General features: G+C 35.9%; 26 protein-coding genes across 48 annotated transcripts in view; 14 read left to right on the top strand and 12 right to left on the bottom strand.

Annotated features, from left to right (window-relative positions):
* LOC129803708 (S-adenosylmethionine decarboxylase proenzyme) overlaps positions 1-277 on the bottom strand; it is a gene marked incomplete in the record, with an annotated part of 37,310 nt that extends 37,033 nt beyond the window's left edge. Inside the window, 1 exon segment of the mRNA XM_055850463.1 lies at positions 1-277. Coding sequence (XP_055706438.1) covers positions 1-45 — 45 coding nt within the window.
* Positions 278-315: 38 nt separating this feature from the next.
* LOC129803709 (DNA-binding protein SMUBP-2) lies at positions 316-1,061 on the top strand. The gene is made up of 2 exons (XM_055850464.1): positions 316-393; positions 465-1,061. Exons 1-2 carry the CDS (start codon positions 357-359, stop codon positions 989-991), a joined length of 564 nt encoding a protein of 187 aa, XP_055706439.1. The 5' UTR covers positions 316-356; the 3' UTR covers positions 992-1,061.
* Positions 1,062-1,105: 44 nt separating this feature from the next.
* LOC129803706 (flap endonuclease GEN) lies at positions 1,106-3,220 on the top strand. Its single transcript, XM_055850461.1, has 2 exons — positions 1,106-1,306; positions 1,368-3,220. Exons 1-2 carry the CDS (start codon positions 1,149-1,151, stop codon positions 3,190-3,192), a joined length of 1,983 nt encoding a protein of 660 aa, XP_055706436.1. The 5' UTR covers positions 1,106-1,148; the 3' UTR covers positions 3,193-3,220.
* Positions 3,221-8,208: 4,988 nt separating this feature from the next.
* LOC129803705 (myeloid leukemia factor) lies at positions 8,209-16,364 on the top strand. Of its 3 annotated transcripts, XR_008751890.1 has the most exons (5): positions 8,213-8,380; positions 8,533-9,144; positions 9,437-9,583; positions 12,913-13,048; positions 15,545-15,699. XR_008751890.1 is itself a non-coding variant. In XM_055850459.1 (4 exons), exons 1-4 carry the CDS (start codon positions 8,331-8,333, stop codon positions 15,639-15,641), a joined length of 906 nt encoding a protein of 301 aa, XP_055706434.1. In that variant the 5' UTR covers positions 8,209-8,330; the 3' UTR covers positions 15,642-16,364. The 3 variants fall into 3 exon arrangements, 2 of the variants coding, with proteins under 2 accessions (XP_055706434.1, XP_055706435.1); XM_055850459.1 differs by lacking the exon at positions 12,913-13,048 and having other exon boundaries at positions 8,209-8,380; positions 15,545-16,364; XM_055850460.1 differs by lacking the exons at positions 9,437-9,583; positions 12,913-13,048 and having other exon boundaries at positions 8,210-8,380; positions 15,545-16,364.
* Positions 16,365-21,025: 4,661 nt separating this feature from the next.
* Positions 21,026-29,469, bottom strand: LOC129803704 (damage-control phosphatase ARMT1-like). Its single transcript, XM_055850458.1, has 3 exons — positions 29,241-29,469; positions 29,034-29,139; positions 21,026-22,285 (listed from the first exon to the last, which is right to left on the bottom strand). The coding sequence occupies exons 1-3, from the start codon at positions 29,333-29,335 to the stop codon at positions 21,152-21,154; spliced, it is 1,335 nt and encodes a 444-aa protein (XP_055706433.1). The 5' UTR covers positions 29,336-29,469; the 3' UTR covers positions 21,026-21,151.
* A 142-nt stretch (positions 29,470-29,611) lies between these two features.
* On the top strand, positions 29,612-37,045 carry LOC129803703 (nucleolar GTP-binding protein 2). Its single transcript, XM_055850456.1, has 2 exons — positions 29,612-30,716; positions 35,621-37,045. Exons 1-2 carry the CDS (start codon positions 29,612-29,614, stop codon positions 36,439-36,441), a joined length of 1,926 nt encoding a protein of 641 aa, XP_055706431.1. The 3' UTR covers positions 36,442-37,045.
* Positions 37,046-41,558: 4,513 nt separating this feature from the next.
* On the bottom strand, positions 41,559-71,795 carry LOC129803675 (E3 ubiquitin-protein ligase Smurf1). Of its 4 annotated transcripts, none has more exons than XM_055850412.1 (9): positions 71,529-71,785; positions 71,399-71,437; positions 55,232-56,168; positions 53,335-53,789; positions 47,331-48,288; positions 47,052-47,251; positions 46,805-46,968; positions 42,040-42,352; positions 41,559-41,957 (listed from the first exon to the last, which is right to left on the bottom strand). In XM_055850412.1, exons 1-8 carry the CDS (start codon positions 71,587-71,589, stop codon positions 42,068-42,070), a joined length of 3,099 nt encoding a protein of 1,032 aa, XP_055706387.1. In that variant the 5' UTR covers positions 71,590-71,785; the 3' UTR covers positions 41,559-41,957; positions 42,040-42,067. The 4 variants fall into 4 exon arrangements, with proteins under 4 accessions (XP_055706387.1, XP_055706385.1, XP_055706384.1 ...); XM_055850410.1 differs by having other exon boundaries at positions 53,335-53,792; positions 71,529-71,784; XM_055850409.1 differs by having other exon boundaries at positions 41,559-42,352; positions 53,335-53,792; positions 71,529-71,795.
* Positions 71,796-74,828: 3,033 nt separating this feature from the next.
* LOC129803701 (ribonuclease H2 subunit C) lies at positions 74,829-75,377 on the top strand. The gene is made up of 2 exons (XM_055850454.1): positions 74,829-75,007; positions 75,075-75,377. Exons 1-2 carry the CDS (start codon positions 74,866-74,868, stop codon positions 75,320-75,322), a joined length of 390 nt encoding a protein of 129 aa, XP_055706429.1. The 5' UTR covers positions 74,829-74,865; the 3' UTR covers positions 75,323-75,377.
* On the bottom strand, positions 75,319-76,825 carry LOC129803691 (rRNA 2'-O-methyltransferase fibrillarin). The gene is made up of 4 exons (XM_055850442.1): positions 76,701-76,825; positions 76,520-76,600; positions 76,207-76,463; positions 75,319-75,966 (listed from the first exon to the last, which is right to left on the bottom strand). Exons 1-4 carry the CDS (start codon positions 76,711-76,713, stop codon positions 75,385-75,387), a joined length of 933 nt encoding a protein of 310 aa, XP_055706417.1. The 5' UTR covers positions 76,714-76,825; the 3' UTR covers positions 75,319-75,384.
* Positions 76,826-76,855: 30 nt separating this feature from the next.
* On the top strand, positions 76,856-77,715 carry LOC129803699 (methylosome subunit pICln). Its single transcript, XM_055850453.1, has 3 exons — positions 76,856-77,052; positions 77,114-77,520; positions 77,587-77,715. The coding sequence occupies exons 1-3, from the start codon at positions 76,934-76,936 to the stop codon at positions 77,619-77,621; spliced, it is 561 nt and encodes a 186-aa protein (XP_055706428.1). The 5' UTR covers positions 76,856-76,933; the 3' UTR covers positions 77,622-77,715.
* Positions 77,716-87,157: 9,442 nt separating this feature from the next.
* Positions 87,158-88,638, bottom strand: LOC129803690 (gastrula zinc finger protein XlCGF7.1-like). The gene is made up of 2 exons (XM_055850441.1): positions 88,210-88,638; positions 87,158-88,151 (listed from the first exon to the last, which is right to left on the bottom strand). The coding sequence occupies exons 1-2, from the start codon at positions 88,494-88,496 to the stop codon at positions 87,440-87,442; spliced, it is 999 nt and encodes a 332-aa protein (XP_055706416.1). The 5' UTR covers positions 88,497-88,638; the 3' UTR covers positions 87,158-87,439.
* A 44-nt stretch (positions 88,639-88,682) lies between these two features.
* Positions 88,683-91,445, top strand: LOC129803684 (sister chromatid cohesion protein DCC1). The gene is made up of 2 exons (XM_055850423.1): positions 88,683-88,752; positions 88,812-91,445. The coding sequence occupies exons 1-2, from the start codon at positions 88,736-88,738 to the stop codon at positions 90,055-90,057; spliced, it is 1,263 nt and encodes a 420-aa protein (XP_055706398.1). The 5' UTR covers positions 88,683-88,735; the 3' UTR covers positions 90,058-91,445.
* Positions 91,446-93,827: 2,382 nt separating this feature from the next.
* Positions 93,828-99,093, top strand: LOC129803681 (RNA polymerase-associated protein Rtf1). Its single transcript, XM_055850420.1, has 3 exons — positions 93,828-94,058; positions 94,226-96,182; positions 98,754-99,093. The coding sequence occupies exons 1-3, from the start codon at positions 93,990-93,992 to the stop codon at positions 98,855-98,857; spliced, it is 2,130 nt and encodes a 709-aa protein (XP_055706395.1). The 5' UTR covers positions 93,828-93,989; the 3' UTR covers positions 98,858-99,093.
* A 2,290-nt stretch (positions 99,094-101,383) lies between these two features.
* Positions 101,384-119,256, bottom strand: LOC129803679 (uncharacterized). Of its 2 annotated transcripts, none has more exons than XM_055850417.1 (4): positions 119,043-119,256; positions 117,914-118,760; positions 107,967-108,959; positions 101,384-102,563 (listed from the first exon to the last, which is right to left on the bottom strand). In XM_055850417.1, the coding sequence occupies exons 2-4, from the start codon at positions 118,736-118,738 to the stop codon at positions 102,060-102,062; spliced, it is 2,322 nt and encodes a 773-aa protein (XP_055706392.1). In that variant the 5' UTR covers positions 118,739-118,760; positions 119,043-119,256; the 3' UTR covers positions 101,384-102,059. The 2 variants fall into 2 exon arrangements, with proteins under 2 accessions (XP_055706392.1, XP_055706393.1); XM_055850418.1 differs by having other exon boundaries at positions 117,914-118,913; positions 119,043-119,249.
* An 86-nt stretch (positions 119,257-119,342) lies between these two features.
* Positions 119,343-120,026, bottom strand: LOC129805056 (arylalkylamine N-acetyltransferase-like 2). Its single transcript, XM_055852870.1, has one exon. The coding sequence runs from the start codon at positions 120,024-120,026 to the stop codon at positions 119,343-119,345; it is 684 nt and encodes a 227-aa protein (XP_055708845.1).
* A 3,231-nt stretch (positions 120,027-123,257) lies between these two features.
* Positions 123,258-124,626, top strand: LOC129805055 (39S ribosomal protein L15, mitochondrial). Its single transcript, XM_055852869.1, has 3 exons — positions 123,258-123,261; positions 123,565-123,728; positions 123,801-124,626. Exons 1-3 carry the CDS (start codon positions 123,258-123,260, stop codon positions 124,560-124,562), a joined length of 930 nt encoding a protein of 309 aa, XP_055708844.1. The 3' UTR covers positions 124,563-124,626.
* LOC129803697 (uncharacterized) lies at positions 124,573-125,230 on the bottom strand. Its single transcript, XM_055850451.1, has one exon. The coding sequence runs from the start codon at positions 125,216-125,218 to the stop codon at positions 124,604-124,606; it is 615 nt and encodes a 204-aa protein (XP_055706426.1). The 5' UTR covers positions 125,219-125,230; the 3' UTR covers positions 124,573-124,603.
* LOC129803702 (U6 snRNA-associated Sm-like protein LSm3) lies at positions 125,218-125,721 on the bottom strand. Its single transcript, XM_055850455.1, has 2 exons — positions 125,490-125,721; positions 125,218-125,431 (listed from the first exon to the last, which is right to left on the bottom strand). The coding sequence occupies exons 1-2, from the start codon at positions 125,607-125,609 to the stop codon at positions 125,252-125,254; spliced, it is 300 nt and encodes a 99-aa protein (XP_055706430.1). The 5' UTR covers positions 125,610-125,721; the 3' UTR covers positions 125,218-125,251.
* Positions 125,722-128,540: 2,819 nt separating this feature from the next.
* LOC129803696 (retinaldehyde-binding protein 1-like) lies at positions 128,541-130,024 on the bottom strand. The gene is made up of 4 exons (XM_055850450.1): positions 129,803-130,024; positions 129,490-129,735; positions 129,236-129,429; positions 128,541-129,164 (listed from the first exon to the last, which is right to left on the bottom strand). Exons 1-4 carry the CDS (start codon positions 129,996-129,998, stop codon positions 128,868-128,870), a joined length of 933 nt encoding a protein of 310 aa, XP_055706425.1. The 5' UTR covers positions 129,999-130,024; the 3' UTR covers positions 128,541-128,867.
* Positions 130,025-135,539: 5,515 nt separating this feature from the next.
* Positions 135,540-137,947, top strand: LOC129803680 (ATP-dependent RNA helicase ddx24). The gene is made up of 2 exons (XM_055850419.1): positions 135,540-135,759; positions 135,821-137,947. Exons 1-2 carry the CDS (start codon positions 135,619-135,621, stop codon positions 137,873-137,875), a joined length of 2,196 nt encoding a protein of 731 aa, XP_055706394.1. The 5' UTR covers positions 135,540-135,618; the 3' UTR covers positions 137,876-137,947.
* A 6,029-nt stretch (positions 137,948-143,976) lies between these two features.
* LOC129803686 (glyoxylate reductase/hydroxypyruvate reductase) lies at positions 143,977-145,611 on the top strand. 2 transcript variants are annotated; one of them, XM_055850429.1, is made up of 4 exons: positions 143,983-144,062; positions 144,156-144,299; positions 144,366-145,292; positions 145,491-145,611. In XM_055850429.1, exons 2-3 carry the CDS (start codon positions 144,232-144,234, stop codon positions 145,261-145,263), a joined length of 966 nt encoding a protein of 321 aa, XP_055706404.1. In that variant the 5' UTR covers positions 143,983-144,062; positions 144,156-144,231; the 3' UTR covers positions 145,264-145,292; positions 145,491-145,611. The 2 variants fall into 2 exon arrangements, with proteins under 2 accessions (XP_055706403.1, XP_055706404.1); XM_055850428.1 differs by having other exon boundaries at positions 143,977-144,299.
* LOC129803672 (kinesin-like protein unc-104) lies at positions 145,266-198,066 on the bottom strand. 14 transcript variants are annotated; one of them, XM_055850393.1, is made up of 19 exons: positions 197,896-198,066; positions 181,716-181,976; positions 181,394-181,636; positions 180,883-181,323; positions 174,382-174,545; positions 174,148-174,287; positions 173,863-173,904; positions 172,960-173,091; positions 166,313-167,074; positions 165,848-166,220; positions 161,750-161,980; positions 160,966-161,221; positions 158,199-158,542; positions 157,377-158,127; positions 157,068-157,257; positions 156,421-156,928; positions 156,023-156,349; positions 150,271-150,372; positions 145,266-150,199 (listed from the first exon to the last, which is right to left on the bottom strand). In XM_055850393.1, the coding sequence occupies exons 2-19, from the start codon at positions 181,896-181,898 to the stop codon at positions 150,124-150,126; spliced, it is 5,265 nt and encodes a 1,754-aa protein (XP_055706368.1). In that variant the 5' UTR covers positions 181,899-181,976; positions 197,896-198,066; the 3' UTR covers positions 145,266-150,123. The 14 variants fall into 14 exon arrangements, with proteins under 14 accessions (XP_055706368.1, XP_055706370.1, XP_055706371.1 ...); XM_055850395.1 differs by having other exon boundaries at positions 157,077-157,257; XM_055850396.1 differs by having other exon boundaries at positions 158,199-158,524.
* Positions 198,067-198,112: 46 nt separating this feature from the next.
* Positions 198,113-213,261, bottom strand: LOC129803674 (transcription elongation regulator 1-like). The gene is made up of 8 exons (XM_055850408.1): positions 213,025-213,261; positions 211,684-212,964; positions 208,695-208,975; positions 208,257-208,623; positions 208,032-208,182; positions 203,888-204,140; positions 198,539-199,107; positions 198,113-198,465 (listed from the first exon to the last, which is right to left on the bottom strand). Exons 1-8 carry the CDS (start codon positions 213,144-213,146, stop codon positions 198,172-198,174), a joined length of 3,318 nt encoding a protein of 1,105 aa, XP_055706383.1. The 5' UTR covers positions 213,147-213,261; the 3' UTR covers positions 198,113-198,171.
* A 3,985-nt stretch (positions 213,262-217,246) lies between these two features.
* Positions 217,247-234,563, top strand: LOC129803685 (pre-mRNA-splicing regulator female-lethal(2)D). Of its 3 annotated transcripts, none has more exons than XM_055850425.1 (5): positions 217,247-217,388; positions 217,764-218,040; positions 229,966-230,066; positions 230,134-230,467; positions 233,880-234,563. In XM_055850425.1, exons 2-5 carry the CDS (start codon positions 217,902-217,904, stop codon positions 234,440-234,442), a joined length of 1,137 nt encoding a protein of 378 aa, XP_055706400.1. In that variant the 5' UTR covers positions 217,247-217,388; positions 217,764-217,901; the 3' UTR covers positions 234,443-234,563. The 3 variants fall into 3 exon arrangements, with proteins under 3 accessions (XP_055706400.1, XP_055706402.1, XP_055706401.1); XM_055850427.1 differs by having other exon boundaries at positions 217,764-218,551; XM_055850426.1 differs by having other exon boundaries at positions 217,764-218,886.
* Positions 234,564-234,638: 75 nt separating this feature from the next.
* On the top strand, positions 234,639-235,763 carry LOC129803695 (superoxide dismutase [Mn], mitochondrial). The gene is made up of 4 exons (XM_055850449.1): positions 234,639-234,811; positions 234,924-235,307; positions 235,378-235,469; positions 235,537-235,763. Exons 1-4 carry the CDS (start codon positions 234,774-234,776, stop codon positions 235,683-235,685), a joined length of 663 nt encoding a protein of 220 aa, XP_055706424.1. The 5' UTR covers positions 234,639-234,773; the 3' UTR covers positions 235,686-235,763.
* Positions 235,764-235,789: 26 nt separating this feature from the next.
* LOC129803683 (uncharacterized) lies at positions 235,790-241,728 on the top strand. The gene is made up of 4 exons (XM_055850422.1): positions 235,790-236,055; positions 236,554-237,332; positions 240,294-240,707; positions 240,955-241,728. The coding sequence occupies exons 2-4, from the start codon at positions 236,577-236,579 to the stop codon at positions 241,561-241,563; spliced, it is 1,779 nt and encodes a 592-aa protein (XP_055706397.1). The 5' UTR covers positions 235,790-236,055; positions 236,554-236,576; the 3' UTR covers positions 241,564-241,728.
* Positions 241,729-242,711: the final 983 nt, after the last annotated feature.

Below are 242,711 nucleotides of genomic sequence, written 5' to 3'. Positions count from 1 at the left end.
TTTTTCCACGCCTTCGAAAAACTTGAACTTGTCATTTTCTGCCATTTCTCCCTGCACACACCGTTTTTCACTTGAATTTTTTTTTTCACTCGCCTACTGTATCTCCCGCATGGATTTTCACACCCAATAGAACACTTTTCCACAATACTTTGAGGGTAAATTGATGCAATATTACCGCGAGAGAGAGGACCACCACTTAGGATGATAATTTGCAAGCAATTTTCAGCTGAAAATCACTTTTCCTGCCGACTTCTTTCCTTCGACTGAACCCAACTTTGACTTTTGACACAATCTTCCCCTCCATGGGTGATTTCCACACGGATTTTTGACATTCCGAAAGCCGCCATCTTGAAAGCATGCCAATTCCGAAAAAGCTCCTTCCAATAACAATGGGTAAAATTTTTTTCTCTCTTGCAAAAAAAATACAATTTCACAATATTCCGCAATTTCTGGGAATTTTGCAGCTTCAGCAGATGGTCAGAAAACAAAGAAGCGCCATAGGAAAAAGAAGACACCAACAGACACTGTCGCAGAAACTCCCAAAACCACAAATGAAGATCCTTCCAGAAAAAATATCAATCCCATTTTGGAAAACTACCGCCCGGATACCAATGATTCAGGGGCTCTGGTCAAAGAAATCCCCACAAATGTGGTGAATGAGAATCTCTCAGATGTACTGGACTCTGTTCACATTCTAGACACCCTGTGCGACTACAAGAGATGCAAACAGAAGACATCCCTCATGGGACAAGACTGCAGCTACTGCCAGAAGAGATTCTGCTTCAAGCATGGCCTTCCGGAGGTCCATGGATGCGGGGAGGCAATCAAAAAAGACGAGAGGAAGAAGTTCATGCATCCTGTCCCTGAGAAAACTCGCCGGGAAGCTGAAGATCTTGCCAAACTTCGGGTTAAATTCAAAGAAAACCTCAAAGATATGCAGCGCCAGAGACTTGCAAAACCCCCAACCAAGGCGACATCCGGGAAGAAATAAAGTACCCGGAAGTACCATATAAATTATTCTTCATTTCCCCCAATAAAATTCCTAAAACAAAAATATTTTTTGTTTATGATGAAAGCTCAGAAAGCTTTTTTTGTACTAAAAATTCTGTTTGCTCTGTACTAACACCAACGGTCAAAACGTCCAGAAGATGGGCATTCGCGATTTATGGTCAATCCTGGAGCCCTATCACGACAGGAAGCCTCTGTACGAGTTGTCCGGGAAGGTAGTGGCCATAGATCTCGGGGGATGGGTGTGTGAGAACCAGAATGTGGTGGAATATCCCATTCAGCCGCGGCTGTATCTCAGGTAACCTTCAAAATTCCCATCCGCCCATTGATAATCGCTAATCTCTCCAATATCCTCCCAGGAATCTCTTCCATCGCACTTGCTACCTACTCCTAGCCAATGTGACACCAGTTTTTGTGCTAGAGGGTGAAGCTCCGACGCTCAAGTACGACGAAATCGCCCGGAGGAATGACATTCAGTTCCGCGGAGCAGCTCCCAAGAATCCCAAGGTCAAGAAAGACACCAAGAAGGGTCGTACGCGATTCAATGGGGTGCTGAAACTGTGTGAGAGTCTTCTGGCTTCCATGGGAGTGGAATGTGTGCAGGCACCTGGTGAGGCAGAAGCATTCTGTGCCCATCTCAATCGAGATGGCCTTGTGGATGGAGTTGTAAGCCAGGATTCTGACTGTTTCGCCTATGGTGCCCGGATAGTCTATAGGAATTTTTCCGTAGCCAAACAGGGCAGTGTAGCAGCGTCCGGAGGTGCAGTAGATGTCTATGACATGGACAAAATTAGTCCAATTCTCGATTTAGGGCAGAACAAAATGGTTCTTCTAGCTCTCCTAGCCGGATGCGATTACTGCCCAGAAGGCGTGACTGGTGTAGGCAAGGATTCTGTCATCAAACTCCTGTCTCAGTACCCAGAACAGGAGATCCTGCAGCATGTGAAAAATTGGAAGTTTCAGGATGAAAAGTTCCGCAATCTCGAAGCTAAAATTGAGGATAGGAATATTTGTGTCAATTGTGGACACCTTGGGAAACTCCTGAGTCACACAAGGAAGGGCTGTGGATCCTGCATGATGAGTACGGGCTGTGATTCTTCGCTGTGGAAAGAGGAACGTCTCCTTATAAAGACTGAAGTCCAGATTCGTCGAAAAGCTCTGCTTTCGAAGGATTTTCCTCGTCAGGACATCATCGATGAGTTCCTCCAGGCATCAGATACTCCAAAGAGCCTAAATCTCTCCTGGAAATGCCCCAATGTGGTGAGATTCGTACGGATGATGGTGAAATATCTTCAATGGGAAGAACTCTATGCATTCCAGAAGATCCTTCCACTCCTAACACGATGGCAACTGAACCATCCAGACAAAGAGGCTCTCGTGTCTCCACGGGAGATCAGGAAGAAGCGCACTCTCAAAGGAGTGTCCAGTTTTGAAGTTATCTGGCGAGATTGCAGCCCATTCTTCGAAGGATTGATCCCAGATGAACAGCTAACAGCCTTCTTGCTGGACAATCCCGCAGGAATTGACAGTCTCTGGACAACAATTGAACCATCAGCTCTTCTACAAGACACCCATCCACTCCTCATCCAACAATTCCTGGCCAGCAAGCCCCAGAAGAAATCAAAGAAGAAACGCAAACCTGAAGACTCCTTAAGCACGTTCGACGAGATGAAAGATGAGCTCAAGAAAATCGAGAAAAAAGCCCCACGGCGGAAGGGTCCTGTGCCCAAAGGAGTCCAAAAAATTGATAAATTCTTCCAAAAACTCGACCGAGAAGACAGTATCCTCAAAGCTGTAGAGAATCTCCCGGACAGCCAAGAAGAGGAAGCAGATCTCTCCGATGTGATATCTCAAATCGTCTCACGCACTCCCAAAGTCACTCATCTCAATGGTCAGGAACTTATCTACGATGTACACAAAGAAAGCCCAACAACAAAGTCTCCAAAGCCTCCAGACGAGATGTCTGAGGAGGAATTGGATGAGCTGGATCTCTTAGTTGCCGGAGTTTCTTCCAGTCTCGTCAAATTTTCCACGCCCAAAAATCTGAAATCCATAAAATCTCCTAAGGAGGACGTGGCATATCTTCTGGACGATCTCAATGCCAGCGTTGACCTCTTTGAGTCCACCCTGAACGAGTCCAGGAAAATCTTTGAGGAGGCAGAATCTTCCGATGACAGAATTTGAATTTGCAATAAATTTTCAGCTAACTTCACGGCAAACTTTTTTGTTCTAAAGAAAACCCGGTTGCCCATGATATACATGTCTCAGCTGCAAGAACTGTTACCATATTGTAATGAACTACGAATAGGGTAACGCATAAGTATTTTAAAGCAGTTTTTCAGCAAGTTGGAGAAAACATTTTTGGTCAGTATATATAATTCTTTATTAGCGTCCATTATGGACCTTTTAGAAAATACATTAGTTCTTACATTGTTAACATCGGTATTTTTGTTTAAATTCTGTACCTCATTAACTTCAAGTTACCATTAACCTTCCCTTTCTTATTTCCTTATAGCAATGCCTGACCAGTTGGTTCTCATTCTTGTATAGCAGTGCTTTTTAAATACTAGATTCTTAGATTCATGTCACCTTCAAAGATTTTAAAATTGCCCATACACCCTAAAAATAATTTTCCAAATTTTTGACTTATTGTACAACCCTGCCAGTCGCCAAGTTTCTGTAAATATCAGTATATCTCTTTGTACATCATATTCATTGTAACATTTTGCGCTTTCTATTAAATCATTCCTTACTTCACTCAAAAACTTCTCTTATAAGCTCTTGCTACTTTATTACTGACTTTAATTGCAGAAAAATATTGACTCCACCAGTTGCACTTAATTTCAAAAAATTCTGTCTTTAACTCCTAACCCTGAAAAGATCTTTACGTGATGCTTTAATTTTCCTTTTTCCGAAATTTTTGGCTAACCATTATTGAGCGTCCATTTCCTCCTGCGAAGTAAATCTTCTTAAAAAAGAACTCTTCACTATTCCATTCTCTTTTTCGCTCCAATCCCATCTTTCGCCATTGACAAAAATTTTTTGGTACCCAATTTTTGCAACTTTTCCATCTTCCCGTTCTTTTCTTCCTCTGTCTCTTAACAGTTTTTGCACTTTCATTTCCGCGTCCGTGAGATCGTCGTCTATATATATGCTATAGCCATTTAACCTCTTTCCTCGTAATTCACTTTTCTTCATCATGAGTTCTCTCTTATCTTCCAAACTCCTTAGTTTAACTATCCACCTTGTTTTCTCTCTCCCTACACTAAACGCGTCCTCTATTTCAGTTTTCACTCCAAGATATTCCTCCAGAAATTTTCTAATCTTTACCCTTACTGACCCATCACCTACCAATTTTACGTTAGTCAATATGAAATTTTTCTTTCTTTCGCGTCTTTCAAGTTCTTCCACTCTAGCTTTTAATAACCTTGATTCTTCTTTCCACCAATTTACATCCCTTTCCCTCTCGTCGTGAGCCTTTTTAATTTCTTCTTTCACATCTTTAAATTCTTCTATCATTGACAAGTAATCCATTCTAAATTCATTCATTTGTTTTTTTAGATCCATTCATTGGTCAGTAAATTAGCTAATTTGGTAAATAAAAAATTCAAAACGATCAATAGGGTAAATCTAGCTAATTCAAAACCTGTTCCAAATGGAAACTTTGCGCTACTCCAAACGGAAACATCATTTTTTTTCATAATAAATATAGTAATAAAGTTTTATTTACAGTAGACTCTCTCTCAATCGGGAATATGGGGCAAAATGTCATCCGGCTTAGCGATAAAATTGAGCGTCAAAGCCTTTGTAAATTCCACAAAAAGCGCTCAATTATAAAGAATCACGATAAAATAGGAAGAACTACAACGAATTTGATCGAATTAGCTTAATGATTAAACGTGAAAATTGTCAACAAAATTTGTCGCCCGATTGAGAAAGAGCCGATTGAGTGATAGTCTACTGTATATGTTTTTTTACACCACGGTTTCATTATTCAGTTAATTTTGCTTATACTAAAGCGAAAATTTATTCATATTCACAAATTTTAATTTATAAATTTCTCAGAATAATTAAAAAGTAGGGTAAATTAAGCTAATTCAAAACCTGAATCAAAAATGGAAATTTTTCGCTACTCCAAATGGAAACGTCATTTTTTCATGATAAATACAGTACTAGATTATTATATTTATAAAGTGCGAATCATTACATTACCATAAGATCACTTTGCAGAACTCAATTTTTTTCTGTATTCGTTTTATTTAAATTTTTTCTGCAAAATACTTTGAATTGATTTAATTGACAATAGATTATTGCAATTTTTAGACACTGCAACGCCTCTCCCATATTTCCATTGAAGAAATGCTGATTTTTTACTGTTTTCCAGTGTATCAAAACCATAAGGTCACTTGTCAATAATCACATTTTCATCTATATATATTTTCTTTATTTTTTTTTCCACAAAATACTTTGATTGGATCCTATTTATGATAATTTTTTGACAGTGAAACATCTTTCTTAAATTTGAATTGAGAAAATATCAATTTTATACGTTTTTGATCGTAAAACTACGAAAATGTCAATAAATTCTTTTGTAATGTTATTATTCGAGATAATTTTTATGCAAATCTTTAAAATTAGTGATTCCAACGTTTTTCTGAAGTATTTCAAGAATGTGATTAGGCATACTATCGATTAAATTTTCGGTGAACTTATCTTCAGGCTTGTTCCAGGTATCAAAAATTGCAGATTTTGCAGAAAATATGGCAAACAAGAATCCCCCAAATATTCTCAATTGGATTGAAGTCAGGAGTTCAAGAGGTCAGGTGGTCACGCCAAGATTTTAATATTCTGAGCTCGGATCCAAAATAAAGGTTTTGCGCTCGCATGGGTTCGAGCATTATCCTGCTGGAATATGAACGTCTTAGCGCCGATTTACTGAAATAAAAGATAGCAGACCATCTCTGTGATCTTCAATATAATCCTGGCTTTTCGAATAATGCTCGAAACCATATGCTTTTTGCTGAACATTTTTACCTAAATATCGCAGAAAATCTAATCCAATAAGTCTACCTTCGTAATTTGAGTTATATATGCTAGGGTAGAGTCAGTACTCTTAGCCACCCTTAGGCTTTAATAAGTAAGGTATGAATTCTTTGTCAGATTAAAATGAATTGTTGTATTAAGATACTTTAAAGCAATATCTGTCTATATATCTAGGATTTGTCTCGAGAATTTTAGTAAATTTCATTGAAATGCATTATCCCCAATTACGCTTGTTTCAGTACTTTTCGCCACTTGTTTTAAAATGAATTTTAAATAATTAAGAGACGTAATAACCCAGAACATATTGAGTGCTGAAGTACAACTTATTCTTAAATTCCTTATGCCTTAGACACACTTACGACTTAAGCTGAGAGACGACTTAGTGAAAAATGATGAAATGTAGTTTGTCCATTATTCCTAACATTATTACGCTAAGCCGTCTCTCGGTTAATCCTCAGGTCTGTCAAGGCCCTTAAATTAGTTGTTTTATTTTAGGTGGCCCAAAATTGCTTACATGACTAAAAGGAAAGACTCTACCCTATATATAGGGTTTATTTTCTTAAGAAATACTGCCTCCGTTCCGAAATAAGTCGTACGTTTGGCGAAAAATTAGGGATTAAGGAATGGTTTCAGAGAATCTTTTTGTTATTTGCAAATATCTTGTGTATGAACTATCCTCCATGTTCAGGGATAATATGGGGATCTTACGGCGATGGTAAGTTGAGGAATCCATATGTTGAAGTTGTTCATTTTTCGCGTTTTTTTTTTTCAAATAGTTCCGGTAGATAGTTAATTACTACAAGATGGACTGTGATTAACATTACAGGTTAGAATTTGTTCTAAATTTTTAGTATCCACAAGTAGAAATCAACAGTTATTACCGATATGACATTTTTTATATCTCAAATTTTGCAGAATGAGCAATAAAAAGAACATCCTTCTTTACATGTTCGAATATCTGGATACAAAATGGTGAGAGATAGGGACTTGGGACCTTCAGCGGACCCCCCATAAGGTGACCCTAGGACCATTTATATGTTTCTCTAAAACATATCCAAAATTGAAAAAAAGAAATCGCACGACATGTTTTCAAGCAATCCCAAAAACATGATTTTGGAGGGGAAGGGGAGGGGTGGGAGCAATGTAAAGGACATATTATTGGTCCCATGTCAACTTATGGGAGGGTCCCCCGAAGGTCCCAAGTCTGTCACCATTGTGCACCTATTTTAGATTGAAAATAAAACGCTAAAAATAAGACATTTTTAAGACATTCGTTCTTCAACATACCATCAAGACTGGACCCCAATTTTAGTACTGGACATTAGCAATAGTTCTTTATAAGAGATAATTGTTGATACACAAAACATTTACCAACAAACTTTCCCTTAATTCCAAAATTTTCCCAAACATATGACTTATTTCGGAACAAGAAGTTTTTCCAAGCGTACGACTTATTTCGGAACGGAGGGAGTACATTTTTATCAAGAGCGTTTATTATAGAATTATTATTTGTGTGAGAAAATTTTCTATAATTTGATTTTTACAAAAAAAAAAAATATTTAAAGTTTTTAATAATAATAAATCAGTGTAAAATCATAACTTCGATTGTTAAATTTTGCAAAGTATGTAAAGTTTTTTACTATATCGTCGGTTCCGAAGAAGACTATTGTAAGTCTACTTACAATAGTATAAAAAGATGGTATCATTGAATGCAGAAACCTTAGATCTATATCCCCACAAAATTTTATGTTGATTAAGATATTTCTGGAAAAGTTACAAGAAAAAAATTGAAAATCAGCGTGCCTAATTATTGAGTTTTTTGCCCATAATTTTGCTATAATTAATTTAAAAGTAGTGTTAACTAGAAGATATTCAATGCGTAAGTATGATAAAATTGTTTCAAAAGCTGAAAGTATACTAATTTTAGTGAAATTAATGAAAATAAATTTTAGCTGTCAAACTTCAAACCTCTTTCCTGTAAAGTTTACATTTTTGACTTACAATAGTCTTCTTCGGAACCGACGATATTTTGTGTATAATTTATAATTATTCAATTTAGAAAAAAAAACTTCTAACCTAAAACCGTAGATTTCTGTAAGCACCGTAAGTTCTTCAAAAGTGCCCACGCGTTATGTTTCTCAGACTGCATCGCCAGTTCAGCTGGGTTTTGGGAGAAAGTACTAGAATTTTCCGTGGTGGGGGAAGTGTTAAATTTTGCGTTTTCCGAAGAAAAAGACAAATTTCCAGTGTACAGTGCATTTTCCAAAATCTCCAGCAAAATGTTTGGCTCCTCGATGCTCAATGACTTCGACGATGATCCATTCTTTGGGTAAGTCTCCTGGCAAAAGCCCCAAAATTGGCCCTTTGTCCCAGGCTCAGAATTTTTGACATTTGCTGGCCTTCGGGATTTTCCATTTGTTTTTGTGGGGCGCCATGGGCGCTCCTTTGGGTTACCTGCTGATGTTTCGATTGTCCTGGCAGACATCACTTGCGCTCAATGCGTCAGATGAGCAATATGATGAACTCCCTGCTGTCAGATCCATTTGGGATGTTTGGAGGCTTCGATAGCATCGGTGGGGGCGCTCCAGCTCTCATGGGTGGCAGTCAGACAGCTTTGACCCCCTTTGGCTTTCCCAATATCAATCGTTTGCTCGCTGGTCCGGGATCCTTCATGTCAGCTGCTGAACATCATCCGGGCGTTCAGTACAGCTCCAGCAGCAGCTTCGTGTCAATGACTTCGGGTCCCGATGGACGTCCACATGTCTATCAGGCGTCCAGCAGCACAAAAACCGGACCCGGTGGCCTAAGGGAGACCCAAAAGACCATCCAGGACTCTCGCACGGGTATCAAGAAAATGGCCATTGGACATCACATTGGGGATCGAGCACATGTGATTGAGCGCGAGCAAAATGCCCAAACTGGAACCCAGGAGGAACGTCAGGACTTTATAAATCTCGATGAGGATGAGGCTGAGGATTTCGATCGGGAATTCATAACAAAGTCGCGTTCATCAATGCTGGCTGTCGGTGGTTCTCCATCCGGCACCCAGAATCCACAGAGGGAATTGCTGGCTCTTCCTGCTCCGCCTCCCAGGTAAGACATCCTTCTCCAAAAGCATTTTTCACTCTCTAGCTCATTCCTCCGTAGAGACTTCCGTGGAAATGTAGATTTTTCACGCATCTTGGGCTTCTTTTTGATCACTTCAATTATTATTATTTTTTTTTTTGGTTAAGACTTCTCCGGAAGTATCAATTACTTTTTTTTTTAGCCAGCTTGTAAATGGTGCCTTCTTTTTTTTCTTTCTTTTATTTCTATGGCAATTTTCCTTGTCCATTTTTGCCAAAAAAAAAACTTCCTCCTGAAAAATAAAACACAAAAAAAACAGAGCCTCATCGGCATCGACAATTACGGGTCAAGGAACACGTCCCAGACGTCCCAGGAATTATTTGCCATCAGCCTCTCCAAGACGACCACTGAGAACACCCACGTCATCGCCTTTGGCCCTATCAACGACTCCCTCTTCCTCCACAAGGTAACATCTCCCGGGTGTTCTATTTTCGGGTTTCCCGGAAAATTTCTCGTGGGAAACAATAAATCATAAACTCCTAAGACTCAATGGGAAAAACTTTTTCAGTATACAAAACCAAAATTTTTGGAAAAAATTAGAAAAATTCAATTTTGGTCAATAAAAGCGAAAATTAATCAGAAAAACTTGTAAAAGAATAATAAAAGCGGTCAGTTCAATTTTTACCAAGCGACCTGAAACACTTTTTAAACGAAATCCAAATTGGCTTATGAAAAACGAAATTCGATTAGCGAAAACGAATTTTAATCAAGCTAAAATTATTTTTGATTAATTAATTATTTAATCACTCAAAATTAGATTGAACTAAATTAAATTTGGTGTGATATTTAAAAGAAGAAGAAGAGTAGGATAGACATATGCAAAATATTTCAGAATCAAATTATATTTGAATTTCGATTTCATGAAATTTTCTTGATCTAAAAGGTGTGCCGGAGCCATAAAAAACTAAAATCCAGTCCGTTAGAATAAAAATGGACCAATAAAATAAAGGAATTCGATCAACTTAGAATTAAAAAGTGGCAGTAAAAATTGAAATTCGATCCGTATGGTGCTGGCACGGCTGGCACACCTTTAATTTAGTGAAATTCGATCCATTGAAGTTTTGTATTTTGCTCTTTGAAACTGAAACAAGACATTGTTGTCTCTTTCTGTCAAATAAAAATTCAATAAAAATTGAAAATGCCCCTGGCAAACCTTTTAGATTGATAAAATTTCATGAAATCGAAATTCGCATTCCTTTCTTTCTCAAGAGATTTGCATAACTCCGTTCCACTCTTTCGAATTCAAAATTAGACTCAACTAAATTTAATTTAGTGTGACGTTCAAAATAAGAAGAAGAGTGCGAAAGAGTAGGATAGATACATGCAAAACTTTCAAGAAAAAAGGGACGGGAATTTTGATCTTATGAAATTTTCCAGATCTGAAAAGTGTTCCGGAGCCATAAAAAATCAAAATTGAAAAAGAAAAATTCGATTAGCAAAATAGAATTTGATCAATCAAAAAATTTTCTGTCAGTATAAATTGAAAATTGGTCGAAAAATGAAATTCGATCAGTAAAAAAAATTAATTTGATCAATCAAAAATTTCTTTGAAAGTAAAAAAACTCAAATTTGATATGTAAGAATGAAATTCTATCAGTAAAAAATCGAGTTGTAACCAAAAATTTTTCTGGCTGTTCAAATTGAAATTCGATCTGTATGACGCTGGCACACCTTTCCAATTTTTGAAATTCAATCAATTGATATTTTATTTCTTGCTCTTTCAAAATGAAATTAGATGAAATTTTATCTTTCTTTAAAATTGAAGATGAAATTTAAAATTCAATTTTTACTTGACAGAAAGAGACAAATATAATTTCAGTTTGGAAGAGTACGAGGTAAAATTTCAATCGATTGAATTTCATTAAATTTAAAAGATGTGTTAGCGCCAGTAAGAATAAAATTCGACCTGGTAGAACAATTTTATATTCAATCAGTAATTTTAAGTTTTTGTCGCTTCCGGAACTACTTTAGTTTTAGATTATTCAGTTAATCTAAATTCGACAAACCGAGCTGATTTGTTTGCAAAAAGTCCAACTCGGACATAAAAAAAAAAAACATCAAATTGATTGAAAAACAAAAATGTTCATTATGGTCCCGGCACACCTTTTAGATCAAGAAAATTTCATGAAGTCGAAATTTAAATCCCTTTCTTACACGTTTTGCATAAGTCCGTCCAATTCTTTCGCACTCTTCTTATTCTTTAAAACGTCAAATAAATTCAATCTAGCTCAATCGAATTTGGAGTACGAAAGAATGAGAAGACATATGCCAAACGTTTTCGAAAGAAAGGGATCTAAATTTCGATTTCCTGAAATTTCCCTAATCTAAAAGGTGTGCCGGAGGTATAATGATTCCCGCACACCTTTTAGATCAGGAAAATTTCATAAAATCAAAATCTACATTCCTTTCTCACACGCTTTGCATATCTCTATCTCATTCTTTCGTATTCCAAATTCGGCTGAACTAAATTAGACTTGTTGTGATGTTTAAAAGAAGAAGAAGAAGAGTGCGAAAGAATAAGAGACAGGCATGCAAGGCGTGTAAAAAGGAAAGGGATTTGAATTTCTACTTGAAATTTTCCTGATCTAAAAGGTGCGCTGGAGCCATATTTAATAGAATTTCTGTTTTTTATACCTCCAGCATATTTTTTAGATCAGACATATTTCAGGAGATCAAAATTTATATCATTCTTGAACTATTTTACATATGTCTATTTCATTCTTTCATACTCAAAATTGAATTGAACTAGTGGACTCTCACTCAATTGGACTCTTGTTCCTCTTATTCCTCTCGTTTCATCGTGATTCTTTATAAAGTGTGAGATAGATATATTCAAAGCAATTGAGAAAGAAAGAGATGTTCATTTTCATTTTATAAAATTTTCCTGAGGTAAAAGGCGTGCCGAAGGCATTTTACTGACCAAAATTGATTTTACCAACCAAATTTTCTTTCTTTTATTCGATTATTTGCTATTTTTATATTTGATTACTGATTTTACTGATCGACTGGCAATTTTTTCTAGTACTTTTTTTAGATTACTTAACTGTATATTTTACTGATCGAATTTCATTTTTTTCCGATCAAATTTTAATTTTTTTTAATCACTATATTTCTATCTATTTTTATTATTACTATTGCATTTTTTATTGACTGAGTTTGAATTTTAATTTGAACTGAACGTGTTTCTTTTTCTTTATGCCTCCGCCACATCTTTTAGATCGGTAAAATTTCATGAAATCAAAATTCGCATCCTTATCATTCTTAAAAGATTTGTATAAGTCTATCCCACTCTTTCAGTCTCAAAATTGGACTGAACTAAATTTAATTTAGTAAGACGTTCAAAAGAAAAAGAAGAGCGCGAAGGAGTAAGATAGACATATGCAAAACTTAAGAAAGAAAAGGATGTGAATTTCGACTGTATGAAATTTTCCAGATCTAAAAGGTGAGCTAGAGTCCTGATCGAATTTATATTTCTTGAAAAAGTTTGCTCTTGCTTAAATCTCTTTTTTTAAAAAAGAAATTAAGCACTGTAAGGACCAAGAAAGCCAAAATTGATTTTCACAAAAAAAAAAGCCTACGGAATATTTAGTTGAAATATTTTTTCCCACGGGAATATTTTCTGATGGTTTACTCGGAAGAAAAGAAAAAGTTCATGAGGCTCAAGCACAACATTGCCAATAATTCTCATACATCCTCATCTCTCTGTTCTTCTTCTCTTTGGCTGTCGCCCTTTAGAACTCGCCGAAATCTCAACTCCGCGTCGTCCTCCATCCTCTCAAAGTACTCTCATCGTCTGAGGGATCTCTAAACAATATCTCATCCTCATTTTCTTCTATCCCACATCCATAATTTTCTTCTTCTTTCTGCCCAGGTAGATTGTTGTGTATTGAAAGTTTTGTGTATTGTTGCATGATTTCCCCATCACCATTTTCAGTCACATTTGCTTGCTTTTTGCGAAATAACAGCTGTGATTTTTGGGCTAAAATTAGACTCAGAGAGACTCAGTAAGAGCGAGCTTTGGGTTGGAGGAGCTGATTTTTCACACTTGAACCACCTTCATCGCTCAGAAGCTCCTCTTCTTCTGCTCAAATGACCATTCTTCTTCAGTCAGATCCAATTAGTCACATTTGCACGTTTTTAATAATGTTTGCTTGACTAATTAATAGTTTTCTGGTTAATTTTATTGACGTGTTGCCTTTTTTTCTGAAGCTTTTTTTTTTAAACAAGTTTCTCTGTAAAACTTTGGGAGACAGACGATGCAAAGTAATCGCGACGCGATACGTTATTAGGGGAAGGTCGGGCAGTTTATGCATTGATTACTATAATCACCAAGTTCGGCGACCAATCTTCGATCGGCGTCATGTATTCGCATGGTATATTATTTGGAACATCCCTGATGCCGAAAATGAGCAGCCCGAGCAGCCGAATTTTCATAAATCAGCGGTTACTGAGATATTAAAAAAATGTGTAAAAACACGATTTTTCTGAATTATGCCCATCGCACAATAACTTTTGTTTAGTAAAACTTGTTTTTTTTTACATTTCAATGAGAGTGAGTGAAATCTAGATCTAGATCTCATTTTAATTTGAAATCTAAATCTTATTTTAATGGAAGATTTTGAAAACATGTTTACAAACAAAAGTTATTGTGCGCTGGTCAATATCTCGAAATCTTATTACGCTTTTTCGCTCCTTTTAGGTTCATTTTGTAAATCTTTTTGTGTAGATGAATTAAAAAAGAACGTAAATAACACTATATTAGTTTTCGAGGTTTTCGAGATATTTCTATTTGAATATGAATAAAAAGATGAAAAATGAAGAAATTTAAATTTCTAAATTCTCACAACAAAATGTAGGCAGATGCACAAGGCGGGAACATGCGGGAAATCCGGCATACGATGCCACTCTCTCTCTTTCTCATAACAAGTGGCGCATTTCGAGGAATTCTTCGCGGAACATCGCGCACCGAGAAATTTTCGCGGATCATGGAATCGTTCACGAATTTTCGCGGAGCACGGAACTTCTCGCTAATTTTCTAGACCGCAGCATATTTCGCAGATTTTTGCGGACCGTAGAATTTTCACGGACCCCAGAATCGTTCGCGGATTTTCACGAAGGGCGGAATTTTTCGCGGATTTTCAGGGACCGGTGAAATTTTCGCGGACGGCGGATTTTTGCCGAATTTTCGCGGATTTCCGCGTATCCAAGATAATCAGCTTTAACTCTTTCACGTTACACTTTTATTCAGCAAGTGAATTCATGTAAAATTGAGTTTTTCCTAATGCTTTATGATCAAATGATTTAGCGTGAAAACTCGGAAAAACCCCGGGTCATATATGACCCTGTTGTCCTCAAGGGAAGTGTACATACCATTTTCAAAATCTATATCACGGGCTTTTTAAGAGTTTTTTTTTTGCTTGAAGTTATTAATTTGGCCAAAACCATGGTAAATTGGATTATCTTGATGAACACTGTACTCCTGGTGTTCAAGGAATCTTCCTGGTAATCCCTTGAACAGTCACTGTCACAATATTTTGAGTGGTATTTGGCAAAAATAAACTTATCCACATATTTATTCACACACAATACAATTGCACAATATGAGACGCTTGCAGAATACTCTAAAATATTGCAAAATATGTTATAATTCATCAGATATAAGATGAAATGTTCAGGAGGAAGATGTCCCACCTGCATTTCACAAAGAAAAACAATGTCCCAACTACATTTCGCTATAGGTTTGGGACGAAAACACTGTTACCCTTGGGGACAATAGGGTCATATATGACCCGGAAAATTCTACACGTTTTTCTGGAAAATTGAGAGTAGTTTATTATACCAAAATGCAATATACAATCTTTGGATATTCTATTTTGTGTTTCTAAAGAACTTTTTGCTGAAAAAAATAAATGAATATAAAAAATTTTGAAAAGGAAAAGTCATTTCACAAAGTTCGAAATTCGGGATTTTTGATCTCAAATATTTTCTTTTCCTGAATATCTGGAGTTTTGAGAAAATTAGCCAAGAATCTTACATCCTTCTATTATGATGTCGTGCACAAACAGATAGATTTTAATTTGTAAATACTTAAAAAAAAACTTTTTTCCCCGGGTCATTTATGACCCTAATGACGTGAAAGAGTTAAAAAAGTGTTGTATTTAACAATATTTGTCTTTTGATCTCGCTTCTGTGTGTTATTCTTCTAAAAGATTTTCACTGTACATTGCTTTTTAATAATTTTTTTCTGCTTATTTCGCTCGCTTGTGCATATCTTTTAGTGAAAGTTTTTTTTGTGATTTTTCCCTTCATTTTTTTTTTTTGTCTTAACACGGAGATTTTATAGAGAATTTAATGCATTATTTTGCAGCATCCATCCCCATCCGTACAATTCTTCGGCTTCACGGCGTCATCGCCCCATGAAAGGGGCTTCGTCGAGCCACCATCCGCATCATGAGGCTCAGTAGAGACACAAAAATAAAAACAAAACGCTAATACGATTCGCGATATTTGGACAAAATAAAACCCTCCCCACGATGGGAGGGATTTAAAAGAAAAGAAAAAAAATTTCAATTTCTATAGCATATAACTTCAGTATAAGAGTAAAAAAAATGAAATCTATCCTATAATTAATTATTCGTATTAAAAAAAAATATTTCGTCAAGTTATTTAACAGTGAAATTTGGAAAGATGGTAAAAAAAAACTACAAAAAGCGTATAAAGAAAATGTAGAGATTATTGTGTAATTTAAGTGATGACTTTTAAATTGTAAAGACAGACTAACGATCGAAATCAATCAGCTTGAATTTTCCTATTTTCAACATAATCAAATATCTCAAGATAAAAAAAAAAAACAAAGAAAACTTGAAATACTCTCTTGAAAAAAAAAATAAACAATTCAATGAAATAATTATCAAAAGTGCTGAGTAGATGATATTAATCCAAATACAAGTACACAAAATCAAGATAGAAAAAAAATGCTAGAAGATAAGGGAAATACTTTAAATTAAATTAGTCAAGTAGTGAAATAAAAACTTTCAAAAAAAAGTAACTTCAAAACGAGATCTTATGGAGAATATTTGCAAAAAAAAGAATATTTAAGAATGATTACAAATACAGCAAAATATTTAGCTACATAATGTGAAGTGTAATTGACAAAAAGGACGATTAAAGTGAAAAAGCAGCAAAAAGTTTGTTTTTTATCCTTTCTTGGTTTCTTGACAGCTGTCATTCTTGTGTCTTTTAACCTAATTTCAGGCCACGGCTCAGGAACCAGGAAAAGAAGAAAAGTCTTGTGTTATTTTCTAGAAAAGCCAGCTCATGAAAGTAACAGGCCACTTTGGGAGCAATTTTCGTCAAAAATCACATTTTTGACAGAATTTTGACGTTTTCCCCTGCATCAGTACAGATGATTTCCTTCAAAAAAGCAATTTTTGACAAAAATTGTTCTCAATGTGTAATGGCCTCTACACACTAGTAGATTTCTTTAAAAAATGCCTTTTTAAAGAAAATTTCCCCTATCCTATGTAGGCAGAAACGTCAGAATTTTTTAAAAAATGCAATTTTCGTCAAAAATGGCCTTTTAAAAAAAAAAAAAAACTGACGTTTCTGCCTACATAGGATAGGGGAAATTTTCTTTAAAAAGACATTTTTTAAAGAAATTTCTACTAGTGTGGAGTGGGTGTAGTGTAAAGGCCATAATTATTTTATTTATTTATTTATTTCAAGTACTGTTTTTGAGCTAGAGCTCTTGAAAGCAAAAATTTAGACAGAGATATAGGTGTACAAAGAATTCAATGTTTGTGTGATAGCGGCCACCGCCGTCTTAGCGTTGAAGCCAGGTAAAAAATATTTTAAAAAGTTTTTGTTCAAAGATAAAAATAGAAACACTTTAATTTCTCAAAGTTAAACCATTTAAATGTTATAAAAAATTAGTACTGAATTACTGAAATTATTAGAGCTAAAAGCGAAAAACTGTGTTCAGTTGTTCACTAATCAGTAAAAAACAATCATATTTGAGCCATTTGTGCAAAGAACCTAAATTTGAGAAAAAAATTCCATATGGTTCAAGAAAGGCAATTTTGAACAGTAAAAAATCAAATTGGTTCAGTAAATAATTCGATTTTAGTCAGTAATGGCTCTGGCATACCTTTTAGATCAGGAAAATTTAATAAAATCTAAATTCACATTACTTTCTTTCTTAAAAGTTTTGCATATGTCTATCCTACTCTTTCGCACTCTTCTTCTTCTTCTTTTGAACATCACACCAAATTAAATTTAGTTCAGTCCAATTTGGAGTCGAAAGAGGAGCATAGACTTATGAAATCTTTTGAGAAAGAAAGGGATGTGAATTTTGATTAAAAGGGTTTCGGAGGCATAAAAAAACAATAATTAGCATCTCAGACAATATTATTGAAGACGGTGAAGACAATATAGGTACTCTATTTTGCTTTTAATTAAAATTTAAAAAATAATTTCTCTGCTTCAAAATTTCAAACTAAATAAACCAAAGGAGAATGGTCAAAACTATATGGGCGCTGGTCCCGGAATCGCCACAAACGAGAGTAGGCGTATTTTGTAGGTACTGATATAAGATTGAAAAATTGCCGGGACCCAGGACCATAAACGCTGGGAGTCCTTGTAAAAATGCCTTTATCCTTTCGATAAATCGCTGTTTTGACAACGAATTACGCAAGAACGGCTAAAGTGATCTTGATGAAATTCGGTATAGGGTGACTGTATGACTTAAAGTTTTTATCCATGCATACCACCCCCTCCCCCCACCCTCCATTCTGATAGCCCCCAAAATGGGGGCACTTTACCTTATAACTCCTTTCTAAGAGGATGTATGATATTCAACAAGGGAACAAAGCTAAGGGAAGACTTTTAAACCATGTATAATATCTCCCTCCTCTGTCCCCCTTTCTGGTAGCCCTCATACAAAATGAGAGCATTTCACCTTATAACTCCTTTCTGAGAAAAGATAGAAAGTTGAAATACAGCATGGTAACAAGGCTTAAAGAAGACTTTTTAGCCATACTGCCCAAACTCTTCGTCCATCACCCCTTCTGGTAGCCCCCATACAAAAAAAGACTATTTTACCTTATAACTCCTTTCTAAGAGGAGGCAGAAAGCTGTAATTCGACTAGATGTCTATAAATGCATATAAAATCTAGAAAATTATTGTTAACGTTATTAGTTATTCATTTTTTTTATTCTTTTACAAACAAACTACTTCTTCTCAGAAAAGAGGTCAAAATGTTCTCATTTTGTATAGGATTACTAGAAGGGGTGGTGGAGGAGGGGATTAACATGCATGGTTGAAGTGTCTTCCATAAGCTTTGTTCCCTTGTTGACTATCAGCTTTCTACATCCTCTTAGAAAGGAGTTATAAGTAAAGTGCCCCCATTTTGTATGAGGGCTACCAGAACGGAGGGTGGAGGGAGGGGGTGGTATGCATAAATTTTAAAACATACACTGACCCTATACCGAATTTCATCAAGATCATTTTAGCGGTTCTTGTATAATTCGTAGTCAAAACAACAACTTTTCGCTTTTTTTACAAGGACTCCCAGCATTTATCGTCCTGGGTCCCGGCATTTTTCTCAACCTTATATCAATGTCTTCAAAATGCGTCTACTCTAATGTTTGTATGAAGATGAACCAGTGCCCATATACTTTTGATCATTCTTCATCATTGTAAAAAATAGTTTTTATGCTCTAGAACTGTTCCTCCATGGTTTAGAACATTGATCCCAGAACAAAAGTTGTTACCTATACTAATGTCTATCCAATGACATAGGTCCCGTTCGTGGCGATTCCGGGACCGGATTTGACCATTCTCCTTTGAGTTTAAAACGGATCAAAACTGTTTTTCTTTACTGAGCAAAAATTGTTTTTTAAACCCCCAGCACATTTTAAATGACAATGAATTTTATTAAAGAAATCAACCAAGACGTACAGTATTTTGTATAAAATCATCAAGTAAAGGGATTTCATTAAAAAATCACTGAATTGCATTTTCGAACTCATATGATATAACAAAAAAAGCTCGAATGTCATTGTCAGGTTTCGAACTCACGCGTGATAATGCCACGAAAATTACAGAATTTCCCTCCAGAACTATTTTCCTAAGCAAAATAAATTTTTTCTGGGTAAAATCCATTTTTTACTAACCGAAAATTAGCTTTTCTACTAATCAAAAATCCACTGAGTAACACTTTAAATTTTTTACTGTAGCATATAACAGTAGAAATTATTTTAATCATGTTTTTTTTTCTTTTTCATTAAAAATAATTCTTCTGAAGAAACTTAGTTTAAAGTTTATTTAAGTGTGTTTCAGGTTTTTTTTGAGAAAAATACTTAAGATATATCTAGTTCAAAATTTTTAGTTTTTACAAAAACTTGTGACAAATTTTCTCGTTTTTTAGCAAAATCACTAGATTTCTCGTTAAATTCCGTGGACTCCTCGAGCATTGTGACACTTTTTCGAGGTTTTTGTGTGTTTCACGATGTTGTCACGAAACAAAATCTTCAAGTCTCGATGGACTCAGAAATTGAGATTTTCAAGGTTTCTGGAGTTTTGAAACGGGTTTTCGAATCTTTTCGATGGTTTTGCGAAACAATTCGAAGATTTATCTTTCAATTTTGAGTTACTTTAGGAGTTTTTTTTCGAGATTTATCGATTTCGATGAAAGCTTATTTTGAGCTTTCTCAAGATTCATGAAACATTTTCCAGGGAAGAACCATTCTTTATTACCCACCCTTTGTTTCCTCAATTCTTAATGTTTTTAATTAATATAAATTCAATAAAATATCAAATGAGTAGGGGAGACTGGGGCAAAAAGTCACAAAACTGATATTTTATTTTTTTACAAGCTACTCGAGCGCTTCAAAAATTTCAAATTAGCGCAGTTTTATAGGAAATTTACCGCTCTACAACTTTGTGAAAGTCATTTTCCTCTCTTATGGAGGTAAGGTAACTTAAGGTAATATTGTGACTATTCTTAAAAATGCTGGGGCAAATAGTACCAGACATTGGGTATTATCATATTTTGATTCGCTTCATTACAGGCTTCCGTAAATTTGAAAAAAATACCGAGAGGACATATTTTCATAGAAAATTTATTCATCTACACCTTTGTAAAACACCGTTTTTTCTGCGAGAAAAGTGAGAAAACGAGAAAAGCGCTTTTCAAACTATTTTAGAAAAAAAACACACACAAAAGACTGCAAATCGTTTGACCAAAGCAAACAACAAACGACGAGACATGATAATGACGTTTCTTTTCGCCGTGAGACACCAGAAATTGCTTCGATTTTTTGTTACTTTTTGCTCTGTACCTTTTGTTACTTTTTACCCCAAGTGTCCATTTTTAATAAAAGGATTTCTGGAGAAAAGAACTTTTGTGAAATTCTAAAATAGATAGCGGATCCGTATTCAAAGAATCCAATTTTTTTAGGAAATATTCACCAGTGCATCAATTTTGGAAAATAATTAGGTAATAATTGTTATCTTCTGCAAGGAAAATATTTCAAAAATAGGGCTAAAAATTTCGATATTTTTTATTTTCTAAATTCCTTGTTTGAATTCTAAGAAACTTACGACATTGAAGAAAGTCTATGGAGGCTATCTATAGAAAAAAATTTGAGCCGCTGTCTTTTTTACCTTGGAAGATATTGAATTTTGAATTTTTCGATTTGTGACTTTTTGCCCCAGTCTCCCGTACTAATAATTACAAATTTTTGAATGCCTAAAAAATATTAAATAAAATGGGGAAGAAAATGAAAAATGAAGGAAACCTACCTTGTGTCCATGGGAAAGAGATGAATGGGAGATAAAAAGTCCAGATTTAATCCACTTTTCTTTGTATTTTCATCTTCAACGAAGACACATGTAAGGACACCACGGGGAATTTTTTTTTTGGCAGAATCACAATTTGGGGCGGGGACGAAGGGATGAATCACAACCACTTGTTCATTTGGGCGCAAACTGTATAACACCATAATCTCCCGTTTCCATCCATTTGGGATCCTTCGCTGTGAGTCCTTCTGCACGTCCTCTCTCCAATCCCACCACCAAATCCGCCTTCACTGTCCTCAGTGAGCAGAGATTGGTCGGTCTGAAGCCCCGCAGAGCATTCTCAAAGGTCTCTGTTGTGTCCCATTTGATGTCTCCCAGGAGTTTCCTGTAGTTCAGATCACCCTTGAAGATCACCAAATGGGCCTGCTGAAGACTCTGGTAGACACTCGGCTTGACACTTTCCATCTGACTGTAGTCATATGGTGATGTCCAGAAGTGTTCATCTTCAATCAATTCAAAATGTCCCGTTTCCATGTAATTGGACAATCTACTGCCCAAATCTCTCAAAGTAGCTTTAACGGCAAGTTTCAGGGCATCCAGAGTCCAACGGAAATCCTCTGGAGTGACATCAGACACGAACCAGGGAATAGTCTTAACATGGAATCGAATCTTGGCAGCAAGATTGCGTGATATCAGAAAATCTCCCAAACAGAGATCCGTAAATAATTCATAACCAGCATTGTCACAGACAAAATCCACAATAATATTCCCATCTGTCATCGAGATGCACTCCCACATGGCATTGGTGTCATCTGCCAAAATGTACCCCTCCAGATTTACCAGAGCAGCAAATGGATCATCATCCTGACTCACAATTTTTCCCCCACTTATGGACAAATCTATCCTATTCCCCCAAAGATTCAGCCTCACCAATTGCCTAAACAATCCCTGTAATTCCATGCGAGATTTCGCTTCTCGTGTCTCATTGAACTTCTCCGTGAGCCTTATAAATGCCTCTAGGCTCCCCATAAACGCATCCTTTTTCTGCTTCCGGAAATAATCAAAGTCCCGGAGCGTCGCTGTCTCCTCAAAAATTGCCCTCACCCTGCGATACATGTAGCACTCAGCGTGCAGCCAGACGGCGGAAAAGTAGGAATTGTGAGTGTCTGGAAGGGATTGCAGGAAGGAATTCCATTCCTCCTGATCACTGTCATTGCCATCGAGTAATTTGAACTTTTTGTCCGTCTGCAATTCATACTTGAGCTTCGATATGTTTCCTATCACATCTTTTAGATCCTCAGTTGACTCCTGAAAATCCAAAATTAACACTCCCTAAAATTCTAAGCCTCTCAATTCTTGACGAATTTGAAAAGCATCTCGACTGAAGTATAAGTCTTAAAGTGCAAATTCTAAAGTGGGAATTTTCATACTGATTATATGGCGTCCCGGAATTATACATTTCTGAGGGGCAATTCACGAAATATCCAGACAAATTTGACGGGACGGCGAATATGGCGGAGACATATTTGGTGTGGCGAAAAGTGAAATAACACTAAATACAGTAGAGTCTCGCTATAGTCCATATTTGGTTTCAAATTTGACACTTGGGTCGCACTATAGTCCATGTAATTTTTTAAAATTATCAACGATTTTTAGTATTGAAATTGCTCGACGGCTTCCACTTTCTTTGCAATTGTGGTACTTGTCCTTGCTCTCTTCATTGTGGATCACAATTATCACAACTACTCAATAAAGTTTGCCAAAAATATTAAAATAATTATGCATGTCGCATACTAAAAAACATAACCTAACTTAAAATCAGTGTTTTGAAATCAACGGTCGATAAATTGTGGACTATAGAGCGATGGCCTATAGCGAGACTCTACTGTAATACATTTTTCAGCCCGTTTTTATTCGCCGAAAACTAGGCAAAAGCAATTGACAGGTTATTTATTAAGGCGCGTATTTAAAATTGGAAAATATGAGTCGTAATAATTTAGGAATTTAAAGCATTCTAAAGGCCTCTACACATTAGAGAAATTTATGTCAATATTGAAGAGTTTTCCCTACATAAGCATAGGCAATTCGCTTCAACATGGACATAAATTGCTCTAGTGTGTAGATGCCGTAAAAAAAATTTAAAATACAGTGCCCGCTTTGTAATCCGGTTGGATTTTTTGAATTTGTTCAACGTATCGCAAATATAATACAAGTTTTTTTTTTTTAGAATTAGAATAAAAGTTTCAAAAAAGATTAAAAAGACTTAGTGAATTCTATGCTATTTACTTCATTTATTAAACAAAAACATCACAGGATAATTCATTTTCATTGCTGAACACACATGCATACATGACCTCAAAATTATTTTAAATGTAACCATCGATAACTCGTCCGGATTACGCCGATCCGGATTAGAGAGCGGGCACTGTACCAATATAAATGTTTATATTTTGAACCATTTTTTCCAAAATCACTTTGACTTCCTTTTAAATTCTAAACACAATTTTCAGGGATACGGTTGAAAATGACGATGATGATACGATTTCAATGTCAGAAGGTTATAAAATTATTTGGGTTTTAATCAAGATACCTTCACATAATATTTTATGAGAATTATAATAAATCTTGTAAGTCTGTAAAGACCTTTCAGAAGTAGCATCGAAAAAATTGCATTTATTCTAATAATAAAGATTTTATTCATTTTGTACATAACCGTGGTAAATGTTATTTTAAACGCTGAAAATATGTCATTTTTGATGAGTGCATTGATTGACACGTGGTAATCTTTAGAGTTTAGAGGGTTAATGGGGTTAATTTGATATTAAAAATAATTCTCTACACTGAGAAAAAAAAAAGAGGGTGCGATTAATATTTTTTCCTCATAACTTTAACACTTTTAGGTGTAAAAATATATCAACATATTTTTATGTTAATTTTACACTTTATTAAGGGTAAAATTAACATGAAAAAGGATACTTTTAGCACCTAATACACCTAAAAAGAGTAATATTTACACCGATTTCGGATCAATACTGCAGGGTAAAATTAACATTTCCGGAACGTTATTTTAACTTTTTAGGATTTCTCTCAGTGTATTGATCATTATAGAAGCTTGGTGAAAATTTTGATCTGAAGTAAATCCTTTGTAAATTTTAATAAAAAAAATCTGAAACTTCTAATAATAATTCCTTCCCTGAACTTACCCAAAACCTATTTTTTCAGAACGCAGGGAGTATTTAAACTTTTATAAAATTTTAAAATCCACTAATTTCTTATAATTTTTATGCCTGGGCATCTTTATTTAAATAAAATAATATAATAAATAATAAAAAGCGTTTTTCTGAAGTATCTGCAAATGCTTCAATAGGAAGCCCCGGAAATATGATTTTTTTTTTTTGGAGAGATTTTCTTATTGTTTTAGATGGGAAAGGAGAAAAGACCAGGAATAAGAATAAATCCTGCATTCAAGGGCAACTCAACAAGGTTTTGGAAGCCTTTCGTCACGGTTTCACTTACACTGTTTGTCTCCAATTAGAAAATTTCCCTTGTCTCCATTTGGATTAATTTGTTTCCAATAGAAGCATTTTACGCTCGCGTTTTTTTCTTGTATTTAAGAAGTTTTCAAATTATATCTAAAGAATTTTCACTAAACAGTAATATTCTAGAAGAGCCAAGGAGCAAATTTATGTAATTCTCTTCAGAAAAAATATGAACTTAATGTGTTGAATCTTTTGTCAAAGTTAAAGCGTCTGGAAAGTAGTTGTGATAATTGTGATCCACAATGAAGAGAGCGAGGACAAGTACTACAATCGCAAAGAAAGTGGAAGCCGTCGAGCAATTTCAATACTAAAAGTCGTTGATAATTTTAAAAAATGACATGGACTCTACTGTAACTTAATATTTAAATTACTTTTAAATAAATTCTAGATTCTACAGATTTATTAAAATGCGTAGAATTTTTGAATCACTTAATTCCATTACTTTTTGTATTCGAATGATTTTCTTTCTTATCTGAAGTTTTATTGCACATAACCTCAAATATTAGGAAATAATTAAAAAAAACATTCTCCTTTTACATTTTTTTTATAAACAAATTTTGACAATTTAAGAGACAAATATTGGGCATTTCAGCACTGTTTTCGCTTTGCATATGTAAAAATGTTAGAATTTGTAAAAATTATAACCTTAAAAAACCTTTCTGAGTTTACAAGTTAATACAGCTTTAAATGTAAAGGTCTTTTAAATCACTGCAAGTTTTTTTTTGTTAATAAAATGCCGAATTAAGAAAAACGAGATTCTTATGGGATTTCTGCGCATTTAAATCATACGTCGAAAATATTTTAGGTTAGGTTCCACATAACCACAATTTTCATTAAAACCAAAGAAAAATGAAAAATTTCAACTTATCATAATATGAATAAAATTTTAGCATTTCATTTTTACCCTCTATTGTCTTTTAGTAAAAATAAATTTAATAGAAATCATCCCAAGAAGCATTTTGTTCTCTGTATTGTCTTGAGGTGTCTACACATTGGAGCTGATTCCCAATGTATAAAGCCTAAAGACACCTTAAGCAAGGCAGCTAATTTGCCTGCGACTGTTTACCTGTTCGAACCTAATTTCTTCAAAATCTAAACGGTTAGTGATATCAACTTTTAATCTTATGAATTCATACTCTAATAAAAAAAACCTTTTAAATTTTATTAAAAAAAACATAATTTCCTAAAGCAAAGCGAGCAACATTTTATTTTCCCTGATATCATATCAATAGCTGCTCTCTGTATAAATTTATTTGACTTGTAAATTGATTGAAAATGTAAATTTTCAGTACATTATGCTTAAACAAACGTTGTCATGCACTTTACAAAATATTCGCTCAATTGCCCCTACCACTTATTGCCACTTTAATTGACTACTTGACATTTTATCAACGAGCTTATCAGCAGCCTTGAGGCAATGTTGCGAAACTAATGATTTTTCATATGAGATTGTTTAAAATATATTAGCTATTATTTTTCAATATAAGCAACAGGTTGTTAAATTGCTTAATTATTCTAGAATAATGAAATTTGGCAAAGATAGAGGAGCAGAAATAGAAAAGGACAAGTACGAATTATTTGATATACACACTAAGAAAAAAAGAGGGTGCGATTAACTTTTTTCCCTCGTAACCTTAACACGTTTTAGGTGTAAAAATATATCAACATTTTTAATGTTAATTTTACACCTTTTTTCAGGGTAAAATTAACATGAAAAAGGGTAACTTTAACCCCCAATACACCTAAAAAGGGTAATATTTACACCGATTTCGGATCAATAATGCAGGGTAAAATTAACATTTTCAGAATGTTATTCTAACTTTTTCGGATTTCTCTCACCAGTGCAACAATTAAGAAATTCTAATAAGTTCAATTACTCAATTTAAATTTCTTGAAAAAAAGTAAAACAGAAATTTTAATGAGATAAAGTAGAAAATAAAAAAAAACTCAAAAAGACAAACTTTCTTCGTTTACGTTGTGAGGACAATAAAGTAGTCCGCAACCTTTAGACTACTTCCAAATCGCATTTTCAAGCTTTGCGATTTAGCAAGAATCAAGAATTAAAAATCTCCTATACTATAAGATAATTTAGGCTTATACGACTTTCAGTCTAGAGTTTTAGCCCAGTTCTCGAAATCCTAAATACAAAGTTATTTTAATGATTCTTCAAGATCAAATGGATTGCCATTTCCAGGATGGGAATTCTGTAATTTTCATGGCATTATCACGCGTGAGTTCGAAACCTGACAATACCAATCGAGCTTTTTTTGTCATATCATATGAGTTCGAAAATGCAATTCATTGATTTTTTAATGAAATCCCTTTACTTGATGATTTTATGAAAATACTGTACGTCTTGGTTGATTTGTTTAACAAAATTCATTGCCATTTGAATTGTCAGAAATCTCAAATATGTGACTTCTGACAATGCCACGTGAGCTGAAGTGGCAATGTCATGGCTACAGAATCGCATTTTCAAAAAAGCTCTCCTAAGATTCGAACCCAATTTATCATATGGCATTGCCAGAGCGTTACAGAATTCCCCTCCAAGTAATCTTATATCAATTTTTTTACAAAAATCTTGCCTGATAAGAGGCAGTGCTGGCCAAAATCTCGAAAGTCTGAATCACAAAAGAGCCAAAATCATGAAGGGCCGAAATGTTGAAATGTGAGAAGTAATTTTACAAAACACAAAAAAAATTCAATTGCTTCCAATTAGCGCGGGTGCTATCATTGGAATATGTTATGACCGTTATGACACTTCTAAGAATTCGGGATTTCGGAATTTCGGGATTTTTAGCTTTCGAGATTTGGCTTTCAAAATTTTGCCTTCAGGGATTTTGGCTTTCGACGTTTTGGCTTTCGGGATTTTGGCTTTCAGAATTTTGACTTTCGGGATTGTGGCTTTTCGGGATTCTAGCTTTCAGAAATTTGACTTTCGGAATTTTAGCTTTTCGGAATCTTAGCTTGCAGATTTTGGGCTTTCTGGATTTTGGCTTTCAGAAATTTGGCTTTCGGAATTTAAGCTTTTCGGGATTTTGGCTTTCAGAAATTTGACTTTCGGAATTTTAGCTTTTCGGAATCTTAGCTTTCTGATTTTGGGCTTTCTGGATTTTGGCTTTCAGAAATTTGGCTTTCGGAATTTAAGCTTTTCGGGATTTTGGCTTTCAGAAATTTGACTTTCGGAATTTTAGCTTTTCGGAATCTTAGATTTCTGATTTTGGGCTTTCTGGATTTTGGCTTTCAGAATTTTGGCTTTTTCGGACTTTTATCTTTCGGAATTTAAGCTTTTCTGGATTTTGACTATGAGAATTTTGACTTTCGGGATTTTAGCTTTTCGTGCTTTAACCTTTCAAAATTTAGCTTTCAGAATTTTGACTTTCGGGATTTTGGCTTTTCAGGATTTTACATTTCGGAATCTTTGCTTTCACAATTTTGGCTTTCGGGATTTTGGCTTTTCAGGATTTTGTCTTTCGAAATTTTGACCAGGACCCGCAATTAATAACACATTCCCATTATTACTGACAAGGGTATTTGTTTCTTGGATTCCGCAATGCAATTCTTAGGTTTCTTGGGTATCGCAAAGCGATTCTCGGACAATTGACAAGGGTTTCTCGATATGATTTACCCCTTGCTGATAAGAAATTAGAGAAGTTAAGCCATTTGGTTAAAATTTGCGTCTGAATGCCTTATTATCAGTGGTTGCTATTAATATCGTAGAGGCCATAGGGGTAGTGGAACACCTTTGAATCAAAGCAGCTTTACAATTAAGCTTTTTTCTCACATTTTTAACTCTCTTTCGTCTCTTTTGGGACTCTGAGTACCCAAAGAAGCATATGAATGTTCTGTGAAAAGCAATGTTTTTTAATTATTCAGAACTGATGAAAATCCGATTCTTGTGGATGATTACAAACTATAAAGAAGTCCAAATCTAAGATATTTTTTGTGGGACCTCAATTAATTCCTGAGCTAAGATATTTTTGATTAAAATAAGTTGAAATTGGCTTGCAGCATATGCTGCCGTCCGGAAAGAGTTTTCCGGACCGCAGCATATGCTGCAAGCCAATTTCACAATTTTTTAATCAAAAATTATTAAGCTCAGGAATTAATTGAGGTCCTACAAAAAATATCTCACATTTGGACATCCTCATAGTTTGTAATCATCCACAAGAATAGAATTTTAATCAGTTCTGAATAATTAAAAAACATTGTTTTTCATAGAATATTCATATGCTGCTTTGGGTACTCAGAGTCCCAAAAGAGACGAAAGAGTTAATGATTTCTTCTACGAAGATTGAGGAAAATCTGCAAGGGATTTTCAATAAAAAATTGTGAAATAAGAAAATAATCACTTAAATAGCCACACCCTGTACTTGCGCCACAAATTACAACATGGTTTTGTAAATAATTTTCCTGGGAATTCCTAGAATTCCTTGGTCTTTTTTTGCAATACCCCTCTTCTTGAGGAAGTCATAAATACCCAAAAATTATGCAAGATCTTCAAAGGGACTACCAACCTCTCCGTATCCAGCGATGATTGCTTCCTTTTCGCGGGAGAGTCCATCGATGATCCTCGTGAGTATTACTGGAAGTCGATCCTTGACAGTGTAGTGAGCAAAACTCCTGCGAGACCAAAAGAATCAAACAAAAGGGAATTAGCGTGAAGGATTTTTTTTTAGCGATTGGCGCTATTTTTAGGCGCCCCCTTTTTTTTGATACCACACCTTTTGAAGTGGGCTGATAGGTGGCGATTTATTGGAGTCTCTCCGTCGATTATGTTGAATTTCTTATCCAATTCCGTGATCTCCATCGTGGACATTGCATCCAGAGCCACCAGAGAGATGAGATGCAGCACCAAACAACACAAAACAATGGAATTCAGCCAGGTATATTCCCTTATCACAGAGACTTTTCTGCTCTCGCCAAACAAAAATTCCACCTACAGCCACTGCGACGTGAAGTTGGCAGTAATTGATCAGCGCCGCCTGGTGGTGGGGATTGAACTTTGTTTACTACACGTGTTTTTGATTTTTGGAGTGGACAGTGCAGTTTTTCAGTGAAGTGTTTTTCTCAAGATTTTCACGTGTTAATAGCAATGCCTAAAGTCAAATCTTCAGGGGGGCCTCCCCGGCGGGAGGGTTTCAATCGGTCAAACCACAGTCTCAATGCAGAGAGGCCAAAGGAAGGCCTCAAAGGGGTGGCACATCCCCGGACAAAAGCCACAATCAATCGGCTGCAAATGTACAGGAATTTCAAGGCGAAACGCGATCGTCGAGGAAAGATTGTCACTCCAGCTCCCTTTCAGGAACGCGTGGCATCGGGTACAGTAGCCCGTGTGGAACCGAGTGTCAAATGGTATGGGAATTCGAGGGTTATCTCTCAGAATGCCCTCCAAAAGTTCCAAGAAGAGATGGGAAATGCCATCAGGGATCCTTACAAAGTCGTCCTGAAGCCCACTGAACTTCCAATCACCCTACTCAATGAATCAGCCAAGTACCAGAAGGTGCATCTCCTCGACACGGAGAGTTTTGAGAGTACTTTCGGGAAGAAGAAGCAGAGGAAGCGTCCAAATCTCTCTGTCAGGGACTACGAAGACATGTCCAAGGTCGTGGATGAGCAGGTTGAGCAGTATAGCCAAGATAAAGACAACGATCTCGTGCGGGAAGATGATGGGGTGAAGGATGCAGTGAGGGATTGGGTATTTGGAGCTGGACAGAGCAAACGCATCTGGAATGAGTTGCACAAAGTTGTGGATTCATCCGACGTGCTCCTACAAGTTCTGGACGCCAGAGATCCCCTAGGAACCCGATCAAAGTTCATCGAGGAGTTCCTGAGGAAGGAGAAACCACACAAACATCTCTTCCTGGTGCTCAATAAAGTGGATCTTGTGCCAACTTGGGTGACTCAGCGCTGGGTAGCTATTCTGTCTCAGGAATACCCCACGATTGCCTTTCACGCCTCCCTGACACATCCATTCGGAAAAGGGGCGCTCATTAATCTCCTGAGGCAGCTGGGAAAACTTCACATCGACAAAAGGCAGATTTCTGTGGGATTTATTGGGTATCCGAATGTGGGAAAGTCTTCAGTGATCAACACTCTGAGGAGCAAGAAGGTCTGCAATGTGGCCCCAATTGCAGGAGAGACCAAAGTTTGGCAGTACATTACGCTCATGAAGAGGATCTTCCTCATTGATTGCCCAGGTGAGATTTTATTAATTAAATTTCAAATAAGACTGACTACGTTTATATACGCTAAATAATCCTGGATTATCTTCCCGAATTTAATGTTAATCCAGTACATATTTATTTTTTTATTTTCGTATTTTTTTAATGATGGAAAATATAAAATATAAATATTTGACTTCGAAATATCCAAAATTACCTTGATATTTTTTTATTGTTAGATTATGTTTTTCTGACTCCAAGGATTTTTTTTTTAAATATCACATAATTTTCAAATTGAAGCACAACTTCTTACCTTTCCAACGGATGTCCATTTATTAAGTTTTGTACATTAGAACCGGTGGAACAATTTATAATATGGGACAATACAGCAAAAACAAAAAAAAAAATAATTAAAGAAAATTGTGACGTATAGGAGAAAAACCAAGAACAGATTCTTGATCAGGAGACTCGACTCTACCAAACGTACCGTGAGTTCCGTGTTCGAAAAAAAAAGTTGCCAATTTGTTGCATAGTGTAATTGAAGCCATTGGCCCGAAGATGCTTTATAAATGATAAGATGGATAAGATGCATAAAAAGAATAATACGAAGAAAATAAGAGAAAGAGCTTATTTGAAATAATTGACCTTTCGACAAAAAAAAAGCTTTTCAAAACACGACTCAAGATACAGTAGACTCTTCGATATCCAGCACTTCGATATCCGGGTGACAGCTGCCAAACACTGGCGGTTGATATATTCAAAATTATTTTCACTAAACATGAAGTTTGTCCAGAGTGAATTAAAGTATTATTAACATTGTATCGAAGTTTTTAATACATAATTGTGATAAAAAGTGAAACATAAGCACACCATGAAGAAAATTCTCTTGTTCTCTGTCAGACAGAAAATAAATTCACACTGCACAAAATAGAAAAACCGTTGATCATTCAAAAAACCTAAATGTCATTTTGTCCCCCAGTCAGCCGGATATCGAAGAGTCTACTGTATGGATTTGTTGTTAATTTGACCGTAAAATTAGAAACAGTCGCGGCGAAATTATGTTAACAGCTACGGAGAAAATGGGAACAGTTGCGGATTTTAGGAAAAATTGGAATTCAGAATGCCCTTAGACAGACTCATTAAAGAAATATCGGAAAAAAAAATGAAATGTTCGAAGCCAGAGTATGTCCTAAGCGGGAATACCTTCGAAAATCTTGAAAAGGGAAAATCTTTCTCTTTATGACTGTTCTCAAGTGCTTCTGCATTATCGACTTTTTTGCATTGATCCCTGTCATGACTGTTTTCCCCAGTCCTCACCATGTTCTAAAACCCTCAAACACTCGTGATACACGCCAACACAAAGAAAAGTCGATAATGCTGAAGGACTTGAGAACAGTAGAGTGCCAAAAAAGGAGTTGAGGAGAAATATTTTCCATTTTAATTTTTCATTGGACTGAGCATTAATTAGGTGAGATTCTTAACAATCTCACCTACTATAATTCTAACAAAATCTCATGCCCTCCGATCGGCCGCAAACTTTGCCAGAATGTGTTTGGCTACTTCCTGATTCAACCGTTCCCGTCCGTCCGTTGGGCTGCTCTTTAAAGCTTAATAGCTCCCGAACTAAGAGAGATATCGACTTACGGTTTTCGGCAAAGGTTATATATCGAATCAAAATTGCAACATGGTGCAGTGACCCCTCACGCCTCAATAGCTCCGCCCCTATGGCATCGATCGGGCTCAAATTTTAGTATGTTGTAGCCATTGATTATACCTATCAAACAAAAAAATACGTAAGCCGATCGATAGCCCCGGACCCGAGCTATAAGGGGTCAAAGTTCGAAAATTGACCGGCCTCTATCTCCGGTTCTAATTAACATTTTGAGCTAAATTTTGGGCTTTTGGTTTCGTCTCGATGAGCACTTTCGGATGGAAATTCGAAAGGATTTTTCTAAAAAACGCTGTGCATGTTAATCAAGTTTTAGAGTGTTGTAGCCTAGGCTATGAAGTTTCCAAAAAGTGGCATGGGTTTGCTTGCCGTGGTTACAATAGAACCGGAGATATGATGAGTCAAAGTTCACGAATTTCAAAACGCCATATCTCCGGTTCTATTTGACCGAATTCGACGTGTGAAGGAGGGCGCAAATTAAAGATATCGTAGAGCACTATAACTTTCTAGGACCAACGCTAGGAGTTCCACTGTCGAAAAAACAATTTTCATAACACATAACCTCAATTATCTCGACACGTGCTTGACCGATCTTAACACTTTCCGAGCCAAAAAATCACGTAAAATATACCAAACTGGCATAAAATGCCAGCACTGATATTCTCAACAAAAGAGCATTTTTTCAATAGTTTTTCGTTCCGTAAGACTTCTACAGCAGCTCTAGGACTCAAAAATTATTTTTTCAATAAATATTTTCCCATTTTCTTGTCATTTTTAAATAAATTTTGTGAAAATTGACAAAAAATGCCAAAGTGAATTTTTACAGATTTTCGTAGCAAAAAGGCGATTTCTATTCAATTTCCTTTTTCCTAGCAATTTGGCAAAAATCTTAGAACTCATATCTATATATTTTCCTGTAAAATTTTCAAATTCTCATATATAGTTTGTGCTTTTGTTTAAGAAAATTGTATGTGAAATTCCAACTGGGAATCGAAAATGAAAAACAAAGCGAAAAGTGAATTTTGACCTTATTTTTTTTTACATTACCATTCTACAACAATTCTAAGTCTTATATTACTTAATTTTTAATAATTATTTTAACAATTTCACGTATTTTTTACGATTTCTTCGAATCGTGACAAAACTCAAAAAAATGTTAGCATTTTTTCCCATTTTTTTTAAATAATAAAACAGTTATCAACTATTTTTCTTTCTACGATTTCTACTAATCGAAAGCTTATTAAATTCTCTATATATTAGTGTTATTACTTTGCTCCAAACTTAAAATTGGAGTAAAATGCCACTTTGGGTTTTAAAGTGTTAATAATTACTTCGGCATAATTGTAAAGGACATTTATACAGTAGGCTCTCTCTCAATTGGGCATTTGGGGCGAAATCTCATTCGAATTATTGAGAGATTTGGGCATCAAAGTCATTGTAAATTCTACAAAAAACGGTCAATTATAAAGAATGACTATAAATGTATAATTTCACGAATTTGATTCAAGATAACTGAATGGCGTCCCCCAATTTCAGTTCTAAATCGGATTTGCATGTATTCCGAGTTAGCTCACGTTAGGAATCTCACCTATAATAAGCTGATCTAGGCTTATCACTAGCATTATTTTGATGTACCGGGCTTTTTGCCATTTTGTACATTTTTCAGTTTACAAATTTATATTCAGATTACATTGTGTATGAGAAATATGTCCATTCAGACGCTTCAGTCATTTACCCTGGGAGGGACTCGAACTTACAGTAGACTCTCTCTCAATTGGGCAAGCCTTTGTAAATTCTACAAAAAGCGCTCAATTATAAAGAATCACAATAAAATAGGAAGAACTACAGCAAATTTGAGCAAATTAGCTTCATAGTTAAACGTGAAAATTGTCAGCAAAACTTTTCGCCCGATTAAAAAAGAGCCGATTGAGCGAGAGTCTACTGTACAACTGTAACAGTGGAGCCGGGAGTCACACCGTCCAAGAGTCGAACGCTCTTACCAATTGCACCACGGACCCTCTAAAATCATAAATAATCATCTATAAAATCCAAAATATAAACAATCATTCCTATCTCCAGTAAGCACATTGAATGTGAACTTAAAAAAAATATAATAGAAAAACGTCAAATGAAATTACGGCATTTAATAATAGAAGCGACGAATGATTTATTTTAGTAAAATAGAAAAAGTATATACTTCAAGAGAACTTAAATCTTTTTCACTGTTTGTCTTTTCTTTGATGATTAATTAAAAAAATAAATAAAATAAAAACTTTGTGTTATCACACTTACACATTAAAATTTTAATATGATTCACATTAATTGTCTCTGATGAGAGTCCAAATGTGTAATTTGTGTGTTTGAATCATTTTATATTCAAAATTTGATCTATTTGTTGATAAAAAGGTAGACTTGGCCCGCAAAATTTGATATAAATTAATTTATAGCATTAACCCATTCCTTACCATTGTATTATACATCATACGTAAATTGAGTGATTTTTGATGATTTATTTCTGGGCAATTTTTATCCGAATTGTTGTCGGGAATGGATTTTTAGTAACGTCAGTTATTCAATTACTTGAGAAAAATAGTCCGACAGAGATGAAAATACATTTTGTGATTATTTTTTTCCTTCGCGGAAGGTCATGCAAAATTTTTGATCAAAATGGCGGACGGAAAATACGACATCCCGTCGAATTTGTTAAAATTGTCCTTTTTTCTCTTTCCTGATTTGAATTCTAGTTGCCAATTGGTGTTCTTGGATAGTTACTCTATCTAAATCAATAGAATTTGTAATGAATTAATGCGCGGAATTTAAATTCAGTGACCGTTAAGACGTGTGTTTGACAGAGGCTCCCCGCGCCCCCATGAGATAAATTTTTTTTCTTTTCAAAAAATTCATCTAGTAATCTGTAGGAAACTAATCCCAAAATATGAACGTTCTATCTCAAGTATTTCTGGTACATTGACTGAATGGGTTAATGCGAAAAATTAATGCAATTTTCTCTTTAATTTTTTAATGTGAAAAATATTTAAACTTTAGGTAAATTTAAACTTATTTTTGCAGGCCAAGTCCACTTCTTTATCAATAAATAGAAAAACCCCAAATATTAAGTGACTCAAAGACACAAATAACATATTTGGACGCTCACAAGCGACAATTAATGTGAATCACATTAAAATTTTAATGTGCAAGTGTGATAACGCCGTGGAAATTATAAATAAATTTCTTACTTGTCCGGTATGGTCTGTTCTAATATTCCTTCCAGGAGTTGTTTATCCATCTGCCGAGACTGACACTGAAAAGGTCCTAAAAGGCGTTGTCCGAGTGGAATTGGTGACGAATCCTGAGGATTATGTGACGGAAGTGCTTCGAAGGGTTCGCAGGGAATACATCGCGAGGATGTACAAAGTATCCGAATGGGAAGATACTCAGAATTTCCTTGAACAGGTGGCCAAGAAGACGGGAAAGTTGCTGAAAGGAGGAGAACCGGATACAACAGTCGTCGCCCGGATGGTGCTGAATGATTGGCAACGCGGAAAACTTCCTTTTTACACAATTCCGGAGGGCTATGAGACACCTGCTGGGCAGAAAGAGTCGCAAGAAGATGAAAAATCAGAGACGCAGTCACAGACTTCTGAATCTGTGAAAAAGGGGAGAGAGCTGAAGCAAGTACAGGACTTCCGGAAGATTCGGGTGAATCTGGAATTTGAGGATGATGAAATTAAGGAATTGGATACGATGGACCTGAAAGTTCTGGAGGAGCAGAAGAAGGAACGGTTGGAGCGCAAGAAGAATAAGAAACAAATGGAAGATGAAGAGTCATCATCGGGATTGAGTGATGTCTACAGTGAAGATGAATTTGACGAGGCATCGGGAAGAGTTGTCCGGAAGCGTGGAAAGAAAGCTGAAATAGCAACTTCCTGTGGCAACTTCACCGTCGAAGATTTGGCTCCGGCCCTTCCTGGAAAAGAGAAGATGACTGCAAAGGCCAGGAGAGCTCTACAGCGATCACTGAAACGCAAAAAAGTCGGCAGCAATTTCTACGAAGTAGCCAATGTAAAAAATCGCAATCGCAAAAATCTTTGATAAAAATCATGTTTCTTTTTTTTAATTATTCTCTTCTTCTTCTTCAACACTCACCCAATTCTTTTCTTTTGTTTTGCTCTTCACTAAAAAAAAATGATTTTTTTTATGCCTGCCTTGTGGAAACATCAGGAGACATTAAAAAAAATGTGCATAAAAATCGATACGAGTTACAGTCGAAAAAAAAATATTGGGTAAAATTTCCACCTTAACGTCCTACACACAAAAATCTTGCATTCTTTCTCTCTTTCTCTCCCTTTCAAAAACTTCATTGTCCTTTTCTCCTATTAAAATTTATAAAATAAAATATGATTTATCCTCTATATACAAGTATAGTTTTTTGTTGTTGAATTTTTATCCTATATTGATTTCATTTATGCAGTTTTCACTTTTATTTCCTTACTTTATAGACCTTTTTTTTGTAATATAAGAAACGCTTAATATAATTTCCTTTTCTCCTCCTTTTCTTCTAACACTTTTGAAGATTTGAAAACAGAATGCGCTTTAAGACCGCATTATTTGTCGTTGAAAGATATACTTTTCTTTTTTAATATAAGATTAGGTTAAAATTATTAATTAGAAAATAAAAATAATATCAAATATTTCACAGGGTATTTTTTTTCTTCTCATCTTTTTTTTATCTAATTCTGTTTTACTGTTTTTTTTATAAACGTTTTAGGCTTCTTTGTTGTCGCTGTTTTGTTTTGTAAGTTTTCCCTAATAAGATACAGTGAGTTTGTGAAATGTTTGCAACAGGTTTATCCTCTTTTTCTCAAAATTTTTAATTTTTTTCTAAATACTGGCTAATTTTTGATGATCCTGCATTACTTATTATGGACTACTCATAACTCTAAGGCCCATTTAAAGCAAGGTATTTTCACTCGAAATCTCCCTTTCGAAAAGACTCAAACCTCTCGTTCAGTAATAACCTTCCCGATTTGGGAGCTGTTTCCGGTTGAGGTTTTTCTGTACCGATTGGCTCCACTCAGTTGAGACAAAGCTAAGCCAAACCTATTCGAAAATCTACCGAAAGCCTAAAATGATAGTTCACGTACTCGTCGCTTTAGCGCTGAATGTTCTGCCATTTCGAAATTATCGATATTCTTGACACTTCAATAATCAACTGTTAACGACATTGTGTAAACGTTTGCTGCAAAAAGTGAATTTTTGTGTAGTTTTGTGGAATTTCAGGATGGCAGAACGTTTTAATCGCAATTTCATTAAAATAAATGTCCTTTGGATGAACTGGCTCACTTTTGTGTAACTCGTCAGTTTAAATGTTCGAACTTACAACGGATTTTTAGGTAAGTTCTCTCTGATCTTCGAGTGAGTACAGAAAAAACCTCAACCGGTGAGAGCTCTCAATTCGGGAAGGTTATTACTGAACAAGAGGATTCGAAAGTACATCAGAGAGAACTTACCTAAAAATTCGTTGGAAGTTCGAACATTCAAATCGACGAGTTTCACAAAAGTCAGTAAGTTTATAAAAAGGACATGTTTTATTGAAATTTCAAATCAAACGTTTTGCCATCCTCAAATTCCACAAAACTACACAAAAATTCACTTTTTGCAGCAAACGTTTACACGCACTGTTGTTGACATAGTTGACAATTAAAATGACAAGAATGTGCCCGATCACAAGTAGATTTTGATTCTCCAATAGTGTCTTGGATGAAAGGTAAATGGAACTCTATTTGCACAAAAAGTCATTGAAATTCGAAGAATTCAAATTCAATTTCGAATTTTCATACTAAATTTTCGAACAAGGTGGGGAAAATTTATCAAATATTACACTAAAAAGCTTGCAAAAGAGTTACTCAGTGATTATGGAGTGATTAAATACTGGGGCAAGAACAGTAATCGTCGTTGTCCTGTTTTTTTCCTCACAACAATGTGAAGACCGTCACATTTTGACACTTGAGCACTTCGAAATTCGAACAGGATGTATCTCATCCACCTTGCGGAATTATCAAGAAGTAAGAAAGTCTCTTTTTTGGAACTTCAAATAGATTTTCGAATTTTTCAAGATCTACTTCTGTACGGAAAGACTTTGTCCTTTCGAAAAGCTATTACTGAACGGAACAAAAATGAGCTTTTTTGCCTGACTTTCGGCGAAGATAATCCCCTTTCTTGTAATTCACACTTGAAAAATTCGAAGATCTATTTGAAAAGCCAAGAAAGAGACATTCTTATTTCCTGATACTTTCGCAAGGTGGCTGAAGTACATCCTGTTCGAATTTCGAAGTGCTTAAGTGTCAAAATGTGTTAGTCTTCACTTTGTTGTGAGGAAAAACACAAAGCAACGACGTGTATTCTTCTTGTCCCATTATTATTTAATCATTTCATAATTACTAAATTCGAAATTGAATTTGAATTCTTCGAACATCAATGACTTTTTGTGCAAGTAGAGTTCCATTTACCTTTTATCCAAGACACTATTGGAGAATCAAACTCTTGGGGAAAGCGCGCTACCTTCAGACGACTCAAGCTTCGGACAATTCAATTTTTTCTCTATGTTCCTTATGGATTTCACTCATAGCTCTTTTGTGAAAATATGAGGCATTGAATTAGCTATTGAAATATATTATTATAATGGGGCAAATTCATTTATAACACAATGAAAAAAAAATGATTTGGGCGAAGCATATATCGTCCGAAGGCAGCGCGCTTTCCCCTACTTGTGTTTGCACCCAGTATGAGAAAATCACCTTCAGTGATTGATTCTTTCCGTACAGAAGTAGATCTTGAAAAATTCGAAAATCGATTTGAAGATCCAAAAAAGAGACTTTCTAACTTTTAGATAATTCCGCAAGGTGGCTGAGGTACATCCTGTTCGAATTTCGAAGTGCTCAAGTGTCAAAATATGTCGATCTTCACATTGTTGTGAGGAAAAAAACAGAACAACGACATTTACTGTTCTTGTTCCATTGTTTAATCACTCCATAATCACTGAGTAACTCTTTTGCCAGCTTTTTAGTGTGATATTTGATAAATTTTCCCCACCTTGTTCGAAAATTTAGTATGAAAATTCGAAATTGAATTTGAATTCTTCGAACTTCAACGACTTTTTGTGCAAATAGAGTTCCATTTACCTTTCATCCAAGACACTATTGGATAATCAAAATCTACTTGTGATCGGGCTCATTGTTTACTGAGAAAAGTCTACCAATGGTGTCTCGGCTAAAATAGAAAATCTGGCGTGCTATTTTATTTTTTTTAAAGCGTTATAAGTGTTTTGGGAAGAAGTATATTTTATTGAGAACATAAATAAATTTAAAAAAATGGAAAATTAATTTAATAGGGGAGACCGGGACATAATTTGTCAGCAAATTAATTTTTTCTTGTCGTATAATTCGTGCAAAATATGCTTGACTCATGGTGCTATTCCATTGGAAAAGGCAAAGAGGAAATTTTACTTATGAATATTTTTTTCAGCACATGAGTGTTCTTAAGTGCTTCTACATAATCGACTATTCTTTGTGTTGATTAGTCAAGGACAAGAGGAATCAGAGACCAGGAACCAACACGAAGAAATGTCAATAATGCAGAAGAGCTTGAGAACAATAAAGTACTAAAAAAAATGTTCAAAAGAGATTTTTCCTTTTTGATTTTTCATTGGAATAGCACCATCAAACCGATAAATATTTCAATGAATAGGAAGAGTGGTGTTAATTCTGAATAAATAGTAGTTTGCTCAGTTTGCTCAATCTTCTTTCTAGGGCAAAATAGAACATTCCACTATCTAATTGTACCTCTGACTAATTTTGCTCAGATCTTCCCTATGCCTGGCGATAAGAATTAATGAAGGGAATGCATGTGCAGTATCGATCCTTCAAATAAAGCTCTCACGCCATGGAATTCCCCGCTTGCTTTGTCATTAAAAAAGCAAAATTAAACTGACTCTATTTTATCCGAGACACACTTGGGTGGATTATAACAAATTGAGACAATTCCCAAGATTCACAGCGGGGTTCATGTAGAAAAACCCTTTTGAAAACTTGCCTTTGAAAAGAGCCTGTCATATCCAATTCTAAACAACTGATGTGAAGTTTTTCGTCGTTCTAAATGGGTTAAGATAAAATTGGCAATTAAAAATGCCTAGGAACTGGGGGATGACATTAGCTCTGAAAAATGCGACCAGTTTTAGTGTACATTTTTTCCTGTTTTCGTACACATTTTAGAGGATATCTCCAAAACTACGTAGGCTGCCAATTTCGGGTTTTCGGTTGCCCATTCTATATTAAATTGGCTTTTATTTTGCATTTATATTATTTGCTAATTCATTTTACAATGACAGAAAATAGCTAATCAACTCAAAAGTTTTTTCGGCACACTGGAAACATATAGGAAACATAGGAAATGTCATGCCCCTGCCTAGGAATACTAGAAAAAATCCTAAAATTTGTTTATAACAAAAAATAAGACTCCATGACTTCATTTTTAGTTAAATGAGCGAATTATGCGTAGTCCATAACGTTTTACTGGTTATTTTTCGTTTTTGACGTTTTTAAAACGTCAAAGTGTTTGTTTTGTAAACATATTTTTGACATTTCCGTGAGAGTGAATGAAATACATCTAGTCATCTCGCTCACTCTCACAGGGAATTCGGAAAACATGTCGATAAAATAGAAATTCTGTCTTTATCTTTTCCCTTTTAATAAAAATATATCAAAGTTCATTAAAGTTTTGTTAATTTTGAACTCACTGTTTTTTTTTAATAATTGAACAAAAAAATAAAAAATAAAATAAAATGGCAGTAAAATTGTGCTTTAAGTTGCTGATTATTTGTTCACTAATATTAATTAATTCAATCAGCAAATCATTAGCACCTAAAAAAAAAACAAAGAACGTAAAACGCCAAGAAGGTTAAATTATCTGAAGGAGTGTTTAAAAGTAAAAATTAGAAGAATATCATAAAGCTTTAGTGATTTTTTTTTATCTTGCCACATTCCATTGAAAAATTTACCTATTTCTGTTTTTTTTCCTTAATTTTTCTTTTGCCTACAAATAAAACTTGTTTCCACTCTCGCCATAATCTCAATACAGAACGCTAATTGTTAAAAATTTATACACTGTTTTTCTTTCTTTTTTTTTTGCTCATCCTAAGAAGCATTTAAAAATTTTTCCTATTGAATTATATTCCTTATATTTTTTTATCTTCTTTTTTTTTAGCAAATATGTTGCCTATCTGTATGATAAAATTTCCTCTGCAATGTTTCTTTCTTTTTTTTGCAAATAGAATATATAGTTATAATCTTAATAATATAAGAAATTAAAAACATTAAAATTATCTTTTATCACTTTATCAATTTTCTTTTTTCTTTTTCAAATATCTTCCTATTTCCTTTGTCTCTATCTTCATTTTTTTCCTTCTTCTTTTTTTTTGTTGAAAAAAAAGAAAGAAGGCGGCCAATTCAGCAATTAAAAGAAGAAATTCACTGAATATGTCTGGAGATGTTTTCTCTTTTCGTCACGAAAGTTCTTTTTTTTAAGTGGGATTTTTTTCAAATGGATTTTTACTACAAAAAACCGCAGGTTTGAACCAAAAAAATCTCATCTCAAGGTACAGCAGAGATTTGGACGCAAAAGTAAGTGTCTTACCGTGAATCGTGGCCAAAAAGCCTGTGCATCATTCGACGGCGAAGCCACAGGTCTCCTCTACGGCCTGCGTGAGTTTGTCGTACATGAGTTGGTAGGTGTCGTAGGGCGGCAGGTCGATGCGATTGAAGCAGGTGTGAGCCTTGGGCAGATTCTGCGTCGGAACATCGGCCGTCAGGTGAATGGTGAAGAGGCGCGGACCCACGGCTCCCGTGGAGCCCTGTAGAGCCCGGAAACCCTGCAGAGGCACTCGCGATGAACCCGTTACAAATTGCAGCAATCTCGCACGCATCTCTGACGTATACGATTCGACAATCTAAAAGAGAAAAGACACAGAGATTCGATCGAAATGCAATTTTGAGCGGAAAATCTCTCGAAAATTCCATAAAAAATCCATTTAGAATTTAATTTTTTAATTGAATAAAATTGCTCAGGTATTCCGCAATTAGTGTAAATTATAAAATATCAATTTTTATCCAATTAACCTTCCCCGTTACAACTCAAAATACACAATTGAATTTAACGATATATCTACTTTATAATGTAGATTAGATCTAACTAAAGTCTTCAACGTCTTTAACAATTGTATTTTAAATTGCGACATAATTATTGCAACATCTTAATTACCAATTAATTTGCAGAATTGCTATTTGTAAGAAAAAACTAACCAAATTTCAATGAAAAGTAAAAAAGCATTGAAGCGGAATCAAGAGGCACGTAATTGAGGAAAAATTGGTCTTCTCTTATTCATCAGTGAAGACGATAACTGAAAAATACTGTCACTCTGTGCGCCCATTCATTTACCTATGAGCAGATCTAGAGGTCAAACAGTTAGAGATAGTGGCTTGGTGTATTTGGGGGACTCCCCTAATTTTTCCTTACCTGGCTCCTTCACCTTCAAAACATTCTTTAGGTACGTTTTAAGTTTCCTTTTTGTTTTTTGGAAACTTTGTCTTAGGAAATCTTGTCTTTTACATATTTTAAACAAGTAGGGGAAACTGGGGCACCACCAAACACTGCGATTTTTTAAATAGGTATAAGATTTCAGAGAATGAGACTTACATGAAATCATAGATACTATAGGGATGCTTGTTCAGAGAAAGAATGATCCACATAATTCAAGTAGTTCAGAAATAAGAATCTTTTTTCGCAAAATTGTGAGATTTTGATAATTTTAGTCATTTATATATCTACCTGGAAAATAAAACTGAAATAAGTTACATCAAATTTCACTAAACCAGTACTTTCCTACATGTTTTGGGATAATATTTATGTATCTACTAAAAAAATTAATGTTCACATCTTTTTAAAAGAATATAAAATCCATCACAAAACAGAGTTTGGGGCACCAACAAACAAGCAAATTTCTCACAATTGTAGAGGTCGCGAGCGTAGCTTGAATGGCAAAATTTTTCCTCTTATCTTTCTTACTCTTCATCTCCCTCTTTGTTCGATTTCAGAAATTTATATCCATTCATGGGATTTTCATTCAAGACTCAAGAGAAATATAGTTTCAAGAACCCAATTTTGCATTAAATGATTCTTAATGATTCTTAAGTGATTTTAATCAAGGATTGACGAATGATTTCTCGATTTTATTACAAATAATAAGAAGAGCGCGTAAAATTTGAACTTTAGGTATAGTGTTTGCCACGATTTTAGTGGCGCTGCTTTCCAGTCAGAAGTCGAATGATGTCAAAATGATGAAAAATCTATTGACAAATATGTTCGGTGTGCAGTGCTTTAGTTTTTTTTGCTATTTTGGTCACTAATTCTAAATTTTGCAGTGCTTTTTTGAGAATTATTTACATTTTCAATACATTCTTTATAATTAGGAATTGTGGTGAATGCCCAAAATAACTTCAATGGGTGAGAAAATGAGGTGTTTTTTGGTGCCCCAGAAAGTGTTTATTGGTACCCCGGGTGGTAGGAAAAAAGCGAAAAATGCATGGTGATACAATTTTCCTTTTTACGGAAAATTGAAGTGCTTCATATCATCCTTGTATACATTAATATGCAGCCTATACCTAAGACTATAACATGGGGTAAGCAACATTTTTCTAAAATTCACAGTTTTCTTAGGAAATTTAGTCAAAATCGCATCTTTCAAAAGTGTTTGGTGGTACCCCAGTTTCCCCTATATTTTATTAAATAAAATAATGATATTACAATGATGTTTTTGAAGCTTTTAGTTTCATCCTTCAGGGGAAAGGGAAGTTTTCTGTGTTTCGGTTTCCCGTCAAATCATTGCTCTACCTGCCGATTGTACTCGGAGGTTTTTTGAATTGTAACAGTATATTCTAGTACATTTAGAGAAATTCTGTAGATTTTCGGCAGAATTTCTGCCTAGAAAATCTGTAATTTTCGGCAGAAATTCTTCCGAAAATCTGCAGATTCTCGGCAGAATTTCTGCATAGGAAATCTGCATAGTCTCCATTGTCTCAAAAAAAATATTGTTGATTTATCAAGAAACTGTAAAAGTTACAAAGGAAATGGTATGCTCTGTTTAAGAAGCATTACCGATTAAACATTTTACATAACTGAAAAGATGCGAACAAAACTACTAATTTCTTAAAAATCGTCAATCGAATGATACAAAAACACGAAATTTAGGTCGACACTGTGTTTAAAGTTATCAGTTCACTATTCTCTACTTAGAACACGACGTCGCAGAATTCTTTATTTTATATATAGTAGACTTTCGCTAATTTGGCTCTTTTAAGATCGGACTACTTTTAAATTCGGGCAGCAGTTAAATTTGTTTGTTGACAGTTTGTTGACACTTTTCAAGTTTGATTATGATTATCAAATGAATCAAATATGCTCAAATTTGCCATGGTTTGTCTTAGTTCTGATGTGTTTTTGCATTATTAAGGGGTTTTCATGCAATTTACCATAAATATGAGTATGTAAACTTAATCTGTGTATGCAGATGTATAAAAAATCGTTGGATTTCAAAAAATTTATCGCCCGAATTTCTCTGTATTTCGGGTGACATTTCGGTCCCAAATGCCCGAATTTGAGAGTCTACTGTATAAACACTGTGATATCACCAAGAATCACTCTATTGAATTTTGCAAACTTCAGTGAAAAATATTCCATCTTCTCTGACACAGCTGTCTGGAAAGTCTGGAATGTAGAAGAATCTACAGAAAATCGGCAAAATATCTACAGAAATTCGTCAGAGTATGCACCAGGATTCGTCAGAAAATCTGCAAAATTTTCTGATGAATTTTGTCCCAAGCCCAAATAAAATTCGTAGGAATATCTACAGATTTCTCGGCAGATTTTCGGCAGAGGTGTAGATATTTTCTGCAGAAAACTTAAAGCTATCTGACGAAATAATTTGACAGGTTTAGTTTCGTTCTTTGAGGCAAAGGGAAATTTTCTGTTTTTAGGTTTTTAGTTTCGTCCTTTGGAAATGGAAATTTCTGAAAAGGGAAATTTTTGGAAAGTTATAAAATATACTTGTGCAATATTCTTTACAGACAAAATTTACGAAAATTGTGCAAAATATATGAAAGACAAGATTTCCAAAAAAAATAAAAGTTACCGAAGACAAAGTTTCCAAAGACAAACTGGGAAAAACAAAATGGAAAAAACGAAGATTCCCAATCCCTATGAGAGTATCTTGTAATATAGTAGCCTCAAGATCCAAGCTCAAACTTAACTTATAAGAGCACATATACTCCGGTCTCGGTCAAAATCCCGAAAGCCAAAATCCCGAATTCTTAAAAGCTTAAGATAGAGACTTGGGAGCTTCGAGGGACCCCCCAATAGTCGACCCAATCCTTTTAGTTGCCTTAGCGGACATTTCGTCCATATACGAATATTCCATTGAATCATTCATGATAATGGTTTTTCAAGGTCAAACCTTAAACCTTTGACTTTGAAAAACTAGTGCTCTAGAGAGCGCATTTCTCAACTGAGTGGCATCATGTTTGAACTCATTGGAAAGGTCTTGGAATTCTTGATAAGTCTGAACCGATTCCAATCGGTTATGAACCGGTAAACTTAAGAAGAAATTGCACAGTGGGAAAAACCCTGCAAAATCCTTCAACTCCTGAATACTGCTCTCTTTTATGAATTGAACCAATAAAGGACTTCAATAATCTAGGTATATGATGTGAAAGTATACTAGAAGGGAACCGGAATTCGTCGGAGGAATGCAGTCACTCTTGGAAAAACGACAATCCTTTCCAAAGCTTTCGGCGCGGTCTCCAAGCCTTCATCAGTGGTCGAATCAATTAGTAACTTCCAGAGTTTTGTCTCTCAATCTGTCTAGGGAAGGTACTGGGCTCTGTTATGCCCTGTCATGCCCTGTTATGGCCCAGTACCTTCCCTAGACAGATTGAGAGACAAAACTCTGGAAGTTACTAATTGATTCGACCACTGATGAAGGCTTGGAGACCGAGCCGAAAGCTTTGGAAAGGATTGTCGTTTTTCCAAGAGTGACTCCATTCCCCCGACGAATTCCGGTTCCCTTCTAGTAAATTTCCCTAACGTCGGTTTTCAATACAATGATGTGAAAGTACTTTTTGGGTATACCATCTAAGTCACAAGTTCGAGAATTTCGCATGGAACGCCTTTCTACCCGAGCCTTCAGAAAAGCAAACAGTTCATCATCCCTTTTTCTGCCATTTTTTTTTGTATTCCATCTTCCCTAATGAAATGCCCCTTTGAATTCCATTCGCAATTTAGTGAAAAAAATTTCATAAAATGGTGTTGTATGTAAATGAAGCATGATGAAATAGACAAAATTTCTTACCTGCCAAAACCAAACAACTTGCTGCGTTTCCGGTGTACAGTGCTTCAGGCGAGTATGTTGCTTCCAATCATTCACATCAATACTGCTAATACCACCAATAACGAGCTCCAATTCCCTCTCATCGAATGGCCTCAGCAATTGACTGGGAATCAGCTCGCAGAATCCTGAAGAAAAAGAAGAAGAAAAATGCAGAAAATTGAAAAAATTCTTCCCAAAAAAAAAGATGCAAAAGAAAAATTTCCTGTACCTTTCTGAAGTGCCAGAAATTGCTGTTCAATTCCTCGCATGAAGCGATAGTTGACATAGAGTTTCACATATTCCTTCTTATTCTCCTCCGTAACAGCAATACCAGCACCACCTTGTTTCAGCTCATGCACTTTTAATGCCCCAAAACTGTTATTTTCCACACTGAATGTCGACTCAATGACACCGTCGATGTTGTTTTCACTGGAAAATTCACAAAGAAAAAAAAATTGTTTTGAAACATTTTTCTTCAGAGAATTTGTTGATGATGATGAAGTCTTACAGAATCCAAGTGAGACTCCTGTGCAGTTCCGGATCGACTCCTTCAATGTCACTGAGTGTTATTGGTTTATTGAGGAGTTGCTTGTAGAAGGGCGTCGTAAAGCCCCCATCGAGACAATGCCCATGGAACACCGCAATGCCCAGGATCCTTCCGACAAAATGGAAGTAGGACAAATGATCAGGATTCACTGCAGAATCCGTATTGATTTGCAGTGTATAGTGATCATCGCGACTGTACTGGAAAAGTCCATATTGGGGATTCAGCATTTCTCTCGACAGCAAATGCAGCCATTCCCTGGCCACACCTCCATAATCCAGGCCCTCCTCCCCCCGAAACTTCACCATCAGCCTCTTGCGCATATCCTTGGGACGCATCTTCATGATCAACCTGTAGCTCTCCTCGAAGATCTCCGCTCGTGACACCTCCAGCCGACAGTGTCCGGATTGTGGCTGAAGTGCCTGCAGTTCAGCCCTCAGAGCCCTCATCTTCCCCACCAGATCCCTCCGGTACTTCGGCAACAGTTCTGCCCCATCGAGGAGGCCCTGTGGCAGATCCGGGGGCCCCGTTTGGGCAACTGTGGGCCTCGTGGGTGAAATAACTTCGCCATTGCGAACATTCCCATTGGCCACTTGAGGCCCAGCACCAGCCGCCGTGCAGCTCATTGGGGGCCCTGTGGAAGTCGTTGTAGCCGGTGCCTGACTCTGCCGACGCAACAGACCCAGCAGATGCCCATTGAGACGGGGATCTGTGAATTGGGTTGTGCGATTGTTGTGATCGACAAAGTACACCCGACCGGAAGCAGTTTTGCGCTGCTCCCAGCCCGACGGAAGGGGACCCAGGGTGTCCAAGGCAATAGCCTGGGTATCAAGATCACGGGGAATCCGAGGATCATGCCATGTGGACACTCCCGTGGGGATATGGTAGAAGTACACCTGACCCTGCTGTGTTGTCCGCATTTCTGCAAACAATCCAATAACAACAAAAAAAAACATTCCAAGGTTGCTGTGATAAGGAATACACAGGTGCCCCAAATTTAATCTCAGCAAAGAGTTTTCGAGCAAAGCTCTTGCAATTTTATCTTTCCCTCACTATTATATACTTTGAAATAACCACTTCAAGACCCCATTTAATCGAGAACCTAAAATATTGTGTTCATTATTTTAAGTTTGATTCTCTAGAAGTGTCTCGGCTAAATGGGAAACGGTTGTGGTGAACCCAACGGTTTCTCTACCAAACTTCCCAGCTGACCAAAAAAGAGCTTTTTGTACCTGTGGTAACCCGTCCTGATAATGCTAATTCAATAAAACACTGATTCTTGATTCGATAATTATTAGGGGAAAGTCGTCTGCCTTCAAACGAAAAATGGAGTTCCAAATTTAAGATTTTTTTCTGAAGAATCCACAAAATGGATTTTATTTTCTACTACACCAAAAAATTCTCTTGTTCATTCGGCGTATATGATTACCTCATTTAGCACTTGCAAGTCCTCAGTTTTTCCTTCTGAGGAAATTAAAAAAGTGATGTCGATTTGTATGAAGGCAGCTGGCATAGTCTGCCTTTAAACGCGAGGCAGCTGCCTTTAAATGTTTTTTTTTTCACTAAGAATATTGAATCAATAAAACTAAATGGGCTATAAATGATTAGGTTGAAGCCTAACGCACTCACTAAAATCATCACTGCAGTCAAAAGACATTAAACAATAACTTTTCTTCACATTTTTCTGAAGCACTGTTTTGCACATGAAAATTTGGAAGAAAAAGCCATTGAAGTTGAAAATTGTCAACTTGAAACATCCCGGCCGGAGCAAGATAGCAGGTTATAAGTATTTGTATGACGTTCGTCAGAGAAAAGTAGGAGTTCGATTTCACATGTTTTGATGTATGGAAAGATAGGATTTAAAGGCACACGACATTAGCATTTAAAGGCTGCTGCAGGGTGATATTTGCAAATTTTTGCCACCCACAAAAATTGTGTCATCTGAACCAAAATGTATTAACAGAAATATTAAGCCTGATTAACCTTCTATGTGTCACAATGGAAGATTTATTTGTAAAATAATTTTTACTATGAAAAATCACATGATTTGTGGAGTATCTAAATTACAGTTTAGAGCTCATTTTCATTTTTTTATCTACCATCTAGGAAATAGGAGCTAGGCTCTCCATTTTTTGATGATTTGTGAGGATGATGGATAGCTACCTAATAGTTAATAGAATATAATTTATGCTTTTGAAAACAACGAAAAAATCGCAACATTTAAAGGCTGCTGCATTTAAAGGCACACGACTTTCCCCTATATTAGGTGAGATTCTTAACAAAATCTCACCTACTATAATCCTAACAAAATTTCATGTCGTCCGATCGACCTCAAATTTGGCCAAAATGTGTTTCGCCACTTCCTGATTCCGAATATATATGTGGCTATTTTACGTTCCCGGCCGGCCGGCTGGCCGGCCGGCCGGCCGGCCGGCCGCTCTTTGGAGCTTAATAGCTCCTAAACTAAAAAAGATATCGACTTGCGGTTTTCGGCAAAGGTTATATATCGGGTGAAAATTGCAACTTGGTGCATAGACCCCCCACCCCCCACCCCTCCTTCCGCCATTTTGAAGACCCCCCTTTTTTTGTTTTCTCAAGAGCTCCGCCCCTATGGCATTCAGCGGACTCAAATTGTAGTATGTTATAGCTGGGCCTTAGAGCTTTCCATCAATACCAAACTTAAGGTCCCCCGACCCCCCTGACCCGAGCTATAAGGGTCCAAAAAAAATTTCTTAAAATGGCCATAACTCCGGTTCTAATTGTCAGAATTTAAAAAGTGAGGGCTTTTTGGAAAGCTCTCGTGAAATGCCACTTCCCCTTCTAACATCGCAAGTTCATAAAACCACCGCTAGGGGCGCTTTTTTAAAAAAGAAAATTTTTAAATCTTAAAAGTTAAATAACTCAAAAATTCCATTGTGCATCGGGCTGAAAATTTAGTATGTTGTAGCCGTTGATTATACCTATCAAACAAAAAAAACCTTAAGTCGATCCATAACCCCTGACCCGAGCTATAAGGGGTCAAAGTTCGAACATTGACCGGCCTCTATCTCCGGTTCTAATTAACATAGCGACATAAATTTTACCTTTTTGCTTTCGTCTCGATGAGCACTTTCAGATGAAAGTTCAAAAAGTCACCACAGGTGGCGCTGTGATAGCGTCAAAATTCATCGAAATTCAAAGTCACTTTTCTCAAAAACGGCATTGTGCAAGTTAATGAAATTTTAGTATGTTGTAGTCCAGTCTAGGACGTTTCCAAAATGGTGCGTATGCGCGCTGTGGTTAAAACAGAACCGGAGATATAAGGGGTCAAAGTTCACAAAATTCAAAAAATCATATCTCCAGTTCTATGTGACCGATTTTGATGAGTGAGGGCTTAAACGAAAGATCTCACCAAATGCTACAACTTTCTAGAATATTTGAACTTCGTGGGACCAACACCAGGGGCGCCACAGTCGAAAAACCAATTTCAATATCACATAACCTCAATTATCTCGACTGTCGCTAAACCGATTTTGATGATTACTTCGACACAATTGTAGAACACATTTGTCTCTACATTTCGTCCATACATCATTTTCCGCTCTGACTACGCTATCACTCCGATTTTGCCGTTTAAGTGTGAAAAAAATGATTTTTCCCATAAAAACGCTTTGAAATCACTCAGATGCCAATTTGACTGCCTCTACTCCACCAAGACACTTAAAATAGGGTTTTAAATGGAAAGTCCCACAAAATACAACAATTCTTTGAAATAGTTGAAGCTCAACAAATGACTACTTGGGGCACTCTGGATGAAAAAACGAGTTAAGAAACAAAAAACCTCGCTTATCTTGGCTTCTGAGTAATCGATGAGATCATGTTCTATGGGAAAATTATAGAGAACATTCTGGTCTACATTTCATCCATATATCACTTTTCTATCAGTTCATCCAAATCCTTGATATTTTGGTTTAAATACAAAATTTGTATAATTTCACGAATTTGATTCAAGATAACTGAATGGCGTCTCCCAACTTCAGTTCTAAATCGAATTTACGTGCATTTTGAGTTAGCTCACATTAAGAATCTCACCTACATAAGCCGATTAGGATTATCTGTCCTTTTACTTCTTTTGTCACGAGAGTCTTCTACACTTCTTTCCTTGCGTTCTTATTCCACACTTCACTTTTTCTTCTTCTTCATCTTCCAATTTCCCATCCTAGACACACACCAACTTCTCGACATCTCCCCTCACTCCAATTCCCACAGTACCAGAATGTTAACAGCCCTGTAGGGAAATTCTGTAATTTTCGTGGCATTGTCACGAGTGAGTTCGAAACCTGACAATACCAATCGAGCCTTTTTTATCATATCATTATGAGTTCGAAAATGCAATTCACTGAATTTTAAATAAAATGTCTTTACTTAGTGATATTATGCAAATACAGTCTGTCTTGGTTGATTTGTTTAACAACATTCCTCGTCATTTTAATTGTCAGAAATCTCAAATATGTGACTTCTAACAATGTCACGTGAGCTGAAATGGCAATGTCACGGCTAGAGAATCGCATTTTCGAAAAAGCTCTCCTAAGATTCGAACCCAATTTGTCATTGATCTTTACAGCATTACAGAATTCCCCTCCACGAGGGGAATTCTGTAACGCTTTAGCAATGCCATATGACAAATTGGGTTCGAATCTTAGGAGAGCTTTTTCGAAAATGCGATTCTGTAGCCGTGACATCGTCATTTCAGCTCACGTGGCATTGTCAGAAGTCACATACATTAGACTCTCAAATTCGGGCATTTGGGTTTGAAATGTCACCCGAATTAGAGAGAAATTCGGGCATCAAATTGTTTAAAATACAACGATTTTTTGTTTATCTACATACTCATATTAAGTTTACATGCTCATATTAATTTTAAATTTCATGAAAGCCTCTTAATGCTCTTAATAATGCAAAATCACATCACAACTGAGAAAAAGCATGGAAAATTTGAGCGTATTTGCTTTATTTGATATTCATAATCGGAACTTGAAAAATGTAAACAAACTTTTTCAAAATTTAACTGCTGCCCGAATTAAAAAGTAGCCCGAACTTAAAAGAGCCGAATTAGCGAGAGTCTACTGTATTTGAAATTTCTGGCAATTCAAATGATAATGAATTTTGTTAAACGAATCAATCAAGACGTACTGTATTTTCACAAATTCAGGTAAAGGGATTTCATTAAAAATTCAATGAAGTGCATTTTCGAACTCATGTGATATGACAAAAGATGCTCGAATGGCATTGTCTGGTATCGAACTCACGCGTGATAATGCCACGAAAATTACAGAATTCCCCTACTGGAGAGGAATTCTGTAACGCTCTGGCAATGCCATATGACAAATCGGGTTTGAATCTCAGGAGAACTTTTTCGAAAATTCGATTCTGGAGATTTTGGAACAAAAAGTCAGATGTTTTTGTTAGGAAACCAACCAGAGTTGTTAACAGAGTTGTTAGCCAATTGTTTGCCAACTGTTATCACCTGGTCAGCCGGGTTTCTGATTTTAGCCGAGACACATTAACAGTATAACAGACAACAGGGAGATTTCATCTCAACAATGATTTTCCAGGACCCAACGATGTATAATGCGATCTATTTCGAAATATTCTTGTTTAAACGAAAGTTATTTCGAACGAAACAACAATATTTCTTTGTGTTTACGAAGGTAAACTGAAAATTACGAAGGTAAACAGGAAATTTTTTATGCTTAGAACCTGCAAAAAAAATTAATAGCTTTTGAAGGACTTAACTTTGAGATTTGCTTCGGCAAAATCGCGACTTTGTGCTATATCTGTTTTTCTTTAAAGAAAAGCTTACTTTGCCATTTGTAAATCAAACTTTTATTTAAATTGTCTGTGAGAAAAATAAACCTAAATGACATCTTCCTTTGATCTCTGCCCCTAAGGATAATTTTCATTTTTATCTGAGAAAATAAAAACTCACCGTATCCTGGCGGAAGATCCACAGCGGGTCGTCCGGAGACGCCATTAGCTCTGCCCGGAATCTGTGTCATGATATTGCGTGAGCCACGTGCAGATCTTCTCCTGGCCGAATCATCTACACTCCTCATCGATCGCCGCGCCCTCTGTGGATCCGCAGGACGACCCTGATTGGGCGTTTCGGGCTCATGAGGTGGCGGAGCCCCTGTGTTATTGTTGATGGGACTGGTGGCTACAGCAGCTGGCGGACTGGAGATTGACACATTATTATTGCTGGCCGGAGAATTGGTGACTCCGCTACTGCTGCTGACATTGTTATTCAAACTATTGCTTGTGCTCAGGGCTGCTGGCAAAGTTGGACGGCTTGGGGATTCCAGTACGAGAGCATTAATCGCACTGGTCAGATGATTCACATTGTTCTGGCTGCTATTGCTACCAGGTGGTGTCGTTGGATCCCTACTACTGCATCAACAATTCAGAAAAGAAAAAACAACAAAATAAAAATCCATTAATGATCCATCATGGTTTTTTTATAACCACTCATAAAATTTTTATGAGAACTCTAAAATCTCCCTTTGAAATCAACTGCTTATCTTCGATTTTTATCATTTAATTTATTTGTTCGAGCAGTTTGAGAAACATCATCATTTTATTTTGTTTTCGCCTTCTTACATTTCTCCCTGTTATTTTAGCCTGGAGATCCACAAAACTTTCACAGGTTTAAAATAATTGAGAAATAAGTTAGCGGAGACACATGATTGGAGCCATTATTCTTTCCACCGCTACCTGCTTTAAAGGCCTCCCTGTCTTATAACTCTCTTTTTTAAAAAAAATTAAATTTTGCAAACGATTTTCGAATTTTCTTAAATCAAACAATTTCACTTGCTTTTGTTTTTTTGGGGAATATTTCTTTGCGTATCATTAAAATTATTTACTACACAATATATAGTTCTATTCAGGGATGAAAAAATTGTCCAATAGGCTTCTATAGGTATCTTAAACTATTTTCCAACAACGATAACACAAAATCTTGAGCAAGGACTTAATTTGAAGTTTTTCCGTACAGAAGTAGATCTTAAAAAATTCTAAAATCTATTTAAAGATCCAAAAAAAGAGACTTTCTTTTGACGAAAGACATATCCTGTTCGAATTTCGAAGTGCTCAAGTGTCAAAATGTGACGATCTTCACATTGTTGTGAAGAAAAAAACAGAACAACGACGTTTACTGTTCTTGTCCCATTATTTAATCACTCCATAATAACTGAGTACCTTTTGACAGCTTTTTAGAGTGTAATAATTGATACATTTTCCCCATCTTGTTCGAAAATTTAGTATGAAAATTCGAAATTGAATTTGAATTTTTCGAATATCAACGACTTTTTGTGCAAATAGAGTTCCATTTACCTTTTATCCAAGACACTATTGGAGAATCAAAATCTACTTCTGTGACAAAAGAAATTGTAAAAGAAAACTTTGATTGAAGTCGTGTCTCGGCTAAAACGGACGATTTTAGCCAAGACACTTTCTATATTTCAATTTAGTTTTTAGCATAAAAATTATTCAGCTTATTTAAATAATTTTCATACATTTAAAATAGTTATTGCAGCCAAAGGAAAGTTTTAAGATAAAATTTCTGATAAACCTCAGTTCTTTTCCATGTATAAATTTAATTTCCTTTGAGATGTAGATAGCACAATATTTTGTTTTCTTCAGCTGATTAGCGAGCGAGTGTAGACGCCGCGCATTTACTTATATTACATCACTCAAGTCTCTGTATACAAATATAATTGTTTGGCAGTTTTTTTTTCTTTGGTATTATAAAACAGCCCTAAAAGTCACTAAACACCCACACAGAGATATTTTCTAGTCAGTCCCCAAAAAAAAAAATGATTGTCACTCACCTCACTTGATTCTGCGGCGTTCGATTCTGTGCTAATATATCGGCCGAATTGCACTTTGGCGTCGCACTGGGGCTCACAATGGGTGCCACCCCATTGGCCACCTGCTGTGGCGGACTCTGTGGCACTTCGCGACTACCACGAGTCACACTGTCCGGACTGATGTGCCTCTGGTCACGTGGCACCGGATCATTCTTCAGATTCAGCAGCACTTCCAGTGAATGCCTTCGCGATGCTTCCGCCGTTGCACTGACGCCATTTGTCAGATTTGTGCATGTGGCGGAGCGCGAGGGACCCGCCGGAGTACCTTCGTCAGCCACCTGAACAGCAACTGTGCCATTTGTGGCTGGTGCCGTTGGTCTATCCCACTGTGTGGACTTTGTAACGTGATTGACATAGTAAACTCGCCCCTGAAGTGTCTTCCTCAGTTCCCAACCCTCAGGCAGTTCCGGCTGAGGTTCCACAGGTTCACGGGCCTTCTTGGCCGGAACCCCACCACCCCCTCCGCCCTGGATCGATGGCACACTCGTCACTTGACCCTCTGTATCCTCAGCCGGGCCATGGACATCCCCACCAGGAGACACAATTGCCAATGGAGTGCTTCCCTGAGCATCTCTCGATGTCAGTGCAATGATTATCTGTCCCTTAACCTGTTCCTGATCATCCGGAGCATTCTTGCCCAGATCCAGGCGCTGATATCCACTATCCTTGAGTCGTTGGATCATCTCAGCCTGAATCCTGACACATCCCAGAAAACCACTTCCATGCCTCTTGTGGATCTTCCTGTAATTCCACACGGATATCGTGATGGCATCCTTAATGCCCAAATACAAATCATAGTGAGAATTCCACTTGGGATCCAGGCTAGCCCTACACGTCTCCGTCGAGTGCACCTGACCCGTTCCATCCACAGATACCTTCGCAAAAGGATCCGGAAGACCTGCCAAATTTTTACATTCCTATTTAGTTATACTGCAAAACACCCCAACGGGACACAAGCATAATAAACAACAATAAAAAAAAATAATAGCTAAACAGCAAAACAAGCTAAAGACAAACTAAAGACAAGCTAAAGAAAGCTGGGTGAAGAGTCAGAAAGCATTAACAAGAGGATTGATTAAATTAAATAAAGAAAAAAAGATTTAGATGTAGTGTAATGACCAGCGCACAATAACTTTTGTTTGTAAACATGTTTTCAAAATTTCCCATGAGAATGAGCGAGATGACTAGATCTAGATCTCAGTCACTCTCATTGAAATGTCTAAAATATGTTTACAAAACAAAAGTTATTGTGCGTTGGGCATAACGCGGGTACTGTGTTTATAAACGAAAATGCCCTTGAAACACTAAAAAAGATTTTTCAAGGTCAAAGTTTTAAAAGACTCGAGAGAGTATTTCTCAACCTATTTCGGCAAATTTGCATAAATCGAAAAGGCCTTGGAATACGTGACAACTCTGAAACCCATTCCTACCGGTTCAGCAGGATTATGGACTGATTTATCAGGGGCCTCTTGACATTTTATTTTTCCATACATTTTTGCATAAATACACTGAAGACTAATGGCAAGTTTTTCCCTAAAGAGATTTGACTTATCAGTCTGATATATTTCGAAATCGTGCATTAAAAGCTATATAAAAATACATATTTTATAATGTTCGCCGAAATAATACAAGAACTACGACCAAATTTGTTTAAGTCGCGGTGCAATATCTGCAAAATTTTCACAAGGAAAAGTGAAAAATAGCTTCACTTTTTATTACGCTTGATGGACCCCTGGAATTATGGATAATTAATGTCAAAAACCATTATTCAGTCTAAATCAACTTCTTGTGATGAGAATTCCATTTAAAAGATGAAGTTAAGGAACGTTATGCAGTAATTTTAAATCAAATTTATGAGTTAAATTTATTTAAATCGAAATATCCAGGATTTGAATAAACTAACAGAAAGATGATGTAATTGGTGTGCTGTAACCAGATCATCCTCTAAAATATTGCTACAGAATTTGATTTGGTTGCTCAGGAGCCGAGATAATTCAATTTATTTGTTTCTAACTTTCCGGCTAACTAAACACTGAGAGAAATCCAAAAAAGTTAAAATAACATTCCGGAAATGTTAATTTTACCCTGCATTATTGATCCGAAATCAGTGTAAATATTATGCTTTTTAGGTGTATTAGGGGTTAAAGTTACCATTTTTCATGTTACTTTTACCCTTAAAAAATGTGTAAAATTAACATTAAAAAATGTTGATATATTCTTACACCTAAAAAGTGTTAAAGTTATGAGGAAAAAAATTTAATCGCACCCTCGTTTTTTCCTCAAGATGTTCATGCTAGTTGTCCATTGTCTATGCTCATAAATAAGAGCTTTATTCAATTGCATAAAATAAGTACTTATTAAGCCCTTAATATAAGGCATTTTTTGGGCGAAATTGTGACATCTGGTGGCAAAATGTGGAAAATGTGTTAATGAAGGATCAATATGACATATGTTAGAAAAACATAACATCGAAATGTTATCAATCGTGTGTTTTCCATGATTTAGTGATAAATCTATTAAAAATTAAAATCAGTGAAAATTAAGGAGTCTATTTTGATTTAGTAAGTTTAACTGAAGGCTTTCCATTTAATCCCTGGAGCTTCAAATCTGGAAATGTGATTTTGCCCACATGAGTCCCAAATTCTGCTATATCTTCCCTGTGGCGCCCTTAATTTGCTATTCAGGAGCGTAAATTGCAAAAAACTACCTAGCATTCTGTCAAGACTTCTCAGGAGCATCAGATACCCTACACATAAAAAAATATTTTGTAAAATTGTTCGATTATATTTGTGAATTACTATTGGGAACTTACGAAATGTTCGTAAAGTGTATAACCCACAAACAAGTTTGTAAACAGTTTGTACTTTTTCACAAACCTTGTTCGTAAGTGTTCGTAGACATATAAAAAATGTTCGTAAATTTTTGTTTGTCTGGCATAACTTTACGAAAAAAATGACAAAATTTTACGAACATTTTTTTGCGTTTTTACGAACATTTACAAACAAATGTTTGCGAAAATAGTACAAATTTTTACGAACTTGTTTGTGGGTTATACGATTTACGAACATTTCGTAACAGGAATTCACAAATATCTACAAACAATTTTACGAAATATTTTTTTTTCTGTGTAGACTAGACATTCCTAAATTAAAACAAATCCCCTAATTTGTTATTGGGATGATTGGGAGACAATATGACAGATGTCTGCTCTATCGTTATCCCGATGGATTTTTTGAATTTGCTCAACGTCTTGAAAATATAATACAAGATTTTTTTTGTAGAATTGGTATAAAAGTGTTAAAGAAGAATAAAAAGATATAATTCGAGAATTCTATGCCATTATAACTTCATTTATTAAAGAAAAACATGACAAGATAAGTAATGTTCCTTGCTGAACACACATAACCTCAAAATTATTTTAAATGTAACCGTCGAAAACTCGTCCGGATTACGCCGAGCCGGATTAGAGAGCGGGCACTGTATATATTTTTTTAAGTTCTTGAATGATCCACGACTTCTTATGCACACACAATTGTGCAATTTTGCCTACCATCTGGAGCTAATTGGTGAAAAAAAATTGAAATGCCCCTAAATGTATGCAAATTGGCATATTTACGTGGCAAACTTGAAATGCTTTGCACTGATATTAGCCTATAACTGAAATTGGCTCCAACACTATTTTGCATACATCACAGCATTTCTGTGACTTATTCGAGTGAAATCTCCTGGGCTTATGCAAATTTTCTGGGTGCATAAAACCAAAACCATTTCGCACGGTTTTTTTTCAGTCCCGAAAATGTGCATAATCCCGGGACACCGTGTAGCCATCAAAATCGGTTAAGTGAGAGTCGTGATAATTGAGGTTATAAGTTATGTAATTTAGTTTTACCGACTGCCATGCCCCTAGCGTCGATCTTACGAAGCTCAAATGTTCTATAAAGTTGTAGTATTCTGTGATACCTTTCATTTGAGCTCTAGGACATCAAATTCAAATTGATATTCCACACAGTTTAAAAATTAATAAGCTTGAAAGCCTACACACCGGATGACCGGGAATATCTTTAGCCATACTTTAGTACTTTGACTTTCTATAGTGACCAAGTACTTAATTAGGCAGTTTGAAAAGCGAAGTTCATTCCTCTACTATCCTAATCCTAAACACATAACCCTCCGGCAGCGTGGTAAAAAGACAAGCAGCATCCCATGAGACAGACTTTTACTCTCCTCAAAACAGTCGCGTCACATTCGAGACAGCAATTTATTCCGGCGTCTCTTGGACGCGCTGCCAATGTGAATCATCAGAAAATAGTAATATCTCTCAGTGGACTAACACACAAAATTCCCTCCACCCACAATTTTTCTCTCCCCTTAGCCCAAAAAGTATTCCACTCTGTGTATTTGTATGCTTTTTTTTTTGGTAAGTTGGCAGAGTCAAGTGATAAGATTCACGTCTCCCGTCTGCCCCCAATCTCACACCCAGCTCCTTTCCTTCTCCCACCCTCCCCCCAAAATTTATTCATACTCATCTGCCTATTTCTGATTAGAATTATCACTTTTGTCTTGCCCACTCGCTTATTTGTTTCTTCGCACCGCATTACACAATCGAAAACATCTCTCTCTCTCTCTCCCTATTCCGGAAAGGTATAATAATTTGTTTATTTTTCGCACTTTAACGCCTCCATTCACAAACTCTCACACAAATGTTTTCATTCAAGTTTGCACCAAGAAGAAAAGTCGGAAAACCCCTAATGGACCGTCCTCTCCCTCTGCTCCTTTTAACAAAAAGAAAACTTATGGAGAACTTTTGAAGTTTTCCCAATGCGGGTTTTGAATTAGAATGCGACACATATTTTTCTTGAAAAGAGTGCAAAGTTTTCTCATGAAGTCCTTTTCACACAAAAAACTGCTCGATATGTAAATTGAATTTTGGAACATCTATTTGTAAGGTTTTCAAGATATTTTTCTCACCAATTCTAAAACCAAAACTTTGGAAATTTGGAAATTCTCTGAAGGAAATGTTTGATTGAATAAAAAAGATCTTTAAAAAAGCAGTCGTTAAACTTAAATTTGATAATGCAAATAAAGATCATGGTAGAAGAGTGTAATGGGGAAATTTGGAATCGGGACTAGAAATTGTAATTTTGAGATTTTCTCACTGTTTCTGATGGGCAAAAAGAAAATGAAGAGCATGAAAAGTACAAAAAAAAACCCTGTATACAAATCGTATGGTATGGGAGACTGGGGCAAAAAGTCATAAATCGAAAATTTCAAAATTCAATATCTTCGAAGATATAGGGTAAATGTCCCAATTCAAAACTATTTCAAGGCGCTGTAACTTTGAACTGTAAAATGTTTCTATTGGAAACAAATTAATCCAAATGGAGACAAGGGAAAGTTTCTAATTGGAGACAAAAAGTGTAAGTGAAATCGCGACTAAAGGCTTCCAAAACCTTGTTGAGTTGCTCATGAGTGCAGGATTTCTTCTTATTCCTGCCCTTTTCTCCTTTCCCATCTAAAACAATAAAAAAATCATATTTCCAGGGTTTCCTATTGAAGCATTTGCAGACACTTCAGAAAAACCCTTTTTGTTCACGAAATAGGTAATTATTTCATTCGAAAACTTCACGTACCGTTAACAATAAAGATTAACACTTAATTTAACTAAAAATTACCCAGAAATATGACATAACTGTTAAACAAAACGAATAAACAACAGTCACTTTATTGTGTTTTTCATTGGAAAACATGATCAACCTATGAAAAATTTGATGGTGAAAAGGTACACTTTTATTTTTCTGAGAAATTAACAAATTAAAATTTGTGAATATGAATGGATTTTCGCTTTATTTGGAGTAAAATTAACTAAATAATGAAACTGTGGTATAGAAAATATATAAATATAGTAATTAGGTACTGTATTTATCATGAAAACAATGATGTTTCCATTTGGAGTAGCGAAAAATTTCCAGTTGAAGCAGGTTTTGAATTAGCTTAATTTACCCTAAGTCTTTTAGGAAAACCAAAAGAAAATTCATATTATTCAAAAGCATGAACGTTCGAAGGGAGAGTACTTTCCCCTACCCTAGACGTTTTCAGAAATACCCTTTCAGAATGTATTTGTCTCTAAAAAAAGGTTCAGAAGGTTAACACTCTCTGTAACTTTCTCAAAAGCCCAAAGATTTTCTCTCATCGAGCATATTCCAATGCGTTTGTTGCAAAAAGTGGCATTGTATTATTTTGTGGGGTTTCTCTCAGACTACCTTTGCTTTTAAATCTACCAAAAACAAGTTAGGAAAATGTGTACAAGGACAAATTGTGGTTTATTTTGTGAAGAGATTGACATAATGTTTATCAACGGTGGCAAGACAGCTAATCAATATCCACGACTATTTTTTGCAAACAATGCACAAATGCTTTTAAAATTCTTTTTAATAAATTTTAAATGAAGATGTACTCAACTTATTCCCTCTAATTTCCCCATCAACATGCTGAATATTTAAAAGCCATTGTGTGAAAAAAAGTGAACGTCATTTTGTAAATGAAAATCTCTTTTACACAACCCTAAAATAACCTGAACCATATAGCTATGACGCTATACTCAATGGGATTTTTCAACCATGATACACCTGGCTCAGGTAGAAATCCCCCTGAAGACTTGCTGTGTCAGCCCATTGATAGATAAAAATGGTTAAAAATGCAAATCAACACAATTTTTTTTCAACAAGCTCTCGTTGGGAAAATTGGAAAAATCTCTGCACCCTTGCGATAAGGTAAAATTATTTCTGAAAATCATGTTCTCTGATCGGGTTCTAACTAAAGGGTTTATCGAAATTCCCTGAACTTGTCTTCCCAAACAATCAAATGGTCATATAAACGGATTTAACTTATCAAATTTAACGAAATAAGGTTTAAATTCAAGATATTGAACTCTTGGTTTCATTAAAAGTTTATTGGACCAACACCAGGGGCGCCACTGTCGCGTAGTCGATCATATCGCCTAACCTCAAATATCTCGACTTCTAAATAAACCAAATTGTCCACCAGAAATATTTGATTGAGGAAAGAAATGAAAAAAAGACACGGAAGACTGACACTTTCAGGTTCTTTCTTCTTCATGTGCTCTCTTCCACTTCTTTTTCCTACCACACCACCATACACCATCATCATCGTCAATTGTGATCATCCATGCGATGCACTTTCACACACCAAAACACACTCTCATTCACGTTCACATATTTGCCCAATTATTGCCCGCCCCAGAAGAGCCCCCTTCTAAAGTGATCATTACATAAAACCCTGTACGCATTGAGTGTATGCATAAGAAAAAAAATTGCAGGGAAATTTTTGGTGTCTTCATTGACAAAATAAAAAAAAACTAATAAAAACCGCCAGAGTCAAGTAAAGAATGAAATCAAAAGGAGAGAGACAGAGATAAAGAGTGTCCAACAGAGACTAGTTCTGTATTGAATAATTATGGTGTATATTTATTGCTCAACTATTTTGCTGCACAAGAAGTAAATAGTGCGATGGAACGAGGAGTGACCGGAAATGTCTCTTTTGCTCTCTATCTCAAGAAACATTCTAAACTAAAATATTGGTCTCAGCGACCCTTAAGGAGCTACTAGGACAAAAGGTATAATGCAACAAGTTAAAGATTCAGAGGATTGAGAGATAATAAAAAATTTACTTTTAAAAGAGCTTCATTCAAAAGAGCTTCATTCAGTGATTCTTTGCAAGAAATCGCTGCTACTCAAATTGCTGAAATCGGAATAGGGAGAATCTGAGGCAGATCATCCAGGGATGAAGTCTAATTTAATTTGTCAATTTCCTTTATTTTTAGATATATTTCGGAAGTAATCAAGGTTAACATTTCGTCCTTAAATTCATACATGCAGTACACTCTCAGTACACTCAGTTATTAGAACTATAAAATATAGTAAATATAGACCCAACTATATATTTAGTTTGGGTAACTAAATGAAATAGTTGACCACAGTTAGTTAAAGTATCCTTTTCATTTAGTTATCACAACTAAATCAAAATAGTAATGGGTACTATAACATATTAGTTCCAATTACTAACTAAATGGGGTTGATACCCATCTTATTGGCTGTAATAACTATATCATATTAGTTGTGGTTACTATATAGCATTCATTGTGATGCATATTTCTTATTAGTTGCTTAAAATTCGAAAGAGCTTCAACGCATTACTAAAATAAAAAACACTCTTTACTATTGGAAAAGTAGTCATAACTTTATGAAAATATAGGCCCATCTATTTACATTGGTTGTGAGAACTAAAAGGAATTAGTGACCAATATTAGTTGGGATAATGATTTCATTTAATTAACACAAGCAAATATAATTGTATGAAAGCATTACGAAATAATTGCCGCAACTTATCCACGTAAATATTGTCTTATATTCTCACTACTAATAAATTTATTATGAGTATAATGTTTTAAGAAAATAAGAACTATTTTAAATAGATTTGATAATAATCGCCCGAACAACTAATTTTCATTAGTAATCACGTCTAAACTTTTCTAAGAGTGTAGACTCTCTCAAATTCGGGCATTTGGGACCAAAATGTCACCCGAATTAGGGAGAAATTCGGGTGACAAATTTTTTGAAAAGCAACGATTTTTTATTCATCTGCATACACATATTGGGTTTACATACTCATATTTATGGTAAATTTCATGAAAACCTCTTAATAATGCAAAAACACATCAGAACCAAGACAAACCATGGCACATTTGAGCTTATTTGCTACATTTGATAATCATAATCAAACTTGAAAAATGTCAACAAACTTTTCAAATGAAACTGCCACCCGAATTAAAAAGTAGCCCGATCTTTAAAGAACCGAATTAGAGAGAGTCTATTGTATCTGACCTAAAAAAATCGCCATCTTGAATTTTATAAAGTCGAAGTTAAACCACTTTGAAGTCCTTATTTTTCAACCGATTTGGTTAAATTTGGATTTTGTGGAAAGGTCTTGAAAATCCTAACATCTGCATAAAATCTGCATCGGTATCAAACGGTAATGAATCGGTAAAATATCTGTAAATGACTTATCTTTCTCGTATTGTGCTTCCACTCAGACCACAATTTATTTATTATCGATATTCTTTTAAGAACTCGAGGATTTAAGAATGAGGAAGGGGACTCTGCATCCTACTACTTAGGTTCTCTATATAACGCTCTCTACCTCATCACTTTTAACAAGCATGTGACAAGTTAATTTTTTTATATGGAGCTATTTGAAGCCAATTTCCTAAATTGATCTCGGACTCAGCTCACAGTGCTCCGAGGATAAAATGTATTTAAACAAAAATTTAGTATATTTATCCCTCCATACGGAAAGGTATCTTATAATACGGAAAAACTTCTCACTTTTTAGATATTTAGCGCAATGGTCGCGAGTGCAAAAAAAATCTCATATAAATTTAAATCCAAATATGAGAAAGTGGCTTCAAATCTGAGGCAACTTGCCAGGGGCGTGACTTTTAACTTCTATGCACTAGAAATGTTATCGAGAGAATGGTCAGGCTCTCTCACAGACAGTATGTCGTTTTCGGACAAGACAAACTTAATTTTAGGCCTCGATACGATTAAATAATAATAACCAATTTGCGATTTTGAAATGCTTTTATGATTTATGAATCAATTTAGCTGCTAGTAAACCAGTAAGCATTAAAAAACCATGCGAAAACAATCCACTCTCGTGAATTCGAGAATTTTACAAAGCTGGGACGCTTTGACACCCGTTTTAAGTGTATATCTTTTCGTTTGCATTATGATTTTGAAGATTTTTTTCAAAACATTGTACGAGAAGCAAACTCTATTTTTTTTTAGAAGAATAATACATAATTTTTTTCACAAATAATTACGTAAAGAAAAATTTCATTTGTTGGCTAATTCTGCCCCAGTCTCCCTTGATTTAAATGACTTCTAATAAACTTGTCGTTCATTTGCAAACTTTTTTACACTATTATAAACAATTCAGAATAATGGCGTTCGCACAGTAACTTTTGTTTATTAACTCTTTCCGGACCGCAGCATATGCTGCAAGACAATTTCACAATTTTTTAATCAAAAATATCTAAGCTCAGGAATTAATTGAGGTCTTACAAAAAATATCTTACATTTGGACATTCTTATAGTTTGTAATCATCCACAAGAATAGGATTTTTATCATTTCTGAATAATTAAAAAACATTGTTTTTCACAGAACATTCATATGCTGCTTTGGGTACTCAGAGTCCCAAAAGAGACGAAAGAGTTAACATGTTTTCAAAATTTTCTATGAAAAAGAGCGAGATAACTTCATCTCGGTTTCATTCACTCTAATTGAAATGTGAAAAAAATGTTTACAAAACAAAAGTTTTTGTGCGTTGGGCGTAATGTCCAGTGTATAATGCCCAACGCACAATAACATTTGTTTTTCTAAACATGTTTTTGACATTTCAATGAGAGTGAGTGACATCTAGGTCTAGTCATCTCGCTCACTCTCATGGGAAATTTAGAAAACATGTTTACAAACAAAAGTTATTGTGCGCTGGGCATAATAACTTTGGTTTGTAAACATCAAAATTTTCTATGAGAGACAGCGAGATGACTAGATCTACTTCATTCACTTTCATATGAAATTTTGAAAACATGTTTACAAACATGTGCGTTGGACTTAACACTGGCAAAAAAATGTGTCTCACTTAAAATAACATAAAGCTGCGATTTATGACAAATCCCAACTTAAATCAATAGAAAAAAACGCGAGATTTTCCACCCCAAAGTAAACAATAAACTCAATCAATTTCTCTTCAACATCCCCAAACACCCAAACGGATAGGGTAAATCCCATAAATTTTCCATCCATATTGAAATATAATTGGTTTAAAGAGAGCTTGCTGAAGGGGATTAATTGGAAGGTCTTTTGAAAGTAAACAACTGAATTATTGGCCTTTTGTCTATAAAAGATTATTTGCCATCACAAAATCCATTTCCTGTGATTTCCCCAAAGCCAACAGGCCCACCCTATACTTTCTCTATTCAACCCCCAAGCCCCATTGTAAGTTCCCAATTTGGAGTGGCATGTCAATTTCAATCGATTTTTATGAGTGAATATTTTTATTGCTCGAACTCAAAGGGGAGAGCTATATAAATAATCTATCGATATTAAAAAAATAAAAAGTGAAAGAATATATTGCTTCTTCCTATGAGTCCCAGTTGTAAAATAATTAGAATTCTCACGTTTCGAGAGGAATGCCTGTTACCGAGCTAGAGAAGATCTCAGTGGCGCAATAGGCAAGACCGTTGGCTTTTTGGCGGTGAGACCTCTGACTCAACTCTCAAAGTTGTGAGTTCGAGTCCCGCCCGGTGCAAGCAACCGAATGTCAGAAAAAGACATTTTCACTGTGATAAAACGTAATAAAATGCACCACCCTCTGCCCAAAAAAACCTTCACGAGCACGGAAGAAGCATTCACTTACGGGGAAGGCGTTCCAGGGCGATCTACGATCAGCAGATTCTTCCAACACAAGGCAAATTGTAAAGATTACATTGTAATACCAAATAAAGTGTCTCGATACGATTAATAATAACAACCGAGCTAGAGATTAAACGGTAAGAGATACGATCTTAGGTCTTTGGAGATTTTTGAGTACTTTTGCTGCTTTTTCTGATCGATTCAACAAAATTTCTTTCAAAGATTTTCTTTCAGATAACTGTGCTCGCTGAGGTTTGTGGTACTATAGGGTGGAATAACCGGCTATCGCCATGTTTAGGAAAAAATTAAATTCATTTAATCATAACTTTTGAATCCTTGTTACAAGATAATTCAAATTTGACACAAAGTTACTTAGATGTATTGGCTCTAAATACGTGAAAACAATAATCCTAGAACATAACGCTGGACTACTTAAAAAACTGATTTTTATTAATAATGCAAAAATAACCATTTCGTCGCCATTTTTACCACTTTTCGCCAGTTTTGTAAAATTTGTAACCACTTCTCGCCACCCACTTGAAAAGAACCACACTCGGTTATTTTAGGCAATGCTATGAAAAGAATACATTCACCATTTCTCTTTCCTTGTGATCACTTTATTATTACTCTCTTTAAATGATTTTTCTTCACTTTTATTTGAGAAATCAAATTATGGGGCTTTTGCAGAAAGTAAACAATGCAGATTTGATAACTGGGAATGTACGAAGTGAAGTTAGCGTCGCCTATTGAAAAGATATGGCGACAGGTGGTAAAATCAATTCCAGAATATTACCACTTCTCGCCATGCCTCATTTTTATACAAAAATAATATAAAATGAAATATTAATTGACTAAATACAAATTTTATGTATTCCACAAGTGCAATTAAATATTCAATAGACAAATTATTTACCCAAATAGGTATTTTTGGCCTGATGAAAATTTGACGACACTTAGTACATTTGGTAAGAGATGTTGTGTTCGATGCACTTGCTTAAAATATTGCTCTAAAAAGTGGTCAAAATCGTGAATCCAAAACGAATAAATATTATTTATCGATTCTATGCGTAGAAGCAGAAACAATACAAAAAAATTGCGACTCATTTATTTCATAAATTGCGAAAAATAGCGATTTCAATGTAAGTGGCGAGAAGTGGGGCACTGGCGAGAACTGGTGATTCCACCCTATTATTATTATTATTAAGCTCTATTTGACTGAATATTTTTTTGAAAGATAATTATTTAAACCAACCTACAGGGTTTATTTCTTGACCGATTTCTTTAATATTGGATTTATTTGAAAGGTCTTGAAATATTGAACAAATTTAAAGCGTTTCTAATTTTTACCCAAAAATTCTATTTGTATTCTAATCGATATTAGGATGGTTAGGGTGGAGTACGTACTCTTATACTTATCAGAATAAAATGAAATTATGGTGTGGAGATGTTTTGAAACATTTTCTTACTATCGGAAAATTTCCAGAATTTTCAGTACTTTTCGACAGTTTCTTGTTTATTAACTCATGTAGCATGAAGAAAAAATATATTGATTCAGAATTTAATCAAGCTCGTTTTTAAAAAATATCCTAGATTTCAATATCCTTAGAGATTGTAATCATTCACAAAAATTGTTTTTTTTTTTTTTCAGAATATCTACATTTTTCTTTGGGTATTCAGAGTCCCAAAAGATGCACAAGAGTTGAGTGTAATTCTGTTTAAATACGAAATGTAATACCGAAAAAATTAGCCAACAAATTAAATTTTTCTTTGCCTATAATTTGTGAAGAATGTGTTTGAATTTCAATGAAAGGAATTCATTATTTTAACTAAATAGTAGTTTATAATACTCAATATTCTTTTTAAAAAAAACTATGAACACCCTACTACTAATTCTATTCCTAATTAATTTTTCCCCGGTCTCCCCTTGGCATTTCGTATAGTTATACCGACTAAGGTCCCAATTAGACTCAGGCTGATCTTCAAAAAAAAAAATAATCCTGGAAAATATGTCAATAAAGGAAATTTATGCAAAGACCTCTTGGGACCTCTAATTGATCATCCTAAAGATCCTAAGGGCCTTGACAGACCAGAGGATTAGCCGAGAGACGGCTTAGCGTAATTATATTCGAAATAATGGTTAGATTTTATTTCCATCATTTTCCACTAAGTCGTCTCTCGGCTTAAGTCGTAAGTGTGTCTCGGGCATAAGCCCTCAATGTGTCACAGATTGGGATAAATTTATTTATTTATTTTATTTAAATCAATAATGCTTTTGAGCTTGCGCTCTTGGATCTTTACTACAAATTTTACCAGTCTAAATATCCTGGAGGACTAACCTGAATCTATTTGGGTCCTAATCAAGGACATAGCCAGGATCTTAGTAAGAAGGGCAGCCAAATTGAAGGATTATTCTTAAAAGCAACCATTTTTCGAACGCAAAAAAACATGTGTTTTCTCAAAGATTTTCATAAAGAAAATATTTTTCATTAATCTCAGCTTTTATGAAATCAATAAAATCTTTTTTAGGACCTTTAGGAAAAATAAATTCACCTAAGAACTATTTATCAAGGAAATTCTGTTTTTTTTTTTAAATTTAATGTTTGTACCGATTTCGGCGACTATTACAAAAAGACTTTTCCTTGAAGAAAATGAAGGAAAATTGATCAAAAATGTAATGGGAAATGCTCTTTACGAATTCTAAAAATATTTTAAAAGTTTCTTTTAAGAAATTCAACGCTAATCCTATTAAAATTATTTTGGGGGCTGATGAGGAAAGCTCTACTTAGATTTCCTAAAAGCTCTTCCAAAACGACATTGAAGCTTTCAGTGAGAAAAGTTAATCAAAAATTTATTCCAAGTTCTCTTAGAAGCATATTCTAAAAAAGATTTAAAAAAAATAAATTTTGTAAAGTTACTAATTGATTTTTAATCCACATTAAATGATTTTATGCTTTATGGAAGAGTTGTGATGTCTTATGGCCTCTACAGACTAGAGATCATTATGTCCATATTGAAGCAAATTGCCTGTGATTCTGTAGGAAAAAGTGTCAAAAGTGTATAGAGGCTATTATACAGACTTGAGGCTTAAACCGAGAGACTGCTTAGTGGGAAACTGACGAGAATGTGATCTAATAATTATTTTGATTATAATAACGTTAAGCCGTTTCTCAGCTTAAACCGTAATGCCCTATTTTTTTAGCTGACTTTTGGAGTCGCTTTGCATTTGGTGCTCGCTGAGCAGACACACTTACGACTTAAGCCGAGAGCCGGGTTAACCCTTGAACGATGAGTAAAACACCGGTGTCCCAAAATCAAAAACATTTTTTTTTTACTATAGAAAGTTATTTTGTGCTCTAAATAGTCCGAAAACTTAGCTTTTACTTTTGGGACACCAATGTCCCATCCTTAAAGAATTAACATAATTATAATCAAAATAATGATTTGACTAAAATCATGTAAATGTAAATAATGTAAATCATTTGAAATGTAACCTGACCATTAATTTGGCTAGAATTACATTAAGCTGTCTCTCGGCTTAAATCCTAAGTGAGTCTAGGTTATAAAGCGGTCTTAAGACTAAAGGTTTAACTCAGTTCCCAAAGATTTCAAAACCCTAAATACCAAACAATTTTATTACATTTTTAGAATCCAATTGATCACTTGCCCTTAATAATCCAATCCTAAGTTTAATTTTTCCAATTAATCTTGATTGTTAAGTAATTAGAGAAGTTAAGCCATATGGCTAAGCTTTAAATCTCAAGTCTGTACAACAGTTAACATCCAACAAGATACATTTTTCAAAACAGTAAAATCGCTTTGGGTGAAAATGTCCTTAAATGACTAAAATTTTATTGAATTTTATTTTATTTTCTTAATTTTTTGGATATCTTAAAGGGGGCAACGGACCCTCCCTGTTCCTTTACTCCGCCCTTGGTTCTAATAATTGTTTTTAATTTTTGGCCTATTTTACGATTTATTAGTAGTTTCCAATAAGAATTTAATCGGTATGCACTCAAAAAATGCGAGGGATATTTCACGGAGTACTCGAAGCCGTGATTTCGAGCACTCTGCGAATTATACTTTGCCATTGTTTTTGTTTGTGCTCTGAATTGGTTCTTCAGCTGTTTTGGGGCATTTTGTCATGAAATTGTGATTTGAAATTTGGAGGATTAAGAGGAGGCTTTTGTAGATAAAAATCAGAAGGGACAGATAATATGAATAGGTATCGCAAAGAGGCTTTAAAAAACCCATTTTATGCAAATTTGACCTGAGACACCTGTCATACAGGTACAAGACCTTCTGAAGAGCACCCCAATAAACCCTCCCGGACACTTCCGGTGGGAACTCCCAGAGGAATGCCTCTATTTTTATAAAAGCCTCTCGCCCTAAACTTTGTTAATCGCCATGGAGCAATTTTGGGCAGTGTAAGGAGTGGCCAAGATTGGCCTGCAATTTCCTCCGAAAAATTGCATTCCGTCTTGTGAGAATTTCGTGCGGAAATTGACAAAAAAAAGAAAAAAAAGGCCAGACAAGTTTGTATGTGTTGGCGTTTGTTTATGTATTTGTGAAGAATGCGAGCCCCAAAGGGAAGGCACCAAAAGAATTGTAAAAAAAAAGACGTCAAAAAATACTCACGGAGAAATTCCTTTCGTGCGAGATTTCGGGCACACAGAACTGGAACGAGAGAAGGCATTTTAGTGCCCTGGAAACGCCCCAAAAAGGACCACAGGGGAACCGGATAGGCGCCCCAGCAAGAGATACTCACTTGTTAGTCGAATTATTTGTGCGCCATTTCGACTCCTTCGAGAATACTCAATTTTATTCATTTTGTCGCACTTTTCACCACACTCCCCACTAAATTGCACATTTGTGTGCCACACACAGTGTCCACGGGCACCCAGAAAGCCACCCTTCAGTGTCTTTGGGGTGATTTTTCAGAAAAATTGGGTGGAATTTGTTGCACGGGAAAAAATTCGTGATTCCATTTTACATCTTTTTTTTTTTACTTCTAATGCCGGAAATAGGGGAGCTGTCAGCGTTGATAGGTCGCGATTTTCGAACTAATTTCCGTCAACAGCCACCACTTCCGAATGGCGCTTCGCGTTTCGCGGTTGGAAACTCGCGGATGTAAGAAGAGACAGCTATTGCATTCTTATAAGAACTCTATATAATGACCATTTTCAGGACATCGCATTAAATTTTTTTTCAAACAATTTTAAAGGAGAAACAAAAATTCGAACCTGTGCTGTTCAGAATATTTTAGCCGAGATTAGTGCTTCTCTTATTGGGTTATATAGGAAGACTGCATCTGCATGAAAATAACAGGTAGACATAGAATATTAGCACCCTTGTACACCTGAAAAAAATCCCGTCAATTCACTCCAGTGACACTGAAAAATTGCATATCCGCAGGAGATATTTTTTGAATAAGTTACGGAAACGTTGTGATGTATGCAAAAGCTTTTCGGCGCCATTTATCAGCCTATATACAGAGCCAATATGGTTCAAAAGAGCATATTTCAAATTTCTCGCGTGAAAAAAATTGCATACATTTAGGGGAAATTAAAAAAAATGATTTTATAAATTAACTTCCGATAGTAGACAAATCACATCAAATTCTTACAATCCATATTCTCTTAAACCGGAATCCTGGGTAGCCGAAGTCGGAGATTTAAGAAAAAGAAGCACTATGGCTATTTGACCAAAGTATATCAATTCGCATTAATTTTATAATCAGAAAACTACTCGAATGTATCTATCTGGTGAACTCGGTAATATTAAGACGGCGGCAGACGCAACCAAGTTACCGATTCGAAACAAAATATTTATCTATCTTTACCTATCAGTGAACGGTAATTAGTGAAATCATTATCATAATACCCCTAAATGCATGGATATTTTCGAGACGATTAATTTAAAATGTGTTAAATTTATGGAGCCAATTCTGTGCAAACTTTATTGTGCAACCCATTGAGTCAAATCATACATTACACATTACAGTAATATAATAAACTTTTTACAAGCCATTGTTTGACAAAGAGAGCTGTAAAATGCCCGTGGCCAGTGGCTACGGTAACGGTAACTAAATTATTAAGAACTATACAAAATATTAGATTTTTTTTTTTTAAATATTGGAATAAACGCGCGGTCAGGGAATTTTGTAGTTTTATCGAAAGCGCACTGCGGGAAACTTCTTTCAAAATAAAATTAATGAAAATTGCCCCCAAAACCAAATGTTCCTTTATTATTACTTATTATAGCATTAGCATTATACATCACACGCAAATTGAGGGATTTTGAACAATATACCTATTTTGCGCAATTATTGTCCGAATTGCTGTCGCAATTGTTTTTAATTATTTTAATCCTTCGTTTTGAGAAAATAGCCCGATTGAAGTATGAATTTCGTTGTTTTTTTCTAATTTCCAGGGAAGTCATGCAAAATTTTTACTCATTTGACATCCCCCGTCGAATTTGTTAAAATTTGTCTAACGAAAATGTACCTACGATCGTCAATGACTGTACCTCGGTTCGAAAGATTGTCTGATGTATCGGAACCCCAAAATAAAATTATGTTTAATAATTATTTGCTGCATTTTAGCAATGATCTCTAGCTAAATGCGTTATCTTGGTTCATATTTAGTTTTTAAAACCAATCTTCTCGTTGAAAATTGTTATTGTTTATCTCATTTATTGAATCACTGTATCAAAGTCTTAGTCAGATATATCCGCCATTCATCACTTTCTATTTCACAAGAGAATTTTTTGACAGATTATCTGTGTCAATTAAAAAAAATAATACTCAGTGATTCTAATTTCAATATCGATGCACTTTTTTAAATTTTCTCGACAAAAAATAGTGAAAAAGGTGAAAAACAATAATTTTTTTCAAACAAGTACATTCTGTTTCACTTGTTCCTCAGATCGGCACACTTGTTTTCGTGGAAAATTGCGCTCAGCGCGCTCAGCTATCATCTTCATAGCGTTCATAGCCATTATTGGATGGTTTTATTGTAAAGAAACACTTTACCAGTGAGTTATGAAATTTAACAATTTTTGAAGTTTCTTCGTGTGAATATACAGTCTAGACTGTAAGGGTCAGAAAAAAGCTTCAATGAAGCCTTGTAAAGTGATTTGGTTACCAAGAAAGTAGATGAATCCTCAGCAAAAACGTCTGCCGATCCGCGGCTCACCCCCTTACGATCCGTGGAACACCTGATTAAGTCCCTTACAATCCGCAGAACACACTGCTTCCTTGCATTTAAAGCTATATTATTAATTTCCATAAATAGCAAAACTATAAAACACGGAAAATAGGTTAATGGATCTCTAATATACCTATTGGGATATAAAAAAGTACCAAATAGTGTTTTGGGGCTCATATTTTCAGCTAAATATGGAGATTATCTCTTAACCTAGTTCCCGGTGAGTGGCCTTCAAGGTTGAAGCCAATTTCTTACTTTCACATACAAATGCGTATGGGAATTTTTCTGCACTCGTGATCGTTATGCTAAATATTTAAAAAGTGAGAAGTTTTTCCGTATTATAAGATACCTTTCCGTATGGAGGGATAAATATACTAAATTTTTGTTTAAAGAAATTTTTTCCTTGGAGCACTGTGAGCTGAGTCCGAGATCAATTTAGGAATTGGCTTCAAATAGCTCCATATAAAAAGGCCAACTTTCCAGGCGCTTGCTCTTAACATTCCGATCCGTGGTACACTTCCCTTATATCTTTTTTCCTGATTTGAATTCTGGTTACCAATTGGTTTTCATCGATAATTAGTCTATCAAAATCGATAGAGTTTGTAATGAATTAATGTAAATAATTTAACTTCAGTGACCATTAATACGCGTGTTCGGTGGCGACTCCCCGCGCTCCCAAATTAAATTTTAAAAATTAATTTACAAAAATCATATGTTAATCTGCAAGGAACTAGTTTTAAAATCTGTACATTCAATCCCCAGTATTTCTAGTACATTGATTGAATTGTTTAAAATAGAAGGAAGTTTTCACTAATTTAACTTTGCCTTGGATTTCAAAAGAATCACAAAGCTTATGTGAGAATTAGCATTTACTAGTATTTGTGTTTTCCGCCCAAAATGCCTACTAAGATTTCAACTGAGGGTCTGCAGAGTGCACCCACGGCCAAGATACACTTCATGCCAGCCGAGACCGACTCCAGCGGAGCAGCAAATGTCGAGAAATACTTCGAGAACTTCGTGAAAACTGACCAAAATGGAGGTTAGGGAAGCAGCCGCGAAGCGCCCTTCCAAAGAATCCCTCTTAATCCATTGTTCTTGGTTTTCAGTATTCACCAACTCTTTAAGAGGCTACCCACTCGTGGGCAATGATTTCAGCGTTCCTGAGAGTCACCAGGGAGTGATATTAACATCTGCAAAAGGTGATTCCTCAACCATGAAAATCACCGGGAAGTTTGACAAGTTTTCCTATTGGAACTACGACACAATTCCCTCAAAGAATGATGCCCTACGCCAAGCCATGGATTGGATAGACATCTCAAGGGCTCTCCATGGGAAAGAAGAAGACTGTGCTTGATTAGTCAGGGTGTAATATATTTTTTTTGAACAAAAAGAAAAATATTCTCTTTCACTTAAAATCTACGCCTTTGGCGGAGGCCGGAACACTCCAACAACCACCGCATGATCCCTCTCATATGGCTCCAGAGTGATCTGTTCTTGCGGCTTCAGCTTATCCGCTTGCAGTTTCTTCACTTCCGCCGCAAATACAGCCTCCGGTTGGGCTGTGGAATCAATGCAGGACGCTTTGATGGAGATAACAAAGTGCCCGCCATTTTTGAGGAAGTGCTGGGCATTGAGGGCAACTATTCGGGCCTGATCTGGCTGAGCCACATCTGCAAATACCGTATCCACCATCCCAATGAGCATACGGTATTTGTGTGGATGGCGAGCATCCTCAATGATGGGAATTATGTTAGTTCTCTTCTTGGCCACATTTATCAGGTCCCTGCCACTCCTGTGCGAAAATTCTACAGCATACACCAACCCTTCGGGTCCCACTATATCCGAAACGTGCGAAACTGTCGTTCCCGAAGCAGCTCCCAAGTACAAAACCTTCGATCCGGGAGCCATGTGAATTTTGTCAACTCCACCAAGAATTGCTGCCGCCAGCTTAGACCTAAATGGATTCCACACTCTGTACTCAATCTTGTCGGTTTTCTCCTGAAAGCCCAGTTAAACTCTTTAGCTATGGGTTTTTGATTAAATCTATCCATGTCTTGGAGGAAAATTTGTCAGTTAGCGCATTTTTTCAGACCCTTCCATCCTCCATCAAAAGCACCTCGGGCGCCATATTGATGAAGCTATGGAGAGTCTGTCGGCCACATTTCTGCCGAATTCCATACCCCTGCGCTTCTCATCACACTGGCAAATCCTCAAGAATATCCCAAGGTACAAACTTACCTCAACAGATATCCTCTTCTCGCCGTAGACTTCGGATCCGGGAACTAGATTCCGCGTTACAAGAGCATCTTCCTTTCCACGAGCAATAAACACTCCTTCATGGCGATGGGGCTCAATAATCACTGTTTTTCCACCCTTGAAACCCCCTCGACCACCTCCACCTCGACCTCCACCGCCTCCTCGACCCCTGCCCCCGCCGCCACCTCTCCCACCGCCCGGTTTGAAGCCACCACGGCCTCCACCTCCGCGTCCACCGCCTAAAAACAACTCCTGTCACATATATTTCAACACAACACCCCCCTCGAAGACTCACCACCAAAACCTCCTCGACCACCGCCACCACCACGTCCACCGGCGCCCCTAAAGCCTCCTCTTCCGCCTCCGGGAGTGAAACCTGCAAAAGCGGCGTGTGTTATTTGAGGTTAGGTTTTGCGAAAACCCCATTTCAGGACAAACTACTACACAATTTACATAGCATCCAGCACAGAACTTACCTGGGCGTCCCATTGCACGATTCTATCTAGTTTTTTATGTTTCCCTGTGTGAAAATCACCGTGAAAATACCAAAAAACCACGCACTATGTTTGTTTGACAACACCACATGGGCGACTGAAGCGACTCTCCGTGGCAGATACCCGAACTCCGTGGAAGTGTCATGGCGGTTCAGTGAAAAACATAAACAAACCCTGTGAGACGTTTTTTATTGCAATTTTTATCTTGCGTGAAAATGTCCATTATTGGAGTGATAAATACATCCGTAGAGGATACTGTGTACTCAGAAGATAACGTAAAATTGCAGATTAATAAAGCAGATGTTGGAAATGGAACACTTTTCGTCACAAAGGAGTAAGAAGAGAGAAAAATCTGGGGAAGAGGGATTTCAGGTTTTATGGGAATGTCTTTCAAGGTATCTTGCATGGAAACCGGAAAATCGAGAGGAGGGTGTATCAATACCCTGGCTAAAGATCACCCTACATGCCATCTCTTCAGCTCCATCGCGGAGTATCTACATGATTTTGGATTTTGCACTGAAATGGCCAGGAGTCTTTGATGCCAATGGCCAGGCAAATGGGGGCAATGAGGCACCAGAAGTTGAAGAAGATGAGGGCAATGGGTCAGATGCTTCCCTGGGAAGTGATCTTGGTGGCAGTGAATTGCATCTACTGCCCCAAAATCCCAATGCAGTGGATCATATTTACGAAGCCATGAATCACTGCCAAAGACTGCATCCGGATCCCAATGACAGCATCTCTGATGATGAATTTATGGAAGCGGAAGAGGACATGGCCAATATTCAGAATCTCCATATTGATGGTAATCCCGGGTGAATTTTAGAGAGGAAAAAAATCAGGATACTTACTGGAGAAATTTTCCTTGCAGATGAGGAACGATTTGCTGATGCTGAAGAGAATTGAACGGCTCTCTCCAGGGATATTCCCACCCTTAAGCATTTTCACTAGAGTTTACAAACTATCATTAATATCCAAATAAAGACACTTTCCACATAATTCTGAGCCTTTTTCTTGCATTTTCATTCTTAATATTTTGTCGCAGGGAATATCCAAAGGCCGACTAGATGACAGGAACCCCAGGAAATGCTAGGTTTTCTTATTTTTCAAAAAGTCGAATTAAATCGTATTAAATATTTTAATTTATTTACAAAAGCCAAAACGACAGGCAGTCGCAGAAGTCCCTGGCCTCGGAGGGAAAACAAAAAATATTTTGAACTTTTTTATTTCTCAACAAAACAGTCTCCTTGGGCTCTTTTCAGCTTTTTCATGTTCAAATTTTCTCTCAATGATGTACGACACTTTTTGAAAGTCCTGCTGACATGTCAGCAAACTCACACACTTTCAATCCCAGGATCACTCAATATCATTTTCTGGATTTTCATCATATTTTCCGGTGAGGACGCCTCTGTAGCGCGATCAGTGCGTTGACCATCATTCAAGCTCTTTCGACCATGCTTACACTCTGCTAACCAAAATTTTACAGTGGAAATCGAAGGACCAGACGTCCCTAATGGCCTCTACACACTAGAGAAATTTATGTCCATATTGAAGCAAATTCCCTACGCCAGTGTAGGAAAAACTCTTCAATATGGACATAATTTTCTCTAGTGTGTAGAGGCCATAAAGCTGGCTATACATTAGACATAATTTATTGAAATATTTCTTTTCAATATCAAATATTGACAAGGATTGCTTCCACATTGCAAAGATTTATTGACATAAATGTTTCAATATTGAAGAAAATTGTCCAGTGTGAAGGCAAATATTGAAATCTTTGTTTCAATATGGAACATTTTATTCAATATTTTATTTCATTATTTTGAATGGCTACAAACTAGGCCAAATTATGTCAATAAAAAATTTCAAAGTCACGTTGAAATAAAATTTCAAAGAAATTCTAAATATCAAATTGATTTGATATTTCCTTCAAAATTTTTTAATGGTCAGGAATCTTCTTCCTTCAGAACATCACAGATGGCCACAACCACAAGCCTTCGTTCCCTCTGTAGGATTTCAATTTGTATCATAAAATTATACTTATATGAAGTGCTTTGGGCATGATGAACAAGAAAATCCCAGAAGATCTGGGATTTCTTGGAGAAAGCTCCAGAGATCCTCTGACCACAGAATGTATCTGAAGTGCTTTGGACATAATGAACCAGAAAATCCTAGAAGATCTGGGATTTCCTGGAGAAAGCTGAAGAAATCTTCTGATCAACTTGGGTATTTCAGGGTGTTCTTGACAAAATACGGAAGAAAATCCCAGAAGTCTGTGAATCCCTGACTGGACTGGTGTTTTTAATATTAAAGTTTTAATATTGAAGTCAATTTGTTCAGTGTGTAGGCAATTATTGAAATATTGGTTTCAATATTCGCTTCAATATTGAATGTTTCTTTTTAATGTCACTTTGAAATGCTATTATTTCAATAATTTGTCTAATGTGTAGACAACTTAAAGTAGAATCTGTTGCCTTTAATCTCGGCTGTATTAAGACCTTTCAAAAACAGGTACTGGATCACGTAACGATGGCTCATTTTTTTCATGTTCAAAATTTTTTTCTGAACATCCAATGTCCCTGCTGACCAAAGTTAACAACCAACAGCTCTTGGTACCAGAATGTTAAGAGTGGTGATACAGTTTTGAGCCAGTGGAAACTGAGTTGGCGAGGCTGTATCATTCACGTGAGAGAAGATTTTACGCGAGTTTCTCTTCGTGACATTTTCGCCTATTTTTCCCACTTGCCTTCTCTCCGTATCCACGAATATCGGCGAGAATCAGGCGAGATTTTCGTGTGGAACTCTTTGTGGATAACGTTTTTTGACTTTTGGCGCTCTGTTTTTGGTCGCAAAAAGTGCTCTCCCTTCGAACGTTCATGCCTTCGAATAAAGTGAATTTCTTTTGTTTTTCGTAAGAGATTTACTCCAATCACGAAATTTTCAACAATTGATGATAAGCCAACTAATATTTAATAGAAATGTCTAAGACTCTTAGGAAAACTAAAAGAAAATTCACATTATTCGAAGGCTTGAACGTTCGAAGGGAGAATAGGAGAAAGTACGCTCCCTTCGAACGTTCATGTCTTCGAATAATGTGAATTTTCTTTTATTTTTCCTAAGAGACTTACGGATTTCTATAAAATACATAAAATATTAGTTAGCTTATTATCAATTAGTGCTAATTATGTGATAATTATGTGTAAGTCTCTTAGGAAAATACAAGAAAATTCATATTATACAAAGGCATGAACGTTCGAAGGGAGGGTACTTTCCCCTACTGAAGTAATTATAAATTCAATGAATGAATAAAGAATTAAATTAACATTGTTTTAAGCTTTGATTTATTCATCGCGACTCCTTTTAACACTTAAATAACTACACCGGGATTTTATGCCAAATTTCTCTTTATTATTTTAGTACTAAAATTCCAACAGAAATTCGGAAAAGAAAAAAAGTGTAAAGTTAATGTTTGTTTTGTTGGTTCTTGAGATCTAACGATTTTAACTTACTAAAGAAGGACCTTTTCCCGATAAACTTCCTATAAATTTTGCGATCTTTTTTGTCTGGTTTTAGTTAAAAAAAAAAGTTTTAAAGAGTTTATACGGCCAAGTAAATGTCTAAAAATCTGTTTTTCGTATTTAAGTTAATCAAAGATCTAATCATTAAATGGCCACAACCGTTTTCTTATTTACGAGAGCTGAAATAAAATAATATTAAAATAACAAACAATTTGAGAAATGATTGGTATCAAACTCGAAAAATTAGAAAAATAATAAGAGATAATAAGAAAAAAGTTCTAAATTTCTGCACAGTTTATTAAGAAAAAAACTTCTTTGAAATTTTATAATAAATATACGGAAATTGCATTTATTAAGTGAAATAATCATTTAAAAACCATTTCAAAACTTAAAAAACGCGATATTTTAATTTATTTGCCTATTTTCTATGTAAATTAATCAAACTCTCACCGGGAATACCACTCGAGAATTCTCCCCGGTTTTTGATGAGAAAATTTCCAATCGAAAATTTCGTGGATACCAAATAGGCGAGTTCCACACGGAGAGTTGGGTTTTCCCACAAAATCAAACTCTCACGTCTGGAGGATACAGCCCCAGAAACCCTGTTCCCAGGTTTACCCAATTTTTCAAAAAGTCGAATTAAATCGTTTTATTAAATATTTTAGTTTATTTACAAAAGCCAAAAGGACAAATATACATTATTGAAATTAAGCTACAGATAAATTTGCTCAATTTACTAATAAGAGACGTCCCGTTTAAACTAAAGCCTAATTATTAGATGATTAAAATCTAAGAAATTATATTCTATGCATTTTTCAATTATGTTAATCTAGTCTCATTTATTTTTCTTATCTCAGTATTGATAAAAACTTAATTTTCATGAGCTTAGAGTTCTTGAAAAGGAAGAGAGGAAAGGGGAAGTTAATTATTTGTGCAATTCATTATGCCTTTTCGGACAGAATATTACGAAAAATCAACAGATAAAAATATTTACTGATAAACAAACTACCATTCACAATGGTTTTCTTAAAAAGAAAAATTCATTGGAATAACTTTCTGAATAAATTTAGGTCACGCCCCTTTGTTGAATCATTCCTAATAATGTTTTTTTCAAGGTCAAAGGTTAAAAGGCTAATTGTACCCCAGCCTCCTCTAGCCATAAAATAGTTCCAAGATATTTTTACGTTATTAAATTTTTTTTACCGATTTTACAGTAGACTCACTCAAATTCGGAAATTTGGGACTAAAATGTTATCCAAATTATGAAAAAAAAATCGGGAGTGAAACTGTTTTAAATCCAATTAAATGTAGCAGTCGCACGTATTAAAAAGTATCTCGACTGAATTATAAGTTTTAAATAAAAATTAAACGCTTCACACAATTTTTGTTGAAAATTTATCAATTTTTCGTTGAATACGCAATCCTTCGCACTAAAAAAAATATAATTCACTAAAATACCACCCTTGTAGGCCAAACAGTTAGAGATGATTAATTGGAAAAATTCGGTCACTTTGGGTTGTAAACGATAAAAAGACACTTATAACATTTCGAAGGCTTGTTTCCTCCTTCCTCAGGTATGGCAATTATTGGGGGGAAAATTGTTTGGCGGGAATCTTCTTACAGTGGGCACTGGGACTTTCACATTGGACATTGACATGTACACGGTCCAACACGAACAAGCCTCGGAAACGTTATAAGGAAAGTAAAGGAGTGAAAAGCAGTAAGGTCAATCCGTGTCTTTTTATCGGTTAGAGATGACTTCGACCTTCGGGAGACCCCCCTCATTAACCTCCCCACTCCTTCGTTTCCCCTTCAAAACCTTTTTTTTTGTTAGAGATTACCCAGTCGGACATTTCACCATATTCGAATATACCATTGAAACATTCCTAATAACATTTTTCAAGGTCAAAAGTTAAAAAAAGGCTCTAGAGAGCACATAAACCAGGCGAATTGGGTCATGTTTGGGCTTGTTGGAAAGGTCTTGAAATTTTCTACAAAACTGAACCGGTTCCAATCGGTTCTGAACCGGTAATGAACCGATAAGTAATTTTTCTTCGGAAATCAATTTTATTACACTTAAAATTATTTTGTGGGATTTTTCGAGTGATTTACAAAACAGTTTAAATCGGTTAAGAACCGATAAACGGTAAATGACGCAAAAGTACTTTTCAGGATAGCATCTAAGTCATGAGTTCGAGCACTTCGCAAAGCCTGGGACGCTTTGCCATCCCTTTTATTTATCTTGTTGCCTTTATCTCTTTCCGGACCGCAGCATATGCTGCAAGCCAATTTCACAATTTTTAATCAAAAATATCTAAGCTCAAGAATTAATTGAGGTCCTACAAAAAATATCTTACATTTGAACATCATTATAGTTTGTAATCATCCACAAGAATCGGATTTTTATCAGTTCTGAATAATTAAAAAACATTGTTTTTCATAGAAAATGCATATGCTTCTATGGGTACTACAGTCCCAAAAGAGACGAAAGAGTTATGCTTGATAGTCATGCCAAAATATTCAAAAATGCACTCTTTTTAAGCAATTTCCTGTTTCTAAATAGTATTCTTATTCATAAATCAAATTATTCGATGTGGAAAGATAATTCTTTAACCCTTTAACGACGAAGCACTTTTACGGACTGAAAATCAACAATAAAAATTAAACTGAGAAACATAATCAATGACAAGTCTTACATCTAACCTTGGAAAGTTCAACAGAGTCTAATTTGGTGTATTTTGTGCTTCTATGAACGATAGGGACAAAAATAACCCAAAAATGTAAGTAATTTTTTTTGACAATACCAATGAATAATATTTTTCGCTTTAATGAAAAATATTACGTATGAGTATTGTAGTTTTTATTGCCAAAAGGGTTTTGCTTAAAAAAATTGAAATTTGAGAATTTAAAAATTCGCCATTTTTGAACTTAAATATTTACTACATAGCAAATTAGCTAGACTTGCAAAAAATATTCTAGACTCCTTCAACCTTCTACTTTAGACTCTCTCAACTTCGGGCATATAGGACCGAAATGTTAGCCGAATTAGACAGAAATTCGGGCGACAAAATTTTTGAAATGCAACGATTTTTTATTCATGTGCATACAAATATTGAGTTTAAACACTCATAGGGGGAGGCTTTGAACTTTCGCACACAAAAATGATGTTCAAGTTCAGTGATTTTTTCTGACTACCATGCAAACCGTATGGATTCTCCAACTATGCCAAAAAAATGTCTTACTTATAAGGTTCATAATCCCACCAAACAAAATCCCAGGAAATCCTTAGATTTTCCTCCAGAGGAAAATGAAAATTGAATGGCGATTTGTCCGATAGATGAATCAAGTTTCTATTATCGCACACGATTCACGCCATCATTGAACACCCCATTTTCACCGTAAATTTTGCACCGGACACTAAAAGTTGCACATCATTGTTTAAAGGGAACTCTAATCTACTTGATTAAACCATTTTTATAAGGAATAAAACATTTTAATATCACTTTTTTGGAACTTTTATGAGAGATGTTTTATTGACATTAAAAACCATTTTTTTGCTGGATTCTACGAGAATTTCACTCCGGAAACGGTTAAATCTGATGAATACTTTCTTGAAAAGTCCAAATATCACCAAATTTACACGAATCAATAAGTTTTTAAAGCTAAAAATTGACTAAAACTTTGCAAGCGAGAAGACCACACAAGATTCCACCATTCCTCCACGGAGCCGGATATGCACAAAAACCTTTGAATGCGCATCATTGAAGATTTCCCTGTTCCTGCAGCTGCAGGAATCGGGATTTAGCACAGATATTGAGCTTCAGCAGGTGAACAAGCTAAAATTTTCACAAAACATCTTCTTACGGACAATTTCTTTTCTTTGACATGAAAAACAACACAATAGTGAGGTTATGTCAAAGATTGTCAAAAACCAGTTGTAAACTGTGTGAGCTTATTGTAGATGTGATTCTTTCATTGCACATTCAGTTTGTGCAAGCTTGAAAAATATTTTTATATCAAAGAAATGCAAAATTGCTTAATAATTACTCAACTGCAACCTATTTGAGTCAAATTACTTCTTGTTTATCAACTTTACGATTTTTAAGTTTTCCTTTTTAGTGGTGGATCAAATCGGTAGATTACAATAGATGTGAATATGAGGGATCGCATCTAAAATGAAGTTTCTTGGAAAATGTGAGAGAAGCCATGTCTTCTATGTGCGATCGATGAATCTGAGTCAAGTTTGTGAATTTTGTTCCACCCACAAAAAGTGCCTGTTCAGCCTAAAAGATTTTTACTTAAATCTGATTCCTAATAACCCTTCTACCCTGTGTGATAGTAGTTTTTCAGAAAAGTGATATTAATTGTGCACAATCGTATGAAATATTGCACAGCAAAATTACAGTTTTGGACCTGTTTTTAATTTTTGTTTCCTAAAACTAGGGGAAAAGGATTAGACTCCCAATTTTTTCAGGAAAGGTGTGATTTAAGACTAGCTACTAAAATATATAGCCATCAGTGAAAGTTATAAAGTAATACCGGAGAAATTCGAAGTGTCCGATGGTAGCGTATGTGCGAAACATCAAAGCCTCCCCCTATATATCGTAAATTGCATGAAAATCCCTTAATAATGCAAAATCACATCAAAACTAAGACAAACCATGCCAAATTTGAGCATATTTGATTCATTTGATAATCATAATCAAACTTGAAAAATGACAACAAACTTTTTTCAAATGTAACCGCTGCCCGAAATAAAAAGTATCCCGATCTTAAAAGAGCCGAATTTGCGAGAGTCTACTGTATGTACAGACATAAGAAAAAAAATAACTTTAGGTAGTCAGGAAAAATTATTTTCTTTATGGGACACCAGTGTTCCAATCGCCCTTAAAGGGTTAAACCAGGGGCACACAGAGAAATCCGAAAAAGTTAAAATAACATTCCAGAAATGTCAATTTTACCCTTCATTATTGATCCGAAATCGGTATAAATATTACCCTTTTTAGGTGTATTAGGGGTTAAATTAACCCTTTTTCATGTTAATTTTACCCTTAAAAAGGTGTAAAATTAACATTAAAAATGTTGATATATTTTTACAACTAAAAAGTGTTAAAGTTACAAGGAAAAAAAGTTAATCGCACATTTCCTATGTTTCCCATATGTTTCCAGCGAGCCGAAAAAACTTTTGAGTTTATTAGCTGTTTTCTGTCATTGTAGAATGAATTAGAAAAAAATACTAATACACAATAAAAGCCAATTTAATAACGAAGAGACAACCGAAAACCCTAAATTGGCAACCTACGTAGTTTTGGAAATATCTCGTGAAATGTGTACGGAAACAGGGAAAAAAGTGCACTAAAATCGGACGCATTTTTCAGAGCTAATGTCGCCCCCCTGGGTTAAACCATGAATTATTCCACACACGCGAAAATACAATGAAAAATTTTACTTTTCGGAGCATTTATTGGGTTCTGCCTGTAATCTAATAGATGCCGCTCAGAATGAATGGAGAATGACAGATTCAAATGACAACAATTCGAATTTCCGAAATTACCAGTTCGAAATTGTAGACTCCATTAATTTTTTTTTTTAATTGAAATACTCAGAATACTTTTAGCTTTTTATTCACTCACGTCCTCTCTCTAGGGTAGAGTCAGTACTTTTTCGCCATCTAAATTAAAATCACATTTTAAAGAGAATTATGAGTTCGTGGAACTACGAAATGAGTGTTATTTCGTGACCTCTAACCAAATGAATCAGAAAACCATATCAGATGTTCCATCGCCTAAATTATTTGCAAATTAATTAAAGAAATTGTCGACAAGGTGAACAGTCAACAAAAAAATATGAAGTTCTTAATAAACTTGTCAACGCTCAGACAAATTGTCTTGCATTATTTTATGTTTCTTCAGTACAGTATTCGATATTTTTTCACTGAAAGTCAATCCGTTATTAACTAAGCTTTGTTCTAATATAATTTTTTAAAAATGTTTTCCAAAAAATAAAGAAATACGGATGTGGTGAAATAGGACTTTCTTTTTTTCGGTTGTGTAAGTAGGGGAAAGTGTCCATGCTTGATACCATTGGAAGCTTCGTAATGACTAAATTTTTCCTATGTTTCTCAATGAACGTGACTCCGCAATATATTTCAAAAACTGGCCACTTTCCCATAGTTTTTAAAATATGGTTGCGATGAGTCACATATATATTGTAAAACATAGAAAATTTTGTCATTACGAAGCTTCCAATGGTATCAAGCATGGGCACTTTCCCCTACTTTTCGCCACTCATTTTTCCAAGCATTTTACAAGTGGCGCTCCTCGCGGAAATTGATTTCAATTGATTTTTGTCGCAAATAAAAAATGTGTAAAAATCATTTGAAATACTCTAATAATTGTCTAATATCGGTGTTAAATAAGAAAAGTGCTGTGCCGTGTACTTTTGGGGGTTTTCGAAAGCATCTGTTTCTTAAAAATCAATTGAAAACAAGTGACGAAAAAGTGCTTATAAAATGGCGAAAAAGTGTTTACAAAGTGGCGAAAAGTACTGAAACATGCATTGTTGCAGGAAATGTACTTTTTCAACCAGATATTCAAAAGTTCCCGGAAAGTCTCCTGGTTCAATAGATAGACAATGCTTCAAAGCACTTGTGCACAAAATTTCATTTTATTTCGACAAAAAGTGTAAGAATTATAAGGGTGTTAATCCTTAAGGTGGCGAAAAGTACTTACTCTACCCTACAACGTCGGTCTCTGTTCGTCTGTCGTGCGCTCGTGAATTGCGCTCGTCCATGTTCGTCCGTCTGTGTCTCCACCTCGCGGAATATTTTGTACGTCCCGTCCGTTATGTCAGTTGACCACAAAATTGAAATTTTTCTTCTGAAAAGGGGCGTGACCTAAAATAATTTTAATGTAAAATATAAACTTTAAGCAGAAGATATTTCTCATCATTTATTACTGTCCAATTTTTCCAGGTCCTTTAAAGAAAACAAATTTAATGGAGAGGGATTATCTATTTGCTAAAGAATGAAAGGAAATTTGCAAAAAGGAGTATTTTTGAGAGGGAAAATGCCCTCTAACATTTTGATTTGAACTCACTCAGCCTCTATCCAGGGAAAGTTCCGGGAAAATGGCTGGATTGCAACGATGGGGTGTGTGAGTGGGTGGGAATAGGAGATGATTGTAGATCCACCCCATCGTGCCTTACCTATATCTGCTCCTTGCCCCATTTCACGTGCAACTGCATGTGATTCTGAGCATGATCTCTCCTGGCGAAAGCTTTCGAGCAAATTGTGCATTGATGCTTCTTCTCTCCTGTATGGACCTTCATGTGGCGATTTTTGCAGGATGGATGAGAGAATTCCTTGGCACAGAGTTCACATTTGAAGAGTTTCTGTTCATTGTGGGTGTTCAGATGAGCCTTGAGGCTGCGCTTTCGACTCCAAGCCTTCCCACAAATCTCACAAACGTAGCTCTTGAGGCCCCCATGGCCCTGAACGTGGAAATTGAGATTTCCTTGAGTTGTGTACGTTTTGGGGCACAGATGACATCGATAGGGGCGCTCTTTTGTATGCGAACGCATATGAATCTCAAGATTGTGACGATAATCGAAGGATTTTGAGCATAAATCGCAAAGGAATTCCTTCTCTCCCGTGTGCACTCTCATATGCCGCCGGATCTTTTCTACACTCACAAAAGTCTTTGAGCAGATGTCACAGAGGAACTGCTGCCTCCGGTGGAGCCTCATGTGGCTCCTATAGCTGCGTCTGGTCTTGAGAGTCTTGGGGCAAAGATTGCACTTCACTCTTCCATCCTCCATGATATAATCGTACTTAATGCTCTTTGAACGCTTCTTCCGTTCAATTTTTGGCTTCACATCCGGCTTGAAATCCTCATCCTCGAATTCAAAGTCTGATAATCTGAAAACAGGCATCATTATTCCTGAGGAACTTCTCCCAGAATCCACCCAAAACTCACTCAGATTCCTCTTTTGTGGAAAATGGTGCTATCGCCTCGACATATTCCTCGTGCGGCTGATCGAGATCAATCACCTCCTCGTGCTCATCCTTGATGGATGGCATGAAGAGGAATTCATGCGAATCCGGAAGGATATCGTGGCTAACTAGGATTTCTGTGGCAAAAGTCTCATCTGTTTCCACTTTAACGATATCTCCCTTTTGTTTACAAAATATCAAAGTTGTCTTTTCTGTCTTCGAAGTGACCTTCTCAAAGGCCTGACACCCATAAATCAGTATTCGGCACATCCTGCACCACTTTATCTAACAATTATTGAGGAAAAATCAACCCTTTTCACTGAATTTTCTACAGATATTTTAGTAATTTTTAAAAATCCCCACACAGAAAACACAAAAACACCGAAGTCCAAACGTCAAATTTTCCGATATATCGGCGGTGTCGGCGATATTGGCAATAATCGTTCGATATATCGAGCAACATAACCTCAATAAATTTTGGCGCGTTGTCACAGCCGCGGGTGTTTATTATGTATTCCCAACCAGAGTAAGGAAATCTCACAATTTCCCAGAATTTTCCACTTGAATTTAATGCATCTCTTGCAGGATCTACCAGAGAAACATTGAGGATGTCCACTCTACAATTTCTCATGCAAAACTCGAGGAGAAGAATCTAACAAATATCACTCAAGCTCTCTACTTTCCCAACATCACCGATGATCTGGCCAACATAAAGCTTCTGGAGCTCAATCCTCACCTCCTGCAGCACATACAAGAAGGCCAGACCCTATCCCTAAAAGGTGGACTTACTGAAAATGTCGTTCTCTGCACCAACAGCAAAACATTTGACCTCAAAGAAGCAGAAGTGTCCAATTCATTTTTGCTTGTTCCTGACCTGAAATTCGCCCAAGATACATGCCGAAGCCCCCTCAAAGTAAAATCTTCGTCAAATGCTAACAACTCAGCAGACAGTAGCATGGAGGAGGACGCAGAAGATCACCGCAATCGATCAGACATCACGCTAGAGCGGAGAGATGTTCTGAAGATTTTCCAGGAATATTTTGAACCTCGTGAGATCCAACCGCGATTTCGCAAATTACATGATCTCCTCCAGATGACCAGATATTCAGGTCCGGAAAATGAATACTGCATCGACAGGAAGCTACTCTTCACGCGACAGCAGCTCCTGGACACAATTCAGTGCAGCGAAGAACAGTTTTCTCAGGGATTGCGAATTGTGAGGGCAATGGAAGTTGATGATCACATCAGAGTGCTGGAAACTGAATACGAATTCCGTGTGATGGGACTTCTCTTGGGGCTAATTGAAGAGAACTCATGGACTCTGGAGGAGATTGACCGTGATGAATCTCTGAATTCTCTACGGGAAATTGTGCCAGAGCAAATTTTAGCGGCAGTTTTTGACCTCTACACTCAACCAAGTGAAAGGGCACCAGAAAAATTCACCTACAATGAGGCAAAAGTTTGTCGTGCAATGGCCAGGAGTATTCTCAAGCCGGGGCTTAAATTTCACATTGATGACTTCCTCAGCACATGGCAAGGAACCCTGCCTGAAGGAATGAAGATCGATGAGAGGTATTTGAGAGGAATTGGAGTGATTGATAGAGAGTCAAAGATGCCATGCGTGAGGACACTCCTGGAGACAAATTTACCAACAAATCCCCATGAACGCTTCCAGATCATCTTTCAGGCCAAAGAGTGCTGGACTCTCGATGAAATTGAACCCTATGTGGAATGCTTTACAACCCCAACAGCCACAGTAACTTCCATCCTCAATAAATTCACACGATCAATGAACCAAAATGGTCAGAGAGTGTACCTCTCCAAGCACTAAAAATAATTAAAATTGAAGAGGATCAAAGGCGAGGGAGTTTTACCTTCCCAAGGAGATTTTTCAAATCATCAAAAAATATTTAAATAAAGAAAAAAAGTTCAGTTGGTAGAGCACTCGTCTTTATAACGAGAGGTCTCCAGTTCGATTCTGGGTGGAGGCAGGAATTTTTCCTATTTCCACTGAGAAAAAAACTGGATGAGGTCATTTGCTCTGATTGACGATTTCTCTGTACATAAATACAATTAACATTGAACTGAAGTTCGTAAAATTCTCACGAAAAAAATAAAATTTCAATTTTCCAAGAATTTTCAGTTAGAATTACGGATTTCAAAGGAATTTTTAAAATTAAAAAAAAATATTAAGAATTTTCCAGACCTGAATTTAAATTGCTAACTAAGCAATAAAATGCTCACTAATCTTTAAATGATTCGCAAACAATTTGCAACTTTTTTGGTACTTAACACCTCACGAAGTTCAAATAAGTTAACTTTGAAAGTAACAACACACTAAATTTAACCCTTTAATTTTTTTTAACCCTTTAACGATGAGACACTTTTTACTGACTGAAAATCAACAATAAAAATTAAAATGAGAAACATAATCAATGATAAGTCTTACATCTAACCTTGGAAAGTCCAACAGAGTCTGATTCGACGTATTTTGTGCTTCTATGAACGATAAGGGCAAAAATAGCTCAAAAAATGAAGTATTTTTTCTGACAATTCCAGTGAATAAGATTTTTCGCTTTAATGAAAAATATTACGTATGAGTATTGTAGTTTTAATTGCCAAAAAGGTTTCCCTTAAAAAAATGGGAAGTATAAAAATAAATAAAATCAATTAAGAATTTGAGAATTTCAAAATTCGCCATTTTTGAGGTAAAAAATTTACTATACAGTAAATAGCCGGTGACTTGCAAAAAATACTCTAGATTCCTTCAACCTTCTACTTCACAATTATGTGCAGACATAAGACAAAAATAACTTTAGGTAGTCAGGAAAAATTATTTTCTTTATGGGACACCGGTGTCCCAATCGTCCTTAAAGGTTTAAAGCATGACTGGCATTTGTTACGAGAAAAAAATAGTGTTGATGAAAAAACGCTCTGGAATATAAATCAATCAATAAAATCATATTCATTTATCTTCATGATAATAATAAGTTAATTTTAATTAAATTATCCTAAATCCCACTGATGAATACTTCCTCAATCCGGATACTTTCTCCGCTCATAAAAAGTCGTTAACGCCATTGCCATTTGATGCCACCTCTAATGAATGTTTTTTCTATGTAATTTATATATTCTTTTTTATTTAGAAGTATTTTATTGCGGCAGTTTATATTTTTTGGACTGATCCTTTGTAGGGTGATTGATGTCTGTATTTCTCGCATGAATTATAGCCCTTAAGTGAAAATCCTCCGTATTGAAGAAATTTAAAAAAACGTTTTTAATAAAGTTCTCAAATTCCATTTCTAAAACAATTTTACAAAAATTTGCAAATGAATTTTTAAATTATTTAAAGAATAAAAATAAACATTTAATATCGAAATGGTTTGCATTTGAAAACTTTGAAAAATATAATTCTCGTTATCCGGCTGATAGGGAAAAAGTGAGACATTTATGTTTTTTGAATCTGGTCAACGGTTTTTTTTTTTATTATTTTGGTCTGTGGTATGATTACCTGCGTGAATGATTAAGTGAATGCGTTAGACTGTTGTCCTTGTTCTGTGCGTGAATCTAGTGAATTACCTGTGATCCCTGTGATGAATAATAGGGTGAATGAATATTATGCCTGCTTGAGAATTGTGTGAATGCCCGTATGAAATACCTGTGAGAATGATGTATAATAATGAATGAATTAATAAATCCGGTTCGAACGGCAAAATTCACTTTTTATTTTGAACACTACAATTATACAAATTTAAACAGTGCCAGAAGGGCCAAATAACTTCAGGGTGACGAATAAATTTAGAGATATAAGAGGATTTTTAGAGATTTCAGCAGAGATGTCGTGCTCGTGTCGTGGTTGGCAGGAGAAGAGAGAGATATGAGCTTGCCAGCGAGTTAGCTTGCAAGCTACTTGCAGGGTGGTGATGGTAGAGGGGAAAGTCGACACTAGCGCCGTGTCGTATCACGACAGTCTTGTATAAATTTATTGTCTGTTTACAAAAATTTTTGCCAAAAATCCAAATTTTGTTTTTTTTTCAAAAATTCTTCGTTCATCCACGGGTCCAACTAATCCTCTAACAAAGTATATTTGGTTTTTTGATTTTAGATGAACCTACTGGGAGAAATCCTGCCTGCCTCAAGGTCTGTTTTTTGAGGAATGGTTCCGAAAATCAGCTACCAACGGTCGAATTTTCAAAATTTTTCAATTTTGTTTTTAATTTTGTTCTAAAGTTACTCTTTCATATCCCAAAAGTTGGAATTTCTAAAATATTTTCTACACAATAAATTACAGTAGACTCTCAAATTCGGGCATTTGGGACCGAAATGTCATCCGAATTAGAGAGAAATTCGGGCGACAAATTTTTTGAAATGCAACGATTTTTTATTCATCTGCATACACATATTGAGTTTACATACTCATATTTATGGTAAATTTCATGAAAACCCCTTAATGCGAAATCACATCACAACTGAGAAAAAGCATGGCAAATTTGAGCATATATTTGCTTCATTTTATAATCATAATCAAACTTCAAAAATGTCAACAAACTGTATTATCAGAAAAAAAGGCGTATTTTTTGACCTGGGAGAACCATGTAACCCCAGGTAATAAGAATTAATTTTCATTTCACCTGCAACTACCTCAGATGTTAATTAAATCACATCGAACAGACTGGGCTTTTTTACATGGCCATTGCTTTTTTACTTCTTCATTGCTTTTTTACACGTGGAAAAACTATTCAAAAAATTGCGGCATCAAACCAATTTTTGCATCAATTTGATCTTTTTGCGTTCTTTGAGACAATATTCTGTAAAAAGAAAATGATATTTTAGTAAAATTAGCCAAATTTAAATACCTTGAACAAAAAGCAAAAAGCAATTGCCCGGTCAATTGCTTTATCTTGACAATTCCATATCACATAGTCCGTTAACATTCTCTATTTAAATTCACTGTTCGAAATTTCATCGACCACCATCGAAATCAGCTGATGCCAGGAAAAATCAAAACAAAGGACATTTTACTCATAAAACACTTGTGAAAACTTTTGAAATGTATTGAAAATGAGTCTAGAAATTAGTGAAATTAAAGTTTAGTATTAAATTCATGTGAATAATGTGAACTACATTGTTTTGAACAACTGAAAATATTTCCCGCCTTGGACATTTTACTTACACTGGATGGCGCTGTTCTCAGTGAGTTTTCTAATCGAAACCAATGAAGGTGTCATATCACTTCTCCATTGCTTCTTTGAAAATCGATTAAAAGAGCAATGGCCCAGTCTGTTCGATGCTAATTAGTCCCATTTTTTGTAAAGATTTAGACAATTTAGATTTAGACTTTTGCGGACCAAAATTTAATATTTTTCTACCCCAATTGAATATTCTACGAACCATATTTTAATTTTTACGATCGTCTATTTTAGTTTTTGCTTGAAAAATTTAATTTTTTCCACTTATATTTGTTTTTTTTTTAATATTCAACAACCGCAAAAATAACGTTATTTTATTTTATTACACGTTATTTTTTACGCATTATACTTTTCCCTACGATTTCTAACAGTGTATCTTACACAATGGCAAACGCGTCAGCTCTTACCTCATGTTTCTTGGTCAGTCCAGTCGGGAATTTCGGAGCGTGAGTTTTTCTTGCGTTTGTCACTTGATGCGTATTGAGGGTGTTGTGAAAAAGGTGATTTTCCCCCAAAATCTGTTCCACTTGTGATTCCTCAGTCCATCCACAACCTCCAACAACATCTTTTAGCCATGGGCAAGAGGAAAACTCAACCTTTAATCGATTCAGAGACTGATGACGATGGTTCTGATTTGGATTCGGTGAGTTGAGTGCTTTATTGGCTTTTTGGGGCGCTTCGGCTACCCAAAAGTTACAAATTGTTTCTTCTGGGGGTGCTTTGATTGTTCCTTGAGGGGGATTTGTAGGAATTTTTGGGGAATTTGCATGGAAACTGATGGGAAATTTGGTTGTTTTGATGTTTTCGCAGGAATTCCTTTCTCTGGCCAAAAAGAAGAAGAAATCCGAGAGATTGGCCTCGACAAGTCCCAAAAACTCCTCAGGATCAGATTCAGATTGGGCCAATGGGAAGAATGGTCAGGTGCGTAGGAAGAAGCGCACTAAGAAAATGTCCAGAAGTTCATCGGAATCTGGGGAAGAGAGTGATTCTGAGGGAGAGGTGGAGGGTGAAAAGAGTGCAGAGTCTGTGGGTGAGGCGGCAAAGGTGGCAGAGGAGGAGGAAGATGAGAAATCGGAACTGGAAGAGGGACAAGTGTCGACGGATTCGGAATCGAGTTCAGCATCGGAATTCAATGATGGCTACGATGACAATTTGATGGGAGATGAAGAGGACAGGGCACGCCTGGAAGCGCTGTCGGAGAAGGAGAGGGAAACGGAGATTTTCAAGCGAATAGAGAGGCGAGATGTGATGAAGACGAGATGGGAGATTGAGAAGAAATTGCGGCAGGCCAAGAAGGCGGAGAGGGCAAAAGATCGTGGGAAGAGTGAAAGGAAACCGAAGAAAAAGAAGAAGGAAAAGGTTAGTGTTGAGCGACTTCCACCACCGAAGCCACAGCCCGTGCCCACGGTGTCCACTCCATCGCCAGAGAAGCGTCCCGAGGAGCCAGCTGAGACAGCTCCTGAGTACTTTGATCCCAAGGAGAGATCCAAGGAGCGCAAGAAGAATGTGGAGGCCAACAAGACTGACGACAAACGCAGCAATGCCATGGCTCTGCTCAAGGCGCGTCGCGAGGGAAAGCAGAAGCGCGAGGAGGAGGAAGCCAAGCGTCAGGCTGAAAAGGAGCGCGAGGAGGACAAGGAGGAGCTCGATGGGGTGGCCGGTGGGAAGTCTGCAGTGAAACTCAAAGCCTCTGACATCTACAGCGACGATTCCGGGAGTGAGAGTGAAGATGAAAAGCGTTCCGGAAGGCGCTCTTCGGACTCCAAGAGTTCAGAATCTGAAGAATCCGAGGATGAGAAAACGTCCTCCTCAATGGTTCCCAAGAAGCCCACCTACATTTCCACCCGGGAAGAACTGAACAAACTCCGGTTGTCCCGCTTCAAGATGGAACGCATTGTCCATTTGCCCATTTTCGAGCGCGTGGTGAAAAATTGTTTTGTGCGCATCACGATTGGGAACAACAACGGGAAGCCCGTCTACCGGGCAGCGGAGATCGTGGGCATCGTGGAGACAGCTAAAGTTTATCAATTGGGCAAGAATCGCACCAACAAAGGCATGCGACTCCGGCACGGCAAAGAGGAACGAGTTTTCCGGCTGGAATTCATCTCTAACCAGGACTTTACCCAATCGGAATTTGACAAATGGCGCGATGTCTGTCTGTCCAGTGGAGTGGAATTCCCCACTCTGGAGACCATCGAGCAGAAAGCCAAGGACATCAAGGAAGCCCTGGCCTTTGAATACAAAGATGAGGACATTGAGAAGATTCTGGAGGAGAAAAATCGTTTTCGTGCTTTTCCCACAAATTACGCCATGCGCAAGACGGAACTCATGAAGCGCCGAGAAGAAGCCCAATCCCGAGGCGATGAAGACACAGTAAGGGAGCTCAATGGACAGATCCGGGAACTCGAGGAGAGAGCCAATGAGCTAGACAAGAAGCGTTCCAGTAGCATCAGCAGCATCTCGTACATCAATGACAGGAATCGCAAGAGGAATGTCGAGGAGGCAGAGAAGGCCATCATGGAAGAGGTCAGAGCCACCAAAGGCATGAAGATCGATGATCCCTTCACCAGGCGCTCCACCAAGCCACGGATGTCCTTCAAGGCGGGCGAACATGTGGAGGAGGAACTGGCTCCAATGGTGCCAGCTCCTCCGCCACCGGGACGCAAAAAAGCTGACGAGGGAGAGAAGAAGGCAAATGGACCAGGAGCTGAGAACAATCTCTACTCCCTCCATGATTTCGAGATTGACCTGGAGGTGCCACTTCCCGGTGAGTTTTTTTACTTCCTTATAGCATATTTTTTTCAGTGGAAACATATTAACATGGCTACAAGAAAAATTCTAGCAGATTTTCTAGCAGTGAAAAAAGGATTTTTTTGAAGATTTCTCACATAATAAAAAGAATAACAAAAGAATTTTTATAATAGAATTTTCCAACAGGTGAAACTGCATTTACAAGGAATTCTTGCAAATTTTCTAGCACTGTAAAACTGGATTAGCTATTAAAAAATAGAATTATTGCAGTTTGCTTGCTAAAAAAACGGATCAAAAAATATTTCAAATTTTCTAGGAAATGAAAGTGCATTTACAAAGAATTCTAGCAAATTTTCTAGCACTGTAAAACTGGGTTTAACATTACAAAAAACAGAGTTAGTGCAGTTTGCTAACTAAAACGGATTAAAGAAATATCTCGAATTTTGCAGCAGGTGAAAGTGCATTTACAAAGAATTCTAACAGTTTTTCTAGCATTGTAAAATTGGATTTGCCATTAAGAAAACAGAATTATTGCAGTTTGCTTAGCTAAAAAACGAATTAAAAATTTCTAAAATTCTCTAGCAGGTGAAAGTGCTTTTACAAAAAATTCTAGATGCAAAACTGAATTTAACATTACGAAAACAGAATTAGTGCAGTTTGCTAACAAAAAACGGATCGAAAAACAATTTTTCTATTAAAAAAAAAAAGAATTTTCTAGAAGGCAAAAATGGATTTGCAAAGTATTCTGGCAGATTTTCTAGCATTGAAAAATATAAGGAAAACGGAATTAGTGCGGATTGCTAACAAAAACGTATCAAAAAAAATCTCGAATTTTGTAGCAGGCAAAAATGACTGACTATATAATTGTATTTGCCATTACGAAAAATATATTTGCGTAGCTTTAACTAAAAGAAAAAATCAGAATATCTAAAATAAGAACCCGATTATAACAGTTTTTTGGCATCTTAAAAAGGATTTTCTTTTATTTTCTCGAATTTTCTAGCAGGTGAAACTGCATTTACAATAAAAGAAACAGCAGTTTTTCTAGCACTGTAAGATTTAATTTGTTATAACGATAAATTCATTTGACTTAACATAACTGCAAGAAAAACAACAAAACATTTTAATGAAAAAATACGAATAAATTATTATTGCAGTTCTGACATAATAAGAAAAGGTTTAGGGCTTTTCTCAATTGTCTAGCAAGTGAAACTGCATTTACAATCGCAATTAGTTTGATAATTAACCAGAAGAAAAATTAAATCAATATCAATGTAAAGAAAACTATTTTTCTTGCAGTTTTCTAGTAGACAAGAAATCCACCGAATTAAATACAATTTCTTTCAGTGGGAAAATTTTTCTTTATTAAATTAAACCAGCAGGTCTACTAGAAAATTTAGTATTAACGCATTCTTCTGGAAAAAGAGAAAGTTTGAAGGATTTATCGAATTTTCTAGCAGTTTAGAATTACATTAACAGCTCTTAATTGACGTTGAAAAATTTAAAAAAAAATGTAAATGAAAAAGCAAATATATAAAGCAGTTTTATAAATAGATTGTTTTATTCAATTAAATAAAAAGCAGTAACTGCTAGAAAATAGGTATATTGTTACAATTCTTTGACAAAAGTATAAAAATATTAAGATGATTATTTTCTATCATCTATTCATAGACATATAACAGAAGGAATTATTGAAAATGTAGCAAGATATTTTGCTATTAAAAAACTACTAGAAAAGAAAATTGTTTATTTCAGTTCTCTTTAACAAGGTTTTAAAAAATTGAAAGATTTTTATGAAATTGTAATTAAAAAATCTGTACTTTTAAAATTCTATTTAATTGAAGCTTTTTGTTTACAACTGCAATAATTTTCTGTCAGAATAAAGAAATAGATCATTGGAGTTTTCTAGCAAATGTCATGTCCTTAATTTTGTCAAGATTGGATTGAAATTTCTAATCGATTGCTACTTTCTATGAAAAAAAATCAGAAATAGCATTATAACTAGAAATATGAATTTTCTAGCATATATTGAAAACCATAAAGGTAATTAAACATTTTCTTGGACTTTTTTTTTTGCAAAAGATGAAGATTGCAACTTCCCACTGAAAAGGGAAAACTTTAGAAAAGTTAGATCAAATGCTATTCTTATATTTTACAAAAAAAACTAGTAACTGCTAGAAAATTAAAAAGTTTTGAACTATTTTTTTAATAATAAAGCGAAAAACTTGGAAAAATAAAATTTATTTACAAATGGCGAGTGATAAAAGTTTGAACATAGAAAGGAAAGAAAACTACATTTTATTGGTGTTTTCCCAAATAGAATATTGAACTGCTAGAAAAAATAATCATTGCTATTTTTCGTGCAGATGAAGGTAATAAGTGAACGTTACAAACATTTAAGGAATGTTTGCAAATTCCGTGCAAATTGCGCTTTCAATCAGTCCTTAAAACTGCTAGAAAATAAACCAATAGTAATTCTGTGTTAATGTGTTTCCACTTTTACTAGATTTTCTGAATATATTTTTTGCTTAATGTTTGATGCTCTTTTAAGCTCCTCCCAAAAACCAAGTTTTTTTAAACTTTGCAGTTGCAACGGTGAATCTGATGCCCAAACAGGAGATTCCTCAAACCAGTAAGAGCAAGAGATCCCTCAATCTTGAGGATTACAAGAAGAAGCGGGGCCTCATTTAGATAGTTAAGAAATTTATTCAATTAAGGCATTATTGGTAAAAAAGCAAAAGAATTGTCGCAACTTGTTGAGAAATTTCTGGGGCAATTCATCACACCTCTTAATTCTTAATGCCCCTGAGAGCTAAATCTCTTATTTAACTTCATTCTAGGTATTCTAGGCGTACGTATTTTAAGTTTTAGGATGTACCTCACGCATGTAGTAATTGTGAATAAAGCTAGTAGAATTAAACAAAAAATAATTGTTCTTTTTCTCGAGTAAGGATCATGGGTTATGATAATTTCCGCTCAAAAAATCTTTTAACCCTTAAAGGACGAGAAGCTTTCCGCTGAGCGAAATTCAACGAAATCAACTTTCCCTCGATATTTTAGCCTAAATAAGAGATTTACGGTTAAAAAGAAATTTTTCCATCCCTAGGAGTCCTGGAAAACTATGGGTCATATATGACCCAATCGTCCTTAAAGGTAAAAAAGGACAAAATTTTTCAGACGACTAGTTTACGCGTTTGCTTTGTTATTTTTGAAAGATAAATAACTTGAATATATTTGTAATAATAAAAAAATATTTAGAGTACGAGTAAAAACCAGTGATAAGCCCAGATAAGCTTATGGTAGCTGAGATTCTTTACAGGTGACCTCGAAATGCGTGCAACTCGGGGTGCTTGCAACTCGGAATGCGTGAAAATTCGATTGTGAGTTGAATTTTGGGGGTAATGGCTTTGGCACACCTTTTAGATCAGGAAAATTTCATGAAGTCGAAATTCGAATCCTTTTCTTTTTCACGTATTTTCCCAAAATTCAACTCACAATCGAATTTTCACGCATTCCGAGTTGCAAGCACCCCGAGTTGCACGCATTTCGAGGTCACCTGTAAAGAATCTCAGCTACCATAAGCTTATCTGGGCTTATCGTTGGTCATTTTCTATTTTAAATAGTCTGAGTGGGGAAGACCAACAAAAGAAAAAAAAGTTCATTGAAATCGGTTAATAAACATAAGTGATAGAGTCCGGTCCATATGGGTATAGTAAGGGTCGGGGTACAGTGAGTTGGGGTAGAGACGGATGGGACCCATTATTAGAAAGATCGTGCTCTCAGATACAATATAAGCTAAAATTTCATCGAAATCCCTTTATAAATACAGAAAATGCAGTCCGGTCAAGACATTTTTGATTATAGCTCGGGTTAGGGAACATCAAGGGAGGAGTGCGACTCACCGTTGGAAAGGCCTCGACCCCAGCTACAACATATTAAAATTTAAAAAAGAAGCATCGTCTAGTTTTCGAAATATTCGAAATCGAGTAATCGAAAATCGATTTTTCGATTAATCGGACCTTCGATAAAATCGGATAAAAGGGGTGTTACAACCATCGCTATCTTCCGGGCATAATATGTGGATGATTTCGGGTTTATTGATCATGAAATTTTTTTTTTCATTTTTGAAGTCATGTACAAGACTAAAAAGTTATGAATTTATAACATATACGCAGAAGTATCTTATAAATTATCAAAATATTACCTTCTTCAGTCAGTATTGCACTGGGAAATCTCAGCTAATTGATATATCACACGATATTACACGAATAATTAACTATTTTGCGCACACATAAACAAAAACATGAAACAGTCTAGCCTCAAATCTTCGAAAATCCACTGTGACAGATTCGGTGTTTTTTACCTTTAGGGACGATTGGGTCACATATGACCCATGAAAATTATGAAGCTTTCCTGAAAATACCAATAAACTATAATTTTTACTTTGTTGAGAAATATTATGTACAGTTATTATAGTTTCTAGTCCCAAGAGGTTTTTGCTTAAAAAAATTAGAAATATTAAAATTCAAGCACCAACGTGAAAATTCGTCATTTTTGAGCTTAAATATTTTTTATATAGCAATTAGCTGGAGATTTGCAAAAAATATCCTAGTATTCCTACATCTTTCTACTTCGTGATTATGTACAAACATTAGAAAAAATAACTTCAGGTAGTCAGGGAAAATTATTTTCTCTATGGGTCACGGGTGACCCAATCGTCCTTAAAGGGTTAAAAAAAATTGTAAGAGAAATTTTTTCGTGCTAAATTTCGGACACGCTGCAATTAAATATTTCAAATATTGAATTACTTGCTCCTTTTTTTAGAAATGTTATTTGGAAATTCCCTTAAAAAGTAGTTTTTTCATATTGTTTTCTCTAAAATTATTAATTAAAAATTCAATAAAAATATAGACATTGCTTTGTGTGGAATTTCGGACACCAAGTTTTCAGAAGTCTCTTACCCTTCCGGAACTCATCCAGGGATTTTTCTACGTCTCGTTCATAGAAGCGACCTTATTCTTACCTTTAGAAATTGAAAAATATTTTAAAATTAATGAAATATTGAAAAAAAACAAGTGTCCGATATTGTAAGCTGTCCGAAATTTTGCACAGTTCTCCTATTGATAAATAATATTACACACCATTACAGTGAACGTACGAGTATGACAGTTGCTAATAAAAGCAACGATCCCCTTTGAATTTAAATAAAAACACAAATTTTGCCTCATTTTTTTTTTAAATTTTATTTTACTTATTGTATTATAAAAAAAAATCTTAAATTCCTGTGATGATACTTAAGCAGGCAGATAAATACTCTAAAATCCTTGAGATTGATAATCACCGTGAAATGTGCAATTTATTTATTTTTTGTGTTTAAAATTTCTAATCATTATCTCCTTAACCCTAATAATGCTGATAAGCAAAATTCGTCTCACACTTACAAAAGGGAATAATTTAGTTTTTCTCCAAAGCCTCACATTTGAAGGCACTTTCGTGATTGAAAATACAAAATTAAAAAATTATTTTTGAATCTGATTAAGTAAAATAAAATCACTCACACACAATAATACGCCGTAAAAATAATATCTAAACAATTATTAAAAAAAAATAACATAAAATTCCTGATTTCTTATCACCTCGTTTTTCTTTTTTCTTTCTTTTTGTATAAATTTTTGAATTTTCAATGACCAATTTCAGGTCTTTCTAGGCTTTTTCGCAGCATTTCTCACGTGATCTCTTGCCTTAATTTTCTACAAAAAAATGTTGATGGAAAGAACAATAATAGAAAGCACTAAAAACTACAAGAAATTAGGCAACCATGGACGTTGTACTACAAGTAAATCCTAAAAAAAAATATTTTGAGCGATAAATGAAGAGTATTTTCCTTCTAATTCTAAAGACGCTTGAGATTCCGCTTGCTCCTCTTGGAGCCCGGCACAATACGTCTCTTGCAGTCCTCCTCGAATCGCACCGGTGATCCCAGATCCACCTCCACACACTTCCCCACCTCATGGCGTTCCTGGAAGCATGTGGTGCAGAAGGCAAATCGACAGGATTCACGAGAGCAAATGGCATAAGTCTCGTACTTGACACCGTCGCAGATGAGGCTCTTATTCTTCACAAACAACTCCAGTTCGAAGGCATTGAAGTCCGCCGGAAGGGACTGAGACTTTCCCACCTTGCCCAGCATCTTGTCCTTGCAGCTGGCAACTGGAAATGATCCAATTGTTATGTTTCCATTGAAGAGATTCCTCTTAGCCGGAGACGCTTTAGCAGGGCTCAGTCTTGCAGTTGCCATGGCGCAGCGCTTCTGCCGCCTTGGACTCATGATCAGGCTGGATTTTGAGCATTTGGGGCATCTCATCACCTTTGCACACTCGTCCAGACTCTCAAGAAACTACAGGGAAGTTAATAAAAACAGTTGCACATAAACATCAATCATAAGTTTGAAATGTTATACTTTTAATACATTAGGGTAAATTAAGCTAATTCAAAACCTGCTCCAAATGGAAATTTTTCGCTACTCTAAGTGGAAACGTCACTGTTTTCATGATAAATACAGTACTAAATTATTATATTTATATATTTTCTATACCGCAGTTTCATTTTTTAGTTACTTTTGCTCCAAATAAAGCGAAAATCCATTCATATTCACAAATTTTAATTTGTTAATTTCTCAGAAAAATTAAAAGTGTACCCTTTCACCATCGACTTTTTCATCGATCGACCATGTTTTCCAATGAAAAACACAATAAATTGACTGTTGTTTATTCCTTTTGTTTAACATTTATGTCATATTTCTGGCTAATTTTAGTTAAATTAAGTGCTAATCTTTATTGTTAACGGTACGTGAAGTTTTCAAATGAAATAATTACCTATTTCGTGAACAAAAAGGGTTTTTTGTGAAGTGTCTGCAAATGCTTCAATAGGAAACTCTGGAAATATGATATTTTTGGAGAGATTTTCTTAGGGAGAAAAGACAAGGAATAAGAACAAATCCTGCACTCAGGAGCAACTCAACAAGGTTTTGGAAGCCTTTTATCGCGGTTTCACTTACACAGTTTGTCTCCAATTAGAAACTTTCCCTTGTCTCCATTTGGATTAATTTGATTCCAATTGCAGCATTTTGCACTTGTGTATTTTTCTTGTATTTAAGAAGTTTTAAAATTAATCTAAAGAATTTTCACTAAACAGTAACATTCTAGAAGAGTCAAGGAGCAAATTTATGTAATTCTCTTCAGAAAAAATATGTACTTAATGTGTTGAATCTTCTGTCAAAGTTAAAACGTCTGAAAATGGTTTTGAATTAGGACATTTACCCTATTGAAGTTTTTTGTTACATCCTTTTCAGGAGGGTTATTTGGAATCATGAAAAGTAGTTTATTACCTTTGATTTCTTTAAATTAGTTCCTAAAATATTTAAAAATTAATAATAGTCGAAGTGGCATTTTTTGGTTTTTTTTTGTAATTGTATAATCTCTAGAGTATGCAAATTCTAAAAATTCATGGATATTTGAGGAATAAAGGTGGCCGAACGGCCACTTACTCTATTTAACTCTTTCTGGACAGCAGCATATGCTGCAAGCCAAATTCACCATTTTTTAATCAAAAATATCTAAGCTCAGGAAATAATTGAGGTCCTACAAAAAATATCTTACATTTGGACATCCTTATAGTTTGTAATCATCCACAAGAATAGGATTTTTATCAATTCTGAATAATTAAAAGACATTGTTTTTAACAAGAATATTCATATGCAGCTTTGGGTAATCTGAGTCCCAGAAGAGACGAAAGAGTTAAAAGAAAAAAATTATTTACTATTCGAATGTCCAGGAAGTCGCAATTTTCGCAATTCTTCCTTTGTGCAAGGTTCTCTTGTGCAAGGTGTCATTCTTTGGAATTCCCTTCCTAGGGAGCGAAAGAGTGGACTTAATCTTGAATCATGTGGCTTCCACTCATTCCTCAAGCCCAACATCACAATCATAATGTTTAGGGCTAACTTTTGCATAGAGGACTTACTGTCCTATATTCTAAATGAATTGAAATTGAATTGAATATTAAATCCAAAATTTTAATGAAATAAGTTGCTTTGCCGAAGTTACACTCAAAGTGGCCGAAATTTAATGCTGGCCGAAACTTGTCACATACACACTATGATTTCAATTGTCTTTTGCGTCCGTAACGGCGTTATCACACTTGCACATTAAAATTTTAATGTGATTCACATTAATTGTCGCTTGTGAGCGTCCAAATATGTTATTTGTGTCTTTGAGTCACTTAATATTTGGGGTTTTTCTATTTATTGATAAAGAAGTGGACTTGGCCTGCAAAAATAAGTTTAAATGTACCTAAAGCATAAATATTTTTCACATTAAAAAATTAAAGAGAAAATCGCATTAATTTTTCGCATTAATGCTATAAATCAATTTATATCAAATTTTGCGGGCTAAGTCTACCTTTTTACCAACAATTAGATCAAATTTTGAATATAAAATGATTCAAACACACAAATTACACATTTGGACTCTCACCAGCGACAATTAATGTGAATCATATTAAAATTTTAAAGTGCAAGTGTGATAACACAGTAATATAGGCAAAACGGCTTTTACTGCTTTTTAGTTTTTAAGTAACTACAGCTCCGAGTCTATCGAACCGATTTAAATCTCTACACAGACGAGGTTGAAGGTCTTTAAATACCTAACAATTCTCTAGAACTTGTGGAATCTATAAAACCAATACCAGAGGCCCTGTAGGTTGATCGAAATGTTAAATTTAAATGAGATTCGGACACAATTTCTTAATATGAATCTATGCCAATTAAGTCCTCTGATGAAATAGTTTTTAAAAGCAATGAAAATTGCTTTCTTCAAAATAAATTGGTTGCAGATGGTAATTTGAGTTTCAAGTTTCAAGTTCAAAAAGTCACCACATTTTAGCGTCAAAATTCATCAAAATTCAAACTCATTTTTCTCAAAAACGTGTTGTAGTCTAGGCTATGAGGTTTCCAAAATGTGGCATTGGTTCGCTATGGTTTTAATAAAACCTGAGATCTGAGGGGTCAAAGTTCACGAAATTCAAAACGCGATAACTCCGGTTCTATTTGATTGATGTCGACGGGAGAGAGCGCAAATTAAAGGACTCGCAAAGCGCTACAACTTTCTAGAACATTTGAACTTTGTATGTCCAACACTGGGGGCGCCACAGTGGAAAAAACAATTTTCATAACACATAACCTTAATTATCAGTACGGCCATTAATGTGTAAGGTTCCCGTCTTAAATATTTATTGTTTTTCCTCAGTATTTGGGAGATATTTTAATTTTATAGATTGATGATTTTGGTATATATTTTTGTGGACGTTTTTGGTTTTTAAAGGATTTTCTACACAGGATACTGGTCAAAATAGGCCTAAAGGCCTAAGACCTTGGTAAGGGGGGAAAAACTAACCTTAATTATCTCGACACATGATTAACCGATTTTGATGATTACTTCGACACAATTCTAGAGGACATTTGTGTTTACAACATAATTAAACACATTAAAATCTTGAAATAAAATGTAAGGTTATCCCGCCAATGCCCGCCATTTGCTTTTTGACACCAACTTTGTAAGAAAATTCCAAGCGGGAGCGACATTTTTGCCAATATGGCCGATAGTTTTGACATTTGGCAGCGAGGGAGATTGCTTTCGAGGAAGTTTTTCCTATTCTTCCAGATTTTGGTGAATTCTGATTGTCCAGGAAGTGTTTTTTTGGCTCTTGAGAAAGCTTAATGTGTCTGCAATAACATCGTGTTAAAAGAAATGTGTTTTAAAGTGTTATGTGTAAAATATTATGAGGAATCTGTTGGCAAGCAGGAGCTGGGTGTCCTTTTTAGCACTTCCTGGACATCAAACAAGATACTGGTCAATAATTCTACTTGTTTTAGTGATCAACATTGTAAAGGAGTCATTTGACACGCAAAAATAATTCACAAAATTGATATTATTGGCTTTTGGAAAACTGAAATTTGTCCAAGTTTGTCTCCTTTTCGTTCTTTTGGGGACGAGAGTTCCCATGAGTTTTCCAATTTCCCAAAGGCGGAGAAAATTCTTTTTCTACAAAAGTATCATATTTGACCACTAAGAGTTACAATAAAGTGAGTTTTACTGAAATTCGTTCGCTGAATATGTTGTGGTCCGGAAAGAGTTAAGTGTGAAAAAATTGATTTTTCCCATAATAACGCTTTGAAATCACTCAGATGCTAATTTGACTGCCTCTACTCCACGAAGACACTTAAAATAGGGTTTTATATGGAAGGTCTCACAAAATACAACAATTCTTTGATATAGTTGAAGTTCAACAAATGAACACTTGAGGCGCTCTGGTTAAAAAAACGAGATGAGAAACAAAAAAACTCGATTATCTCGGCTTCTGATTAATCGATTAGGTCAAGTTCTACGGCAAAATTATAGAGAACATTCTGGTCTACATTTCACCCATATATCACTTTTCTGTCAGTTCATCCAAATCCTTGATATTTTGGTTTAAATACAAAATTTGTATAATTTCACGAATTTGATTCAAGACAACTGAATGGCGTCCCCCAACTTCAGCTCTAAATCGAATTTGCATGCATTCCGAATTAGCTCACGTTACGAAGCTCACCTACAATATGCTGATCTAGGCTTATAACTAGCTATTTTATTGCGGTATAACTTCTAGTATATTTTTTTTGACATTTCGAAGAAGCACTTGAGTAAAATTAGAAAAATTGTGTCACACTTGAAAATGGGACAAACATTTTTTGAGCGATATTGCATCCATCGCACTTTAAAATTTTGACTAGAAACCTCCATTTTGGTGTTCTTTCGCCTTAAATTCAGAGCACAAAATCTCCCTTTTCGAAAGCTCTATTTATGTTTTCGAATGTTTTGCGAACAAAAATGAACTCTTCTCTAGCAAATTGATTTTGATAATAATTACAGTAGACTCTCGCTCAATCGGCTCTTTTTCAATCAGGTGCAGAATTTTGTTGACGATTTTCACGTTTAATTTTAAAGCAAATTTGTTCAAATTCAATGTATTTCCCCTTGTTTTATCGTGATTCTTAAAATTTGAGCGCTTTTTGTGGAATTTATAATAATTTTTATGCCCAAATCTCTCGATAATTTAGATGTCATTTTGCCCTATATGCCCGATTGAGAGAGAGTCTACTGTATTGTGAAATCAGAGCAGAAGCGAAAAAGAAACTACTAGATAGGATTTTACGAAATCGAAATATTCCTGTGAAAAAAATAAAATGAATTATAGAACCGAGTGGCTGAAATTCGAAATCTTTCGAAATAATATGAAAGGCTGCTAGACTCTATTTTAGCCAGGACACACTTGGGGAGATTATAACAGAGGGTGGAGAAAATTTATCTCAAGAACAAATCACTTAAAAAAAATAAATTGATCGGTAAATAATTCAAAATGTAACTAATATTGTTCAGTAAAAAAACCAATTTTAGTCAATCAAAAACTTTTAAAAAAAATCTAATCAGAAATTTCTTCATTTTCTCATTGCCTAAAATATTTCACTATTTTTATTGGCCATTTTTTCGAAAATACTGCATGATCTGCTAATTATTTGTTTTTTAATCAAATCTTTGATGATTAAAAAAATGTCTATAACTTAAAATTTTTGAATTTCATGACAAAATCTTTAGATAATTTATTTAAATTTAAATAAATTGGGGCTAGGGGCTACATTTTCTGTCCGAAAACTTTTATTAGGTGTCCTGTAATAAAATTTTTAATGTGTTTCTGTGTTACTCACCTTCTGATGATTCCGGTGATTCCTGGTGGACGGACTACTGGGCGGCGATACGACAACACTCTGTCTTCTGAGTTGTTTCTCATCGATTGAATTTCGCTCACGCAGAAGAATCCTCCCTGAGATTTTTCTCTCCAGGACCTTCTTTTTCACCACAAAGGCATTTTCCTTGATGGGAATCTGCTCTTGCTGATGCACAATCAGCCGTCTGCTGGCCTGCGAATGTTCATCCACTAACTTTCTCCAGTCCCTGCAAACCCTATGCACAGTATTGAGATCCTCCGCACTCAGGTAGCTAAAGATACGATCCAGAGCCGGACTGATACCCGCCAGGCGACTCAAGATATTTAGTGTCAGTGCTCCGCCATAGAAATTTTTCTTAGGCAGGCAACATTTTCTAGATGCAGATTCCTCCTTCAGCGGAGACTTGATGCTGTAGTCCAGGGACTTCCGGGCTCGCTTTTTGGGCGGTGTACATGGTAAATTCGGATAGAGAATGCGATGCTTCTCCTCATCAGACGAATACTGAAAACTTGTGGAGCGTTTGACTTTCTTGGGAGTGTGCAGGACCGATGGGGAGTACTGAAAGTGAGCTGATCGCTTGAGACCCTTTGCACTAGGGGGCTCTTCAAGCGAAACATCCACCACATTCTCATCCAGATCCAATTGCTTTGGAGTCAGGCTGATATCCATTAATTCAGTCTGAGACTCCTCAGCATCAGGAGTCTTCTGGACAGCCAGAAATTCCATTGAGTCTTTATGCCGAAAAACATTTGCCGAATTGGAAGTTTTGTGCATTGAAGTCTGGCCAAATACTTCAGGCATGTTTTTCATTTCATGGAAATACTCTTTGATACTGTGAGTGCTAATCTCTTCTAAAGGAGTCAGATTGAGCCCATTTTTCTCCTCTTCCACCGTGTCCAGATTCCGTCTTGAAGCGGAGAAAATCTGAAGATCATCCGCTTTTGCGACACTAACAGCATTTTTCGTAGAGACCTAAAAACGTTTTAGCATTTATTTGGCTGTAAATCGAAATTCGAAATCTCCTTTTCGAAATCTCTTTTTCGAAATAAAATAGACCGAGAGCAGGGGGGGCCCACCTAATAAAAAGTGCAGATATTTTTCACTTTTCTTTGTAAAAATTATGCAGCTATTGCACTGCGACTTAAACAAATTTGCTCGTAGTTCTTGTATTATTTCGGCGATCATTATGAAATATGTATTTTTAGATAGCTTTTAGTTTAGTGCACTATTTCGAAATATATCATACTTATAAGTCAATTCTCTTTAGGGAAAAACTTGTCAATAGTCTTCAGTGCTTCTATGCAAAAACGTATGGAAAAAATGGAAATGTTGAGAGGCCCCTGCCGAAAGCCCTGCTTATTCCTGCCTATTTTTCGGTCTCTCGGAAAAGCTTTATTTTCGAAATGTTTTCGAAAATTTATGCTTTTCAAAATAAGTTGTTAATCAATCATAAGATACATAAAAGTAAAATTAAATGAAATGGCTAAAAGGTTTCTATCGAAATTCACTTTGAGGAAGCATCTAAACTGGGACTTTTGATTCAAAAACTCCATTTCGATATAAAAGTTCCCCACAGAGCTTTAGCCCGAGCCCGGTGCATTTCTGCCTACTTTTAGGCGCACAAAATCTTCTTCGAAAGCTCTTTCTGTTTTAGCCAGGGCACATTTGCCGAGATTTGTAACATAGGTTGAAGAAAATTTATGTCATGGACGAACAACTGGGGAGATTTCTCGATACTTACCGGAGCATAGCACTATCAGGTAAATTTCGAAATTCCTTTCGTATAGAAAACAGTTACTCAGTATAAAAATTAAATTGACCAGAAGGGGAATTCTGTAACGCTCTGACAATGCCATGTGGCAAATTGGGTTCGAATCTTAGGAGAGCTTTTTCGAAAATTCGATTCTGTAGCCGTGATATTGCCATTTCAGCTCACGTGACATTGTCAGAAGTCACATATTTCAGATTTCTGGCAATTTAACAATTAAACAAATCAACCAAGACGTACTGTATTTTCATAAAATCATCAAGTAAATGGATATCATTAAAATTTCAATGAATTGTATTTTCGAACTCATATGATATGACAAAAAAAAGCTCGAATGGCATTGTCAGGTTTCACAGAATTACAATTACAGAATTCCCCTACAGAATTCTGTAATTTTCGTGACATTCTCACGCGTGAGTTCGAAATCTGACAATGCCTTTCGTGCTGTTTTTGTCATATCATATGAGTTCGAAAATGCAATTCATTGAATTTTTAATGAAATCGCTTTACTTGATGATTTTATTAAAACACAGTACGTCTTGGTTGATTTGTTTAACAAAATTCACTATCATTTGAATTGCCAGAAATCTCAAATATGTGACTTCTGACAATGCCACGTGAATGGCAATGTCACGGCTACAGAATTGAATTTTCGAAAAAGCTCTCCTAATATTCGAACCCAATTTGTCATACAGTAGACTCTCTCCCAATTGGGCATTTGGGGCAAAATATCATCCGGTTTATCGATAGATTTGGGCGTAAAAGCCTTTGTAAATTCCACAAAAAGCGGTTAATTATAAAGAATCACGATAAAATAAGAACTACAGCAATTTTTAGGAAATTATCTTCATAATTAAACGTGACAATTATCAACAACATTTTTCGCCCGATTGAAAAAGAGCCGATTGAGCGAGAGTCTACTGTATGGCATTGCCAGAGCGTTACAGAATTTCCCTCCAGAAAATCATTAAATTTTGATCAGTCAAAAAAAAAAAACATTTTAGCCAAGACACGCTTGGGAAGATTATACCAGATAGCAAAAATATTTTAACTCAGAAACGAACCCAAAGGAGAAATTTTCCAAATGCCACCGATTCATAGCGCAATGGGGCAAAAAGAGTTAACCAGAGTTACTTTTGCAATCATTTAAACAAACCTAAAAAACCATTAATTGCTGTTCAGATTTATAGAGCAGAAAATTATTTACACAATTTTTTTGCTCGAAAATGTAAAAACATACAGAAACTACAAAAAAAAGTATTGCAAAAACTAAAATAAGTTCATGAACTTTTTCAAGTTTTTTTCTTTTTAAATTAATTGCTTGTTGTTTTGAACCTTTTTATTAAACGATTGCAATACAAGTTCACTTAAAGTTATATTTCTTGCAAGGTTTAACTCTTTTGTTTCTTTTGGAATCATGGGTACCCCAGAGGATTTTATTAAACCAATTAATTATTAATAAAACCGATTACTCTTACTGTGTTATCACACTTGCACATTAAAAATTTAATATAATTCACATTAATTGTCGCTGGTGAGAGTCCAAATGTGTAATTTGTGTGTTTGTATCATTTTATATTCAAAATTTGATCTATTTGTTGATAAAAAGGTAGACTTGGCCCGCAAAATTTGATATAAATTGATTTATAGCAATAATGCGAAAAATTAATGTGATTTTCTCTTTAATTTTTTAATGTGAAAAATATTTATGCTTTAGGTAAAGTTAAACTTACTTTTGCAAGCCAAGTCCACTTCTTTATCAATAAATAGAAAAACTCCAAATTTTAAGTAACTCAAAGACACAAATAACATATTTGGACGCTCACAAGCGACAATTAATGTGAATCACATTAAAATTTTAATGTGCAAGTGTGATAACGCCGTTACAAGGATAATAATTGTACGGTACAGAAATATCCAAATCAAGGTTTAAAAAACGTTTCTTTCGGAGAAACGGATTAGGAGAAGTGCACCGAAACCCTTCGAGAAGACAGGCAGCAATAGAACTAATCATCGAAATTCAAAGGTTTATTTTAGGGAAATTGAAGTGTTTTCTTTCAAACACTTAGGTTGGAGTCTTTGCTAAATCTTTTCGAAATTATGAAGGTAGGACACGTCAGTTAAAATACTCTTTTTCGAAATTGTATAGCACGAATGCTACAGGCCTCAGACCAGAACATGCTGGAGCACCCTTCATCGCTTGTCTCCGGGAGTGAACCCCATTGCTCGTTCTAAGATAGCTACGAATTCGATTGTGCCTTCGGAATAACTAGTTAAGCACTCATAACCCCATCTAGTGGAACTATAGAGATATTGTAATTTGAAGTTAGCCGCCGTTATAGCACCCCTCAAAGTTACCACCCCAGCTGAACAGTGATTGGTACCGTTATCTTAGAAGAGTCTTCATGAATAATTCATGAAAAGAACTAATCTAATATTATTTCGTAGGAATTTTAAAGTTCTTAATTCCTTTTGTTCTTTGGATTTAAAGAAAATTCGATCATTTCACGAAATTTCCATTGCCATTTATTTGTATTGGTGGTAAAGTTTGCTATAGTCTCTTGCTTTTTGATTTGTGGAATAATTCTTTCTAGCATGAACATCAACAAAAGAAAAATAAATAAAACTAATAAATCAGACTGAACAACGCAAAAGAAAGCAGGGAAAAAGAACCCGGAAAAAATCGCGTGGCAAGTTCAGTGTCTTGGAAATTCATTAGAATTTTTTACGATAGAATTTCATTAAAACGGAAAACCCCTTCTCACCAACTCTCTCTACATTTCATAAGGAAATAATTCTTTTTGCAATTTTATTTGTTTTTCAGAGATAAATCCATTCAAATGCCTTCGCACAAGAGTCAAAGATCATTTTTTTGCAGAGAGTTACGAAGAGCTAATGAACAAGATGCTTTTTTTCTTCTTCACGCTATTTTGATAACACAACTTTGGGATTTTTGTCTGTCTTGTGAGTTCTTTTTGCGCTCTTTCCTCTTCATAATTTGGTCAGAGCAACAAAAAATAATCATAAAACACGCTTTTGAAACTATTCCACAAATCCCCAAAAACAGCAACACTGTCCTTGAATGTTCAATTGAGAAATACTCAGTCATTCGGAATGGAGTGAAAATAGTGTGCAAAATGATGCCCAAATAGAGAATAATCTTGTGTTAAATTCGCATTCAAAATTGTCTCTCTTTTACATCTGTGTGTTTTTTTTCTTTTCTCATGAATAATTAATAAGAATTTGCTAAAATTTGGTATTTTTTTGCAAAGAAATAAATCTTCCTGGTTCACCAGATTCCAAAATAACCCATAAAAAATTATGTATTGGCTGTGACTAGAGCTATAAAATATGCACATAAAGAGAGTTAAATTGGCCATTTAGATAAAATATATAAGCACTTCTTTTTTGGAGGGAAATTTTGGGATGAAAGCCACTTGCAGAGCAAGAGGAGAGTCTGTATTATTGTGTTTCAGTCCCGTTTTACAGCCACTCACCGCAATTCATCAGCCACATTAAGTCTTTGTGGAGAGCTGGAAATATCATCCTAATCTTCTATTAATTATTATGAAATTGATGAAGCAATTTCTTAATATTTTCAGAATGACGAAGCTTATGGAAAATGAGTTTTTTAGTGTTTTTATTGCTTTATGAAACCTCAAAAGATTTTTTAAAGGCTTTACTGTGTTATCACACTTGCACATTAAAATTTTAATATGATTCACATTAATTGTTGTCGCTGGTGAGAGTCCAAATGTATAATTTGTGTGTTTGAATCATTTTATATTCAAAATTTGATCTATTTGTTGATAAAAAGGTAGACTTGGCCCACAAAATTTGATATAAATTTATTTATAGCATTAATGCGAAAAATTAATGTGATTTTCTCTTTAATTTTTTAATGTGAAAAATATTTAAACTTATTTTTGCAGGCCAAGTCCATTTCTTTATCAATAAATAGAAAAAACCCCAAATATTAAGTGACTCAAAGACACAAATAACATATTTGGACGCTCACAAGCGACAATTAATGTGAATCACATTAAAATTTTAATGTGCAAGTGTGATAACGCCGTTACAGTGCTTATTTTATTGGATTACTGAAGTTAAAAAGTTGTAATGTTAAACAGATTTTTTATACTAGACATTTGAAAGGTTCTTACTATGCGAAATTGACATGTTTCAATTTAAGCTTACAAAGCAACATTTTTAATTTTTTTTTAAATCAGTCAGAATTTCGGAGTTCTAGTTTTTTCAAAGTACAACTAAAATACGATTTTTTGCTGATTAAATTATTTCTTGTAACATTTGAAAGGTTTTGCGTTGAGAAAATACCACGTTAATTTTTTTGTTTTTAGAAATGAGTTCTTCAAGTCTTTAAGTTTTTGAGCATTCCAAAATAGTTTTGAGGTAATAATATTCTTAGAACTTTGACAAAAAAACGATTTTTTGTTGCTTATTTCTTGTAGTAATATTTGATAGGTTTTGCGTTGCGAAATTAACATGCTTAATTTTCGCGTTTTTTAAAATCTGTTCTTTAAATCTTTAACTTTCATATATTTTAATATTTATATTCTAAAAAGGATTTTAAGGTAATAATTTTTTCGAATTCTGACAAGAAATACGTTTTTTTTACTGATTATTTGTTGTTGTAACATTTGATTAGCTTTGCTTTGAGAAAATAACATGTTTTATTTTTTTTGTTTTTAAAAACAAATTCTTGAAATCTAAGTTTTTTTAAGTTTCCAAAATAGTTTGAAAAAAAAAAGAAAAATATGACTATTGAGTAATTTTACTTCTTATAACATTTAAAAGGTTTTACTTTTATAAAATAACACGTTTTACTTAGTTTTAAAAAGAACTTGTGTAATTCTTGAAATTTTTGAAAATTTACCAACACGATTTTTTACTGAGTAAATGCAATTCCAGTGAAAATTGCAAAGGGGAAATCTTTCTTCTCAGCATTTTTTTTAGTACATGACTGTTCTGATTTGCAACTGCATTATCGACTTTTCTTTCATCGGTTCCTGTCATGACTGTTTTGTGGTTTCAGAGCAAGGCAAGAACTAGGGAAAACTAGAGACAGCAATCAACATAAAGAAAAGACGATTACACAAATGCAATAAAAACAACCTTCAGGAGAAAGATTTCCCCTTTTGATTTTTCATTTGAATAGCAATTTTACGGAGTTTTAGAACAAGTGTTTTCCCTCAGACTTCACCGTTTTGTAAAACCACCAAACAGTCGTGACTGGACCCATTCCAAAGAAAAGACGATTACGCAGAAGCACGTGAGAACAGTCATATACTAAAAAACATTCAGGAGAAAGATATCCCCTTCTCATTTTTCATTTTCAATAGCTCCATAAATTGTATTTGTATTGTATTTATTTCTTCATTACCATCGACAATTGCATGTTACCCACCCACCTTACCTTGCGGCCATCGTCGTGTCTTAGTGTTGATGACCAACCTCCAGGGTAAAACGATGGAAAACCCCTTCGCAGGTTGTATGTTTGTCAGGTTTACACTTTTACAATTATTACAAAATTACTTCTTACAGACATTTGAAAGGCTTTGCTTTGAGAAATTAACATGATTTTTTGAATTTCAAAAAAAAAGAACAAAAGTATTTTCAATAGCCTGCTTTAAAAATATATTCAGTGACCAATTTTTTTACGTAGCTGAGCAAACTAGGACAGCTTCGTAAAAGTCGCCACTAACTTTTAATTTTCCTCTAAAGGAAAATCTAAGGATTTCCAGGGATTTTGTGAGGAGGAATAACGAACACAATAAGTAAGATATTTTTTGACAGTAGTATGACTGATTCGGTTTGTGTGGCATTCAGTAAAAAATCTTGAAACTTTGACATGATTTTCTGTACGAAGCTGCACAAGCTTCGTCTAGGATTCTCTTTTTAAAATTTTTGTTCACAACCTTCACAACGATTCATTCAAGCGAGGGTATTTTGACTAGAAATGTCCCTTTCGAAATAAAAATCCTCCCCCATTGAACTTTATCCCAGTTAATTTTTGCCTATCCTTCTGTGCAAGAAACCTTTCAATTTTCAATTTTCGAAATATTTTTAAAAATAACTGCCCTACAGAAGCCGATCATAAAGCTTGATAGAAAAATAATTAATTAAGAAAAAAACATAAAAGCTTGTCCCAAAAGTCTTCCAGAAGATAAAAACTTTATCTTAGGATTAATACATACTTTTACTAATTTTCATGAAAATTTTTGTGAATAAAATATTTTTGTTAGCAACTTCTAAATAAAATAGAAAAATTTCTTTGACTTTCTATTTTAGCCGAGACACATTTTCGGAAAGATTCTTTTTAGAAATACTTTCGGAAGCTGTTTTTCGTGATTAGTTGTCTTGTGTTGTGTGACGAAAAAATTATTACTACAAAAAAATAAAAAATAAAAAATAGAAAAATTTCTGTTCCTCACTCTGATTGTTAAAATATATTTTTAATAATTTACTCCGATTTCTTAGGTTTTCATTTTGGCTCTATTTTATTTTTTTTTTAAATCCATTGTCAATGAAACAAATATTTTTTTCGCACGTAGCTGAAATTAGCTGAAATCCACTCGAAAAAAGGTTTGTGTCTTGGCTTACAACCCGTGTAAAAAATGAATTGGAATATTTTTTTCATTGGAAATGAAGTATTTCGGGTGTTGCTGAGAATAACGAGTGAGTATATCACTTATTTTATGAAATAAAAACGCAAATGCACTTGAATTGGAAAGAAATTATTCCAATTAGGGCAGAATCACATTGACAGTAAAATGCTCACCGTCACCGTCAAAGCCCTCACCGTATTTCGTTGATTTACGCATTTTCATTGTATTTTTTACGCAAATTCTCAATTACCGTGTTACATTATCTCATACTCGGTGGCACTAGGTGAAAATAATATAAGAAAATTGAAGAAATAAAACGAAAATGCGATAAACGGTGAGCAAAAAAACTGTACGAAAAACTGTAGCAAAAAATCCTACAGTTTTTTGTTTGCTTACCGTTTATCGTATTTTCGCTTTATTTATTCAATTTTCTTATACTATTTTCACCTAGTGCCACCGAGTATGAGACAAGGTAATATCGTAATGGAAAATTTGCGTAAAAATTACAATGAAAATGCGTAAATCAACGAAATACGGTGAGGGCTTTGACGGTGACGGTGAGCATTTTACTGTCAATGTGATTCTGCTCTTAATCTTATATTTTAAATCAAAACAATTAATTTTTAATGTAATTTTGTATAGAAGATCGAATTAGAATAATTTTTTTCAGTTGAAATAATTTTTTTCTCGCGCGTCGCTATGATCAGCGACAGATAGCCAAGACAGTAACCTTTTTACGGCTCAGTCGATGAGATCAGCGATAAATTAATAATTTCAAAAAATAAACATGAAAACGCGATCGAATTAAATAGAGAAAAAATGTTTTTAATCAAAAGAATTAATTCTAATGTAATTTTGTGTATTGGAATTTATTAGAGTATTCTTTCAGTTGGAATATATTTTTCGGGTGTCGCTGTGATCACAGATAAACTGATTTCTAAAGTGAAAAAGAGATTGAGTCAAAAGAAAATTAATTATAAAAAAATACACTTATCGTTAAATTTAGCTTCTTTGCGATTGGGTTTCTTTTGCATGAAAAAAATAACGTAAAGGCCTATTAATTAGCCAATACACATACCATTTTTCGGGTCGTGCGCCTGGGTTAGCCAAGACGAACCATTTGTCCAGTATAGCCTTTCGGGTGAGCCAAGGCACAAACCTTTTTTAGAGGAATTTCGGTTAAATTCAACTATAGATAGATTTATTTTCTCTTAGATCATCTGCGGCTGCCGCCGACTTCACAACCGACCTCAACGGGCAAAACGGCAGAAAATCCCGAATCACTGGTCGTATAGGACAGTTTTACTTTCACAATTCATGATTAGTGTTTTGAGAAGCTTTGCAGATGGAAAGTGATGAGTCTCAACATGGGCTCCTGGAAGGAGTACGTATTTATATACGTTCGATACGAATAGTAATTTTAGCTGAGACACACTTGGGGGATTTATAACAGAAGCTAAGGAGATTTTATCTATGAAATGGACCCTAGGAGATTTCTAATAAACATTTGATGAGAAGTGGATATCACTCACCTCATTGACGCTGGAATGCTGGGAGACACTGAGAAGATTCTCAAATTGGGAGGTATTGAAGCCAATGATACCCTGTGCTGGATTATGTTCCTCATGAGCAACCTCCTCGTCGATTGGAATGGGCGAAGCGCACTGCTCTAAACGATAGCTGTACCCTTTACTAACATGCCACTTCCTCGGACTGTAACTGTGAATCTTTTTAATCAGCTTCCGCTTCTTCTTGGGAGACCTTGACTTTGGCAGAAGTGGATTCCAGTCCACATTCTCTACAGTCTCCACGTAGAAATCCGGCCGAAATCCATTTTTGATGGGAGTGCTCGAGAGATTCTCAAACTGATTCTCCCCAAGGATCTTGGATGCCGACTTGGACACATTCGAGGAGATTGGGGAGAGTGGCAGATAGGGCTTTCCTTCGCACAATTCAGATTCCATGCGATCTCTGAAGGATTTTTTCCGGATGAACTTTTTGGGGGTTTCATAGCCACGATTCTCATCATTGAGTCGTATCTTCTTGGGAGTACCAGTGTCATCGTGACAGAGAGGTCGTTTGAGGGGAGATTGCTCGGATTTGGGAGTTGTAAGCTGAAGGGCAGATAATTTCTGGAGATTTTTCGTGGTTGGGGTTGGTGGCTCTTGATTCTCATCAATTTCAGCCTCTTCGATAGAAAACCCCCGAGAAATCTGTGATTCACTCACTGTACTTAGCTCAGAGGTGTAACCACTGTCTGCCAGACTCTTCTCCAGAACCTTCCGGCCACTTCTGTCGCTTCCGCGAAAGATGAAAGGAGTCGCTTCTCGACATTCCGGAGGACGAAACTTATCCATTATTTTTGTTTCAGCTCAAATACTAGAGACAAAAGTATCGAGTTAGCCAGGAAACAATTGAGGCTTCTGGTTGGCATCAGAAAAGCCCGCGGATTTGTGCTTCGGACGTTCAAGATAAAAGTGAAATTGTGCAAATATTTGCTAAATGATCGTCCACTATTTGCTCTGCTAAACACTGAAGCACGATTATTGGTGAATGGGAAAAAGTGAAAAATATGCCCAAGAGTCTCCAAGGTACAAAAAAAAAGTAGCGGACTGATTGCTTGGGAGTTATTGGTGACCAAAACGCCATTGCGTCACTCACCTGTGGATTTGGACACGAAAACTCACATTACGCACTAAACTACACAGCTGGGGGGAAAGAACTTTGTGCCTGGGATACACTCAGAGGGGACAAGGCATTCTACTTCGAGTCTGGATTGGATAGGAAGCTTAGGAAGCAGAAAGGAAAGCGCGAGGTAAAAATTTCTAGGACGCACATCAACTGATTGACACACACTGCACCAAAAAACATCGCAGATTTAACTTTTCGATGTTTTTCTGTACTAAAAATGTCGAAGCTTTTTGCGCGCTTTTTTTGAAATTTTATTTCAAATTTTCTCCATCAAATTTGCTTAACGACTATTTTGGCCACTGCTTCCGGTGGAAAATAATTGTAGACCGAAAGTCCTCGATAATCGCAATAATTCACAAATTTAAGCACATAAATATCTTCAAAATTAAAAGCCTCTGTCAACTTAATCCCACCAGGCGTAACCGCTAATCCAAAAGCCACCTTGAAGCCCAATTCCCTGCCGCATTGCAATCTTTTCTGCATGAACAACTTAGCTAATGAGTATCCCTGATAATCCCTACGGACACAAGTCAAGGCTAAGTACAGAGCTTCCTCAATGTTGTATCGACGACAAATTTGCGATCGCAGTTTCATTTCTTCAGTAAAAATTACACCATCGAGATCATTTGGATATCCCCGTTGACCAGAAAGTGTTCTGAGCATCTTGAGACCTTCACGGCATTCTTCCTCCCTAAACTTCCTCGCCAGAGACACTCCAATCAACTCCCGTCTATCGTCATCAGTAAATGCAAGCACTGAAGCTCCTGAATCAATAGATTTCATTTCATTCTCTTCATCTTCTCTCGATTGGCGATTAGACACTCTTCCATGACTGGACTGATCGAAGGGATAGAAGTGCTCCTGGAGGAACTTTAGCACTCTCCCATAGTCACTCTTCGAAGCTATTCGAATGAAAATCCCACGATCTTTGAGGCGTAATCTTGTCCCGAGCATATTTGAAAGCTTACTGATGTGATCTTGAGATGATTCATTATCTTATCTACAACTTTTCTCCTTCAAAATATTAGCCTTCTAATCTAAATTTACCTACTCAATTATCTATTTTTATCAGCGGCCTTCGTATCAAAAAGAACTTGTTTGGTTTACAATGCATCTTGTTCTTCTCCACAGAAAGGGAATTTAATAAATTTTCCGATATTCTCTGAGAAGTTATTAATTTTTTTTTATTGTCTGCATCACAAAGTAGATCGAGAAAACTTCAAGAAAATTAAATTTCCTTCTTTTTCCTTTCGAATCCAAGCACATTTTTATTCCATCTCTTCAGCACTTAAACCTAAATTGAATTTGGCTTGATAATCATGTGATCTAAAATTATTTGTGTTTGAAGTATAAAGGCTATAAAGGAGAAAGGATCATAAAAATCGTTATATTTTTTGATATATTTGTAAAATATATATATGTAAAAATGTTTGTAAATCAATTTTATTGTCTATACACACAACATTTTCTGGCATATAATACGATCTATGATTCAGGGTTTCTGCCGTTTACCTGATGAGATCGGTAGTGGTAAGTCGGCGGCAGACGCAACTAAGCAAGATTTGAGGAGAAATATATATACAGTAGAGTCTCTCAAATTCGAACGCCGTTTGGATTCAAAATGTCAATTGTGAGGTTATGTTAGACAGTTCGTATTCTAGGTGAATGAAAATCATATTTATGTGCTTCTTCCCGAATGTTTACATACATTATTATTGTATAAAATGAAAAGGAAGTATGTTACCACTAAAACTTGCGAGAAAGTGCGAGAATTTGATTCAAAGTACAATTTAATCTTACACAAATTTCGGTAGTTTTGAAAAAATCGTTCGAATTTGGGAGGTGCGAAATGTCAAAAATACCCCCCGAGCGTTCGAATTTAGGAGACTCTACTGTAATTGAATTGAATTGAATTGAAAATAGGAGCATAAAAGGATATACAGGGAACTCCGCTTTGAGAGAAAATTGTTTGAAAGAATTTCATAAGAATTGCCTACTATATTGGGAACCCATTTATCAAATAATTTTTGAAATGCCCCTAAATGTATCCAAAAATTTTTTATAAGTAAATTTGAAATGCATTCTCCGTGCTGAAAATAGACTGAAAAATTGACGCCGAGTATGTTTTGCATATATCACGGCGTTTCCCTAACTTATTCGAAAGATATCTCCAGTGGCCATGCAATTTTTCTGTGACATTGGAGTGAATTCGCGGCTTTTTTATTCGGTCTCGAGAAATTCTCTCAAAGCGGAACTCATTATAAATTGTTTTTAAAGAAAATACAGGTTTCTCATATGACTTATTTTTCAAGAGAAAATTGAATTTTCTATTTTATTTTTACTCCGTAAGCCCCGTGTAATGAAAGAATCTGCTAAGTTTTGTTTGTAGACCACACAGGAGCATCTTCCCGAAATATAAATTCTATTTTCAAGGGCGTAGCTAGAATTTTCGTAAGAGGGAGCCGAAAAAATGTTTTTCAAGCGCTAACAACAAGAATTTCTCGAAAAATTGCAAAGAAAATCAATTTAATAATCTGTCTGATTAATTTAGAATAATTCGACGATATTGTATTTTTTTAAAACTCTTTTATATTACAATTTTAAAGATTTTGGCGGACTTAGACAATGATACAAATACAAAACGTTCTTATGGATATGAGAGTAGTTTTGTTTTTTTTTTGGAGCAAATGGAATAAATTCATATTCTAGCTTGACAATAATGTCCTAAAAGAAATGGAAAGAAAAGTGCTAGAGCTTTTCGCGAAGCAACTCCGTCTTTCCGTGTGAAACGCTGACAACAAATAGTTGAACAATGGTCCATAAAATCAAGAAAAACTTTCCAGCCATTTTCCAGTTTTTAGTGAGGAAATTTCAATAAAGAAAAATGCTCTTAGTTTTATTAAAAAGAAATCTCGATGACCCTATTGGATTTCGTAAGCTAGAAACTTGCTAAAGACACGAAGAAATCTCCTTTAAGCCAAATTTAGAAAATTCATCAAAAATTGAATCGAATAGCCTACGAGAATTACAAGAAAATATTGATACAGATATGGAAAGCTTGAGCAATTCCCTAAAGCTCTTCTAATACGACATTGTAGTTTACTTTCAGAAAATTTTCGTTTAGAACTTTTTCAAACTATGTATAGCGGAGACCGGGGCAAAAAGTCATAAAACGGATATTTTATTTTTTTACAAGCTACCCGTGAACCTCCGAAATTTCTAATTAGCACATTTTTATAGGAAATTTACCGCTCTACAACTCTGTGAAAGTTATTTTCTTCTATTTTGTAAGGAAATATATTTATCGAGCCGTTTTCTAAAAGGTAATTTTGTGATCATTCTCAAAAATGCTGGGGCAAATAGTATCAAGCATGAGATACTATCACATTTTGTTTCGCTTTATTACGGGAGTCCGTAAATTTAAGTAAAATACCTAGATTACATATTTTCATTGGAAATATATTCTTCTACACCTTTGTAAAACACCGTTTTCTCTACCTGAGCGAGAAAAGCGCATTTTAAGCTATTTTACAAAAAAAAACACACAAATGAATGCAAATCGTTTCACCAATGCAAACAACAAGCGGCGACACAGCACTGACGTTTCTTTTCACCGTGGGACAAAAGAAATTTTTTCGGTGTTTGTTACTTTTTGCTCCATAGATTTTGTTACTTTTTACCTCAAGTGGTCGTTTTTAATAAAAGGATTTCTGGAGAAAAGAATCTTTGTAAAATTCTAAAATAGATATCGGATTCGTATTCAAAGAATATCCAGATAATTTGGAAAATATTTGCCAGTGCATCAAATTTAAAATAAGTAGCTAATAATTGATATCTTCTGCACGAAAAATATTTCAAAAATAGGGCTAAAAATTTCGATATTTTTTTTATTTTCTAAATTCCTTGTTCAAATTTTAACAAACTTACGACATTGAAGAAGACCTATGGAGGCTGTATATGGAGAAAAAAATTAAGCCGCTATCTTATTTATCTTGGCAGATATTGAATTTAAAATTTTCGATTTGTGACATTTTGCCCCAGTCTCCCCTACTCCCAAAAACACATTCAAAGTTTGGCAATTGGATTTTGATTTTTTGCAACGTTCCTTAAATAAAATCAACAAAAAATAATACAATATAATTCAAAGTAGTAAATGTTTTTGGGATTTTTGAAAAGCTCAAAAAAATGAGTTATTGGCTTTAAATACCCCTAAGACCAGGGGCCCTAAGACGAGCTAAAGAATTATTAGCGTTCTTCAATTATTTTTAATTTTATATTTTTTTGTTTATCGTCTCTGTTCTGTACCTTCTTCTTCGCCCCTATTTTTTACTATTTTTCTTAAATTATTTCTCTGCGTGCCTCTGTGATATCAAATGAGCGAAAATCGACGTTTTTCTGTCCCCACGATTTAGTACAATTCAAATTTTCATAGATTTTTTGTCCACGGTTTTTTACAGTGCATTTTTAGTACAGAAAAATGTGAATTTTTAAGTTCCGCAAAACAAGAAGAAAAAACTAATTTCAAAGTGCTTTTCACGGAATTTTCCCAAGGAATCCAATCAGAAAATGAATACAGATAAAGCCCTGAAGATGTTGAGGGCCCTTCCAAGGGTTGTTCTCGGGAACATCAGGGACAATCCCAACTCAAAGAAAAATGTAAATATTGTTTTTTTTTGGGATATCTGGGGCGATAACCAGGAAGCTGATGATTATTTGGGTATTTTGTAGACAAAAAGAGGCCGAGGGCAGCATGGTGGAAATAAACATGGAGCTGGAAACAAGGGCTCTGGGCAGCGACAGAATTATATGAGGTTAGGTTATGAGACGGGGAATCAGCCCTTTTACACCCGTTTCACCTATGAGCCCTACTATAAGGGTCACCATCTGAGGCGTCAGTATCCCCCGATCTCCCTGTTGCAGCTGCAGAAGCTCATTGACACGAATCGCATTGATGTCAGTCAACCAATTGATCTGGCCAGCTTCTGCACGACGGGATTGTTTGATATCCGGCCATCTTCGAGGCACTTTGGGGTGCAACTAACTGACGAGGGAGCAGATATTTTCCAGGCAAAAGTCAACATTGAAGTTCAGCATGCTTCTGAGCTGGTGATTGCGACAATTGAGAAAAACGGAGGCACCATTACAACAGCCTACTATGATCCTTTTTCACTGGTGGCACTTGTGAATCCCAAAAAATGGTTTGAGAAAGGTGTGCCGATCCCTGAGAGGGCAATACCTCCACAAGATGCTGCAGAGTACTATCTAGAGGCCAAGAATCGTGGGTACATTGCAGATCCTGAGCAGATTAGCCAGGAGAGATTGGCCCTGGCCCAGAAATACGGGTACGAGCTGCCAAAGATTGAGGAGGATCCAGATGCTGAGATGCTGCTCACAAGGAAGGATCCACGGCAGGTGTTTTACGGCCTTCATCCGGGATGGGTGATCAGCCTGAAGGATCGGGCGATAATCAAGCAGAAAGCCAGCAATTAGATCAGGTAAATTTGTTTAGAGTTCTTTTATTAAAAAGAAATTCAGCAGCAGTAGCGACAGCAAATATGAGGCTTTGTGGTATCATTGAGGATTTTTTGGTTCCAAGATTTTCTTGGTGGGGCCCATGGTAAGCGTTCCTCTGGAACAATTTGGTTCTTTTTGGTCGAAATCCGTCCACTGCAAGCCATACAGCGAGCTGCACTGCCAGACACTTCCCTCTCTTGCTTCTGCTGAACAGAAGATGGTGCGGAAGTTACCTTGGAAGCTGATCTGCGTGGCGTGTAGATAAATTCTCGGCTGAGAAAATTTGGACGAGTAGAATTCCAGAAATTTTCCAGGCGACTCATATTCATGATAGCTCCCAATTTCTGCAGCAATCTCACATTTTCTCGCTCAATTGAGGCTTTTCTCTCGTTCTCCTTCTGGATTTTCTTCATTTTCACCATGACATGAGGATAAATTGGGGGCGATGAGAAGTCTATCCGAGGACCAGCACTCTTCACCTTCTTCCTGTGCTGATTGTATCTCTCCACCATGAACGGCTTCACCAGTAGCTTGTCCCTCTTCGTCAGCATCGTTCCCACAAACTCATCCAATTTACAGGCAATCCCTATTGACCAAACCGTGTGAAAAATCCCATAGAAACGCAATAACATCCGCTTTGTGAACTATTTTATTGAAAAGAAAATCTATCCTCCAACCCTCATGGGCGGGGAAACAAGAATAACACCATCTCCACGCACAAAGAGCATGGGAATTGTTCTCTTAGTTGTCTTGTAGACCTCCTCGTAGGTCTCCTCATCGACCTCACATACAGTCACTGTCTCCTCTGCATCTCCCAGAACCATGTTCAAGTGTTGATCGAAGGCCTGAAACATCATTTGATTGAATTTTAATCAAAAAATAATCGTTTAGGAAAGCTCTTACATGCAATCGGCCCCGAAGCTCCCTTTCATTTCGCATTTTCACGTAGATTTTCTCATCCAGACTCAATCGGATAAGGTCCAGGGGTTCTTTAACAGGAATACTTTGTTCATCATCTGCCATTTCACAATTTTTTTTAATGAGTTTTCGGGATTTTAATTGATTTCTTCAGCGTTTGTTTTGTAAACAAAGTCGTACATAACCTCACTCTCGTTTGATTTAAATCTAACCAAACTGAAAAAATTATGAAAAATTTTACAAAAATTGTACACTGGAAAAAAATTTGACTGTTTTTTTGTGTTCTTAAGTGACCTGAGTGACCTTCAGCTTCAGCTTGACCTCTCGCACCTTCTCTAGGTTTTTAACACTTAAAAACCCGAGCCAAAAAATCACGTAAAATACGAAATTGGTGTAAAATTCCAGCGCTGATATTATTAACAAAAAAGCATTTTTTTTCAATAGTTTTGCGATCCGTAAGAATTCTACAACAGTTCTAGGACTCATGAATTAATTTGCCATAAATATTCTCTCATTTTCTCATCATTTTTATATAAATTTTCTGAAAATTGACAAAAAATACCAAGGTGAATTTTTACAGATTTTTGTAGCAAAAAGCCAATTTCTATTGCTTTTCCTTTTTTTCTAGCATTTTGGCAAGGATTTTAGGACTCATATCAATATTTTTTTTGTAAAATTTTTAATTCTCATAGTTTGCGCTTTTTTTTTTTAAGAAAATGTTATGTGAAATTCCAACAGAAATTCGAAAAAGAAAAACAAGACGTAAAGCAAATTTTTCTCTACAGTATCACTTAACAACAATTCTAGGTCTTACATTATTTAAATTTCAATCAATATTTTAACATTTTCAAGTATTTTTTGCGATTTTTTCGAATCGTGACACAAACTCAAGAATTAACATTTTTAGGTTATGTAGGATAAGCCATTCAAATGTCCATTTCTGATGCCAACTCCAAATAAAAAAAGTGGCATTTTACGCCAATCTGGTTATTCTACGCCCATTTTTTAGTGTATTCCTTATTTTTTAAATAATAGAAAAGTTATCAACTATTTTTTTCCACTAAACGAAAGCTAATTAAATTCTCTATACATTCGTTTTATTACTTTAGCATAATATTGAATAGAATTTTTAAAGTGTTAACTCTTTCGTCTCCTTTGAGACTCAGGGTACCATGGCAAAAAAAAAAAATTAAACTATTTAGAATCGATAAAACTCCGATTCTTGTGGATGATTACAAAATTATAAGGGTGTTCAAATCTAGCATATTTTTTGCAAGATCCCAATTAATTCCTGAGCTTAGATATTGTTGGTCAAAAACCGTGAATTTTCGATTTTCCGCTTCCTTGCAGATATTGTGATTTTTTCATATTTCTAGACCAGAATAAGGAAAAACCTCTCGGGGCCAATAAGTATGATAACTAACAATAACAGATTACATAAATTCGAAAAACAATTCTTTCTTAAATTTTCAAAAAACTTGTTCAAACTTTATGGGTACTCACGTCCCCAAAAATCTAGAAGTCAAACGTAAGGATATCCCGCCATTTGCTTTTTGACACCAACCTTGTAAGAAAATTCCAAGCGGGAGCGACATTTTCGCCAATATGGACGATAATTTTGACATTTGGCAGCGAGGGAGATTGATTACAAGGAAGTTTTTCCTATTCTTCCTGATTTTGGTGAATTCTGATTGTCCAGGAAGTGTCTTTTAGGCTTTTGAGAAAGCTTAATGTGTCTGCAATAACATCGTGTTGAGAGAAATGTGTTTTAAAGTGTTATTATGTGAAATATTTTGAGGAATCTGTTGGTAAGCAGGAATTTGGTGTCTTTTTAACTATTTCCTGAACATCCCAGAAGATACTGATCAATCATTCTTCTAGTGATCAACATCCTAATGGAGTCCGTTGACACGGAAAAATAAAACACAAAATCGATATTATTGACTTTTGAAAAATTGAAGTTTGTATCCATTGCGTTCTTTTGGGGACGAGAGTTCCCATGAGTTTTCCATTTTCCCAGAGGAGGAAAAAAAATCTTTTTCTATAAAAGTATTATATTTAACCACTAAGAGTTGCAATAAAGTGAGTTCTGCTAAAATTCGTTCGCTGGATATGTTGTGGTGCAAAAAGAGTTAACAAAAAAATCACAAAGAAAAGAGGTTTAGACTCTTGAAAATAAGAATTATCTAATATTAGATGATCGGTCAGTAGATTAATTTTTTGAATAATAAGAAACACGGATTTGACCTAGATCCTTCTCCTCCTTTATTATTTATTATTGAGTCGCATTCTGACCACCAGCATGCAATTATCGTCCAGTAGTGTGTATATACGTAGTTATTTTGTGTCCAGACCCTATTTCCCACCCCTTACTTTGCATACCTGTGGAAGGGGCCAACAAGCTCCGAAACGTTGTCCGAGTAATAAAGGAGGAGAAGGATCTAGGTCAAATCCGTGTTTCTTATTATTCAAAGAATTATCTAACTTCAAAAATATTGATATAAATTGGCAGTCAATTTAATTTCTTATAAATCAAATTTAGAATGTTTTAACAACGCAACGGTGAAAGATTTACAAATTCGAAGTATTTGCTGAGAAAACTGAGAGATCAGCTGGATCAGGACAGGGCGCCTGATTTTATGTGTCCAGCCGATCAATTTTTTTTCTAGCACTGGTTCGACCTTTCTGGTTAGACCGTCGCTCGAATCAGAGATCTCTGCACCATAGATCCAGTACTCTATCCACTGATCTACGAGATCCCCAAATATTAAGGCATATTTAAAAAAAAATCACAAATTGGCTCCTAATTCCAATGGTAGACAAACATGCATAATTATTAAGTGTGCATAATTCTATAAAGTGGAAAGTCACGAAGTGTATAATCGCGGGACGTCCTGTATACAGTAGAAATCGTCTGCACTACTGTATATGAAGAAACATCCAAATTCTGTAAAAAATGCAATTTTTAAAGAAAATTGCTCTCAATGTGTGAAGGCCCTAGGATGTGCTCATGTACTCGTAAAGACAAAAACCTAATTTCCATAGTAAATAATACGCATAATTTGGTATATTTATAGCACAGTTTTGTAAATACAAATGATACAAACCCATTGTATGCAAATTCAATGGGATTTTTCTTTTCCTTGTTTTCAAGTCTTACAAAATATTCTCCAACATTCACCCAATCCGGAAATTATCATAAATTTAGACTAGAATATTAAATATTGATTTTAACTAATTTATATGACCTAAACAGTAAAAAATAAAGTAGGAAAGTCATAAATTTTCCTCTATATTGCGAAAATAGTCATTTCTTTTGACTTTTCTTGTGTTCTGAGTGGTCTGGGGAGTAAGGTATCGTTTTTAAGTTCCATGTTTATACCCAAGTTCATTTAATGCTTTATATTCAGCATCAAATTTCTTCATAACATTCCTGTATTGTTCTTCAGTTATTTGGAGATCACCCAGAGTACCCCCAAAACATTCGAGAAGGCATTCTTTTGGTACAAATTCATGGAGTTCATCGAGATTTTCCCCATGAAAGTATATCATTTCTACATATTCTTGAGGAAGAAAAGGCTTCACGAGTTTGTACAGGGTAGCCACGTAGAAGTTTTGGTTTATAACATGCAATCTCTTCGGAATAGCTGGAACCACACTCTGAAAAACATTTTTATACACAATTTAAAAAATATCCGAGATAACTTCTATCACTTCTAGATTTTAAATACTTTTGCTAAGCGAATCCCGAGTTTTATCAAGTTCAGAGTGATTTTCTTGAAATGTTTGTAGGAAAATCCTTTGCAATCTATAACTCCAATAAATCCATTAACTTGACTTTCTGGCTCCATCATAAGTGCCTCACCAAATACCCAATATGCGGCAATAAATTCCGTTATTGTGGCTAAATCAGGATCAAATAATTCTGAAATTTTCATAATGTTAAGATCTTACAATAAATTATTTAGAAGCATTGATAAGCAACCTGCACGACCCATTAAAACTGTGTGTCCATATTGATCTTTAACTGGTGAAATCATTCCAGCGTTCATGGCGTAAATATTAGTACATTCCGATGGAACAGTGTTCTGGAAAAATTCAGGAAAATCCATTTTGAATTTAAAGTATTCTTTAATGAGTTTGAACGACTCATCCACGTCAAATTTTCGTGCCCTCAAGAATTTAATCATGAAATGTTGATTATTGTGTGGTATAAAGAGATTTTCCTCATCTGAAAATCCACAGTAAAAAAAAAATATTAATACCATCACACTAAAAATATAGAATATATAAATTACTCTGAATTAGTTCGCTTAATTTTTTTAGAGCCCTTTCTTTGATTTCGTCAGTTTCATTGAGTGTTCTTTTAGCTTTATTTTTACTATCTTCACTTAAATATCTCACATCAATTTTCAAACAAAAATCTTTACTGCAAATGGTTGGAAATTCCTCAAGATCTGTGAGGAAAATTGAGTTTCTCCTTTGTACCTCCATTTCTATTCAAATGCCAAACTTTTACTGACGCACGAAATGGATTTGCTAAATTTATAAAACTTTAAATATTTTATGCAAATTCTTACGTTTATAAGAAATGAAGAGGTGAAAGGTGGGAATTGATAATACGTAAATATAAATCAAAATGGAATTATAATTAAGCTTTTGACTATGCAGCATTTTTAGAATATATAAAGATAAAATGTCATTATTTATTCGCTAAGGTTAAGCAACATTTTCCTGTTTTGTTAATATAATTGAAATGTTAGATTTGAAGCTCAGTTTTAAAAGAATCAAAATTTTGGTGGAAACAAATTTAAAAAAATTCAAAACAAAATAAATATACTAAGTGAGACTATTTCGAATTTCACATAGAGGGCTGGTTCTGTTATTTTATTAAAAAAAAACTATAAATTTCCTAAACTATTTTTTAATCTGTTATGTAATATTCCTTAACTTTAATGCACTGTAAATTTGATATTTTTCCATTTGCGCAGCAAATATTATCTCATGTTTGGCAAAATTTGTCCCAGCAGCTTTGAGAATCTTCAGAAAATCGACTTTTCGTCAAAAGAAATGAAGTCTCTATGTCTATGGTGGCAACTGAACCGTGTTTTGCACATTAGGTGAGATTCTTAACAATCTCACCTACAATAATCCTAACAAAAACTCATGTCCTCCGATCGGCCCCAAACTTTGCCAGAATGTGTTTGGTCACTTCCTGATGACGAATATATGGATGGCTAAAAACTGTTCTCGTCCGTCCGGCCGCTCTTTGGAGCTTAATAGCTCCCGAACTAAGAAAGATATCGACTTGCGGTTTTCGGCAAAGGTTATTATATCGGATGGAGAATAACACACCTTTCAGGAAATATTATATTTGTTTCGCTCGGAGAACCTTAGATGTTTTTTTTTGCACTTTGAAAATGAAAAAAATGTTGCACAGGGAAATTTGCTGTTTTTTCTCTGACCTGTCACACAAAACTGACAACAGAAACCAAACGAAAGGTCAAAATGAATTCGAACCTTTAAAAAAATGTTAGTAAGACTGAGGGTACTAAAGCAATTTTAAATAAATAAAACCTTTATTGCCTCAGTAAATGCGATTTTTGTGATGCTACTCTGAAGTAACTCGAAAGCGATAGAGGGTTAACAAGAAACTTTTTTATGTTCAAAGTACAATGGGCAGAAATGTATGGGAGCTGGTCCAACCCTTCGCCAGAGATGGGACTAGGCCCATTTTGTAGGTGTTGGCATGACTTAAAATTTACCGAGACCAAAGTCAAAAAGGACTGTCAGTCCTTGGAAAATTAACGATATCCTTCGGAAAATTCACAACTTTGACCATTTATTACTCGAAAACGGTTTTACCGATCTTAATGAAATTCGGGACAAAGTCGATGTATGACTTAAGCTTTATATAAATATTTTTATATTTTCCCTCTGACTGCTCCATCTGATAGCTCCCATACAAACTTGTCATGTTTTAAAAGCCATCGCACATTACAGGGCAACAAAACGAAACAGGTATTTTCGGAGTCCTTGGTGTATCTTGAACAGAAGAAACTTATGGTCCATCACGTCAACTTTTTCAGATGTCTTAAAGTAAGGGTTCTTAAGAAATTGGTAGAACTATTTTTATGAATCTTGCTTTTTTAAACAACGGCATATCGTAAGTTGTTGGCGTCAAAGAACGTTTTCTAAAAGAGAAGTGAACTCAAGAAACATTTTCCCAAAAGAAACCGTATCGCTATCTCTCTTGTATCCGGATTTTCCTCAAATATCCTCGAATATTCTTTAATTTCATTAAAAGTATTGCCTCTATTGCATCCATTTGTTGTCTTTAGAGAAATAATCTCCTTCAAAATGGAGCTAGGATCGCTGAGGTTCATAAGGTTGTAAGGGTACCGTTACTAAAGAATTTTAACAAAAGGTTCTCATTATAATTAATTAAAACATCTTTTTCTCTGAATTTATTACTCAAAGTATTTAAGTAACGGTATATTTTAGGACCCTGCGATCTTTAGAGGTTTTAATTCTTTTTTCAAGAAGAATATTACTGCATAGAGGCATTTCCCTGGATATAATCCTTTTTTTATGAGTTTAAAGGATCGTAAAAGATAAGGAAAATCTGGAAAATTGCAGGGACAGTGAAGAGATAAAGATATGATTTGTTCCAGGAAAATTTTCTTTAAGTCCTTAACAAATTATTCTTAGAAACTACCAATATACGATTAACGGTTATTGTATAAAAGGAGTTTTGCAAAAAAAATCATTTCAATTCTTATACATGTTTTACGCTCTATTGCTTTTCCTACATATTTTTGGGGTTGATCCCGGAACAAAAGTTGTTACAGTAGACTCTCGCTAATTCGGCTCTTTTAAGATCGGGCTACTTTTTAATTCGGGCAGTGGTTACATTTGAAAAAATTTTGTTGTCATTTTTCAAGTTTCATTATGATTATCAAATGAATCAAATAGGGGAAAGTGACCATGCTTGATACTGTAAAATGATGTCCGAGTTTTGGATTTTTTTTCTGACTACCACATAAATCGCAGCATTTTTTCCACTACGACAAAAAAATGTCACACTTATTAGGTCCATAATCCCACCTGAAGTAATTCCTGGAAATCCTTCTAATTTCCCCAGAAGGAAAATGAAAATACAGTGGAGATTATTATAAGGGTTGGACCATATGCCTACCTGTATTGAGATTTTCCCTACCTATATTAGCCCATTTTCCGCCGTAAATATTACACCGGACACAAAAAATGACACATTAATATTTGGACAGAACTCTAATCTACCTGATTAATTTGTTTGCACAAGGGATAAGATAATAAAGAATCGATTTTAAGCAATTTTTCTAGGACGTATTTTCACAACAAAAATGAAACCATTTTCCTAAAATATGAACACGAAAGTTTAAGGTTATGTCAATTGACACAAACAAAAATAAAACATCTGGTGATTATTTCGCTAAAAAAATCTAATTTCCAATGTTTAATGAGTATTTAAGTTAATAAGTGATTGAAGAAATGTGAAGAGGAAGACCACCTAACTTCCACCGTTGCCCTGTGAAGCCTGATATCCTCTAAAAATTTCTTTGGAGGACCGCACAACTCCCTGAAGATATCCAATCTACACAGTAGCAGAATTAGGGATTTGGCTCAGGATTGAAGCTTTATCGGATGAACAGGACCATCAGTACAGATTTTGAGAAAACCTCAGGGGCAGTTAAGCATCTTAAGCAGTTTTTATTGAGTAAGATGTGATATTGCCCTCCACTTCCGGAAACCATTGAACTCAAAGTTCACTGCTGACTTTCCGGAAGATCAAGATTCCAAATGCTGCAGATGCAGAAGTGTCCTGTCCCCAGTTCTCGTTCTGTTTTGGGAAATTTCCTGAAGATTATAGTCTGCATTGACTGTCTCATCCACACTGTTGCGTTTCTCACTTCTAACTTTGATTTTCACCATCTTCTGGATCTTCTGCGAAAATAAATTGAATATATATTGTATTGTATTTTTATCGCTAAGATGAATAAAATAATTAACTCACCTTACTTTGAACTGAATCACAAATTGTTTCACAATCTTCATAAACTTACTTCTTTTGACAAAAAAAAAAAAACAAAATATGAAAGTGAGGTTATGTTAAAGATACACAAAAATCAGTTATAAGCTGTAGGAGCTTATGGGAGATGTGATTCTTTCATTGTGTAATCGGTTTTTGCAATCTTGAAAAAATATTCTAATGTGAAAATAATGCAAATTTATTCCATAAATACTCAACTGCGGCATAATTGTGTGAGATTATTTTTGATTTATTGACTTTGTGGTTTTTACTTTCTAGATTCTAGTATTCGATGAAATCGCATGATTGCAATAGGTGTGAGGACGAAAGAATCTGATACAATAATAGTGAAATATCAAGCATGGCTCTTTCTTATTTTAAAGCATGGACACAGGCAGGATTTATTAATTTTCCACCACCTACACAACAAGTCTTTCTTAGGAAAAAGATTTTTCCACAAATATTAACCATGGTGAACCCTAAGTGACCTGTAATAGGAATTTCTTTTGATAAATAATATTAACTATGAAAAATCGTATGAAATATCATCCATAGAAATTACAGATTTGGGTCTATTTTTTATTTTTGCTTCCTAAAACTGGGAACAAAGGGCTACGCTCCTAATTTTATCAGGAAATGTGAGGCTTAGGACCAGCTATTAAAATATATTGTCATAAGTCACAATTATTGATTAACATAGGAAAAAATTAGTTATTATCAAGGTTGGACGTTATCAAGCATGGTCACTTTCCCCTATATGCTCAAATTTGGCATGGTTTGTTTTAGTTTTGATGTGATTTTGCTATTGAGGGATTTTCATGCAATTCACGTTATATATGAGTGTGTAAACGGTGTAGTACACTCAATATCTATATGCACATGAATAAAAAATCGTTGCATTTCAAAAAGTTTGTCGCCCGAATTTCTATCATTCGGCTGACATTTCGGTCCCATATGCCCGAATTTGAGAGAGTCTACTGTACCTTTACCAATACCTATTCGATGGTATAGGTCTCATTCGTGGCGAAATGTTGGACCGTTTTGCCCAATGTCCTTTTATTGTAGAAATAATGCTTTGCCACACCTTTTAGATCAGGAAAATTTCATACCGTCGAAATTCGAATCCCTTTCTTTCTTACACGGTAGGGCTCCCGTCAAATCATTGCTCTACCTGCCGATTTTACTCGGAGGGTTTTTGAATTGTAACGGCTATATTCTAGTACATTCAGAGAAATTCTGTAGATATTCAGCAGAATTTCTGCATAGAAAATCTGTAGATTTTCGACAGAAATTGTTCCGAAAATCTGCAGATTCTCGGCAGAATTTCTATACAGGAAATCTGCATAGTCTCCATTGTCTCAACAAATTATTGTTAATTTATCAAGAAACTGTAGAAGTTACAAAGAAAATGGTATGCTCTGCTTAACAAGCATTACCGAGTAAACATTTTAGATAAGTAAAAAGATTCAAACAAAAATACTGCATTTTTAAAAACGTTCATGAAATGATGCAAAAACACAAATATTTGGTCGACACTGTGTTTAAGGTTATCACTTCAGCTATTCTCTATATATAACACGACGTCGCAGAATTCTTTATAATTATATAAACACTGTGATATCACCAAGAATCAATCTATTGAATTTTGCAAACTTCAGTGAAAAATATTTCATCTTTTTTGACACATCTGTCTGGAAAATCTGGAATGTAGAAAAATCTAAAGAAAATCGGCAAAATATCTACAGAAATTCGTCAGAGAGTGTGCACCGGGATTCGTCAGAAAATCTGCAAACATTTTCTGACGAATTTTGTCCCAAGCCCAAACAAAATTCGTAGGAATATCTACAGATTTCTCGGCAAATTTTCTGCAGAGGTGTAGATATTTTCTACAGAAATCTTATCTGACGAAATTATTTGACGGCTGGTAAATAAATAAAACAGTGTACTAACGGAAATTTTAAATTAGGTAAAAGTCTAATTTTTGCTTCATACTCACCTTTTGCAATGTCTTAGCTCCCAAAAAGCACGTGCAACGCCGTGAAAATGCTGCTGAAAAAGAAGAAAAATATGTGGAAAGAAGTGAAGATTTCTGGTCAACTGGCCACAGATGACACCATTGAGAATCTTCAGGGTTTTGTTGGATTGGAAGTTTTAGAAAATTACGATAGGAATTTTGTTGTGAAGGTGAGGCAAAAATTGATTAGATTTTTGGATAAAAAATTTCAAATTGAAATTGATTTTTCAGGGAAAATCCAAGAAAAAGAGGAAAGCGGTGGATAATGGAGAGGAGTATAGGAAGCCTAAGAAGAAGGTGAAGAAATTTCATGAGGAAAAATCAAGTATCAGGGAGGATTTTGGGGGATTTTCGAGTGAGGAGGAAGAAGACAATGCCGAGAGTGTTGGACGTTTTGTGAAGATATCTGAAGATCAGGAGGATGGTTTTTTGAAGGTTGAAGATCTCGATGAGTGGCACAGTTTTGGTTTGAAGGAACCTCTGATGCTGGCAATAGCTGAGAATGGTTTTAGGAAACCCACAGAGATTCAGAGTTTAACTCTTCCGGCTGCTTTGATGGGGCGCCGGGATATTCTGGGAGCAGCTGAAACGGGCAGTGGGAAGACACTGGCATTCGGACTGCCTATTCTCAATGGGATTCTGGAGTTGAAAGAAAGGGAAGTGGATGATCCGGGGGTTAAGTTGCGGAAGAATGTGAAGATTGTGCGAGGGAGGAAGGATCGGGATAATTTGACGCCTCCTCCTGAGGAATTGTCAGACGAGGAACAACCTTCAGGATCAACAGAGGCATTGAGGAAACTCTATGCCCTGATTCTCACTCCAACTCGTGAACTGGCTGTCCAGGTGAGGGATCACATAAAAGCTGTGGCAGTTCATACAGAGATCAGGGTAGTGGCAATTTTTGGTGGATTGGCTCTCGTGAAGCAAGAGCGTCTGCTGAGGCAGTGTCCGGAAATTGTCGTTGCCACTCCAGGAAGATTCTGGGAATTGCTGAAGGAAGGCAATGCGCATCTTAGTAAAGTCGATGACATCAATTTCCTGGCCATTGACGAGACGGACAGGATGATGGAGAAGGGACACTTTGAGGAATTGACACTGCTCCTGGATCGACTCAATCGGAATGTAGAGAAGAAGGCTCAGCGGCAGAATTTTGTCTTTTCAGCCACTCTGACCCTTGTCCATGATCTTCCGGATTATTTAAAATTCAAAAATCTCGGACGCAAGAAAAAAGCCCAGAAGATCACGCCTGAGAAGAAACTTGAGGGCCTAATTGAGATCTTGGGCATTTCACAGCCAAAAATTGTGGACATTACAAAAGAGTCCGGAACGGCTGAGCAACTGACGGAGTGCAGAATTGTTTGTTCTCTCACGGAGAAGGATTACTACCTCTACTACTTCCTACAATGCCATCCCGGAAGGACAATTGTCTTCTGCAATTCCATCGATTGCGTCCGAAGGCTAGCTCATCTCTTCAACCTTCTGCAGTGCAGAGCCCTTCCCCTGCACGCCAGCATGGCCCAGAAGCAGCGTCTCAAAAACCTCGATCGCTTCCGGACGGATCCCACTGGTCTTCTAATTGCCACAGATGTTGCAGCTCGTGGCTTGGACATTCCAAATGTGCAGCACGTTATCCACTACCAAGTGCCCAGAACGTCCGAGAACTACGTCCACAGGTCAGGAAGAACTGCCCGAGCTTCCTCTGAAGGCATCACAATCCTCCTAATGGAGCCCGGAGAAGTCAACAGCTACAGTCGCCTCTGTCGTACCCTGGGACGCAATGAGGATCTACCCATCTTTCCAGTCACTCAGCGTCTCCTAACAGCAGTCAAGGAGCGCGTAATACTCGCCAGGGAAGTCGACGGGATGGATCTGCGTGAGAGGCGTTCGGCAAAAGAAATTGGCTGGCAAGAGAAAGCCGCCAGGGAAAGTGAATTACTAGTCAGTGATTCGGATTCCGAGGCAGATGACAACCAAACTGATTGGAAGAAGGCACATGCGAGGCAGAAGAAAGTTCTCAAGGAAAAACACATTCAACTGACCAAGCTGCTGGCACAACCACTCTTCCCCAAAGGATACAGCTACAAGTACCCAACGGCTGCAGGGCGCCTGGAAATGCCCACAATGGGAGGTCAGAATGCCATTCAAGTGATGAAGGAGGCCATTGAGACTGGCAAGGAATCCTCCAAAGTCATCAAAAAGGCCATGAAAGTGAAGAGGAAGAAGCCGGAAAAGCAGAAGGAGAAAGATGCTCCTGGGAAATTTGTCCGCAAACCTCAAGGTATGTAAAATGAAAAATAAATTTTCTCTTTGATTTTTTTGATACAATAAAAAATAAAATATTGAGTCTTAAATTTTAAATCAAGTTTTTTGAATCAATAAATAATAAAAGAATTCAAGTCCGATGAAGCATATGCTGCATGCAAAGTGATAAAGATCACTTTGACCTTATCAGTGGCGTATCTAGATACTTATGCGGGGGGTGCGGTTGTACGCGAAGGCGCGCTTACCAAGGTAAAAATTGTTCGAGCGGGGGGTTGAACTGTTTATCAGTATCATTGACTACTATATTCCTTGAAAAATTTAACTTTTAGTTTTGAGTTTAACAGGTTTAATTTGAAAATGCAGTGAAATTTTAAGTATTTTTAATAAAATTTGAACGCAAAAGTGGAGCTCTCCTTTTCAAGGAATGTAGTACTCAATATTGATCAACAGTAATAATCAAAATTTTGAAGAATAGTATTTTGATTAAGATTATTTTGAAAACATGCACAGCTTAAGCATGAAATGGTCAAGGTTGTACTGAAAACATGCACAGTGGTTAGACTTCTTAACTCTTTCGTCTCTTTTGGGACTGTAGTACCCAAAGAAGCATATGCATTTTCTATGAAAAACAATGTTTTTTAATTATTCAGAACTGATAAAAATCCGATTCTTGTGGATGATTACAAACTATAAGGATGTCCAAATGTAAGATATTTTTTTGTAGGACCTCAATTAATTCCTGAGCATAGATATTTTTGATTAAAAATATCTATGCTCAGGAATTAATTGAGGTCCTACAAAAAAATATCTTACATTTGGACATCCTTATAGTTTGTAATTATCCACAAGAATCGGATTTTTGATTAAAAATATCTATGCTCAGGAATTAATTGAGGTCCTACAAAAAAATATCTTACATTTGGACATCCTTATAGTTTGTAATTATCCACATGAATAGGATTTTTATCAGTTCTGAATAATTAAAAAAAAAAAAAACATTGTTTTTTACAGAACATTCATGTGTTGCTTTGGGTACTACAGTCCCAAAAGTGACGAAAGAGTTAACTCTTTCGTCTCTTTTGGGACTGTAGAACCCAAAGAAGCATATGCATATTCTATGAAAAACAATGTTTTTTAATTATTCAGAACTGATAAAAATCAGATTCTTGTGGATGATTACAAACTATAAGGATGTCCAAATGTAAGATATTTTTTTGTAGGACCTCAATTAATTCCTGAGCATAGATATTTTTGATTAAAAATTGTGAAATTGGCTTGCAGCATATGCTGCGGTCCGGAAAGAGTTAACTCAGCTCAGGAATTTAATTGAGGTCCTATACAAAAAATAATTTAGACATCCTTATAGTATATAATCATCCACAAAAATTAGATTTTTATCTGTTCTAAATAATTAAAAAAAACCAGAATTATCCATATTTTCATTCCAGAATTCCAATTTCGAAGCTAAATTACAAAAATTTACGATGTGATTTTCAGATGATTGCTATAAAATTATTTAGTAAAAATGAAAACAAAATTCTTTTCATTTTTAGAAGTATATTTTCCACAATTTTTACAATAAAATTTAGAGATTTGAAATAATTGTCTCTGAAGTAGCCATTAGGTAAGGGGTGTGAGACTTCGCTTACTCGAGACAAATTTTGATTAGGAGTCGCCGTTACGATCGCTAGTCCCGCTAGCGATTAATGACCGTTAAAAAGGATGAAGAAGAAAAATTGCGGAATTGCAGAACGAAGTTTTGCTGGGTAGGATAGTAAGCCAACAAACAAAATGCTCACTTATTGCTATCACGATAAACTCATGTTAGATAAACTCACGATAAGGCTCATGTTCTTTGGCCAAATCCGGAATAGGGTGACAGGAACACCTATTGACACTTTAAGAAGTCCTGTTAGGACTTATTGACACCCTACTTTGTAGGGGAGACTGGGGCAAAAAGTCACAAAACGGATATTTTATTTTTTTACAAGCTACTCGAGCGCTTCAAAAATTTCTAATTTAGCGCAGTTTTATAGGAAATTTACCGCTCTACAACTTTGTGAAAGTCATTTTCCTCTATTTTGTAAGGAAATACGTTTATCAAGCCAATTTCTAAATGGTAATTTTGTGACTTTTCAAAAATGCTGTGGCAAATAGTACCAGACATTGGGCATTATCATATTTTGATTCATTTCATTACAGGCTTCCGTAAATTTGAAAAAATACTTAGAGGACACATTTTCATAGAAAATTTATTCATCTACACCTTTGTAAACGGTGTTTCCTCTGCGAAAAAAGTGACAAAACGAGAAAAGCGCTTTTCAAGCTATTTTAGAAAGAAACACACAAAAGACTGCAAATCGTTTGACCAATGCAAACAACAAGCGTCGAGACATGATAATGACGTTTCTTTTCGCCATGAAACATCAGAAATTGCTTCGCTTTTTATTACTTTTTGCTCTATACCTTTTGTTACTTTTTACCCCAAGTGACCGTTTTTAATAAAAGGATTTCTGGAGAAAAGAGCTTTTGTGAAATTCTAAAATAGATAGCGGATCCGTATTCAAAGAATCCAATTTTTTTAGGAAATATTCACCAAAGTGTATCAATTTTGGAAAAAAATTAGGTAATAATTGTTATCTTCTGCAAGGAAAATATTTCAAAAATAGGGCTACAAATTTCGATATTTTTTATTTTCTAAATTCCTTGTTCGAATTCTAAGAAACTTACGACATTGAAGAAGACCTATGGAGGCTATCTATAGAAAAAAATTGGAGCCGCTATCTTTTGTACCTTGGAAGATATTGAATTTTGAATTTTTCGATTTGTGACTTTTTGCCCCAGTCTCCCCTACCATTTGGAATACGAAATTCGAACACTTATCCTTATCGAAAAACGAAGATTACCTAAAGAAAAAACGTCATATTAGATTTTGTTAGATGCATTATAAATTTCAACATCTTAACAAAAATATCAATAAGGGTTCCCTGTTGAAGAGGTGGGGGAATCAGTCAGTGGCGCAATAGGCAAGACGCAAGACCGTTGGCTCTTGGGCGGATTGATTTCAATTTTCATATGTTAATAACGTAATATAATGCACCGCCTACGCCCAACAACTCCGGGAGCATGGAAGAAGCATTCACATAACGGGAAGGCGCTCCTGGGCGAGTCTACAAACGGACTAGCAGATTCTTCTAACACGGGATATGGACATTGTAAAAATGATTACCTTGTAATACAATATCTCGATACGATTAATAATAATAATGTCGAAGAGGTGTTCGTTCGATCCTAATTGGTGTCAGAAGTGGGATTCTGGCCACTAAAAGAGAATGATGGCTGCTCTGGGAGATATATCGCGTCTTATAAAGAAGAAATGATCTTTTTTTACCTCCAATTTTTGATCCTCTTGTCCTTAAAGGGCTTAACCAGTACGGTTTAACCCTTTAACTCTTTCCGGACCGCAGCATATGCTGCAAGCCAATTTCACCATTTTTTAATCAAAAATATCTAAGCTCAGGAATTAATTGAGGTCCTACAAAAAATGTCTTATATTTGGACATCCTTATAGTATATAATCATCCACAAGAATCGGATTTTTATCAGTTCTGAATAATTAAAAAACATTGTTTTTCACAGAACATTCATATGCTTCTTTGGGTACTCAGAGTCCCAAAAGAGACGAAAGAGTTAAGGACGATTAGAACACCGGTGTCCCATAATGAAAATAATTTTTCCTGACTACCCAAAGTTATTTTTTTGTTATGTCTGTACATAATTGTAAAGTAGAAAGTTGAAGGAATCTCGAATATTTTTTGCAAGTCTCTAGCTATTTGCTATGTAGTAAATATTTAAGCTCAAAAATGGCGAATCTTTAAATTCTCAAATTCATAATTGATTTTATTTATTTTTTATACTTCTCATTTTTTTAAGCAAAACCCTTTTGGCAATAAAAACTACAATACTCATAAGTAATATTTTTCGTTAAAGCGAAAAAGGGACAGATAATCCTAACCGGCTTATGTAGGTGAGATTCTTAACGTGAGCTAACTCGGAGTGCATGCAAATTCGATTTAGAGCTGAAGTTGGGAGACGCCATTCAGTTATCTTGAATAAAATTCGTGAAATTATACAAATTTTGTATTTAAACCAAAATATCAAGGATTTGGATGAACTGACAGAAAAGTGTTATATGGGTGAAATGTAGACCAGAATGTTCTCTATAATTTTTCCATAGAACATGATCTCATCGATTACTCAGAAGTCAAGATAATCGAGGTTTTTTGTTTCTTAACTCGTTTTTTCATCCAGAGTTCCCCAAGTAGTCATTTGTTGAACTTCAACTATATCAAAGAATTGTTGTCTTTTGTGGGACTTTCCATTCAAAACCCTATTTTAAGTGTCTTGGTGGAGTAGAGGCAGTCAAATTGGCATCTGAGTGATTTCAAAGCGTTATTATGGGAAAAATCAATTTTTTCACACTTAAACGGCAAAATCTGAGTGATAGCTTAGTCTGAGTGGAAAATGATGTATGGACGAAATGTAGAGACAAATGTGCTCTACAATTATGTCGAAGTAATCATCAAAATCGGTTCAGCGACAGTCGAGATAATTGAGGTTATGTGATATTGAAATTGGTTTTTCGACTGTGGCGCCCCTGGTGTTGGTCCCACGAAGTTCAAATGTTCTAGAAAGTTGTAGTATTTGGTGAGATCTTTCGTTTAAGCCCTCATTCATCAAAATCGGTCACATAGAACCGGAGATATGATTTTTTAAATTTTGTGAACTTTGACCCCTCATATCTCCGGTTCTATTGAAACCACAGCGCACATACGCACCATTTTGGAAACGTCCTAGACTGGACTACAACATACTAAAATTTCATTAACTTGCACAATGCCGTTTTTGAGAAAAGTGACTTTGAATTTCGATGAATTTTGACGCTATCACAGCGCCACCTGTGGTGACTTTTTGAACTTCCATCTGAAAGTGCTCGTCGAGACGAAACCAAAAAGGTAAAATTTATGTCGCTATGTTAATTAGAACCGGAGATAGAGGCCGGTCAATGTTCGAACTTTGACCCCTTATAGCTCGGGTCAGGGGTTATGGATCGACTTAAGGTTTTTTTTGTTTGATAGGTATAATCAACGGCTACAACATACTAAAATTTCAGCCCGATTGCATAAGGAATTTTTGAGTTATTTAACTTTTAAGATTTAAAAATTTTCTTTTTAAAAAAAGCGCCCCTAGCGGTGGTTTTATGAACTTGCGATGTTAGAAGGAAAAGTGGCATTTCACGAGAGCTTTCCAAAAAGCCCTCATTTTTTAAATTCTGACAATTAGAATCGGAGTTATGGCCATTTTAAGAAAATTTTTTTGGACCCTTATAGCTCGGGTCAGGGGGGTCGGGGAACCTTAAGTTTGGTATTGATGGAAAGCTCTAAGGCCCAGCTATAACATACTAAAATTTGAGCCCGCTCGATGCCATAGGGCCGGAGCTATTGAGAAAACAAAAAAAGGGGGGTCTTCAAAATGGCGGAAGGAGGGGTGGGGGGTGGGGGGTCAATGCACCATGTTGCAATTTTCACCCGATATATAACCTTTGCCGAAAACCGCAAGTCGATATCTTTTTTAGTTTAGGAGCTATTAAGCTCCAAAGAGCGGCCGGCCGGCCGGCCGGCCGGGAACGTAACTTAGCCCCCCATATATTCGTGATCAGGAAGTGGCGAAACACATTTTGGCCAAGTTTGAGCGCGATCGGAGGACATGAAATTTTGTTAGGATTATAGTAGGTGAGATTGTTAAGAATCTCACCTAATATTATTCATTGGTATTATCAGAAAAATTACTTACATTTTTGGGATATTTTTGTTCCTATCGTTCATAGAAGCACAAAATACACCGAATCAAATTCTGTTGCACTATCCAATGTTATATGTAAGACTTATCATTGATTATGTTTCTCAGTTTAATGTTTATTGTTGATTTTCAGTCCGTAAAAAGTGTCTCGTCCTTAAAGGGTTAAATGTTGTTCCTCGCAGAATTTTTTTGCGCGGGCGGATTGCGAAGAATTGAGTCGTTAAAATATGAATCAGTGAACCCTGTTAAATGTTGTGCCATGTGGTAAAATATCGCTGAGAGAATCTTGTTAAATGTTTGAGTGTCAAGGAAGTGGACCGAAGAAAAACTCGCTGTAAAAAGTAATTTAAAAGTAAACAATGAATGCTGTGAAACAAATAAGTTGCTTCCTGAGAAATCCTGCAAGAACTCACTGTGCTAGAATAGTATCACGTCTCAATTTCAGGCAAACGAACGCACCCATCGGAATCTGGAAATTTCACACATCTTGTGGCTTATTGGGGGACATCCAGGAGATCAATATGAGACCCCAAGTGTACGTTACACGGCCGGATTATGCAGAGGTCGGGATGGAATTGCTGAGAGAGGAGTGAGTAGCTTTGAAAGTTTAACGGATGGGAATAACATTGGGGGATCTTTGGGGGATATATTGAAGGTGCGATGTCAGTTGCTGGGATGGGGCTTGTCCAGTGCCCAGGGATGAGCTGTTGAAGAATGTTGGTGGGAAAGATGGGATTTTTTGTGCGCTGACGGAGAAGATTGATGTGGAGCTGTTGGATCAGGCAGGGCCGAATCTCAAGGTGGTTGCTACGATTTCCGTGGGATATGATCACATTGACGTGGCTGAGTGCAAGAAACGAGGGATCAGGGTGGGATATACTCCGGATGTACTGACAGATGCTACGGCTGAGCTCACGATGGCTCTGTTACTGGCCACTGGGAGGCGTCTGTTTGAGGCGAATAAGGAAGTGTACAATGGAGGCTGGCAATCGTGGGAACCAGCCTGGATGTGCGGTCCAGGGCTCAAGGGGTCGACAGTGGGTTTGATTGGGTTTGGGAGGATTGGACAGGAAGTAGCGAAGAGATTGGTTCCTTTCAAACCGGCCAATATTCTCTATCACTCCCGCTCGAATCATCCCTACGAAGCTGAGCAAGTGGGAGCTGAAAAAGCTTCCCTGGATGAGCTGCTCATGCGGAGTGACTATGTAGTTGTCCTGTGTGCCCTGACCCCAAAAACTCACCACATAATTGACGCTGAAGCCCTCTCCAAGATGAAACCAAATGCCATCCTCATAAACACCAGCCGCGGAGGCTGCGTGGACCAGGATGCTCTCTTCGAGGCACTGCAGACGGGTAAAATCCGTGCTGCTGGCCTTGATGTCACAACTCCCGAGCCACTTCCCCTAGACAGTCCCCTTCTGACCCTCCGGAACATCGTCCTTCTGCCCCACATTGGCAGTGCTGACATTGCAACGCGCCAGGAGATGTCCCGGATAACAGCCTGCAACATCCTGGCCGGGCTCAAAGGGATCAAGATGATGTCAGAACTCTGAGCAATTTTTAAAGCTTCTTTATTCATAATGTGAGTTTTTTGTTTCTTTTTTTTTCATGGGTGTCTTGTGTTTTAATTGCCACAAATATTCAAGTCAGATACATTCAGCTTTTTTTTTAATAGATTTTTTTCCGTTAATACAATAATTTTTGTTTTTTTTTTAGAGAGAAAGACTATTCTTTTTTTTGGGAATAATTGAACAACTATGTCGTGTGTTTTTTTTTCCAGGGGGAGAAGATTCCACAAAGAAAATTAGGATCAGTGGCATTTTGTGATACCGACGGAGACAACCAAATAAATTATTGGGAATATTATACAATGAGATTAATAAAAAATTCTTCTCTATTAATATCTATCTTTTTTCTTTTTACTTTGTTCAAGCACTTACTTCCTATTATAAAAAAAAGGAAAGAAAAATGCTCCCATGTGGAAAAATCTTTGGTTTTGGAGTTTAAAAAGCTCAAAATACTCTTTTTCCTTCAAAAATTTCCATTAGCCATCCCTTTGACCTTCTCTCGTGATTTTTACTCTCGAGTGAAAAAATAAACCTCTCTTCACACAGCAATAACAAGGCTCTAAAATGATCCCACGCTTCATTTAACAAAGTACCACTCCCTCAAAATTGCATTCGATTTGGATATTCTTTTTCTGTTGGCTATTTTGAAAAGTCATGGAAACAAATTTTGGTTGAGAACTGAGAATTGAAAATTGAGAACAGATTTCAGCGCCATTTGCGAGAGACAACTGCGTCCTCAAGCGGAGAAAAATTTGCTATGGTCTCTGAATTTTCAGAAATTTTTCCTTTCAGTGAAGGAAGGGAATCCGTACTCGCAAGGATCTTAGGGAACCCGGGCAAGCTATAGATTTTTCCAGACCCCAGGGAACCCATATATTTTCAGAGACCCATACATGTTACAAGGGACTCATGGGGAACCCACACTTTTTTTTTAGGGAACCTAAGGAACCCATACATTCTTCAGAGAAACCGGAGAACACATAACATTTTCTAAGAGCCCCGGGGAACTCATATACTTTCAAGAACTCCAGGAAACCCATAGATTTTTCCAAAGAACCCGGAGAACCCATATATTTTTCAGGGACCTCACGGGGAACACGGAACCTAAGGAACCCATACATTCTTTAGAGAAACCGGGGAACACATAGAATTTTTCAAGAACCCCGGGGAACCCATACTCTTTTCCAGGGATCCTAGATAATCCATAGATTTTTGCAAGGATTTCAGGGAACCTATACGTTTTTCAGGGACCCCGGGGTACCCATACATTTTTCAGGAAACCCGAAGAACGCATAGAATTTTCCAAGAACTCCGGGGATCCCATACACTTTTCCAAGGCCAACCCATTCATTTTTTTCAAGGATCTCAGGGAACTCATACATTTTTCCCAGGAATCCGGAAACTCCAGGAACTCATAAAATTTTCAGGGACACCGGGATTCTAATACATTTTTCAGGGAACTCAAGGGAAACCCAGGGAATCCACACGTTCTATAGAGAACCAGAGGAAAACATACATTTTCAAGAAACCCGGGGATCCCATAGATTTTTCCTAGATCCCTGGGGAACCCATACATTTCCAAGGACCTCAGGGAACCCATTCATTTTTCCAAGAATCCTAGGAAACCCATAAATTTTCCAAAGACTCCGGGGGACCTATATATTTTTCAGGGACCCCGGGGTACCCATACATTTTTTAGGGAACTCACGGGAAACCCAGGGAACCCACATGCTTTTTAGGGAACCCGAGGAACCCATACATTTTTCAGGAAACCCGAAGAACGCGTAGAATTTTCCAAGAACCCCGGGGAATCTATACATTTTTCCAAGGATCTCAGAAAACTCATATATTTTTTCCCAGGAATCCGGAAACTCCAGGAACTCTTTTCCAGAAAATTTTCAGGGACCCCGGGGTACCCATACATTTTTTAGGGAACTCACGGGAAACCCAGGGAACCCACATGCTTTTTAAGGAACCCGAGGAACCCATATATTCTTCAGGGAACCCGTGGAACCTATTCAGTTCATTTGAAATGAAAGCATTGAAAAGTGCATGAAATTAATTGTCAAATTTTCATTGGCAGGAAATAAGTGGAGAGTGGAGACCTTGTTGCACTCTGTTCTTCATTATTTGAATATCGAATCAATTTTATTTTTACTAAAAAAAAAAAAATAAGAAATAAGCGATAACAGTGGCAACTTTTCCTCTTCGCGAGGACGCTGGATTCTCCCGCGAATGGCGCTGGAAACTGTTCTCGATTTTTAAATTTAAAGCAGAGGTGTGCAGTAAGCATTTGAAACCAAACAAACGTAAAATGAAAGTACATCAATGGTCATTTATTCGGTTTCTAACGGTTCTTCCTCACTCCTGATTTAAAGTATTATTCAAATGTAATCAAATATTTAATCATTGTAATTCCTCAGCATTGTCTGAGTGCCTTAAACTTTGGCAAAATACTGTACCCTGCATAGGGAAAGTTGTACAACTCTCCTTCCAGGATGAATGCCGTGTTTTGATGGATTTTACAGTTACCCGTATACTTCATGTGAGCAACAAATGTGTAATTAAATTAATCTTCTTTACGTGCTCTCACATTAAAAAAAATACCTTGCGAATACCATTATTTTGGGATTCATGAACAATTTCTTGGGATTATCGGATTTGTTATTTTTTTACTGGACTTTTCTGGTTCCCGGATTCGCAAGTACCATTTAAATTTCTGGGATTCGAGAACAGTTTCTTGAGACTATGGGATTTAAGAATATTTTCTAGTGATTCTCAATTTTTTGCAAATACCATCGAAGTATTCTTGAGTTTGCTGGAAGTCTTTCTGGATTCTCTAATATCATTCAATTAGTTTCGGACTTGCAAAAAAAATTTCTGAGATTATATGGTTTTGCGAATACCATTGAAGTATTTTTGAATTCACGAGAATTTTCATTGTATTCTCGAATACCATTGAAGTACCTTTGGATTCGCGAATATTTTGGGATTCTCAAGTTTTTATGGATACAATTGATGTATTCTCGGATTCATGAAAACTTCCTTGGGATTCTTCGGTTTACAAATATCATGTAAGTATCCCTGAATTGACGAATACTTTCTTGGGATTCTCAAATTTTTGCGAATACCATTGAAGTATTCTCGGATTCACGAGAACTTTCATCGGATTTTCGAATACCAAAAGCTCCTTCGCACTCGCAAAAAATTTCCTGGGATTCTCTGATTTTTCGAATACCATTTTAGTATCCTGGGATTCGCAGATATTTAGGATTCACAAATTCACGAATATTCTTTTGGGGTTATCAAGTTTTTGCGAATACCATTAAAATATTTTCGGATTCCCGGAGTATTTCTTGGGATTCTCGGACTTTTCGGACTCGTAAAAAATATCTTTTGGGATTGGGAAACGAATACCAATAAAGTCTTTTCGGGGTTTACGAGTCATTGTCTCAGGCGTCATCCCTCTGCTTCAAAATTTTCATCATGGGATTGACAATTTTCTTGTAAATTATCTTTAAAAAATCCCATAAAAAATAAAGAAAAATGTCCGTAAACAACTTTCAGGGAGTGCACTTTGTTTGAAAAAAGATCTCTCAGAAATACAGGCAAATCCCTTTCTTAGGAGAGCATTTTCCTTGGAGTTTCTTCCATCCTGAAAAAGAAAAAAGTCTTCTAAACTTTCCCGAAAATTCCTTGAAATTGAACCCTCAACAAGAAGAGTTTACTGACTTTTCAGCTGAAAAAGATCAATTTTTCTGGAATTTCAAGTAAAGTTTAGCTGATTTTCTTTTCCGGAAGGATCAAATTCCTTCAGAAAAGTCCTCTTTTGGGGATTTCCTTTAGCAAGAAATTCAACAAATGCAGCCAATTACGTATCATTTGAGACTGAAAACTATACAATTTTTTCTCACAATTATTTACAGCACAATCAACTTTTCAATCAGGAATTTTCTTCATCTTTTTTCCTCTTCTTCTTCAAACTAAACACTTCTGTGCCTATCTTCCTTTTTTTTAGGTGTTTTCTTTCTCAGCTAACAAATCATTTCTCTATACCTTTCCATCTACAAAAATGTTTTCTTCGCCTAATTATTCCGCAATCTCATTTTTTTTCTCTTCAATAATTTAATAAAACTATTTACAACAAGGTATTTTTTTTTAGCTTTTACCCACAATTTTCATTATTTTTTTTTTCATCTTGTATAAATAAAAATGTCATCACAGAGCAAAATTAAATTACAATAGAATTAGGGAGGTTTTTCTTCTCACAATCTTGTAAATTTCAATAGGTTTTTTTCTTTTTTCTTCTCTTTAAAATTATCAAGTGATTATTACACATTTAATAAATATGCCTTTTTTTCATGTAATACAATAATATTTCATCTATAGTGTAAATTAATTTTTAGTTATTTTTTTTTTGGTATATTAGAGATATTTTTTCTCAATTTTTTTCATCTTTTTTTTTACCTTCAACTTTTAGTACAATAATTGATAAATCATTCTAGTTGAATTGTTTATAATATTTTTTTGTAGTGTATTTTTTTTGTTGTTTTATTATAATAATCATTACCTGCCTAATTTAAATCTGTTCAATGTGACTGTTACGTCTTTATCGCCTCACGATGAAAAGTCCATTTTGGTGTTTTGTTGCAATAAAAATAACAATATCTAACACTTAAAATACCTTTTGAAAAAAGACCGTTTTTTTTAAACAATTTCATATTTAAAATCTTAAAAATGAACAAGTAAAAAATTCTATAATTAAAAAAACTAAATTACTGAAAACTTAATGAGAAACTGAGAAGGGAATTAATACACCAAAACAGATTCCATCGTGATTGTGTCTCATTTGCTCGAATGCTGAGATGAAGTAACTGCTTGAGCGGCAGACGATTCCACATTTCGTCGTGCAAGTCTCGATCTAAAATCCCAACAAAATGGTTTCCCATTCAGTGCCAAAAATTCAAATCAAGAAAAAAGTTGACGTCTTACCTTATTTGACCCGCGAGCAGAGGATTTATGGCATAGAGCCAGTCGTGGACTTCCTTGTCGCCCAGAGTTTGCAGGAGATATCCTCTGTGTTTGGTCACCACACTGAAAACAACACAAATAGGCATTGCTGTAATTTTTAGAAGTGGTAAGATTCTTGTCGAAGGATTTTTTCTTTCGTTTCAAATGACTCTCTTACTAAATGGAGGAATAATAATAATAATAATAATAATAATAATGAATATATTTAAATCACAAAAATAGGGTCACCCCTCTTACAATTGTGATTGAAGAACATATAAAAAAGTAAGCAAAATACAATTCAGAATAAAGAAAAGAATCTTAATAAGAAAAAGAAAAGGAAAAAAAGATGAGTGGAAAAATAAGAAGCACAGGGTGGAATCACGAGTTCTCGCCAGTGCCCCACTTCTCGCCACTTACATTGAAATCGCTATTTTTCGCAATTTATGAAATAAATGAGTCACAATTTTTTTTGTATTGTTTCTGCTTCTACGCATAGAATCAAAAAATAATAATTATTCGTTTTGGATTCACGATTTTGATCACTTTTTAGAGCAATATTTTAAGCAAGTGCATCGAATCCAACATCTCTTACCAAATATACTAAGTGTCGTCAAATTTTCATCAGGCCAAAAATACCTACACTAGATCCCGGCATTATGCACATTTTCGGGACCGAAAAAAACGCGCGAAATGGCATTATGCATCGAGAAAATTTGCATACCTACAGGGGCTTTCTTTTGAATAAATTGACCGTTGAACGAATTTCGCGCAGAGTAAAAGTCGGTAAAAGTAGTTCAAACAAAAAGATTCAAATGTTTCAACTAATTCAACAATATAAATGCATTAACAAACAGTACATGGCCAGAGTTCTTCAATAAATGGTTAGAATAATAAAAAAAAAATACCTTAAAAAAAAGAAATTGAAATTTTGTCTGGAAAAGTAGCAAAATGTTTTCAAATTTCCCGCGTCGCACCATAGTATGCATTCAGGCGTATTTCAAAAATGATTTCATAAATTGACCCCCGATGGCAGGCAAATTTGCATAATTGTGTGTGCATAATTCCGTCAGGTGCATAATCCCGAAGGACTTAATGCCGGGACTGAGTGTATTTGGGTAAATAATTTGTCTATTGAATATTTAATTGCACTTGTGGAATACATAAAATTTGTATTTAGTCAATTAATATTTCATTTTATATTATTTTTGTATAAAAATGAGGCATGGCGAGAAGTGGTAATATTCTGGAATTGATTTTACCACCTGTCGCCATATCTTTTCAATAGGCGACGCTAACTTCACTTCGTACATTTTCAGTTGTCAAATCTGCATTGTTTACTTTCTGCAAAAGCCCCATAATTTGATTTCTCAAATAAAAGTGAAGAAAAATCATTTAAAGAGAGTAATAATAAAGTGATCACAAGGAAAGAGAAATGGTGAATGTATTCTTTTCATAGCATTACCTAAAATAACCGAGTGTGGTTCTTTTCAAGTGGGTGGCGAGAAGTGGTTACAAATTTTACAAAACTGGCGAAAAGTAGTAAAAAGTGGCGACGAAATGGTTATTTTTGCATTATTAATAAAAATCAGTTTTTTAAGTAGTCCAGCGTTATGTTCTAGGATTATTGTTTTCACGTATCTAGAGCCAATACATCTAAGTAACTTTGTGTCAAATTTGACTTATCTTGTAACAAGGATTCAAAAGTTATGATTAAATGAATTTAATCATAACCGCGGAATTCCGACTACCACACGGAAGAGAATTAAAAATAATGATGCCTTTCACAAAAAGCGTCCGATAAAGGCAATCACTGTTAACTTTAAGCACTATAAGACCCCGAACCCTGGTCGAACCCCCCCCTAACCAAAAGAATCGACAGGTACTCAGGACATCCAAATATCAGCAGGTGAAAGAGATATAAAACAGCTCTCATTCTCAAAAGAGATGGCAGATCACAACCAATGAACACATTTCTGTGAGGAGTGATGTGATCTCGGCGACTTAAACCGCATATATACCTGACACAATCATTAAAGGACACTGTCAAGCGACGAATTGTGTCACTATCCGCTGCAAAAAAGAGCTCTGCCCCGTAGATAAAAAAAGGAAGAAGAAGCGCTCGAGCGAGGATCAAGCGAGTGTCATAGGGCGTAATGTCCCGGACGCGTCTAAGAGTGTAAAGAGAATAGTTGACCTTACGGCAAATAGATGTGGCATGATCAGACCATGAGAGTGTAGAGTTGAAAATAATACCAAGGTTTTTGACTTGATCAACAAAAGGGATAATTTCACCGTGTAGGTATAGAGGTTGAAAATTAAATGATAGAGCTTTCTTAGAAATAACAATAGCCTGGGACTTTTTCGGATTCAAAACTAATCCATTTAATGAAGCCCAATTTTCAATATTGGAAAGATTTGCGTTCATTAGAGAAAAGGCATTTGAAGGGTTGAAGGGATCGCCCTCAACATAAATTTGAAGATCATCTGCATAAAGGTGAAAAAAGCAATTTAGCAGCACAGAGGGTAAATCATTGATGAAGAGAGAAAACATTAGAGGGCCAAGAATTGAACCCTGACCGATGCCCTTGCTTAGGGAAGCAGGAGGTGAAATATCATCACCAAATTTGACAACTTGCGATCTTCCTTAAAAATAAGATCGAATAAGGGCGACAGCTGAAGATGAGAATTTGAAAATTGAGCACAATTTATAACAGAGCAAATCGTGAGGAAGACTGTCGAAGGCCTTTGTGAAATCTAGCAGAACTAGAATCACAAAATGACCTTGATCGATAGCTGAAGAAATGTCATGAGCTACCCTGAGAAGGGCAGAAGTAGTGCTGTGACCCTTTCGGAAGCCCGACTGGAACTCACAAAGCATACCATTGTCAGACAAATATTGAGAGATTTGCTCATGAAGGAGGATTTCGAATGCTTTTGAGAGAGAAGAGATAAGGCTAATTGGCCTAAAGTCAGAGAGAGATTTGGGATTAGATATTTTGGGAATAGGTACTACTAAAGCCCTTTTCCAACAGTCAGGATAAGTTGAAGTCACAATAATGTGATTGAATAGGTCAGTGAGCACTGGTACAATTACCGGGAGAAGAATTTTAATAAAATCGAGGGAGACGCCATCACACCCCATAGCACTAGACTTGACACAGGAGATAGCGTAAACCACATTTTCTTGCGAAACACAGCTGAAGCTAAAACCCTCCCAGGGCGCGGAAGGCAGAGAAGGAGAAACCAAAATACAAGCTGAGGAGGACGAGAAAAAGGAACAAAAATCATTTGCATTAAAAGAATGATTCTCACTTGGCGAAATGGAGGGTCGCAAGCCAAGTTTCTTAATATTCGCCCAAAGTGTTCTGGAAGGGAGTTTAGGGTTGAGGCTATTACAAAATTGTCGCTTTTTGCGAGCCTTAATAAAGCTACAAACCTTATTGCGCAGCTTTTTAAAGCTTCTTTCATCCCTTTGCGAACCCGACCGCTTCCACTTTTTATAGGCTGTATCTCGGCGTTTAATAAGTGTTACTACGCCGTCATCAATCCATGGTGTGGAAAGAGGAGGAATAAGGAAGCGCTTCTTGGGCACAACTCTTTCGAACAAGTTAATAAATAAATTTGTAAACCTATCAACCCTCCCGGAGGCCGAAACATTCAGGAATACATCTCCCCAATGAATCAACGATGCAGCAGCACGAGCAGCTGAAGCATCACAATACAGTAGTACAGTAGTATTGATAAATAAGTTTTTCCAAGAACTGGGAGCGGTTAGACCGACATTTTGGCGAATAAGAAAACTTTGTGCCATGCCATAGAAAGCCTGTCTGACCAGGATGGGAATTCCTGTAACGCTCTGGCAATGCCATATGACAAATTGGGTTCGAATCTTAGGAGAGCTTTTTCGAAAATGCGATTCTGTAGCCGTGATATTGCCATTTCAGCTCACGTGACATTGTCAGAAGTCACATTATTTAAGATTTCTGGCAATTCAAATGACAATGAATTTTGTTAAACAAATCAATCAAGACTGTATTTTCGTAAAATCATCAAGTAAAAGGATTTCATTAAAAATTCAATGAATTGCATTTTTGGCATTTTCGAACTCATATCATATGACAAAAAAAAGCTCGAATGGTTTCGAACTCACGCGTGACAATGCCACGAAAATTACAGAATTCCCCTACAGGTGTGGAAGCCAACCGTCGGATTCAAAAAATGCTTTCCACCCTGAGTGACGCGGCATGGCCGCTGTAGTGGTTCCGATCTCTCTCTATCTTGGGGGCCATTGTTTTGCAGTTGTCAAATGTTCATCATTCTCTTTCTGCGACGGAAAAATAAATTTGCTTGAGAAAAATTTATTCAAATCCAGTGCAGAAGTTCAAAATTAAAGTTAATTTAAAATTTGTTGAGATTAGGAAGTAGTGAGGAGTTCAATTGTGGAGAAGTTACAGTAGTGAAAAATAAAGGACTATCGTGGAATCAATTTTATTTGTGGCTCGTGGCAGCAGCGTGGCAGCCTCACCTTTCAACGTGGACCGTTCGGAAGCCCTGATCAAATTTGGAAAAAAAAATTATCCTTACGCGCCGAATAGGCAATTGATTATTGTTTTGTTATGTCCCCATTAAAGGTGAGAGACTGACTGGAGACTCAAGGTAGTCAAAGTCCACACACTAATTCGTTTTGTTTACATTCTTTATCCAAAGGTGAGAAATCTTCAGAGAACTCCAAGGTGGATATATTTCTCATACTAATCGGATTTTGTTTACATTTATTCAAAGGTAGTTGAGTTGGAGGTAGAGCTCCAACATCAGATAAGCGTGGATTATAGTCTGAATTAACCACAATCGGTGCTGCAAAGGATTGCACCTGCCGTAGAGGACAAATTGATCACAGAGCAAGCGGGACACCGCTCTGGAAAATCCAACTCTGGTCAAGTACTCAACCTCACTCAATACATTGAGGACGTATTTGAGGAAGGTAAAATTACAGATTTTGCCTTCGTTGACCTCTTGGCAGCCTTTGACACAGTTAACCACAGAATTCTCATTTTCAAGATCTACAGTCCCACAAATGACTACGGCCTCGCACAAATGATTGGGGTTCTCTTAGAGAACCGCAGATTCTTTGTTGAGTTCCGCGGCCAGTGTTCTGGCTCCAACATTTTTTAACACTTATACAAATGATCAGCCACTGCCGTCTCCTTTCAAGGCCTCCCAGCTCGAATCCTGCCTTGCAGAATTTTCAAAATTCTACAAAGCGAATCAACTGAAGCCAAACCCTTCAAAAACAGAGGTTATGTTGTTTCCATATGCGTCACAGGTGGGCCAAAACTCGCTTAAATGTAAGATGGGAAGGAAGAGAGAGAGAGAGAGAAGCGTTCAGCAATTTTGACAGGTGATCACTTCACAGAGTTACAGAATCACCTCCCCCAGGATTGTAACCCCGTCTCCATCTTGAGCCGTGACAGAATGCTGGAAGTTTAGCATCGTGATGTGCCTAAAGGATACCCTATCTGCAAAGGACCTTCGAGAACCATCTGGGAAAATTACTTCAAACGTTTCAGAAATGGCGACGCAGAGGACAGAAAGACCAAAAACAATTGAATTCGCCGATCCTGGTTGAAGGTGACAGATGCAATGGCAGTTTTGGGAGATTTTCTGGCTCATCGTTAACAAGGTAAGGGGATCTTGGAAAACACGAAACCCTGAAAATTAAACAATTTCCTACCTGAACGTATTGGGAATTTTCACCATTGCTGCCTGATCTTCACTGCATTCCACTTGAGCTGTGCCCAAATTGAGAACTGCCCTCTCGACGGGATCCTTCTCAGACCGGAAGATGAAGACATAGGGTCGACGTACAGTCACCCAGCGTTTCTTCCAACCCGATCCACCGTGCTCTAGGACATTGAGGTAGCCCTTGCGAGCCACCACCGGACTCACACGAATCTCCTCCAGTTCTGGAACATAGAGCCTCAGTGGAAGAGCTGGCTGTGGTGCCGGAGCTGGAGCTTCCCATCCATTGGGAACTTCCACTCGCTCCGGGGAGCAGAGTCTTTTGGTGAAGGGAAAAAACCAGTTTAGATGAATATCAGCCGGAAAACTTTGCTTATATAAGAAACTTACTCAATAGAGTTTCCGGAGATGTAACTAGCTGTCATGTCAGCACAACCCTCATCTCCTGGTGACGCATCAATCTGCCCAATGGTGCTCTCTTGCTCTGTCTTAGCTCCAATTCGACCCTGAATCAGTCGGATGCACTTGAGCAGCAGCTCTTGCTCCTTCTGCGTGTACTCTCGTTCTGGCATCAGAGCCTGCTGATCTTTGATTGGCGTCTGCGGTGATGGCGGAATAACCATGTGCACTGGCGACGCTCCCGCTCTAGCCGCTAGATTGCACACATCCTTCTCTGTCTTTGTCGTAGGATTGGGATTTGTGTCCATACCCAGTCTCTCACGCAGCATCAACAAATGACGCACCCTACCCACCTCCTCCAGTCGTGTCAGCTTTTCCAGTTCCCACTGATGGTCAAAGATTAGTGAATCTCCACGTGGACGCCAACCATGGAGATTCTCCTCACCACGGACATACGTTGAACTTGTGTCCAGGACTCGACGTTGGCGTCTCTGAACTCCTAAACACAAAAAGAAAGAACAAATACATGAAAATCACCGATCAAGTGGAAAATCTGAGGAAGCTTCAGAAGGCTAAAAGAAATCGTGACAATAGTCTCATGCCGATCAACATCTAATTTCTACAGCACTCTCTGCTACCTGGACTACCTGCTTCGGATGCTCGGCGAAGGGAGAGTTCGTAGACACCGGACAGGCGATTGGCCTCCGGATTGCGATACTGCCCCGAGAAGAGATGTTTGAGGGAACGTGGTCCAGTTCTGGCATCTCGTCCATAGATTATCATACTAAGATCCTTAGTAACAATCGCTGGACGCGCACAATTCTCCAGCTGATTGAAAAAAAAAACAAAGTACCACAAAATTCAGAAGTGGGATAAGTGGGATACACAAAGTACCACAAAATTCAGAAGTGGGATAAACCAACAATCGACGGATATGTGAGCCTCACCTCGAGATAAGCACTGAGTGTTATGTAGATGGTCTCCCCAGCCTGTGTAACCCTATTGAGCAAACTGGAGTTATGAAGACTGGAATCCCAGGCAGCTTCGAAGCGGAAGAAAGACCGATCATCCCCTGGAACGTCCAATACTTCTCCCGGAAACAGACCCAGAGACAAAACGCAAGAGTCATCGTCCATTTCATCAGCTGATTCAGGGGTATTCCTAATCCTGCCCACCACCAACTCCCGAATATCCTTCCATTTGACCTCGGGTGTAGGCTCGTGCACAATGGTGATGCGAATGCGTCGCTGAATGCCCTGATGCAGCAGAAAGAGGCCCCTGCAGGGCAGATCATCGCTGTGCTCAACCACAGCTGGAACATACTCGCCATTGGGAGCTAGTTCACAGATTTCAAACCACACCAAGACATCGTGCTTGGCCAGAACTGTTGAAGATGGGGGACAGGGTAGGGGACCAAACTTAGGACTTCTGACTGGTTGACTAATGGGAATGCTAGGTGGAAGCATCCGGCGAGGAGGAGGTCGTGTCTGACAATCCTGCTTGGCATCCTTGTGCAATGGATGATTCTGGTAGTGGCCAAAGATCTTAAACATAATCGGCTGTGTTTTGAGATACTCAATGAATGACTTTGTCACCGGAACTGTCACATTCTGCACATGATAGAAGCCAAGTGGAGAACCAGAACCACTATTCTTCACCGGTTCCGTGGAAAATGCCTCTTCGTGACGATGCAAGAAGCTAAAGATGAAAAAATTGTCAAAGTCTTCCTTAAAATCTTGCTGAAAGAAAATTAAAGAAAATTCCCTTACTTGAACTGACAGAAGATGTCTGCATATTCAGCTGCAATTCCTGTTGCTTGAAGAACAGTCACACGGAACGTGAATTCCTTGCCAATCTGCAAATGTTCTCCGGGCTCTTCTGTTGCCTCGTGCACCTCAGATGACACACTGGAATCACCACGTCCAGAATCTGCATCTTCAATTTCAACTTCTTCCACTTTTCCACACTCATGGCCCTCAATGAAACGCTCGTCGCGTTCCTGAACCAGAGATCGATACTTTGGCTTATGGTCTTCATCAAAGAGAATCCTCGCTGATTGTTTTACACCATTGCTCACATCCAAACTCTCCTCATCCTGCAACACATGAGATTTCTACCATTCGCTCCAGTTAGTTGGTAAAATTATATTCCCAATAAAAAGACACCAAAACGGATTATTCTTCTTTCAGTGTTAAAGAAGACAGAACATGCATTGAAGATATGAACCCAGGAGCTTAATATACCACGGAAATTCCTCTTTCATTGCAATGACCAGTAAATAATTCAAAACGGTCAGTCGTGGGGAGACCGGGAAGGGGACATCAATGAACCCGATACGACGGGGGCCGGGTATCACTGTCCGCAACTCGGACTTAGCGGGTTTGTGTCACTCGGCAGGTATACTACTGTACTTCTGACTGAGTCTTCCTTTCCATATCAAGAAACAAGTCCCGCTCTTTGCTAGTGCTCGAGTGCCGGAAAATGTTAGAAACGGTCTCACTCATCTCTGAGATCGGTCTACATTGGGTACTCGGGCACTGTGGCATTGCGGGTAATGAAGAGATCGATCACCTCGCGGCGGTAGCAGCGGAGACCTAATTCATCGGTCCCGGGGATCCCAGTGGCGCAATAGGCAAGACCGTTGGGTCTTAAAAATACACCGCCTCTGCCCAAAAATTCTGGGAGCATAGAAGAAGCATCCACACTGCGGGGAAAGCGTTCCTTGATGGTCTGTACATAGATTTACCGGATTCTTCCAACACGGAGTACAACAGCAATATAACATCTTTACATTGTAATAAAGTATTCCGATACGATTAATAATAATATTAATAATAATCGGTCCCGAGCCTGCCTTAGGAGTGCCTCCTCAAATAATGTGGAGAGGACTTACTCCCCTAACACCAAGCGGTCTGGGCGGCTACATGCAGTTGTTGCGTGTCCAGACTGTGCAAATCACTTGTGGAGAGGAAAAAGACTCAGGAGGAATTTATATTTCCCGTAAACGTCGGTCGAGCTACACGTATACGAGCGCATAATAATGAGGGAATAAACCAAAACACATTACTTCAGTGGAGTCTAGCAGATTTGATGCTAGTGTCAAGTTTATTTTTGGTGAAGCAAATTGTAGCGTAGAGCTCTCTCACACCAGTAAGTGTACCAGAGAAATTATCTCGGGGCGCCATTGACAGTACATTTACAGTATCCGGCTGCTACCCAGAATCTCCGCGTCGAAAGGTGATTAGTGAAGGGAGACTTAAGCGAAGACCAATAAAGTGTTCTCTCTAGAACATCTCAGCATTTAATTGTTCCCGCCATAAACATTCTATGGCCAAATCCGGAACATTAATATATTTTATCTATCGACATACCGCGACGGTGGCGGCGTCCGAAATGTTCAACCGCGTTCGCTTTTACATTAAAGCGAACCTTGTTCCCCTTGTTCGGAATCGAACACGTTCGTTGAACAGTGTTCAAACAGGGAACTTTCATTTCTAGGTCTCTAGTACCTCTGCGCTCTGCGTCAAATTGAGAAAGAGATGCCACAGTAAAAACTTCAATTGGGTGGAGAGTCCGTAACAAATATAAAATAAAATGTCCAGGAGATTTGGAGTAAGTCAGTCCTGGAGAATATTTGGAGCTAGACGTTCCAGCATCAAGATCAGGAGCTCGCAGAGCCACCGCAGTGGACCTCCGGAGGAGGAAAGAAAAGGAAGGCTCTTTCCGTGAGCGCTCCCTTCACTGTCATAGGAAAAGAGGAAGTAGGATGTAGGAGAGCTAGCCGAAGTCGAGACAGTAGCCCCCAGTAGACCGCAGGCATCGTTCTTCGCATCGGGATCAGCGTGAGCCCCTCCGTATGAGTGTGGTGGTTGTAAGAGGTAATCTTGAGAGCACCAACAAGACGATTCAAAGCGTCAGGCGTCACTTCGAAAACTGCTTTATTGAAATTTCTATAACCTCAATGTTACAGTGGTGCCCGAGAGGAAGCCGAGAGAAGATTTCGATCGTCCGCGAGAGAAACCTAAGCCTCATCTGTTCGAGAAGAAGCCGAGGGAAAGCTTCGATCGTCCCCGGGAGATATTCAAGACTTCCAGCGCATCTAGTAAGGGAGAAAGGAGAGCTACTCTCTAGTGAGTGGAAAAGGCTAAAGGCAGAGGTGTTAGTACTCGATTTGATTAGCCCACTGCCTCCCACTCTGACTGCTCGCAGCGGACAAGCCGCACGCTCCGCTGAAACGTGTCGACCGACAGGAGGATTTGTGACACAGACACTCCCCGGAGAAACCCGACTCAATAAAACCAGTAAAAGGGAGAGAGACGAAGTAGAGGAACTGCTGCATCTAGTTACAAAACCCGTAGAAATTAAATAAAGGGCTTTTGGTAAAAGGGAAGGAGAGAGTCTCCTTATTTTTGGTCCAGAGTGTCTATGTCTAGTCTACGTCCCTAGGGTACCCCTTCAACTTCAAGGAACGTAACAATAATTTCCGGGACGGTTCAAACTATTCAAAACAAATAAAATTCCAAAAAGGTGACTCACCATAACTGGCTGCACGGCAACTCGCAAGTACCCCCGGACATCGCCTCTCTCATTAACAATGGCGACCTTGTGAACCAGGGGCACGGGGTAGAGGAGATTGCTCAAGTAGACAAATGATCTGCCGACCATTCGGAACCACGGGAAGCGATCGTAGAAGGGATCTCCACCCGTGAGACTCTCGACATTGTAATCGGGAGATGTTGGACTCAATTCAGCCTCATTGTGGTACATTTCTCGCATTAATTCCAACCGTTGTCTGCATGGAACAAAAAATTGTGCAATTCATACATATTTAAACGTTGATTCTCTAACAACGTACAATCATTCGCAAGCTCTGTGATAAGAGAAGCTTTTTGGGGGGGTTTTGGATGCTCAAAAGCCATAGCAAAGAAGCTTAAAAGGTATTTTAGGAAGAATTAATGAAGTTCAACTACAATTCTACCAACTCTATTGAGATACACAATAATATGATTATACAATTATTTCTATCGTGAAAAAATGAAAAAGAAATTCATGAGAAAACTGAAGATCGAAAGAAAATCATCCTCAAAGGCATGAGGCGCTCTGTTGAAGCGCATGGGAGGTCAAAAAACAAATTAAATTCATATCAAAACCAAGAGAATAATAATAATAAAAAAAAGAACAGATGATACAACAGCAAAATAAACAATATTCTGTGTGGTAAAATAATTTCTTGAAGGGGACAAATGTACTTGTCCTGTATTAAAGATATAGTAGGTCACTTTACAGTGTAGTTTCTTTTGATAATTTGTGTTTTGCTAACCTCGATGGCAAGAGATTAGCTAAAGAGAGTCTTGATGCATTTGCACATGCTGCTGCCAGACACTGAAGCAGTTCCTGTTGCTGCCCTCCAACATCCACATTTCTCTCATTCTCATCCGGAGACAGTGGCAGACCAAGGGTTTTGCATGGGCCATTGGTTGGGGTCTCCAGGCCACTGACCATCGGTGGACTCTCCGCATTGTAAATTTGACGCATCAATTCAAGGCGACAGCTAAACATTTCGTTAGCATTTTGGTTTTATTTTTTTGTTAGGATTTCGTTTCAATCACAAAGATAGTGTGTGTTTTATTTTTTTCCCGGAGAAAATTAATAAAAAGAAAAACTGTTAACTCAAGTGAATTGTCGTCGGGAGAAATATTGAAGATGATTAAATAAAACTAAGATGAATTTCATTAATTGTTTTCCTAATTTGTGATTTTTTTTTAAAATAATTTCCCATTGATTGGTAAAATTATTATTTTAGGTGAGATTCTTATGCCTCCGGAACACTTTTTTGATTAGGAAAATTTCATGAAATCAAAATTACGATTCTTATTTTTTCAAAACGTTTTACATTTGTCTATCACATTGACATTCAAAATTGTATGAGCTAAATTGAATTTGTCGTGATGTCGGAAAGAAGAAGAAGAAGAAGAGTGCGAAAGGGTAGGATTGACATATACGAAACCTCGGAGAAAGAAAAGGATGTGAATCCCGATTTCATGAATTTTTCCTGATCTAAAATGAGTGGCGGCGGAGTCATTATGTATGAATTCATTGTATTGTAACAAAAATTGAAATAAAATTAAATTAAATCCTTGGAGTAGAAAGGATATAATAACAAGACAGGGACTCCCAGGATCAGGCATATCGGAATTAGTGAGTCCCGGGACCCCCTGTAATATGAAAATTGTCAAAAATGTGTAATCTGAAGACCGAACGATAAGAGGTATCGACTTGCGGTTTGCGCAAAAAGACCCGTCAAATCATTGCTCTACCTGCCGATTTTACTCGGAGGTTTTTTGAATTGTTATAGCATATTCTAGTACATTTAAAGAAATTCTGTAGATTTTCGGTAGAATTTCTGCGTAGAAAATTTGTAGATTTTCGGCAGAAATTCTTTCGAAAATCTGCAGATTCTCGGCAGAATTTCTGCATAGGAAATCTGCATAGTCTCCATTGTCTCAATAAAAATATTGTTGTTTATCAAGAAACTGTAGAAGTTACAAAGAAAATGGTATGCTCTGCTTAACAAGCATTACCGATTAAACATTTTAGATGAGTAAAAAGATTCAAGCAAAAATACTAATTTCTTAAAAATCGGCTATGGAATGATACAAAAACAAGAAATTTAGGTCGACACTCTGCTTAAAGTTTTCACTTCACTATTTTCCACTTATAACACGGCGTCGCAGAATACTTTTTTTATATAAACACTGTGATATCGCTGAAAAACACTCTATTGAATTTTGCAAACAAAATTCAATGGAAAATATACCATCTTTTCAGACACAGCTGTCTGGAAAGTCTGGAATGTAGCAAAAATCTACAGAAAATCGGCAAAAATTTTTACAGACATTCTTCAGAGTATTCACCAGGATTCGCCAGAAAATCTGCAAAAATTTCTGACGAATTTTGTCCTAAGCCTAAATAAAATTCGTAGGAATATCTACAGATTTATCGGCAGATTTTCGGCAGAGGTGTAGATATTTTCTGCAGAAATCTTAAAGATATCTGACGAAATTATTTGACGGGGACATAAAATGCATAAAGTATTGCTATTTTATGTTTTTCTATTAAAAAAAAACATTTTTTTGCTCTTAAGCTATAATTCTTGCGAGCAACGCATATAGAGTTACAACTATAAACGAAGGCAGTTAGCTGAGATTCTTTACAATCTCAGCTTTTGTGGTCCAAGGCGAAATGCGACCTCGTCAGATCGGGCCCAAATTTTGGATTTACACTTTTTGACACTCACAGATCACGAATATCGAATAAAAATCGATTCCCGTCCGTCGTATAACCACTTCTGGAGAGCAAATGGAAAGAGATATCGACAATTGGTTTTCGGCAAAGGTTAAATATCGATAGGTGGCTAGAAGTAGGTTATGTTAGATCTACCCCCCCATCCCCTCTTTCGCCATTTCGGAATACCCAGAATCTGAAAAAAAGGTGTTTTGGAAAGCTGTCATGGAGTACTACAACCTTTATGACACCCCAAATCCATCTGATTTAATCGAAGGTCCGATTAATCGAAAAATCGATTTTCGAAATTTCAATTTCGAATATTTTCGAGTTACTGAGAGAAATCCGAAAAAGTTAAAATAACACTTCAGAAATGTTAATTTTACCCTGCATTATTGATCCGAAATTGGTGTAAATATTATGCTTTTAAGGTGTATTAGGGGTTAAAGTTACCCTTTTTCATATTAATTTTACACTTAAAATGGTGTAAAATTAACATTAAAAAATGTTACTATATTTTTACACCTAAAAAGTGTTAAAATTATGAGGAAAAAAAAATTAATCGCACCCCCATTTTTTTCTCAGTGTGCTTTTTCGTTCTAGAGAACGCACATATCAGAAAAATGCGGTCATGTTTGAGATTGTTGGAAAGATCTTGGAATTTCCGATGAATGAATCATTCCGATAATAAATCGGTTATGAACTAGTAAGTAGTTTTTGAGCGAAAATCAATTTGATTACTCTTAAAAATATTTTGTGCACTGAGAAAAAAAAGAGGGTGCGATTAACTCTTTCTCTCGTAACTTTAACACTTTTTAGGTGTAAAAATATATCAACATTTTTTAATGTCAATTTTACACCTTTTTAAGGGTAAAATTAACAAGAAAAAGGGTAAATTTAACCCCCAATACACTTAAAAAGAGTAATATTTACACCGATTTTGAATCAATACTGCAGGGTAAAATTAACATTTTTAGAATGTTAGTCTAACTTTTTCGGATTTCTCTCAGTGTGGGATCTTTTGAGTGATTTATGAATCGGTTTAAATCGGTTGAAATGTAGTGAACCGTAAATGATGCTCACAAGTTCGAGCACTTTGCAAAGCCTGGGATGATTTTTCTTACAAAGGCTTCTTTCGGAGCTTCTGTTTACGAAAAGTATCGTTTCTCTTGGTTTTCCCCTATTTTTTTCTTAGTCAATTCATCTCATTATCCTATATTCAGAAAATATCAAGTATAGGAAAAGATGTTAAAATAAATATGTGATCGGATCTATCAAGAAACATAGGCAAAAATCGAGTGGTACGAAACTTCCGTCATCCGAAGCTTCAGAATCTTTCTCTATTAGAATGTATCTCTATTCCGAGTATCATATTTTCTTTGCACAATCGAGAAACTGGATTTTAATGAACTAAAAATTGGTTTAAAATAAGAATCTCACCTAGGAAAAGCCGATCTAGATCTGTAATAATTTTTTTTATTATTTACTGTATGCATCATAAATGAACAATGGATATCAGGAGGAGGAATGGTGTTATTTCAATGAAAAAAAAGAAAAAGGATAGTCTTTTCTTCTGAACTTTTTTTTTAGTACATGTCTGTTCTAATGTGTTCCTGCATTATCGACTTTTCTTTGGTTCCTGTCTCGACTGTGATCCCCAGTCCTCGTCGTGTTCTAAAATTACAAAACAATCGAGACAGGAACCAACATAAAGAAGAGTCGATAATGCAGAAGCACATTAGAACAACCATCTACTAAAAAAAAATGTTCAGGAGAAAGATTAACCCTTTTCTTTTTTCTTCAGAAAGCTTGTTCTTAGCAAGATCCCTAACATTTCCTTTGTATTCGATTAAACATCCAAAAAATCAGTATATTATTTTTTAGTATTCCTTAAATTTAAATATTGTAGTTCCCTAATGTTTTTTTTTTAATTAAGATTTTTCAGAAAAATTCTTTTATATAATTGCCTTTGAGGATATTAAATGTATTAACTAAATAGAATATGAGGGAGAAAATATTGGAAAGAAAAGTAAAGAGAAAAACCTCTATTGAAATGCACTTTGCAGAAAAACTCCTAAGTGTTAGGTAAAAAAAAACGAAACCTAAAAGAAAAACAGCTATTTTTTGAACTTACCGCAATTTTTCCAAGGTCCAATAGTGAGTGGCTCCATTCTTTGTGTCCGTCACCTCAACGGCCACAATTGTCCTTGGTGCTGGAATTCCGCCAAATTCATCCTCATTCCCATGGCCAGAAGTGATGGCTCCTAGATTGCTGGCCGCCAGTTCAGGCGGCAGAGGGGAATAGAGAGTGTCGGTGAGCAGTGTAAATTGGAACTGAACTTTTTTCTTCAGTTCCACAGAAATGGCATTTGCCTCCTTGAGGAAAATTGCATTTCCCCAGAGATCATCTCTCAGAGATGTAAATTGGTGAATGCGCCACTTCCTAAATGCCCAGGCTGCCAATCCAGCCTCCCGGGCAGTCCAGCAGGACTCAAATAAGGGATTCACTGAAAGGTTAGGCAAGGTATTAGGCTCCTCTGCAATTTCGCAAGCAAAATTCCATCCTGAAAAATTAAAGCTTCCTCACTGAAAAACTTACCAAAAATATCCTCTTCGGGATGAAAATCTTCTGGAGTGTAGCTACTGTACATTGACATTGTCATCGATTGCTCCTCCACTTGCTTCTGCAATGCATCAATCCGTGCTTCGTAGGATTTGCGCTGCTCCTCAAATTCCTGATCAGCCTGTAACTTCTCCCGTTTGAACTGTTCCTCCAGGGCAATAAGTCGCTTCTCCATTTCCGCCTTCAGATCAATTCCCTGCTTCTCCAGCAATTCGCACTGTGCAAAATTCCAATCAACTGTCTCCCCATTACCCGGAGTCTCAGTCACTGCCTTCTCTCGAATCTCCCTGGCTTGCTCCGGATGGGTAAAGCGGAACACGTGATTCTTGCCCAGAATAACCCTCGAGCCCGTTGTTAGCACCTCGGGTTCAGTCAACTTGCGCCCATTGAGATACACCAGGGCATCTTTGTGAGGCACCAATGTCACAACTCCACTTCTATTTTCGAACATCACATGCTCCTTAAGGATATACGGTCCGGACAGCTGAATATCCTGCGGAAGATTAGCTTCAGCTGTCCCCAGGCGTGTTATGCCATCTTTGATGTAGTACAGAAGACACTCTGACAGAGTTGGATCTTCATTCAAATTCACAAGATGTGGAGTCATTTTTGGCGAAAAGACTCCAACTGTATTTCCATCCTCCTTCACAGCCACACCCATTTCGGCAAAAACTGCCTCACGCTGCAGACGAATCTGCTCTGTACGCTTTAATTTCTCCTCCCAAGTCTCATTGAGTTCTGTTGACAAAGTACAGAACCAATCATTTCTCAATTTCAGACCCGGAGGTAATTAGGCCCCGCCCACAAAAATGAATCAATCTCATGAATGATTTAAATTGAAATTCACGATTTTTTCATAATTAGGGTAAATGTCCTAATTTAAAACCATTTCCAGCCGCTTTAACTTTGACAGAAGATTCAACACATTTAAGTTCATATTTTTTCTGAAGAGAATTAGGGTAAGTGTGGCAAATTCCGGCCAGCTTGCAATTTCGGCCACATTTTTTGTTCCTCGAATTTCCATGAATTTTTAGTTTTTACATACTCTAGAGATTATACAATGCAAAAGAATAACAAAAAATGTAGCTTCGACAAACAAGATGACGTGAAAAAGGCATTGCAAGAATTCCCGAAGGGCAAGGAACTATGAGAATGAAGGTGGCCGAAATAGGGCACCAAAGTTATGTCTACATTTTTATTCATTTTAAAATCTATAAGAATGATTTTCAGAGTAAATAAAGACGATAAGCTGTGTACAAGGTTCTAAGCAACACTCCTTAAGTAGAAGGAATAAAGAAATCAATTTCTATTAGGGGAAATGCTTCTAATTTTGTCCAGTTTCTTATTTTGGACACTATGAGGATAACATTGGACACTATAAATAAATTGATTAAAATGATGGATTTTTATTCCAATATTTGATGAATAATGAATTCTATCTAAATATTTGTTCTTTTTGGAAGATTTTAACACTAAATACGTTAAAATTTGAATATGATTTGAGTTGAAATTGCTTTGTTGAAAATTCAGTGTGAGCAATTGCTTACGAGAAATATGACAGAACTTCGTGGCTTACTTCAGTCTTATTTAGTTTTGGTGAAGTACTAACAAAGTTTGTTCGCTGTTTTTGAGTGATATTATTGAATATTCATTGAATATTGTGTTGATTCACGTTACTGATGATTTGTACATTTGACCTGAAGTGAGATTTGCCTTGTGAATTATATTTTTCGTGTGAAAAATGGGAAATTTTTTAAGACATTCACCAGTGAGGTGATGATTCTTATTTTGGACAGGTGTTTTTCTCACGAAATTTCGTGAAGTTTTAGCTTTTGTGATGACTAGGTTGGACAAATGCCTGGAGAAATGAAGGAGCATCATCTCTACGAAAGAGATGCAGTGAGAAATGCCTTGAAAGGCTCCCGGAAAGGGCAGGGAATGAGCGAATCCGCACGTACTTGGAGTACCGAAGTCAACTCACTTTAATGAATGATATGGAAAGTTTCTGGGCGTCTCGTGACATTCCACGTTTCCCTTACATGACCAGGAAGAGGACTTGGTAAGATTGGTTCATAAAATGAAGAACAATGGGCATCCTGTTGAGGCGGATTATCTGTCCAAATTTACAGACAAGTTGTAAAAATTAATAACCAAGTTGTCCAAAATAAGAGTCAAATTCACCTCTACATATCAATTCATTTTTAAACGTATTAAAAATAATTTTAGTAAAAATGAGATGATAAATAGCTTGCCAAGTTTCTAAACAATCCTTCTGAAAAGAGAGTAACAAGAAAAGTCAATTAGTATTGAAAATATGGCACTTCAAACTTAGGATATCGATGCTTATATGCAGACTGTCCAAAATTATAAGCACTTCCCCTAAAGATATTACATTTCAAACTTGAGACTTTGGCGCTTGCATCCAACTATGCCGAAATTTGGCACACTTACCCTACATAAATTTGCTTCTTGACTCTTCTAGAATGTTACTGTTTAGTGAAAATTCTTTAGATATAATTTGAAAACTTCCTAAATACAAGAAAAAAAACGCGAGCGTAAAATGCTTCTATTGGAAACATATTAATCCAAATGGAGACAAGGGATAGTTTCTAATTGGAGACAAACAGTGTAACTGAAACCGTAACGAAAGGCTTCCAAAACCTTCCTTGAGTGCAGCATTCACAGCGAACAGACTTGGCTTTTCTACGTGGAACAAATAATCAAAAAATTGAGGCACTAAACCAATTTTTGCACTAATTTGATATTTTTACGCCTTATGAGACAATATTCTTTAAAAAGAAAATGATATATTTGTAAAATTTTCCGATTATAAGTACCTTGAGAAAAGAGCAAAGAGCAGTTGACCGGTCAATTGCTTTTTGCTCTTAATTCGAGGATTTTACATTTGACAAATTTTATTAATAGGGTAAAGTGTGCCAAATTCCGGCCAGCTTGCAATTTCGGCCACCTTTTTTGTTCCTCGAATTTCCATGAACTTTTAGATTTTACGTATTCTAGAGAGTATACAATGCAAAACAATAACAAAAAATGTAGCTTCGACAAACAAGATAACGTGAAAAAGATATTGGAAGAATTCCCGAAGGGCAAGGAACTATGAGAATGAAGGTGGCCGAAATAGGGTACCAAAGCTATGTCTATATTTTTATTCATTTTAAAATGTATTAAGAATGATTTTAGAGTAAATAAAGACGGTAAACTCTTTACAAGTTTCCAAGCAGAACTCTTTCAGAAGAAAGAATTAAAAAAAAATCAATTTGTATTTAAAATACTACATTTCAAACTTGAGACTTTGAAGCTTGCATGCAACTATGCCGAAATTTGGCACACTTACCCTAAATCATTTTCTTATTAAAGAATATTGTCTCAGAGAACGGAAAAACATCAAATTGGTGCAAAAATTGGTTTAGTGCCGCAATTTTTTGAATATTTTTTCCACGTGTAAAAAAGCAATGAAGGCGTAAAAAAGCAATGACCATGTAAAAAATCCCAGTCTGTTCGCTGTGATTTGTTCTTATTCCTGGTCTTTTCTCCTTTCCCATCCAAAACAATAAGAAAATCTCTCCAAAAAATCATATTTCCGGAGCTTCCTATTGAAGCATTTGCAGACACTTCACAAAAAACCCTTTTTGTTCACGAAATAGGTAATTATTTCACTTGAAAACTTCATGTACCATTAACAATAAAGCTTAGCACTTAATTGAACTAAAATTAGCCAGAAATATGACATAAATGTTAAACAAAACGAATAAATAACAGTCACTTTATTGTGTTTTTCTTTGGAAAACATGGTCGATCGATGAAAAATTCGATGGCGAAAAGGTACACTTTTAATTTTTCTGAGAAATTAACAAATTAAAATTTGTGAATATGAATGGATTTTCGCCTTATTTGGAGAAAATTTAACTAAATAATGAAACTGTGGTATAGAAAATATATAAGCATAATAATTTAGTAACTGTATTTATGGTGAAAACAATGACGTTTCCATTTGGAGTAGCGAAAAATTTCCATTTGGAGCAGGTTTTGAATTATAGCTTAATTTACCCTACCAAGGGGATACAACAATTCCGTATGAACAAGAAAATTAAATTATTCAGTACCAATTTAATTTTGGGCGGAGTTTAATAAAATAGACCACGCCCCTAGTCATATTTTTTTGAAACAGCATTTTTTTTTATAAATTTCAAATACATATTTTATAAACATATCGATCTTCTGATTGATAACGTTCTTAAACACGTGTCTTAACGGTCACTGAATTTAAATTCTGTACATTAATTCATTACACTCAGAAAAATAATCGAGTAAAACTTACTCGAATCGATGTTGAACTGACTCTTTTCCGTTGTGATTTTCGATTAACTATATTTTAGAGTTGATTTTACTTCTATTTTGGTGTAATATTCGGAAAAGTTGTTTTAACTTTCTTTTCTTAAAATTTACATGACAAAAGAGTGTAAATAGGGTAAGTGTGCCAAATTCCGGCCAGCTTGCAATTTCGGCCACCTTTTTTGTTCCTCGAATTTCCATGAACTTTTAGATTTTACGTACTCTAGACATTATACAACGAAAAAGAATAACAAAAAATGTAGCTTCGACAAACGAGATCACGTGAAAAAGATATTGGAAGAATTCCCGAAGGGCAAGGAACTATGAGAATGAAGGTGGCCGAAATAGGGCACCAAAGCAATGTCTATATTTTTATTCATTTTAAAATGTCTTAAGAATGATTTTAGAGTAAATGAAGACGGTAAACTCTTTAAAAGGTTCCAAGCAACACTCTTTAAGAAGAAAGAATAAAAAAAATCAATTTGAATTTAAAATATTACATTTTAAACTTGAGACTTTGAGGCTTGCATGCAACTATGCCGAAATTTGGCACACTTACCCTAACTCTTTTTAGGACTGAAAATAACTCGTTTTAAGAGTTAAAGTAACTCGATCCAAGAGTTAAAAAAAATCTTTTTTGGAGTTAAAATAACTCTTTCAATTCAAATCCTAAATCAAGTTCCCTATATTCCGAGCGAAATATCACGTATGATGCACGCACATGTCTTCATGAAACACTGTTAGGCATATTACTAGTTGATGTTCCATATGAACTTTGTCACACGAAAATCTTCTTGACTGAAGTATATTCTTAAAATGAAAACACGTAAGCATATACTTCAGTCGAGATGAAATTTTACATCGAAAAAGAGTAATAATTACATTGATATCCGACGAATTAATTCAACTCGCACGAAGAGTTGTTTCAACTCTATTTACTAAAATTTACAACGAAAAACAGTAACAATTACATCGATATTCGTAGAATTCAACTCTGCCATAGAGTTGAACTTTTTAGGTTTTTTCTTAGTGTACAAATTCTATTGATTTAGATAAAGTAACTCTCCAAGAAAACACATTGGCAACCAGAATTCAAATCAGGAAAGAGGATGAAGGCCAATTTTAACAAATTCGACGGGATGACGCATTTTCCGTCCGCCATTTTGAGAAATATTTTTGCATGACTTCACGCGAAGCGAGAAAAGAACAACAAAATGTATTCCCATCTCTGTCGGGCCTTTTTTTTCCAAGTAATTGAAGGACTAAAGTAACTAAAAATCCATTCTCGACAGAAATTTTAATATCAATTGCCCTGGAATAAATCATCTAAAATCACTCAATTTGCGTATGATGTATAATACCATGGTAAGGAATGGGCTAAATGAATTATTTTCAATATAATGAGGAACAAAAGAAGTGGACGAAATTTGGTACATTGACCCTAAAGAAATGTGGGGAAAATATGAGGTCTTCGAACCCATGACCATGTCACATATAAGATTAATATTAAGATTAATACTTTCTGAACTGCGAGAATGCCAAAAAAAAAGATAGCAAGTGTTTTATCTTGCCTCTCTTTTGTGTTTCGCTCGAAAACTGACCGAATCACAGTTGGCACACTTGGAAAATATATGATTCAGAAAGCAATTAATACGAACAGTAATATTTTACTCATCGTATTACTCCACTAGAGTGTACTCTTTCTAACACACGTGATATTCCATTTGAAATTTTGCATATATATACCTCTCTGTCCGTCTTTTCTTAATATTAATATTAATCTTATATGTGACACCACGGCGGAAATGCGTGCGAAACCTGAAATGCTTCCCCTAGTGAATTTTTATTTAGGGGAAAGTACTCTCCCTTCGAACGTTCATGCCTTCGAATAATGTGAATTTACTTCACGTTTTCCTAAGAGACTTAAACATTTCTATTAAATATTAGCTCGCTTATTATCCGTTCTTCATAATTATGTGACAATCATGTGAAAATCTCTTAGGAAAAGTAAAAGAAAATCACATTATTCTTTCGCCTATATAGAAAATAAAAATCTAAATTTTATAGGTTTTTGATAAACAGAATAAGTGTCCGATATTGCAAGCTGTCCGAAATTTAGCACAGATTCCCTAATTTGTGAAAAGGGCGTGACCTAAAAAAATTGGGTGGGGCCTTTGGGCTACTGAGTACATCCAAAATTATCAGACCTTAATTAAAATTCACCGATTCCCAAAGCTAAAATATGCTTATCACTAGAATTTATCATAACTCACCTGCAATCAATTTCTCACTGGCCTGAAGTTGATCCACTGCCATTTCTGTGGTAGATCCAGTTCTAGTGCGTCCTTTGGGCGATGTTGGAATGTTTTTGATAATACTCTCGGATTTAGTGTTGATTTCATCCTCTACAAGAATTTTAGGTTAAATTACTTCAATTAGTAAAATCACTTTTCTCCAATAATTTCTTCTTTTTTTTAACAAATAATGGACAAAGGAAGAAGTCTCAAATAATCTACCACTTTGAAAGTTCATTTTTGCATTAGATAATTTGAGATTTCTCATTAAATGGATGCAAAATACATTGAAAAGCTAGAACAAAAAAATAAGGATAAAAAGAATAAAGAAAAATGTGGTTGGACTAAATTAATAATTCATCATGTTGTTTCGTATTTTCCAAATGGTTATTTTTCTACAAATTGTAATTTTGTCACGTTTTTCTCATTGCATTACCCAATTCGGCCGAAAAATAGAGATCAATAATTTTGTACGAAAATTCTCATTTTTTTTTTGGTCCAACCCATTGAGTGAGTTTTGTGTAAAATATTTGTTTATTTATTTATTTTGCGCAAAATGCCAAGAAAGCCATCGATTAGCTCTTTAATAAATTGTTCACAACTCAAAAACAAAATGATAAGATGCAGAATGGTAAAGGATAAAAGAGGTTCGATGGAAAAATAAAAATTATAATTAATTTGGCGCCAAATAATCTAATGAAAATTTCTCAATTCATATTTTTTGCTGGATTATGTTTTTTTAATGCTTGAGTACACACACACAAAAAAAATTATAGCCAAGTGGTTGTGGATTTGCATTGCTTCATTTTGAGGGATTTATTTCTTGGTATTCTTTGCATTTTTTTTTGTTTTCAGATGCGATTTTAGCCGTCATCTACTTACTATTGGGATCTCGTTTCTCACAAACCACTTTACCGTCCGGTCCTACATGAAAATTCAAATTTTGCACTTATCTAATTTTACAAGAAAGAGGTTAAATGATTTGGAGAATCTCTCGTAATTTTTTTTTTAATAATTCTAAAACTCATGTGAAAAATTAAAAAAATAAATTCTCCCACAAATAAAAAATTAAAAGGGTGTGGTTTTATCTTTTTTTCAACTACGACCAAAAAAAAATGAAACTACATTTCTAAGTGAGAAAAAGAACTTTAAAAATGGTTCTCCTACCTTCTTGCACCTCAATTCCTTCAGCACGAAGTAGTTCACGCAACTTCTGAATTTCCTCCTTGAGCTCACGAATAAGTTTAGCATTGGCATCCTCATTGACGACAGCTTTGCATACAATTTGTTTGGCACGATCCGCATACCTTTTGAGAAAATCACAGAAAAGTTAATTTTCACGAAGAAATTTCCCAGGACGCACAAAGCAAGTTTTCTCTCTCTCTTGAAACACCTTCTCACCTCAGAGTGCTCAAAGTTTCATCGTAGTTGATGTCAGCTGGGGAAATTGCAGCAATCATTGCTGTCTTGGAATTACCACCCAAATTTTCCCGAAGGAGCCAAGTAAGGACAGAATCACGATAGGGAATAAAATCTGCCTTTTTGGACTTCTTGCTCTTCGATGCCTGAAAGCATAGTACCGCAAATGTTTATCTTTAGCCTTACAATTTGGTTACGTTTCTTTATTTTTATTAAAAAACAGGTCAGTGCATAAATTCTTGCGTACTTTTTGTGGATAAGAGTAAAAGAGATTTTTTTTTGATGGGTAAAAGGCAAAAGGGCTCGATGGTGCGTCCACCAATGAGTCCTCACTCTTAGAAAAAAATAATTCGTACAAGCTCATATGCAGTTATTAGAACTATAAAATATAGTAAGTATAGACCCAACTACATATTTAGGTTGCCTAACTAAATGAAATAGTTGACCTCAATTAGTTGAAGTATCCTTTTCATTTAGTTATCACAACTAAATCAAAATAGTATTGGGTACTATAACATATTAGTTCCAATAACTAAATAAACCGGGTTATTGGCTGCAATAACTATATAGTATTAGTTGTGGTTACTATATAGCATTTATTGTGATGCCTATATCTTATTAGTTATGATGAAGATTATCTCGTAATAATTGTTTTTTTTAGAATTTTCAAAATTATTTTATGCCATTCATATTCCTATTCCATTTTCGTATACAAATTCATGCATAAGACCATAAGCATCCAACAGAAGTTTGCTGGTAAAATGATGCAGAATATCACTCTACGGTGGATACTCTTTAAAATTTGTAACATTTTTATTTATAATTTTTATATAATTTATGAATTTTAAAAAATATTCACCTGAAATTCGCACTGATTACCTAAATAAAAATTTGGCATATAAAGCATAAAGTCCCCTTAAGATAGTGGGACTTGAAAGACGCGACATCCTTTCACATGCACTTCTTCCGTAAGACTGAAGCACGGTGGCTGCTTGAAACTCGAAAAAGCTTTAACACATAAGTAAAAAACCACCCTTTACTATTGAAAAAGTTGTCAGAACTTTATGAAAATATAGGCCCATTTATTCGTATCAGTTGTTAAAACTAAATAGAATTAGTGACCAATATTAGTTGGGCTATCGATTTCATTTAATTACGGAAATATTGCCTTATGGTCTTACTACTAATAAAATTATTATGAGAAAAATGTTTCAAGATTATGAGAACCATTTTAAATAGATTTGATAATAATCGCCCAACTAATTTTCATTAGTAACGGTGTCTAAACTTTTCTAAGAGTGCTCTATAGCCTGAATAGCCTTCTATAAACCATGTTCCCATGCCGAGTTTCAGCTTACTACCATTTCTCAGAGAGGAGTTATAGTGGAAAAAGTCCTCATTTTGTATGAGGATTGCTGGATGGAATGGTAGGGGGAAACGTATATATACAAGGTTAAAGAGCCTTCCATTAGCCTTGATTCCCTGCCAACTTTCTGATTTCTACTTCTTTTCATAGAGGAGTTATGGTAGAAAATATCCACTGGTAAAAATAAAAGGATCAAATTGATCCAAATTTGATCCTTTTACAAAGGATGGGTCAAATTATCAAATTCTGTTGTGATAAATGTGCATTCAACGTTTGAAATTTGATCCATCCTTTGCAAAAGGATCAAATTTGGATCAATTTGATACTTTTATTTTTACCATTTTTTGTCATTTTTTTTGTATGGGGGCTACAAGAAGGAGAACTGGTAAAAATAAAAGGGTCACTTGGGATCCTTCTAAAAGGGTGATTTCCTGAAAGAGTCAATTTCATCAAAGCAAATGGATAAAATTGATCTTTCTTTAAAAGATCAATTGAATGATCCAAGTAAAGGGTCCCGTACAGTGACCCTTTGAAAGGTTCCTTAACTTGAAACTTTCAAAAAGACCACTGTTTTATTCCTTTTTCCATTAGACATTCAAAAAAGAAAATCAGTGAATAACTTTTTTATTGTCTTCCCTTAGAAGTTGTGCTTGTCTGAAGCACAATATTTTACCCAAAAGAACATTAATTGTCGAGAAAATTGCGTGGGAAATTTTTCTGCAAATTTTTGACACTTTCAAAAGGATCACAACAGAGACTTTAAAATGGATCAAATTGATCTTTTGAAACGATGAAAATTTTGCAATTTTTCACATCAATTTTCCAGTGAAAGAAAAACAATATCAGACCGGAAAATGAAACCATTTCGTTCGCTTGGATATAATCAAGGCACTACAAGTATTTATTGAGCATTATTGCACAAATTTTAGAAAAAAATTGTTGTGTAAAATCTTCACTTGAAACGGAAAAGTGATCCTTTGAAAGGGTCCCTTAATGACAAAATTTCAAACAAACACTTTGATTTCACTCACTGATTTTTGCTGAGATAAATCCTGCACATAATCACTACACACTGAGAAAAAAACGAGGGTTCGATTAACTTTTTTTCCTCATAATTTTCACACTTTTTAGGTGTAAAAATATATCAACATTTTTTAATTTTACACCGTTTTAAGGGTAAAAATAACATGAAAAAGGGTAACTTTAACCCATAATACACCTAAAAAGGGTAATATTTACACCGATTTCGGATCAATACTGCAGGGTAAAATTAACATTTCCGGAATGTTATTTTAACTTTCTCGGATTTCTCTCAGTGCACAAATCGTAATAAAACCGCGAATTATGCACTATTTATTGAATTTATTCGCATGATTGCGTTTTTATTTGTCAGAAACTGCGACCTCTGACAGCTCTGACGCTCTTTTTTCTCTTTCATTTTCCATTACACCCGCCATCTACGACACTGCACAAATTAAACTGGCATTTGAACGTAACGATCAACCATCATAGATTTTTTTCACATATTTTATTATTACCACTCGTCCAAAATGACGAAAAATGAAAATTATAATTATTATTTCCATCACTGAGAGAAATCCGAACTCAAAATAACATTCCAGAAATGTTTATTTTACCCTACAGTATTGATCCGAAATCGGTGTAAATTTTATGCTTTTTAGATGTATTAGGGGTTAAAGTTAGGGGAATGTAGGCAGCCTTCGCACGTTTTTTCGTGCTTCATATTCAGGATTTTTTTCTGACTAAACTGTAAAATGGGCAATAAATTGCACTACACCAAAAAAATCTCTGATCCTTTAGGTTTCTATGCATGCCTAGTCCACTATCACAGAATTGTTGGTTTTTCCTGGACAGGAAAATGAAAAAAATATGACGATTTGTGCGATTCTTGCCCCCGGGGCCAGCGTTCACACGATGGGGGGTTTGGGTTCGTCATTGCTTTTTTTCTCGAAATAAATTTTATCCACAATTAAGAAATATTTTCCTACGGTTATACTGTACCCCCGTGAACCCGCGGAAACTATCACTGCACTAAAAGAAGATCTTTAAAACACTTTTTTCCACATTTTCTGGAGCACTGTTTTTTCTTCCAAATAAATATCGAAAATCGACTAAACTGTCAAAATTAATCGTCTGGTCAGCTGGAAACGCCGGAACATTGTAGAGGTTATGTTAATATTGTTTTGTTTTCCTAAAGGTTGCATAAATTAAGAAAGGTGATAAGCTTCTGTGTTTTTCAGAGTGTTCGAGTAACACTCGCTTTGTGAGTAAAATGTTTGGTTTTCCTAATTCTTATTGCAAATGTTTAAAGTGGCTCATAATTTTTTCGATATCCTTTAGCATGGTAGCAGTTTAGTTAGTGACATTGAGTCCCAGGCTAATGGTGAGCATGTTCACACGGTTCACACTGTGAATAAACGTCGTCTCATGGAGATGGGCAGGAAACTACACGCCTGTCGAAGAGGAAATGTCCAGGATTGTCTCCCTGTGGCTTATGAGGCTTTAGTGAAGTTATGGTTTTCAATCTGAAGTTGCCGGATGCATATGCGAATGCTCACACATTCAGTGTTTGAAACCACACACAGTGTAGTACTTGCGAATTTTCCGGCACCGTGAAAATAATTTCCCTCCGATGCAAAAAGTTATTACGTAAATATCATCTCTAGTATACTCTTCATCCACTGTGTAAGTGATTTTTTTTTAGAAATGAGTTTAAATATGAGAAATCAAATGAAATATGTGCCATTAAAATTACCCAATTTGGGCCAATTTTCTATTTGTGATCCTAGCACCTAGGAAAGAAGGGCTTGGCTGCCTATTTTTACAATAAAGATAAGGTTCATGATTACTTAACTTATGGCTAAGAAATTCGGAACCAACTCTTTGGAAATAAAGAGAAAATTCACGTCGTTTGAAAGCACACACGTGCGAAGCCTGCCTACATTCCCCTACCCTTTTTCATTTTAATTTTACCCTTAAAAAGGTGCAAAATTAACATTAAAAAATGTTGATATATTTTTACACCTAAAACGTGTTAAGGTTATGGCTAAAAAAAAGGTAATCGCACCCGTGTTTTTTCTCAGTGATGGAAATAAACTATTTCAGAAATACTGAAAAAAATCCACAGAAATTTCGCGTAGTTTGAATGTTTTCAGCAGGTGATCCTTTTGAAAAGGGTCCTCAAAGTGAACCATTCAAAGGATCAAAATTTGACACTTTTGTAAAAGGTCCATATGATCCTTCAAAGAAAGATCGAAATAAAACATGTGAAAGGGTTGATCATATTGGACCTCCCGAAAGGATCGCGAAAAGGTCAATTTGACCCTTTTATTTTTACCAGTGAGTGATGGGGAGAGGAGTCTATAAAGCAGTCTATAATCTTCGGTTTAGAGAGTGCCTACACTGAGAAAAAAGAGGCTACGATTAACTTTTTTCGTCATAACTTGAACACTTTTCGGGTGTAAAAATATATCATCATTATTTAATGTTAATTTTACACCTTTTGAGGGTAAAATCAACATGAAAAAAGGGTAAATTTAACCCATAATACACCTAAAAAGGGTAATATTTACACCGATTTCGGATCAATACTGCAGGGTAAAATTAACATTTCCGGAATGTTATTTTAACTTTTTCGGATTCCTCTCAGTCAGTGTAGGTATACATTTCATCCTTATACGAAAACACCATTGAATCTTTCCTAATAACAGTTTTTCACGGTCAAAGGTTTAAAAGGTTCTAGAGAGTGAATTTCTCAATCGAATGATATTGTATTTGAGCTCGTTGGAAAGGTATTGGAATTCTTGACAAGTCTGAACCAATTCCAATCGGTAATGAACCGATTCATAACCGATAACTCATTTTTATCCGAAAACTAGTTATATTATTTTTAAAACTCTTTTGAGTGATTTATAAATCAGATCAAATTGATACCGCGGTTGAGAATCGGTTGAGAACCGGTAAACGGTAAATGATGCGAAAGTAATTTTGAGTAAAAATACTTTCGAGGAGCAACATAAAGAAGTTCCAAAATGATTTTTCACGTTAGGAAATAGAGCATGTGCTTCACTATGCATTTTCATGAATTTCTGCACGGCATCCTGAATTTCCAGATATTGAATCGAGGAACGAAACATTTCGCACTCATTTCTCTAAAGTGCCTTAAAGCTGCCACTGCTTTTAATTTTTTCGTCTCTTCTCCAAGTCGTTGTTCTTTTCTTTTAAAAAAGAAGACTCGACGCGATTCAGTCAAGAATTGAACAAAGGGCTCTGTGGCACAGAGCCAGTGCGTTTGCTCATTGATCTACTGAAAATCCTGGAAGCACTACAACTTTCGGCGTTATCACACTTGCTCTTTAAAATTTTAATGTGATTCACATTAATTGTCGCTTGTGAGCGTCAAAATATGTTATTGGTGTCTTTGAGTCACTTAATATTTGGGGTTTTTCTATTTATTGATAAAGAAGTGGACTCGGCCTGCAAAAATAAGTTTAAATTTACCTAAAGCATAAATTTTTTTCACATTAAAAAATTAATGAGAAAATCGCATTAATTTTTCGCATTAATGCTATAAATCTATTTATATCAAATTTTGCGGGCCAAGTTTACCTTTTTATCAACAAATAGATCAAATTTTGAATATAAAATGATTCAAACACACAAATTACACGTTTGGACTCTCACCAGCGACAATTAATGTGAATCATATTAAAATTTTAATGTGCAAGTGTGATAACACAGTTTGATTATTAAAAAATTGCAAATGTCTAAGGTTAGGCACTCACTTCAAATTTTAGTAATATTAGTACACAAAAAACAAACAAGAATTTATGAAACAACCCTTTTAACTAAATGTGTTATTGAGCTAAAAAATTTAGAAAATAATTTAGCATCGCTTATACTTACCGACTAAAAAAGAAAAGCATTTGTTTTTAGGTGAATAATCCGTATGATTGATAAAGCATTTTTTGAGGAATATGAATAATTTTTAGTGTAAATCATAAGTGATGAAAGAGCTTGAGAAGGAGTAAAGAAATGAAAGATCAACGAATAGAAAAGAGTAAAAAAAAGAGTGAGAGAAAGTAATGCTTCCTCACCATTTCAGCCAGAGCAGAGATGACTTTTCCAAGTGTTGTGAGACTCTTGTTGATGTTGGCACCTTCCTTGAGTCTCGTACCCTTGGCCCCTGTGCTATCGGCCCGTTCACTGCCCGCCAAATCCACCAAACTGATCTTTGACACCTTTTCTGTGATCAAATCTGTGATGCCGTCATGACGCCTTTGAGTGAAGAAGATGGTGAAGACGGCATGAGATCGAGAACTAGTCTCATTCATATTTGTAGCAGCAACAGTTCTAGCCTTGTTGCCTTCGTCAATCAAATCATGAATGTCCTGGTAATCTGTCACAGCCAGCTTGGACAGATCCTCAACATATGGACCCAAGAGTGGATGCTCTCGCACCCTCAGATTCCCCTTATTCTTTGGATTCAGCAAATCACGTACTCGTTCGCAGTAAATTTCCATATAACTCACTTCAACCTTAAAGAAAATGCTCAGGGTAAGTGCACATGCCCTTTTGCAACCTTCAGAAGACAAAAAAAACACTCACTGTGTATTTGAGCTCTTCTGTAGCAGTCTCCTTGATGCGCCTGAAGAGATCTTTGCACACCATGGGAATAATTCCCTCTTGACCCTCAACCTCTTGTCTCCCCATCATCGTATAAGACTTCCCAGCACCAGTCTGACCATAAGCAAAGATGCATACATTGTATCCATCGAAGGAATGCTGCAGCATTTCCTCCCCAATATCCCCATACACCATTGATTGTGTTGTAAAATCTGAATCATTTGGCTGCAAAAACCACACAAATTTACCCCAAAAATTCCTCCAGGAAATTCAATGAAACTGCACTGAGATAAATTCTACTTACATCGTGAGACCAATAGGAGTAATCAAAGTTGAATCTCTTGACAGAATCATTGGTGCCTGGTGGTACTTTGGGATTGACAATTGATGTTGTGGCACCATTCATTTCAATAATACATTTTGACTCCCGCGCAATTTCGCGAGAATTGAAGGGACGCACCCTTACTGCCACCTTCACCGACGACATCCTGTGATGCCTTAATTTGTTTTAGGATTCTTCAGTCGATAGCACACCAGCGAGCAATGATGCTCAATCAACTGGTTACTAAAAGAGAATCAATGAATGCCAAATAAGTATTCTGATGAATTTGCCTCTTAAATGGTTAAGGATAGTGCCTTAGTATTTATTATGCTCTCAATATCATTTCAATGAATATTGAGGGCCTGTCGACGATCAAAGAAGATCTTCTTTGTAAACTTTGTGTAGCAAACAAATGTGACGTCCTTTGTCTTCAGGAGACCCATAGGGGCCCCACGCAATGTCGGCCAAAGATCAGTGGTATGAAATTGGTGATTGAGAGGCCCCATGAGATAGCCCCAATTATCCGTTTCAGCGTGAAATTCGCTCCATATTTGCTTTAGTGCGATTTTTACACATAAGCGTATACTTTGGGAGGGCAACACAAATGAAAGACAATGAAGGCAGTCTGTGGAGAAGACAGAGACGGAGAGGAGCTTTAAACTGCCCCTTTACGACCCAGGAAATTTATTGCTTGTGATATCAATCACAGTTTATTTTATTTAAAATAGAACTGCCTTTGAAACTGTGCGTCGAAACCTTTGAAACGGTGAAAATACTCCTTCTCAGGTTGTATAAGCCAGAGAGGAAACAGTACAATATAATTAAAAAGCGAAAGAAAAATAAAACTAAAGGAAAGAAAAGAAAGGCAGTAAAGACATTAGGAAAGCTTGGATCAATTGCTGTTTTCTCTCTCTAGGTAGTGAATTTTAGAGAGATACTCCCAATACGAAAAGTGAATTATGGAGAATGCGGCTTGACGATCTAGGCACGACAAGACAAGAAGACCTAGCGGATATGCCCTAGACACACTTACGACTTAAGCCGAGAGACGACTTAGTGGAAAATTATGGAAATGTAGTTTAATCATTATTTCAAATATAATTACGCTAAGCCGTCTCTCGGCTAATCCTCAGGTCTGTCGAGGCCTTTAGCTAAATATTTAAGTTGCCTAGTGATCAAAATGTGAGAAATGAATTAAGTGGCACGTGACTGTAGAAAGTGTCCTAAGATAGAGTTCGTGAAAGGAGAAATGTGGTGATATGGCCGAAGATTAAATATATAACATAAACAATTGTTGAAAGTTACTTCAAGGCGTCGCAATAAAATTTTGTCACATGAAAAGAACAGTTCAGCACCATACACAGAAAAAAATATTCTGTAAAAATGTTCGTAAATGTTTATGAATTCCTATGGGGGAGTTACAAAATGCTCGTGAATCGTATAACCCACAAACAAGTTCGTACAAGTTTGTACTTTTTTCACAAACATTGTTCGTAAAATGATCATTTGACGAACATTTTTTGTACTTTCACAAACATTTGTTCGCAAATGTTCGTAAACACTCAAAAAATGTTCGTAAAGGTTTGTCATTTGGTCGTAAATGTTCGTAAAATGTTCGACAGGAAAACAAACATTTACGAACAAATGACAAAATTTTACGAACATTTTTGTGCGTTTACGAACATTTACTAACAAATGTTTGTAAAAGTACAAAAAATGCTCGTCAAGTGATCATGTTACGAACAATGTTTGTGATAATGTACAAACTTTTACGAATATTTTTAGAAAATATTTTTTTTTCTGTGTAGGAAAATAAAGGAATAAACAGGGCCCACATGGCCCGCACTAAAAGACGCCGGAAACTCTGAGGAGTATAGAAACGATGTCTGCGAAAGGTAAAACAGTGAGAAGTTCACTCTCTTGAAGATGTAAGAGATGTGATCGTCCCAAGTCAGGGAATCATTGAAAATTATTCCCAGATTCCTGACTTTGTGGACGAAGGGAATTTTCTCGCCACTGAAAAAAATGGGAATCGGAAAAGGACGGATTCGATTAGGGGAGTCTGGGGCAAATTTGTCAATACGAAAGAGACTGGCTTGAAATTTTTATTATTGATAGCCTTCATGAACCTCCCTAAACTTACAAAGTTTCAAGGGATTCGAGGAAGGATTATGTAAAATAAAAAATAATGAAATTTTGAGCCCTATTTTTGGAATATTTGGCTTTCAGAAAATATCAATACTGATTAGCTCAATTTAAGCACTTTCTCGTTAAGATAGAGAAAAATTATCTTCAACAAAGTTGTAGAGCACTAAATTTCCTATAAAAATAAGTCTATTTTATATTTTTAACGTTTACGAGAGTAAAACGTCACAAATTATCTGAAGACTGACAAAAGTTGTCCCAGCAATTTTGAGAATCTCCACAAAATCGACTTTTAGAAAATGATTCGAAAATCACATTTCTTTCGAGATAGAGGAAAACAGTCTTCTGCAATGTTGTAGAGCAGTAAATTTCCTATAAGAATATGCTCATTATAAAACGTTTAAGTTTTCTCAGAGCTCGTGAAAGAATTAAATATGCGTTTTGAAAAGTTTTGCCCCAGTCTCCCCTACTCGATACAATCATTACCTGCGACTTCTTTGGGTTTTCTTCTTTATTTTATTCTTATTAGCAGGTCGTGTCCCTTCTTGTAATATGTACTTTTGCATTCCTTATTAACCAAAATAGTGTTGTTCAAAAGGGTTTTTCTCAAACCTATCCTGAATTTTGGGACAGCTCAAAAGAATATGAGTCTTTCAGCTCAAAATTTCATCCCAATGTTTTTGTTGTAATATTGACAATTATTCACAATTAACCCAAATAAATTGTATTCAACTAAATTATTAAAAGGATTTTTTTGTGAAAATGACTAAACTCTAAGGAATTAAACAATTTTCACATTTAAAAACCTTTCATTTTCTCTACGTGAATTTTCGCGGCATTTCGAAGAATGCCAACAGGCACCACCAAATTGACTTCGGTTTTTCTTTTAGCTCAGGCCTGCTCTAAACAGGCTTTAGGCGCAAAATTCCCTTTCCGTAATACATAACCTCAATTATCTTGACTATTACTATAATCAGATTTTTTATTATTATCTCATGTAATCCCCGTTATTTGTTTTTCAATCTCATGTGTTTCTTATATCACAAATGACGCCCCTACATCCAGAGCCATTCGGATGTGCAATGATTTGACTCAGTTTTTGAAATAATAGGTTAGTTCAAAAAGTTTTGGGTAATGTTAAGCCTGCTGTGAAATATTTAAAAGTGTAGCAGAATTTCTTAATATACCTTGTAAAGGGATTTTTTCACAAATAATTTTTTCAAGGCAAGATACTGATGATCATGTAGGAGTTTTTTTTTATATTTTAAATGTACCTAGTTCTAACCTCAAACACGAATAAGACTTTGTCTAATCTTTTATAGAGTGTTTTGTTAAATTTTTGAATAATAGACGGAAATTTTATTATGAAGTGTGAAAGATCTTGTTACAAGACGGCTTTAATTTTAGAGGTTAAGTCACAGATAACCTCAAATTTTACACTAATATTTCTAAATTAGGTAATTGAAATTAGACTCTATGATATAACCTAACTTAGGATGGAAAGTTTGAAAAATTACTGATTCTTTTAAATTAAATTTCAAGTAGTGTCCGACTTTCTATAAGGATTAGTTCGACTTTCAGTGCTAGCCGAAATTCCAAATTTTACTCTCAACGATGAACTGGCGCAATTGACTTTAGAGGGATGTCTCCGGTGATTGCCAAATTTTACTTAAAAAAAAGGAAAACAAACAAAAGGAAAAGTACAATTGTTAGTGTTTTTGGAAATTGAAACATGAAAATTTTTAGTTGCGTTTACTTTTTCGAGGTTAGGTCAAACATAACCTCAAATTTTAGAATAACCTCTTTATAAAATAAGAGAATAAGTCCCATTTCTGCGAATATAATTCGCAAAATAAAACTAGATCTTTTTTTAACAATATTAAACAATGCTTGAGGATTTTCAATGCAGTGATAAGGGGTGAGTCTGCCCTAGAACATCTTGAGTATTTTTTGTTTTTTTTTATGAAAAGAAACTTGAAGAGATCAAACATTCTACTTGTTCTATTTACATAATATTGCTTTCTAGCACGTAGTATCTGTTAGTTTTTTTTTGTGCAGGAAAAGTAAACCCCTTTCATGTAATCCCATCTTCAATTTTCCTTCATATGGAATAGAAATAGAAAATTATATTCTTCAGGCATCAGCAATTTCTTCTGTAATTTCAGTTCTTGCAATATTGTCAAATATCTTATTACCAAGTTATGTATTTCTCAGTAGTTCGGTATTTTCCACTGTGAAAGCTTTCAACACTTTTCAGGGTTTTCAGTGTGACTCACACGTCTGTGATTTTTTTTTGGGTGGTGACTGAGGGCATTTCAACCCCCTGAATTGTCTTCTGGATTCTTCTATGTGGGCTTTCCTCTGTGATTCTGCAAATTGTTTTATAATTGAAGATGAGGAACTATATGAATTGGGATATGTAGATAAAACTAGCTCAATGAATAATTTTATTACACATACATCCACCCACATTGATTCAGAATCATATCATTTGCTATTTTATTTTCTTGGTGGATGACAAGGATTTTCCCGTGGTATTGTTTGTGCACCACCCAGAATGAAATTCAATATTGAGGAAAGTTCTCCGAAGGGAATTTTAATGCTATCGAATAAATTTTCTCTCAATGGGGTGATTTTGTTCTTCTTTTTCATGGTCTCAAGATGCTTCCTTTTTGCCATATTTATTGTGAGCTTTTTGTGCGGTTGTTTTCTTTTTTTTTCCTTTCTCGATATGAAAGTTCTATACAGGGAAAATTCGAGGGAAAAATGTGAAAGAGGCGGTGTGAATGAGGGACATACGTCTGTAAAATTTTGTAGGTGGGAAAATAAGGGAGAAAACTTCCACCTACGCTGGAATGTCTTTTGCAACAACTTTTGAGGGGTGATTTCTGTCTGGCACACAAAAAAAGAAACATTAGATACAGATGGAGGTTTTGGGACTTTCCTTAGGGGTTGGTTTCCTTTTTACGGCTTATACTAGCTGGCAATTTATATTTTAATTGATTGAAAAGGTTATATTTTATATTTTTTGTGGTTATATGGAACATAACCTAGAATGAGATATTTTAATGGTTCAAATAATTGAACTTTTTATTTTCGAACTCCCCCGCAGGAAATAACTGAATCATTCATTGCCAAATATTATAATTTACAACGAATAAAATCCTTCGTTATGTAATTTCGAGCAAAATCTTACTTTGGAATAAAAGTTCTATTTTAGGTTAAATGAGAGAGGTTAAAAAATCACATTTTTTAAGGTTAGGGACTTTAAGGTTAAGGGACTACTTTGAGCTGTGGGGCTACATTGAAATGCTATATTTTTTAGTATATTTCTTAAGGAAGTTACGCCATACGAATGAAATAGACGAAAAAATCGTACATCAATGTAACTCCACAGCTCAAAGTATCCCCACCTCCCCTACAATTTGGAGTACGAATAATTCAATGAAGAAACATTCATGTCAAATCGTTTTATTTAATATATGTATTTTGACTTATTAAACCTCTAATCAGTTTTGCGCATTAGATGAATTCATATCCAATCACATTAAATTTATTTTCAATTTTGAGTTTAAGTAGAATGCTACCTCATATTCCAAAATAATATTTTGGTCAGTCAGAATAGAACACCCCGGCAATATTTCATTATGATCTCGATAATAATTGTAGATCAGCTTGGAATTATATTCACAGAAATGTTTTTAATTATCTTTATTTTATAAAGAGGTTATTCTAAAATTTGAGGTTATGTTTGAGCTAACCTCGAAAAAGCAAACGCAACAGAAAATTTTTATGTTTCAATTTCCAAAAAATACTTACAACTCTACATTTTTCATTGGGTTTTGGAGGTTAAAAACATTTAAATTTGAAAATAAAATAACAACTTTCGCAATGAGTTTGTTTTTCTTTTGCTAAAGTAAAATTTGGAATTTCGGCTAGCACTAAAACTTGAACCAATAGTTATAGAAAGGCGGACACTTTACTAGAAATTTGATTTTAAAAAACCAATCATTTGAAACCGAATAAACGTCAAAATAAGGTTCTCATATAACGTTTTGACCATTGACGTACAAGTTTCATTTGACGTTTGTTCGGTTTCAAACGGTACTTGAACTCCTCTGATTCTGACCATCCAACGTGCAAGTATTACTCTAGAAATTTCATTGGTTTTCCACGTAATTCACATTTTTTTATTATTCATTATGTCTGATTTTACAACTGCTCTTCACACTGCATCTTACCACTTATACACGACTCAATACGCATTCACGTTCGTTTCATAGAGACCGTACGATCGTCTAAACTCAAGTTTGGGTTAGGGGTGTCTCAACAGACCATTTATTGCTATAAGGTGGAAAATTTATGCTCTACGAGCTCTAGAGTCCGACCTTTGAAAATGTACCATTTTTTCTTTTTAACGCGTCAATTTTTCTAATACTTTCTTTAATAAAAACACTGAAAAAATTGTTAAAACATTCCTTATACGGGCTTCCGACCTAAGGCTTATCCATATGGCTTAACTTCTCTAACTTCTTATCAAGATTTTTCATAAGATGTTGACTTAGAATTGTATTATAAAACCCAAACAATCTATTAGATTCTTAAGAACAAAATTAATTGATTGTTCTTTGAGATTTTGAGACTTTCTGGAAAAGTACACAAAGCTGCATATGAAAGGAAACTGTCTAGTGCTGTCTTCACTTAAACAACATAGTGGAAAGCGTCCACGCTTCTTACGATCCCAAGCTTCGTAATGACTCTTTTTTTCATATGTTTCTCAATAAACCTCACTCCGCAATATATTTTAAAAACTAGACACTTTTCCCTAGTCATATTTATTGAGGAAACAGGAAAAAATTAGTTATTATGAAGCTTGGGATCGTATGAAGCATAGGCATTTTCGCCTAGACTTCTAGGATTTTCAAATTTTCCGATTGAGAGATCTAATCAATTTCTTGATCGAGGCAGAACATGGACTTAGGGTTAGGGATTATTTGATCATGTAGAGCTCATTTCCTGCTTAACATCCCGTCTGACCAATTGAGCCTGGACTATAGCCTGAATTAACCTTACTTTTAAGAAGCTTCCACATCCCTTAGAAAATTTTCGTGAAGAATACTGTTTTGCACTCGTAGCGGTGAGCTTTAGAACTACGAAAATTATGTTGCCGCCCCCGTGTTGCTCAGCTGCCACTGACAAGACGGAATATTTTCCAAGTGATTTTAATTGTTTTGGAATTACAAAGATTCTTAGTGATTTTATGTTTCTTTTTTAGTGGGGTTTTTAATAATAATACAGTAGACTCTCTCAAATTCGGGCATTTGGGACCGAAATGTCATCCGAATTTGAGAGAAATTCGGGCTACAAACTTTTTGAAATAGAACGATTTTTATTGATCCACATACACACATATTGGTTTACATACTCATATCTTTTGTAAATTTCATGAAAATCCCTTAATAACGCAAAATTACATCAAAACTTAGATAAACCATGACAATTTTGAACATACAGTAGACTCTCTCAATTTCGGGCATATGGGACCGAAATGTCAGCCGAATTAGACAGAAATTCGGGCAACAAAGTTTTTGAAATGCAACGATTTTTTATTCATGTGCATATAGATATTGAGTTTACACACTCATATATAACGTAAATTGCATGAAAACCTCTCAATAATGCAAAATCACATCAAAACTAAGACAAACCATGCCAAATTTGAGCATATTTGATTCATTTGATATTCATAATCAAACTTGAAAAATGACAACAAACTTTTTTCAAATGTAACCGCTGCCCGAATTAAAAAGTAACCCGATCTTAAAAGAGTCGAATTTGCGAGAGTCTACTGTAATCATAATCAAACTTGAAAAATGTCAATAAACTTTTTTCGAATTTAACTGCCGCCCGAATTAAAAAGTAATCCGATCTTAAGATCTTAAAAGAGTCGAATTAGCGAGAGTCTACTGTAATTATGCGACACTGTGTTTCGTGTATATGTCCAAATATATGTTTTTATTTCTTTTCCTTAGGTTTTTTAGAAGACAATTTTTACGCAATAATTTTTACTTTTCTAAAGTGTTAAATCGTTATTATTGGTTAAATAAAACATATTATTATCCTTGTAGATTCTGCTGTTTATATTATATTCGGAAGTGAAATAAGGAGGTGCATTTGAAAGTTTTATTCGACCGCCATTGATATGTACTCGTAGTAAAAGTCAGTCCTTAATGCGGGCCTACCATTCAGATCTTACCGATAAGGCCTAAAATAGTGCCTAAAGCTGGGCGTTAATTAAAGCGATAACGCTGTGTCCCTCTTACTCTGTGTCAGACGGGATGGCTGTATCCCATCCTTGGACATATTCAACAATCTACAATCTAAGGTACTTCATGATGCGAAAAAAACTTTCTCTTGAGTGTCCGACTTTCAAAATTTTACCTTACACAAAGATATGTCAAAATTTTGATTTTAATACAATTTTGAACATCTTGAATTAATTTCATTAATTACATAAAAAGTGAATCGGGTCTATTATTACTTTTCTGTTGATTGAGCATCAAACCTAATTGAATTGAATTAAATTTTCTTGTTATCATTTGTTTCCATCTACCGTACATGACCGCCGCCGTCTTAACGTTAATTCTAACCCCCAGGACAGAAGGATTGAATAGCCCTTTCGTCGTTTCTGATTCAGAACAGAATCAGCCTCTCTTTCAGAAGAAAAAAAAAGAACTCCTAATCTTCTATTGCACTTCAAATACCTCACGTCCTACTTCACATATATGGCAAATAAGTAATACAATAAATTCCATTTATGAAAAGAGTCCTTCTTCAAAACATCTCAACATCCCTTTTTTGAATAAAACAAAGAAAATTCCCAGTGAAAACACATCTCATCGAATCTTAGCAGGTGTTCTGCAGCTTATGGAAGCAACTGTGGGAAATGGTGAAAGAGTAAATTTTCATAAAACCCAGACAAAGAACCTTCAGTGAAAGCCACCAGAGAACAAAAAATAAAATCCATTTGAGTATATCACAATTATCCTTTCCATTTTCTCCACATGTTTCTTCTTCTTCATACTTGAGGATTTTCACTGAATTTTACTGCGTAATTGCATATTTTATGCCGAAAATCCTCCAAAAAAAATTTTTTTTGAAATACCTTTTTAAAAAGTACATCCTCATTTCAAGGACCGAAAACAGGCTATTGCAATAATCCTTTTGGGTTGGTAATTTTGAGAATGGGAAATGTCGTACAAGTCCTAATTGATTCAGTCCCAAAAGTCAAACAAATCCATTTGGAATGGTCATGAATAAATCCCCTCATATCAGAATGAGTCATCCCAATTAAATATTGACAAAATAGAAGTAGGGAAAGTCGGAAAAAAACTTTTCATCTGCAATAAGGTACAATCTTACCAGGAAAATTTTTTGATTTCTCCACACAGTACAATCACCAGAAATTTTCACTGTATTTCAGAGGACTATTTAGTGGTCAAAAGAACTAGAAAATGGCAATTTTTCACAAGAATTTTCATGTGGAAAATCCACAAAATGGCGCAACATCTCACTTTTTTTTTCCCTTGACTTCCTCAACGACGGAAGGAGAATACCGTGGTGCTGATGGAGACATCATTTGAGGACGCAAGCGTGGAAAATTGGGGGAAAAATGGCTGAATATTTTTCCCTTATCTAAAGATTTTTTCACACCAAGAACAATCCAACACTTATTATCAATAGCTTTGTTTTTCTACCAAAAAAAAAAGCAATCCTATTTGATATTTTCTTAGTAACTTCTCACTGAAAAAATCATCAAAAGAACAACCATGTAACGACATCTTTCAGTATTGATTACTTTCTTTTTTTTTTCAGAGATAGAACCAATTTCCAAGGATAGAACAAAAACACCAAAAATCTTACATCTTTTTTTCGTATTTGCTGAAAAACCCAGACACCTCCCGTGATTCACATTTGAAAAGGTACCACTGATAAATCCAATTGGGTGATGTCCTTTGAACTCCCCCAAACTTTTAAAATAGAGATCCCACGCACCAAATGCAATTAAAGGATCACGAATGGGTGCTAGTGAGAGACTGAATATGCCACAAGAGCTCAACAGCCTCGAGAGTCTCTAGACCAAAATCATTGAGGCGCGCATGAGACTCTATTATTGATTGGAGAGAGAGGATATTCTATATATTTTGAGAGAGTACCGAAAAAGTTGTATATTCTGTGGAAAATTGCGCGCGCATTTTTCCATAATACTTCTTTGACGTAAAGGAAAACACCCCCTCAATATCTACCACCCTTTTTCCACCCCAAACCCCATCATTTTCTGTTCCAGAATATTGATTTTAGCGCTCTGGCCATCCTGTAAATTTAACACACAAAAAAAATCATTCCCCCCTTTTTAATTGGTTTGATCGATAGTGAAATGCATTTCAGGAAAAATTTTCTAATGAATCGATCAAATTGAATTACTGAAGAGATGGAAAATAGAGAACCTTATTAAGGCTTGCCTATATCCATCCCTATCCTGCTACAAATTTTTAAATTCAACTCTCTATTAAACTCTATGAAACTGTTTATAATTGCTGAAGGATTAAAGGGATTTAAGGGCTATGACATTAATAGCTTAATCTCTTTGGTCACGTCATAATGCAATAAGTTGTTGGATTTGAACATTTTTTTTTATATTTCTTAGGATTTATTTAGGGTAAGTGTACCAAATTCCGGCCGGCTTGCAATTCCGGCCACTTTTTTGTTTCTCGAATTTCCATGAATTTTTAGTTTTTGCATATTCTAGAGATTATACAGTGCAACAGAATAGCAAAAAGTGTCCTTTCGACAAACGAGACGATATGAAAAAGACATTGGAAAAATTCAGGAAGGACAAGGAACTATGAGAATGAAAGTGGCCGAAATTTGGGACACTTAGGGTAAGTGTACCAAATTCCGGCCGGCTTGCAATTCCGGTCACTTTTTTGTTCCTCGAATTTCCATGAATTTTTAGTTTTCGCACAAATTTGGCACACTTACCCTATTTGCTTTTAAGTATTTGTACGATCCCAAACTTCGTAATGATTAAATTTTTTAAGATTTAAAATTCCCAGTTTTAAAATTATATTGCGGAGTCAAATTTATTGAGGAACAGAAAACTTTAGTCACTTTCTCAGCTGATTCAGTTAGTGTCTATTGCCGTCTTAATCATCGTTTTCCAATTCTTTTCTACTGCCCATTTTGTAAGTTAACGCTTTTTACTGCACAAACTCAAAGAGAGAGCAGTTCTAATTGACTTTTTTCAATTTGTTACCGTCCTGCACTTGGGGAGCTATGCGCGAAAAAACGAGTTCAGAAACAAAAAAACTCGATTATCTCGACTTCTCAATAATCGATGAGATCTGGTTCTACGGCAAAATTATAAGAGAACATTCTGGTGTACATTTCACCCATATACAGTAGTCTCGCTATAGTCCATATTTGGTTTTAAATTTGACACTTGGGTCGCACTATAGTCCATGTAATTTTTTAAAATTATCAACGATTTTTAGTATTGAAATTGCTCGACGGCTTCCACTTTCTTTGCGATTGTGGTACTTGTCCTTGCTCTCTTCATTGTGGATCACAATTATCACAACTACTTAATAAAGTTTGCCAAAAATATTAAAATAATTACGCATGTCGCATAATAAAAAACATAACCTAACTTAAAATCAGTGTTTTGAAATCAACTGTCGATAAATTGTGGACTATAGAGCGATGGCCTATAGCGAGACTCTACTGTATCACTTTTTTGTCAGTCCTTGATATTTTGGTTTAAATACAAAATTTGTATAATTTCACGAATTTGATTCAAAATAACTGAATGGCGTCCCTCAACTTGAGCTCTAAATCGAATTTGCACACATTCCGAGTTAGCTCACATTAAGAATCTCACCTACAATAAGCTGGATCTAGGCTTATCACTAGCTTTTGCAGTGTATCTTGAATTTCAAGAAATAAATTTAAGCTTGAGAGAAATTTTGAAATTTCTGTAAAGAAACGGTTTAAAACCGGTTTCATCTCTAAAAAACGCTTTTAAAACCGTCTCCAGAATAGGGCGGTTAACTATGGTTTTTCGGTACGGGTTAACTGTTGTTGGAATCACTAGTCTAGCGTGATATGAAACGGTACTGTGTGTATCAGAATTCACACAGAGCACTGTGATATAGAGCAGGTTTACCGCCTTGCGAATTAAGATAGAACAGGAAAATGGGGAGTGCATAATAGACCGAAAAAAGTGGCCTGGGTGCAGTGGTTCCGAAAGGAATATAACCGACCCATAGACAAATCTTAATCTTAATCCTGTCCTTAATAATCCAATCCTAAGTTAAATTTTCCAAAATATCTTGACATAAGAAATTATAACAATTAAGCCATATGGCTAATCCTTAGATCCCTTAGGGCCTCGACAGACCTGGGTATTAGCCGAGAAACGGTTTAGCGTAATTATTTTAGAAATAATGGTTAAACTACATTTCCGTCTTTTTCCACTAAGTCGTCTCTCGGCTTAAGTCGTAAGTGTGTCTAGAGCATTAGGTCTGAAGCCCGTATTAGGGCATTAACATACCTACGGCTTACGTCGTAAGTATTATTGGCTGCAAACCATATAATACTATCTTGAAAACTTGTAGCTGTATTATGTCCAGTTAGTTTGTATTGTGTTTCCAATTGAGAAAATTTCCAAAAAAATTACATTTTTAAAAGTCACGCATACCTGAACTGCCCCGCTCACTTCTATTTATTCATTTATTAACTTCTTAATTATTTTAACTCTTTCCGGACCACAACATATCCAGCGAACGATTTTCAGTAAAACTCACTTTATTGTAAGTCTTAGTGGTCAAATATGATACTTTTGTAGAGAAAGAATTTTCTCCGCCTCTGGGAAATTGGAAAACTCATGGGAACTCTCGTCCCCTAAAGGATGCAAAAGATAGAAACTTGGACAAACTTCAATTTTCCAAAAGCCAATAATATCAATTTTGTGAATTATTTTTGCGTGTCAAATGACTCCTTTACAATGTTGATCACTAAAACAAGAAGAATTATTGACCAGTATCTTGTGGGATGTCCAGGAAGTGCTAAAAAGGACACCCAGCTCCTGCTTGCCAACAGATTCCTCAAAATATTTCACAGAATAACACTTTTACACACATTTCTCTCAACAGGATGTTATTTCAGACACATTAAGCTTTCTCAAGAGCCAAAAAAACACTTCCTGGACAATCAGAATTCACCAAAATCTGGAAGAATAGGAAAAACTTCCCCGAAAGCAATCTTTTTCGCTGCCAAATGTCAAAATTATCGGCCATATTGACAAAAATTTCGCTCCCGCTTGAATTTTCTTACAAGGTTGGTGTCAAAAAGCAAATGGCGGGCATTGGCGGGATAACCTTACATTTGACCTCTATATTTTTGGGGACGAGAGTACCCATCAACTTTGAACAAGTTTTTTGAAAATTTATGAAAAAATTGTTTTTTGAATTTATGTAATTTGTAATTGTTAGTTATCATACTTATTGGCCCCGAGAGGTTTTTCCTTATTCGGGTCTAGAAATATGAAAAAAGTCACAATATCTGCAAGGAAGCAGAAAATCGAAAATTCACGATTTTTGACCAAGAATATCTTAGCTCAGGAGTTAATTGGGATCCTGCAAAAAATATCCTAGATTTGGACATCCTTATAGTTTGTAATCATCCACAAGAATCGGAATTTTATCGATTCTAAATAGTCTAAAAAAATTATTTTTTTCATGGGTACCCAGAGTCCCAAAGGAGACGAAAGAGTTAAAGCACATAAAACACAAGATAACACTCTCTTGAAAATATTTGGCAAGTGATTATAAGAGTAAAATAATAACGGATGGCAGAGAAAAATTACGGTCTTTTAATAGAACGTTTCGAACACCTCACTCTAAGTTCTAAGTTCGACCAGATCGCCAAGATAAAATATTTTGCATTTCTTTATACAAAAGAAATCATTTTAAATTAAATTTAGTGACAGAAAGAATTAGAAATCTACTAAGTTAGAGTGATGGAAAGTGGGAAACTTGGAGACAGGAATGATAGTGCTATTCCAATGAAAAATAAACATGTTTTTAGCACTTTACTTCAGACCTGTGCTCGTTAAAAGTCGTGTAATATCGGAAATTTTGAATTGATAATTTTAATGGAAATTACAGATAGCCATACTGGTAACACTAATCCCGCTCATTCACGGTGCCATGATAAATATTTTTGCGCCAAAAAGACATAACAGACATAAAAACTCATATAGAAAGAAATTGTCTTTTTGATATCTTTGTTGGAAGACGGATAGTTGTTCACTACACACCCTTTTACTTGAATCTTGCAGAAATACAAAGAAATTAAATGCAAATATCACTTCAAATGGAAATAACAAATAACTCACTTGACAAACGTCTGGCGGCGCTGCGATTGCAAAAAAATATCTGAAATGCGACAAAATATTTTCTTCTCTATTTTATCCTTATAACAAGATCGTGTCCCTTCTTGTAATATGTACTTTTGCATTTCTTATTAACCAAAATAGTGTTGTACAAAAGGATTTTTCTCAAACCTATCCTGAATTTTGGGACAGCTCAAAAGAATATGAGTCTTTCAGCTCAAAATTCGACAATTATTCACAATTAACCCAAATAACTGTATTCAACTAAATTATTAAAAGGATTTTTTTTTGTAAAAATGACTAAACTCTAAGGAATTAAACAATTTTCACATTTAAAAACCTCTCATTTTCTCTACGTGAATTTTCGCGGCATTTCGAAGAATGCCAACAGGCACCACCAAATTCACTTCGACTTTTCTTTTAGCTCAGACCTACTTTACTCACTTTACTGTCCTCAAGTGCTTCTGCATTATCGACTTTTCTTTGTAATGATTCCTGTCTCGACTGTTTCCCAGTCCTCCTCACCGTGTTTAAAAACTACCAAACAGTCATGATAGGAACCAAAAAGAAAGGTCGGTTATGTAGAAACACTTGAGAACAGTAAAATACTTTAATAAAGTGTTTTTCATTGGCACATCATGAATCCTGTTTTTGGTCTCGAATTGCTTTAAAATAGTTCCAGTACAAACTTAGGACAATTAATGAATGATTAGGAATACAGGGAATACATTTTCGTCCCCTTACCCAAGATAAAGAACTCATAAATCCTACCTTTGTACAAATAAGATTTTTTTTTGTTTTTCCGGAAAATATTGTTAAAATATTAGCAATAAAAATTTTTCATGAGGTACTGTGAATTGCCTGAGGTTTTATTAGTTTTCCAGATGCACAATGAATGGAATGAGCAGTAAAAGCACGCCGGGAAAGCCAGACAAAGAGGCGCCTGGAGATGCAATCAGACATGACTCACGGGACTTCGAGAGTTATTGACCCGAAAAAATCTTCTCAAAGTAACCTCCCACAAAATTTCGTCTGGATGACCGCATCAAGTGAATTTGTGATTCTTCATGAAATTTTCTTTGTCCGGAAAATTGCAGGGAAGGCAGGGAAGAGTGAGGGAATGAAAACTGACCACAGAAATGCATCGGATTAGTAGGATAGTGTGTGCTGAAGTTGTTCCTCAATTGGCATGGAGTGAGTTTTTGCCTTTTCGTGAAAATTCTACCCAGCGAGAGAGAGAGAACGAAGGGGATGGAATGTGGAGGGACACGCGAATGAGTCATGCAAGTTGTGGTGCCAAGGAGTCGAACCCAAACCACCCTCTTTCCAAGGAATCCCAAAGGTGATTCACTATACGCGCTGTTTCCGCAAATCACCGGAAATTGAACCACTTTGGATATGCAAATTCAACACCAAGGAACATCCACTAATGGGTATTTGCTGAGAAAAAACCTGCCTAAAAAGGATTTTTCAGGCTTTTCCTCACGTCTCCACAGAGCAACCCATATTGATGGGAAGAAAATGCATATGGACTAGAAAACTGATGAATTTCAGTGTACTCACGCTTTTACTTAAATCTGGGGCACTTCCTCTATCCTTTGGCTGGCTTTTTCAATCAGCACACTCACAAATTTCACTGAATTTTCCCGATTTTTCTGGGAGAAAACTCCTTGAAGAAAACAAAAGTGCGCACAAACTGTCAACATTTGGCCCCGACTGTGCTGCCACCTGTGATATCAACTGAAAAATACTGCTCAATGAATAAAAAAATGCCAACAAAAAGGATCAAGAAAAATTTATTGAAGAGCAAAAATCCTTCGAAATTTCTGGAGAAAAACTTTACTTCCTCCTCGTGGACTCACTAGCTGTGGGTGGCGGAGGAGGTCCACGTTTGAAGAGATCTTCGAGATAATGTAGAATCATTTGTGTTCTCTCATGAGCAATATGCTCAAGAACGAGATATCTCTTATCATTCTTGAGTATATCCTCAATCTCCTTCAGGTGATTGGGATTATCCTTGAGAATGTCAAAACTCTTGTGAGTGATCAATTTGCACTCCTGCAGTAACTCTCGGAAGGCAGATTTTGCCTCCACTGTCTTATCCTTGATATACTCCCGGAATTCTCGTTCACACTTCAAAAGCAAAAAAAATCAAATTAAGAATTTGTCCAGGAAGATTCACGATCAGAAAAAGAAGAATACTCACCCTTTCGCTGCTGTTGTACTTCAAGTATCTAGGATCTTCCTTGATGACCTTCTTGATTTCCTTCCATGAGCTAGTCAACTCCAGTTGAATTAACTCATCAAGCATCTCCCGGAACTTGTCCCTCTTCTTCTTCGTGAGATTATTAATGTGATCATTGAAAAGTCTCTCTCTATCCTCGCGTTCCAACTGCTCCACGAGTTCCCATCGATGATCCTTCCGCAGTTGCTTCTTCACTTCCTTCCACGTAAGATCGGCATTCCTCACCAAATCCGCCAGCAGGGCTGTAAAGTGCCGAATAGCCTCATCTCTCTTGTGATGTTCCCGCTCCTTGTCCCTATCCCTCAAATGTGTCGCCAAAGTACGTTGTACCTCCTTCTCGCGCTCCTTGATACTCGCCTCTGCCCGGATCTGACGCTCACGCTCCTTCTGCTGCCTGTCCGTTTCGTCATCCGACGTGGGTGGATGTTCTCCTTCTTCCTGGTCCACCGATGAATCCCTACCCCTGTCGCTGCTGTCCTTGTGACTGTCCCGACGCTTTTTCTCACGGTCCTTGCTCTTATCACGCTTACCTTAAAATTTACGAGATAATTCCGAGCTCAAAATTCGATTGCGATCTAAATTGAATTTTTGTTCATTGCTCCGGCTCACGTTTTAGATCAGGAAAATTTCATGAAGTCGAAATTCGAATCCCTTTCTTTCTCACGTGTTTTGCATATGACTATCTCATTCTTTCGAATACCAAATTCGATCGAGCTAAATTGAATTTGGAGTTATGTTTAAAAGAGGAAGAGTGCGAGAGAATGAGATACGATAGATATGCGAGTCATATTCAAAACACGTGAGAAAGAAAGGGATTTGAATTTCGACTTCATGAAATTTTCCTGATCTAAAAAATGTGCCGAAGCCAATAGAAAATTTCATAATGTCAAAATTCACATCCATTTCTTTCTTAAAAGTTTAGCATATGTCTATCCTACTCTTTTGCACTCTTCTTGAACATCACACCAAATTAAATTTAGTTCAGTCCAATTTGAAGTCGAAAGATTAGGATAGATTTATGAAAAACTTTTGTGAAAGAAAGAGATGCGATTCTTGATTTCACGAAATTTTCCTGATCTAAAAGGTGTGCCTGTGCCATGATGGCTCCGGCTCACCTTTTAGAGCAGGAAAAATTCATCAAGTCGAAATTCGAATCTTCTTCCTTCTCACACGTTTTTCATATGACTATCTTATTCTTTCGCACACTTCTTCTTTTAACTCTTTCCGGACCGCAGCATATGCTGCAAGCCAATTTCACAATTTTTAATCAAAAATATCTAAGCTCAAGAATTAATTGAGGTCCTACAAAAAATATCTTACATTTGGATATCCTTATAGTTTGTAATCATCCACAAGAATCGGATTTTTATCAGTTCTGAATAATTAAAAAACATTATTTTTCACGGAACATTCATATGCTGCTTTGGGTACTCAGAGTCCCAAAAGAGACGAAAGAGTTAAACATCACTCCAAATTCAATTTAGCTCAATCGAATTTGGAGTGCGAAAGAATGAGATAGTCATATCGCTCCTTGGAAATTACAAGGGGCCAATTCACTTTTTGGCGATTTTGAGGTTTTAATGCACTCAGACAGAGAATTTAATTAAAATTTCAGATGATATGAGTCAATAAATTTCGTTATTATGGCTCCGGCACACCTTTTAGATCAGGAAAATTTCACGAAGTCGAAATTCACATCCCTTTCCTTCTCACATGTTATGCATATGACTATCTTATTCTTTCGCATACCAAATTCGATTGAGATAATATAGAATTTGGTGTGATGTTTAAAGAAAGAAGAAGAGTGCGAGAAAATGAGATTATATGCAAAGCATGGGAGAAAGAAAGGAATTCGAACTTTGACTTCATGAAATTTTCCTGATCTAAAAGGTGTGCCGGAGCCATTAGAAAAGTTTTTCAAAATTTTACTCTTTATGATTGCTTGCGCGGTTTTGTTTGAAGTCAAGGGGCACAAAATATATTTATCGTTCAAATTTTGGTGAAACAAGGGACTAACTCAAGCAAGTTGATCCCTTGTTATTCTAATTTCATGAAAATTTGCGCATTATTTAGAATGACAAAGAGCTAACTCATAAAAAACATATTTTGAAAGGTAAAAATATGTATGTTTCGATGTTTATAATAATGCTCATAAAAATAGAAAAGAATTAAATTGTTTTTATTAACATACATAATTGAGAGAATTATTTATACAAAGTTGAATCTTTCATGCTGTCTCCTGAAAAATGGCTCAGATTGAGTTGGCCCCTTGTAATTTCCAAGGAGCGATATGCAGAACGTGTGAGAAAGAAATGGATCCGAAATTCGACTTCATGAAATTTTCTTGATCTAAAAGATGTGCTCAGCCATTAAAATTCACTTCAGCTTCAAAATTAGGCTGAACTAAATTTAATTTTGTTTGATGTTGAAAGGAAGACGAAGAGTGCGAAAGAGTAGGACAGACATATGATAAACTTTTAAGAAAAAAGGGCTGTAAATTTTGACCTTACGACATTTTCCTGACGTTAAAAAGTGTGCCAAAGGCATAATGGCTCCGGCACGACACAGCTTTTAGATCAGAAAAAAATCATAAAGTCAAAATTCATCTTTCTCAAAAGGTTTGCATGCGTCTGTCTCACTCTTTCGCACTCTTCTTCTTCCTTTTAACATCACACAAAATTAAATTTAGCACAGTTGAAATTTGAGACCGAAAGAATAGGACAGACGTATGCAAATATTTTTGATAAAGAAACGGACACGAATTTTGATTTCATGAAATTATACCGCGAGCTGAAAGATGCGTCGAAGGCATGACATTCAAAAGAAGAAGAAGAAGAGTACGAAAGAGTAGGACAGAAATATGCAAAACGCTTGAGAAAGAAAGGGATGTCGATTTGATTTCATGAATTTTTCCTAATCTAAAAGGTACATTGGAGGCAGGGCCGAATTTGGAGAGGTCGTCCCCTATCCTAAATTGAAGTCTACCAATCGTCACAACAAGGATCACAAAATAGAAATTATTTTAAAAGAAATTCAATTAAACCGATTTATTTAAATGATTTGGAGTAGGTCTCCGTATTAGTAGCTATAGCTATCCGTATTTTTTTAATTCAACAGTTCACAATTGAACCGAATAATTACCTAAAATATCAGTTGAAATATTTCATTGAAATTGTGTCCCCAAGGGTAACTCATAAGTAATCAGAGCGGCTTGAGTTCCCAGTTACCCGAAAAATATATGGTTTTCTCAAGTTCCCTAAAAAATATATGGGTTCCGAGTATCCTGATTTCCCTGAAAAAAATGTGAAGATTCCTCATGAGGTCAGGGAAAACTTGTATGGATTCCCCGGAAACTATGGAAAAAAATACATGGATTCCCTGAGATCCCTGAAAAAATGTATAGATTATCCGGAATACTTGAAAACTGTAGTTCCCTACACAGAAAAAAAATATTTTGTAAAATTGTTCGTAAATGTTTGTGAACTCCTATGGGGGGTTTACGAAATGCTCGTGAATCGTATAACCCACAAACAAGTTCGTAAAATTTTGTACTTTTTTCACAAACATTGTTCGTAAAATGATCATCTGACGAACATTTTTTGTACTTTTACAAACATTTGTTCGTAAATGTTCGTAAAATTTTTTGTGTGTTTACGAACATTTACGAACAATGTTTGTGAACAAAATTACAAAATTTTACGAACTTGTTTGTGGGTTATACGATTCACGAGCATTTCGTAAGCCCTCCATAGCCCGCGCTCCTCACAAACATTTACGAACAATTTTACAAAATATTTTTTTTCTGTGTATGAGTTTCCTAGGATTCCTGAAAAACGGTATGGGGTTCCCAAGATCCCTGAAAATACATGGATTCCCCGGGATCCCTGAAAAATGCCTGGGTTCTCCAGGATCCTTAAAAATGCATGGGTTGCTGTGTTGCCCATGGGTTTTTTGTTTTATGAAAAAAATATAAGGGTTTCCCAGGTATCCCGAGAATTCTGCGAAAAATTGCACGGATACCCCGGGATCCATAAAAAATGTGAAGGTTTCCCAGGTTCCCCGTGGATTCCGCGAAAAATTTTTTGAGTTTCCCGGGATCCCTGAAAAATGCATATGTTTTCCGGGATCCTTGAAAAATGTATGGGCTATTAGATTCCCCGTAGGTTTTCTGAAAGAGTGTGTGGATTTCCTAGGATCCCCGTGAGTTCCGCGAAAAATTGTATGCGTTCCCCGGGATCCCTGAAAAAATGTAAGGATTTCCCAGGTTCCCCGAGATCCATGAAAATGTAAGAGTTCTCCGGGATCCCTGAAAATATTTAAGGGTTATCGGGTTCCGTGTGGGTTTCCTGAAAAAATGTGAGGGTGTTTCAGATTCTTCGCGAGTTCCGCGAAAAATTGTATGAGTTTCCTAGGATTCCTGAAAAATGGTATAGGTCTATAGGTTTCCCAGGATCCCTGAAAAAAATACATGGATTCCCTGGGATCCCTAAAAAATGCCTGGGTTCTTCGGGATCCTTAAAAATGTATGGGTTGCCGGATTGCCTGTGGGTTTTTTGTTTCCTTAAGGGTTTTTACAGGGATCCCGAGAATTCCGCGAAAAATTGTATAGATACCCCGGGATCCCTGAAAATATATAAGGGTCACCAGTTCCGTGTGGATTTCCTGAAAAAATGTGAAGGTATTTCAGGTTGCTCGCGAGTACCGTGAAAAATGTTATGAGTTTCCTAGGATCCCTAAAAAATGCATGAGTTCCCCAAGATCCCTGGAAATTAGTGGGATCTTCAGGGTCCTTGAAAAATGTATGGATTACTGGGTTCCCCGTGGGTTTCCGCGAAAAATTGTATAGGTTTCCCGGGATCCCTGAAAAATGCGAGGGTTTCCTAGATTCCTCATGAGATCCGCGTATAATTGTATGAGGTACCTGGCTACCGGGATCCCTGAAAAAAAAAGTATGTGTTCCCCAGGCTTCCGTGTGTTTCCTGAAAAAATGTAAGGGTTTCGGAAATTCCCCGTGAGTTCTGCAAAAGATTGGGTTTCCCAGGATCCCTGAAAAATGCATGGGACCTCCGGGGTCCCTGATCAGATTAACCCGAGGTCCCCGAAATAAGTAACGTATTGTAAGGTCCCCGGGGGTAGAAGAGGATTTTTTTAAGTTATCGCGACAGAGTTCGTCCGTTTCGAAAAAATTACCTAGTCTTAGATAAAGTTAAAGTTGCTGAAAGGGCAAAAAGCATTGAAAAGCACAATCACATTTCCAAATCCGGCCCTGGCCGGAAACACACAGATGAATTTGTCAGTAAAAAAACCTACCTTTCTTTTCCTTTTTCTCCTTCTCGCGCTCCTTGTCCCTCTCCCTGTCCTTCTCCTTTTCCTTCTCCTTAGCACGCTTCTTTTCCTCCTTGACAATGCGACAGTACTCGTGGAAGTAATCCTCCCTCATAACTCCACTCTCAACAGCCCGATACCTCGAATCCGTCTCAATTCTCTTCTTTACATCCACCCATCGACAGTGTCTGTCAATTTCGGGATGATCCTTGAGCATCTCAATAAAATCCTTTCTCACCTTAAGAAGACACAAAAGAGAGAAGGAGCCAAAGTTAGGGAACACTTTAATGGCAGAATTTTCTTTTTTCGAATAAATCTAACTAAAAACTATCTTAAAAAACGATAATTAGCAAAAGAGAGAAGGAATTTTATTATTTAATAAAAAAAATATATTAATTTAATTTTTTTTCAATTGAGTTATGACTAGCGCACAATAACTTTTGTTTGTAAACATGTTTTCAAAATTTCCCATAAGAATGAGCGAGATGACTAGATCTAGATCTCATTCACTCTCATTAAAATGCCAAAAACATGTTTACTAAACAAAAGTTATTGTGCGTTAGGCATTATTTTAAAGACAAACTCCTTCTCTCCTATAAATATCAAATAGATTTAATTAAAATGATATTGCTGTAAAAAAATGTGATTAGGCTGAAAGAAAGAGCCATTAGTTATCATCCCAAGCATTTTCCCAGGACACACAAAATAATTTTTTAATATTTTTTTTTTACGAAAACAAAAATCAGCGTTGAAATATTGATTTAATATTTGCATCAACAAAGAGATCCTTGTCTTTCCTTGTGACCAATTAAATCAATCTTCCTCACACTTTGTAGAGAAATTTTTGACAAAAAAAAAAATTAGAAATTGTTTCAAAAGAAAATATTTTTAAGTGTTTTTTTGGAATTTTTTTTTGAGTGTTTTTTTTTTCTTTGTTTTTAGCACATGTACCATTTGTCACTCTCTCTCAATCTTTCCCTCTCTCACTCTCTTTCTTAGCCCCCATTGAACGCGCGGATTTGCTATCAGAAGGAGGAAGAAGGTGTGGGGAGCATGAGCTTGTGTGCCAACAAAAGGGTCCTTCAGAGTCGCCAACCTGGGATGCTTCCTTCCTCTTCCTGTTTCGCACCGGCACCAGAAGGAGGAGAAGAAGGAGTAACACACGAGGCGTCGTTGGTGTCTTGAAAAATTCACACAAGGCGCTCGTCAATTGGATGATTTTTTACTTTTAGTTTTTATTAATTAATAATTGTTTCAAGTGATTTCTTTTCTTAAATTTCACTTGTTAATTTCTCATTATTTTTTCAAAGTTTGTTCTAACACAAAAATATACAATACTCAGAAAAAAAAAAGTTTTTGATAAAATGAAAGGAAAAAATAAATAAAATTTACCTCTTTAGCCTGAAAAATGGATAGAATTTTATATAATAGCATTAAAACTAATATATATATATATTTTTCCAGTATTCATACGGCTATGTTAGAATTCTCTTAATTTAGAAAGTGCATCGAAATACAGTCGAATCTCCGAAAATTTAGCTCAGACACAATTTTCACAAATGACAGAATTTTGGTTCGTGTCTTAGATAAAGTTCTTCCGTGCGAAATTAAATTTGCAGAAATACCTCTTATTTTGATTTGCAATCTCCTTTTCGAAATAAAAAACTCCCATTGAATCCCATTGTTCTTTACCCTCAGAAACTAAACATTTTCGAAAATATTTGGCTTTCATAATTAACTGTTAAACTTCGTTTAAACGAATATAATTGCAGAAATACCTCTTATTTTGATTCGAAAACACCTTTTCGAAATAAAAGACTCTCATTCCTCTCGTTCAGTAATAACCTTCCCGATTTGAGAGCTCTCTCCGGTAGAGGTTTTTCCTTTACCGATTCGAAGGTATATCAGAGAGAACTTACCTAAAAACCCAGTTGGAAGTTAGAACGTTTAAACCGACCAGTTACACAAAAATGAGCAAGGTTCTAAAAAGGACATCTCTTTGAGTGAAAGTGCAATGACGTTCAGCCATCCTGAATTTCCACAAAACTACACAAAAATTCACTTTTTGCAGCAAACTTTGCACACTGTTGTTGACATATTTTTGACGATTGAAGTGTCAAGAATATCGAAATTCGAAATGGCAGAACAATCAGCGCTAAAGCGGCGAGTACGTGAACTTCCACTTTAGGCTTCCGGTAGATTTTCGAATGGGTTTGGCTTGGCTTTGGAGTGGCTTTGTCTCTTCGAAAGGTTATTACTGAACGGAGCCATTGTGTTTTACCATGAGAAGCTTAACATTTTCGAAAATCTGTGCTTTGCATAGTCTACTGTTGAGCCCTTTTAAACGAGGATATTTGCACAAATACCCCTTCTGTTGATTCGATATCGTCTTTTCGAGATAAAAGACTCTAAATGTGCTTTACCCTGAGAGGCTTAACTTTCTCTAAATATTTTCGAAAATCTTTGTCATTCATAATTAGCTGTGAAGTCCCTTTAAATGTAGATATTTACAGAAATACCTTTTATTTTGATACGAAAACGCCTATTCGAAATACAAGACTCTCATTGTGCTTTACCCCGAAGAGTTTAACATTCTCAAAATATTTTAAAAACAGTTAAGCCCTTTTAAACGAGGATATTTGCAGAAATAGTTTTTCTTTTGATTCGAAAACGTTTTTTCGAAATAATAAACTTACATTGTGCTTTATCCTGAGAAGCTTAACATTTTCGAAATATTTTCGAAAATCTGTGCTTTGCATAGTCAACTATTGAGCCTTTTTAAACGAGGATATTTGCAGAAATACTTCCTCTTTTGATTCGAAATCGTCTTTCCGCAATAAAAGGCTCTCATTGTGCTTTACCATGAGAAGCTTAACTTTCTCTAAATATTTTCCAAAATCTTTGCCATTCATAATTAGCTGTGAAGTCCCTTTAAATGAAGATATTTGCAGAAATACCTTTTATTTTGATTTGAAAACGCCTTTTCGAAATACAAGACTCTCATTGTGCTTTAACGAGCTTAACATTCTCGAAATATTTTGGAAAATCTTGGCTTTTTGTAATCAACAGTTAAGCCCTTTTAAACGAGGATATTTGCAGAAATACCTCTTCTTTTGATTCGAAATCATCTTTTCGAAATAAAAGACTCTCATTGTGCTGAGAGAAGCTTAACATTCTCGAAATATTTTCGAAAACCTGTGTTTTTCATAGTCAATTGCTAAAGCCTTTTCGAAATAAAAGGCTCCCATTGTGCTTTGCCCCTTATCAATTTTTCTTGTTCTTCGGCGCATACAATCTCCTTTGAAAAGCTTTCTAATATTCGAAAATCTTTGCTTTTTTTCAATTAGCGCAATTAGGTGTTAAGCCCCCTGAAGCTCGTCTGAAAAAATACCTCAGATTTTCGTTCGAATTCTCCTTTTCGAAATCAAATATTGCCACTGTGCTTTATCCTTAATCATTTTTGACTATATTTCGGTTCATAAAATCTCCTCTGAAAAGCTTATAATATTCAAAATATTTTCGAAATCTGTACTTTACATAATCGGCTATTAAGCGTAATTTAAATGAGGATATTTTAGTTCGAAATCTCTTTTTTGTTAATAAAAGCCTCCTATTTGCTTCATTTGCAGCCGGACGTTAAAAAAATCTAAAATCACTTTCGAAAGCTAAAGAAAAATCTTAAAAAACACATAACGTAACTTTTCTTTAAAATAGCAATTCTTCTGGATTTTTAGCTGTGACGCACGTAGGAGGATCGTAACAGATGACAGGGAGATTTTATATCAGGAATGAATTACAAGGAAATTTCATCACTCACTGCTTATTATTTTCTTATTTTAGCCGAGGCACTAACCCGTAGGAAAAGTTTTCCAAGACACACAGGTACAGTACATTGGTTGCCTTTCGAAATAATTTCGAAAACTGTTCGATAATTTCGAAAATTTCTTAAATTTATATATTCGAAAATAGGTGAGTGTCTCGAGTGAAATTTCGAAAACAGAAATTCGACTGTAAGTTTTTCTAAGAAAAAGTTCTAAGAGACTTTTCTTCAATGGAAAAAATCATTAAATTTTCCCTGGAAAATTTAATAAATTTATCTCCCGGATTAATAATTAAATTGTTCACCAACCTGTTCCTTTTTGTGAATTTTATCCTCCTTTTCCCGTTTTCTCAGATCCACAATGAATTCATTAAATAGTCCCTCGCGTTCACGTACTTTCTCAATGGCCTTGAAACGGTCATCCTTTGAGAATCTCTGCACAAAATCTGTGAATGAAGATCTGAAAAAGCAGAAAGTTTAAGTTAATTTTTCTCCGATGGAAAGTTTTCTCTAATTTATTCTTTTAAAACTTACTTTCCGTGCAAACTGGCAGACTCCATGAGAGCCCTGAAATCTTCGCGTTTCTGCCTCATTTTGTTCCTCTTCTCACGACGCTCCTCCTCAGCGCGCTCCTTCACATACTTCTCGAAGACTTGCTTGCGCTCCCTGGACGTAAGCAGCAAATATCTGGGATCAAAGACAATTTTGTGTAATTCCTTTTCCCATGTACTAAAAGCTGAAACATCTTTCTCCTTGAGCATCTCCTTGAATGACTTGACACGTGTTTCCAGTGGCACGAGGGCACGTTCACGTGAAGCTCTCACCTCTGCTTCAATGGCTGCCTCTTTCCCAATGTCCACACCAATCTTCTTCTCACCGATTTTTCCTCCAGCGCCGGACGCTGCAAATACCCCCAAAAGACATTGTCCACCAACACCTTCCTCAAACGCCCTTTTTCAAACATCAACTCACCTTCTTCGTCAATCTTTGCTTTTTTATTCGGAGTCTCGTCACTGTCATCGCTCGTCTCGGACTCTGATCTCTTCTTCGGCGATTCCGTCAGTTGCTTTTCCGATTCCTCAGCCTTTGCAGCCGTTGTACCTGGAGTAACATTTACCAATTGCTCAGGAGGCGTCGAAACAGCCTTATCGACATCGGCACGCTCCAGAAGATCCTCTGGACGTTCCCAGACAGATGTTCTCGTCGAGGGATTGTAGAAGAAGACCCTTCCATCGCCAGTCCACACCACGCACCTAAATCACAAGTATAACTTGCCAAATTTTGCGATACTTAAAGCTATCTTCTTTGTTTCGAAGACGAAAAAGTGTCTCGGATAAATTGAAATGGTACATTACACGAGATAATTGGTTTGAGTCATGGCTAACTTTACTTTTATGCTGTGAATAAAACTGGAAGGCAACGGATTCTTGTTTAGCCGATTCAAATTATTCTGGAAACACTCATTGATACATAAATTTTGAAAATATTTGTGGGCGTTCAAATCATTTTTAGCGGGGAGGATTTTGATTCGAAATTCCCAATTCGATATAAAACAGCGACATCTCAGCAACTCACCCGAAAAAATATTTTAATAAATTCTTATATACAAAATAACATTAGAATTAATTCCTTTGATTAAATACATAATTTTTCTATTTAATTCAAGTGCATTTTCATGTTTATTTGTTGAAATTTATTAACTTTATCGCTGATTCCAACGACACCCGAAAAACTCTGTCGGCGATCACAGCGACTGAGCCGAAAAGAGGTTGCTGTCTTGGCTATTTGTCGCTGATCACAGCGACGCACCCGAAAAAATTTATTTCAACTGAAAAAATTATTCTAATGCGATCTTCTATATAAAATTAATTCTTTTGATTAAAAATATCACTACCTAATTAATTTCTTTCTAATTCAAGTGTATTTTCGTTTTCATTTCAGGAAAATTCCCTTTTCCGTTAATCTCAGCGACACCCGAAAAATTTCGGGAGTTGATCTCAGCGACTCACTCGAAAATATTCATGAAAAAAATAACGTAGTTAAAGTTAGCCGAAATCCACCCGAGGAAAGGTTTGTGTGTTGGCTCATTCGAAAGCTATAAGCCTATAAATGGTTTGTGTCTTGGATGGCAAAAGGCGCATGACAAGAAAAATTGTGAGTGTCATGACTAATTAATAGGTCTTTACATTATTTTTTCCATGCAAAAGAAACCCAATCGTAAAGAAATTAAATTTAACGATATTATTTCTTTCTTTATGTTCTTTAGATGCAATCCCTTTTTGACTTTATTCGTTTAGAAATCACTTTATGTGATAACAGACGTAGTTGAAGTTAGCCACTGCATTTCAGCAAAAACACCTCCCGCTCCGACAGCTTAATGTCTTAAATCTGCGAATACTTCGAATTCGAACACTGAAGCTGTTCTGAATCATTATGTGACTACCACTAACTAATATTTTTAAATAAAACAGAAAGTTTGCTAAAATTTCTATTTTAGCTGAGACACACTTTGGAGAAAGTTATAACACTGGATAGAGAAACAGTTATCTCGGAGATGAAATTCCAAAAATTTCCCAAAATAGAAGACTAGGCTCTGTACCAGTGAGCCTCGGGAAATCTCCCAAGTGGTTTGTTTCCTAGATAAATTGTTCCACTCTGAGCCCAAATAGAAGTAGATTTTGATTCTCCAATAGTGTCTAGGATAAAAGGTACAGTGGACTCTCTCAAATTCGGGCATTTAGAACCGAAATGTCACCCGAATTAGAGAGAAATTCGGGCGAAAACCTGTTTGAAATGCAACGATCTTTTATTTATTTGTATAGTCACATTAGGTTAATGTACTTATATTTATTATAAATCTAATGAAAACCTCTTAATAATGCAAAATCATATCAGAACCAAGACAAACTGTAACAAATTTAAGCATATTTGCTTCATTCGATAATCAAAATCAAATCTGGAAGCTATTAACAAACTTTTTTTTCAAATTTAACTGCTGCCCGAATTAAAAAGTATCCCGATCTTAAAAGAGCCTAATTAGCGAGAGTCTACTGTAAATGGAACTCTATTTGCACAAAAAGTCGTTGAAATTTGAAGAATTCAAATTCAATTTCGAATTTTCATACTAAATTTTCGAACAAGGTGGGGAAAATTTATCAAATATCACACAAAAAGCTGGCAAAAGAGTTACTCAGTGATTATGGAGTAATTAAATAATGGGACAGAAAGAATATACGTCTTTGCTTTGTTTTTCCTCATAACAAAGTGGATACCAACGTATTTTGACACTTTTGAGCACTTCGAAATTCTAACAGGATGCACTTCAGCCACTTTGCAAAAGTATTAAAAAGTAAGAGAGCCTAAACAGAAGTAGATTTTGATTCTCCAATAGTGTCTTGGATAAAAGTTAAATGGAACTCTATTTGCACAAAAGCTTGTTGAAGTTCGAAGAATTCAAATTCAATTTCGAATTTTCATACGAAATTTTCGAACAAGTTGGGGAAAATTTATCAAATATCACACAAAAAACCTCTAAAAAGAGTTACTCAGTGATTATGGAGTGATTAAATACTGGGGCGAGAACAGTAAACGTCGTTGTTCAGTTTTTTTCCTCACAACAATGTGAAGACCGTCACATTTTGACACTTTGAGCACTTCGATTCGAACAGGATGTAACTTCCGCCACCTTGCGAAAGTATTAAAAAGTAAGAAAGTCTTTTTTTGGATCTTTAAATAGATTTTCAAATTTTTCAAGATATACTTCTGTACGGAAAGTCTTTGTTGTAATATCCCCAAGTGTGTCTTGGCTAAAATAGAAAGTCTGTGGGACTGAACGAAGTGAATAAACCCGGTATCAGTCGGAAGCTAGACAATCAATTCTGTGATTTTTTTTAGCAAGGGCCCCGGCGGTTCAATCAGAAGGGATCAAAAGGGAAACAAATGAGAGGAAACCTGGACTCACCATGGTGTCCCGCTGATCGGAGTACTGGAAATCGGTCTGGTTTTATCCTGTAACTTGGCGGCTTTTGCCTTCTCCTCTTCTTCCTTCTTTTTCCGCTCCGCTTCGGCTTTTCTCTTCTTTTCAGCCTTAGCCTCCGCTGATTCCTCGTCTTTCTTCCCAGCTGCCTCCTGCTGTGGCTTTACCACAAATCCCAGAGGATCAAACACTACGCTTCCCTGCTGCTGCACCACATTGGGAGGCGGCACCTGATGCTGCACCAGCGGCGGCTGCATCAACGGTTGATGGTGCATGGAGTTGGTCTGGGCAGCCATCCGAGCAGCATCCAGATCCCTAAGAGCTTGAGGCTTCTCCCAGACACTTTCAGCCTTGGCGGCATTGTAATAGTAGGGCCGACCATCGGGAGCCTTGTGCTCAGTCCACTCAGCCGCCTTGGCCAGAAGAGCTGGATCGATATCTGCCACCTTCTTGTCGTTTTCGTGGAGAGCCCACGGCATATTGGGCGGAACACCCCATTGCGTCGGTGGGAATCCGTGAAAACCCGGCGGAGGCATTGCGAACGGCGGTTGTTGGTTATACTGAGGCGGCGGGGCATTCATAAACGGCGGCTGCATCATTTGCTGAGGCGGCTGAACGGCAGCCACAGCTGGCGCCTGAGCCTGAGCCTGAGCTTGAGCTTGAGCCTGAACCTGAGCCTGAGCAGCCACAGGACTTTTCTGTGGCTGCTCTTCCTTCGCTTCAGGTGCCTTTGCCCCATTCTGAGGAGTTTCAGTGGCCGGAGCTGCAGCGTCAGCCTGAGACTCTGCAGTTTGAGGCGCAGCTGCTTCAGCCGGCTGTGCCTCAGCCGCCGGCTGAGCAGCAGCTGCCTGATTGGGAGTACTTTTGGCATTGAGAGCCTCAACTTCAGTTTGTGTCATGATTTTGATGTGTGGCCCTTCAGGGCGTGTCCAGGTGGTTTCCCGGCTGACAGCATGATAGTAGTAGGACTTGCCTTCCTCTGTCTTCGTCTCCACCCAGAGTTCCTGCATCACCGGTGGTGCTTGCATTCCCGGAGGACCGCCGTAGGGCATATGAGGATTCATTCCTGGTGGCCCATTCATGTACGGCGGTTGCCCCATGGGATTCCAGTTGTGATCGTAGTTGGGACCCTGGAAACGACCCGGGGGGCCAACACCGCGTCCTCGGTGGTAGAATGGCTGCCCTCCACCTCGGCCACGCATCATTCCACCACCGGGCCCATAGCCACGGCCCCCGAAACGAGGTGGAGGACCCCATGGACGTCCCCTAGTGCCAGATAATTAGTATTTTTGGCATGGGAATGGGGGAAAAATCGATTTTACTCACCGGAATCCGCCACGACCCCCTTGAAATCGATTGAAATCTTCTTCCTCTTCGTGCTCATGGTTCTGCTCCGGCTGCTCCTCAGTTTCCATCTTTGTGGCTTCCTTAGCACTATCCACTTCCATTTTCACAAACTTTTAAAGTCTTGGGAAAGCTTAGAAAGTGAGAAAAAGTTGTTTTCTCAAAGGCAAACACTCTGCCTCACTAGAAAACCTCTATAAGCCAACTGAGGTTGCAAGGAAAGAGATTCAAATGATATCCACAGCATTGTGAAGAGTTGTGAATTTTCTAGATTCTAAACTTTTTAGATTTCTTTTTTATTTCATTCTCTCTAAAAAGTTAAAATCAAAATAATTAAAATTTCCAATATGTTTTTATTGATTTATTAAAATTAAAATTAAAAGAAAATTAAAAAATACAGTAGAGTCTCGCTATAGGCCATCGCTCTATAGTCCACAATTTATCGACCGTTAATTTCAAAACACTGATTTTAAGTTAGGTTATGTTTTTTAGTATGCGACATGCATAATTATTTTAATATTTTTGGCAAACTTTATTAAGTAGTTGTGATAATTGTGATCCACCACAATGAAGAGAGCGAGGACAAGTACCACAATCGCAAAGAAAGTGGAAGCCGTCGAGCAATTTCAATACTAAAAATCGTTGATAATTTTAAAAAATTACATGGACTATAGTGCCATCCAAGTGTCAAATTTGAAACCAAATATGGACTATAGCGAGACTCTACTGTAATTATAAAAAATATTCACTTCTCCAAAGGGTAACTCATTCACATTTTTATTTACAAAACCCTGGGTTTCTGATTTTTCAGGATTCGTCCCAATCATCCGAATAACGAAGCGGGCACTGTATATGAGTCATCCTTTGACTTTGTCGTTTTTCTTTTTTCTCCTATTCATTTCTTGATTTGAAGATCTCTTCCCTTCCTATTTCGAAGTTTTTTTTTGCTCTTCTACTTTTCTGCTTTATCTTCACCTATAAATTTTGAGTTCTACTGAGGGGCTCTCGCATTAACCTCCTTCAGCCCTTGCGACCCTCCCCCGGCTCCCGCGGGCACCTCAGCGCCTAAAGATCTTTAGGACCTACATCGATGAGATTGATGCCATTGGGCGCCAGAGAGCTGGAGCCGGAGGCATGGGACAATTTAGTTCCGGCGAATCCGATCAGACTCTCAATCAGCTTCTGGTGGAAATGGACGGAATGGCATCCAAGGAAGGTGTCCTGGGGTTTGTAATAGCTCGGGCACGCCTTTTAAATCAGGAAAATTTCATAAAGTCAAAATTCACATAACTTTTTATCTTAAAAGCTTCGAATACGTCTATCCTACTTTTTCTCACTCTTCTTCTTCTTTTGAACATCACACTAAATTAAATTTAGTTCAGTCCAATTTTGAGACAGAAGAGTGGGATAGACTTATGTAAGTTTTTGAGAAAAAAATTTACGCGAATTTTGATTTCATAAAATTTTATCGATCTAAAAGGTGTGCTGAAGGCATAATAAACTAAATATAAACAATTTAAATTCAGTGACCAATAATTTTTTTTTCTTAAGAAAAGATCATGGATAGTAATCTGTAGGAAACTAATTCCAAAATATGAACATTCTATCTTAAGTATTTCTAGTACATTGACTGAGGGGTCAATTCAGAGATTCGGCTGATTTGTTTGGCTGATTAAAAAACAAATGTGCGTAGCTATTCACAGATTAGAAGCTTTCTCCAAAAAAGCTCCTAATGGGTACTGATTATCGCTAATCAGTGTAGAGAGTTCGCTCTTTGGCGGGAAATAAAAATTATTCAGTATAAGAACAGTATTAAAACTTTAATAAACATTGTTTCATTAGAATTTTAATTTTTATTTTACTTATGGAATTATTGAATCCACCACATATCACAGAGCAGTGATGCACACAAGCAGTGAGAGGGAGGAGAGGCTCTTCAATCTTAAAAAATGAGGGACGTTTAACGGTTAGATGTCCCCTTTTTGTACGTCATTTTTTAAGATTGAAGAGCATCTCAAGTTGTCAAGTTGTGTAGTGTTTTTTTTATACATGACTACACGGAGTACACGCGAGACAGTAAATGAAAATTCTTTGTTAAAACTTATGATAAAAATGAGCCAAAACACAAATCAAAGTGAAGATTTTGTACTCCAAATGCACGCTCAATACAATTTCTTGCAGCTATTTGCTTTTTATTAAAGTTTTTTTTTTGGAAAGCTTCGTTTTCATTTTCTCCATAGGGAGTTAAAAGCCACGGTTCTCCTGGATAGCCGCAATCAGCTAGAAGAAATTTCGGGTTGAACTGATCAAATCGATCTCTTTAAGCTGCTCGCACAGGCGTCTTGGACCAAATTAAGCTATCGTGTGATGATACGGGAAATCTGGCATTTACACGGGTGAACAGTAATTCAGAATCGCACGTCGCCTCGACTTTTATGCTATAAAATTTCTTGCGATTTCGATAATAGCGACGATGATGTTCAACTTCCTGGATGTTGGGTTTAATGATAGAGATATGGGTGCAATCCAAAGCTCCAAATACACGGGGCATTTGGTGTTGAATTTTAAAGCCCTCTGTAACCCTTGTAATCTCATTTTCATTAAACGGAAATTTCACATATTGCTCTGCCAGGTTTTGAACCAAAATTCTTGAAATGAAAGCCACAGCTCTTGAAACAGAAGGCTGACTGACATTTAAGGTGTTACAATCGCCAATTTGGGTTTGAAATGACCCATTGGCAAAAAAATATAAAGAATTGAGCACTTTAAAATAAAAGGGAATCCCTTCATAAGAATATTCATTGTAGTTTTCCAGAACATCAATAAGATATTTCGCCAAATGTCGAGGAAATCTGTATCTCTTCCTGAACAAAGTTTCTGGAAGTTCAAAGGGATTGTTGGAGTCTCTCAAAATTCTATATCTTCTGAGGCTCTTCCTCCTAAAAATAATACTTATTTATAAAATAGGGAATACAAACAACACAAATAATTTACCTCAAGTTCCTATTTTGCAACTTTTTTAAGAAAATAATAGCGAAGAAAATACCAAGATTCACCGTCGACATTTTCACAACCTTATTTTAAATGTCAAATTATCTTAATCAGTTTTTCGGCCTCCGCGAGAGGTGGTCGAGAATAAATCAGCGACTAATCAGTAATTTGCTGATTCCACTGATGTGTCTGATCTGAATACGAAAACAGCTTAGGAGCTTTTTGGAGACTTTTTTAATCAGCCAAATCAGTAATCAGTAATCAGCTGGGATGTCTAAATTGGAAAGCAGGTTTATAAATCGTCAGTTAAATCAGCATTTATCGTAAATTCATTTTTGCGATTTTGAGACATATACATATTTGGAATCAGCGAAATTTTGTTTATTAAACGCACTTGTGAAAAAGAAACTTTTATAAGCCCAATAAAAATTACTTTAAATAAAAATTATCGTAAGTGCCCTAAATTAAGAAAAATTTATCAGAATTTGTCGTAACTTCCATTTTTGGAGAAGTTACGACTATTTTCCATACAAAATTTTCAATAATCAGCATTTGCCGTAACTTCTTTTGCTCACTTGCGTGGCTTGTAATTTGCAGCAAAAAAACAAGCGACGTGGCGCACAAAATTTATTCAACAAAACTTATGAAATAAAAGCTTTTAGGGACAGGGATAACAGTATTATTGGCTAATTTAGTCAAATAATGACACTTATTATCACTAGAATAATTCAAATTGATATAATGCATTTTAGAAAATTTGTCGTAACTTCCAGAATCTCCATACATTGGAAGTTACGGCTTTATAAACGATGGAAGTTACGACAAAATATTATTGTGTTTCTTCTAACATATTTCTCAATATTGCAGCTTTTAAATAATTTTATAAAGATTTTCTCGAGTTAACTTACAGTTTATTAGTGCCATTTTTATTATTTTGACTCAAAAGTATCGCATTCGGGGCTCATTTTTAGGAAAAATAATATTGAACTGAAAATTTCGTCTCCTGAAAAGTTGTCAAAAGGAAGTTACGACAAATGCTGATTTAACTGACGATATTTTTAGTACACATTGACTGAATCAATTAATTGGGTTAATTACATTAAATTTATGTTTTTTTGCTCAATTGCAGTAGCTGTGATCGTCAAACAAAGTCAAGCCAACAATGCCTAAAACGCGTGACGTTGTCCCAGTACGTCCCAGACTCTTGGGGGCGTTATTTGGGCATTGTGGGACAGGGAGCCATGTTGCAATGGCGGTGGTGTTTTGTGATGATTGCAGAGAAAATATGTGCGTATTTCTTCTGTTTAGTGAACTTCTCCCACATTTTCACCCATAAAAGTACAACTGAGATTGAGGTAACGTTGCATTGATTGCGTTGGACGATAAATTAGTGGGGTTGAGGTGTTTTCTGGGGGGTAAATCGTGCTAAATACCAGAGGCTCCGTCTCAGCTGTCAATGGGATTTTTTGGGGTCAAAATATTATCCAAAATTAGCTATTTTAATCCTCTGCCGACGTCCAAGGAGCACCAAATTGTGGTCCATTGGACGGTGTGAGTGGAGAATTTGGGCTATTGGTACTTCCGGACATGGGGGAATGGGGTTGTTGGAACAATGTCCATCGTGCGTTGATTGAGTCCTGTCCGCGCGTCTTTCTCCCAAATCAATAAATAAAATATGGATGCCTCTCAATCTAACATTTCTCCCCTTTTTTTTCCGGAAACTCTTTCAGCGCTGCTCCAAAGCCTGAGTAAAATTGTGTTGTAAGTTGTGTTGATATTTTTGCATCGAAAAAAAAGGGACCTCAGAGAAACTGAGAGAATCGAGATTAGAACAAAAAAGAAAAAAAGAGTGAACATTTGTTTCGGACATGAACGCTGAAGATTCTGAACAAAGTGCTATTTCTGTGAAAACGGAACCGACCTCATCGGCAGCTTCTGGGCATCACAATACCGCAGCAATACAGCAAAAGCACGAGCTACCAGACGATCAGCTGAGACTGCTGGAAGGTACAGAACATTCTCATCATCTTGCCAAGTGTTAAGTTCCTCTTGGGGATCTCTCTTTCGGCTCTAAAACAGCCTCCACGGCCAAATTGTGTGCTATTGAACTCACCAAACACACATTCTCTTGGTTTGATGAACAAAAACAAAAAAAGAAACAGTGGAGACTAATGTACAGAAGAGCGAAAGAAGGTGTGCTTTCAGTCGGCAAATTCTTGTTAGTTTTTTTTTTTTAGAGATTTCTCAAAGTGAAAGTGCCAAGTGTTGAACACGTGTTAGAAGAAAGAGTGCTTGAAATCCTCCCCAGTGATTATGCCAAAAAAGAAGCCTCGTGCTTCTCCGGGGGAGTAGTGTCCTGTGCTAAAAAGTGTTTTAGTTGGATATCAGTGATAGAATCTCATCGTCAGCAATTCCACCGTCTCTTCCTCTTCTTGTACAGCAAATCCACATAATCTCACAATTTAGTAGAACAGTAATAATCTGTAGTTAAATAACCGTAGAAAAGATCCCAATAATGGTAATATTTCTCAAAAAATGAAAAGAAAAAAATCAAAGTGATTTTGAGGCACTTTTCTCCAAAAAAAAAAAATAAAAACGAAAGATTTTTTAATCCAATGCATTTCATTGGAATGTGTGTGTTTTTAGCTCAAAAAAGTGAAAGGTAAATTTGTGCATTTTGTGCTACAAAACAAAACAAAAAAAAAGAAAATTTCGAAAAAAAGAAAATCTAGCAATAAATAATTGTGCTTAAAGTTCATTGAACAATGCATTGATTTTTGAGACAGTCTCGCCTAAAAGAACAATTACAAGGTGGGAAGATGTGGAAAGATCTCTATATTCTGTCCACTGAAGGTATGCTTTAAATTTTATGAAAAAATTATAAGTGTGTACTTTTTAAGAATTCCCCACAGGTTTAGCCCTTTAACGACGAGACAGTTTTCGCGGACTGAAAATCAGCAATAAAAATAAAACCAATAAACGAAACCAGTAAAAAGTCTTATATCTGGCCTTCGAAAAGCCAAAAGTGTCTGATTTGGTGTATTTTTTGTCTCTATGAACGATAGGGACAAAGATAGCCTAAAAATTTAAGTAATTTTTCTGACAATACTAATGAATGATAATTTTCAACCTAATGAAAATATTATGTTTGAGTATTGTAGTTTCTTTTCCCAAAACGGTTTACCCTTAAAAAGAATTGAAAGTATTAAAAATATTTAAAATTAATTTTCATTATGTCATTTTTTAGCTCAAAAATTTACTATATAGCAAATAGTTGGAGACTTCCAAAAAATATCCTATATTCCTTCAACCTTCTATTTTGCAATTATGTACAAATATAAGGAAAAAATAACTTTAGGTAGTCAGGAAAAAATATTTTCATTCTGGGACGCCGGTGTTCCAATCGTCCTTAAAGGGTTAACTTAGAATCAACATAGAAAAGATTCTTCTTTATTTTAAATTTGGTAATTTTTAAAACTAGAAAAATATCTACAATTAGTATTTCATTCAAGCTTCACGAAAATTGAGAAAAAGCTTAAGGGAAATCCTTCAAAAAATGCTAAAATTTAAATAATTCTCTTCCTTAAGTTTGAGTGAAAACCCAGGGAAAATTACTTTATTTTTCTTTTTCTTAAATTGCTGAATTACTTGAATATTAGGATCTTTGGATTTTTTTAAAAAAAAAACCAAATAAACCCACTGTTTTTTTTTAATAGGATAAGATGGATTAATTCGAAACGATTTCTAATTCGGAATTTTGAGATTTCCTATCTGTTTTATAATGGGCAAAAGAAATTTGAAAAAAAACAACGGAGAAGTATAGGGTAAGATGGGGTAATTTGGAACTATGTCTAATTTGAAACTGTGAAAGTTCCTAACAATTTAAAATGGCAAAAGAAAAAGCAACGAATGGGTAGGGGAGACTGGGGCAAAAAGTAACAAATTGAAAATTTGAAAATTCAATATCTTCCAAGATAAAAGAGATAGCGGCTTAAAATTTTTTTCATAGATGGCCTCTATAGACCCTCTTCAAAGTCATAAGTTTCTTAGAATTCGAACAAGGAATTCAGAAAATAAAAATATTAAAATTTTAAAAGCCCTATTTTTGAAATATTTTCCTTACAACAGATATCAATTTTGACCTACAGTCAAAATTGATACCTCGATAGAGTCAACTACAGTAGACTCTCTCTCAATCGGGAATATGGGGCAAAATGTCATCCGGTTTAGCGATAGAATTAAGCGTCAAAGCCTTTGTAAATTCCACAAAAAGTGCTCAATTATAAAGAATCACGATAAAATAGGAAGAACTGCAGCGAATTTGAGCAAATTTGTTTTATAATTAAACATGAAAATTGTCAACAAAATTTGTCGCCCGATTGATAAAGAGCCGATTGAGTGAGAGTCTACTGTAATTATTTCCAGGCCTGTTGACTCCATGGATTTGATGACTTTATCGGAGTCCGAAGAAAATCAATTAAAATGTGAAATTTTGATATAATGGGGTATATTTTTTGTTTGTACTAGATAATTGATAAATTTAACACAATATTAGAATATTTTGTTTAATTAAGCCATAAGTTCTACACCTTCTGGTCCAAAAAAGTCGTATGTTTTGACAAAAGTTGAAGATTAAAGAATGATTTTACAGAATGTTTTTATTATTAGTAAGTATCTTAAGTGAAAATTACTATCCATGTGATAGTATTGAGGTCCATCCACGATGTTAACATAAGGAAATAGTGTCTTAAAGATTTCCTTTTTTTTACTGTTTTTAGATGCGCTCCGGTAGATTTTTAATTGTTGAAAATTCTGATGCAACTAACGTTATTAATTAGAATTTCTTTTAAACTTTTAATGTATAAAAGAACAGATTGATAGTTGTTCTTTTCGTTATGACATAACTATGGCTCTAAAATTCACAAAAAGACCAATAAAACCAAATTTTTTCATTTTCTTCTTGTTCTGAAAAATGGGGGCTAAATAAGAAGTCAACCTGGAGATTATTATTATGACCTTCATTTCCTCCCTACCCCTCCCTTTTCAGCGCCAAAATCGTTTTTTTTTATTGTGATTACAGGAAAACACGTCATACGGGATCATAGGGCCTAATCAAAAAATCTTAAGACAAGAGAGAAAACACAAGAGAACTGTCTATCGGTCAAAACGCCTAAAATCTCGAAAATAAAATTATTTTGTCAAAATTGATTACACGGTTAATATAGGAATTTTATCATAATATTATTTTTCTTGTGTTTTTATAACGTTTGATTGATACACCAAAACACTGATCTTAATTTCGAAAAAGTCATACAATGTTATTAGTTCAATAATAATGGAAAAATTGACTATCGGAGTCAATTTGGGTCCAAGTTGACTATCGGAGTTTGTAGAGTAAAAAAATAGCTGTTGACTCTATTGGAGATTGACTCTATCGGGGGTTGACTCTATCGAGGTCCCACTGTACTTATGTTCCAAAATTGATACACTGGCGAATATTTCCTAAATGATTTGGATTCTTTGAATACGAATCCGCTATCTATTTTAGAATTTCACATAAGTTCTTTTCTCCAGAAATCCTTTTATTAAAAATGGCCACTTGGGGTAAAAAGTAACAAAAGGTATGGAACAAAAAGTAACAAAGACCGAAGCAATTTCTGATGTCCCACGGCGAGAAGAAACGTCATTTCCATGTCTCGCCGCTTTTTGTTTGCATTGGTCAAACGATTAGCAGTCTCTTGTGTGTGTGTGTGTTTTTTTTTCTCTAAAAAGCGCTTTTCTCGTTCAAATAGAGAAAACTGTGTTTTAAAAAGGTGTAGAGGAATAAATTTCCTATGAAAATATGTCACCTAGCTATTTTTTTAAATTTACGAAAGCCCGTCATAAAGCAAATCAAATTGTGAAAATATCCCATGGTTGGCACTATTTGCCCCAGCATTTTTTAGAATGGTCACAAAATTATCTTTTAGAAAATATTTCAATAAATGTATTACCTTACAAAATAGAGGAAAATGACTTTCACAAAGTTGTAGAGCAGTAAATTCCCTATAAAACTGCACTAATTAGAAATTTCTGGGGCGCTAGGGTAGCTTGTAAAAAAAATAAAATATCTGTTTTGTGCCCCAGTCTCCCCTACTCTTGAATGTAAAGTCTTGTACTTTTTCGTGGTTTAGATTTTCTGTTTGACCATCTGAAACAGTGAGGAAATCTCGAAATTCCAAAATAGACATGATTCCGAAGAACTACCCCATCTTTCACTTGAGTGCAAGGACCCAAATAAACTCAGTCTGATGCTTGAGAATATTTAAATAGCCTGTAAAATTTGGCAAAGGATTAGGGAAAGAGAATTTATGCAAAGGGCCTTTGGAGGATGATTGTATGCCGTCAGATCGAGGATCTGCCTGAGTTTATTTGGGCCTTAAAAATTATAAGGGAAGGTTTTGCAGTTTCGTAATGTTGCAGCTTCGTAAAAGTTGATTTTTTTTCAAGTTACTAAATGAATTTCGTCCATGCTACTATATTGTATTAGCTAGTCCAATATTTCACATTTCCTGACAAACTTGGAAGCCTAGGACTTTTTTTCTGGGTCCAAAAAAAAAATTAAAAATGGGCTTAAAATTATCTGACCTTACGTCAGATAATTATTATTTTGGCTGCTAGAGGTCTCTATTTTTCATAGAATAGATCAATTCTGAAATTTTGTTTGAACAACACTATAGGAGCACTTTTATTTAAATTAAAGAATGTTTTCTATAAATCGAATAAGACTAAATAAAGCCATATTAAAAACCACAAATGACAGTTTTCCATTTTTTTTGGCCGAACTGAATTTCATTTTTGACGTATTTTGTGTAAAATAGAGACCTCTAGCGGCCAAAACAATCCTTTTTCTACGATTCTAATAATTTCAAGATTTCTACTTCAGAATTACATTAACAAATTGGGAAAAAATACAAAAGTTAAAAAAAACATAAGCTTTGCAAAGTGATTCTATTATTTTGGCCGCTATTGTATATAATATTTTATGCATTTTTGCGCACTTCAAGTGTCATTTAAAAAAAAAAACAACTTATTCCAAGTTATAGAGGGTTTGTTAGGGTTATTATTTACCATGGGGCACTCAATGGGTCCAGTGGTAGAGCACTCGCTCTATGATGCAAGTGTCCCGGGTTCGAGTCCCCTTTAGGTCACTAGGAATTTTTCTGGCGTTAAAGGTGTTCGAATGGCATCCAGTGAGCTTCACTGCACTTGATTCCACGGGCATGGGACTGACAATCCCATCTCGTATAAAAAAATAATAATACCTGTCTAAAAATCCCATTGTGGGAAGGCCTAGTTCCTTCATGGAATGTTGCGCCAGCATTATTATTATTATTATTATCAGCCTGAGTCTACTTGGGCCCTTATGCCCTCGACACACTTACGACTTAAGATGAGAGGCGGCTTAACGTAATTACAATTAAAATAGGGTGGAGTAACCGTTTATCGCCACTTTAAGGAAAAAGTGTAATTAATTTGATAATAACTTTTGAACCCTTATTATAAGATAACTCAAATTTGACACAAAGATACTGAGATGTATTGGCTCCAGATTCGTTAAAAACTAGTACTTCAATTTAATGCTGGACTACTTAAAAAAATTGATTTTTATTAACAATGCAAAAATAACCACTTCGTCGCCACTTTTTACCACTTTTCGCCACGCTCTTGAAAACGTCCTAACTCGATTATTTTGGGCTTTTGGACAATATTATGCAAAGAATATATTCAGCATTTCTTTTACCTCATGATCACCATTTTATTACTCACTTTAAATGAATTTTCTTAGCTTTTATTTAAGAAATCAAATTATTAGACTATTGCAGAAAGTAAACAAAGCAAATTTAGAATCTGCGAAATGAAGTTAACGTTGAAAAACAATGGCGACAGGTGGTAAAATCAATTCAAAACATTACCACTTTTCGCCATGCCTGATTTTTACATAAAAATAATATTAAATGAAATATTAATAACCTAAATAGAAATTTTATGTATTCTACGAATGTAATTAAATATTCAACAGACAGATTATTTATCCAAAAACGTAAGTTTTGTTCTATGAAAATTTGATGGCACTTGTTATATTTAAAATACAGTAGAGTCTCCTAAATTCGAACGCTCGGGGGGTATTTTTGACATTTCTCACCTCCCAAATTCGAAAGATTTTCAAAACTAACGAAATTTATCTGAGATTAAATTGTACTTTGAATAAAATTCCTGTACTTCCTCACAAGCCTTAGTAGTAACATACTTCCTTTTCATTTTATACGATCATAATCAGGGGCCTCTCGACATTTCATTTTTCCATACTTTTTTGCATAGAGGCACTGAAGACTATTGGCAATTTTTTTCCTAAAGAGAATTGACTTATTAGTCTGATATATTTCGAAATCGTACATAAAAAGCTATCGAAAAATACATATTTCATAATGTTAGCCAAAATTATACGAAAACTACGAGCAAATTTGTTTAAGTCGCGGTGCAATATCTGCAAAATTTTTACAAGGAAAAGTGAAAAATAGCTTCACTTTTTATTAGGCTTGATGGGCCCCTGATCATAATGTACGAAAACATTCAGGAAGAAGCATATAAATATGATTTTAATTTATCCAGAATACGAATTTTTTAACATAATCCCACAATTGACACTTTGAATTCAAACGTCGTTCGAATTTGAGAGATTCAGATTTGAGAGACTCTACTGTATTGGATTCGATGCACTTGCTTAAAATATTGCTCTAAACAATGCTCAAAATCTTAAATCCAAAACGAATAATTATTATTTTTCAACTCTATACGCAGCAGCAATAAAAATACAAATAACTTTGCGGCTCATTTATTTCATAAATCGTAAAAAATAGCGATTTCTATATAAGTGGCATTGCACTGGCGAGAAGTGGTGATTCCACCCTAATAATTTGACTAAATTCTCATAAGTTTTCCACTAACTAAGCCATTTCTCAGGTTAAGCCGAGAGACGGATAACACTCTGTCCCGGGATTATGCAATTTATTAAATCTTTTGAAGATTTGAAGACAATGCTTATTTTTCAGAACATAAGTTTAATTTTTTTATTAGGGTAAATTTTTTAAATATTCTAACAATTTATTGAAGAATTCAAATCAAAAGTACTGTTAGTTAATGCATTTCTTTTAAACAATTGAATCTTTTTGTTATGACTACTTTTACTCCGCGCGGAATTCGTTCTACGGCCGATTTATTCAAAAGAAATCTCTTGCGGTTATGCAAATTTTCTCGATGCATAATGTTATTTCGCGCGGTTTTTTTCGGTCTCGAAAATGTACATAATCCCGGGACTGAGTGTAGTCAGCAATTGATGGAAAAGTAATCTAATCATTATTTTGATTACAAGTAGGTTCAGCCGCCTCTTGGCTTAAGTCGTAAGTGTGTCTAGGGCATAAGGCTTGTTCTCTTTCGTGTTTTTTTTTTGTCAATCTAAAACGATGAGGAAATTTTGGAATTCCGAATAGAAATTATTCTAAATTACATTGTTTTACTTTAAAGTCTAGAAAAAAAACTGGTTCCTATCGTCTAGGATGAGCACTAGCTTTTCCGCAAGGAGCTCATTCTGAAATATGATTTCTGACTCATTAAAATCAGATTAAATTAGATTAAAAGACGATGGGGCAGTTCGTGCAATTGAACATATTTTTCCAGATTTGTTGTTGATTTGGTTAAATTTGAATTGTTTGAAAAAGTCTTGAAATCAGTTAAATATCCGTAAATTACTTGCCTTTCTCGTTTTCACTTTATTTATTGTTATACTTGCAACTCATGCCAGAACATTTTAGAATGATATTTTTTTTTTACTAATTTTTGACTTTGAAATGCTTTTTTGATTTATGGTTCCAACACACCTATTAGATCGATCAAATTTCATGAAATCAAAATTAGCGTCCTTTTCTTTCTCAAAAGATTTACGTAAGTCTGTCCCACTCTTTCGGACTCCAAATTGGACTGAATCAAATTTAATTTTGTATGATGTTCAAAAGAAGAAGAAGAAGAGCACGAAATTGAGTTCCAGCAATCCGCAAAGCTGGGACGCTTTTCCATCTATTTGTTAATTATTTCATTCAACATTGTTTTGTTTTGTATTTTTTCAAAAGTTTAGGTCCTCAATAACAAAATTAAATGTGAGAAAGAGTTTTTCCGATCTAAAAGATTTTAGTAATAACCTTTCAAAAATTTTGCATAGCTCCGAAAGAATCACAATAAAAGTATAAAATGGACAAAAGGTCTTATATGCCTAATTCTCTTTCTATAGAGTTATAGAATTCAGATTATATTTACTTGATTTTAATGATCCGATGTAAGACACAGATTAGAAGCATCAGAAAATTTTATTAAATTAAGAATAATGAGATTGAGTCTATTTAAAAGAAAACTGCTTCTCCGGAAGGGACGCTTTTAAAAGTGTTGTAAGGTTTAGTAATTACAGGAATTAGATTAATTACAGGAGTTACAGGAATTATCATTGGTTTAGATATTCTACTTTAAAATTATCCACAATAATACAGTTTTTAATAGTTTCAAATAGCCCTAAAAACAGTTTTCTTCTTGGGTACTCAGAGTCTCAGAAGAGACGAAAAGGTTAATAAAGACTTAATTTGCCTGCAACTTTGACCAGAGGCAGCCAAAATCCCGAAAGCCAAAATTCCGAACGTCAAAATCCTGAAAATGCCAAAATCCCGAAATCCAAAATCCCGAAAGCTAAAATCCCGAAAGCCAAATTCCTGAAACCCAAAATCCGGAAAACCAAAATCCCGAAAGCCAAAAACCTTTAAAGTCAAATTCTCGAAAAGCCAAAATCCCGAAAGCTAAAATCCCGAACGCCAAAATCCTGAAAATGCCAAAATCCCGAAAGCAAAAATCTTGAAACCCAAAATCCCGAATGCCAAAATTCTGAAAGGGTTAATATCCCGAAATTCAAAATCCCGAAAGCCAAATTCCTGAAACCCAAAATCTCGAAAGCCAAAATCCTGAAACCCAAGATCCTGAAAGGGTCAATATTCCGAAAGTCAAAATCCCGAAAGCTGAAATCCCGAACGCCAAAATCCTGAAAATGCCAAAATCAAAAATTCCGAAAGCCAAATTTCTGAAACCCAAAATCCCGAATGCCAAAATCCCGAGAGCCAAAATCCTGAAAGCCAAAATCCCGAACGCCAAAATCCTGAAAATGCCAAAATCAAAAATCCCGAAAGCCAAAATTCTGAAACCCAAAATCCCGAATGCCAAAATCACGGAAGACAAAATCCCGAATGTCAAAATCCTGAAAGGGCCAATATCCCGAATGTTCAAAATCGTGATGCAATCGTGGGAGTGGCTATGACACTTTTAAGAATTCGGGATCTTGGCTTTCGGGATTTTGACCGGGACCTAACAATGACAATTTATCCAAAATTTTTTGTTGTCTAACATCACAAATTTATATTTTCTGTGACAGTAGTCTTTATTATCCATTTATCTTTAGAAGGCCTATCTATAGTCTATCTATAGTTATAAGAAAGAAGTTTTAATTTCTAAAACACAATTTTTGTTTGTATAGTTCAGAATTAGACTCAACCAGTTTGAAAAGATGATTTTATTTTAATTTGTATAAGCCATATAGCCATACTAAATGGACTAGGGTAAAGTGATATAAGTTGGACATAGTGTTACAAGTTGGACAGGGATTATTTCTTGATAAATACAGTACAAAATTTGTTTTTAAGCACAAAGAAACAAATTATAAAACTAAAGCATTAAAAATATACAAATAAAAGTGAAGTACTAAAATTATCAAGAAAAAAAGCCCTGTCCAACTTGTACCACTTTACCCTAGTATTTAAAAAACAATTAAAAACATTTTATTCATCTGTAAAAAACTGAAAAAAAATCTGTCTAGAAGTCTAAAAGAAAAAAAAATCGCAATATAATTTAATTGAATTATACAAACTGCATATTATCCCATTCTTTCGCACTGTTCTTCTTCTTCTTTTGTACATCACAAAGAATTAAATTTAGATAATGGCAATATAGGTTTGAGAAAAAAGAGATTGACATTTAGATTTAATTAAATTTTCCTGATCTAGTCTATTGGAGGCTATTTATTTGTTTATATTACCTCCTATCCAAATTCATTTGGAATAGTATGTATAGGTACATACAGAAAGAACGCAATACCGACTTCAAAAATAAGGTCTAGCCATATGATGGCTTAACTTCTCTAATTTCTTATTCAGCAATTGGGAAAATTTGACTCAAAATTATATAATAATGGCTCCGGCACACCTTTTAGATCAGAAGAAATTTATGCAGTCGAAATTTGAATCTCTTTCTTGCTCACATTCTTTGCATATGTGTATCTCGTTCTCGCGCACTCTTCTTCTTCTGCTAAACATCACTCCAAATTCAATTTAACTCAGTGCGAAAGAATGAGATGGACATATGCAAAGCGTGTAAGAAAGGAAGGGATGTGAATTTTGATTTCATGAAATTTTCCTGATCTAAAAGGTGTTCCGGAGCCATAAGGGCAGATGATCCATTTAGACTTTATAAAATAATTGAAAATGCTTTTTATTTAGGATTTTGAGAGATTTGGCTACTGAGCTGAACCTTTAGTCTGAAACCCGTATAAAATTGGGATATTAATTACAAAAAAATTTTAGAAATTATTGTTGACAGATTTTGGAATTCCATTTTGTATGAAAAAAAGGTTTATGAGATTTTGATTAGTAAAATTTATTTAGAAAAAAATTTAAATTTATTCAGCAAATAATTAACGAAAGGATTCATACACTTTTATTTCATTTTATTAAGGAGTTTTCGTCATTGCCAGCGATTCCCCTAAATAATTTTTTAATACTCAAAAATGAAAAATCGAGAAGAAAACTTTTGGTAAGATTATAAATTAATTTTTGGATTATGACCAGTAACAATAACTAAAGAAACAATAACTTTTGTGTGTAAACATGTTTTCAAAATTTCGCATGAGAATGAGCGAGATGACTAGATCTAGATCTCACTCACTCTCATTGAAATGGCAAAAACATGTTTACAACAAACAAAACAAAAGTTATTGTGCGTTGGGCATTACTGAGAAAAAAAATTGAAGAAATTTATGCCCAGCGCACAATAACTTTTGTTTGTAAACGTGTTTTTAAAATGTCCTACGAGAGTGAGCGAGATGACTAGATTAGTATCTCTTTCACTCTTGCTAAAAAGTCAAAAACATATTTACAAAACAAAATTTATTCAAAAACTATGTTAATTTATAGTAAATAAAACTAGAAATCATTAGCCGTACTCACTATGGCGTTGTTATCTCGTAATCTCCGTAATCTGTTATCTTGTTATAATTTTTCATTTATAAAATACATTACGAGAACATAACGAGATAACGAGATAACGATATTACAAGATAACAGCGCCATAGTGAGTACGGCTATTATTAATCCTTATCGTATTTTATATGTTATTTATAGTCTGTAGTTATACGTTTTATAAGTGGTTAAAGTCTAAAACGGAAGAGAATTTTCATTATGAAGTTGGTCACAAGTTTCTTTGTCGTCCTTAAAGCATTAAACAATGCAAGACTACCTTTTAAGAAGGCACATCCAATTATTATTCGTTCAATTTATTCTGCATAATGATTTTTACTTAATTCAATTACCCTGTTACTTTTCGATTTAAATAATACCGGTTTATATTGTGGCACAATTAAAATAAAAATACATCTACATTTTACAATAAATATTTAATCTCAGCTAGGGCGTTTTTAAAAATTAATTGCGAGAAAAGTGCCTCAAAAAATATTGTTTTTCCTTCTAGATTAAAAGATATTATTATTTTTTTTTTAAATTAATTAACCGAAAAAACTTGCATTTAATGCAGAACTTCAACTTGTGCGCCAACAATATGCTGAATCGCAGCGTCGAGAGCGGATTTTGGTGCGGCGGCTAGCTAACAAAGAGCAGGAGATGCAGGATTATGTGGTACGGCTTTTTAGAGATTACACTCCCATTAGAGACTTTTCTTGTATATAAAATAATTTCTTCCTAGACACAAATATCCGAACTGAAGGCTGCTCAGGCACCAGGACCAAGTGCTCTCAAAAATGCATTGCTCGATCCGGCAGTGAATTTACTTTTTCAGAAACTCAAGACAGAACTCGTGCAAACACGAGCTCGTCTCGAGGAGACTCAGAATGAACTGTCAGCGTGGAAATTCACGCCTGATTCTAATACGGGGAAACGACTCATGGCAAAATGTCGGTTGCTGTATCAGGAAAATGAGGAGCTGGGCAAGATGACGTCCAATGGACGTCTGGCCAAGCTGGAAGGGGATCTGGCACTCCAGAAAAATATTAGTGAGGAACTCAAGAAGACCCAGCTAGGTGAGTTTTGTTTTTAATTTTTTTTCGCAGAAGTCCCTGAAGGAAATATTTTTAGCTGAGATTCTTTGTAATCTCAGATTCAAACCTAAACTTACCAAAAAACTAAAATTTACCACAAACTGAAATTTACTACAATTTTTGTTTAAATTTTCGAATTGAATCAATTACGATCAGAGAGAACATGAGAACTTTATAGGATCACAGCTAGGGGCACTGAAATCTATTTTCGAAATTTCGATATCGAAAGTCTGGGGATCCCTCTTTTCGAAGTTTAGCGGAAATTTTAGTATCACCGTTGAAACTGAGATCTTACAACGATAAAATGGTCTCTAATATACTTTCGAATTGGTTCAGTATAAACCTCAACCAAAGAGAGCTTTGATATCAGGAAGGGTTGCATTTCGACATTCGAACAGCCACTTTACGGAATTATTAAGATCAAAGAAACGAAATCGATTTTCGAATTGCTCGAACTGGTTTTGTGTTACTAAGTGTTACTAAGAGAAAAAACATTCGAAGATCGGTTTCGAAAGCCAAAAGAAGCCATTTTTACTTCTTGTTTCGGAGACGTTGTGGCTGACGAAGTACTTCCTGTTCGAATTACGAAATGTCTCAATTGACAACATGTGGTAGTCATGTGCTTCCACTTAGTGAAGGGTGACACACTTCGAAATTCGAAAAGAAATTAAGCCATCAGGTGGACGAAACGGGAAGAGAAAATCTTACCATTAACAAGTTGTCGAACACAAGTTGAAGATCAATTTGAGTAATAATTCCGCAAGGTGGCTGAAATTACTTTTTGTTCGAATTTCGAAATGTTCAAGTGTCAAAGCGTCCAATATTCACTCTGTCGTGAGAACAAAATAAAGCAACGACAACGAGACTTACTATTCTTGTCCCATTGCTAAATCACTGAGTAACTCGTTTAGTGTGATATTACACAAATTTTCCCCATATTCGAAAATTTTATTACGAAAATTCGAAATTGATTTAAATCTTCGAACAGCGAAATTTTTTGTGCAAATGGAGTTCCATTTGCTTTTTAATTGGAGAATCAAAGTCCACTTGTATATGTACTCGTTTGAAGCTCAATTTCGAATTTTCATACATCGAAATTCAAACACAGAAAATACTTCAGGCTCCACGCGGACAAAACGAGAACTAAAAATGTTTTTGTATTTCGAAATTGATGTTCGAATGTCATTTGTCTTGGGGGGAACTCAGGTTGTGAGGCCTTGGAATATCCATTTTCGGAGATGAAGATCCAGGACCTTTCCAGGATTAAGTTGCATTCGTCCCAAAATTTGTCCCGGTCCAAAAAATAGAATTAATTCTCTCGTTCAGTAATAACCTTTCCGATTTGAGAGCTCTCTCCGATTGAGTTTTTTTCTGTACCGATTCGAAAGTACATTAACTTACCTAAAAACCCGTTAGAAGTTCGAACGTTTAAACTGACGAGTTTCACAAACTTTCTGCCATTTTGAAATTCCGCAAAACTACACAAAAAAATCAGTTTTTGCAGTAAATGTTTACACACTGTTGTTGACATTGTTGGCGATTGAAGTGTCAAATAACGAAAAGTATCGATTGAAGTGTCGAAGAATATCGAAGTTCGAAAGGGCAAAACAATGTGCGCTAAAGCGGCGAGTACGTGAACTATCATTCTTTCGGTATTCTTTCTATCAGGCTTTCGGTAGATTTTCGAAAGGTTATTTCGAATCAGAGCTTTTCCGAAAAACTGATTCTTGCCATTCACAACTATTTTGAAAAATTCGAAGATTTATTTAAAAAGCCAAAGAGAGACATTCCTCTCGTTCAGTAATAACCTTCCCGATTTGAGAGCTCTCTCCGGTAGAGGTTTTTCCTTTACCAATTCGAAGGTATATCAGAGAGAACTTACCTAAAAACCCGTTGGAAGTTCGAACATTTAAACCGACGAGTTACACAAAAATGAGCAATTTCCTAAAAAGGACATCTCTTTGAGTGAAAGTGCATTTAAGGTGTTCTGCCATCCTGAATTTCCAGAAAACTACACAAAAATTCACTTTTTGCAGCAAACTTTGCACACTGTTGTTGACATATTGTTGACGATTAAAGTGTCAAGAACGTCAAGAATATCGAAATTCGAAATCAGGACTATCAGCGCTAAAGCGGCGAGTACGCGTGAACTTGCACTTTAGGCTTCCGGTAGATTTTCGAATGGGTTTGGCTTGGCTTTGGAGTGTCTGAGCCTGATCACAAGTAGATTTTGATTCTCCAATAGTGTCTTGGATGAAAGGTAAATGGAACTCTATTTGCACAAAAAGTCGTTGAAGTTCGAAGAATTCAATATCGAATTTTCATACGAAATTTTCGAACAAGTTGGGGAAAATTTATCAAATATCACACTAAAAAGCTGGCAAAAGAGTTACTCAGTGATTATGGAGTGATTAAATACTGGGGCGAGAACAGTAAACGTCATTGTTCAGTTTTTTTCCTCACAACAATGTGAAGACCGTCACATTTTGACACTTGAGCACTTCGAAATTCGAACAGGATGTAACTTCCGCCACCTTGCGAAAGTATTAAGAAGTAAGAAAGTCTCTTTTTTGGATCTTCAAATAGATTTTCGAATTTTTCAAGATCTACTTCTGTACGGAAAGTCTTTGTCTCTTCGAAAGGTTATTACTGAACGGAGCCATTCTTAGTTCTTGATAATTCCGCAAGGTGGCTGAGGTACATCTTGTTCGAATTTCGAAGTGCTCAAGTTTCAAAATATGACGGTCTTCACATTTGTTGTGAGGAAAAAAACAGAACAACGACGTTTACTGTTCTTGCTCTAGTATTTAATCACTTCATATTTACTGAGTAACTCTTTTGCCAGTTTTTTAGTACGATATTTGATAAATTTTCCCCATATTGTTCGAAAATTTAGTATGAAAATTTGAAATTGAATTTGAATTTTTCGAACTTCATCGACTATTTGTGCAAATATAGTTCCATTTTACCTTTCATCCAAGACACTATTGGAGAATCAAAATCTTCTTCTGTTTAGGCTCGCTTTGTCTCTTCGAAAGGTTATTTTATTACGGAACGAAGTCAATTTTAGTTCTAATTGTCCAAATTTTATTATTAATAGCGGAAATAAATGGATTTGTCAAATGCAACAACTATTCAGTAATATAACAACTTCGAGCGATTTAATCTAGGAGCGCCTAAGTGACTTTTCGATTTCGAAAGCTCAAATTCGACTATCGAAATTTCTTTTTTCGATTTCAAAGATTTTTTTTGGTATTGAAAATCTCAAATTTCGAATTTTCGATTTCGACAATCTTTTTTTCGATGTCGAAAATTTTGAATTTTCGATTTCAATCTGTCTTCCTCTGTGGTATATTTACTGACTTTTTCTTTTTGTATTTCGAAATGCGTTCAGATCTGGATGAGGTACTTATGGAGCTGGAAGAGGATCTCGAGGGCATGCAGAATACGATTGTGCTGATGCAGCGCGAATTGCAGGGGGCTAATGAGAAGATAGCTAGCCTGGAGCGGGAGAATGGGGAGTTGAGGCGGAGCTTGGGGGGTGAACATGTGAATGGATGTGGTGAAATGGACGTGAATTGTGGTAGTAGTAGTGCAAGAACGGCAAGAAATGTTGAGAATGTTTGTTTGAACAATGGCGAGATGGCCAATTGCAATGACGCCCGGACAAGCACTGTTGTGTGTGATGGCAGAGTGATGGGGGAGCCGAATGGGGGCTGCTCGGTGGCCGGTGGAGGCCCAGTAGAACCGATGGCGGTTGATGGTGAAAATGCTTGTAGTAAAAGTAATAAGCGGACGTACGATGAAAGTGATTCAAGTGAATTTAGTACATGTAGCAAGAGGCGGGCTTCGTTAGTGAATCAACAACAACAACAGACACCTGATGAGGAGGATGAGAGCATCAAAGTACAGAATTTCACCGCATTGACTCAGAATGGAACGTTAAGCAAAACTTAGGAATGCAGACGTTTTTTTTTTTTTGAAGAGAGATTGTAGAAAGATAAATGCATTAATACTAAAACGACATTGATACAATTCTTCATTTTATTTTAATAAAAGAAAATATTCATTCAACTAATTATTTGGGGTTTTAATTTTTATTTTATGAAGCTATTTGTTTAGTTATTTAGTAGGATTGACGAGCATACAGCTAAAGGGAGCTTTTGGATTTTTTGAATTGGAGAGCTTTCAAAGCTCTGAAGTTGCATGCAAGTCTTGTGACGGAACCGGGAGGAAAACGCGTAGAATTTGCATTTATCGAGAGAAAACAGGATTTTCACCGAGAAAAATGATGTCAATGTCCAGGAATCTACTTCAGGCTGTCAGGTGAGAATTGTAGGATGCTGAATCAGTGGGAAAATCGTCACTTAGGCCTTTGTTGTGGGGATTTTCCCGGTTCTTATGTAACATTGTTTTGAACTTCTTTGGCATCGAACAGAGGTGCCGGAAGTGTGATTTCTCGGTCAAAACACACCCTGCCCCAGCTTCCCTATGACTATGCAGCCCTGGAGCCGATTATCTGCCGGGAGATTATGGAACTGCATCATCAGAAGCACCATCAGACCTATGTGAACAATTTGAATGCCGCTGAGGAACAACTCCAGGAAGCACTGCAGAAGAATGATGCCTCCAAGGTAATTGCCCTCGGAGGAGCTCTCAAATTCAACGGTGGTGGACACATCAATCATACAATCTTCTGGAATAACCTAAGTCCTGAACGCTCAGATCCCTCAAAAGAACTCAAGGAAGCTATTGACAGACGCTTCGGCAGCTTCGATAACTTCAAGAAGGAACTCTCTACCATCACTGTGGCTGTTCAAGGGTAAGTTCTCTGCCCATCTTGCAATATTTACAATGATAGAATTGATAAGGATGCCTTCCCGGACTCTCAGATCTGGATGGGGATGGCTGGGCTACAATAAAAAGACCAAGCAGGTGGAAATTGCAGCTTGCGCCAATCAAGATCCTCTGGAAGCTACTACAGGTTAGTCTTGGCCTCTTGGAATCAATATAAAAGGTATCTTGCATCAAACTAAAAACCCTTTTTCCAGGACTTGTCCCACTCTTTGGAATCGACGTCTGGGAACATGCTTACTACTTGCAGTACAAGAATGTTCGCCCAACCTACGTCCAAGCTATCTTTGATATCGCCAACTGGAAGGATGTATCCAAGCGCTTGGAATTGGCCCAGAAGAGTTAAGATTCTCAGCATTTATCAAAATAAGCGAGAAAATTGTAATTTTCCGCCATAATAAAAATAGATTTTTAGTACAGAAAATTTCCCGATTCTAACTGCTTTGAGCGCCATCTGTTGGAGATTTTGCTGTCATGTCGAATCATCAATAAATCATTTCTCCCTTGATATTTTTGTGTTTATCTGAGGAAGTGCCACTAAAAATGTGAATTTTCCAGTGTTTTCTTCAGTTTTCCCTTTTATTTTCCTTAATTTTTGAGTTCATTTAAGTTTCTTCAGTGTGTAACAGTGGAAATTAGGAGTTATTTGGATGGAATACCAGTGAAAATCCTCATGACATACATCTTCATCATCACGAACAATCAACAAAGCAATAGTAAGTGAGTTCTTCACTAATTTCCCTAATATTTTCTCAATTTTCTCCACAAATTCTATCCTCCGATGTTTATGTGATCCAAAAGTGTTAAGAAATGCACGTTTTATGGAAGAATTTCCCATTTAAAGTAGGAAAATCATGGTGAATCAGTCGTAGTAAGGGGAGAGCTTTTGTTTTTCATACAATTTTTCCATGAAATTCTTGCGATAACAGTTCAAGAACTACTCAAAAAGATAATTTTGTTATCAAAGTAGAGAATACAAGGTAGAAACCGTGAAAATTCTCGGGTTTTCCATTGTTTTTCTGAGGAAATTCCTCAGCATTCCAAAGTCTCCACCCACAAGATGGCTCTGCCGTTGCTTGATCTTCCGGAAAACTTGTTTTAGTGGAAGATCAACAGAGAGAAAGTGAGAAAAAATGAGTGTGTTTACCTTTCCCATCTCGTAAAAGAAATTCCCAGCGTGATTCACTGAGAAAAATAAAATCAATTTGTCCCAGGGTTAAAAAATACTCAGAACTAGATGGCTCAGAACAGTGTGGCCAGTCCACCAATGTCTCCTCTGTCACCACAAACATCAGCCGGACCATCCCCATCAACTTCCAGCGGTGCCACATTGTCCCCCAACCAACTAAAACTCCAGGCACTGAAGCAGAAAAAGGCAGATTTGGAAAAGAAATTGGCAGAGAAGAATAGCCAGTTGCAGGAGATTTGCCGGAAAGAAGCTCAATTGATTGGAATTTATCCAGTGGCTGGTGATGGAAGCCAACAGACATCAGCTACATTGCCGAGAAAAGTGGGAACGAGCTTCAAACTCTCGGAGATTCTGATAAATAACAAGGAGGATGATGTCAATAATCTTCTGCTGCAGAAGCAGCTGCAGCAGCAAATCTGCAAAGCTTCTCAGAAGCTGATGAGTGACACGAGTCAACCAAAGTCTGTGAGACGCACCCACAAGGCCAACTATGAGGCTGCCCATCAGAAACTCCTGGCTATCAATCACACCCTGGCACTCATCAAGAGGCGACAGTACCAGCAGCACGCTGAGGAGAGTCCGGCAATGCGCAGAAACAGTGTGGGCAGCGCTAATACGCGTTCCAAGACAGCCAGCATCAATTCAGACAGCTCGGGCAATATCAATGGGAGTGAAGGGGCTCTCAATGATCCCTATCACCATCTCCATCATTCACCAACAAAGAGCGTAGCCTCCTTTCCAGGTGCTGGTCTCCACGGGAGTCGCAAGCACAGCAATACATCCCAGTACTATTCCACGTTTCAGGTGAGAATTGTTTCTCTTCAAATGGAAAATTGATTTTCTAATAAAAATCAATTTTCTGCTCATAATCAGTACATTACCGGTTCAGAACCGATTTGAACCGGTTCAGAACCGATTGACACTGGTTCAGTCTTATCAGAAATTCCAAGACCTTTCCAACAAGCCCAAACATGATACCATTCGGTTGAGAAATACACTTTATAGAGCCTTTTAAAACTTTAACCTTGAAAAACCGATGTTATAGCTTCGTTACACCTTCCAGCTTCCAGGAGGGGAATTCTGTAACGCTCTGGCAATGTCATATGACAAATTGTATTCGAATCTTAGGATAGCTTTTTCGAAAATGCGATTGCCATTTCAGCTCACGTGACATTGTCAGAAGTCACATATTTGAGATTTCTGGCAATTCAAATGACAATGAATTTTGTTAAACCTATCAATCAAAACGTATTGTATTTTCATAAAATCATCAAGGGATTGCATTAAAAAAATCAATGAATTGCATTTTCGAACTCATATGATATGACAAAAAAAGTTCGATTGGCATTGTCAGGTTTCGAACTCACGCGTGACAATGCCACGAAAATTACAGAAAAGAGATCAGGAAAATTTCTTGAAGTCCAAATTCAAATCTCTTTCATTTTCACACGCTTTGCATATGTCAATCTCATTTTTTCGTACTCTTCTTCTTCTCTTAAACATCACAAGGAATTCAATTTAGCTAAGATGTGAATTTTGATTTGGAAAAATTATCCTGATCTAAAAGATGTGTCAGAGCCATTAGGAAATGAACAAATTTTATTTATGAAGAATGACTTGGGGGTTTGGAATGCAGTTCAAAAAATAAAACAGGGTCTATTTCATGCTAATCAGCAGCTTTTATGCTAAAATCAGCTGATTAGCATAAAATAGGCGCTGCTTTTATTTTTTCGACTGCATTCCGAACGCCCAAGTCATTCCACAACTCTCAGTCGTTAAATCATCTTCATATTTATTTTTGAAGGTTCGATTACCGGTACTTTACCGATTCAAATCGATGCAGTCGGATTGGAAATTCCAAAACCTTTCAAATAAATCTAAATTAAACCAAATCGGTTGAGAAATAGGCTCTCTAGAGTGGTTTGTCATTTTGACCTTGAAAAATAAAAATTACGGATTTTTTGGTTATGAGCTTGTAGGAACAAAAGTGTCATCTGAACAGACCCAAAACCGAAAATGGTCTAAAACTTCGTGTCAATTTTGAAAAAAAGAATATAAATGGTTTTGAAGGTATAAGACAGAGAAAGAACGTTTTTTTAGGTTATGGTAGAATTTTGAGAAAAACCCATTTTGTCAGTTATAAAAATTTAAGGTTATATTAACTTTAAATAAATCAAGCCGTGCGAGAATTCTTTAATGGATTTAATGGATTTTTTTTTAGAAAATTCTCTAAGCAAAAAAATGAGATTTTTAAATGATTGAGTTTCATTCTCTAATTTCGGTAAAAGAATTACGCATTTTAAGGTTAATTTGTTTTTGTTTTAATAAAAAGAAACAAAATTGGATTGTATTTTTCAACATCGCTCTTCTCGGTTAATTTCGTTAATTTACAAATTTGTAAAAGCTCGAAAAGTATTTTTAAGGTTATTTTTAGCATAACTTCACATTGATAAAAAACTTCTTAATTAAATTGAAGAATTATACCCAATATCGACTTGGTAACATGAAACCCTATCACCTTCAGTTATTATAGTATTGCTCATGAGTTAAGCACGGTCGCGGTGAAGATAAGAACATATGCGGCAAAAGTTGAAACAGATATGGCGGTAATAGGAACAGATATGGCGAAACTAGGTACAGGCACGGCGAAAATAGGAACAGAAGCAGTGAAATTAGGTGCAGATGCTGCGGAAGTAGAAAGAGATATGGCGAAAATAGGAATAGAAACTGCAAAAATAGGAACAAATGCGGCAAAAGTAGAAACCCTCATACCTCACGGCTTACATCTCGTTTTCGCTAAGTAAAAACATAATGTACAGTACATATATGTTTTTCCTTGTACCATATTTTCATGTCGCGACAATTTATTCTCATTATACATTTATGTACATTTTAATAATATTAAATACACCTTTGGAAGATTTTTTTTAATTAACTGGCGTTTCTATAGATTTTTATAACGCTTCCGGTGCGAATAAGATGTGTCTTTTGACCCATTAAAATCCCATGTCCATTTTAGCTCATTCTTTGATTTTTTAATTTATTTTAAGAAATAACACTGTCTCCAAAGTTACACAATATATCTAAAAATGCTAAATGATTGGGATTTCTCTGAGAGAATTTTAACTCCAGGGTCAAATTAGGCAAATATGAATAGAGAACTCGCGTCGTGATTGGCTTGTTTTATTTCTCCGATTTCTCCTAAGTACGTCCGAAATCGGTTTGTTTGGGAGACAGTAATATCAAAAAATGTTCAATTTTATTCTTGTTTACGAGGGGGCTTGGTAGAAACAGATATGGTGAAAATAGATACAGATGCGGCGAAAATAGGAACAGATACGGCGAAAATAGAAACAGAAGCAGTGAAATTAGATACAGATGCGGCAAAAGTAGAAACAGACCAGATATAGCGAAAATAGGTACAGATGCGTCGAAAATAGGAACAGATGCAGCGAAAATAGGAACAGAGCAGTGAAATTAGGTGCAGATGCGGCGGAAGTTGAAACATACATGGCGAAAATAAGTACAGATGTAACAAAAATAAAAAGTTATTGACTATGACCTTGAATTATTCTTAATAAAAATTTTTGAAGATCGAAATTCAAAAAGGCTCTAGGGAACGTATTTCTTATCGGATTGGTATAATTTTCAATTCATTTGAAAGGTCTTTGAATCTTTGACTAGCTTGAAGCGATTTTAAATGGTTGTCCTAGGAATAAAAATAGCTGAAAAAGCATATCTTAAATTTTTGGTCAACATCTTTAGGGTCACATGCAACCTTCAGTTGATTCGCATGATTTCTACTACAACAATCATCACATCAAGCACCGATCGGCAATTCTACTGCAGCAGCAGCAGCAACAGCAGCAGCAGCAGCAGCACCAAAATCTACTATTGTATTACGTAGATGAGCCTCAGATTTACCTGCAACCACCAGATTTGTTCTGTGACCAATTTGTGGAACCGAGCAGACCTCCAACGGCTTTCCAGCATCAGCAAATGGTTCAGCAGCCTCAGGCGGATTTTGAAGGAGGAGGTGCTTTTGGGGTGTCAGGATTGGGCGGTTACTGGGCCTTGAATGAGAACAACGAGAGGATTTGGTGTCCAATGGAGAGATTCTCGAGCCTGGACAGGAACAAACAACAGAACCGCACAGCGAGAATGAGTCACAATGTCACGGTAAGTTGATTTTCTTGTTCATACTTTGGTTTACTGAATCAAATTAGATTTTGACCTAAATTGAATTTGTAGTGACATTTAAAAGAAGAAGAAGAAGAGTGTGAAAGAGTGGGATGGACATATGCAAAATGTTTGAGGAAAGAAAGGGAAGGGAAGTGAATTTTGATTTCATGAAATTTTAACTGAACTCTAAGCTATTGTAGTCAAGTGTTTTGAGGGTTTTGTCACTTCTGAAATTTTTTCACAGCCGACAAAATCCACAAGTTTGGGCAACTTTGACTTCCTGACCAAACACGATGTAGACACGATGTCTCTGTCGTCGCTGAACAGCGAAAAGAAGCAGCAGCTGCGCGAGAAAGTCTGGTGCGAAACCTCCCTCGACAGTGTCGTGCTGAAGACCAAGACTCACTCGCGTCCGGTGCCTCCGATTCCGGCTGAGGAGCGTAGCAAGGAGAACATCTATCAGAATCACAGTGAAGTGGCACTCGAGAGATCTCTCAGTCAGGCTCCATTTGACCATCGACCTCCTCCGTTGCCGCCAACATCTTCCTCAACGGCCAAGAGTTCCGGTGTCCAGAGGACAGGATCTAGCATCAGCAAGGCGGCTGAGATTCGGATTGAATCGCCGAAGAATGTGACGGTGGTGCAACAAGCCAAATTTATGCCATACAAGGAGGTGTCTAAGCCTTTTGAGATGAGTGATTTTTACAAATATTCCACGAAGTTCCGGCAGAAAGTGATGCTGGGAGAAGTTAATGTGGCCCCGGACAGCAACAATACATCAGACAGTCAGATCCAGAAGGGCGTCTATCAGCCACCAAATTCCTCCATTTGCCACCCAATCACCTATCAATGACGTCAGCATGGACTGTAAGTAAGACTTTTATTTTACTTCTTTCGATTCGTCCTTTTTATTTTAAGGGATTCTCCTTAGATTGTAATGCATTATTTTATAATGTCTCCTGACTTTTTTTTTAAATGACACCCTTTCTGAGTAATAAATTATTTTCTGTAAGAAAAAGATGTGACTTAATTTAATCGTTGTTGGTGGTGTAAAAGAACTCAGGAAACATCTGTAGCATCTTTGGGTAACTGCAAAAGGACGAGGAAAGTATTTTTAGGCATTACAGGGTAAGAAGGAAGCCTTCAGAAATTGGGTAATTTGTATGCTTCGTGCGAAATTTTAGTAAAAATCTCAGTTAAAGAATTATAAAGTGAAATTATGAATTATGAAATGATTTTTGCTAGAAGCGTGGCGTTGCGGACAATTTGAAATTTGAGTTAGGCATAGTCGCAGCGAAAATAGGAACAGATGTGGCGAAAATAGGAACAGACACGGGGAAAGTAGAAACAGATGTGGCCAAAATAAGTACAGATGTGGTAAAATTAAAAACAAACAAAGCGAACATAGAAACAGATGCGTCAAAAGTAGAAACAGAAACAGATACAGTGAAAATAGGAACAGATGCGGCAGAAGCAGAAACTGATATGACGAAAGTAGAAACAGACATAGCGAAAATAGGAGGAGACACGGCGAAAGTAGAAACAGATATGGCGAAAATAGGTACAGATCTGTCAAAAATAGAAACATATACGGCAAAAATAGGAACAGACACAGCGAGAATAAGAACAGATGCGTCAAAAGTAGAAACAGATGCAGTGAAAATAGGAACACATGCGGTAGAAGTAGAAACTTTGGAAACTGATACAGCGAAAGTATAAACAGAGATGGCGAAAGTAGGAACACACAAGGCAAAACTAGAAACAGATATGGCGAAAATAGATACAGATGTGGCAAAAGTAGAAAAAAACAAAGCGAAAATAGAAACAGATGCATCAAAAGTAGAAATAGATGCGATAAAAGTATAAACAGATGCGGCGAAAATAGGAACAGATATTGTAGAAATAGAAACTGATACGGCGAAAGCACAGATATGGCGAAAATAGGAACAGAAACGGCAAAAATAGGAACAGACACAGCGAGAATAAGAACAGATGCGTCAA

Source organism: Phlebotomus papatasi, chromosome 2 (assembly GCF_024763615.1).
Source record: "Phlebotomus papatasi isolate M1 chromosome 2, Ppap_2.1, whole genome shotgun sequence".
NCBI lineage: Eukaryota > Metazoa > Arthropoda > Insecta > Diptera > Psychodidae > Phlebotomus > Phlebotomus papatasi.
Note: the sequence above shows the minus strand (reverse complement) of the source record. Positions and strands in the feature narration are given on the sequence as shown.

Coding starts and splice junctions, on each gene's coding strand:
- LOC129803709 (XM_055850464.1), top strand. CDS start 357: ATGCCAATTCCGAAAAAGCTCCTTCCAATAACAATGG. Junction 394..464: donor GCTCCTTCCAATAACAATGG/GTAAAATTTTTT, acceptor GGAATTTTGCAG/CTTCAGCAGATGGTCAGAAA.
- LOC129803706 (XM_055850461.1), top strand. CDS start 1,149: ATGGGCATTCGCGATTTATGGTCAATCCTGGAGCCCTATCACGACAGG. Junction 1,307..1,367: donor CAGCCGCGGCTGTATCTCAG/GTAACCTTCAAA, acceptor ATATCCTCCCAG/GAATCTCTTCCATCGCACTT.
- LOC129803705 (XM_055850459.1), top strand. CDS start 8,331: ATGTTTGGCTCCTCGATGCTCAATGACTTCGACGATGATCCATTCTTT. Junction 8,381..8,532: donor GACGATGATCCATTCTTTGG/GTAAGTCTCCTG, acceptor TTGTCCTGGCAG/ACATCACTTGCGCTCAATGC. Junction 9,584..15,544: donor ACTCCCTCTTCCTCCACAAG/GTAACATCTCCC, acceptor ATTATTTTGCAG/CATCCATCCCCATCCGTACA.
- LOC129803704 (XM_055850458.1), bottom strand. CDS start 29,335: ATGTCCACGATGGAGATCACGGAATTGGATAAGAAATTCAACATAATC. Junction 29,140..29,240: donor CTATCAGCCCACTTCAAAAG/GTGTGGTATCAA, acceptor TTGGTCTCGCAG/GAGTTTTGCTCACTACACTG. Junction 22,286..29,033: donor TCATCGCTGGATACGGAGAG/GTTGGTAGTCCC, acceptor TTGGATTTTCAG/GAGTCAACTGAGGATCTAAA.
- LOC129803703 (XM_055850456.1), top strand. CDS start 29,612: ATGCCTAAAGTCAAATCTTCAGGGGGGCCTCCCCGGCGGGAGGGTTTC. Junction 30,717..35,620: donor CTTCCTCATTGATTGCCCAG/GTGAGATTTTAT, acceptor TATTCCTTCCAG/GAGTTGTTTATCCATCTGCC.
- LOC129803675 (XM_055850409.1), bottom strand. CDS start 71,589: ATGAATAAAATTGAGTATTCTCGAAGGAGTCGAAATGGCGCACAAATA. Junction 53,793..55,231: donor ACGCCGCAGAATCAAGTGAG/GTGAGTGACAAT, acceptor TTGTTGATGCAG/TAGTAGGGATCCAACGACAC. Junction 48,289..53,334: donor GGATCTTCCGCCAGGATACG/GTGAGTTTTTAT, acceptor GATTGTTTGCAG/AAATGCGGACAACACAGCAG.
- LOC129803701 (XM_055850454.1), top strand. CDS start 74,866: ATGCCTACTAAGATTTCAACTGAGGGTCTGCAGAGTGCACCCACGGCC. Junction 75,008..75,074: donor GAAAACTGACCAAAATGGAG/GTTAGGGAAGCA, acceptor CTTGGTTTTCAG/TATTCACCAACTCTTTAAGA.
- LOC129803691 (XM_055850442.1), bottom strand. Junction 76,464..76,519: donor TGGTCGAGGAGGTTTTGGTG/GTGAGTCTTCGA, acceptor AGTTGTTTTTAG/GCGGTGGACGCGGAGGTGGA. Junction 75,967..76,206: donor AGAAGAGGATATCTGTTGAG/GTAAGTTTGTAC, acceptor CTGGGCTTTCAG/GAGAAAACCGACAAGATTGA.
- LOC129803699 (XM_055850453.1), top strand. CDS start 76,934: ATGTCCATTATTGGAGTGATAAATACATCCGTAGAGGATACTGTGTAC. Junction 77,053..77,113: donor ACACTTTTCGTCACAAAGGA/GTAAGAAGAGAG, acceptor ATGTCTTTCAAG/GTATCTTGCATGGAAACCGG. Junction 77,521..77,586: donor TCAGAATCTCCATATTGATG/GTAATCCCGGGT, acceptor TTTTCCTTGCAG/ATGAGGAACGATTTGCTGAT.
- LOC129803690 (XM_055850441.1), bottom strand. CDS start 88,496: ATGTGCCGAATACTGATTTATGGGTGTCAGGCCTTTGAGAAGGTCACT. Junction 88,152..88,209: donor TCCACAAAAGAGGAATCTGA/GTGAGTTTTGGG, acceptor GCCTGTTTTCAG/ATTATCAGACTTTGAATTCG.
- LOC129803681 (XM_055850420.1), top strand. CDS start 93,990: ATGGGCAAGAGGAAAACTCAACCTTTAATCGATTCAGAGACTGATGAC. Junction 94,059..94,225: donor ATGGTTCTGATTTGGATTCG/GTGAGTTGAGTG, acceptor ATGTTTTCGCAG/GAATTCCTTTCTCTGGCCAA. Junction 96,183..98,753: donor CCTGGAGGTGCCACTTCCCG/GTGAGTTTTTTT, acceptor TAAACTTTGCAG/TTGCAACGGTGAATCTGATG.
- LOC129803679 (XM_055850417.1), bottom strand. CDS start 118,738: ATGGATAAGTTTCGTCCTCCGGAATGTCGAGAAGCGACTCCTTTCATC. Junction 108,960..117,913: donor AGCATTCCAGCGTCAATGAG/GTGAGTGATATC, acceptor AAACGTTTTTAG/GTCTCTACGAAAAATGCTGT. Junction 102,564..107,966: donor ATCACCGGAATCATCAGAAG/GTGAGTAACACA, acceptor ACTTCCCTGTAG/TTTCTTGAGAGTCTGGACGA.
- LOC129805056 (XM_055852870.1), bottom strand. CDS start 120,026: ATGCTCGGGACAAGATTACGCCTCAAAGATCGTGGGATTTTCATTCGA.
- LOC129805055 (XM_055852869.1), top strand. Junction 123,729..123,800: donor ATCCCAACTCAAAGAAAAAT/GTAAATATTGTT, acceptor GGTATTTTGTAG/ACAAAAAGAGGCCGAGGGCA.
- LOC129803697 (XM_055850451.1), bottom strand. CDS start 125,218: ATGTTATTGCGTTTCTATGGGATTTTTCACACGGTTTGGTCAATAGGG.
- LOC129803702 (XM_055850455.1), bottom strand. CDS start 125,609: ATGGCAGATGATGAACAAAGTATTCCTGTTAAAGAACCCCTGGACCTT. Junction 125,432..125,489: donor AGCTTCGGGGCCGATTGCAT/GTAAGAGCTTTC, acceptor ATGATGTTTCAG/GCCTTCGATCAACACTTGAA.
- LOC129803696 (XM_055850450.1), bottom strand. CDS start 129,998: ATGGAGGTACAAAGGAGAAACTCAATTTTCCTCACAGATCTTGAGGAA. Junction 129,736..129,802: donor ATTAAGCGAACTAATTCAGA/GTAATTTATATA, acceptor GTGGATTTTCAG/ATGAGGAAAATCTCTTTATA. Junction 129,430..129,489: donor AGTTTTAATGGGTCGTGCAG/GTTGCTTATCAA, acceptor TGAAAATTTCAG/AATTATTTGATCCTGATTTA.
- LOC129803680 (XM_055850419.1), top strand. CDS start 135,619: ATGCTGCTGAAAAAGAAGAAAAATATGTGGAAAGAAGTGAAGATTTCT. Junction 135,760..135,820: donor ATAGGAATTTTGTTGTGAAG/GTGAGGCAAAAA, acceptor TTGATTTTTCAG/GGAAAATCCAAGAAAAAGAG.
- LOC129803686 (XM_055850428.1), top strand. CDS start 144,070: ATGAATGCTGTGAAACAAATAAGTTGCTTCCTGAGAAATCCTGCAAGA. Junction 144,300..144,365: donor ATGGAATTGCTGAGAGAGGA/GTGAGTAGCTTT, acceptor GATATATTGAAG/GTGCGATGTCAGTTGCTGGG.
- LOC129803672 (XM_055850393.1), bottom strand. CDS start 181,898: ATGTCGTCGGTGAAGGTGGCAGTAAGGGTGCGTCCCTTCAATTCTCGC. Junction 161,222..161,749: donor GCTAATCTCTTGCCATCGAG/GTTAGCAAAACA, acceptor TGTTCCATGCAG/ACAACGGTTGGAATTAATGC. Junction 156,350..156,420: donor ATCTCCGGAAACTCTATTGA/GTAAGTTTCTTA, acceptor CTTCACCAAAAG/ACTCTGCTCCCCGGAGCGAG.
- LOC129803674 (XM_055850408.1), bottom strand. CDS start 213,146: ATGGAAGTGGATAGTGCTAAGGAAGCCACAAAGATGGAAACTGAGGAG. Junction 208,976..211,683: donor CCGATCAGCGGGACACCATG/GTGAGTCCAGGT, acceptor CTTGTGATTTAG/GTGCGTGGTGTGGACTGGCG. Junction 198,466..198,538: donor AGTACAACAGCAGCGAAAGG/GTGAGTATTCTT, acceptor TTGCTTTTGAAG/TGTGAACGAGAATTCCGGGA.
- LOC129803685 (XM_055850425.1), top strand. CDS start 217,902: ATGAACGCTGAAGATTCTGAACAAAGTGCTATTTCTGTGAAAACGGAA. Junction 218,041..229,965: donor TCAGCTGAGACTGCTGGAAG/GTACAGAACATT, acceptor CATTTAATGCAG/AACTTCAACTTGTGCGCCAA. Junction 230,468..233,879: donor ACTCAAGAAGACCCAGCTAG/GTGAGTTTTGTT, acceptor AAATGCGTTCAG/ATCTGGATGAGGTACTTATG.
- LOC129803695 (XM_055850449.1), top strand. CDS start 234,774: ATGATGTCAATGTCCAGGAATCTACTTCAGGCTGTCAG. Junction 235,308..235,377: donor ATCACTGTGGCTGTTCAAGG/GTAAGTTCTCTG, acceptor CCGGACTCTCAG/ATCTGGATGGGGATGGCTGG. Junction 235,470..235,536: donor TCCTCTGGAAGCTACTACAG/GTTAGTCTTGGC, acceptor CCCTTTTTCCAG/GACTTGTCCCACTCTTTGGA.
- LOC129803683 (XM_055850422.1), top strand. CDS start 236,577: ATGGCTCAGAACAGTGTGGCCAGTCCACCAATGTCTCCTCTGTCACCA. Junction 237,333..240,293: donor AGTACTATTCCACGTTTCAG/GTGAGAATTGTT, acceptor CAACATCTTTAG/GGTCACATGCAACCTTCAGT. Junction 240,708..240,954: donor GAATGAGTCACAATGTCACG/GTAAGTTGATTT, acceptor ATTTTTTCACAG/CCGACAAAATCCACAAGTTT.